The sequence below is a fragment of the Parus major genome, chromosome 5, assembly GCF_001522545.3.
Source record: "Parus major isolate Abel chromosome 5, Parus_major1.1, whole genome shotgun sequence".
Lineage (NCBI taxonomy): Eukaryota > Metazoa > Chordata > Aves > Passeriformes > Paridae > Parus > Parus major.
In genome coordinates this window covers 46,097,676-46,369,155 of record NC_031774.1, presented here as the reverse complement: position 1 = coordinate 46,369,155, position 271,480 = coordinate 46,097,676, and the positions used below count along the sequence as shown (strand labels likewise).

General features: G+C 40.2%; 5 protein-coding genes across 11 annotated transcripts; 2 read left to right on the top strand and 3 right to left on the bottom strand.

The window, feature by feature from the left end:
• The first annotated feature begins 3,068 nt into the window (after positions 1–3,068).
• LGMN (legumain) lies at positions 3,069–29,281 on the top strand. Of its 3 annotated transcripts, XM_015631235.2 has the most exons (16): positions 3,074–3,162; positions 5,487–5,563; positions 6,752–6,823; positions 9,004–9,181; positions 16,772–16,869; positions 17,705–17,786; positions 18,304–18,389; positions 20,999–21,074; positions 21,532–21,594; positions 22,483–22,549; positions 24,155–24,273; positions 24,965–25,054; positions 25,750–25,947; positions 26,570–26,740; positions 27,626–27,693; positions 28,495–29,281. In XM_015631235.2, exons 4-16 carry the CDS (start codon positions 9,044–9,046, stop codon positions 28,532–28,534), a joined length of 1,296 nt encoding a protein of 431 aa, XP_015486721.1. In that variant the 5' UTR covers positions 3,074–3,162; positions 5,487–5,563; positions 6,752–6,823; positions 9,004–9,043; the 3' UTR covers positions 28,535–29,281. The 3 variants fall into 3 exon arrangements, with proteins under 3 accessions (XP_015486724.1, XP_015486721.1, XP_015486722.1); XM_015631236.2 differs by lacking the exon at positions 5,487–5,563 and having other exon boundaries at positions 3,117–3,162; XM_015631238.2 differs by lacking the exons at positions 5,487–5,563; positions 6,752–6,823 and having other exon boundaries at positions 3,069–3,162.
• A 5,696-nt stretch (positions 29,282–34,977) lies between these two features.
• RIN3 (Ras and Rab interactor 3) lies at positions 34,978–99,997 on the bottom strand. 2 transcript variants are annotated; one of them, XM_015632188.2, is made up of 11 exons: positions 99,626–99,698; positions 95,948–96,141; positions 81,757–81,943; positions 78,756–78,870; positions 60,820–60,892; positions 57,799–57,890; positions 52,425–53,903; positions 49,676–49,984; positions 41,511–41,642; positions 38,101–38,264; positions 34,978–36,265 (listed from the first exon to the last, which is right to left on the bottom strand). In XM_015632188.2, exons 2-11 carry the CDS (start codon positions 96,103–96,105, stop codon positions 35,957–35,959), a joined length of 3,018 nt encoding a protein of 1,005 aa, XP_015487674.1. In that variant the 5' UTR covers positions 96,106–96,141; positions 99,626–99,698; the 3' UTR covers positions 34,978–35,956. The 2 variants fall into 2 exon arrangements, with proteins under 2 accessions (XP_015487674.1, XP_015487675.1); XM_015632189.3 differs by lacking the exon at positions 95,948–96,141 and having other exon boundaries at positions 99,626–99,997.
• A 3,510-nt stretch (positions 99,998–103,507) lies between these two features.
• Positions 103,508–191,239, bottom strand: SLC24A4 (solute carrier family 24 member 4). Of its 2 annotated transcripts, none has more exons than XM_015631812.3 (17): positions 190,813–191,239; positions 188,400–188,507; positions 139,980–140,056; positions 138,778–138,852; positions 136,861–136,945; positions 135,257–135,360; positions 134,427–134,501; positions 133,434–133,459; positions 132,710–132,763; positions 131,570–131,655; positions 126,722–126,891; positions 125,446–125,590; positions 115,924–116,090; positions 114,341–114,455; positions 112,106–112,218; positions 111,406–111,471; positions 103,508–109,853 (listed from the first exon to the last, which is right to left on the bottom strand). In XM_015631812.3, exons 1-17 carry the CDS (start codon positions 190,967–190,969, stop codon positions 109,701–109,703), a joined length of 1,776 nt encoding a protein of 591 aa, XP_015487298.1. In that variant the 5' UTR covers positions 190,970–191,239; the 3' UTR covers positions 103,508–109,700. The 2 variants fall into 2 exon arrangements, with proteins under 2 accessions (XP_015487298.1, XP_018862640.1); XM_019007095.1 differs by having other exon boundaries at positions 131,513–131,655; positions 190,813–190,969.
• Positions 191,240–254,455: 63,216 nt separating this feature from the next.
• On the bottom strand, positions 254,456–268,803 carry CPSF2 (cleavage and polyadenylation specific factor 2). Its single transcript, XM_015631441.2, has 15 exons — positions 268,730–268,803; positions 268,039–268,224; positions 266,428–266,587; positions 266,238–266,343; positions 264,605–264,734; positions 264,153–264,268; positions 263,409–263,596; positions 262,720–263,010; positions 261,531–261,631; positions 261,023–261,223; positions 260,262–260,414; positions 259,485–259,710; positions 257,540–257,839; positions 256,454–256,588; positions 254,456–256,305 (listed from the first exon to the last, which is right to left on the bottom strand). The coding sequence occupies exons 2-15, from the start codon at positions 268,185–268,187 to the stop codon at positions 256,213–256,215; spliced, it is 2,349 nt and encodes a 782-aa protein (XP_015486927.1). The 5' UTR covers positions 268,188–268,224; positions 268,730–268,803; the 3' UTR covers positions 254,456–256,212.
• Positions 268,804–268,842: 39 nt separating this feature from the next.
• Positions 268,843–271,132, top strand: NDUFB1 (NADH:ubiquinone oxidoreductase subunit B1). 3 transcript variants are annotated; one of them, XM_015631442.2, is made up of 3 exons: positions 268,843–268,956; positions 270,211–270,355; positions 270,816–271,132. In XM_015631442.2, exons 2-3 carry the CDS (start codon positions 270,216–270,218, stop codon positions 270,850–270,852), a joined length of 177 nt encoding a protein of 58 aa, XP_015486928.1. In that variant the 5' UTR covers positions 268,843–268,956; positions 270,211–270,215; the 3' UTR covers positions 270,853–271,132. The 3 variants fall into 3 exon arrangements, with proteins under 3 accessions (XP_015486928.1, XP_015486930.1, XP_015486931.1); XM_015631444.1 differs by having other exon boundaries at positions 268,879–268,956; positions 270,214–270,355; XM_015631445.1 differs by lacking the exon at positions 268,843–268,956 and adding an exon at positions 270,012–270,048 and having other exon boundaries at positions 270,214–270,355.
• The last annotated feature ends 348 nt before the right edge of the window (positions 271,133–271,480 follow it).

The window sequence follows — 271,480 nt, the reverse complement described above, 5'->3', positions numbered from 1 at the left end:
TTAAGAAAGTCTCTTCTGATTTCCCTCCCAAAATAAAGATGAACATTTCTTTTTCCTTTAATCCTTTGATAGCTAAAATCACCCCATTGCTAATCTATTAATTTTGCTAAAATAAGAATCTTCCCTTGTTTCAAACATACAGAATAACCATGTCTGATGTTTGCCTTTACAAGGCAGCTAGTCATGTGTCAGTGCTAGACTGACAAATCTAATCTCATTGCAAGTGAAGATGTGGAAAGACCAGGCTCAGCACGCTTTTTCATTTATCATAAATCTGTTCCACTCTTCACCTTAAATATTAGCTTTTTCTTCCTAGAATTTCTTATTTTATTACTTATCAAGTTAATGCAACTACAATGAATAAACATTTGTTAAAATGTTTTAAATGGGCTAAGGAAAATTAAAAGGTACACTCCCTCAATATGATCAATTTATGATGCCAGTCCATTTTTTCCCAGCTAAAAAATGCCCTTGACTTGTTAAAAAAATTCTTGATCTATTCAGCTGCTGCTAAATGAAAATGTAGGTACATTTTCTGAAGTATCTGTTCTGCTAGATTAAAACCAAAATCAACTATGCAGTCCAAATTTTGTCAGCTGTTAAGTTAGTGTCATGCAACTGTAAACACCTGTGTTAAGACATCTCCAGAATTGTGCCAAAAATCTGGAAAATCTCTTTTGGGGAAACCTGTGTGTTACCAGAACTATTGCTGCAATGCCAGCACTACCAGTCCAGCCTGGTGTTAGCAATGTTGGATGTAGGAGTTACAATCCTCTCAGAGTGCTCTTAGCAAAACAGAATCAGGGCTAAACTACCCACCCTCACCATATGGCAGCCTTCTAGTTTGTAGGAAAGATATTAAGTTTTGAAGTTTCACATTTGGGTCTTTTTTTTCTTTTTTTTTTTTGGTTCTCATTTAGTAAACACTTTCAGAATTTGGTAGCATCTTAGATACCATTTGTAGCGTGTGGCTTTGATGGGTTGCTGGAACTGCCTTCCACAGCGCTAAAGTTTTGTTATGACACATATGGGTGGTGGTTACTTTTGCTTTTTAGCACTGTCAGAGCCATAGCAAATTGTTTCATAGCATCACAGAACGGTTCAGGCTGTAAGATATCAAAGATCTCTTTGATCTTTGAGATCATCTTGTTCCAGTCCCCCTGCCATGCTAGACTAGGTTGCTCAAAGTCCCATCCAACCCAGCCTTGAACACTCCAAGGGATCCAAAGTTCATCTGGATAATCTGTTCTAGGCCTGCCCCACCCTTGCAGCAAAGCATTTCTTCCTAATACCTAATCTAAACCTGCCTTCTCAGTTTAAATCCATTCTCCCTTGTCCTATTACTACATATCCTTGTAAAGTCTGTCTCTCTGCTCTCTTGTAACCCAATTTAAGTACTGGAAGGCTGCTATAAAGTCTCCAAAGAGCCTTGTCTCCTGCAGGCTGAATAACATTTCATGTCAATTTATGGTTTTACCTAACTTACATGCTCTTCTCCTTTGAAAAAGATGGTATGTACATTTGTTTACATAGTCAGTCCATTCCCTCTCTTCCATGATAGCAGCAGTTGCAAGGATCATGCTGGATTCCTGCTGCAGGTGATGCAGCTGCTTCTGTTCGAGCCTCACAACTGTACCTAAGCAATCTTTCTGCTTACCTCAGCCCATATACCCAGCAACAGCATTCATATTTTTCCCTAAGACAAACGTCCCTCTCAATCTAGGACAGGTTCCTGAATTTCTAGCACAATCAAAGAAATAATTGAATTCAGTAGTAAAAATCTGTGTATTACTCAAGTGTCTTTAGTACCTGCACGATACATTTCAATAGAGATTTAGGATTCTTGTAGAAGTTTCCCCACCTATCTCACAAAAAGGAACATCCTGCTGATGTTTGTTAAGGCAGAAGTTACAGACAAGCTATTTGGCAATGACTGTGTTAGATTTCTCAGAAGTTACAACTGAGACAAGGTGTACCTACCTCATGTAGCCCAGCTATGAGAAACATCTTTGGACTTGGTGTCCAGATGATGGGTCAGCAATGCTTTTAAGTGATATTAGATATCTTTTAGGGCAGAAGGGTAATGAAACATAAGCATAACCTACTTGGAATTAAATGAGGTGAAACTAAGATTCCTGGCTTGTTTTTTTCTTGCTGGATAATCAGCATGGTGATCTTTGTCAGTTCAAAAAGGTGATTGCTGCAGTGACCCGAATTTTAACAGCTTGACTGTGTCAGGTGATAGGGTACGCCAGCTCCAGAAAAGTATCGATGATTAACCTGTAATGATCAAAGCTGAGTTGGTGCAGACAATGCAAATGGCAGAGTCAAAGCAAAACTATGACTTTCTACAGATACTCTTTAAAAAGTCAGTTGGCCACAAAATGCAAAGTTAGTTGTTGGGTTTTTTTTACAAATACGCAGGTGTTTTTTATAGTACACAATGAGGAAACGGTGTGCTTTTCTCTACGTGGTTTATTAGAAGAAGCAAGTGCCTCTACTTTTCACAAAGGATCTTTGCTTTTCCTTCTCTCACTGAAAACGGAGAAGCCTTGGCAGGGGTGTCAGTGCACAGCCCCTCTGCCGGTGCTGTGTGGTTGAGGCCCGCAGCCGGCGATGGGCAGCGCACAGCCCGCAGCGGGCAGCCAGCCAAGGCCGGCCATCCTTGCCGACACACGCAAGGACCGTGTGGGGCCGTCCGTTTTCTTCCGTCATTTCACGGATTCCCCTTGGCACACTCCTCTGCCTTCTCGTTCTGGGCCTCCTGCCTCAAGACGCAGCCGGACCGTCCGTGTCCCGCGGATAACATGCGCAAACCCCACGGCCCGGGAGGTTCCCGGCGCCTCCTGACATTCCCGCAGCGCGGTCGGGGGCCACGCGAGAGGAGCTTCCCGGGACTCCCGGGACCGCGCGACTCACTTCGCAGCCACGGAACTACAAGTCCCAAAAAGCTTTGCGCGCGGGGCCCGCAGCCGCCTGAGCCAGTGAAGGGCCGGGCTTGCTGGGACTACTAGTGTGGCAGGGCGGATGTCCGGCCCCGCCTCCGCCTGGTAGCGATTGGCCGGGCCTGGGTCCGCCCCCCCCCGCGCCGCTGTCGCCTGGCTCCGCACGGCGCCCGCCGCAATCAGAGCGGCCGCGACGGCGACTCTTCGGCACGGCGCGGTGAGGGCGGCGGGGCTGTGCTGTACGGGGGCTCCGGCCGGAGGGGGAGGACGCTAAGGGAGCTGTGAACAGGGGACGGCCCGTTCCGTTACCCGGGCGCATAGGCGAGAGAGCGGCCCCGCTGCCTCCCAGGGAAACGGCCGGGGGTGCCGGGTTCCTTCCCGGGCTCCGAGCGCTGCCGAGCCCCCGCCGCTTCGCCCGGCGCCCCGTCTGGCCCTGCGGCTGGCACGCCTGGCCCGGGAACTGTATTTGATCCCTCCGTGCTGGAAGAGAGACAGGAGTCAGAGCGGCTCCTTTCGGAGGGCATTGCCCAGGGCTGAGGGAGATCGGGGCGGGGGGGAGAAAGCAGTGGCAGCAACTTAGATTTAATCCCCAGTAATACATTTTTAAGGGGAGAAAAGGATGGAGTAACTATTTACGGGATTTCTGCAGAGAGCTGGTGATGCCTGAAAGGTGCTGCGCTGTGGCTGGTTATTTATAGCTGGTAGACAGCCTTGCCGTAACGTGAGGTTCTGCTTGGAGGTAGTAGCACCACTAGTTCCCAGTTGCGTTAAGTGTCTGTGTTTGGGGGTTAACATAAATATTGTAGCCAAGATCTGAAATGCTAAGATAAACACGTAGAGTTCCGGAATCTTGTGTAATCTCACACTGGAGTTTCTGCGTAATAACTTCTCCAGAATTTAATTCTCTCCGTGCCCCCAACATTTCCATCTGTGCTGAGCAGACATTCTTACATTATCTGACTTACTCTTTTACCCTTATACCCCCATACCAATTCAAGCAATGTAACAAAGTTACTCGTGCAGTATTGCAGGATCTGTTTTTTCTTACTATCAGAATGTGATGGCAGAGGCTGTGTATGTCTGCAGACAAATAAGAAAGTAAATAGCAGAAGCAGTTTTATTGAAGCCTTAAGGTTTGCCAGATTTGAACCTGGGTTTTTGAAATGCATAGAGAAAAAAATCCCCTAAACCAGATGTATTAGCTTATCACCATTCTAGGAATGATTTTGTTTTGTTTTGTTTTTACCCTCAGGTAAATTGTACCATCTCTGCTGCTGAGAAAACTAAACAGGAGAATGAACTTATTTATAATTACTTTTAAATACCTTTATTTAATATCAAGAATAATTTTGAGCTAACTACAGATTCATGGGTTTTTACGGTAGAAGTGGCTTATACATCTTCAGTAACTAAACAGAAATATTTTACTGCAAATTCTAATCATACTAAGCCAGTTCATAGAATGGTTACTAGCAGACTTTGTAAGGAAATGTTTTGCAACAGGGACCATAATCCCCTTCAAAATGTGCCTTGTCAGAATTTATAGTGATAAAGATTATTTTCTTTCTATGACACAGGCACAGAGAGAAAATCACGTTATTTGTGCAGGGGCCTGATCGTAGGTTTCTGTTTGTGTAGCAACCAGCACAGCATGTAGGTAGGTAGAACACTGCTGATGGTACAGTGGACATCAGTTTTCTGTGAGGAAGACTGTCACATATTTTGTGGAAATCAGCATCTAAGTATTACAACAGCTGGCAATATGCAAGCACTCTGTGGCTTGGTTCGGGAATCTGAAAGGCTAGGAGTTAAAGGAAGTGAGCTCTTAAAGACTTCATAGAAGAGCTTTAATGGTCATCTGATCAGCTTAAGGCTGTTATTTTTCAGCAAGGTTACTGTTAGTGTACTTCTCATGCAAGTAAAATAGAGATACTTCTGTTTATATAGCTCTTGGAGGCTGTGCTTAAGGTATTTGGAGTGCAAGCTACTGAAGTGTCAATATTGCTTTAAAAGCTAGTGGAAAATACTTTGATCAAGCCCTTTCTTTAGAGTGCTATCCTGTTCTAAGAGTATTTATCTTAAAGTACTGTTTCCCAAAGGAAAGTTGTGAACTCAGGGAACAAGCAGTTGGACAGAAAAATTGTTCTAGCAGCAGATGGCCATTTCTAGATGGGGTCTTTCTTAAGTATCCCTCTCATCAAGTCAGAGCTGTATGCTAGTTATCTACTGGGAAGTGGTCAAAGTACCTCTGTCAGGACAGACTGGTTTTAAGAGTGAATTCTTCTGGCAAAAGCCACCCAGTTCTGGATGTGCTTCTTTCACAGATGGTACAAATTGCACAGCAGCCTTACCTGCATGGGTACGTGGTGGTCTGAGGCTGAACCTGCTGTGTCTGAGATGGGCCTTTATCCTGGCATGGTTTCAAGGCAAAGTTAATTAACTATTCTATCAGAAACACTAGGCAGAGCTGATCAAATCTTATGATATTTTGTGGGTCAACCAAAGCTTCAAGATTATTTTGTGAATTTTTTGTTTGTCCAGATAGTCTTCATCTGCATGTGATTTAGGATTGATTGCATGTGATGGATCTTCAGAGAAAGGCTTTTTCTGTACCTGTGGTAAGCTGGTCAGCTGAGCTGCTCTCTCTTAATATGATTTGAAGACAAAGCATGTGATGGGGAGCTTTCTTTTCTCAACTGTAGGTCAAGAACTCATACAACACAACCCTGAACACAGCCTTTTAAATTGCCCACTTGCACTCAGAGGCCTTCTTTAAAACAAGTAGAAATATGTGTGTGCATGAGTGTATTTGTGTGTTTGATCATCATTTGTTTGTACTTTGTTTGGTTTGTTTTTTTTTTTATTTTTTAAACAGCAATGAAGACCCATTACCACTGCATATGTGTTTAAACCTATTTTAAGTGCTGCTTAGAGAACTTCAGGGAGATGAGCATTTATTAATTATGGTTTATTATGTGGTGGTATGCCTGGGTTTTTATAATTCCCTCCCTTATTTCTGGTGTTATTTTGATTTAATTATAGTATAGGAGAAGAGAAATAAGAGAGATTATATGTTATTAATTTGTGCCAAAGAGAAGGTTATTTTCTATTCTAAATAATCCATGACAAAGTATGCATGATTTACTAGCACAGTGCAATGTTTCTTGGTGTTTATTTTTTTTTTTTCCTGGGTGCATCAGTCACAACTTTTGTCTCAGCAGAGAAGTGTGAGGACCTAGATACCCTTGTACTACCTGGAAGACTCTTGAATCCCTCATGGAGAGACTGTCTGAGGGGCTGGTAGCTTAAGTCTCTGTTCCTGATCCGGCCCAGGGATTTTCTGTTGTGGGGCCTGTGTTTGCAGGCGCAGTGCAGTGCTGGTGTGTGGCACATCTGTGGTATGTGTGTGTGGCACAGACAGGCCCGCTCAGAGGTACTGGCTGGGGTCCTGAGAACTGTAGATCCTTGTTGGTATAGTCAGGAGCCTGAACTCACCAGGAAAGACAATCCCATCAAACTGTTTCCAGTTGCCTGGTATATCAGTAACTGATAGTGGCAGTGACTGCTTCTGTGTGACAGATGTCTGTGTGCCAGTACCTCCCTTCAAATTAGCCATCATGTTATATGGCCCAGTGAACAGCTGGCACCAATACAGCTTCTATTGATATGCCCTGGATTCTAATGAATGGTAACTCAAAGAGCTAAGCATCATGTGACAGAATCTCCAGCAATTATTTGAACCATTAATTTTCTCTTTTTTTTTTTTTTTTTTTCTTTTTTTCGTGTAAATATAATTCATGTTATAGTTGGAGAAATGTTAGGAGACAGACACTGAGCTCTGAGGGATCTGTTTGCAGGAAATTCAGCTCAATATTCCAGTAAGTCAAACTCTGTTAAGATTTATAAGCAGATTGTCTAAACAATATTGATTTTCCTTTCTTGCCTGATATTTCAAGAGTTAGATATACATGAAATTGAATATTGGCAATGAATAGGCTCATTGGCCTGTGGCATATTGTGGTGCTTTACAGAAGTTCTAAACAGATTGGTATGAATTTTAGCCAGGCTGTAGGCAACTTATGGATGTTGTACTCACAGAGCATCTTCAGCACATTATTCGGTATGTTATTTGTCTTACCATCTGAAGAAGTGGCAAGATAGATCAGGCAGAGTTGCCATACAAAGTCACATTCTTTGGCAACAGTGACAAAACTTTACAATTCCAGCTCAACATGGGAAAGTGTAATCATCCAATGAAAAAAATCTGCTTATTCCTTTTTATCTGCTTGAGTGCTGAAGAAGTTAGTAATTCAGCAAACCCTAAATTGCAAAGTTATTGTGTATTATTCTTGCTCCAAGTGTTACAGGCAGTGACAAGAGTGGGTTCTACCTAAAAGATAAATTTTTGGAAGAAGCAGTTTCATAATAGTTAATGTTTGATTCTGCCTTGACTGTTATGACTTCCTTTACTTTGTGCTAGCTCTACTAAAAAGGATAAAAAACCCCCAAGTTTTAAATATATATATAATATATTCATATATATATTTTTCATACTACTGCCTGCAAGACTAAATCTTAGTGACCAGTGAACCCATGCTATCTGTTAGGTTAGTAGTCTGCTCTGAGCACAGCTGCTTTGGAGAGGAGCTGGCTGCTTCTCTGTCCCAGCCTCATTTAGTGGCTGCAGGATTAGTGGCTGGTGGTTTTGACTGGGGTACTGAGGCTGACTTAGATACCATTTACTTGGTTTAGTGGTAGTTTTGACATTTTGCCTCGTGACTGTGTTGAATGGCTTGGGGGTTTCCAGCTTTTATTCCAGAGAAAGCCATGTTAAAGTAGACTACTCTGCTTCTTACCACAACACCTCTTCCATACCTAGCAGCAATGATTAACTTCCAGGATCTCATTTTTGTAAGTAGGTGGATGTAAAATCCCTTCTCTCAGTGCATGAGGAAATGTGTACTCTTTATGCATGTGCCAGGAGCACACAATTCTTCAGGGGAGTTTGCTTTAAGATGAAGCATTTAAGAATACTTCACATTGGATACAGCAGACCTGAGACTGTGACCAATAAATGGAACCTGCCTGTCCCCCAACCCCAATTCAAAACGCAGACCTTAAACCTGTGATCAGATGTGTCCAGATTGTTTGCTTGTAGAGTAAAAGCATTATCAGACAATCAAGGTGCTCAGGGCATTCACTAGCAAGGACCTTACTTCTAGTCCTCTCAAGAAAATAGAGCCATTTCTTCATGGACCCAAAACTCCCCTGTACTCTGCTTTTCTAAATTTGATTTATCAGGCTCAGATGAAGTTTTCTCACTGTGCACCCTATGCAAACACTTAGCCATTGAGCAAAAGAGGCAAAAATGCTACTCTTTCATGTGGTACTGGTTCACATGTGCTCTCCACTAGCGTAACAGGTTGCACAAATAGCATGAGGCTCTCAAAGCCTGCACTTCCCCTCAGCCCCAGTGGTTAGGGCTGTATCTTGTGCAGAACAGTGTCACGGCCTCTTTCCACCCTCTTTGGTATTGTGGGCACAGAGAGCTTTTGTGACACTGACCTTCCAGCTCCCCAGAACTTCTCCATGTCTTTAGTGTTCTATATCACCTGGGATTTGACTCAGTAATAATGGGCAAATTGCCAGTGAGTAGAAACCAAGGAATCACATAAGCAGAGACCAAGAGAATAGTTTTAATCTGAAATAGTTTTATCTGTGAAGTAATTGGTAGTGAGGCTTGCTTTGTTTTTGAGACTTATTCATTGCCAGCTATTATAGAACAAAACAACCAGAGGGAGCTGAACAACTTGGTTGTCCTATTCGGAACTGCTTTCAGTCAGATTTGAAAGCTGACAAAAAACTATTGTAACTAGTAGCAGCTTGGTGCTAAAGGAAGATATGACCAGAAATTGTACTGTGTGTTAAATGGTCTGTAAAACAAACACAAAAACCCCACAAGCAAGAAAAGCTTCTAATTGTGATACTGCTGATGTTTGTTTTGCATTTGTTTATTGATTTGTTTATCTCATTTACTTCTCTCAAAATTCTTCATTAGGAAAATTTCCTCCCATTTGTGGAGTAAATAAAGAAGAGAGATGATACTGAAAGCAGTTGTGCTGCTGGGCTGTGCTCTGGGCGTCAGCACATTCCCCATGGAGGAACCTGAAGATGGAGGCAAGCACTGGGTGGTGATTGTTGCAGGTTCTAATGGCTGGTACAACTATCGCCACCAGGTAAGGACCACTGGTTCCACATGTTGATGCTGTCCATGCTCCAGAAAATGCCAGCTCCCAGACTTGAGGGAAGGTGATAGCTGCTGTCATCTAGACTAGTTGATTATAGTTTAGATGTTCTGTCATTTGAGCAAGTCCTTCTACTTCTAGACTCCCAGGTGTGTGTGTGAAGTTTTTAAAGCAAAAAGCAGCAAGGTTCACTCAGAACCTGCTCTTAGTTCTTGTTACCACCCCAAGAATTCCCTTCCACTACTCCTTTTCACTATGTGATTTTTAATTTATTTTTTTTAATACAACTTTTTCCAGCCTCTTGAAAAAGCTGTCATTCCAGGAGAAGTATTCTTCCTCTAATCACACTTCTGCATTCTGGGAGACCTGTCCTTTTAGGGTAAATACTCTGTTACTGACTAGGCTAGAGGCTCTAACCCCAACTTGCAGTTGTACAAATGGTATCTAGAGGTAAACCTCATTTTGAGACACATGCATGTTTCTTTCCATTTTTTTCCTCTTTTTCATTATGCTATGAGAAGCTTCCCTTTTTTCTAGTTAAAAAGTGTCTGAAGTCTGCAAATGCTCTATTTATTTTGAGGAGTGGAGGACATAGGGAAGAGGGTCCTTTTTAACCTGAACCAGTTTGCTGTGTTCAACAGCATGGCCTCAGAATTATGTTGGCACAACAAAGATACAGTGCAGGGAACTCCAAAGCGCAACACTGCTGGGAAAAGCCAGTGTGTTGTGAAATTGTGAACTGAGTGTGGGTGTCACTATGGACAGGATTAAATCCAAGTGACTTAACTCTGATTAAGTTCAAGATTTATAATCAGCAGTCAGAAAACTTCTGCAGCATTTTCCCCTTGGGGAATGGTGGACAATCCTTTAAACAAATAAATCTATGCAAATGCCATCTTTGCTCTAAACATGCAACTTGGCTTTCTTGGAGAACAGGATCAATTTAATTCTGATTTGTATGTACATTTATATATTTCTAAATGTTAGAAGAATAGTTTATTATAGTATTGTTGGTTAAAAACTAGTGTACAAAATGAGCATTTTTACAACTGAGTTGTATGACATGTACTGGCTGATTTGTTGAATGCTGAAACCTTTGAAGTATTTATTATTTTTAATGAAACTTCCTGTAAAATATAGAGAGACTTCCTCCTCTTGATTGATTGATTGATTGAAGAACAATCTTCGGTGTGTTGGGCACCCTGGCTTTTGTGTATGTTTCTCCTCCTTCTCAGCTCACAATCAGTTTGTAACTTCCAGCACAGTGATGAGCTTAAAACTAAATGAATCAGATTGACAATCTTGTTGCATCTGAAGATCAACCTGTTACTGGCAAGTGCTAGCTCAACACTTTGACAAACAGGTTTTAGGGATTTTGCCAGCTCTTTACAGTGTAGATATGACCTAGTAATCATAGTTTGAATATTACAGCCTTAATATAAACTATTCCTATTTCAAATTAAATCTTAAAGAAGAGTTTTAAAGTTGAAATTGGGAAACGATGAAAATACTAATATGAAAAAGATGCTGCACTTGATTACTGCCTGTCTTGGGGTGTCCAATTTAATTACTGAGTTGTGCTCTTTTTGTTGCTATTGCTGTATAACCAGTCTAGCTGGCTCCCTTCCATTCTAGGAGGGTTTAATACCACAACATTCGTTCTTTAAATACGACTACAATTTTGAAGCTGTGGCTCATGAGAATTCCTTTTCTCAGTTGCCTGGGCACAGTTTTTAAATCTTTCTGTCAGTAAGTCTTCAATGGCAAGTGTATCTGACAGGTGAAATAGGGTTATGAAGGACACAAGATCCACACTTACATACTTGTGTCCAACAGTGAATGAGTCTTTGGATCATGCCAGTTTCACAGAAGCCTATTAACTTTTGAGTGTGCTCATGCTTTGCAGATAGTTATTAAGTAATTCCTTTTCAATGTTAGAAAAATGACAGCAGAATTTCTTTAAATACTTTAATTTTGAAGATAATGTCAACTAATGTGAAATATCTGCCATGTCAGATTTTTCTGAATTTAAATACTAGAAATCTCTGTATTTTAAACTACCACTTGCTTCAGGTATTAACATTTGGAAATAAGAAAATTAGAATGCAAATAATAATCCTATGAAAGTGACAAAAGCAGCATCATTAAAGAGTCTGTATGAAGGATCCTTCACAATGAGGCTGGGTTCTTACTTGCGTGTCCTGAGCAAGGTATTGTGCATCTTAACTTGTTATGAACTCAATTCCAACAAGATGCAGCACATCAGCAGCTTGTGCTGTTCTGCCTAGTCTCCTTTTCTGGCCAGCCTTAAGGGCCTGGTGGAAGTGAGCATGCATGGTAGGAGTGGCATGTGGTGAGACAGACCCAGCAGTTAGTCATGGGAAATCCTCTTGTGTGTGCCATGAAGTGTCATCCAGACAAGGGTGCCTTGGGTATCAAAAAATTGGAGAAATTTGTTACCAGCAAAACAATCAGAATGACAGACTTTTAGGAGAGTTATTCAGAGGAGGAAAGATGCTACAGAGATCTTAGGAGTTCTGACAGATTTTTGAAAACATGCACACTGATCACTATGTCTTTGTGTTAGTGTTCCTTCCTGCCTTCCAGAGGTGGAAGCAAAAACATTTTCAGTAATTAAATTATTTGCCCAAGTCACTTAGAGAGGAACCAGGAACAGGACTTGGTCTTTCCCTTCTGTACTTCAGAATACATAGTGAACACACATAGGAACGTGGTATTATTTGGTAGAATCATACCTGTACTATAAGAAATCAAAGCAGTGCTCCAGAGTTGCACATTTGTGCAATTTTTTGCTTTCCAAGGGAGAAACTGCAGAGGTAAATACATTATACTCTAATTCACTTCACTCCTGCCATCACCCTTCTTCCCCAGAACTTCTCTGACCTAGCCTGTGTACAAGTGCATTTGTAGATATGTTCCAGAATTATTTTTTTTTTATTAGTTGGACTTGTTGCTATTCCCTACATGCAACTAAGCACTCATAATGTCCCTTTGTAATCTGAGAACTCATCAGATACACCTATGGGTTTCAGTTGCTCAGTTCAGCTGTCCAGCATACAGTTAATACATGGTTTTACATGTTTGTATTTTTATTTTGTGAGCTCCAGTTGTTTTGCATGCTGCCTGCTTCAACATGGTCAACACGTACTGTATTCTCTGCCACAGTAATTATCTGGTGGTAATGTGTTCTTCTGACAGAGCAACCACAAAAGCAGAAGAAATAGATGACATACTCAAAAATATCTTATTTCATATGTGAAATGCTGTACAGACCCCAGGAATAGTAATTTGTAAAGACTTTGCAGACCCAGGAAACACTGAGTTTGCACCTGTAACCTCAAGGAATCTGAAACTGCCTCCTGACTGGTTATTTAGGTGTTAGTGGTAAGGGTCCATTATCAGTACAAACCAAGGATAGAAAAGATAAGGAAAAAACCCACCATTTCCACTTAATATGAGCAAGATTCACACCTTGCAGGCAGTTACTTCCACTGTCATGACTGAACCAGGACTTCTTCCTAATCAGGATGATTTAAACTTGTCTTACACATTTATCTCATCAAATTCCTAAATTAAATTTTAAGTGTTTTGTGTAGTATAGAGCCCAGCGTGGTAGGCTTACTGTCATTGCAGCGCTAGCTGTATATTGCTTTATGCTTGTGGCTTCTCAGTTCTTTGGTGTTTTTATCCTTATTTTAGTGGTTTGCTTAGAGTTGTTTGGGATGTGGAAGGGCTATCAGAGTGCTCCAGTCTGCTCCTCAGCAATTTTTCTGTCTTCTCTGTAGCAGCTTTTCTATTATTGGACTGGCTGCTGTTCAGGAGTACTCCCCGTGTTCCTAGGAAAGTGGCTCAGCTCTCTACTGCACAAAGAGCTGGATAAAATACTTTTGGAATGCTTGGTGGCATACATGAGCAAATACAGTACTAAATGCTTTTGACTGATTTAGAGAATGACTCAACAAACTGGTTCTCATTAGAATAAATAGTCTGGCTCTTCTGTGAGGTGGACATAGCAGCTAACTCAAATCTGAAGCTGGCTTCACATCAGGTCAGAGACAGGCCCATGCTTCCTGGATACTCAAAACTGCATAGTTTGGGGAAAAGCCTGATGCAAAACGAGAGTTACTAAAGATGGAGTGCAACCTCAAAAGGAATGCCAGACTGAAAAAGTCAGGCAAAATTAAAAAAAATATGTATCTGTATACATGGGTCTGTTTTCAGTTGGTTTTAGTCTTATATTTGCTGAGCTTTGTGGGTCAGAGACTATTCAGGATTCAAGACACTACCAGCCAGAGCAGTATCTTATTCCAGGACAGTCTTAAATTCTCCTGTCTTGTAGATAACAGACACTAAGGATGCCTTAGCTTCATGGCTTTAATTAGCAATTTCTCATTGTGCTTACAAAATTTAAACTGAACTCTCAGGAAAACTTCCCTCAATTCTTGATAGAGTTATAGCTTTGGGCAGATTCACTGATGTTTGTTTAAGCAAAGGAGTAAGACATGGCTGGCATTTCAGACATATTCTTCTACTTTGTTTATATATTAGAGTTTGTTCTTATTTAGGCTGTGTTAGTTCTTATTAGGCATTTCAGCACAGCTTTAGTGGGAATCATGCTGCTTTAAAGTTCCTTTCAGCCATGAACCTAGCAGTCATAAGATAAGAAGTAACCAATTTCACACATGTCCAAACCCTTCCCTTTAGGAATTATTTATGCAAGCTTGTGTCATAAACAACTTGATTTTTCCAAAAATCCCCTCAAGTAGTTTGCTTAAAAGCTGTGTCATTCAAATGTGTAAACAGCTGTATGGCAGAGGAAACCAGGGTAATTCACCCTCTGATCCCCATCCTTTCAAAATCTAGGAGTTAATTATTTAAGCAGATCTTCATCGAAGTTTGCTGATGTAGCAAAAGGTTTAGGCTAACCAGGATGTGAAAGGTCTGAACCATGCCCTTAACAGTGTCCATTTTGGAGCTGCCCATAAGGTCAGTTGTGCAGCAGGAACTGCACCTTTTCCTGTGCTGTGTGGGGCAGCTGCTGCCCTACCCCAAATCACAGTCACAAAAACACGGTTTAGTGACAGTTTATCCAGTAAATGTTCGTAGCATACATTTCACATATTAAACCAGCAAGAATAATTCCAATAAGAGATCCGGAACAAGTGAATAGCTATCTCTTTTAGAGTAGTTTACAGATACAGATACGCCAGAAATATTTCTGAGAGAAACAGGCTCAAATAGCAGTATTTGAGAGGCAGTTACACATCAACAGGAAATACTCTAGATTCACATACACCTACCTGCTCTAGCTGCTTTTTTTTTTAAAAAAAAAGAAAAACACAACTTTTTTGCTGTGGTTTTATAGAGTTTTATGGGTTACAGGGACCAATCATGAGCCATATCAAAGGTGACTAATTAGGTCAGCTAATTCTATGCAATAAACCCTAACTGTTTACTCATAACTGTCCTACTTTAGTCAATGGAGTTTTAGCAGGAAGACATGTTTTTGCTGCTTTAGCCTTTGCTGGTGATATCATTATGCTACTAGCAAGTACAGTTCCCTTAGCAAAAGCCTCAAAAGGCTGGGACAACCCCCAAACAGGCATAAGTCAAGATTAAAGGGAATTGACTACATTGATCTGCCTTTCCTTACAGTAAGGGTTTTACTAATGGCTACTATTTGCTAAGACAGGACATACTGAGCAAAAAGTGAACTAACCAGAAGGAAGGAGAGGAAACCAAAAAAGCTGATAATATACATTTAGAAAGTTTAACTAGTTTTGGGTACTTGGTTAAAAACACCTCTGAAGTCCCTACTGCCAGCCACATGTCTGGGGGAGCTCAGACACTTGCTGATTGAATTTGGTGATACTGTATCACTGCATGCCTAAGCATTTCCATGTGTTGCCAGCCTGTAAAGATGCCTATCAGCATCACAGAGGTGTGTGATATTTTGAGAGTGAGAAGGGATGTATGACCTACTTATCAATCAGTGTAGAGAACCCCTGATTAGTGATTAGTGTTTTCTTCTGCTTGGGTTGCTTGAAAATCAAATACGTTCTTGGCCAAACCTGTGCTCTTCTGTTTCATATTATATGCAATACCTTCTTAACTCTGTTTAACCTCAATGTTTAACTTGTTGAGGCAGCAGCTGGTATAATGACATATAAGGAAATGGAAAACTAACTGGGACATTGTCTGGGGTAGGTGGAAGAGAACATAGGCTGCTGACCTGCGAAGTAGGAAATGGAACTGCTTTAGTAAGAACAGTTTAACATTCAGGGTTAGTCATATTAAGAGATTTTATTGTTGGAGAGTTTATTATCATTGAACGTGCCTCACCCTTCACAGAATCTTGTACAACTGTCTTGTCTTTTCAGTTTCATCTGCACTTAAAAGACCAAGAATTATAAAGTTGTAATATTTTACAGTGTCCTTTTGGTTAAACTAATCAAAATCACTAGTACTCCTAGGTAATCTGAACAGACATTGGTCCACTTAAACCACATCAATTTGGTTTCCAAATTTGCAAATTAGTTCAGTTCAACACAGGTAAGCTTTAAAGCTTGCTTCTTGCCTGCATTTGGAGTGTGCTTTTGTTAGATGAGATCTCTTCCATTAACCTGCACAGCTTTTTCTATCAGGTGGTGGGTTGTAGTTGTCAAGTTTAGGAATGATTGTTAATGTTCCATTATGGCACTCGGGAACTGTAAGTTTTAAAGAAGAGAATAATTTGGGCTGGGGATATTAAGTTAGCATTTTGATAGCGTTCTGCATTTACTGTGATATCACTTTAATGAGTATTGTTATTTCTGCATCACGTGAAGATGGTTCTGTAAAGAAAATGTGCTTATTCATATCCTGTACAAATCAGGAAAAGAGCCTGAGTAGAAATTCTGCAATTCTGTTTTCCACTGAAATCTGTTATTTCCTGAACAATATGAAGTCTCTGCTCTGCAGAGTAAGAAATACATAATTAAAAAGAAAACATTCCTTAACCCAAACTCTCATCTCATAGTAAAGCAAGATTTAATAAAATCTTTGCACAGATGAGATTGGTAAACAATACTTGCTTAAGTCAAGGACAGTCTTCAATGCTTAGCTGTGCAGGCTTGGTGCAGAACTAAGTGAAATTGGTGGAAATCCAACTACTTTTGCCTGCTTGGCACACTTTGGATTTATCTGTCACTGCAGAAGGTTTTTATTTTGACTTTCTCACACAATGCGGCCTATCGCTGAGAACTTCATGTTAAATTTGTTATCTGTACCAAGTCTGAAGTAACTTCTGATTTCTGTTTAAACAAGAAATGAAAATAGGTAATGAGGGAGAGATATTGATCATAGTCTCTACTATTAATGCAACTTCTCCTAATTAGAGAAAGGCAGTGAGCTCTGGTTTAACCTGTTTATTTCATCTCTGTAGCGCCCCTCAGTCTCATATATTGGAATGCAGTTTGTTTTGGACAATAGCCTGCTCTTAGGTCTGAAAAGCTATTTTGCTTCTGGTATCAAAGGTAAAATTTCTGTTAAAACTAGTAATGAAAATTTGCTTAATTTCAGGCAGATGTGTGCCATGCATACCAGATTGTACACCGAAATGGAATTCCAGACGAGCAGATCATTGTCATGATGTATGATGACATTGCTGATAATGAGGAGTAAGTGATGAATGTACACTGGTTACAATCATATATGGTCACTATAGACATGCCATAGTCACCAGTGTGTTTTGAGTTTGTAGTGGTTATGAAAGAAGAACCCTTAGAACCACCTGTGATATGCATAGAGACATCAGCCATCAGCACAATAATTTTCCTTTGAAATGTGCTCATGAGCTTTCTGTGCCTTAGTCCACAGCTCAGCATCGCCTGTGGCACTGAGGACTGCAGAGCTTTGTTATGAGAATAAGGGATCTTAGCTCCCAGGCATTAACAGTGTGCAGCAGATAAATAACCTAAACTCATGAACACAGGGGAGGTCTGTGTATGACTTCCAGGGCTCTTTTGGGAAGATATTATCAGATTAATTCCCAGAATGTAAATTCAATGAAGATGGGTACAGGTCCCATTCTTGGTGACTGTCTAGAGCATATCATTGCTTTCTGTATGATAAAGTTGATTTATACATCCTCTAAATCTGAAACAACTTCCTCCAAAATCAGCAGACCTTACAGGCACAGCAGCATTGGGAGCAAAGTGTTAAGGGGAATAAAGACAAGACTGCAAGGAGAGAGATGATAGAGACCATCCACCTACATCTTCAGATTAATTGACATGATCTGAGGTAGAATACTTGAATGTACTCTGGGGGTAAGGACACCTGAGACAAACATATGTAACTGACTGAAGTGCAAAGCCCTTTATATTCTGAAATCACTTAATGACATATGGTGCAAGTTCCTGTACTCTCAGGCGTGTGCTGGCTCCTAGTTCTTCTATGGTCATTGCATGGCGTGTGGCTAATTATTCCTATTTATGTTCCATTTCCTTTCAGAAATCCAACCAAAGGCATTGTCATCAACAGACCTAATGGCTCAGATGTGTACGCTGGAGTGCCAAAGGACTATACAAAGGAGGTAGGAACAAAACTCCTTTCCCAGGGGAAGGGTCACCATTGTCCACTGTCTAAATAAATTCTTTCACCCTGTAGCTTACACTCCAAAATGCACATAGTATAAAGCACCAAGTTTATTCACCTGCTTGGTTTGGCATGAAGTTCGCTGTTCATAAGATGAATATAGACAATAGATTCTTTGAAGTGAAGCATTGGTCATAAAAGTGAAACTTCACACTGTTTCCATGCTGACAAATGAAATAAAAGGAAGAACGGTCTTTGATTGTAAATGTTGTAACTCAATCTGAAAAACAGCTATGTAAAACTAATTGTTTCATTAAATTGGTACAGTAATCCAGTCACTCAGTGATTTCATGATTCAACAGCCAAGTGAGTCATTAGATAAAGATGTATTGAAACAGATGGCCAGCTAAATTTGTTATCCATGCATGGATTCTAACTTTAAAAAGATATCTTTCTAAATGAAGATTTTGTTGTTTTTATGATCAGATCTAACTTTATTCTTCTCAAATCATTAGGATGTTACTCCTAAGAATTTTCTTGCGGTTCTCAGAGGAGATGAGGAAGCAGTGAAGGGGGTGGGATCAGGAAAAGTATTGAAAAGGTAAGAGAAATTTAATTTAGAAAATAATTGCATGTGTAGTTGTAAATTGACACTGATTTCAACAAAAGAATAGGGTAAATTAGAGCAACTTGAGAATCCAGCAAAATTATTGATGGCAGTTCCAGGTCTTTCACATTACAAATATAGTGATTCTAGTTTCTTAAACTGTGCATCATAGGAAAGCAACTGCTGATATTTGACTGATTAAGGTATAAAAGTTCTAGAGGATAGTAGTAACTGTATTAAGGTATTTGTTATTTAGACTATTGTCTTTTGCAAGAGTGGCAGTTCTAAGAAAGTGTGCCTAAACTTTGGAGATCTCTGTAAAGGGTTTTCTAAGGCTTGTTTTAATGTGCATGAACAGTTTTATTAATCATCTGAAGACTTGGGTCAAACTCAGGCCAGACTTAGCAGTGAGTGGCAGAGGGACAGTGAGAGCTTAACCAGCTCATCAGCTGGAAAAATTGCACGTCTAATCCCAGCCTTGGTCTTTGTAGCACATGTACAGTTATTGAGGCTGAATATAAACCATGATTCCATACCTAATGAAGTGGAATTATGGTTTACAATTAATGCAAAAAAAATCTTGGTGACTGAAAAAGTAATATGAGCAATTAAACTTGTAAGTGATGTATTATGCTTAAATAATCTGTAAACTAAGCTACACAAATGATTCTAAGTTTGGCAATATTCTAATATATGAAAAATAATAAATTATAGATTGGCTAAGTGGAATGTAAGATTTATAATTAATGGTAGGATATACAGGCTTATATATTTAGATGATTCAAGAATGTAGTTAATATAGTTAAGGGCCTAATAATAAGTCTTCTTGGAAGGATGCCTGGTGTCAGTTATTCATCTTGATTCTGCAGAATCTGAGATGTGAAAGTGTGATGCCTCCTTACTAAGTTGTTCTATATTCCTGACTATTGGGAAGGAGCTATATCATATTATATTTTTCTATGTACAGGAATTACTGTAAAACCTTTAAGAATTTAAATTCAACCATTTGGAAGGACTAGCCTTGTTAAAGAAAAATTGTGAAGTCTGTCTTCATCTGACAATTGATTTTAGAGGCTTAGGAATGAAACAGAACAGAAGAATCCCACCCAGGCACTGAGGAGAACAATAAGAAAGAAGGAGCAGGACAATAGTCAAATAAGTTATCGCTCTGAATTATTTAAACTTCATCCTTAAAAGCTGAGGTTGAAAATGATATACGCCACACATCTAGGCAAACATTAATAAATTACTGCACATTACCAGGTTGTGCTCTTCTAGTATCTGGAATGAGTCAAGAGGTGACTATGAAGCAATTTTTGTTTTAAAAAAATGTATGTCTGAACACATCTCACCTGTGAAAGCTTGATGTTGCCATTCAATAAAGGGAGTAGCTACACAGAGGGCCAAAGTCTCTTAATGTACTCAGGAAGGCAACTTGAACCCACAAATAAAAGTCTCACTTGTTTACATTCTGCCTTGGTCAAATTTTTTGCACTTAGGATCAAGAGCAGGAACTCAAAAAGTAGCACCCAACCCTTCTTTATTAGGCTTTGTTTGAATTTTCAAGTGGCCTGACTTTTGTTATTGAGTGGGGCAAGAATGCAATTATCCTTTCCCCAGAAGGCTTCCAGATGGACTTTCAAGTGGTCCTCCTAACTAGAAGGTTACTCTCCAAACAGAAGGCTGGACAATGTTCCCTTGAGCTGCTGCAGTTGTACCTGTTTGCTCTGAGGAAAGTGCAAAAGCAAGTAAAGTTTTATGGACTCTGGTACAGAGGAACAGAGCCTGGACATTCTTTCTGATCTTTTTACACATGTTATATTTAATTGTCCCTGAATACAATTTAAAAGGAAAATTCCTTTGCAGATCTGACTGTTAGGGCAAAATCTTTCTATCCCCCAAACATGATCTGTTTGATTTAGAGTGGAACCAGACTGTAGAGCAAACTGTACTACACAGATGTGAGAGTGTCAAAGCCTGTGAGCACTCAGTGCTCACCTGGCTGCAGAGCCAGTCTGGCCTCATGGGTGCATGTGTACATGCATCAGTTCCTTGTGGAGCTGTAGGCTGACACTGCTTGGTGATCTGTGAGGCTGATTATGGCCATAGTAGTCCTTACACGTACCCAAGGGTCTTAGCAAAGAGGTTTTTATGATTTATCCCAGTGTTATTGGTGCCTTGGTATAACTTAGTTATAAAAGCATTCCTTTTTTACCAGACTTCTAGAAATGCCCACATGATAATCAATTCTTCACGTAGCCGTTAAAAACCAATTGTGTTTCCACCATAGCCTACATGACAGCCCATGTCTCAGAATCAGTTTACAGTTTGGAAGATGAAGTGTGATCGCCATACCCAACATGTTTGAGGGACTAGCCTATATCTATGGTTTTTGTTCCTTTTGTGGACACTCATCTCCTCTAATAAGGATCCAAACTAATATGCTTGGGAGAAAAAAACTATTACCAAGAGGAGGAGGTGCTTCAGTTCTCTTGTTTTCAGATATTGACATGTCTTGGCACTGAAAAGAAGATGATTGTTGTTGTAATGAAGATTAGGCTGGAGTAGTTAAAAAGACTTTTTTTGCAATTTTTTCATTACAGTGGTCCCAAGGATCATGTGTTTGTTTATTTCACTGACCATGGAGCTCCAGGACTTCTGGCTTTTCCTGATGATGATGTAAGAATTTTGGGAATAACATAAAACCCATAATTTTAGTGACATACTAAAATAATAACTAATTAATGTAAAACATGAGAATATTTAGTGCACTATACTGAAGGGAGAGGCTGAAAAAGAACATTATTCTTCTCATGACTGTATTTTGGATTTTTTCCAGTTAGAATCTGTAACATTGAGTTGAAACTTAAGTTATGTTATTCCACAGTTTGTGGGACTTTGGTGGTCCAAGCAGACTGTTTCACACAGGTGTGACTTGGCATGTATATCCTCTGGGACCCTTTCTCATCTTTTCCAGAGTGGTAAATGCTAGAATGTTATACTTCAGAAAGGCAAAGAACTGGATAAATATATTGGGAAAATAGTGTATATATTCAAACAGTTAGTATTTATTCTTAAGTGAATTGTGTGTCTGTTGAACGTAAGTGGTTTTAATACAAGCCTTCTTATTTTACAGCTTCATGTGAAGGACTTGAATAAGACTATTTGGTACATGTATCATCACAAGAAATACCAGAAGGTAAATAAGCATAGCAATAATAACAAGAAGTTCTGAAATTGAAAGAGCAGTGGGCATAGAAGAGACATGTTTTTATTTTGAGAGTTGGCTCAAAGTAGGAAGAATCTGTTACATGCAGTTAAATTTGCATTAGGATTTTGCAGTTAAAAGGATTGATTTGCTCCAAATTTTCCATAAATAGTTTACTTGGTTTTTTTTGCAGTCAATGTTGATATATAGTATTACTCTTGTTTGCTAATGCTGCATATTCTGACTAGAAAAACAACATTTGTAAGTGCACCCCCTTAATTTGTACCTGACCCTTTCTTCCTGTGCTTTGTTCACTCCAGACTTCACTGTTATTACAGGAAGTTTGTATATACCTCATGTTTTTCTTACTGTTACTTACATAGTTTAAAAGACTGTACCTCTTGTCAGAAAATTCTGTGAATTTATTTCACATGTGTTGTTAAGCAGAAAAAAATTAATATTTTGAACATTTTTATTAATGCTTTTTTTAAGCAGTTCTTTGTGGCAATGTCTGCTATGGCTGGCTGTGTTAGGAACACACAACTGGCATCAGTTCCAGAGATACTACGTTCAATATTAATACATTGCTGTGCCTATAGAGTGACTGTATATTTGATCTGTGATTTGTACAATAGCCAGTACATTCCTATGGATTCTGTAGAGATTAATAACACCTTTTCATTATTATTCTTCCCCTTTCTACAGAGTTTGATTCCTGAAAATGAAAAATTGTCTTTTGTTTTGTAGCATTATGCATTGCTTTTGTTTCAGGAACAGCAGTACAGGCCAACTAGCTATAGCTAAAAAGCACCAAACAACTTTTCTCCATTTCCTCATGGAATTTCTTCAGGTCTCTGATTTATTTTTTTATTTTTATAGATGGTGTTCTACATTGAAGCATGTGAGTCTGGATCTATGATGAATCATTTGGCTGATAATATCAATGGTGAGCAATCAGTTAACTTACTGGACTTAAATATCACGACTTGTCACAGACCTAAACAAGTATTGACTGTGACAAGAATAGATTCAAGGTGTGTTTATGTAGAATTTTAGCAGCGGAGCACAAGAAGGTAGTGCTTTCCATTTACAGGAAGTTCCTTTTAATAGTGTCTTACAAAAGACTGAAAAGGCTTTCCATTTCTTGGAAATAAGAAGTTGAAAAAGTATTTCTTTTCAGGAACCAAGTAGTTTCCCTGGTTATACAGACATTTCTCAGCCTCAGCACTGCTAATAGGTGTGAAGTTCCTGCTCTCAGTTTCACAGAGCAGCAAAGCAGTTTTGAGACACCACTGCCAGGCAGTTCTGCTGCACATTTGCACAATAACTGAGGGTGTAGAACTTGGATTTTTCAGGGTTTCTAGGCTCTCTGCTGCAGAGCTAGAAGCTCAGCTTTGTTTAGGGTGAGGAATCACAACCTTTTGAAAGAGCTGTTCTGTGTCAGGGAGAGAAGTGCTTGTTCTTGTGGTTTTGAAGATGTGATTGCAGTGAACAGCCATGTGCCTGTCCTTAGCATCCTGGATGTTTGGCCCTGGGTATGCTGCCTGACACCCACCAAGATTTCTTACAGTTTTTCTTTTTAACAGAAATTTTCATGTTGATGATTGCCCAAGACAAATGCTCAATATTTTTCAAAGTTTGTTCTGTCAGAAATTTCCAGTCTGAGGACTGGCTTTACAATCAGCTCTGCCACAAAACATAGAAAGCCAGAAAATAGACAATTTATATATTAGAGTACAAAGTTGTCTCTGTCAGCTTTCACTGATGAGCTAAGAAGTTTAATAAGCTGCTTATTAAGCATTTTGAAGGGTGCTAAGAGGAGCATTTTACTGCACAGACAAGATTCAAGACTTTTTTTTTACTTTTGAGCTTTAGGTACATTCTGAGTTAAAACAACAGAATAGCTCTGTAAAATCATGTGGAACACTTGCACTTTAAAATATGGATTTTCCTTCAGTTGTACGACTATGCTATGTATTGACTTTGGCAAAAAGCCAAAATTGCTTTTGTCTTGGTACCTGTAAATATGTGTTTACAGTATTCCTGTTGTGTTAGAGATGACTTACTGGGAACACTGTGCTTGGGACAGATGTTGTAGCTTTATTTTACTTTTGTCTCAGTGTAGAGCATTATCCAATGAAGTATATTACTTAGAAGGTGGCATTACGTGGAAGAAAAGATGATTTTTGGGGGATTCACTTCAAGTTTGGAGAAAAGTTCTCATTATTGTTACAAAGAAAATGAATAGATAGTTGTTAGTGCACACTGCTTTCAGGCAGTTCTTGGATAGTAGATTTTTTTCCCTTAGGCATTTTTTTAAACATCACAGACCACATTTGTCAGCAAAGAAGAAGCTCTTAGAACAACACTGAGGGTGACTGAACAGAATGATTAACAGGCCTTTTTCCTTTCTGCTATTTAGAAGTAAATCATTGAAAGGCAAAATATTAGACAAATATATTATCTGCAGCTAAGTATTAAATCATGGAGGGGGTCAGGGAGATTAAAAAAAAAAAAGAAGATAAAAAACCCCTTACTATTTGTATTACAGTTTATGCAACAACAGCTGCTAATCCCAGAGAGTCATCTTATGCATGTTACTATGATGATGAAAGGCAGACTTATCTTGGGGACTGGTACAGTGTGAATTGGATGGAAGATTCAGATATGGTAAGTTAAACAAATTTTCTTCATTTCATGTTCAAAAAAGAGCATTAGGACTTTTAAACATAGCTCTTTTACAAGATTTGTGAAAATATTTGGCTTTATGTGAGACCAAATCAACCAATTTTTACCAAATTAAGTTGGTAAAAATATTTATTTACTACTCAGAACCATATATATAATTTTTATTTGTTTGGGCCACTGAATTTACTTCCAATACCAAATTTCAGAAATATTGTTGTCTTTTGTTATTTATAAGATAGAAAGTATCTAACTTCTAGTTCCAAATTCACATCATCTTTATTTGCTAATCTGAGACCACATCTCCAAATGGGTTAAACAAGCTGTGCAGTTCAGTAAGTTGTATGTCTCCTTCAGGGGTGCTTAAATACAGGCCTGTGCTATCCCACTTGTTACTATAACAGAGAATAGTGTTAATGAAACAAATCTGGGATTTGTATGCTGGTTCACTCCCCTCTTGCCCGTTTGCTGGGAGATGAGGTTACTAAAAGCAATATGAGAATATGCTGTTGAACCTTCTTTTCAGTTTTTATTTCTATGTCTTTCAAAGGTTGTATAGCTCTTGCCCTATACATGTTTCTACCCACTGGCAGCTAAGACCCTTTTCAGCTTCCCTTGCATTTTTAGAATAGCTGAGTTTAACTATCTTTGACCTCATGGAACTTTCTTCATGCAGGAGGATCTAAGAAAAGAAACACTCCACAAGCAGTTTCAGCTGGTGAAGAAACGCACCAACACCAGTCATGTGATGCAGTATGGAAACAGAGTATGTATTTGGGAGTGCTTCCTGCTCAAATATATATTCAAGCCTTTTGTAACCTATACTTTCATGCCTTAAACCAAGCAAACCCCAAAGAAAACCAGCTGTAGACTGGCAGGGTTGGTTCAGTCATTTTTAGTCATGAGCTATTTCTTTTAGAAGACCTCTTAGCATTTAAGAAGTGATGATTCTGATGCTAAAGGAAATCAGATTTGCTTATGCTTTAATCCAAGAAATCGGGGTACAAGTTGTCCTCCAAGTTCTGTCAGTGATTTGACACTTCAGTAAAGTATAAGAAAGATATTTACCATTTCCAGGCATATTATGAATATTAGTGAAATGTTAAAAAATACAATGATCTCTGAAATGGGAAGAGCTATGAGGTGATACAGCATTTACAATAGTCTCATTGTGCAACAGACTTGTTAAAAAAAAAAAAAAAAAGGTGCAGTTATGTAACCTGGTAGCCTTTTTCCCCCCAGTGAGTTTTGGAAATAAAAGTTTTCTGATTTTTGGCAGCTTTTACCTCATTGTATTAAAAAACCCAACATATGCATATGCATAAACACACCTGCAGCCCTGTGATCTTTCTTTTCTCTAATAAAACAAATTTAGAGAGTTAGGTTTACGTGGCAGACCAAGAAAGAACTATCTATTAAGGGTGATTGACAGTTTCCACCTGCTCACTTTTTATCTTTCAGAGCATCTCTTCCTTGAAGGTGATGCAGTTTCAGGGCATGGGGAAGAAAGCTATGCCCATTTCTCTGCCCCCTGTGGAACACTATGACCTGACACCTAGTCCTGATGTACCCTTTGCAATCATGAAACGAAAGCTGATGGCTACCAATGACATTTCTGAGGCTAAGAAGATTGCTGCAGAGATGAAAGCGTACCTGGAGGTAAGAAAAAAATAATTGCTCATCAGGCCAGATTAATTTCTATCCTAAACATGACAGGAGGAAAAGCCCTGAAAGTCAACAAAATTACTCTTCAAACTGGTAACCTCTAGCTGATGGTTTATTCTTTCTTTAAAATTCAGTGATCTGTTCCACAAGACACATTCAGTAGTGATTATCTACTTATTTAGGCAAGTAAATGCAAAAGTGAGTCTCACAGCTTGTATTGACAGGAAATTCCTCATCTGCATCCACAGGGATTCTTGTGGGGAAGACTTAATCTTTGGTGTTAGAGAAGCACATGACTCAGTAGAACTGAAACATCCCAAATCAAATAGCTCCTGCAGAATGGAAGTCAGTATTGGTATTAGTGGTGCTTTCTTTCTCTAGTAAATAGTAGGACAGTAAGTGATTTTGGGTTCTAGGAGTCTTGACTTTCTGTCATTTTTCATTTGAGTGTTAAGAGACAAGTCCAAGAGACTGTGCTAAACATAAATGGCAACATTTGGTTCTCTAAAGAGCCTAAAAGTTAAAGGAGCTTTAAAGAAAGATTCAAAGATTCAAAGCCTTTAAATTAGATTTAGAAAACATATATTTTAAATTCCTTTTTTTTTTTTATGTACAGGTGAAAGAATTCATCCAAGAGTCCATGCAGAAGATAGTCACTGTTGTAACAGGATCAACAGAACAGACCAAACAGATTCTGTCAGACAGACTGACCATCAGCAATTATGACTGTTACCAGTCAGCAGTGAACCACTTCAAAGCTCATTGTTTCAACTGGCACTTACCTGTGGTAAGTCACTCATTGGATATAACCTGATAAACAGACCAGAAAAATTAGCACAGTCATAGGCACATCTGCAAGAATTAGCTTTTATTTAAGAGCTACCTTGGGGCAGTCATACAGATTAGATTTGGAGGAAGGGTAAGTAGTGCTTTTGGAAGCAGGGAACCATTTCTACTACGTTTAGGTAAGCAAGAAGTTTACTAAAAACAACCCCAAAAAAATCTGTAATTTTTACCAGTTAGTGCTGTTGCTTCCATCAGTTCCCTCCCCAGAAATCCCAATGTTAAAAAAGTCATGTTGTATTTCTGCTTGAAACATCTCTGCTGACAAAAGAGAAACACAACCATCACCACTGTGAATTCATAATCTTGGCACATTGAGATCTCTATATTATGATATAGTATTATGCATCATTCCTTGCAGCAGCCTCGCTGCTATTTCCATTGTCTTGCTGATTTCTTGAGAATCACCTTTTAGTTTAGGAGCTTTATTACTCTTTGGTCTTCCTGGGATCCCAGCTGAGGATCAAGTCCTGTTGTTAGACTGTTTAGATAAGAATAAGTCCTGATGTTAGGCAAGATAGCCTCTTTAGGGGACTTTTTGGTTTTGTTCTGTGGGATTTTAAGAATTGAATGGATTAGATGGTCTTGTGTATGAGGCCAATGTGCAGCACAGCTGAATTTGCCTAAGTTCAAAGAAGCTGAATTGCTGAATTGTCTGAATTTCAAAGAGCAAAGTGTGCAGAAAAAAAGATCCATTTAGCCCAGTACTAGATCATCAGTTAAACACCTTGGATATTATAGCATCCCTAAATTATTTCCACCATTTAGTCTGGATAAACAATGCCTGCTTTTCATCACTGAAATGGTTAACAATGTTTGTTTATTTCAGTATGAGTATGCACTGAGACAGCTGTATGCCTTGGTCAACCTTTGTGAAGGAGGATACCCCATTGACAGGTAATGAGGTTCCCAGATATGCCCTGTAGTTTTAACTATGGCTAAAAGAACAAAAGCTAATAGGCAGATAAAGGTTAATCCTAAAAGCTTCTTGCTGTTCTGTTCTTGTTATCATTGTGTCAGTAAATCACTCTAATTTTAGAAATGTTTATTTTGACAAATGTCATTATTAGTTCCCTCCCATTCATAATGATCCCTGTCCCCATAACCCTTTAATTTCCATACTGAGCCTCAGGGGAGATGACAGCCAGTCAGAGGATCCCACTGCACCACATAACATCAAACAAAACAACGTGACTGGTGCAAGGGCGTTGCCCTGTAATTCCTGTATGAGTTTACACTGAAGCCAGGTTGGGAACTGCTGTGTTTTCTGTGCTACCCCCTCAGCTGCTGGCTCAAAACACCATAGCACTGCTGGGTTGTGGCAATGAAAGGGAATATGGTGCTATGTCCTTCATGTGTGGGGTAGGAAAGCAGGGAAGTAATGGTCCATGCTGACCCCTGTGGTGGTGCAGTAGAGCCAAGGGCAGTATGGTGTTGGAATTCTGTCTTAGGAGTTTGTGGTAGAGGTTGGGATCCCAGCTTGTGAGTCATGCAAGAGAACTAAAAAAGGGAGTGTAAAAAGCAGAAGGGTAGGGAATGTGAGGATGGACTGGTAGTTCAGAGAGTGTGTACATGCAACTGAGGAGGTGAAGAACTGCTACCCTCACTCCTGGTGGCAGCCCACTGCAGTCAGTTTGGGAAATAGTATGAGAGCAGAGTACCTGGAAAGTTATTCATTGTTATTGTTCTCTGTTTCAGAATATGCCTGGCCATGAATCAAGTGTGCCTTGGGTATTGATGGAAAGAACAGTCCTGAATGTAACCCTTACTACAAGTGATAACTTTTCATAGCTGTCATAATCCAGACTTTACGTGCATGCGACCTGGAGAGAGTCAGCCACTGTACTGGAACTGTGCTGGGAGCTGAAGCACCAGACCATGAGCAGTGCAGCACTTGCCAGTGCTCTCCCCTGCAATCCCACCTGCTGACAGCCTGCTGCTTTGAAAGAGGCATTTTGGCAGACCACCTGGAGCTTTCAAGATGGATAATTTTTTTCAAAGCACAATGCTCTTAAGGATCTCTGGATGAACACTACAAGCCATCTATGTGATTGTTAAATCCATCCTAAAATCTAAACATTGAGTCATTAATTCTGGATTTTCTTTTAATACTCTTGCTAACTCTTAACTTAAAAAAAAAAAAAAAGTTAATGAATTCCATTACAGTGACTAGTTTGCAGATTGGTTGAAGAATGAAGAAACTAAAGCTTGTTCTTTAACTTTTAACTCCTTAACAGTTTAAAGAAATGAGTTACATTTTGAAGCTATTTGATGTGGGCAGCACAGTTAAATGTTGAACAGTAAAGATCTTTGTGAGTAGAAAGCACTGTTTCCCAAAGAAAACCAGAAATATCTAATGCTGTAAATTTAGCACCAGTATGCTGTAATTAATTGTGTATACTCACAAACCTGTGGGAGGTCATAAAATACAGGAATTGCCTGTGAATAAAAATAAAGTTGACAGTTTCATCCACCCACAGTGCAATACAGTGTTGGACATGTTTTGTCTTGAAAATGAAGGAGAGCTAATTAATTCTATGATATGCATTACAAAGTTAATCTCTCTCTGTAAGACTTTGATAAGGAAGGTCATCTCAAAAAAAATCCACACGAGCAAACCAACAAAACCTGAAACAAGCCCCAAAACTCCAGCCTAAAACCAACAACAAAGTATTTAAAGCCCCAGATCACACTTGAAGATGCCACTCCTTAGAGGTGACTCAGTAAATGTAAAGCACAGCAAAATTAGAGGTTGTGAGGTGATCCATGAAAGTTGCAGGTTGTCCACACCTTTTTACATGTGGAGACATGATACAGAAATATTTCAGAGTTTTTTTCAAACAGTGTGTTAAAATACACACTTCTCTACGTGAAAGGAATGAAGTCTGACAAAAATAGAACCCAACGTCAACAGGATGATGAGAATTCTGGGTAGCTCCACACAGAGAAAAGGGGTTGTAGAGGTGTAACTGCTACTTTCATATAAAGAAGAGCTAGGTAAAGCCAGGAAGAACATGAACAACTTCATCATGCTGAGAGCAAGATCAATTCCAGAGCACAGCTAGTGTCAGGATGAATGGAAAAGGCAAAACCCGGTGGAATTAGGCTTTACTGAATTAATAGATGAAAGTTTGCACCTTGAGGGTTGTTGAAAGTTCAGGTATGTGCTGCTTTTGAGTTGTTTCTTGTTCCTTCTCAGCTGTAAAGCTGAGGTTTTTTTATCAGAAATCTAAAAATAAGAGTATGAAACTCATGACTGCCTGAATGTGTTGCAGTTGTTTCCCTGATGGCAGGAGGAAGGGCTGGCTCCACAGACAGCTCTTAGTCATTTTGGCTGCTGTCATGAAAGAGCATACCAAGAGCTCCCAAACAGTTGTAAAAAACAGGAGAAATTATTCTTTCAAAGTCCTCTTTGAATATATACATTCAGTCTGCTGTTTCATTCACCTCTGCTTTTAGAGTTGTTCTCTGCCCTAGAAATCCAGGCTCCTTTTCAAGCACTTAGCATCAAGTCATAGGTTTAACATTTTTTTTCACCTTTTATATATGTCCATTTATCTGCTGGTGTTCAGAAGAGGCTTTTGTTCTTTTGGATTTTCACATCTAGGATGCAGAGGTTGAAAAAGTGGCCTCCATGTTCTTCATAGATGGCATCACTTTATGACCAAGAGTCTCCAGCCATAATAAATAGACCTCAAAAAGTAATTATCATGAGAAATCAGCTACTAGCACATTTTTATTTTCACACATCATTGACACACAGGTGGCACTTGTTATCGTGTGCCCTTACCCTCCTGCAGACCCTTGTAGCTCTTCAGATGCAAAGCTGAAACGTGAGAGTGGGATTTTGTTCTGTTTTCCTCTTGCAAGAGATTTCCATAGCTTCACCGTCCTAAATAGTATTGTTACCCCTTCCCTTGGGTATGTGGCAAGCTGCAAGACACTGAAGATGTCACTACACCCACAATGCTGTCTGAGATGGAGCAGGTTCTCATCCATGCTCTGAATTTTCAGTTCATATTGAATGACCCATTTCCTTTTCAGCCACTCAAGGAACAGCCCCACAGAGGAAAAAACCAATAACCTTCACCTGCATTGGTCAATACATTTGTTTTAAGGCCTCCAAATAGCATCACACAGACTTAGTACCTCTGTGGCAGGCTGTTTATTTTGTGATAGTGATAGAATCTAATGAGAAAACAATTTTAGGATTGTGCAAGGTCAGTCTTACACCAGAATATCCTGTGGTGAATTGAGCAAGTACAGACACTCTCGCTCTTCTGTAGGCATGCAGTAGCTCAGCCTATCATTCCTAGAATGTTGGGATGCTGGAATGCAAAATATGGAAAACTGTCAGGTCTCTAGCAAATTCACCAGGCAAAATGGCAAAGTTGAGGCTGTGTTATTTACAAAAAGAAAAGTTGTGTAGCCCTGAGGAAAAGTGTCATTCACTGCAGCCAAGGTTTCTCGTCTTCCTCCTCCTTGTTGCTAGGAATGGAGTCCAATGCCCTTTCCTGACCCGTGTGCCAAATCCGCTGTGTGTTTCTACACAACATCCTGCTGCACAGGAGTTCACTGCCTTTCCTTGGAGAGGACCTGGAGAGCAGGTCCATGATCAGCCTCCATGGTACACTGTGTGCTGGCTATTTCTTATCATGATACTTCTTATCATGCAAACTTAGATGGACACAGCTTTGTTCAGAGCACCATAACCACCCTCCCTTCCTTACCAGCAATGAAGCAGAAAGCAGTTCACCTGAGTTGGAGATAATGCACTTTTTTAGATACACCAGTAAGCAGTATTGTTTTAGCTCTCTTCAAAACAAGTTGCATCTTGTCTCACCAGGACAGTTTAAGGTAAATGCTGAGCACCTGTGGCCATCTCAGGGCAGGAGGCTGAATGTCTCTTATTCTTGTGTTCAGCCTCTGCCTTTGAGAATGGGGTGGAGGGGCAGTAGAGGAAAAGGAAGCTTAAGCTAAAGTGCTGACTTAAAGCAGCATTTTGTGCCGAGAGCTTGAGCAATTCTGAATCAGAAGCTGTTTCCTTTCTAGGGCCATGATACCCCAAAAGATGTGGAAGACAACAGAAGTCCTGTAATTCTGTAAGCCTTGCACCACAGGCAGAACTGGCCAGTATCCCACACCAGCAGCACCCATGCAAGGAGGGATGCTGGTGGGACAAGCAGGGCCTGCACAGCAGCTGGGTAGGAGGAAAACATTTTTCACAGTGCAAGGTGTTAAAATGCTGGACTAGGACCCCAGGAAGGCTGCATGACCCTGGAGACTGCAGTACTGAAAGGGTGAGGCTCTGAACAACCTTGGGAGGAAGTCCTGTTTGAACAGGGATTGGACTGGTGACCCCCTGGGGTTCCTGCCAGCCTCAATCACTCTACAAGCCCATAGTAACAAGCCAGTCTTGTGCCAGGTTTCAAAGTACAGTTGGTGACTGGAGCATGAGGAGGCCCAAAAGCTCTTGAATTCGCATGGAAACTCCCTTTGATCTCAATGGCTTTTATTTTAGGATAAACTTAACCTGCCAGTGTAATTATTTCAGTGAATTATTGACAGATTGTGTCACTGGGTGCAAACTGGCGTTAAATCAGCTCTGTGCATTACAGTGGTCACACAGGCTGGTTGTTTCTCTACAGAAGTTTCTGGGTTCAGCAGGTCTCCCTGTTCCTCTCTTTCACAATGGGATCCTTTCCTTGTGAGTCAATGAGTAATCATTGCACAACATTTCTCTGCAAATGAGTGTTTGAAGGGGCCTTGGCTGGATTGCACAAACCTACTTGGTCAAAACCTCCTGAAACACTCCTGTCTGCTGAGGGCTCACATGAGGGCTGGCATGTGAGTCACAGTGTGACTGTTTTGACTAATGAGAGGAGGCCACAGATCACCAGGCTGGGCTGCTTCCTCTTTGCCTGGGCTGCAGCATGAGAAAACATCATAGAAAAGCCAATGAACAAAATCCCATGGAACATTTAAAAATGCCCATTTCATTCCCACTTCTGACTTTTTCTCACACCATCCGAAATGTCAAGATACCTGCCCAAAGCAGTGCAGGATCCAGAGGAAGGGATGTGCTGAACTGTTGCAGCAATCTCCATGCTGGAGAATCAGCGCTTTGCCAGGGTTACCAAATCCACGGCATGTTTGTTCCAGGCAGGCTGTTTCTGCAGACAGAGCCCGAGTGCCACCACTGAGCTGTGAGCTTGGAGAGGCAGCATCCTTCTCTGTCCTGGGTCATCCAAAGTATCATCATATGGGTCATCTCCCAGCTTGTGTTCCCTGACAAGGGACAGCTGTGGCCACATCACCCCCGTACCTCAGAGATGTACATTTAATGAAATGTTGCTGGTGGTGTATATGATGGGACCAAACAAGCCAGTTGTCTCACAGCCTCTGAGCACGATCCACTCTGCACTGAGCCCTAGCACAGGGATTTACTTCCAGGCAGCTTGCAGCCAGGCACAGTAATTTGCATTACTGTCAATAATTTCTGGGTTTAGGAGAGCCATGGTACCTCTTGCAAATCAAAACAGCTTTGCAGTTGTTATGCCAGAGGAAAACATTGCATGTCCAATTTGAGAAAAGCCCACACAAATTTAAAGGTTCAAGGCACTCCTTGCATTTCAAAAACTGGAAGCTGTGGGCCTGATTTTGGGTCTAGACATTAGGTCAATTTAGGTCTGAGCCCATTTGGATTGCAGTGATTTAGCACTGTTTCCACAGGCTCCACTGACCAGCTCTATATCCTGTACTTCTCCCTAGCCCCAGGGTCCAGCAGGTGACTCAGTGTTCCAGGACACTCTTAGGTGTTGGAGCGCTTCACTTCATCAATCAGTTGCTTGACCCTGGCTGGTGCAAAGTCTGGCTGCTCTGCAGAAATATCCAGCAGATCAGTCACAGCTTCTTTCCTTCCATGTTTCTACTTTAACCTCTTACCCATTCAATTACTTCTAGGCTCATCGACTGTGAACGTTGTACTATAATGATAACCTGATCAGGCCAAGGATCATGGGACCATCAGGAGAAGCCCCAGTCCTGGACATCCAGCACCTCCCTGAGAATGGGGACAGGCTGAGGGCTGGGGAACTGGAGACCACTCCTGCTGTAGCATCACTGGGGCAGGGGCTGAAAGCCCTGGGAGGCTGAAGTGGTGTTCTGGACCATGGGCAGGGTGGGGAGGTACTGGGGAGGCACTGTGGAGGCGCTGGAGACAGCCACACCTATGAGTGCCCTCAGGGCCCTGAGAACAGCATCACCTCCCAGTTTGGTACTGGAAATTTGTGTCTCAGGTTTAGCCTCGGCATCCCAAGGGCCACCCTGAAAGCAGCCCAGGCTCCCAGCAGGAGCACACAGCCCTGCAGGAAGGTTATGGCAGCATGAGGGAGGGCTTCAGCTCTGGCATCCTGCAGATGTGCTGCCTAGAGGAAGGGAGAGGTTCCAACACCTGCACATAGTGGAAATAATCATGAATTTGGAGTCAGCTGTGCTGTCATGCATAGCAAGCTCTGCACATGATATCCTCAAAACCAAGAGTGCTGTTACTCACTGTTCCTCATTCTTGGTTGTTGTCCCTTCCCAGCAAGATGTGCACACAGCCCATGCTGGCAGATGCACAGCTGGTTTGCAAGCTGTATGCAGATTTGGCTACAGCTGGGGCACATAGACATGGACATTTATTTCAAACCCCAGAGACTGAGAGAGGGACCAGAAACATGTAATACCCTTTCATCCTTGGAGCTTTAGGAATAAGGCAGAGACCTTGGGCAACTTGGCCCAAGGTGCTCTAAATCTCTTTTGAATGTTATTGGGAGGACACAATAGCAAGTTTGAGCAAAACCCAGAGAAAAACACCTTTTTGTAATCAGAGCTTTGGTAGGCCTGATTCCAAGTTGGTGGAGCTGCAGTGGAGGTTACTGGCCTCCTTCATGCAGACAACCCAGTATTTTGTGTTCACAGTGGGAATTTTGCCTGCATGAAGGCACTCAGAATTCAGGGACCAACTTTGCAATTAAGGCTCCTGCTTCCATTATCCAGTCCTGAAAAATTGTTTCCAAATTGAATGAAATGCATTTTTGCATTGATTCAATATATTCTCTAGGAATTTGTTCAGGGGAATTTAAGTCTGCAATGACTGAATGACTAAAAGAACACATAGAAAGGAGAATTAGAAAGTTCTGTCTGCAACAGCCTAAATTTATTAAAGTAATGATCTGGTGGGAATTACAGCTAGGATAACACTTGTGAAAATGACAGCCATGTAAAAAGGGATTGGTATTTAATTCTAACTCCTTTTGACTTTCAAATTTTAATCTGGTTTGATACTCAGGGCAAATTATTAAGTTCTTTACAAAGGCTTATTTTAAAATAATTGCACCATATCACACGTTGAAATAAATATACAATTAACCAGACACTATCAAACAACCAATGTGAATAAAACTGCTGTACATTAAAACTGACAGTGAAGATGTTCAATCTTTAGGAAAAATACATTGATGAAAATGCCTATGCTACCTGATTTGAGTAACAGATAGAAGGCAAAACCCATATTTTTAGTGAAAGTACAGGGTCATTTTGCACTGTTTGTAATTATGTGGATCTCAAAGGCAAAGACATGTTGACAGCAAGACAGAGATGGAGTTCTGCTAGAGGTGGCAACCCTATGCCACTGAATATATCAGACAAGACCCAGTTTACTCAGACTGGGTGAACAGATACTGTAAGGCACAAACACAGTCTTACCTCCAAACAGACTGAGGTGTGTGCAGGCCTTTCAAAGGCCTCCTGCACAGACGTAATTCACACCTGCCATCATTTATTATAAAGTAAATGTCCACCTTTTTGTAAGATTTCTGGATTTTTGCCACTGTTCATTTACGTTCTGCAGTGTTGGCTAGCTGCAGCTGAGAGGTTCTGAGGACTGATACTTCAAGTTTTCCAGAGGATGAATGCTCTCCTGAATGCGCCTTTTACTTCTGAAAATGACCACTACTGACGTTGTTCAGACACCATCTACAATTAGTCCATCTGCCCTATGTTGCAGGCCACACTAGAGAACTTCTGAGGTGAGCAGATACCAGAGGATCTCACAAGGTAAATTATCCAGCTCTTCCAGGATGACAGCAAAGTCAGAAAAAAAGCAGCATGGCCCTTAGGAAAAATCTGACTCTTTGACAATAGGAACTGGTGGGGTTTTATGGTCTATGGGTTTATAAATAAAATGGAAATCTTTCTTGGTTTCACTCTTCAGCAGGGAGGCTTTGATGTGGTGAGGAAGGGCATCTTTGTCCAGCTGCAGCCACTGGTCATCAACACAAACAAAGAGTCCATAGTCCTTGGGATGGGACACTTCAAACTTCTCGGCACATTGCTGGCTCAGCTGCTCAGCTGTGGTGTCGTGACGGGAAGCAAGTGTCCTTGATTGACCACTGATTTCCAGAAAGGAGATACAGATGAAATCCTGAAGAGAAACATGAGGAGAGACCTTGCAGTTAATACAGTAACATAGGACTGAAGAAGGAAGAATTCAGTCACAAACTCTAGCTGCCCAGAGCTCTCAAATATCCTCCAGTCATTCTCCAATGTCCTAGTTATTCTCTCTTTCCTTCTCTCTGACAGGCTCTGAGTCACCAAATACTTAAACAAGCACTTTATCAAACAATTAGCACGATAAAGACACTGAAATTACAGTGTTTTTTTATTATTTTAGTGAATATCCTTAGAGAACAATCTGCAATGGTTCATTCTCCCATCTTTTTACAGTTCCTGAAGAAAGTGTTTGCAAAGAAGTGACAGACAAGAATAACAGACCACAAATGTCAGAGATTTGGCCTGAAAACCCCCTGCTTCTCAGAAATGGGATAGGGTTAGCAGTGTGACCTAGCATCTTCACAATCACCCAAACAGCACTTTGAGAGTGTGTTCTCTGAACTTTCTTCCATCAGTAGGGAAATAGCAGAAGTTATGATGAGAAGGCTGATTTACTTGTATTCTGTTTCAGGCAGTTATAACTGTTGTGACAACTTTAATATTTCCAAACACAAAAGGAGCAGAATTTATAGAGCTTTTGGTCACAGTGGAACCTCTATGTTTAATTTGTGTCTGTGAACTTCAAAACAAATCCCATCCATTTTGTTCAGAAAATAATGAGGTTCCCTGTCAGAAGAGGAATTTCCAAATTCATGGACTATGGGCTTCCAAACTACACTTGAGTATCGCTGCAGTTGATTAAGGCAGGCAGAAGGATGGGCAGAGGCCTGCTGAACATATCAGCAAGCTGTTTAGCTCTGCCAGAATGCGCTTTCATGTCTCTGATGCTACCCCTCATTCACAGGGTGAAAAATGACCCTTCAGCTGCTGGTGGGAATCTTGCATGGAAATGTGTCATTTGCTTTCTCAGCTATTATGCTCCATGCTAAGTACTTTCTGTGACCTACTGCCAGAGCAGCACTCAGGGCTGGGTATTTGCTGTATCTCATCCACCATTCACAGTTTCTGAGATCATCAGGGACTGGTTTGACTGCAATATGGGAAACCTGTTCAAGTCCATGCTTTTGCATGGACTACTCTCACCCACCGGAAACTTTCTCCTGGCTTTCTCCTCGGCATGCACAATTTTCAGTTCTGCGCTGTGAAAGCTCTACAGAATCTGAGACGTGGCCTTTGCTGCCTCCCTGTGGGTGACAATTTGATCACAGCACACGGGGCTTGCAAGGTATCCTGCCTGCCTGGACCAGCCTCTCCACAGCTAGAGGCCCAGAACATCCATCGGTCTTGGGATCCTCTTTCACTGGTGCATGGGGATGTCTCAAAACTAACCAGACCTTGATTGGTCTTTTCTGCTGCCAGACAGGCTCTGGAGGATGCTTGACTGACTGGCTCTTGGGATGTCTCAGACCCTCCTACAGCTTTACGCCATCTAGAAGCAGCCCTGCATAGCCTGCTCACATCTCAGTTTAGCCCATGATTTCCCCAGGCATTAAGGGCAATGATTAAGAGGTTTCTGAGTCCACACCACAGGTCCTACAAGGAAAGGTTCCTAGCACACCTCCTTTGAGAATGGACAAAAAAAATCACTTTGCAGTCATATTTAAAACTCCAGTACTGTAAAATGTATTTCATAAGTTGTATGTATTTCAAATGTGGTATAGTTTTTTAAGATTTGGAAACATTACCCTAGATGTACTCTTCTAAGAGTGATTTCAATTAATTTCATTTTAAAATAATTGCCATACAAAAGTTTTTAGGTATGGAGAAAGCATGCAGGCTTTTCCCCTAGGATATAGTGCCAGCTACCTGCACTGATGAGCGGGAAGCCCGGGCCTTGTTCAGCGTTCTCCGTCGTTCCCAGCGGTGGATGGAGTCCTGAACCTCCACACTCAGCTGCCGTGTCACAGTGATTTTGTCATAGTTCTTGATATGCTCCAGGACCCCGTAGGTGGTTGTTAAATAATAGGAGCCTGCAAAAGGTGAAAGTCTTGTATGAACATCATACCTTCATGGGCCACTCAGTCCTGCTCCCACCCTGCCTGCCAACGCTGTCATGGGCAGCTGTCTGACCCTTGCACTGCCTGTGCCTTGCTGGAGAGAGTGCAGGGCTCACTGGTGTTAACCAGGCAAAGGACACCTAATGACCAATGTCCTCCAGCTCCTCCTCCTGCTCATCAGTGCTGCTGCCTGGGCTGCTGAGGCTGTAGATGTCCTGGGGGAGAACACAGGCTGAAAGGAAAGAGCTACAAAAACTTCTTTTACAAACAAGCCCAAGCCACAGATGTTTATTCTTTGGGCCATGGCCATCTTTTTGCTGTGTTTGACAGGGCCCATGCAACAAGTCTGTAACTTGGGCTCCTGAGCAGTCCCTGCAATGCAGGGAAATAGAAATAATCGTAGATTACCGCAGGAGAAGCACAAAGCCTGGATCTAGCCCCCCAGCTCCAGCTACACTACTGGAATGTTCGGATATCGGAACTCCTGTGGGATCAACACTGTTGAGGGATGTCTCAGACCTGCAGGAAGAAGTCATCCTCTGTTCCCTCCTACACAGGCAGCCCAGGCGTTCACTGTTCAGGGCTGCGGGATAAATCTTGGTAATGCAGAGGAACAGGGTAAAGCGGAAAAAGCCCTTTTCTTCAGAATCTCCCGGCTGCTGCGGCGCTGCTTGCAGCAGGAAATAAATAACCAACTGCAGCCACAGGGTGGCAGCTGGGCCATGACGAAAACCGGCTTCAGCCAGAGAGGCGCAGGAAAGCGCTGATAAGGCCAGAGATGCTGCTCGGGTTGCAGGGCAGCCCCGGGCCAGGGCCCATGAAGTGCTGGATTCCCAGCTTGCCCTCAGCTGGGAAGCGGGAGGCTCGGGCCCGGGCAGACCCAGCCTGCGGAGCTGCACAGCAGCGGCGGCGGGGACGTGCCCTGCTCCGGGCCCGGCGTCCCGGGGCCTGGCAAACGGGGACGTGCCCTGCTCCGGGCCCGGCGAACCTGAGCCTGGCAAACGGGGACGTGCCCTGCTCCGGGCCCGGCGTCCCGGGGCCTGGCAAACGGGGACGTGCCCTGCTCCGGGCCCGGCGTCCCGGGGCCTGGCAAACGGGGACAGCCAACACCTGTTGTTGCGGAGTTTCAAGGCGACTGCAGTGCCTCTAGATGGCAGCAGCACATCGCCCATCCCTCCGGCAGCCCGCGGCTCCCGCCGGCTCCTCAGGCACTGCTGAGCCCACGGTCGGAGTGGCTGGCTGCTTCAGGGAGGCAAAGAACTTGATTTAAGAGCAGTATTTTTAGAGCACCGTGAAAGTTTGGTGTAGGAGAGGAGAGACCGAGACACTACCATTTGACTTCCTGAACTCTGGTGGAGCGATGAGGAGTGTCCTACAGTTTCGAAGGTCTGTGCCCAAAACACTCATTTTTCTTTACTGTCTCCCACAAAGAGGTTTGGAGAATTGACTAAGAAGCCTAAAAGTGACGCTTTTCTCCTCTTAAATACAGTTACTACCCTTCTTTGTCATTCAATATTTCTCCTCTGCTGGCTGAGTCAGAAGTAGCTGTGATGGGACCTGGGACAGGGTGTATCCCCTCCCTCAGAGCCCAGGGAGACAGAGTTCTGAGTCCCCCACAACCGGAATTCATCACAGCTTTTTTAAGAATGAAGTTTTTTCCCACTTCCAATTTCTTTATTTCCATCCAGTTGCTCCCTATAATATGTCCTTGCCCTTGTCCCAGCAGTCAGCATCACCATTGGTATTAAATGAATTCAAAGTATATTTTTCATTTGGAGGCAAAATTGAAGTGATTTTGTATACTGACCTATGCAATTTCACAGTTTTTTCACTTCTGCTTTACTTCTTTCCCTTCAATTTCTGTACCTGAACACCTTTTGCTTAGAAATTCAACTTTGAAAGGCCTAGCACAAGTTAACTTTTGGCAGTTCTACACTTTGCAATCTCAGAGCTGTCTTCACCGACATGTTCTTCCCCCCCCCCCCCCATTTCTCATATCTGCAGTTACTCCCAGTGTCCTTTCTAATGTGGTTTTCCAGTCAGTTTGATCTGGAACTCCCTCACAAAATTTTTCCTTTTGACTGGAGTGCACATTTCACAGAGTCTTTGCATCTTTGAGCTAAGAACTTCCCCAGCCAGCTTTGCTTTCGATATCTTGAGCTCCTCAGCCCATATGACTTCAGCCTGATAGTGTGCCACTTTGGAATGAAGAACCTGTGTGCGGAGTAGTCACCAAAAGCAGCTTGGTTATGTCCATAAAACGCTGTGCTTCAACTTTTTTTTTTTTTTTCTGCTAAGAATTCTTTTCAGCAGAAAAACTAGCCTGTGCAGAAACACCTTGCCGATGTACTGTATTGCTACAAATCATCCTATTAGTACTTACTTTTGTCCCACTCTGCACTGTGCTGGGATGACATGCTTAGTTTCAGACTTATATCCTCATTTAATATAAATAAAATTAGTCTGCTGTTGTTCATCCAGCACTCCTTTCTAGAACCTCAGTACTTAGCAAAGTTTAAAATAAACCTCATTTGATTGGTTTAGTGACTACTTGGTGATAAATTTTCTGTGTTCCTAATTCAGAGTGTGCAATTGTCACTTGGGAAGCATGTGCTTTCCAAGCTATATTTAAGAAACTAGAGGCCCACAGTTCCCTGGGGTATTTATCTTTCTGATAAGAAAGGTCTTCAGTCACTTCCAAACTCAATATTCCTCTCTAACCTATTTTATCTTGCTATGATGCTCAGTCACAGAACATTGTCAGAGGGTTTGCTCAAATTGAGGAGTAGAGTGACCATAAGAATGTAGCCCTCAGGCATACAATGCAGTTTAGGAAATGTGTTCTTTTCTCGCTGGAATAAATAAAAGTATCTGCACAATAGTTTGCAGCAGCTGTTTAATTTTAGCAAAAATCTTCCAGCTTTTCATCTGTTGGGCTAAGGACCACAAGATGTCTCTGTTTAGGTTGCTAATCCAGCACTCAGTTATCATTTATCATGAATCCTTGCCTTTCTAGCTTGTGTCATAAGGCACTGCACTGCTAAAAGGAGTTTAAAATGTTTGGTAATAATTTTAGATCTTCATATTTGAAAAGATTGGCCAAATCATTTTGTCCTCAAAATCTAGCCAGAGCCCTGCTGCCCCACTTTCACAAGCACTGAAGTGAGACAAATGATGATTTCCAAAGTGAATATCCCATGAGAAACACTGTACTCTTACCTTCTCCTAGCTGCAGAGCTGGGTCCATGAGCTCCATCATATACTCCACATTCAGAAGGACTTCAGTCAAGTTGCTGCGGGCCAACACATACATGAGCACAGGGAGGAAGTCATCTGCACCATAGGGCTTTCCTGAGCAAAGAGAAACACAGCATGATCCCAATAGCACCACAAATTCATGTTCCCACACAATAGCGAGTCCTTTGCAGACTTTAAAGTTACCTGCAGAGTTAAAGCTCAAAAGCACCAGCAAAGAAAAAATACTGAAAACAGAAATTTGATTTGATACTGATATCAAGACTGCAGTTCAGATTGGCAGTATTAGTAGGGAAGTTGTCTGCATGCATAAGGGATATTTTTTCTCTTAGGCTTACAGTATGTGTGATACCAAAAACCAGAAAATAGAATGAGACAGTGGTTTTAGGACTAAGGACTTCTGTGTTTACGTCCCTTCAGAAGGCAAAAGCATGATGCTAACTAAAACAGTCTCCCAAGAGCTGGGATCCATGAGGAATCATATTTCTAACTATTCTGTCTAGCTAAGAAAATAGAAAGATTTTCACATTGGACTTAAACCTAGTTTTTGAAATCGGTGTGAAGCAGATGCTTAATATTTCCTGTGCTTAAAACATTCGTATCAACTAAGTTAACAAAGTGATCTAATATACAGTCTGTAAGAGTTCTTTGGGATCTCTAAGGACAAAAAAAGCATGCTAAGAGTCATCATTATAAATAATTACTACATAAAATAGAATCCAAACTGAAGCTTCCCTGCATAAACCACAAAGAACACAAGAATAACTTTTCTCATTTGAAAGATACTTTCACTTTCAACCAACATGTCATGAATTCGTCATGGAAAACCCACAATTGCAAGTTCCTTACCAGACCTATCTTCCCAACATTCAGAGTTGACCATTCCTCTTAACCTAATCTGCTTTCATTCTGAAAGTCTTTCCTCAGACTGTGGGGAGTTTTTTCTCACCTGTGCACTTGGATATGTTGGTTTCATGGACTATGTGTGTCTCACTTGAGAACTGCTTGTCTCCCCTCAAGGAATCAAAGCTTGATGTAGTTTTGGTGAAATTATTCTCTAGCCATTTTTGGCCCATAGCACACATGTCCTTCCATGGTAGGGCATACATTCCTATTTCTCAAATGTTCCCACTGACTTATTTCAAATATTTGCCATGAGTCAGATTTCTTTTTTTGTGTTTCATAGCTGACGCAGATTCTCCACTGGCAAAGAAAGATATTCTTCTGAAGCCTCAAATAAACATGAGCTTAGCCCCTGATTAAAAAAAAAAAGAATTGTGGCTTTGAAATAAACCCAGTAATACATCTAGTGAACAGAGAGTTGATCCATTTAAAACAAAGTGTTAGAGAACAAGAGATCGTCAGGGCTGTAATTCAGTCTGTTTCTAACAGAGCCCACACACACCACAATATAGACTATTAATTTAATGAAAGCTGGATTAACACTTTCAGTTCTGATTGCTTTGTTATGGCTGCCTTTAGTTAAAAGACATAGCCTTAGGTCTTCAACAAAACTATAAATGGACTTCATTGTTCCATTAACATCTGGATGGAAATTTTTTTGTCTGTTGTTCCCGTTCCCTTGGCTTATGTCTCTGTGAAAGCTTTAGCTCTGTGAAGGGACTAATTCATTACTGTCATATACATTACCTTAATACAAGCAGCTTAGTATTACAGCTGTTTAATAATTTCCATGAATTAAAAAAAAAAAAAAAAGACAAAACTGAGACATGAAAATGTAACAGGAAAACTTCACAGCAAAAAGCCCTATTCTCCTTTTGCTCCAAGTACACCAGAGGCCAACTGAGTTTCTTCTAATTCAAACTAGTATGAAGGAATATAAAACACCAAAGATTTGTTGGCCTCATTTTTCCCTTAATTGAAAACTTCTTCTTTGTGATCTAGTGGCACGGATAGAATGATTCTAGTTTCCTGAAGGCCAAGTGATTTCCAGTGCAACACCAATAGCAGAATTTCCCCTACTACTTATCATTCATGACTAATTCATGTTGTGCCTGATAGGGCATCCAAAAAAGTTGCTACTTCACAATATAAATTCCTATTCACTGGTAAAAAAACCTGGGTGGTTGGTTTGTTGGTTAGTAGTTTTTTACATGTCACCAAAATATATCATGGACAGAGAACAGACTGACCAGCTAATGCAGAATGGAAGCAGCAGCTTGGAACTAAGCAATTCCATGTTCCCATTCATCAGCTTCTGGTGTCAACAGAAATGAAAGTTAGAGGAAAATTCTCAGGAATGCCTACAGACTCTGTTTCTTTTTTGTTGTCTGAGAAGTGGTTGTGCATACAGTCAGGCATGGAGACACTTCTTTTTCATGCTGTTTATCTCATTTCTGTAAGCTGATTTAGCTGCTCTTCCCTCCCATCCTTGGTATAAACTCTTCTCAACCTTAAGACTTCATAGAAATATTATTGGACTCACAGCTGTTTATTGCCTTAAATATGAAAATCTGATCTACAGTTGCTTTTTGAGTAATAAATGCTGAGCAGGAATGGCTGACTGAAATAACAGAAAGAACACAAGTTCCATATGCTGTATGGTCACAACCTGTGTAAATTACTAGGCAGCACCTATATCCACCTGTGGTTATATGACACCCAACTTTAAATACCCACATCCTTAGCAAAAGTCAGCTGATTCTCCCCTGTTCTCCTGGCCCCTAAAGGAGCTTGATGCACATGGCTTTGACAACAGTCCATCATTCCAACCATGGCTCTGAGGTGGTCTCAGTCCATCCATGGGGATAGTAGGTGCTGTCAGCCACTCAAATATGAAGAGAAGCATGAGTCTACAAAGAGATGAAATGATGCCTATGAACCAAGATACCTGAGAGGTTGCTTCAGCACTGTGTTAACCACATTCTTCCTCTGCCATGAAAGGCTGCAGGGCACTAACCACTGTCCATCTGGGAGCTGCAGCAGGAGTATTCTATGCAGCCTGCTGTCTCCTCAGCTCTACTTTCAAGCTGGGCCTGAGCCAAATTCCTAGACCTCTGTGTGGCTTGCTCCATCTGTGGTCTCTCACAGAGGGGAATTTTTGCAGCTGACAGTTAAATCTAGCACTGACCCTGCCACTGCTCTCAGTGACAGAGACTGAATTTGCCTATTCAAGGTGGTGGTGTCCTGCTCCAGATATGACTTGCTTGATTTCCCCTTCTTGCCTGTGGGGTCAGAAAACATTTATTTCATAAATATCTCTAAGAAGCTTAAAATAAGCCTTCTCTTCTGCCTCAAACTCATCCTATTATGTTTATAGCACAGCAAATACAACGTCAGCTCCTGGCTGGGATGCAGCACTTGAATAGATGACTATTAATTAAATACATGATTTAAAGCAACTGGAATTCTGCCCAAGCCTCCATAAAGAAATTACAGCCTATTTTAACACATTCCTGCATTTCTTTTCTCTCTATGTATATTCTGAAAACCAGCAGACAGGGGTGATGCCCTGCACCTTGCTCTAATATTTTACAAACACTACCTTGATGTCTAAAAGCAAATCTCCACAAAGTATGAATTTTAGCCTCAGTTTGTAGCTGAAGCCTGAGGTGCAGAAAGGTTAACTGGGATTTGTTCAAGATCTAAAGAAAAGATTGTGACTTTCCTTCCACACACTACCATTTTGCTGTCTCTTGTCTATCCCATACATACAAACCTTTCAGCAAGGTTTAATTTGTGATATAGTGAATTAAGTGAGTTAATAGATGCAGACGGCATGAATTCACTTCAAAAATGTATGGTTTAGAGATCAGAGAAATTCGGTCCCCATGAAAAATTTGAACTGGCTCTTTGATTCAAATGTAGAAATTGTGCTAGATGGCAGAAAACCTCCCATCTCTAGTCCATCAGTCTTCATTAAAAGTAACTTAAATACAAATATCCTCCTCCAAAAGATATCAAAGTAAACCTGTTATGTATAGCTTTAGTCTCCTTCTCAGAAGTTAGATATGATAATAAGCAGTGTAATGGGATTGCTCTGACAGCTTTAGGAGCTTCTAGGATGAGCTCTTTACAGTCTGCTGAAGTATTGGAGCCCAGTTTCCTTTCCACAAGCTCAGCTATCCCACTGAAGCTTTGATTTCTGCCCACTGCAGAGCTTTATAGGAGTGCATCAGGGCAGCTAATATCTGGCTGCTCAGTTCTGTAGGGGTGACAAAACTCATAGGAAAAAGTAAGGAAGAGAAATGTTCCAATGGAAAATATGTCCTATCTATCCTCTTTTTCTAAAAGCAGACTATGCATATTATCCATGTAAAATTATGCAATAGAAATTATTCAATTGGATGTTTTGGTCTCCTAGCCAATTCCATAATTAGCACAAACTATAGTTTTGAACTATATAGTCCAGCTGCCTGTGCAGTTCAAAGATAGTGCAAAAATGAAGCTTCATAACCTTAGGTAGGTCACAAGTTAGAAATGTTGCAGTAAAAAAATTGTACTTCTGTTCTTGAATCTCCTTTGAAAGCAGTCTTCCCATCTTTCAAATTTCCAACCTAAACTTAGAGATTTCCCATCCCTGATCTTCCTCACTCGTGGAGAAATCCGGCCTGTTAGTCTCATAATTTGTCTCCATAAACCAATGCTGTTGCTGCTTTGTTTTTCCATCAGTTCTTTTCCACAGAGGCAGCTCCCAGGCAGCACAAGGTGGGTGACCCAGGCACACCACTGCCAGTACACACCACATGTATGGTAGATTTGCATTGTTTCTCACTCCTCAGGTGTCACTTGCATTTTTGATGAAAAGCAGAGATTCTGATTCTACTCATATCACACAATATACCTTTAATCTTTTGTCTGAGTAAAGGTATTTCCAAAAGATACATAATAAGGGGGTTTTTTTCTATATAACATTACTATGTTTCTACATAAATCAGCTATGTGCCCAGCTGTCCCTGTTCATGTTGCAGCATGCCTTCCAAATGTAAGAGCTGCATGATTCCTGCCTCTTACTTCTTCTAGTGCCAAAAAAATGTCAGCCATTTTGTGGGACATGGATTTTCAAACTCTATTTTTTAAAATTCATTTTATTCTTACTAACCATTCCTAGTATTTTTAGCAGGCAGGTTATATATTTTCAGATTGTCGGTTTTATTCTTGGAGACATATGTTTCAGTTATTTAAGTCTGCATAGAAGTTGGAAAAGCTCAGTGAGACACCTCAATACTATCATAAATGTGCCTTTATTATGTTACTAATATCACTGCCTACATAATACAAATGAGCATCTGAACCAGAGCCCCTTAATTTCTTTTATAGCCTGTAATGAATTAATCAATATTGTCACTGGAGTTTGCCTTGAGTCATCTCGCTCTAAAGCAGAAATCTATATGTAGCCAGATGAATCATCTGGACTCCATGGACTGACTGCACAATGTGTGTGATGGGAATCTGGGCACGATACTCCTCTGTGGCCACCTATGGAGAGATGTAGCCAGAGATTAGTCCCACTTCAACTCTCTCATGGAGCTGTACTCAGTGGTCTCTTGAGAGAAAGGTGTATGACAAAGACTGAACTTGCCTTCCTAATTCCTTGTGATAAATCGCTTCCACAAGCTGGAGGAAGAAATGCTAGTTTAAACTAGTTTAGGATCTGACCCATTCAGTTCTTAGTCTTAAGTATCAGGGATTTCAATTACAGAAAATTTATCAGGCAGATTTTGTCATGTAATAGGAATTGTAATCAAACCAAAGATCTCCTCCTTTCTTAAAATGTCTTGATACAGATGGAGTCAGTCAAGGAAGACTTCAAACTTTCATTACTCTTTTAGCAAGGCAAAGATGGGCACAACCACAAGTACAGATGTTCCTGAGTAAGCCTGTCCTTGGTTTTAAAGGAAACTTGATACCTCTTGGGACATCCTGGCCAAACCTGGACTGCTGTACATGGGGCTCAAAATGTTAGAAAACTTGTATTTTCATATGTATCTGAAAAGAAAAGATGCTTGGTTAGGTGGTGTTTGCATTTTGCTCTGATAAATAAAACCATATTCTCAGGTCGGCTCATCCTATGGCCAACCTATATTGAATTAAGACCTGGCCTGAGCTGACAAATTGTAAATTAAGCCAGATAATACAAGTAGTTTCCGTGTTATAGAACAGGTAATGTTTCTGGCAGAGGTAGACTGATTTTGATCCCGTAGCAGAGGGAATGATTAGTGTTTCACCTGCTCTGATTTTGGAAGAGGAGGGAACTTTCTAACTGAGCAGTGAGGAAAAGGAGTGAAAAGGAGAAGCTATTGCACAGGAAGCTGAGCATGGCCTCTACTCTTCCTGTGCGAAGAACACTGTGCTGCCTTATGGCTGGCTGAGAGCAAAAGGGGCGCTGTGCTATTGCTCTTGAGATGGGCAGAGAGCAGAATTCCCATCTGCTGAAAGCTGCTCTGGGCAGCCCACAGCATGCTCTTCTGAATGCCACCAGCTGAAATTCCGTCAGAAAAATATTTCAGGTTGATGAGAAGTTGTCTTTGCCAATGGAAAATGAAAATGATCTGGGTTCAGCTCATTCTGAGGAAGAGGTTTCACACATTTAGCTTCTAAGTGGGTCTACAGGGAATGTCACTCAATTTCTCTCCTAGTCTGCTGTTTTCCAAGAGTTAGTTTCCAGCATTCTTCTCTCCTTAGCCTATTTTTCAGGTCTGAATTCATTGGGGTACATTTCCATAATTCCAGGCCAGTTTTCTTCTGGCCAAGCCCTGATATGCATCACTGATCATGTATAAGGCAGAGGAAACTGAGAGAGAACTGGATGCCCAGGGGTGAAATCAGCTTCCAACCTACACCCTGCTGGCAGTAGTGCTCAGGATGAGAAAACAGCTGAGCTGGCTGAAATGCAGTGCTTTGGTTAGTGTAGCAAACCACAATGAAACCATCAGATTTCATGAATGTCAAGATTCTAAACATTTTGAATTATTTCCCTGACTCCTCATTTCTGTTACATAAAATAACATTACAACAGTAATTTCAGCCCTGAACTAACTAAGATGTGATGTGTACAAACATACCACCAGCTTCAGAAGGAGACCAAGTGGGTTTTCGTGAGGCATGTAAGTCCTTGATCTAAACCAAATTTATTCCCAAACTTCACACAACTGTTTTAACAAAGTTACAGCAAATTCCCTGCATATGTCCAATCTCATAATAGCTGAAGACAGTGAGAGGTCCTTTCCACCCTGCAGCTAAGGCTCAGCCCTGAGATCATTTCTTGCTCTGTTTTTAATGTTATCTAGACTGGTTGCTGAACCTTGCTGCTTACTATCCAAGAGATCACCTAGAGGTGAGGCTCAGCAGGGACATAACAATCCCCGTATGAGTGCTCCAAGGCTGTCGCCAGTACAAAATAAAGCGGAACAGCTAAAAGCACCTTTGGTGACTGTGAGTTCTTGTACAGTTGCAGGTTATTGCAAATTAATACCTGGCTTCTCTGCAAATTCAGGCATGGCTGATCATCAGCTCACAGTATACAAAAAAAGCTCTTAAACTGGCAAGGCAGATTGCTGGAGGAAGGGACTTGCTGGTCTATCTGCAAAGATGCATCCTGTCTGCAGGCCAAGGGTTTAATTTCTGCATTAGTGGTTGGCCTGGGGCCCATGTTGTGTTTATACTCAGAGCACATACTGCCTTGCACTGAAGAAGTGACTTTTAGAATTTACTGGAGCATCAGGAATTAGTAACAAACTAGTAGCATTCTGCATCTCCTCCTCAGTTTAGTCAAAACCCTGTAAAGACCAAATCAAGAGTCTTTTCCCAAAGACCCATCCCTAGAATTTACCGTTACTCGGCTACAAGCTGGGACAGAGCCCTGAGGATATTTTGAGAGCTGTGTGAAGACATGCAAAAAGGATGTTATCCATAAAACACACACTTACAGGTTTAGGAGTTAGGAGCTTAAAGTTAATGAGGTAACATCTTGTACCAGTTATTAGTGCAGAGAACTTCACCAACCATTCCATTCTGAACACAACCTGTGGACACCTGATACCAAACACATCAACCATTATTGCTACCTCCAATGTGTATATTGCCATGCCAACTGTATCATAAACTCCGTTCCTTTGATATATGGAGAAAGACCCATGGTGGATACCATTGCAGTAGGAGTCCTGTACCTGGATTTCCCTGAGCCATGGAGTCATAGATGAGTTTGCAGGTCTTCAGCAAGATGGCAATTTTCTTTTCTGGAGAGTAGGTCTTATGCATGGTCGTGAACTTGTGAAGGATCTTTTCCAGCACAGCAGTTTCAGGCACACTGGTTGTGACGCCCAGGTCAGTGGTAGTTGTGTTTTGTATCACAAGTTGGTTCTCTTTCAGCTGCTGTAAAGTTCCATCTTTGTTGTGTATTTCTTTTAAGGAAGAATTAATGGCTTCCTTTAAAGGTTTCAGGACACACTTGTACAAAGCTGTCTCCGCAATCACTTCTGCATAGAGAAGGGAGAACAGAAAAGCACATAATAAATAAGCAATACAGTAATTCAAGTGCAAGTAAAAGTCCTAAAGAAGCATGTGGTTGGTTATTCAAGCACTGCTATATAGCTTTGAGAAGGGAACAAAAACTACATCCCAGAAAGTAAACATTTCATAACCAACACTCTCCAGAAGTCCTAGATGGCCTTGAGATGAACATCAGTGTGTGGTCTCTGTCACTGGAGCTGTAGGGAGACCTCCTGCTACCTCCTGTTCTCTTTGCCTGACTCCTGGCTGACCAGCATGGTTTTGCCAGGCAGGAGGAAAGCCAGCTCTGGGGAGAGAAGAGGGACCTCACCTAACTGTGGTATCTTTCACAGCCTTGCCCTTGCAGATGCCCAGATGCAATTCATCTCACGTCCCTTCTGATCTCTCCTTCTGACTTGTTTGAGATACTCACTTTGGAATAAAATTAATTTTACCCTCAAAGCATCCCTTTCTTTCCTCAAAGCAGCTGCAGCCACCAGCTCAGAGACAAACACAAATATTTGGTCAGAAGTTTCTCATCATTACTGCTCAAGGGACCCTAAATTACTGATCCTATAAGACACCTCTTATGCCACCTATGGAGGAGGAACTAGTATGAGTGGGTTGAGCAGTTGCTTAATATTTGGCTGAAGATGAAGCATAAGAGAGTGTGAGGAAGTCTGTTGTCTGACTCCTAGAAACCAGAGGTAACTCTAGAGAACTAGAGGAACAGCAAGAGGTCCTCTTGTTGCACTGAGGCAGAAAGGTTATTGGCAAAAGAGTTCATCTGCTCTGGCAGTGAGGAGTGAACCAGAGGGCAATAATATTTATGTATTCAAAATGCAACTACTTTAAAGAATCCAGAGAACCAATCAGCCTGAAGCAGGGGAAATTCAAGTGGTAAATCAGGGAATCCCTGTCCTCTGCAGAAAACAGTCCTGTCAAGGTTGACTGTCCCACATCATCCTGTTAAGGAACCCTCAGTGAAGAGGGTTAGAGACAGGGTCAGAACCAGGCATGTCGATGGGAAGGTGGTGGGATACTTGCACACATGCAGCTCTATCAAGCACAACAAGGACACTTCTTTCTTCCTCCTTTTCACTTTCACTAATCAAGATTCACAACAGACTTCTCTGTGCTGCCCCCACACTCCGTACCTTGAAGAAAGAGGTTATTAGGACCAAGATTGAAGGGGTTACACAAGGTGCATGAGAAGTGATACTGCAGGTTCCCTTTCCTAGCTATGGCAGGGGCTGGCTGCAGGTCTGTTATGCTGGGGATCTGCAGGATCATGTGAACCCTTTACTGGAAGAGAAGGAAATCAGCAGACCAGGCTGAGACTGACAGTGGACTGGCTTTTTAGTTCTGATTCACCACTTAGCTGAGTCCCACCTAATACTGGAGCTGCAGGATCTCCTAGAATCCCTGGCCACTCCTGTGGTTCACTCCACATTCTGAGTCTTCCAGCTCCAGCTTGTTTTAAGCCGACTTAAGGACTCACAAATAGCTCTGCATTGGTTCTCAGGTCCTCAAGAAACAGTTTTAATCTTTCAAAGGAGCATGTGTGTGTGTGCATGCATGCTTTTTCTGGCTGTACAGCTTTCACTGGGATAAAAAATCCTACAGCTCTTTTTATATTCCCTCACGGATGTGCATTAAACAGACCAGTCCAGTCCTTAGCAAGGAGAGAAGTAGCACATTATTCCCTCATATGATATGAATGAGAAGCAATGAAACACCTGTAAACAGTTAAAAATAATATTTTTGCTCCCCAAAGGCAAATTATATCTATGGCAAAGAGGTGAACACCTAATTTTGGAGCTAACAGTAGTCTTGCAACAGACAGCTCTTCTGTACCTCTGAGCTCAGAGAAGCACAAAACAGAATCAAGTCATTCCTCCAACCTGCCACTCAAAATCATCATAGTCTTGTCCCTTCCTGTGAAACAGTGATTGACCTCTAAACTGTATGCCATGTGCAGGGAGTCCTCCATCCTTGTAGCAGAACAGCAGATGTGGAAGGTCATGGGAATGCAGCTGTGAAGGGGAAAATTTACCTTTTATGTTTCCAATGAATTCAGCTCTGTGTGTGCAAGCCTATGTGTATATATAAACACACACACACACACACACACACACACACACACACACACACATGTATGTCTCTCATACACACAAACACATGTCTCTTCTGCTTAAGCTAGTCCCTTTAAAACATTCATTAAGGGATTTTTCCCCTCATTGGCCTCCAAGTTTTAGAGTTGTTCCTCCAAGTGTTGGCAACCACAGAGCAGGCTTCGAATCATGCTGCTTAGGTTTTAGGAGATGTTTTATAATTCTGTAAAGCAGAGCCTGTGTCTGCATAATTCTGTCTCCCTCCTCACCTTCCCAAACCATGCCCAGGGATGAATAAACCACAGTTACCTACCTAACTGTTCCTCGGTGTAGGAAGCTGGATCTATCAGAGATTTCAACTCGGTGCTCTGCACTAAGTAACTCTTCAGCTGTGTCATCATCAGCCGGATCTCTTGTAGCATCTCTGTGCTGGAGCTCTGCTTTGCCATCATCTCCAAACTGTACACTCTGTAGTCCCGCACCAGGTTGCCAAAGTATGAGTCCTTGTCCTGTGCAAGCTCTACTATCTTCTTCTGCAGCTTTCTGTCACTAGACAAAAAGACTGTGAAGACATTGGACAGGTTCACCAAGGACAGCCTGTTTTTGGCCTTGGCCAAGATCACGGAGCGCGTCTTTTTGCCAGATGAACTACTCAGTATCTCCAGGTCATCCTCTGTGCTGCTGGTGGAGTAGGAGTCAGGCTCAGATGTTGATGCCTGAGCCATGGCGCTGCCTCCCAGGTCCTCCAGGGACAAGCGTGAACCTTCCAGCTCAGCTGAGCTGACAGATTTGTGGCCATGTCCTGGTTCAGTCTTGGTGTGTGTGCAAGTGGCACCACCCGTCACCGTAGCTGGGCTGCCCTTGCACACAGCCTGCCCAGTAGCCACAGCTATCTCTCCCACTGTTCTTTGCTTTGGCTGGCAGGAGCTGGGGATCTTTGGTACCTGGGCAACCCTCTTCCTTCTTGGTGGTGGGATAGGAGGCGACTTTCCTTTCTCAGTGGTATTGCTTTGTATCTTAGGCATGTCCTCCTTCTTCTCTGCAGGTTCAGGCTTTGTCTCCTGAAACTGCGATACAGCCCTTTTGGGAACCTCCCCAGGCATTTCTACAGCCTTTTTGCACAGCAATGTTTTATCTCTGCTCTCTGCACTTGTATCTTGGTTTTCTTCTGTCCCTTCCCCTTTCAGCAATTCACAACTTTCAGGATTACGCGCACAGCTCTCCTCTGAGGTCCTCTCACTCAGCCGCCTCCGCGGGGGAACAGAGGGCTGAGAGCCCTTCTTGGGGCACACTGCCAGGGGCTCATTGGCCAAGCAGCTCTGCTTCCTTTCTTCTTTATCGTCACCGCCCTCAATTTTCATTTCCTTGATGCTCTTTCCCAGTGCCTTAATAAGTAGCTTGTTTTCTTCACAGGCAGTCATGGGGTCCTGTGGGAACTTCAGAAAAGATTTCTGAATGAGAGCTTGAGAAGGGGGAGGGGGAGGAGGCCGTCGAGGAGACCTCCTTTCAGTAAGCATGGTGGCAGGGGGGACATCAATGCTCCCAGAGTGGCCTTTAGGAGAAGGTACATCTGGAGGACAGGGATTATTGCACTCTTCTATAAAAATAGGATTCACAAACCACAGCCTGTCATTTCCTATTGACAGCTCAATTTCACATGAGCAGTGGTTTGTGCTACTTGCAAAACACTGGGTAGATCTTAAATGGTCTGCCTGGGCAGTGCTGAAAGGAGGGTCTTTTGCAGGGTGGGATAAGTCCTGTCTTCTGTGGTTTAAGTAGGAATCCCAAAAATCTGTCAAAAAAAACCAAAACAAAACAAAAAAAAACACAAAAGAAAAGACAAAAAGAAAATTGAAAAAAAAATCTGAGAGAATTTTAGCTGCAAATGATATGTAGAAAACCTACTTAGTATTAAAAGAAATGGTACACAAGTTTCAATGTTAAACTTTCAAACCTCTGCACAAAACAGTGTGAAGAAAGAGTTGCCTGTTTCTGCATGTGAAATTCTTCAAGCCAGGGGATAAGCTCAGAAGCTTCAGCAGAATTCTCTCCCCTATCAATTTTAGGACACTTACCTAATGAAAGATGTTAATGCTCTTCAGCATTTTCAGTATTAGCAGGAAGGTACAAGTAACAAATATGAATGATTGTGAAAAGGGATCTGTGCTTGTTCAGTGGTCACTGCCCTCCAAATGCAAATAGCTGTGGATACCTGAGGAGAGGATGTGAAGACCCCAGGCAAGTTGCATCTGCCTCTTGCTCACAACAGTAAGGTGCAGGTCTGAGATAGATAGCCAGGATCCAACATGCACCAGGAGACAACAGCTGAAGATGACTCTACTATGCAGCAAACTCATGTGGCAGTCTGTTCTACATAGAGGTCTGATGCTGCCTTGCAGTATAATCAGTCTGGAAACATATGATTTTAAACACCTTCTCCAGATTAGTATTACCATTAAAGTCTATAGTTCTGGGTGACTGTTATCTATAGCCACGGCCACTCTGCCTTGCACCTTGCCTTGAGACTCTCTGCCTGCAGGTCTCAAAGAGAAAAGATGATGCAAAAGACTGTACACAGGAAGGATGTATATTGAAGGACTAAGGAATAGTTAACTACTTCAGTGACTTCAATCATGACTGAAAAAGAAAGATGGTGTTTCACATGCAACTAGAAATTTCTGTCAGAAATCTCTTATTATGATTTCTTTTATTAATAACTCTTTTAAAAAAATGCGAAGTATTGGTACCTTTTTTAATAGATTCACTATCACATGCAGCTTTTGTTCTTTTCCCTGAAGGTGAGGTTTCAAACCTGCCTTACAAGTCTGTCTGCTTTTAATCAATATTAAAGCTGCTGATCCAGGGTCCACTACTGGAAGCATCAGGAAATGGGATCCAGCAAACCTCATATGATCTGTCCAAGGAAAAGGTTATAAACCTCTGAAGGTATTCACTGGATGAGAACTGTATAGATGCCCACAGATTTAGGGATAAGGGGAAGATGGGAAATCCTGGAAACACAAGGATGCAGATAACTAAATAACTATGTCAGCATGCTTGGTCCCTAAACACAGAGCTGACACTGACAGCACACGTTTCTATGTGGATTTCAGAGGACACAATGGGGCTGCACACAATGCCAGAACCCTGCCCTGTGCTTGGTGTCAGGAGTGTCACCCTGGCAAAACATGACATGCTGGGCCTGAGAGAGGATAGATGGGGCTGCACACATATGGGATGGCCCTCAGTGCTGAGCATGCATCAGTGCTGAGCAGCTCTCAGGTGAAGAGGTGAGCTAAAAGACAGTCTATTCCCATCCTGATAAAATTGCCTATTTAGCTTCTCACACCCTAGGCTAATGTCCATGGCAAATTCAGCTTTATAAGAATGTCAGCATATTATCTTAGGGTGACTGACATTAGAACAGCTTTATTCTCTGATTTCTTACTGTGAGAGAGGAGAACAAAGAAGCTTAAAATAATAGTGTTGCTAGGAACAACAGCACTCTTAACAACAGAATATGGGAGTAGGCATGCAGATGCAACTACACATACTAACACCATGCTGCCAAGCCACTCACATCTGAGACTGGCTGGGGTACCATTTTCCTTAAGCTCTCCAGCTCTACTTGGTACCAGCAAATGCAGGACAGAGGAGGTTGTTTTAAGTCAGAATGTAATGCTGTGAAGCCTCATAGTCCTTATGGGAAATGGTGAGTAAACCAATCTACAGGCAGGAAGTTGGTAATTTTTCTCAGTAGTGGTCAGGATAAGGCACTGTGATGAAAATCACCAAAGCACCACTCAGACTGGGAAGGAACAGATGATGTGGCTCTACCAAGTAACACAGCTGCTTCAGAGCAGGCATTTCCCAGCACAGCTACACTGTATCACACTGCAGAGAAGGCCATTTGATCATCTCCCATCGCTGTCCTGCATCTTCCCTTATCTTGCACTATGGGAGGGATAATTAAGCAGTTCTTGGAGTCTTTGGCATGTCTGTAATGGTATGAACTCTTTGTGCAGTGCAATCATGCTAATTCTCCTGCTAAAATAACTTCTGTACCAGTGAGGTCAGGACTAGAGGGCCTGCAGTATGTCCTCTGTGACAACATACAGAGCAGCCAGATCCTTTGTGGAGCAATTCAGCTTGCTGATAGACATCTTACTTCTATCCCCTTGAAACATGATTTACTTTGAAATAAATTCAAAGGAACATACGAGAATTTCAGACAATGCTTTGTTTCCTTTGGAAGTGCCACTTTGGGCAGCACTTAATTGTTTGTGTACCCATTTATATTCACACAATTTTGTTCCAGGAAGCAATAAACAGCATATGTCAGTAGCTGAGCCTGTTCAACTCTACTAAGACAGCATGGCACATCAGGAAGCTAGCATCATTTCCCAGGAAGACTGCACACAGCAGCAGGCTTTTTTTCTCTTGTCAGAAACTTGCCTGGTATGAAATAGAAATAAATTTCCAAGCCTCACTACTTTTATGACCACCAGTACAGGAGAGAAGGAAAAAGACTACAACCAATATTGCTTTGGTGCTGGTACTTTAACTAACCTTTTCCTTCAGAAGTTGCTGTAAACTGTTGTCTCTGCTGGCTCAAATTAGACTAAAGTTGCAGATTCATGATACACTTCCTACATTTTAATCCAAATTTTTAGACTTGTTATAAAAAATTAAGTTTGCAACTTGTTATCTCAAGTTGTAAAGTACCTTTTTATCAGCAATAAGTGCTGGCTGGACATTCATATAAAAGGATACTTTGACAAATTGCAACATACTCAAAATAGAGGATGCTGACAGTGTTAGAAGCAAATCTGTCGGCAAAATTCAGCAAAGCTTCCTGAACTGAAACCAGTGGGGTTTGCCCATGCTTCCTGGGAGGTTTGATGTAGAAGATCCAAAAATAGTGAGAGTGCTCTAATAACTATCTCTAAACAGGCTAACTTTTCAATTTTCTCTATTGGCTGTTTTCAACACCTGAAGAAAAACTGAAAAACCAAGGAGCATGAAAGTGGCTAACCGAAGTAGCTGTCTCAAGTGCAGTGTGTTAAATTAAAATGAATAGAAAGAAGACCTCCTTTAGTTAACAGAACTGCTTCTCCTATCTGTAACTTTATACATCTCATCTAAAATTTGCTTGTTTGGTAGTGTCACTAAAAATAATGTTCTTTTTCGCATGTGATTAGTGTGAGGTGAGAGAACATGTTGGGACGATACATATTTCTCTACCAACTAGAAATCCTGCAGGAGGAAGCAGAAATATCAAAATTCAAAAATATCACACTTTCATCAGCATTGCCCCCACACATCAGAAGGAGAAGTTGCAAAGGTGTTTTCCATATAGCTCAGATACCAGCTACTTTCAATGTGTATAAATTATCCTGAGAGGCCGTGCTGCACTTTAGCTGGTGAAAGCTGCAGCTCACCCAGACTGTAGGTACCACACCCTGGACAGAGATCCAGGTGGAGGTTTATGGCCAAAGGGGCAAGTGCCCTTTTTGTCAGAATCCTGCTATGAACATAAAGATCATAAACATCTTCCTCTTGCATTCAGACCTCTTTAGCTATTCCAAAGACAATAGTGTATCTAGCTCCCAGTTGCATTATGTCTGTGAAAGGCACCATTGTTCTCACAAGTCCAAGTGAAAATCTGACTGCTTTGAGGCACTTACCTATCCCCAGACTAGAGATAATTTCAAGGTCTTGAAAGCTCCTGGCTTCTAATATTGCTTGTGGCAGCTTCAGAGTAAAGGGCAATAAATCCCTGTAGAAACAAACACAATGAAAAAGCAACAAAATGATAAACCCACGATTGTTAGGCACTCCATACTTCACTTGGTTCTAGTGATTGGATTGGCTCACAATTTCAACTGTGTTATGCAAAGTCATGGCTGGTAAGGAATTATGGACATTGTGCCAGCCTGGGTTGTTCTGATTTCATGAAAGATCATCAGCTTCTGCAGTGATGCTTCATGCCATAGCACTGACTTAATTACTGTGTCTTGGCTCTGTCCTCTGAAAACAGCAGGAATGCCTCTCACCTCAGGGGAAGCCACAAATACCTTCCCATTAAAAGTGAGGTGCTGCAAATTGTCATTATTTTAATTAGAAAAGCCAATCTTTTTCTTGTGGAAAGAATTTGAAGTTCTTTTTCTTTCTGTTTACCACTCTCTCACTACTTTGCTTCCTCTTTTAAAAATCTCTATAAGTGTAAGGCATGGGTAGACAGCAAGGCACAGAGGGATGGGGGGGAGGAAGACCCTGAGGAAGGGTAACCCCTGGGTGAAGGCACAGACAGTGAGGAAGTGCTGCATGACACTGAGAAAACACATAAACCTCTAATTCTCCACTCTCAGACTTCTGAGTACATGTTTTTTGGAAAGTTGCTGTATTTCTACAGAAGAAAAAAGATAATTTCTCAGAGGATGTTGGCTGGGTTTCACTGAAACACACCCTAAGTCTCAAGCCATTTAACAGAGCACTTGGTCTGCCAGTGAACTGTTTAGATTTGCCACCTGCCTGGTGACAATTTGCTAATCCTGTTCCTGCCTCAATTTCCATTCTAATAAGGACTAGAAAAGCCAGTCCCTCAATGATAACAAGGAATGATGCAGGATCATTTTACACATAAAAAGTTTTACAAAATGTTCTACATGATACAAGGAATTGTTCTAGAAAAAACTGGCCTTGTGTGTAGGAGGTCTCTGCTACACAAATGCACATCCCAAAAAAGCACGACTGCAGACCTATCTGTTGACAGATGAATGCAGGAGATGCATGTCATTATTTCTGACCTTTTTAACAGATACAAACTTTTCTGATGTTTTGTGTTCTCCATGGGTTTTCTGTGCACTGAGCACTGTTGTCACACTGACATAAACTGATGTGATACGTGGCTTATTATTTTTTCATTGCAGAGACGAGGTTTAAAAGAGGAAGAGGGTCCATATACCTTCTGCTTTCTTTGTTATTTTATATGCATGAATAGTTTTCTTCTTTTTCCTTTTTATCTTTTTTAAAAAATGAAACATATTAAGATCCAGAAATATTAGGACATTGCCCTAATAGAAAAAAACTCTGGCTTTATTAATGGGGCACTCTTCATTGCTGATAGGTTAGCAGCTTGCAGACCAGCCACCAAGTCACCTGTTACCTGCAGGTAGGTAATATATCCAGACCAAAGTGTTTTTTTAGAAGAGCCTATCAGCCCTGAAAAGCTGTTTCCAGCTATTCAAAGACAATTTACTACATCCCTGTTATCAGGCCTCTACATTTACCATCATGGAGAGCTCCTATGGGATGCCAGCAAATGGTAGGTCAGCGTCTTTTTATTACCTGCTTCTCTCAGAAAATTATTCCCTTTTTGTCTTGTCTTTTGACAGTAGCCTGGAAAATCACATGAACCATCTGAATGTATATTTGACACCCAAAAATAACATCTATAACAGGAGCTAATAGGAGAACTTTTCTTTCTTTATTTCTTTCTGAGACTCTTTCTCAAGCCATGATCCTTTTTGCAGGAAAGCAGAAGTAAGCATATTTTCTCTGTCACCAGCCACTTACTAGAAATGCCCAATTCTATTTTGCATTTGGGCTGTTCTTTGCTTTGGTGAGAAAGACATCTTTATAATGATCCAGGGGTTAACTTATGTCCATTCTATATGGTCTACACACATCTAGATAGCTAAATGTCTATTAACTGATGGGGGTGAGGGTGGGCATGGTTTCTTGTGTGCAGGTAAGAGTTGTGGCTCAGTACTGTTGAACTTGGTTGGCTGCAGAATCAGCCCTCAGAATAGTGGGGCACTGGCTGGATAAGCTGTAGCACACTGTATCCTACCCAAGACAGACTGTTCCTACTGTTTGACCTAACCAAGTGACTAATGTGACTGCCTTGTAAACATATTCTGAATCTGCTTTCTCCTCTTAAAAGGAAATAACTACTTTAAGAGTCATGTAAGTTTATATAGAGGAAGTCAGAAGTCTACAACCAACTCACAACCAGGCCTGCTGCAGCAGGGATGGGGTAAGTAGGTGGAGGTATTACTGCAGTATGCTAAGCACAGGGACACAGATTAGAGCAGGCTGAAGACATATGGGTTTAATTACACAGAGGGGCTCATAGCTGTTGATCAAACCTTGCACTGCTGAAAATGACATTACAGGTTTTTCCCATCTCTGTCCCCATTATGCTTGGTATTTCTGTGCTGAGCGAACAAACACTTTGTTTTAATTTTAAATTTTAGCTAAGGAACATACATTGTTTCAGGACTACTTTCCTTGACAGATTCCCTATAGGTGACTAAGTGCTTTGAGCTGCCAACAGGCAACAGTCCATTAGTAGGTTTGCTAAGTTGCCACCAGGTGTGTGTGTGTGTGTATGTATGTTTAAAGCTTTAAATAAATAGTTAACTCGGGGCCCCTCTTCCTCCCTGCCCTCCTAGCCTCAGTTCCATGCCTCTACTCTTTGTGGAAGCAGCCCTAGGGACAAAGGTTCCAGCTGCAAGGGCAGCTGTGCTTGTGGGTGATCTGGCCCCATTGTAAATAGAAGCATCTGAAATACCTTCTGGTCTGGCAGGCTGGAGTGCAGCAGAGGAAACAGAAGGGTCTGTGCTGGGACTGGGGACTGCGGAAGGGCAGACCAGAGGGGAGGGTAAAATGACTGTTCTGTGGAAGAGATGAATCCAACTCACCTGCTGACACAGTAGAAGGCAACCAGCTTGAAAACATCCTCAAATACAAGGACAGATCCTTCCAGGTACAGGACTGGTGAAAAACAGAAAAGACAGTCAGCAGCTGTTTTCTTTGATATGATCAAAAACATAGGAAGGTTTGGCTGACACATGTTGTGTTCTGTGACTGTCCAGTAATTGCATGGACTAATATGATGAAGTGTAAAGAACTGGCTTCAGGTGGCCAAATGCAACAAGATTCTTCAGGGAGAACACTAGAGAAGAAATATCTCAGCCTGGCTTTCTGAAAAGTTAGCTCAAGGCATCCAAGTGTTGTGACACTAACAGAAACAATGGGAAGAAAAAAGCCTCCCAGGTCACTTTCAAAGCAATCATTACAAACTCATCTGTCTCTAAGGATGTGCATATCTGCAATACATAAAGGGCTGAGCTTGTGGCTCTCCATACTGGAATCTGGTTTGGTCTGGATGGACAAAGTGCTTTGAAGGAAAAAAAAAATAGAAATTACTGTTTCTGTTGTGGGCTCTGACCTGGGTCACATAGGCAGTGTGAGCACAGCCTATTTGTACCTCTTCTGTCTTCTCCCTCCCATGGTATTATTCAGTGACTGCACTTTCCTTTAAGTGGCAAAATACAATCCACCATATTGTAGAGCTCTTCAAGATTACCTTCTTTATAATGATATCCATTTGGGTACTGTATAGCCCAAGTCTCACATAGACTACACTATACACTATAAAACTTTTGGCTTTAAAACTAGAAAAAAATCAATGGCTGGTGGAGAAAGTTTCACCGACTGATAACCCAAGGCAGACAGAAAGACCTGGACCTGTACAAGAGATGTGTCCATCTTTACTTCCACTTTATAGTCTCACAAACTCTACGCCTGTTTGTGCACCACACACCCCCACAACAGACATTGACAAAGGTAAGGAAATCTGCAGTGAATTGTCAGAAATGCCCACTTACAGAGGATGAAGAACCATCCCAAAGCTGCACCCCAGAGCTGCCACAGAAGCATGCCAGGAGTCCCTGGGGCGCAGCACCAGCTCCCACCCCCATTGCACTGCCCACAGATGCACAGCATCTTCCTTCACACTGTTCTAGGCCACAGGTCAGAGCTGTGGACACAAAGCTCAGCTATTGTGATTCAGCTTCCTCAGTCAGCCATGACTAACAGCCCTGTGAGCCGTCTCCAGCCCCTTGACATGCCTGCCTGGTGGTTGGTCTCCTGCAAAGAAGGGCCTCCAGTGCCTGCAGGAAGGAGACATCTGCCTGGCTCTCCTCTCCCTCACCTCTGTGCCCTGGCTCTTGTTTTCCAGCCAGCAGATAATCCCCCTGCAAGGAAATGCTCAAGATTGTCTCAGGTTCATATCTCATTCCTCAAACCAGGCATTTCCTCCTTTTACTTCTCCCTTTGTTCTAGACCAGGCACAGTAGGTTGCTATTTTGGGCTGAATACTCCAATGTAGGCATTTTTTATGGAGACGAAGGCCATGTAATTCTCAACAGTCATTCCTAGCATCAGCTTATGTTGGATCAGCATGAACAGTTTAACCTCAGTGTATGCACCCGTACTAGACTGCAATGTGGAATTTAAAACATACTTCAAGCAAAACAATCCCTTTCCCTTACATTTCTCTCACAACTGGAAAAATCAAGTTTGGCAAGTTTTTTCTTTTTCCATAATAAGAATCATATTTCAGTCAGGGATTTTCATTAAAAATATACCATGAACAATCTGTAGTTTGAAACTCATCTGCTTTGCAGTTCTGACACAGAAAACAAAAATAAAGACAAAACCCGGTCCTGTTCTGGAGAATGAACCAAAACACAAGAGTCTGAATTCACTAGAATCTCCAGCTATTAAATGTAGTCCTTTGTACAGATGATGGTTTTAAGGGTTTGGTTTTTTTTCTGTCAAGAACCACATGTTCACTTTGGCATTCTGAGTAGCAGGTATACATAAGAGACCAGGCTGTACCTGTACATGATCACATATATGAGCAAATTGCTTGGACTGGGATTATTGATTGTTTCTGTGCCAGGAAGCTCTGCCACTTGGGAGCTTGAATGTTAGACAAAAAAATATTAGTCTGAGTGGCTCTGTGTCAGGAGTTTCCATATATAAGTGCCTTGCCACCGCATAGCTATTTCTCCTCACATATATAGTTAAATTGCATGAAACACCACAAATCACCAGGAATTCTACAGCTAAGGAAGACTAGGTACAAAAAGCAGCTGAAGCTCAAGGATAGAAGTTTGCAGCAGGTGGTATGTATAAATAGGACTGTCCCTGCTCTGGAAGGTCATAGAAGGTAACAAAACCAAGCATATTTCTCAGCAGGCTAGAATTCATCATACAGAGACCCACAGCTCTCCTGGGACATTTTTGGGCAGCCTGCAAACAAGTAAGAACAGATGGAAGAATAGTAAGGATAGTGCTTTAGATGTGTCATTAGTCGAGGTACTAACACCATCAGGACCAATACTCAGCCCAAAATTTATTCTGAACATTGGCCATGTCAAACAGTCTGCATAGGGTTGCCATGGCTACTTGGATCTACTCCCAGCACAGCACCCGTGGGGGAAGCCTTGCAAGCTCCTGTGGGGAACATCTTCCTTGGGAGAAAATTTAATACTTGTCTCTTAACCTGTTTTTTTCTGGACACCTGCTGACACCAGCAGACATCACTGATAAGTAATGCTTTTCTTTTGGATAGCAGATGATAGTTCAATACAGGAACTTCTCTTGTAGGAATGGTTGTCATTCACCTGTGGAGACCATTATATGCACCCTGCTGCATGTTTCTAGTTCTTGGAAAGATACAGCAATTTTGTACAGCTCAAACGGCTCTGCTGACTGTTGGGGACAATATTTCTCTCCCCCAGAGCCATTGCTGCCTTCAAGGTACCCTTCTCTGAGAAGACAATCAGGAAGAGGAAGAGGTGATTTTCTCTGGCTGTGGGTGTGTTGTGGGTAGCTGGGGACATTTCATTGACATGAGAACTGCTGCTTAGGGAGGAATCGTGATGCTGCCATTTATAGGAACTCATGACTTTTGCAGAATCTTCAAGCAGACATCTGCCAGACTGCTGTAATCCTGATGAAAAGTACAGAGAAAAAAAAATCACTTTTCTTGGGCTTGTAAAACCAGATACAGGGCACCTGAAGAGCAAGGAAATATCTACATCTCACCACAACAGTGCCAGTATGTCAAGAATATGATCAAAAGCAAGAGAAAAAATAGGCTGGGTTATGTGAGCCAAAGATATTGCCACAGCATATTGAGTTTTACCTGATATTTAGAAGCCCATTGAAAAATGTCACCTTCAGGAAATAAATGGGGAAATGTGTAGATCAGTGAGAAATTTTGAGTAGTCTGAAACAAAGAGATAACAATTAACTGGATTTTTCTTATGAGTGACAGAAGCATTAGCAACATGAATTAATAGTTCATTGTTGACTGTACTCTGGTTTTATATCCTCTGGCAACTCAGAGCAGAACACGGCCATGTTATGAACTTATATATATTTATGATTGTCTCATATTCCCCTTTCAAACATGCTCTGAAGAGTGTCATCTTTAGGCACTGACTAGAATCTGTGTTCATGTTCCCATTACTCTTTGGATATCCCCATCATTTCACCATACAGATCCAGATGTCTTTGAGTTACACTGTCCCTGAGCATTCTGCCTTCCTTTCCTCTCCAATTTTCCCCAGAGAATTGTGTTTGCTAGTTCCATTGTTCTGGTCACTTGGAGAAACCAAGCCAATTTCTATTTTACTGCTTACACAAGCTCATGGGACTCAATTACTTCAGCTTCTTCTTCTCTAGTGGCACTGTTAGTGCTATCCACCTTGTTTTTCATTTGTTTTTGGTATCCATGTAGTCCTTCAGAGACATCTGAATTCAAAGACAGAAATTCCTTATTCTGCGGCAGTTATGTTGACAGAGGACTACTGAGTCCACCCTCAGAAGTCCTGCCTGGATGTGCTTAGATATTCTCATTCTTCCAGGTTCTGGGAAACTGTGAGATTTATCATTATGGGTGTGATTCCAGTCTTCTATTTCTATTTTCAGATTATAAATACATAGACTCCTAACAAGAGGTGTTTTTCTCCTTTGATATAAGTCTCTGGTTTGATACCATAGTTGCCATAACCTTTGGAGTAAGCAGCACAGGCCAGCTTTACTGCTGTTCTGCTGTAGTGTTTACTCACTACTAGGTGAGTAAACCATGCTGTGAGGATGGGATCACTCCTGTGGGACTCAGCCCTGCTGGGATGCAGGGCCAGAAAGACTTCACCCCTGAAGCACCAGGCTTTAAGTTCAAGCCTTGGGACGCACTTGTTTAAGGGTTTATGGCAGTTAATATGTTAATCAAGTCACCCTGTGTAAGGTTGTGCTTCTAGAATATTCCCAGCTCTCTCCCCTGACTGTTTGTATTCATTGCAGTGTTTTGCATATTTCTAACCCCAGTTTGTGATTGGACCCATGCCCTCAGACTCCACCCTCAGACCTACGCTATATATTGCTGTGTCCACCCTCTATGCCTTGCCTTTGGAGTTTGTCCCTAGACTGAGTGCAGTTTATGGGCCTTGTCCCTACTATATTTTCCTATTAAAGTTATTTTGTTTTCAGGATACTCCATCAAAGCTGCTCCTGTTGCCCTGGCATCAGGGGACCCTAAAGTTGTAAGGAGTGTCATGGCCACCTTCACCGTGACATACTCCAAGGCAGAGGCTACCAAAATTCCTACTCCCAGACACCGACAGTTCAAGCTGTTGCAGGTTAGCAGTTTCCTGCCACTGGGGAACGAGCCCCGGGTATTCTAATGCAGTGTTACAGTGACTGCTACGGCCCTAATGCTGAGGGATTGTCTGTCACAATACACTGTATTGTCCTACCTGCTGTGCTTTGCAGAAATGTGTGAGAGTGAGATTCCTTCAGGTTATTGTTTCAGTTCCCCAGTTCTGACCTGTATTCATGCAATTGGTTTGTGGTGGTTTAAGAGAAAGAGCTGCAGCTGGATGTTGCTAAAGAAGGGAAATTTAGACTTCATTGGTAGAAGGCCTTACTGTGTTTATGGTACCTTTCTGCAACATCTCTGTTTGGAAGTTCCTAGTATCTGTCTCTAGCATTGTTACTTGTGATATTTCTTGATGACTTTGTGAACAGTACTGTATGGCCTTCTAGTGCTGTGTTTTTTTTATAACACTGCCGCTGTTTATTTTCTCAAGGTCTTTTTTTATTTATTCTGTAATCTGATGCCTCTACTTCTTCCACATGATGTCGAAGCTGTAGTTTCGGTATAGGTTGCACAGTGCTTGACTGTCCCAGTCAACCTATGTCTGTTTTGTCTTTCTTGTCTTTCTTAGTGTTCTTCACTTAACTGATAGTTGTTTCTGGTTTTTTTTCCTCATCAAGGAAGAGCTGAAACTTCCCCAGTTGGCACTTCTGCCTGAGTCTCCTGTTATGCATCCAACTCATTCATTTTCAAAAGATTTCAATTGTATGGCTTCCTACAGAGTTTAATCTTTCTGGCTGTGATGAAAAAAATCACTGCTCATGGCAGTTCCTGGGAGACTGGATCTAATGAATTATGAAATTGATAAAGTGTTAATGAACTTGGTTTTAGAGTATAAGAGAAATCTATTTTTAGACTATGTTCTTCACTAAATATAATTATGTTGTGCTGAAAAAAGTGTCATTAAAGAAGATGCAAATCACAGGCTGGAGCTGAGTAGAAGGGACACTTGATAGAGATGACAGCTCTCCTCTCTCCTGTGTGCATGTTCTACTGCTAAGATAAGGAGCTGTCCCCACATCTAACAGCCACAGGGCTCTTGACCACTCCACTGTACTTTGACTCACCCACATTTACCCAAGAAGATGGGCTGCACCTTGGTGCCCACTGAGATTTAATGCCTTTAATTCAGCTTAAAATTGCAGTGCTGCCTGCTCTTGTTGTCTCTGCTGCAGGATGCTTGAGCAGGAATGTGTTACAGGCATTTTGCTGCTCTGTTTCCTTCTCATTGCGATCAGTTTTTCAGCAGGGGATAAGAAGGTGCCTCTCATACGTACTTCAAGCACAGCCAACTCAGCTAAAAGCTGAGTGTCACAGCTCCTCAGTGCTTTCCTTAAAGTTACCCATGTGGATATCACTTCCAGCTATTTTAGGTATTAAGAGCAGAGTACATGCTGGAGAGTGGCTGTTCAGTTTCAAAGCCCTTGCCTTACTTGTTAGGTCCTCAACCCCATATCCTCTTTCCAGGTATGGAATAAACATGTTAAAGTCTGTGGAAATTAGAGAGTTTCTTCAGCTAGAGGAGATCCAGGGCTTCTTCCCAGGACCAGATGTCAATATGAGATACAGCTGAAATTTTAGATGTAGCCACAAAGGGTCTGTTTTTGCAAGAATAAGGGAGGAAACATGGCCTTTCTGAAATATGGAGGACTGAGGGGGACACTCAGGGGAGTAGGATAACCTGTTCAATCAGTGTGGACCCTGCACTAAGCAGCTGAGCAAGAGTTGGGATCATTGCTGGGGAAGTCACATTTTTGCAGGTCATTCAGCATCCTCATCCATTAAATGGCAGTACAAGATTTATGCTGCCCAGCTGCCCATTAAATCTGTCAGGGCTGAGGCCCATGGCTGACAAGACAAACTGGATATAGATGCTTGTAAATTACTCTCAAAAGGCAAATTTCTTTGGTAAAATTTTGTGAAGCAAACAAAGCATTCAGATATATAAAGAGTCTCCCCTGTGCCTCATGTAACAGGAAACAGTGCTATGATTTGGAATTCTGGGGATTTAGTTCTTAGCAACAGTTTCCAGGTCATATGGATAAATCTTGAGAATCAACTCTTACATGAAAAATGTATGCTATCATAGAGATGTATTTTATTAAAAAAAACAACTTTTTCTCCATTTACTTTGGAGAAAAGCTTATTTCTCTGTCTCAGAGATACATTGTGAAGTACCATAGTGCTGAGGTTAATCATACAGAAAAAGGAAGTTTGTAGAGCATTTTAAGGGAAGCCATCCAGTATTCAGAATCACATTTTGCAGGAGAGACTTCCAGGAAGAGAAGCCTTTACAAACAAGACAGTTTCCAAGGGTAAGTGATGAAAGGGAATAACCCACTTTGAAATGGCAAAGGTCAATATGGTGGACCAAAAAAAGAAAAAAAAACCAGCTGCTTCCTAGAGCTGCAATCCCACCTAGTTGCCAACCTGGTGAAAGAAGCTCTTTTGTTTCCTGCTTCTGAGCGTGATATATTGTATTGTCACTGACTTTGAGGGTCCTACTCAAGGGTCAAAGAGTGAGGTCCTTAATGCCCTCATTTCACTTCCAACAGTATCTTATTTACCTCATTTACAAATCTAAACTATGGTTTATTAAGCTCTATAAGATACTTAGATAGCACTGTCCAAGGATAAAAAATTATCATTTGTTTCAGTTTAGGCACTGAGACAAGGGCACTTGTATTATGGGTACTGATTTAGAGTAGCTGTTTTAATGCCAGTAAGCTTTTTGGGTTCTGTTCAAGGTACTAAGCAGAGCAGGGTAAGACAATATTATCCTAGAACAGCACGCATAGTCTCTAGCTCTGATTACACACAGATTTTGCATTATGCCTCTTGGGAGTGAAAAATAAGGAAAAAAAAAAGCCAAAGTAAGGATTAACAAAGCTAACAAGACCCCGAGGGCTTCTTTCCAAAAGCCTTTCTCTACAATCCCATCTGTTTAAAGCTTAGAGTAAAAATGAAAGTATTTGCGGGGGGAGAGGGGAGGTAACTCTTCAGGATGAGAGTTAAAAAAAAAAAAAGAATAAAGCTACCCGCTATGAGCAACCAGAATGTTTCCAAAACATCTTGTAAAACCACAGAGAGGCCTGGCACTCTTCAATTTTGAAAAAGCAGTGGCACAAGTATTTTAGGTATTAAAATAAGCAGTGTGTCAGTGATGTGGGACTCAGCTCAAATGAAAATGTTGAGACTTTCTGCTTTCCTTGTGTATGTCTGCATTTAGGAGAGAAATGATGGAGTTGCACAACAGGTTATAAAATGTGTCCTCATACCATGTTTTACAATATCCCCCAGGCCTGTGGTCACTGTTCTTGCCAAACCAAAATTCTGGGCTCCTAGTTCAGAGTAGTCTCCTGAAGGAGAACTCCTTGACACTAATGCACTTTTCAGGGTTAATAGTGATGTGGATAATGGAGAACTCATCCTTGGCAGACAGGCTGATCTTGGGAAGATGTCTAGGTTAAACATCCTCAGGGGACTAGAAATCATTCAGTGTATTATCTCAAATCAAACAACAGACAGCAGACTAGACAAAGATAACGTCTCCTATGTCCTTATTACAGCCCACACAGCAGTGGCCTTTGGTCTGGTACTGCCTGTGGAGGCAGACAAGATCCAGCAGAAAGCAGCAGCAAAACAGCACTCCCAGAGCTGAAGGTCAGGGCTGGGGCAGAGCTCCCAGTTATCCCATGACACGGAGCTGACTTGCTCAGTGAGAGGTTTTTCACGTCAAGAAGATGTGTAGGTGATGGCAGACTTTTCTTGCTAATGAGAAACATGCATAAGCGGGGTGGTGCAGGAAGGTGTTACCTGTGTCTGAGAGAGGCTAATCGGAAGATAATTAGGGTAGCTCTACATCTTATAGGCAGCAACAGGAACCACGTTAAGCCACAACATTCATCAGTCTACTCTCCTTAATGGCAAGGTGTCTGCCCAGAGACCTCCTTAAATGCAATTAAACTCCTTACAATGTGAACCTGGAGGTTAACTGAATATTCAGCTTTTCCAGTCTCCCCTGATAAAAATACACAAACTTTTACTCATCAATTTGCTAATCCTTGGAAAAAAGTAGTCTTGGACAGGTTTTGCTGCTGCAATGTATGATTTGCTTAATTGAGATGGAATCAGCCAGTTTTGGGGAAAGAAGGGAAGAAGGATCTTCTGTCCCAAGGGTGTTGATAACTTGTTATTTTTTCCAGCACATTTCTGCTTTTTTCAGGCTTGTCAAGCCCAGAGCTGACAGTTTCTTGCTTTGCCTCAATCACACGCTTCATCATGCAACAATAAAGGAAAACATTCCTCTTAAGTAAATTGGAAAAATTGACTCTCCACCAGTACAGCAGCTGAGCTACCTGTCAGGCTACACAAAAAGCATACAAAAGAAGTCTGAATAGTTGTGTTGATACCTCAATGCTGGACACTGTCAAGAGCTTGACAATCAAAAGGTCTCTCTGCAGACCAGTAAATACAATGCTGGCCAGGATGGGCTTGCTCAGGGCTAGTGATGCACAGATGGCTGAGCCCCTTCAGTAACCTGTGCTTCAGCCCTCAGCCTGTAAAATTGGTGCCTTCCTTTAGAAAAGTCAGCTGAATTAATCTTGGCAGAGAAGGGAAAGGTCAGCTTCTCATCCTGCTGCCCTCAACACTATGCCTTGGGAAGGCTGGCTGCTATGGGGCAATTTGGCCACAGTTTTTCACTGACTTCCGACCCATTCCAACAGTGCTTTTGCCCTGCCTTCAGCCTCTTCTCTTGGCACCATAAAGCAGCTCTGATGGGCTCCTGCCCCTGTGGCCAGCCTAGAGCACATTGGAGGCTCATACAAGTATTCAGCACTAGAGAATGTGACCCCATCCTTGGTCACCTGCTGCCCCTTTCCAGCTTGTTCTCAGATCTTCCTCTCCAGTCTGCCACCAACCCTTCCCAAAGTCACCCATAGCCCCTCAGCCCTTTAACATGTTTTTTTTTTCCATTCCAGACTTTATTCCACATAAACCAGCATATGGTAACACCTCTAAGGAAGCATTGCCCCACCACACTGTCCTGCTTTCACAGCCCCACATCCACGTTGCTCACTCCTTCCCAACCATAATCTGCATGAGGCAGAGGAAGGCAGCAACCAGAGGGGCTGGAGGGCAGGGACACGTGCTATTGATAGATGACGAATGGTAAAAGCCGTTCTCATGGCAGCAGTGTCAGCATGAATTTACAGCCTGAACTCACATAAAACCTGACTCTCCTCTCTCCCCATGCCCTTTTCCACCAACTTTACTTGTACTTGTACTTGCCTGTGGGGCTGCAGTACCTTCACTACTAGTTGCTGGGACAACTATTTTTTCCTTATATACATAAATATATATATATACAGTAAAGTCATATTCTGTAGTGAACTTGAAGATGCTTAATGACCTTCCTGACTAGTAGACAAGTCTCCAGGGCAGTTCACAAGATGCCAAGTCAGTCCTCTCTTTGCTTTATTGCTGAATGCCAGAATAGGTTATCAAAAAAAACCACACACAACCGAAGAACCAAAAAAAAACACCACCTTGATCTTTTCACTCTGTAATGTCAGGTTCAGCCTCTCATCTATTCAGAGGAAATCAAAGCTATAAATAGTTTTACCCTGCTTTCTTGCCTTAGTTTACAGAATTAAGAATTCTTCTTTCCGGTATTGAATACTGCAGGGCTTCCACTGAAGGAGGCCAACTGTTTTATGTGACCCTTTAAAAAAGAACTGTGGTATCATTGCAGTGATAACAAAAGTAACCAAATATGCTTTCTGATGGGCCCTTCTGCCTGCAGAGCCAGAGATTGTTTTGAGAGGTTTGACTTGGAAAGGGTGGAATGTACATTTACTCCTTGGATTGTCTCATGCCAACTGAAAATTCCCTTTAATATCTGTGCAACAACAGTCCAGGAGATTTGCAGTGTTATTAATGGCACATGATGAAGTCTATTTCAGCCTGCAGCAAGCTCAGCTCTCCAATATGCCTAGGGGCATATGATTGCCTCTGTGAGGCATTACTGGGCCTTTTCAAGTATGTTTGAGTACCTGATAAGAGTTAGCTGCAAGTCTGCACTGATTAAATAAAATGAGCACATTCTATCTTTCCCTATACACAAAGGGAGGAGAAGCTGAAGGAAGGAAAGCTATGGGTTTTGGGGAGATCACAGTGACACACTAGTACAGAAAATATTTGTTTTACTTCTTTTTTCACCACTATCCCTCTGTGAATCTCAGTGGTATTTCAAGAACCTGGACCTTAGAGAATGGGAAGTGCTTTTGCTGCTCTACTGAGACATCCCTTCTGAGAACTGCTGTCTGCCCTGAGCTTGCCCACAGTCTGACTCAGTATCACTTATGGGATCCCACAGGCTGGCAGGGACAGCAGATCTCAAGCCCAAAATCCTTCTAAAACCAAGGCCATCCATGAGGTCAAATTAAGTCACTCAAGGCTTCATCCAGCCCAATCTTTAAAACCTCCCATGAAAATCTGAAAATGCTACCCAAATAAATGTCTTCATCTTAGAGTCAGGTTTACCAGCACAACACAACAAGTGAAAGTTTATTCACTTCAGCTATGAAGGATCCCATCTTTCTGACCTCAGTCTGTGCCACAGATTTCTATCTTTTCTATCTTCATTTCAGTTCAGAAGGGATCCAAAATAAATGTAATGAAAAACAATTTTTTAAATGGCAGATTGTCTTCTTATAGGTTGTTTTCCTTTATCTTCTGTTATCTTCTGTTTTTTGAGTATTACCAAAATTGTAAGGCTTTTTACTGCATTTGTGGTGGTTATTTTTCTTTATGGAAAAAAAATAAAAATCTGCCTATCTTCACTCTACTTCCTGATTCCAGGAGACAGAATGTTAGCAGAAGACTTGCAAAACTGAGGAAGCTATTGCAAGAACTGTCAACACTTCCACAAAAATACTCACATCACAAAGTTCATCTGCACAACTGGCCACTCGCATGAAAGGAGTTAAATTGTTTGTAGATTGCAGTAACTGAGCTATCCTCCTATTTTTTCCCATGACCTCATTTGTGCAGAACTACAATGTAGTTCACATGGGAAAATACCACCTGACCGTACTGTGACATGTCAGCAGCAAGTACTTTAGTCTCCGAGTTCATTAATCCAGCCTCAGCATTATGTATTAAAATAAACATTAACAAAATTAAACAGGGAAATCTCCCATAAATTACCATAGTGGGCCATGTTAGCCAGAGGAGTGCAATAGACAAGTCTATTGTCAGCATCTGGAGGTGCTTGAGCCAACAGAGAGCATCTACTGAGTTGTTCCTACTCAATCTGCCTCCTCTTCCCTGCCCTGTGAGTTAGTGTTATCACAGCGCTGAGACGCACTGACCAATGCAGGCACACCCATGGGGGTTTGTCTCCTTCATATCTGAGCTCTGCCATCATGCCAGGCATGCCCACAGCCCTCACCTCAGGCTGCAGAGATGTAAAGACCATGGCTACCAGCAGCTGTGTTTAGAGCTAAGCCTGCAGAGATGAAGAAAGTCCATCTCCCTGTTGCTCTAATGCCTCTCTGTAAACAAGCTGCTGCCCAATTGCTGTCATTTAATTTCCATCTGTTACTGTTACAGGACAGTCAGAATGACTGCACATGTCCTTTTTATCTGTGCAAATGGCATTAGACTATAATAAAAAACTGGGGTTTTTTCCCATATGTGCTTGGGAAAGAGAAATGGCAGTGTTGAGGTGACTGAAGTGACTGTAATAATTGGCAAAGTTGACTTTGAGAATTAAGCTTGCCTTCATATCTTTAGACTGCACCTATTTGGGATCATTAAGGCAAGGAAGTATATTGTAAAATCCTAGCCCTTCAGTAATCTTTTCCTGTTGATTTCACATTTCCTAACATCCAAAATGGAAAGGAACACCTTTGCTTATCTAAGTTTCTGTTTGGCCTCTCCAGCAAGGCGTGCCTTCCCGCTGCTTCTGTATCCGGTGTAACTCTTCGTTCTGTCCTGATCGAGTTTGCTGGCTGATGTTCATTGTACAGATGTACAAAGTGGTCAGATCCTCATAAACTTTCATGGCAAGCAGATAAAAGTAGTTAGAGAATTAACCAGGCAGGTTAAACTGCTGCTGTGTGCTTTACTTGAATTGTAATCCTTTCCTAAATCCTTCCTGTCTCAAGTATTTCATATCAAACTCCAGTCTGCACTTCCTGAGCTCAATCTGGCTTTAAGAAAGGTCAAGTAAGGTGACCAGGATCCAGACACTGGATTTATCAACATCCTTTTTGCTACCAGACTTGCAATTTTGCAGCCACACTTAGTGATTCCTCTAAAACTGCTTTGGAGTGCAGTAATTGCCTGCACCTTTTCTGTCAAGGTATATTGTAAGTCCTTACCACAAGCTCATACCACATAGCCTGGAGTACAGCTGCTGTCCATAAACCAGAAATTGAGTATAAGCTACCGTGTCCAATGGCACCATGTCTCATCCTTCAAAGGAGGTATTAATCATGTTCTGGACTTTTTTGTATTATTTGGAGATAATTTATTTTGGTTTTCCCATTTGATTTTGCTGAGGTTATTTCAAGATATTTGTTATAGTCCAGCTTATTCAGAGTTGGTCTGCAGAGAAGCTTGGAGGGCCAGAGCTCAGGGAACTTTAAATATCATAATTTTCCTCTAATAAATGAAATAGCCAGACTAAAGCCAAGACTTCACTATAAACCCCTCCTTCAGCTGTGCACTCACTGATTTTGGGGGAACCAAGCCCTTGAGCCTTGGCACCATGTGTTGTAACACACTCTGCTTCTGAACAGTTGTGTCTGGTGGCACATTGTCCCCACCAGGTACAGTGTAAATAAGGAACAAGGACAGCAACTCCACAACATGGGCTCATGCAGACAGCCTCTGAAAATACACCTCCAAGTGAGCTAAGGCAGTTGCAGCAGTGGGTGACATGATTACAGGAGATGGGCAGCTATGACAGGATCAGGTCAGCCTCAAAGCCCTTACAATATGAACTTGAAGAGTTCAAGATGGACTTAGCAAATACATTTCATTTATATTTCTATTTTGAAAAATCTAATAATATGAACAATAAGTTTTTTATTCTGTGTAATTGCAGATACTTGTGTTTAGTGCCATTCTGCTTACTTGGAAAGCAATCACATCCTTTTTTCTTGGTACAGAAGAGCTTGGAAAACAATTACTACACATCCTAGACCAAAGCATATGTAAAAGATTCCTGAGAAGTATGTGATCAACTCATGTGTTTTGTGAAATCAAATTCTTTTCAGCTATTATTTACAAAATTTCCAAGAAAAAAAAAAGAAACTATTAACCACAGTTTATGGTGATAGAGAATTCCTCTATTAAAGGACTTTGCCCCTGTAGCAGGTGCCTTCATGATTCTTGGTGAAAGTAAAAGCTAGTGTCACTACCTGCACTGTGGTACTCAGATGCTTCTTCCAAGCTCTTAGTATACTCTACTTCAGAAATGTGTATGTACTTCAGACATCTGATTCTTCCATTTTAATACTGCTGCAATGGAGCTGAGGTCAGCAGGATGACTTCTGAAGATATATACCCGAAAAGGAGGGGAATTTAGGGCCTGAAGATGCCACCAGTTTGTTGATAAGAGCCAAGGGCAGGAGTCAGCTGAGGAAGGAGTGCTCAGTTTGTGAGGCTGGGGCTCCATCTCAGAATGAAGCATAAGGGGCAACTCTCAGAAGAGAAAGTGCACAAAGTAGTCAAGATTTTGGCAAAGACTGAGAGGTAGCTGCCAACACTGCATCTTTAAATGGTAAAAATTTTGTAACCAGCTTTAGGTCTTGGAGATTTCCACTGCTTTCAGTAAGAAGTAAGGGATCCTTCAGGCCAAGTGCAAAACCACAGAGATCCAAGGCTTTGAAACTTGCCAGGTGTCTCAGCTTTCTGATGAACCGTATGGTATCTGACATCAGCTGGTTGGTCTCTTCTATAGCTACTGATACTGCTGGTATTTAGCCTTCCTGTCTCTGGAAGAATTACAACCAAAAAGAACCAGAAGAAAAAATTTTAAGTCCATTCTCCTGTTCTCTCTAAGGGCTACTTCACAGAAGAGGTGAAAATTTCCCAGAAAAAAAAAAAAAAGGAAAGAGGTTTAATTTCTTTATTCCCTTACCTCTTGGGTTCTTTGTGGATTTCCATTTAAAAAGAGAAATCACAACTAAATACAGTCTTCCCATCAGAAAACTATACTTCCCTAAATATTTAATGAAGTATCAACAAAGTTGATATGGGGAAAAGAAATCATAAAACAATGAGCCACTCTTATTTGGCAGTGCAATGCCAAGAAGATTCTGAAAGATTTTTTTGTACTTCATTGAATGGCCATCTTCATATGGAGCACAGGGGCTGGGCAATAATTTGTACCATCATCGTGGTACCAGGGAAAGCCTCCTCAGATCCTGACTGAAAAGTAGGATGGAATGAGAGTGGCGCTACAAACAGCCAAGGACAAGAAGCAGCTGGCAATGTTATTCAAAATAGTAAGCTGGTTGCAACTTGAATTTTGCTAGGTTGCGACTTGAATTTTAACTGAAGGAAGGCTCTCCATAAAATCAGAACTCTGTATGTCAAGACAAATCCAGATTTCAGTTTACATCTGAATGCATCAACTGTGTGGAGTCTAACGAGTTGAACTGAGGTAAGGAGAAGAATTTGTTCCTGCTTCTTCAAACGCTTTAGGAGAAGCCAGATCTCAGAAAGGGACAAACTGCTCTCCTGGAGCAAGTCACACAGATCATTGCTTATGTGTCAGAAAGGAAAGATAGATTTTTCTGAAGGTAAAGAATAGATATTTGGAAAAACCCTGCCAGTCCACAGTGGCCCTCAGGCTATGCAGCTGGGGTCTTTCACATATTTTCAGGAGTGTAACACCAAATTCCCAACTTACTTATATTCCACAGCCAAGAGAGTGTCTCCAGGAGTGCTCAGAGGTCTCCTACCCTGACACTTACAGAATACCAAGGATGAAGTGAAGGGCACATCATCAATCTGAGGCAATCCAGACATACCAGGTTACTTCTCAAGGAAGCTCAGGTTCTAAATTCTTTTAAAGCATTTGGACATCTTTTATTTCTGAAAAAAGTTTAGAAGGCAGTGTAGTAATGCAGTTAACAAAGCTAAAGAATTAATTAATTACCTAAGGTATTAGATAAGTCTGTGACACAGAAGATATACCATCTCTCCTTCTACTAAGTACAGTCCTTTGGCTTTATTAACAAGAATTCATCCAATTTCTTTTATACTTAAAATCCAAGGTACTTACCCTAATGACAAAGGAAGCAAAAGAGCGACCATTTCTGTACCCAGTGTGTTCTTGTCAACAGAGTGCAGGATGGAGAACTGAGAGGCTTTCTACCAACTGATACACAACACCGACAGAACTCAAGCTAAAAATAATGTGAATATCTACCATAGCAATGCATGAGCCTCATGGCCGCTGGAATTGTTGCATGTGATGGCAGTTCTCCTACTTTATGAATGAGAGCTGAATTTTAATTACCTTCCTTCACTTACTTTGCAACTTGTATGAAAGTGGTGGAAACGGATTTAATTCTTGTTTCTACCAGAAAGCTTGTCTCCCCATATATACTTTGCATTAAGGTAGTGATAAATTAGAAAAAGCACGGCAGCAAAGTCTCTTTAGATAGGCTAGCTCAGTGCCGTTTTTGTACTACATTTTACTTTGCCTTTTCTAAAAGAAATCAGATTTTACAGCACAGGACGCAAGTCAAGAAGTAACATTTCTATAAATGACATTTTTTAGGATGACGTGATTTGATTTTTTTAACTTTTATCCAAAGGAAAGCTTGAATCATCAAAAACTGATTTCCCACCATGAAAAATCTAAGTCCTGGGTCAAGTTCAAAGAGCTAAATAGAGAAAAGTTTCCCTACCCTGCAGCTAACCCTTGCCCTTGTATTCTTAATTGAACACCTGAAGTTTTGGCAAAAGGTTTGTTGTTCCTGTCCTCACACGGGAGCACTGGACACTGAGCATCTCTGCCTCTGGGTGCTCACAGGAGCAGGCAGATGAGAGAGAAAGCTTCCCGGGGGCTGCAGCAGCCAGACAGGGAGCATGTGCAGGAGCAATGCTGTGACAGATTGTGGTCTGGCCTTGAGGTTAGAACACTTTAAGAGATTCAGTTGTACCTCGGGCTTTAAAGTCTGTTTACAATGCAGAGGTATGCGAAGAAATATAGGAGAAGGAAAAACTATTTAAGCAACTGTAAAAGTTCATTTGAACAAGGGGAAAGTAATGTTGCAACACTGATCAGCAGAAACACAAGTGTTTTAGCAGAGAATAAAACAGTTTCTCTGGGGAGCTGGCTTTGTGACAGAACTCAGTGGCAGAGGACGTAGATGTGTTCAGATAAATAAATAGTGTGAAGTTATTTTATGAACTCTTTTGACTGTGTGTTTCTATGACTATCCTAAAACTCAGGTGTTTCCAAATATTCCTGTGAAAGTGGAAATCATATGCCTTGCACATCTATTGACACAGAGGGCTGCATTAGATGTGGCTGACTGTGAGCAGGGTTGATTTTCACTTGCTCATGGCAGACTTGGCTATCCAACTGGGAATAGCACCGATACCACCGAAGCTGCCTTGGCTGGCTTTGAAAACAGGCAGTTTAGGAATAACTTGTTGTTCAGTGTGACTGTACAAGGTTCGTGAAAAGGCAACGTAGCAGATGTCAGGTGACCCTCAAATTCAGTGGCTTAAATAGAGACAGTCAGTGACTTAACAAAGCTTAGTCTGCCAGTGCTTTCTGCTTTCCTCAGGACTTCCAGCTGGTGAAAGGCAGCTCCCCTCACGTGATCAAAGCACTGGCCTCCTCATGTGGAGGTGCTTTATTTCTCTATTGTGAGTCTGTAAATGATAACAGAAGGTGCAGAACCACAAGGGAGCTGAGGTAAAGCAGCTGCAGGAAATATTAACTGAAGTACATCATAAAAGCAAGATCTGCTGCCAGTCACAAGAGGAACCTGTTCAGTGCAAGTGAGATTACATAAATATTGGTGATCACAAGAGGATCCAGCAAAATAACCAGAGCAAGACCAGAAAATATAAAGACCTTACTTGATTTTTCTTCTTTAATGTTGTACTCCAGCACACCAGGAGCCTCGTTCTGCACTGGTAGGCGGACTGCAAGGACCATGTTGTTCACATTACCCTCTTTCCTAACTAAGAATATCTGAAAAAGGAGAGAAGAATCAAGAGCTCAGCTACATTATGTGAGCTTCTAAACTTTATTTTAGGTCATAGGCAACGTAGATTTTTATCAGTAAAATCCACCTTTAAATAGCCTTATTTTAGCTTTGTTCCACTTAGTTAAGCTTTATGCAACAAAAATAATGGAGAAAGGGACATTTCATCTAAGTGAAATTCAGACCTGTGTAGGGACTCACAAAGTTTCTATGCATCACTGATGTCCCACTTATGTCTAAAGCAAACTATTTCACTAACTTAAGAGTTTAAAACTGCACTCACAAATTGCTAAGCAATGGTCCCCACATCAGTGCCCTAAATCACAGATGTGTCACCCTAGAATGTCCCAGTCCAGGTCTAAAGCAAGGGAGTCACTTGTACATTTAATGGGTAAAGATTTGAGTGTACATGAGTGGAACATAAAGCCAAAGGCTCTGGTGGCCACAATGTCCATGGCAGAGCTTTTGTATGGGACCAGAAGAACATTCAGGCTGGCAGGTGTCCTGGGAGGGCCCTTCTCCAATCCCCTGGGTGAAGCCATGAGGCCAGACCAAGTTCCTCAGTGATTTCTCTGCACAAGTCTGGAGAAGGTCCAAAGCTGGAGACTGAACAGCCTCTCTTGGCAATCTATCCCACCCCTTTCTGTCCTCACAGGGAGAAAATGCTCCCCTGCACCCAGTCTGAGCCCTCTGGTTTCAATGTACACTGTTGCCTCCTGTCCTCCCACCCTGCAGTGCTGAGCACAGCCTGGCTTTATCTTCTCCATGACCTCCCTGCAGGTACCAGGGGTTGCTGTGTGGTCTCCTGAAGTTGTCCTCTGGTTGAACAAGCCCTGTTCCCAGAGCCCTGTCCTCAGTGGGTCTGTACCCAGCTCACTGGCCACCATCCCTACAGGTCCTTTCCCACAAAGCTGCTCCACCAAGAAAAAGGAAAAATGCCTCATTCTTTGTATTGTGTGAGATCCTAAGTGAGTTTCTAATTAAAGCTCATTGTCAGGGATATTTTTAGCATGTATCTTGAAGGTGCAGATACAAAGACAAAATAATCTTCACCTTCAGCTGTTCTTTGATAGTAAGCTTAGGCAGAAGGGAGTCAAGGTATTTTTAAAAAAAACTGAACTAAAAAGTTAAGCTAATTTTGTAGCCTGAATATTAATATTAGAAAGAGAAGTGAGTTAATAAAATCACTAATCAACTGTAATGTATGGAAATCTAGCAAAAAACCATTAATTTCTTGGGCAGAGGAATTTTTAAAAATCTTGTCTAGAAGCCAGGAGTTTTACCTGCCATGAGTCCCAGTCACATGGGCATCTCAAATCACTTTGAAGCACCCACGCTGAACACACAGCTTTAGGGCTGCTTCACAACCTCACACAGTGCTGTCATCTTGGCCTCTGAGTTCAGAAGAAATGGAGCCCCAGAGGCTCAGGTCTACCATCAGGGCAGAGAAAATGCAAATAAATGCAAACCTACACAGGCTGATTTCTAGTGCAGGGCAGCCCCCACCTTCTGTGGCAGTAAGTGTCTCAAGGGAGGAGGCAGATAGGATCTGCAGGGAGAGGTTCCCTTGCCCAGATCCTACCACCCACAAGGCTGTCCCTCTAACCATGACTGCCAGACAGCACCATCTTATATTGCTACATCTGAAATTTAATCTAAGCAACCAGGGAAATGAAACCTGGAAATGAATCACTTCTTTTTTCCTGATCGGCACGCCTGGTTGCCATGGATCCAAAGGCTAAAATTGGACTATGGCTGTTCAGAGAAATAGGAGATGGGTTTTCTGAGCTGTACTTAACCCTACAGCCTGGGTCAGGACTGGTATTGAAATCAGTCTCTTCTATTTTCACCACAGGTGGGAATGGTGATACCCAGTTTCAGGTGGGCTCACAGAGGGCAGGAGATGCTGCCTTTGTCGTGGGACACCTCTGATGCACCTCCTCTTCTGCCTGCTGAAGGCTGTGCCCAAGGGCAGCGTGAGCAGGAGGAACAGGCAAGATGCTTCCCCAAAGCCTCTCGGAGCCTTTCCCTCCTGCCTGCAGGGAAATGGATAATGGCTGAGGAGGCCTGGGGCCATACATGGCTACATCACAGTCAGTCACACACATCTCCACTTACAGACAGAGCAGAAAAACAAAGAGAATTACTTGCTCAAACTAATTGAAAAATCTAATTCAGAGTGAGGTGCACTGCACAGCCCAGGCTGCTCAGGTCAATTCTGCTGGAGGGTGTCACTCAGCTGTGCCAGCATTTAATGCTGGGATAGACTGACTCAGCGAAGGGACAGGTCCAAACATCCTCAGAGCAGGTGTGCCCTGACATCAGCTCAGGTCATTTGCACCTGTCCTTCCAGAAGGATCCAGCCAGGACATCTATAGCCTGCTATGCCTCACCTCTCAGACCTCTTGGGAAAGGGGAGCAGCTCCTCTGGGCACAGAGCTGTTTTCCTTAAGCAAGTTCTGAGCTTTGCACAAGTCTATAATTCTCTAATACTCAGGTTATGCAAAACAGACACCAGTTGTTGCAATAAAAATGACTTGCAGCAGCTCCCTGAATCTAAGGTCCTTTTCTTCACAGATTTTTTTTCATTGCTCCAGATTAGGATAATGACCATACTTGTGGGTATGGTGGTGAATGGGAAGCCATCTCCATAATTCTACATGGTAAGTAAATAAAACCAGAGATAATATTCCTTGTTTTCCCAAAGCAAATATATCTGTTTTGTGCTGTTGAGAGAGGTAAAGCATCAAATGGTAATGGAAACAGAGAGTAATCTGCTAAATATTTTTGCTTCCACATGAAAAAAAAAGCACTGCTCTCCTAACCAAGGACAGGAAATGTGGCTGTCTGAACTGGAATTGCTTTGGACTTACCCCTGCTGTTTCTTTGCCAAGGATCACCCCAGCTCTTTCCTGGCTCATGTTCAGCTGAAGCCAGACAGGACATGTCTTGATGAGTTTGTCAAGGATGCTGATCCCTGGAAGCTGGAGGCAATTTCGCACAGCAAGGGCCTGACAGAGATGTGTCTCTTTCCCCTCTTCACTGGTATCTCTGACAGGGCTGAAACATAGCAAGGGAGTCCCTGGTAAGCAGAATGGCAAATGGAAAACTGGGGGGAGTAAAGACTGTAAGTGCAAACACAGAGGCAGACACAGGGGCACTTAGACATCAGTAATGCTTCTTGAGGGGCATCAGACCACAGGCACATTGCTATGCCAGCAGGCTGGCAGGGTGCTTTGTGCTCAGCTCTGTTGCTTTTGGCTCACCCATCAATGCTGCCTAAGTACAGGTGCCCACAGACACAGGAAAGGTATGCACAGGGCAGCCAGAGCCACAGAGCATTGAGCATGCCTGTCCCCGAGACACCACCCTCCAGATGAAGGGTCTGAGAGATGTTTCATGTCTTCAAAAGTAGCGATGCAGCAGGGGAGCCCCTGCAGTCTAATGGCAGAGTGATGTTAAATACTGGCTTTGAGCTATGGTGCTGATTTGACAAAGTATTTATACATGTGTTTAGCTCTGCAGGCAGTGGAAATACTTCTGTTGAAATGTCTGGTCACTGACCATGGATAAGACCATAGACTCATGGGGATATGGGCTTGTCATTAGTTTGATTAACTAATTTTAGATTTAAAGAAAAGGTAAGAGAACATACACAAAAAGTGTTTTGCTGCTCTGATTTTCTGCTTTGATGTCAGAACTGAAAATAGGACTCTCACTTTTTATTTGTTCTTACTTCAAATATTTTTTCCTTTCCCTTTTATTTTTAAAGATACAAATCTTAAGGTACTACATTTTAAATAAGGTCAGTCCTAAACTACTGAAGAGAGTAATGTCAAAGGCCTAACCTAACACAGTAAGTCTGTCCCAAAAGTCAGTTTATATAAAAATAGCCTTTCAATTCCCAAAAGCAACACAGAGATTTAATTTTTAGCAGTTTTTTTTCTTTTTCAACCCTTCACAGACAGCTTTCTCATAAAACACAGGCACCTCTGTAATACTGGTTTTAGATTAAGGTTATTAGTTCACAGAACCTTTTAATAAATTATTTTAATAAATCTTTTTTTAAGATCATAGTCAAGAGTAGTGCTGAGAGAACTGTGCTTTAAAAAAAAAGCAAATTGAAATAAGTGAAACTCTCTCTTTACTTGTGATAAAAGCCCAGGTTGTCACATAGTTGAGGGAATTTCTTTCAGAGGTAACAGCATGTGATTTTAATGAATATAATCTGAACATATAAAGTAAAACAATGGAAGACAGCTTTTGGAAGTTACCCTGAGTCATCAGTTGGGGTTTTTTTACAGAAGAAATGACCAAAAAAAAAGCCTTGTAACCATGTGAAAGGAAAATATATGTTGGATGGCAATATTCATACTCTGTAGTGGGAAAGAAGTAATGAATTGAAGGGAAAGTTGACATATAATGAAATGTTCCATAACAGCAAAAATTACTCCCCTAATTAGTCACATAGGTATGAACCTGGTCACATCTGAATGATGTGTGAGCCCTGACTCAAAAGGAGGTCATTGCTGTAATGTCCTCCGGTGGCACCAGGGGATATGTACAGCCACAGCTCCTGTGGTGCAGAACAGTGTTAACCATTAATTATGTAAGGTGGGGCCAGCAAAGCGCTGATGCTCAGGAATCCCATTGCCTGGAGGGAAATGAGGGTTATCGACAGAGTCAGGAAAGTAACACAAACCAGCTTGGACCTGGTGAGCATCAGGCACACAGTGACCCTGGCACAGGGTTCCCCGCCGGGGGTGCAGACATCCATCCCTCTGTTCCCTCCCACGGGCACATCATCTGAGAGCCCTGCTCACAGCACCAGCTGGGGGTTGGCAACAAGAACAGACTGGTGAAGAAAAATAACAGAACTACATGAGACTGCATGTAGGGTCTAACTTCTGGGGAATGGATAGAAAATTGAAAATAATTCCAAACTCAGATATACAAGATGAAAAAGTAAGAGCCTGAAAGTGTTTGCCTTAATGGAAAATCTCATTATTTGAGTGTGTGGAGTGTTTCAGTGCAGCAAATTTAGGGCAGTGGATAAGGTTTTTGTTGTTTTTTGGCTCAACAGGAGTCCAATATTTTGTGGGCCCTTGGGGATGAGGTATTCGCCTCTCAAAAGCTAGACCAGCCTGGAAAGAGCTAAGCAGGCTCTTGTACCTGTAGAGAGGGAAGAAAGAACAGATGAGTGAAAGGGGAGACTGTAGCAAAAGGAGAGACAGGAAGAGTCATTAGTGGGATCTTATGGAATCAGGGGAACGTTTGGTGAGACATTTCCTGTCAGTGACTTATAAGAGATGATGGATAAATTCCCAAAAGAAGAGGATTGCATTGTCCAAATCTCTTAAAATGCTGGGTTTGGAACAGTAGCACACATTTTATTGAATCAAATCTGTGCTGGCTAAGAAATGGAAGTGAATGACCTCCCAGACCTTTTTCAGCTGTAATGCTGTGACCCATGACACACCAGTTGACGCAGTTATGGCACCAATGTTTGACTTCTGTCCTGGGCACAGCTGTCACAAAGATTTGGATAGGGCTGTGGGAATGCTTAATCCAGCAATTTAATCTGGCTCTGCAGTAGCTCTGTGACTTCACAGAGAGGAGGGAGCCCAGGCAGCTCCTGAGTTCTTGCTGTGCTGCCAGTTGAAGGGATTTCCAGGTCCACCATGGTGAGCAGCTGGCCTTTCCTATTTGCTCAGAATTCATGCATCAGATGATTTCTAAAGCCTCAGTTTTCAAAAATAACATAAAACTCTGTTCTTGTCCCACAGTCCTGCAAAACCCTTTGGCTGATAGAGGCAGGTGTTCATTTTGCTAGGTAAGACGTGGAGCTGAAAAGCTGTCCCTAGAGCTGCCTGCTTTTCTTTTCTTTTATTGAGTTCCTACAACAAAAAGTATGTTTAAATCTTGCAGTGGTTCTGCTAAATTGGGTTCAGTTGGGAAGCAGGGAGCTGTGTGCTGCATACTAACTGGCTGCACAGGCTAATTAATTGCTCAGTGATTACATTCACACACCTGCCCTGGGCTTCCAGAAAGTATCAGGCTGCTTGTTGGAGGCAATAATAATGACAGTGGTGGTTTGAATTATTGCCCAGTGACTGTACACTGCAGTAATGACCACCATGACTCATTGCTTTAGAAACCAGAAGCCACACTTGCCAATTGAATGTTCCCAGAAGTCAGCAGACCAGCAAGGAGATATAATCCACTTAATTTTGTGCAGGTGAAAGCCTGAGCATACCTTTACAAAGGGTTTCAAAAATATTGTCAAAAATCTGCTGACACTAAGGGCTTCCTGGCTGGACTGTATGTGTCTGGTCACTCTGAATTTCCCTGAGGCAGCTGAGACACACAGCAATTGTGTGAAACAGCAGCAGGGACTGCTGGATTAATTCTTTACTCCTGTACATTTGCTCTGAGAAGAGGCATAATGTGTTTTTAAAACTAAATCTTAAATTGGAAATCAAATGCTCCATAGTGCACTGATAAGTAATGACTGAGTGCCTTAGTATTGTTTAAATAGACCAGATTGTAAAATTTGATTATTAGATGACATCATTATTATGTTTTATTGCTTTTACTTCTCCCTCTGAAAATGAGAAGCTATCAAGAAAGAGCAAGAGCATGGGTTTGCTGTGCTGTCCTCAAGGAAAGAAATTACAATAGTATATTTACATTTATAGCAGAGCACGAACCACAAGTCTTAAAATGTGTGCCAGCTGGCTTGATACTGAGGGAGAAACCCAGACACTCAGTCACAAACTCCATGTGCCAGGTGATAGAGCAACTTTGCACCAAAGCTAGCTGGTACCTGAAGAGATAGCATGTGAGACAAGCCAGCTTGTGACTGAAGCTGACATGTGGAAACCCTTCAAGCACAGTGGTTATAAGGAGCACCTGAAGTAGGAGGAAAAGATAGAAGCTGCTGAAGCCATCAGAGCAGTCCTGATGGAAGCTGATAGACAGCGTTAATTCCTGTGGTTAAAAGAGACAGCTGGAAGCATGGAGCTTCATGGAATGGGTGACATGACAGTGCTGAGATTGAAAGATTGAAAGAAGACTCACAGGACTGGTTTATGTCCTGTGTCACAACCAACCCAGCTGGACTTGGCTGCAGGGCTCTGTGCCACTGGCTGTAGGGGCAGATCTTTGTATCCCTTTTTTTCATAGTCACCTTCTTTCCTTACAGCAAAAATTGGAATTCCATGAACAGCAACTAAAGTACAAGGTTTCACCCATTGCAAGAAACAGAGCTGCCTATGCTTTCTTTGGTTTGGTATCACTTCTGATTAGACAGGTGTTGAGGACAACATTGAATGGAGGTAGCTTGGTGTCCAAACTACACAGACTTTTTAAAAATCTTTGCTCAAACACAAAAGCACATGTGAATTCATGTGCTGTTACTTTCAGTTCACTGTCAGGGAAGTTACGCAGTGCCACAACTAGAGGACATCATGCTTCATTTTGCTTTCATCTTAGAAATGTCCATTTTTTGATGCCGTCTACTTATTCACATAAGCCAGCTCTTTTTTTGATCACTTGATCAGTTCAGATCAAATTAATCCTACAAGGAGGAGAATGATTAATTTGGTCACCTTGCTGGGTTGTTCTTTCTTCCAACAGGTGGTGGAAGTGAGACCCTGAACCCAACCTAGCTGCCAAAAGAGCTTCAACATCTTTAAAAATCTGGAGTTTTTTCATCCTAAACCAGAGTATTAGGAAGATGGGAAGGCAGAAAAGTAATACATTGAAAAACCCCGTGGTGCAAAAGCTAATTTTGCGCACCAAACGTGGACCCTGACTTGCAGAAAATTCAGGTTTTAATAAGTGCTTTTTCACAACAGAGCCAAGGCATCTGACAGAAGTCAAACGACTGAACTGAAATAAAATAACCAAAAATGAAAAATCCAGAAGTAGAAAGGAAGTTCTTGAGATCTTCAGGGATCACACCCAGCTAATTGCCACCCTCTAGTCAGAAATAAACAAGTTTCTTGTTGTCTGACAGGCAGAAAGAGGGGGGAAAGAAGTAGGATGTGAAGCAAGTCATTGGAGCTTGCTGCATTGTAAGGTTCTTGGATGTACAGAAAAATTGGATAATAGAAATTATGTGAGAAGCTTGGTGCATCCCATGAAGTAGACTTGCCTGTCCAGTATCCTCCCTACTTTGCAGAATGCTTGTGTTACTAGTCCACCCTGGTGACAAGTTTATAGCTCAGGAAGTTGTGCTTCTCAGCCTGTGGTCTGTGGAGAGCCTGTGGTTGGCAGAGCACTTCCTCCTGCTCACTGGTCCCCTTGTTCCTACTCTACTTAAATGTCCACCCTTCGACTCTTTGGTCTTTGCTCTACAGTTGATGCTCTGCATGTCCAGGAGTTTTGGCTCAGCCTGGGAAGGCCCAAGCTTAATAGCCAAGGCAGCAGCTGTTCCAGCAGCCAAGAGGTAAGACAAACCAAGGATCTCCTAAATATCCTGGCACCTCATAGCTCAGCAAAACTCTCTGTCTCCCACCTACTCCACTTTCTGTTACAAGCACTGTCAATTTCAGCAGTAAATTTTGTGCTCTGCAATTGAAGTCTCAGTTCAAGTGAGTTCTTCTGTACCTGCCAGGGATTCCCAAATGCCCTCTTCTGAAGGCTAGCAGGTTTGCACGCAGCTGGACCCTGTTTGCACATGTTCATCACGGTTTGCCCAAGTGGAGCAAGTCATCATCCTGCTAGGGAGCTCCGTTAAAGGCCCTAGGAATCAGGTGATCAGGTGAGGAACAACTCACCTACCCTTAAACCACCCACCCGTACACCAAGCCCTGGTGAAAACCAACAGAGGAAGTTAAAGAAATTAACAAGTTCTACTATACTTCAAGGGCAAAAAAGTGTCATGGTCACTTGTGAAGCTTGAAGAACTATAAATCATCTGTCAATTTATTAAGTAACAAGTAGCCACAGAGTTTTTTGTTCACACATGACACCAGATTGGTGTCTTATAAAGTACCTGGCTCAGCTTGAAGGTCTGATGGATCAGCAGCACACTGGAGGAGCTGTGTGGACATGCACTGTTGCCTGCAGAGCACAGCAAGGATGGCTGGGCTAGGTTGAAGGAGCTGAGCCTTAGGAGCAGGCTCTGCACAAACACATGGAGCCCACTGGCAGAACAACTGAGCTTGTGCTAAGCCCTGGTGGCCTGGCTACTGCCATCACCAGGTTTAAAGCTAACATGTGTCTTTTCCTCATTATTTCCATAATGTAGGCAGAGGACGTGACTGCAGCTTATCTGCATTTGAACTTAGTAGAGCCTTGCCCCCACTGCAAGGTGAGGAGTCAGGTCAGCTCTGCAGAAGCCTTCCTGGATGTTATGGGGAACATGTAACCACTGTCCCTCACCAGGGCACAAACCTGGTGTTCAGGACCAGTGGTGGTTCTCTAAGGGCAGGGGCGGCAGGGTCAAGTAAGTCAGGAACAGAGAAGCAGGGAGTGCCTGCAGTGCTTTCCATGAACTCTCCAATGCTTATTCCTCCTAAATTAAACAAGCTTAATTGTAAGTGTTTATAGAGAAGCAGCAGCAATGCCCCTGTCAGACCCTCTTATTTGATCTTGTCAACAACTTTTCAGCAGAGAGTTCTCTCAAGGGATGGGGAGCTCCAACTAGATGTTTATTAAGTTCCCAGCTACTATGTGTTTCCTAGATTCATTAGGTCTGTCCCTCTATTTAAATACATAGTCATGTATACTACATACTATAAAGAACTGCATATGCATAAACCCCCCAAGAAAGTACAAGCTAATTCTCATTACTGAGTTCCCAGGTCAGCTTTACTGACAAACAAGCCTTCTCACACACACTCACAGCCATGGCATGAATAGAAACAACATAAAAAACAAACATCCAAAAACTTCCTGAAGGAAGAGCCCTTCTTTCAAAGACCTCCCTGCCTTTTTTCCCCCTTCAGTCTAGCCATTTTCTGCATTAACACCAATGGAATATGCTGCCTGTGGCCTCACACTGGACTGGGGTTATTATATCCTATTGGTGTAACATGTCTTGGCTAGTACTCACAAACTGTACTGCTGTCTATATGTAACTTTGCATATTTATTTTTGTGAATTTATTTTGTATTTATTTTACATATATATTTTGCAGTCAACTATTTGTCTCATGAACATCAACTGTCTTTCTCTTTTTACTCAGTCAAAACATAATCTGTCAAGTCAAAACCACTTTGCAGATCTTATTAGCTGTACTCCCTTCCTGACAACAGTCAGTTAATGATAAGCTGCTCTCCCCCACATTTACAATCACAGATTTTCAGGGCATTTGTCCTTTGCCTATTTCAACCCCACATTGTTCTCTTAGGAATTTCAGCGTATCAGCAAAACTAAAATTTTTTCTTTGTGTGCCGGCAATGAAGGATAATTTATTCTTCTGCAAGGCCCTTTCAGTGCAAAGAGAAGAGAGCTGCTGAAACTCCAGCCAAGGCAGGGTCAGAGTGGCTAGAGAACAGACATTTTCCTCAACAAAAAACTCCAAACATGTTTGCTGGATTATTCAAGTTCTCTGGAAAGGCTTGTCCAATGCAGAAACCAGAAGCAAATGTTGTGAAGAAGAGAAACAACTTCCTAGGCTTTAAGACCGGAATGAAACTCCAGAGTTCCCTCACCCTCCCATGTCAGTGCTCAAGAGGGGCCCAGCCAAGCCATGACCTGGCAAGAAGGGCTTATTCTCTGCATTCCGAAAACATCTGAAGTATTAGAAGCCCAGAGCACCCCTGCTTTTACTGCAGGGTCAAGGTGATGGGCAGAGGTTTTGCCCCTTTCCAGCTCATCTGGACAGGAAGGAAGATGGGAATGGAAACTCAGGGAATGCTTTTCTATATTGTAATCACCTAACAAAGAGGGGAAAAGGAAACGGAAAATAGAAGGGAGGGACAAATTTCCAATTTAAACTTCATTAAGAACAGACTGCAGTTTAGCTTTCATAAAGCCATTCTGTTTCAAATCCTATATATTAAAAATTATTTGAAATCAGAATGATGTGTTAGAGCCAAAAACCTGGGCAAAATATTTAGAGAACTGTCGAACTAGTGATAAAAAGCTATGACCTTGCTCACCCTGTGAGTGGATTGAGTGTAGACATGAGGCACACAAGACATGAGAGGCTAACCACACAAACTTGCATAACGCTGAACAGTTTTCCTCTGTACTAAGAAGTATCTGCAAACACTTAGTCATGATTTGCAACTAGAAATGGGGGTTTTTTGCCAAAGGAGGTAAATCCACTGGACCTTCGTTCTGCAATACCTGAATGAGCAGAGCACAAGACTTTTGAAGTCTCTCATAAGGCACCACAAAAAGCAGCTTGCTTACACACAAATATTCCTGTTTTGGGTAAGATTGCTTACTAGTGTCAGTGTGAATGGATTTCAGTATGTGGTGGTCTTAATGAAAAAAACAACTATCTAAATCTGTGAACCTACCCTTTGTCTGTCCTCCTTAAGCCTTACTCCAGCAAGTTCATATGCCTCTAACTTTGATTAGGCATTAGAGAAATGTGTTTATTTCTTGCTTTATTACCTGATGGGATCCCTGCCTGCATTTATACTGGGCCAGGGTTAGAGATCTGCTTTCCTGAGGGAAGGAGAGGAAGAGGTGAAAGGACATGGTCCCTCACCACCTTCTAGTGGTGAACACCTCCAGAACACCTAGAAACTGCTCGGACTGGGAAAGGTGTTCTAGTTTACTTAGTTGAGCAACCTGTCTTGTGGGTGGGCATGGCACTCATCCTCCTGTGCTGGTGGGACAGCCTGGAATCAAAAGGCTGGTTAGTGGAGCAGTATCAGGAACTGCTAAAATGTCCCTGCAGTGACTGGAAGCTCAGCATGTCAATACAGATCCTGCCAAGCAGCAAGACAAACCTATCAGCTCTCCCAGAACCCACCAGACCACTGCAAGGACCTCAAGCCTGTTCATTGAATTGTGTTTATGGCCACTGCATCACCAGACCTAGAATGTAGGTAAGTCATGCACCACAGGCTTTGTGTTCACAGTAGTTTAAGACAATCCACAATAAGGCTGTCTTGGTCATATCATGCCCAAAACATCTGTGCTGCAGGCACCACTACCTCCAGGCTCCAGTTTCTTGTCTGACACTGGGGCACTCTGACTCAGGGGGTCAGAGGGGGAAAGAAGGTTAGTGCTGGACACAGCACTCTGGCCTGGCTCCCTGCCCAGCTTGGTGAGGCACAAACAAATTTAAGACTTGGATTCTGCCCACTGGCATCAGTCCGCCTGAATTACTCCCTGGAACTGCTGCTTCTGCAGTAAGACCAGAGATCACCATGGGTTCCTAAATGGACACAACAATTAAACACCTAAAGTTAGGCAGGGTAAATCCAGCCTAAAGCTAGACAGCTAGCTCTAATAGCAAAGGGAGACAGCAGAATGCCAGGCCAAAGGGCTAAGCCCATCATCTGTCTCAGGCTGCTATTCACAGTGCCATTCCTGCAATTTCAACTGGTTTTTCAGCATCTCTGCTGGGAGTGTAGCAGTAATTTTCCTTTTTGACTGGAAAGGTTATCAGTGAGATCCAGCCTAAAATTAACTACTTTCTTTTAATCCTAAGAAAGGATTAGAATGGGAGTTCAGGACACAATTACACAAAAACATTCTGAATTACATATTTGTCCTACAGAGAGTAAGGAAAGTTGGTCAAAGCCAAGCTCTTTCCTGTGTGTTGGTTCAGCAGGAGAAGCTTTGAGCTTTGCCTGGTTTCTTGTTTTGTGGAGGGTATCAGGAGTGACAAATTCCTTGAAGAGAACTCAAGGGGGTGCAAAAAAGGAAAGAGAGAAGAGAAAGATTCTTGGCAGGAAAGATGAAAGGTTGGGCTGGGTCCCAGGCTGTTCTTTAGCCAAGTATGTGTGACAACCTTTTTTTGCCTAGAAGTCTGCTAGCAATTTGCAGAACAGCGATGCAGGTAGCCAGCAGTGCTGTCTGTCTCCGGACTCTGCTATTTGTTGGTCTCCCTCTGTTTCCTTGGTGAACTTTTCCAAGCAGCAGAAAATTTAATCCAGTTCACAAGGGACTGCAGCTGTTTTCTGTTCTGCCCAACAGCTGCTTTTGCAAGAGACTTCAAAAGACTGGCTTTCTCTGGAGGGCCATGGGAGGGATGTACGTGAGCTGTGTGGATTCCCTATATTTGGCAAAGTTTTCCCAGCATCCAGAAGGTTGTCTGTATTCAGTTCCTTTCAACAAAGCACTTGAAATTCCCCAACAATTCATAAGCCTTGCAAAAGCAAAGAGAAAGTACTAATTAACATGGTCAGGAGATAATTTTTAACAGTAAAACAGATACTCCAACCCTACCAGGAACAGTGCTGGTACAGACTCTTGAGTTGCCTAGAGCAAATCCCAGCAGCCCCACCCCTTGCAGGATCATTCTCAGAGCCAGGATTCCCTGCCTGCCTCAGAGAACAGCTCTCAGGTTGGGGTTTTGTGCTTCTCCTCATCCAGGGCAATGGAGGGTACTGCAGGAAGAGTACCACTTCCACATCCTCCCAACACACCACTTTTGCTTCAGCTGTAGAGGCTGTGTAAACACTGAGGAAGATGGTTTAGGTCCATAATCCAGCAGGGAACTCATCCACCAAGGAGAAAGGGCTTTCTGAGTAATAGATTCTGCTCTTAGCTTCACCCCAAACTTAAAGGATGGTCTGAGGTAGACCAGAGTTTCACTGCTCAACAAAGACCCAGGGGATTGGGCTATGAAGTGACTATAATCAAATCAGCTCCATGAATTTGTGCCTTAGTTTCTCTTCCTATAGTAACAGTACCTGTCTTCAGCTGGATGTTGGGAGGCTTAATACCCATGAAACACATTTCAGACAGACAAGGACTTTATATTAATCATACAATGCGATTACAGTTACTGAAACACTTTGTCCCTTTTAAAGGTACCAGTAATGCAGAAAGCAGAAATCCTTTACTCAGACATTCTCTGTTTAGCAAAGTCTGGGAAAGGCACACACATAGGCATGTATGTATTCATCTATTTGAAAAGAGCTGCATTCCATAGCACTCCCTGGCTCGCGTGTATCTAACAGAATATCTATTTAGGAAAATGTGACTAGCACAACCAGCTATGCAATGCTCACATCTGCTAATCCTTTCCTGCTCAAGTAATCATCTTCACTTGCAAAAAGATTTATACCGTTTTGGGTGCAGGCAAAGAGGAGCTAAACACTTCAAAACTCTTGCAACAGATTATCTTGTGGGAAGTGCTGCCCTCATGGTCCCCTCCAGCAGGGTGTAGAGGGATCTCATTTCTGGAGGTGGATAGAATTACTTTAGATAGCTCCGACAGGTACAGAATGGACAGAGGAAAGGCTTGTAGCTACAATATTTACCATACTGGGTGATGCTTGCAGCTTCATTTCATTTGACCAGGTTAAACAGCGCTGCTCCCTCAACCACAGCTGCTTCACAGTGCTGTGTTACCAGGTACTTTCACAGACACTTACCCTCCCCCCCTGCCAAGCTTCACAATTAAAGGACACCAGCTGAAAGCTTGCCTTGCCTCTCTGAGATAAAACCACCTGATAGCCTGGGAAGGAATCTGAACTCAGCCAGCTCCAGCTCTGGACAGTTTCTCCAGACTGACACCAGAGCATGGCTCCAACTAAGCCATGTGCATCTGTGTGGTTTAGGAATTGCCTTTGCCAAGGTGAAGGAAGGGAATGGCACTTGTGTTCCCGCATTGTATGAGTGATCAGGGTTGCCAAAGAGAGTGATGGAGGGAGAGTGGAGTGCCAAGGAAATACAACATACACACAAGCAATCCTGTGTAACAGCCCTGCCCTCCACAGCAGATGGGGAGTAATCACTGCACAAGGACAACTCTCCTCTCTCTTGTGTACCACAGCCTTCTCTGGCTGGATAGCATAGAAGTGGTTTGACAGATTTTGACCCTGTGCATCTTTTTTGGTGGACAGTTCTCCATGGATACCTGCCTGTTTGTTCAGCTGTCTTCTCACCTTTGTGCAGCTAGTTTCAGAGCCAGGGTGTGCCCAGCACCCTTGCATCTCCCACTTTGCAGTATAAACATGTCCCACCTTGCAACAAGGAATTTCAGAGTACTGCACTGCTGGCTGGCTCTCCTGGAAAAGCTGTGCACCCTCCTTCAAGTGGTGGGTAAGCGGGACCGGACTCAGTCATATATATCCCCCTCAGGCACTTTGCTCTTCAAATTCATGGGTGGCACCCAGAGACTTCACCCCACAAGTGCCACACAATGTCCTCTGTGGCCCATGGCCAGTACTTCTGGTAACCTGACCTAGCTTTGAACAAGTTTACAGCTCAGAGAAGACAGTCAGGAGCCCACGCCATGCCCACCAGGCCTGTGCAAGCATTGCCTCCTCTCATTCAGCAAATTCTGGAGAAGGAAGCACCTTCACTAAACCTCTCATGTACCTGTGCCTAGATTTTAAAAAAGACGTTTTCTCATACAGGCAGACAGGTATGCATGATTTTATCTGGCTCCAGATGAGGATTTACTCTAGAGATTCTGTTTTGTTGCTCATCATGAAACACCTACCCAACACCATAGAAAAAAACTAATCTCAAAATTTGAATTAGGATGAAATACAGGACACACACTGAATTGCAGATCGCTGCAGACCAATGCCTGCTTTGAGATCCAAGAATTGCAACTTCATTGCTCTCGTAGCATGATTTTGCATTAACTGCTTCCACTGGTTCTTAAAATCCTTCTTAAGCTCTCTTCTGTAGTGAAACATAGTCTCCTTTTATTCTTGTTTTCTCATTTTTGATCTAGAGAATCTGAGAGTCTTCTTTCAGTAGTATGAATACTTTAAAGCTAAACTTTTTTATAATGATCAAACATCTCAGCTTTTTAATCATCACTGCTTTAATTCCTCAGACAGAATTAACGGCTCCAGGTCAGCAAAATTATCTGTGATTCAGCTGCTGCTCTGAACACTGGGACTGCCAAGACCAGGTCCCCCAGCACATCCCATCCCTTGTGACTTTAGGACCACCCAGAACTGATGACATTATAGCAAGAGGCATCATAGCCTCTCTGGTCTTCCACAGAACATGTGTTAAACATGCTTTCCCCTAATTCTTCCTAATCCTAAACCTAATTAGAAAGATTATAATGACATATTAAATACCTAAATTCATTGTCATTAATTTCTAACTCCTCACAAAGGGCAACTGAAACAAACATGCAGACACCCCTACACGGGGGAATGTCTTTTAATACAGTTGGAAAAGTGTAATCTGGAGCACCATAGGCTTTTGATGGCCACATCTTCACTCTTCCCACAGATCCATCTGCACTAGAATTTGACCAGTCATTCCAAACAGCTGCCTGTTCATTTTAATTGCCTTCCAAAAAGCTATTTATTTCTATTCCCAAATGGAAAAAACCTTCTCCCTTCAAAATTATAAAGGTTGAAGTTCTGTGATGGACAATATTTTGTCCACGTTTCACTAAGGCACTTTGGTTTCCATGCTCTTTATCAATTGACCCAGACAAGCATTCAAAATTCTCCAGCTTTTTTCTTCCTAATGGATTTGGTTAAGGTATTTTCTTTAATGTCTATTATTAAGGTAATTTTGGAGATTTTTCTAAATCTCACAGTCCTATACATATATACATATATACATATAGAGAGAAACCATCTATATATACTGATGAATGAGTGGAAATACAGTCCTACTATCATTTGGAAATATGCTATAAAATAGATCATCTCTAAAGTACATGGACTATGTACACATGGTTTGATAAGGGATGGAGCGAGCCCAAATTTGTAGCAAGCAACACTCCCAGCTGGTCTCCAGGACCCACTGCTTTATGTCAATACCTGTGCACACAGAGCAAGGGAGGTGTGCAACTTACATGCACATTTTTCAGCCTGTGTTGCCTCTAGGTTGTAAAGCCAACAATACAAACCAGCACATAGCCATTTAGGACAGGAAGTGAAAAACTATATTTAGCTGAACCCATAGTAGAAAGAAGATGATCAGAATATTGCTTACATTTGTGCCCCCATTCCTGTGAGCACTGGTACAAGACTGTCTGCAGTCCGTGATGAGAAGTTCCTGCTCAGGGAAAATATTCCCAGTGTGCTCTGTCTCCTAGGGACCAAAGGGACAGTTGCCTTCTCTGCTACCACCACTGCACGTGTTCCAAGCATCCACTACGTTTGGAAAGGATTCATGTACTGGAAGTGCTGGAAAAATCATGCAACAAGTCAGTGTGGTTGTAAACATGCTTTTCAGTTAAATGAATCTCAGGAGATTTTTGTCTCCTCCCTACCAAATTCAGGTAGCTTTGAAGAGCACCTCCTTCTTTGTATCTTTACAGTGATATCCCAGTCTTGGTGCAACGCATCTTGAGCACGGAGATTTCCCTCCTGAGAAGCACCATCCCCCTCAATTGGAAAGTGTATCCCTTGTCAGAGCTTGGCAAAGAGCAGGGATTTAACAGCACTGATTTGTTTGCAGCTGCCTTACCTGTCCCTTTGCCATTTAAACACCACATCTCACAGGTTCTGGTGGGAGTACTCCTTTTCTTTGAGAAGTACTTTGCATTGAGCCCAAGAATTCCTGAGGCCAACAGGACTTTTTCTACCGTTTCAAATAATCTGAGATTTAGCCCTTTACACAGGATAGCTCTTGAGAAGATTTAAAGAATTTTTTTTTCTCAATTCAAACCTAAACCTGGTAAAAGTTGATAAAAGATTTATTTACTGCACTGCAGAGACATATGTGTAGCCTGGGTAGAAGAATTCCTTGATAACAAAACTCTTGTGGCCAAGTAGTAACAGAAAGGTTTGGGTTTGATCCCTGCCTGGGTTATTCACTCAAGAGTTGGACTCAATGATCCTTGTGGGATCACAGAATATTCTGTGATTCTGTGAAAACTCCCATTCCAGCAGAAGTCATGGTTTTCATAGCATGCTTCATTGGTTCTCTGGTCTGCTCTACACAGAAGACCAGACTAGACAATCAAAACATTCCCTTCTGAAGTTAAATTCTGTGAACCTATGAGAGTGGTTCAGTTTACAGATTCCTCCAGTGCTCAACCTCTTTATGTCACCATTCATCACATGAAATCTGTCAACTGTGATGTGGGTTTTGTGCCAAAAAAGACACATCACCAAAAGATGCTCAATCATTACTTCATTTGATAATCTGGTGTCCTAGAAATGAGAACCACTGTAACCCATCCCAGCTACCTGAAACAGCCATTTTCTCAAAGATGGGTTCAATATTTGCACATCTCTGTCTCAGCTCCTGACTGCTCTACTCATCATATCCTTCATACATTTGCCAGATGTTGGAATGAAGGCATATGTCCTAACGTGAAACCATGGTCACCGCAGTCAAGTAGCTCACATTTCTCCTGATGTTTTATGATCTCACCACTTATTAATGTTCCTAGGAGTTAGCCCGGCTCTAGGTGAGAATTAATGGTTAAATTTCCCTGCTTCTTTCCCATAGTATTTTGGAAGAATTTGATGACATTGATTTCTATCCAGCCCCTAGCTGCACTTCTCCCTCATTCCTCTCTGAGTAGCTACTAATTGTGGAGGCAGATTTCTCCCCAGTGTCTTTCTGACATTTGACAGATATAAACCAGCAAAACTTGCTTATGGATTTACTACTTGCAAAATAGACCCTAGTCCTTACTAGGAATGAATGCATGGATATTTCCAAGTTGCTGGCGTACTTCACGATAATTTGCACTGCCATAGTTTCTGTGCATGTGAGTAAGCTTTCCCTCTTAACTAATGTTTAAACTATGTTAAAACTTTTAACTAATGTTAAAACTGTAAACAGAGGGGCAATCTCAGCAATTTCTCATGCATTTTTTGTGCACAGAGTTTTAAAATCAGGTCTAGATTCTCCCTCAACCTCTCCTTAGGTTACCATTCCTTTTGAAAGCTATGAATGCCAAATACTTTGCGTAATTTGCACCTAATTCAGTGTAACCATAACAGGAAATCAGCTAAACACCATTTAGAAATGTTTCTAATTCTGTAATGTGTTGGAAGCCACAATGTATGCATGCTAAAGTGTAATTTTGAGGATCTTCAGCAATATTACAGCATGTAAACAGAAGGAGTTAAAACAGATTTAAAATACCCAAGTTCCTTTTTATGAGTGGGAGATAGACTGGAAATAAAGACAATCAGTGAATGAAATAAGGTCATTCTGTTAAATTGTTCAGGTGTTTAAAAACCTATGAGGAATGCATGCAGCATGCCCATTGATGCTTCAATATTCCTCCAACCACTTGACTTCTAGGGTGTATGACTTGCTTACTTTCTCCTGCAACTCTAGACAGAAAACAAACCTTTGCAAGCATGTGGCTCCTTTCAGACATCTCAGAAGGATATTAGCAAATATATCTTCCAGTTTCTCGTATTTAATATCTTAACTGTCACAAATGCAGGGAATATCTGAAAAGTGCAAATTCTTTGGTTTATCATATAGTAAGTTCCTCTTGCCAGTCCACAGGGATTGGATGCTTTCATTTTTTTCCTGACAGCTGTGTGATCTTTGTCCCTCAGTGTTTATCATTACATGGAAGTCAGGAATCATACCTCGAAACAGGAGTGGCATTGTTCCACTTAATGCAAACAACTGAACAAGGCAAATGCAGCGACAACTGCGACACAGGGTTCTGCCTCCATCCCCCACTCCGTGTGTGCATTTTGGAACAGTGCTGTGGTAAAACCATCACACAGTGGCCTGTCAGCAGCGATTTCCCCCCCTTTTTGACTGAGTGTGCCCTAAGTAGGGCAGTACCCTCAGCAACTGGAAATGCAAATATCCCATATCTATCCACCCATCCACACAGCTGCTTCTACTGCATCTATCACAGAAGTATCTGGGAGCTTTCATTCATGGAAAACAGGCTACATGTGTTAGAAAGATAAGAAAAAGTCTCAGTGCCTGGTATTATTATGGATTTCCAAGAGGGAATGGAGTGGGGTATGTGACTGACAGTTTCAGCAGCAATGTAATTTTCCCCTGCTTGTTTACTACAGGAAACAGAAATGCCCAGCTTCAGCATGGGCTTTGTGATACAACCAAGCCTTGGGAGGATTCCTGACTTATCCTAGAATCCCAGTAGCTTGCTGACTGTCCTCCACATCAAAACCTACTTTCTCTCCCACTGTTTTCCTGGGATTTGGTCCTGCAAGGTGCAGTGTTTCAGCCAGGAGCAAGGGAAGCCTGCAGTATTTTCCTGACACAAAGTACAGTTGAAGTCTCCTGGGAGTCTGGGGACAGGGTTTGTGTAGTGTGCAGGCACTGAAGTGACCATCAGCTCATAGGGACAAGCCCTTATCCACTTCTGCATTTGAGCAGAAACAAAGCAAGCCTCCCAGAAAAGCTTTGTCACATTTCCAAAAACCAAAGAAGTCCCTTTTTCTGTCTTTGCCCCAAACTGCAGCTGAGGATTCATCCTTCTTCCTTAAATAGCTAAGGTTCAAGCTAAATAAAGGCACTGCAGTTTGTTTTTAGCTGGAACATGTCAGTTAAAGGAAATACTGTAAATTACAACACAGTCATGCCTCACCATTGTGAGTGTGTAACTAGTAACTCAGCAGTCAGCTCACAAATGCAGCCGAGAACTCTTTGTTAAGTAGGAAAAGGAAAGCAACAGTTATTAAAATGAAGAGTCACTAAAGATTCAGGACTTACCCTGAGTCATCCCTGGCTCCCTTCTCTCCTGCTGATGTTTTCATCATTACAGCAAACTTTAAGTCACTTTCTGTATCACAGTGGCTTGAGAGTTCCTCGGTCAGAAAAGCAATTCCTTCCCATCGCTGAGCAGAACTTCCACATCCTCAGGTTTTGTACTGAAGATGGTATTTCAAGGGCGTGAGGGGGAAGATGTTTAAAACCAGCTTCAGGCTCAGTAGTATCAGAGGGTAGAGGACTAAACAAGCACTGAAATGAAAGCAAACTACCAAGAAGATCCGATTTTAGCCTCTCTTATTTCTACTTCCTGTATTTATATGAACGGGGGATTTCAGGAAGAGGCAGTCTTTGGTGGTCAAGGGTGTGCGTGTGTGTGTGTTATAAAGCCATATTTAGTAGTGCAGGCAGGTTAACCTCATTAGAAAGAAGGGTCTGAGACTTTCAACTATTTCTCTAACCTAAGTAAGTTTCAGAGGAAATCACTTTACAGACTACAGGTATATCAGAAGGCAACGGAGCACAGTGAACTTTGTGAAGGATTTTGTAAGGCAGCAAAGCAGTAAGTCTCGGTCTGCAAATTCCTGAAGCATGTGTATTTCTACTGCTTGAGTAACTGGAACCAGATGGGGCTTGGAAACCTTTATATTTACACAGGACCTGAGAAAACGAAATGTCTAACACTGGCAGAGGACAGCTGTGCAAAAGCATTCCCAGTTCAAGCAAAAGCTGACGATCAGGTTGTGTGACTGCTGGCAAATGAATAGCTCTCCACACAGGGAAGCTCCTGTCGGGCTCAGCGCACACCGGACCTGCACTTACTGAAGTGATCGAGGGTTTGCCGTGCAGGAAACCCCAGCAAACACACACCAGCTGTGGGGGCTGACAGATGTGCTGCCACACAGGGCTGCTGGCACTCCTGTCTGGCAGCCCTGTTGATCCAGAAATATTTGATGTTAGGAGAATACATAATGCAAAAAGTACGGTAGAAGTGAAAAGAAGAGGTGGAGAAAGCAATTGCATGGAATGGAGTGGGAGACAAAAGTAACTTTTTGCCCCTTTTATATTTAGAAGGAATTTTTCAGCTTTCCATAAAATAGACAGTGCCACACAGTCCACAGCAGAAATGCAAATGCCAGGGAGCTGTCAGTGTATTGGCAAGAGGAAAACTAGACCTCAGTATAGAACACAGAGCCAATTCTCCCGGCACTGAGCTAGAGAGAGTCAGGGGGACTTTTACCATCACCAAGTCACACCTTCAATATAACACAAGACAAAATTTTTTCTTTTTCTTTTTTAATAAAGACTAACTTCAGTTTGCATTAGGAAATCCATAACAAGGATTTATGTTAGAAACACTGTTATCTTAGAAAGAGCCTTGCTGAAAGACTGCATGATTGAAAATTCACCACCCTTCTAAGTAAGGTATGTTAGTGCTTAATTGCTGATATTATTTAAATTCACACCTGATTTTCTGTCTTATCTAAGTTTAAATTTTCAGCTACTGTATCTTGTAATGCTCTTTTCTACTATATTAAGGATCTCCTTGCTCCAGCTCCTGGAGTAATTTTCAGGCAGTGACAAACTCACTCAATGAAAAATTTAGTCCTCTTAGACAAACTGGTTGGCTGCGACTCACTCATCCCTTACTGCAGACTTGTCAGATCTCAGCTCTGAATCCTTCTGTGGGTTCTGGGCTCAGAGGTCCAAAAAAAAAAAATCTTCTAGATTTATTCACTAGCTGGGCACCTTTGAAATGCACCTCAGGTATTGGCATAACAACAATTTATGTGCATCACACAAATCCAACTACCCCAGTTTCCACTTCCCTCCCCTGCAGTTCAGCAGGGACAGGCCCACTCAGCATTCACCCTTGCTCTGCTGGTAAATAAGATTTGCTGAGACGAAAAACTGCAAAGTTGTGCTGCCTTGCATGGACCTGCTCACACAGACGAAAGTGTTTACACAAACAGGCAGCCATCCTAGGCAAAGACCTAAGATTTTGGAAATGCAGAACACAACAGTTAGACAATTCCAATTATATCTTTATGGAGGAAGAAAAAAAATTACTGGAACTATTAAAAAGGTCCAGGAAAACTTGGCAAAAATACAAAATTACAGTATTTTGGTGCTATCTCAGTTTCATGTGATTTGAGTGAAATCTTTCATATTTCTAATGTAAAAATGCAGTTTCAGAAATTTGAAGTTTTGAAATTTTTTTGTTAAAGATACTGATCAAATTTAAATTTAAAAGTCACATATTTTCTGCAAAATACTCAGTATATCTGTAAAATATTTAAAATGTGAAAAAGACAAATTTTGTCAAAGCTTTACTAGGTGTCTTTTTGAGCTGGGGATTTGACAGGTTGAGTATGTGACTACATGTTCTAGAATCAGGCTTTGGAAGAAAACAATTACAGAAAAGCTAAATGACAAAATAATATCCAGTTACTTCAAATTGACATTCCTCTGTTACAAATCCAAGCCAAATGGGAGGAATTCATGTCTCTTCTAGGACTGATTCACCCTTTCCATCTTAAGCCACAGCATCCTGCAGCCCTTTTTTGCAGTTTTATGCAGCTGGGTTGGAAAGGTTTAAAAATGGCTTACGGGGGAAGCCATTAAGTACAATGAGCACTTGAGCTACAATAAAGGGCTTTCAGAATATGCCCAGATTACATGACAATTCTGCTTTCCATACAGTAGGGAGCTGCTGCATCAATAATATGGCCTATGATAGGAGCCCTTAGGAACTGTCATGCCTATTGTGTCACTAATCCATAGATTATGTGCCTTTTATAGAGCCTATTACATAACATGATGGGTCACCGTGTCAAGGATGGAAAGATTAAATGAAGAGGCACTTTTCACATTCAGATTCTGATTTTTAAAAGTTAATTCTGTGTATAAGAAGGAATCTTCTTTCCCCAGCTTAGAACAATTTAGCCTAGCATACACTAAAGAATGAAATTTTTGCAAAATTCAGAGAATGCAGAATATCCTTTTTCTCCACTTCCATAAGACTTTACTGTAGATGCACAAAAGCCTACAGTGGCTAATGCCAGGTTTATACGCCAGTAAGGATTTCAGTCTCATGCACAGTGCTTAAGAAAAAGATCAAGCTTTGTTTTAACTTGCACCTCCTGGCAGTAAACTGGCTAGGAGTATTCATGAGAAAACTCCTGTCTAATAAAACTGTTAATACACCAGGCCATGAGATGAAGTAAATGAACTCTCAGCTCTGCTTTTCCCAAGAACTGCATTTAAAGCTTTTCCTAATCCCAGCACAGACTGTGCCACTGACAATATCCAATGTACCAGGAGCCTCCATACACCCCGAGGCTGACTACAGGGATGCTGGAAATGGGCAATCAAGGCTAAGAAGGGATATCTCCAGCGCCTAGGGAACTGGGAAACGAAAGTAGTACTGTGTGGCCTTTGGACCTTATTTCCAGCCTCTCATCAGCATGCAGCACTCAGTGTGAACCTGCTGGACACCCACACACCACAGGATGAGGCAACCAAAATGTTCCTGATCGGGGGTTTTTCTGAGGCTGCCAGAATTGCTTCTGGATCAGTGCCTCAGTACAGCAAACTGTGTTCTCAGCAAAGTCAGTTTTCTAGCCCCAAAAAAGCAAATTGTGTGTTTCGGAATTGCTGCAGATCAAACCGATACACTTAACTCCAAATAATGGCTTGATCCAGGCAATACTCCCTAGAATACCCAGAATGTGGGGCCTTCTGTCACAGTTCAGCAGGGTCCAGATTTCACCAAAAAGGTCTAGGCACACATCCTATTTGGGTCCTGAAAGTTTATATTATCAACAGTGTTTATGAGAATGTTTCACATCTACTAACCATCTGAGAAAAAAAACCAGCAAGCACTCTTGTTTATATAATTTATTGATAGTGTACATATTTTTATATAGTGCATTATAATACTGACTGCTATAATCTTTATAAATGCTGAGTTAACTATTTTTTAAAATTCTCACAACAAAAATAATCAAATATCATGCCACCATTTTGTAACAAATTATCACATTAAATCCATTTGGATTTCATGACATATTTATCTGTACAATGGACCCCATATCACAGAGCATTCACAGTGCATAAGGTCACAGTCATTGAAAAAATAAGTAACATGAGAGATTTCTGTTATTTACAGTTTATAAACCCATCCCTTTCTGTTTTCAAAGTAAGCAGTTCTAGAAAGTTTTCATAATATTTAAAGAGGTATTGCACCTCTGAAGGGTGCACTGCAAATGCCTGCAAGTATGAAACATGGGTTTTTAAAAGGTTCAGAAGTTATTTTAGTGACCATAAATGATTTCAAAGAATTTCTTGCAATGGAGGAGATACCATGAGCCAAGTTCTATGCTCAGTTCCACTGATACTAATTTGTGCCAACTATCAGGACATTAATGAACACTGGCACCACTCCCAAAAATGTGAAGGGAAGAATTTGGTCATAACTTTGCTGCAGTAACAGCAATTTGAAACACATTTGTTGCTGGGGAAGCAGATTTACAAGTTTTCTTTGCATACATAACTGGTATATGAATAAAGACCATAATCTTTCTGCAGAAACCCTCTGAAAGGAAGCATCTCAGTTGTTATTAATATTTCTAGAGATTATATCTGTCTGATTTTCAGATATTCTGATACCTTTAGAATTTATTACTATGCCTAGTGCTATAAACCAATCTTTATTTGTCGATCAAGTTTATCAAGACCATCTCAGTGATAGGACAGCAATGATCACCTACATTCTTTGTGCAAGTGAAAAAGAAAAATAAGACTAAATTCCAACTCACAATTCTTCTAAGAAAATACCCAAATGGCGGTAATTTCCCATAATTATTAATTTCTTTCAGACAGTGCACTGTATGGTAGCAAGCAGTGATGAGTGAATTGCTATGGTCACTACCCATCTTGGCCTTTGAAGATACAGCTACACAAATCTCATCTGCCAGGAGAGGCATGTACAGGATTTCACAGACTTCCCTGGGGAAAAACCATCAGGACCTCACACATGGGGAAATGTGAGAAAAGTGTGTGCTCAAGTTATTCAAAAGGAGGTTTTTAAACATGTATATGGTAGGTCAGAAACTGGAATGCATACATCAGTTGAATATTCTCTTCTTCAGCAGGACATTGATCACTTGCATACAGACTTTTCCAAATGGTTCAAGGGAATAATAACGGGTTTGGTACAGAATTGCTGGAACTAAACTCTGTCATTTACCTGTGTAATGATCACATAAATCTCACCACCAACAAAATGAAAAATGTGGCAAACTCATGGAAATAGAAAGAAAATTGTGCAGCAAATGCATGAGCTGCAGAAATTTTCTTCTGAATGTTTAAACACAAATAACAGAGAGATCTGAGGCTTGCAATGACAGAACATTATGCTCCAAGGTGATATACTTCAATTAGGAAGATTCTTTGGTTTCACCTGGCGATCAGAGTTATTTTAGTGTCTGTTTCATATTACATAATGTCTGATCTTTCCTTGGCATGAATAATCAGACAGTATTTCTACAGCTTAAAGAACTCTACCAAAACCAACTAACAGTGGGACACAAGAAAATAGCATAACAATTGCAAGAAATCCAAGAAAGGAAGACAACAAAACTCATGAGGCATTTGTGCAACTAGAGCAAACGCATAATAGAAACAAGTGTAATTAAAGCAGAGTCACACGGGAAATAAAAGACAGAAGAGAATCTTCTCTATAATTGCTAAGTATTAAATTAGTAGACTTTGACAATTTGTTTACATGTTGACAGAAAGTTTACAAATATAATCTAAAACCAGAAGCTAACTTTGTCTGTTACAGCTGCAGCAAGCACATAAAAACAAAATAAAATTGGCACACCGAAGACTGAGCCAGGAGAAAGATGGTTGACTATGCTGTACCTGTACCTGGGAAGACTTAAGGTGTTCTTCTAGGCTAGACTTCAGCCCAGAGAGAAGCCCTTAGACCATCAAAGAGACATTAAGATAACTACATCTGCAGCTTCTTAGATTTAGATGTGCAGATCCTGAGCTTGAAATCTTTACTCAAGCAATACTTTATAATGCAGTACAATTGTTATGGTAAAGAAATGGAATCAAACACGCTGAACTCAATGGAAACACTCCCAGTTCCTTGCTACAGACATGATTACACTCCATGGGTCCATGGGTGACTGTGCTACCCCAGGGCAACTGCAGCACAAAAGAGCTGCTAAAAGCCCTCCTTGGCCAGCTGTACCTCAGTTTTGATCCTGCTGATACATAAGGGCAGATACACAACTGAGAAGTCTGAGACAAGGAACAAGTTCTCTTGTTTACAAGAGTGGAAATTCAAAATGGTATCAGCAGAGCACAAGTCCACAGATTCTGGTCAAACCTTTTAATTTAAGAAGTAAAATCTTTAGACTACAAAACCAATAGAACATGGAAAGAACTGAGTATGATAAAAAGCCTAGAAACCATGCTCCACTGTCATCTTAGGACACAATCCAGCAAGGCACTTGGATAGATGCTTAGCTTTAAAATGGAATCAAACCTACTGAAGTTAAGCTTTGCTGGATATGGGATATCTTTTTCTGAGTTGTGTTACTTTTCAGTGTTAGTATGCCGGCAAATTTCAGATCACACTAACAGTTTTCTCTCTCACATCCACCAGCTTTCTTTTCACTCTTGAGCTGAACATTAACTTACGGAACATTGTGACATACATTCCAAACTCAGCCAGCTAACTTTTGCAACAGTTAATGAAACAAAATGGCTACAAAATTTTATAAATACAATCTGAACAGCTGCAGTATAGAACTGTGCTAACAGGGGAGAGTCAAGCACAAATCACTCCTTTTCTTGACTAGAAAATGGCAAATTTTCAATGGTTTCCTGACCACAAAAGCTAATGTTTTTTTGTTGTTTGCTTGGGGTTTTTTAATACATTTGAAAGGCACTAGTCTGTTATTACTCGGCAACAGCCTCCTGAATTACTGATACATTCTGATGTGGGTTTACCTGCAATCCAACAATTTGTCAATCAGATCTTTCTTGGACCATTCAGTTTACCTGCACAGCTTAGTGTATAACTATTTATTTTAGCATATGGGCAAGGACTACTCAGCTTCTTCAAGTACTTCATATGATTATTTGTCATCAAATCTCTGACACAGCATCTCATAATTCTTTGGCAAACAATACATCCTTGGTCATGTGGTGGTGTCAAAGGAGAATCCCACTAATGTTATTCATAATGATAAGCATGGCATGATACTTGTCTCATAGCAACAGATGCAGATGAGAACACCCAATGGAATGCAGCATTAGAATTCAATATAAATTGTCCTGAAGTGAGTTTATATTTCAGGGAGAGCTGTAGATGATAGGAACCAGCCACACATTGGCTGTGGTCGTTCTGGATGCTGAGACTCTTTCTTGCCAAAACACAGCACTGGTTTTCTGGAGCAGGTGTTGTTCAGATTAGGCAGAGTAATTGTAAATGTGTGAAGGACTTACGGAATTAGCAAACAAAGTTCATGTATATTTGCGCTGAGAGTCGGCTGCTACAGAAAAAAATGGTGTCCATACTCTTCTAAAGTTGGCTGGCTCAGAAATATGAAGGTACAGTGTAATTTTCTAGATCTGTCCCTATAAACTTTGATGCCCTCATCCCTGTCAACTCAGCTGATCACTACACATTCAAAACCGGACTTTGGAAGTACCCTTCTATTATGTAAAGACAACTGAGCTGCCTGAACTGTGCACAGGAGAGCAAATCTTTGCTTGGATACAGTTCTCCAAGACCACAAAAACAGAATATAGGGAAAAAACCCATACACTCAGTCTGTTTCTCTGCTCATTTCAGTCCCATATCTAAGCCATCACCAGATTTTCAGCAGTAAACCGTCCTCCTGAAAGACAGCAGGGGGAGGAGTAAGACTAGAGAGGGCTATTCCTACAGTGATGCAGCAGTATCCTGCATTTTCACAGCCTTTCAGCAACAGAAGACTCAAAGATGAACACGAATTCCATCTCCTCAGCTTTATACTGCAACAAAAATGTTGTGAATGCCTGGAAATGGGGTCATTGGCATACTTGAGATAAAAAGTGTTTAATGCCATTCTTGCCTATTCAATTAAGCATTTTATTAATGCTGTATTTGTGTCCATCTTTAGTTCTTAGTTTAACGACACAACTATTTAATTAAGGTAAGAAACCCTAAATGGATACTAATACTGACATTTGTAACAAAATGTAAAGCAAGTAAATGTGTTGCTCTTTTTCTCTTTAGGATCACATTGAATGGACCCAATTCTTAAAAAATACACCACCAACACATACACTCTTTAATTTATCCTAAAATAATTTTTAAAATAGTTTTAATTGTAAACTCATTGCCTGGTGTAAACAGTATTCTGCATGTCAGATGGCTAAACATAATGATTTTCATATAGGTCAAAAGAAGGAACTTTCTGAGTAAGTGCTTATTTGCTTAGTTTTTATAGTATATTCTCATTGACACAATTTTTTATATATAGTCTTAATGGAAAATATTAATATATTTAAAAACACATCAACCGTTAGTTGATACGTTTGGTTTGGCTTATAAACATTAAAAAATTTTAAAAATCTACATATAAAGGTGACTGTGCTTCTTTAGAAACTTTATGTGATCATTCACATACAGCTTCAAAATATTTTTAAAGTTTAGTAGCAATTCAAAATATGCTGTCTCAGTGATTTACAATTATATCACTGCTAAAATGCGGAATGTTACTTGCTGTTTTAATACTCTGGGCTGGATCTAGCTGTCAATTATTCCCAGAGTAATTCCTTCCATCAGATTTATGCTGGTAGAAAGGATACCAAAACTTGGCTTCTACTTGGGGTTAAAAAGAAGTATATCATGCTTCAAAACCTGCATGCAATCAAATCAAGGACCATATTCTCTTGACAGACTTGCTTTTGTCAGGGTGGCTCTTATCTGCACTGCTCCGTGTCAGACATTCATCTTCATTAAGCTTCTGGGAATAAGAAAAAATGGTGAAGAATACACCAGCTTCTTGACTGATGAAATAAGCTTCTTCCTCCCACCAATCAAACTGAATCAAACCAAATCATAATCAGAGTGGGTTTTGTTGTCAAAAAGTCTGGATTATGTTCAGCTACTACTCCCAGCTGATAACAATAACTAATAGTTACTGAGCACCCAGTTATATTTTATTTCTTTAGTTTCTTCTAAATTTACACAATGGGCTTACAATGGCCAATGCAAAGTTTTTCTTGTGGTGTAATATTCCACAAATGTCAGTTTATATCTATGTATACAGCATTCCTCATAAACAATAAAACATTTTTCAAGTATGAATTTCTGCATGTAAATTCTCTTCGGTATGCAGTTACTCTGACTTCTAGTGTGCATCATCACAAGTGATACAACATACAACCATTTCCTCTTCTTTCTCTGCCACATTGCTCATTGAACAGAGTGATAAATATCCAACACTGCCATCAAAAACTGTCAGTGCAGCTTCTCTATAAGCAGAGCACTTGAAGGGGGAAATGATCCTCAACAGTGCATGCCATGGATATGTGTCTTGGACTTTCTGGTCCCGTAGTTCAAATATTCTGACTGAGCCAAGAAAGGTTCTGAACTTGCCGCTAATCCTTCCATGGAAAGTAAATGTCAAAACCAAAAGATCTATAAAGATTTTTTTCTCCCATCCTCTTGCTAACCTTGATGGTGGTGGTTGATTGTCTGCAAAAGGAGAATGAAAACCACAACAGAATGCCCAGAAATGGGTCCTTCTAGAGTTCTGTGTAAGATCCATGTAGCTTTATGACAGGGCAGCAATATCCAAAGATGAGGAAAATGCTTTGGTAGCCTTCAGCTAGCATGTTGAAAGAAAGGTATGCTTTCCTTCCATATAGGTAAAAGTGCTCATTAGCTGATTAAGCAGGAATGACACTCAAATTACTGATGGAAAGAAGGTAGAAATGTGAAATGCCTCCTGTCATTTACATCATGTGCAATCAGAAGAATTTCAGTCTCTCTCCTTGCTGTGGCTTAAAGTTCTTCTCGGCACATAGGGAAGTTGACAAAGGTGAAGACATTGAACTCTATCATTATAGATAAACACAGGAAAATAGCATATAGAAGCAACACGTAGATGCCTAACTTCCTGTCAAGTTTCCACTTATTTATATGGATTCCAAACACCTGCAAGCAAACAGAGTGTCAGTTAATTAAGTTCTGAAGGAGACTTTTGGAAACAACCATTATAAAGCTAAAAATGAGTCTTTTGAATTAGAGGTCTTTCAGGAAGACAAAAAATATATTCTTGGTATTTTATAGACTGAAAGGCAAAATACATTATTGACTGTCCTAAGTCTCAGTTGTCCTGTGACTGTTTTACAAAATATTCAATGTACTAAACTAAATTAATGTCCCTCCCCTCAAGTGTTGCTCTGCAAATCCTTTATGTCCCAGTAGTACACCAGCACCTAATGACCATTCTTTTCAACAGCTTCAGAAGAGGTGCTCTGCTTGCTTATCTGCTGAGCTCCAGAATTAAGGGGTTACAAGTTACAGGTAGCAAAGCAGTGAAGTCCTCATGAAGGCATCTATTTTCCATGGTGTTCAGTGCATCTGAATTATTATTTATTTTGCTCAAAGCCTTCCACCAAGTTTGCTGTGGGAGGGTCTGGGCAAATCAGGGTACTCAGCAGAGCACATGAGACAGTAATGGATGCCTAAGACTCAGGTGATCTGGCTTCTGATACAAAAAGACTCTTCAGAAATACATAAAAGGCTAGCACAGTAACACCTCTGATAATCCTCCCATTTTTTCCCAAAGTGCTGATTTAACAATATGCATGCAGCAACACCAGATACAAATGTCTACAGAACACCAGTGTTGTTTCACAGGCACTGTGCAGTATGGCAGGCTGGGGATTAGAAATGAGAAGAACACATTCTCACACCTTACAGATTAGGAAGTTAGTAGGAGAGTGAACAGCCCTGGTCATTCTATCACTTAAGTCATGCACAGGTGATGTGAAGCTTTGTAAGACTTAATCATGCAACAGTGTGAAATGTCCAGTGGTGACCACCTCCTCTACAAAGCCTCCACAGGCAGTCAGTGAAAGATGTTAGTATAAGTGGATATTTTAATACCTTTTTGATTCCTTACACCTGATTTGATTCTTCCTACAGAGCATTCCCTGGGAGTCAAGCAGGATCAGACCTTAAGTACCAGCAAAATTGACTTTTCAAACAGAATTATTGTTTCACCTTAAGAAGTTATGTGTTACAACGTTGTCTTATGCCGAGTGACATTTAGCATGTCTCTTCCAAGTCCTGGGGTTCACAGTCCTCACAGACTAGTCTTCATTAAGGGTTTAGGCTACAGCACTCTATTTTGGCTGGTTTTGGAAATCAGAGACAGGGACGAAGAATGATGAAGCACACTAGGTGTTGTCTCAGCATAGACAGTCTGGGGGTACGGACACAGGACCACAGAAGTACAATTGGATTCAAGTTTCAACACTGCCACTGAAACCCATGGGACCTACACATACCCAGCATCTCTTGCGCCAAGTGCCAGATTTCAGTCCTCATTGAGTACAATGGTAGCTCTTCAACTCTATTGCTAGAAGAATGATACTTTACAAGCATCAATGCTAAGTATTTCTATTTTATCCTTCTGGAACATGTAAATACCTAAGAAGTATTTTCAAACTGAAATATTTGTAGATGCTCTAATACTTACAGTAAGTGCCACTGATCCTAGCAAAAGTGCAACTGAATAAACCAATCCTTTGCTGTTTATTTTAACCTGTGGAAATCAGAAAAGACTTTTAAAACGCTGACCATATAACTGTGCTTTGGAGATCAAAAATCAATTTACTGATTTAAAGTCCACCTTCTGTTTTGAATAGCATCTTACATATTTTAAATTACACAAATCCGTAACAGATGTATCCTAATGAAGAACGGGAAGATTAAGGAATCAAACTGAATGTAAAATAATCCCATCTCCATTAAAAAAGAAGTGAGCATTTATAACAGATTTTATGTTCAAAATGCTCAGAATTTGGGAGATATGTCGTTATTCTGATTTAGTGACAAAAGTGCTATGACGCATGGAGACAAGTATACTGTAAGTTGTGTAGCAAGAGAATGATAGAGCCATGAACCATCCATAGCAATAGTATTCTGCCACACAGTGTCATGTACTCCAGTTGACAAACTGGAAATTAACTGCAGCTTGTGGAAGAAGAATTGCTTCCTTAACTGGATTCCTTGTCAAAGAAATAACACCTTAGTGTTATTAGTATTAGTAACTAATAACATGATCAACAGGTTGGTTTTAAATGAATTCTATTTGCACTCTATTTTCATGGTTTCTTTTTAGGATTTTTAAAAAATAGAATAAAGGTGCAAATTAAAGATTTGCCAAGTATACATACAGTTGATCCATAATCGATTGCCATGGTCTGCAAACCCCATGGAACACCAAGTCCCACCAGAATATCAAAGACATTGCTCCCTACTGTATTGGATACTGCCATGTCACCAAGGCCTGTAGAGGAAAAAAAAAAAACAACAAAAACCAACTCTTTGATAAAATCAAAGTATATGGCCATTACTCTGTGAACTGGAGGAAACTAAAGGGAAATGATCTGCATTGGTCCAATCCCCCTTGAAGTGGTCACAGTGTCTGAGGTAGGCGGGCAATTTCCGTAACATCAGCCTGACTTTGAAAAAAATGTGCAAAAATTGCTCACTTCAGCTACATTTTCCTTGTTTCTTGCAAAGCCTTTGTAGGGTCTGTGGTATCCATGCAGCACCTGAGGACTATGTGAAAAGTCTTGTTCTAGGTAGCCTGCAGCCACAGGGAACCTGAAGATTATGTACCGGACTTAGTATGTGGATATGTGACCTTTATCTCATGTGAATGAAAGGAGAACCTGAAAATAACCAGTTATTATGCATATCATAACCAATGATATTATGCACTTCCATGGGGCTTAATCAGTAATAATTTCATTTCAACAAACATAAAATTCTACAGCAAAGGAAAAGAAAGGTAAATTGTGCTAAGGTACATAGATATTTTGCAAAATCTACTTCTAATGCTCACCACTGGCTGGCATCTAATTCTGCACCAGTGCCAGTGGGTATGAGGAAGGCAAAATTCTTTGTCCCTGCTAACTTCTCTTAGACCTAACTGGCCTAACTATTGAATCACTTCCACTAAGTGAATAATAGAAAGGAAGGAACTGAAAAGAACAGGAACTCTGACATAAATGGGAAATGTCCCAGAAATAGTTTCAGAGTAAACAGAGTGGAGACAGACACTACCATACCATAAGTATATGATCTTCTAGCAGGAAGCTGCTGAAAGGCAATTCTTTGGATCTAAATTATGGTCCATCTACACCTGTCTGCTTTCTGTCAGTGAACAACTCTCTTGAATTCAAGCACTGCAAATTCCCTGTACTGTCTTTAAAGGCATTGAGCCCCTTTTTGTTAATCTAGTGCTTACCTTAACTTTCAGAGCAAACAACCTTTGCAGTATTTTTGTCTAGTACAACAGAAGAACTAATCTAATGAAGCAGATTGTTAATTTAAAAATGTAACATTTTCCTAGCTCTTGAAAAAACCTGCTCACTTTAATTAATACACGTGCAAAATTAATTTAGTAGGAAGGTAGTTCCATAATAACTCTGAATAATTTGTTATACTGTTCTTGTGAGAATATTTTGCACATAACAAATAAAGCAACATGGAAGATTATATACTTTAAATGTATAACACTTCTCAAGCAAGCAACATTTAACAGCACTACTCCCATCTCAAATTACAGAGGTGGAGCTTTTGAGTACTTTATTTATCACTGCAAAGCCCTTGTTGTTTGCTCAATGTCGTGTGCTGGATATCATTATCTTACAAAAAAAGAAAGGCTATGGGAATTGTAATAGTGAAAAAGAATAAAATTACATATTTTTCTTATTCTACTACTGTACAGAGGATCACATTGTCAGCTTTAATGTTTTCCTAACAACAGAAAGAGATGCTGCTACCAACGTTTTACAAATTAAAAAAAAAGAGACATAAAGAAACTTAAAAAGAATTTAAATATAAATGAGAAAGCCTTTGAAAATTTCAAATGGACAGCTGAGGAGGATGTAGATGTCAGTAATCCAAAACTCTTTCCAGTGCAGCTATTCATATGTTCCAGAGGGAAAGAGGTCTGCATTTGGATGAGAACTCTGCCTAGAGCAACACCACTTCTGCCAGATCCTCTCAAACAACTTCACTTCCTTGGATTTGAGATGTCTTCTAGAAATCAGTACAAGTTTTACATGGAGAAGTTCTGGTCAGTATACATTCTTCAATGTAGTTTTAAATACCTGATATTCTAGTTTTGCCTATGACTTTTGTCCTTTTACCCTTACTGATACATACCATGCATGAGGCATCTGAAGTTGAGTTACCCTATGGAATGCCCTGTCCAAATAAGCAAAATATAATTTTTTGGTTCACAATAATTAGCAAACTTTTTTGGCTTTTAATGAGGTACTGAAACAGTAAAAATGAACATAAAATTATAAAATTGCACTGACAATTTGTGTGTATGGAGGGAGCAGATCACAGAGCACATATGTTAGATTGCAGCTACCCCTCAGCAGACACAGTACCTTGTCTTGCCACTATTAAGCTGGCCATGCAGTCTGGGACGCTTGTTCCTGCAGCCAGGAAAGTAATGCCCATGATCACATCTGGTATCCCAAGGGTGTATCCAATCACAGTCACCTGAACAAGGAGGAAGGTACATTAACTTACCATGTTTGGAAAGTCTTCTCATTCCAATACAGTTGTGGCATACTCTTAACTTTGATTTCTGGTGTGGACTCTAACAGGAATAAACTCAGAATACTCATCCATTTCTGCAAATTAAATACTTACGGAATAACCAGCCTAAAATCAACTGTCTGTAAAGGAAAAGGACTTTGGGTCTTATTATTCAACATTCTATGGACAAACAAAATCTCTACCTCTTGCTGTTCTAACATGACATACTGCTGTTTTAAGGAGATACAATACAATCTGTGAGTTTGGCATTTTTTGTTTTGTTTCCACAAAATGGCAAGACTCTCACTGGTTCTATTCTCAAAAGGACTGTAACCAATATTATATTGTAATATAGTGGCAGGGATAAAAATAACTTATTATAACCTAACACATAAAGAAGGAACTAGTTTCTTGCATGACTTCTCATATAATCCTGAAGTGAGCAGGTCTGGTTATATTGTCCCATGATATTCCAGATGCAGCTTGAAAAGAGCTTAGGCAATCACTGAAGGTTGAAGCAGAGTTCTTAGAAAGGACTGTATTTAGCTGTATTAAACTGTATTTAGCTGGAACATCCAAAGAGGGCTGAAAAAACATCAAGAAAAGAGAGCTGAAAAGGAAACAGGCTTGGAGAGAGAGAAGACTAAACCAGGACAGACAGCTGTTTCCCTGCTGAGACTGCTAAGGATGGAAGTCTTCTAGGTTATGTGTTGTTTCCTTGAAATAGTTTTCCAGTCTATCACATGAGGAAAATTGGACCCTTCACTAAAGAAAAGGTGTATTTTAGGAACTCACTGACAAACCTTATCTTCAGGGGCAAGCAGAGACCCAGGAATAGAAGTCAGCATGATTCTCTTGCTGAGACAGATAACAATGTACAATGGTCCAGCTACCTCTTAAAGTAGTACAGGCTGCAGCCTTAATGAGCACCTCTCTCACTTGTGAAGAGAATGTCTATATATGGAACCAAGGTACAGAGTATGACCTTCCAAAGGACATAAGATACAAATGTGTGGCTTTGGCTGGGAAATTAATTTCTTAGACAACAGACTGTTAGACAATCCTCTAACAGTCTATTTTAGAGGATTGTTTTACAAAGTAAAAATTACATAGAAAGTTGCAAACAGTATATAGAAAACACAATCTTTCATGAGAGGAAAGGAAACAAAGGGGTTTTCAAATACCTGACAGGCATTTGAGGAAAGTAGAGATGTTCTCCACTACCCTCCTGTACTGTATTGTGCCCTATACAGTAAAGGCCCAATTATTTCTGCAGAAAAAAAGGCAGTAAAAAGCTAAAATTATAATTATTATTGTATGAGTTGAAGAGACTGCACTACGATTACATGCTTTTCTTTAACAAATGCACAGAAGATTTTTACATACTTTGAGATTTCACTCACTATGAAGTCATGCTACATACACTTACCATCCACACCATGAAGTAGGAGAACAAGGCAATCCAGAGAGTGGACAAGATGAAGGTCAGCATAAAGCACTTCTCCCAGCGTGGCTTGCTGCAGTTTGGAATTGTGGTAAAGAGCACGAATATCAATGGCCATGTCAAAAGCCATTTAACTTTGTTCATTTTTCCATCTGCAGGACAAAGGAAAAAGAGTTTAGCCTTCCCATCACTATCCCAGGCCCAGTTGCACCTCTCTGAGCAGAGCAGATGATCCCAGAAGGATGTTTACATCGTGCATATCAGCTCAGTTTCCAGGGTACCTTTCAACTATACTTGGCCTTGTCACTTTCAGCCAAGTTCTGCATGCTCATCCAGAATCTTCTTACAATTAAGCCTGCCAAGATCTATGAAAGTCCACAGAAGAATTAAAATTATTTAAAATCACAGCTAATATAAATACCAAAATTAAGTCAGGTTTGTTGCTCTTTCAAATGTATTACTACTAATCCAGAATTAAAAAAAAATCCAAACAAAACCAGCAACAAAACCAACCAAGCAAAAAACCCCACCTTCTCACCTTAAGAGAAATACCAAAATCCAAGTGATGAAAATAACTTGTACATTCTGTACAGCAACAGAAAACAGAAGCACAAGACCCAACCTATGAGTCTTGGTAGCCCATGGAAATTTTTTTTCATATGCATCATTGTTCTAACTTGGACAGAAGTTTAAATAAACTGATACTTAGAAGATCTAGATTTGTTAAGACTCTATATCTGCTTACAACACCACCTTGACATGGTAAAAGAAAACTTCTGGAAAAGGAAAGAAGGTAGTGACTTCCCTTGTACAGCTCTCCGAAATCAACTGGTGAGAAATACCCAAGAACTTTCATCACTGAAGACTGGTAGACACCTTGTAATGTGTTTAAAATTTACATTATTGCAAATGTAATCTCAACACATACAACAGAATTATTTTTCAACTGGGCCATAAGTAAATGGGGTATTATTTATACAGTTTGTGAGGCATCCTTCAAGTAGGATGACAAATTAGTCCATCAGGCTAAGTCAGAGTATCACAACCAACATCATATGGCCATTTTGGCTTGGGCTCTCTTTACATCATGTTAGAACGTTGCCAGAATTAAGTAGGGGTTTCCATCACTAACTCATAATGCTGTGCTTGAGATCTACTAAAATATCCTGTTTTGAATAAAATCACTGCTCATATTGAAGGAAATTATCAGGTACATCTTCCAGTGAAGTTATTTATCTACATTATAAGGAACAGTTACTAACCAGCTCCTACCAATTTCACCAGTAACTTTCTTTCAGCAATGACTTTGGGAATTAAGATGTGTTTAACAGGAATTTTTGTTAGCGATTTTAATTGGATTGAACTCAGTCCTCTGGACCAATGTGCACCAGAATGCAATGAAATGTAATATTTAACATTTTAAAATTAATAATACATTTATAATTTATGAGGCTAATTTAACTTGTTGAGTGCAAATGTAAGCTTTTATGCACTTGCTTTTGTATATATTCTAGAACTAAATCTTCTTGCTTGAGTTATGAAACAGCTTTCTAACTTGAGATCTCCTTGTGAATTTTGAAATGCCATCAACTCATCATAAATTCTTAAACTAAGCTTTACTCTTTATTCCCATTTATAGCTTGTGGCTGTGGAACTTCTAAGACATAAAACTACTGAAGTGTCACAGGGTCATTTCTAATTCTAGACTTTCACATGTCACTGAGGATCTATTATAGATTTTACAGGAAAAATCTTTTTCTCTCAGATTACATATACTTCTGCACAGATGTTTTTTAAAACAGTTATCTTTTACCTGTTCTATCCAGGAAATGACACTTCTTGGCTCACTTTCTTCTTTAATTGTTAACAAGGCTGTAAATATTCTACAAAATATCCTATTGTAATTTCCACCCTGTCCTGCTTACTTTGTCTCAGTGTGGATTACTCAAAGACTCCCAGATAGTTAATTTGTACTCTGTGTACTCACATTGCTAAGCTTGGTTCATAGTCCAACAAGTAAGCATGGCCTAGGCCAGTAATATCCTCAGCACCTAATTCAAGGGCAGGGTCAGTGGATGATTGAGAAAATGATTGATCCAGATCTGATCTGTGTGGGTGTAATCTGACTGACTTTGGTGCTGCTACACACAGGCAGTCCCATCTCTCTTTTCAGTAACATAAATAAACAGAATTGCCTTAAGAACAAATAGAGCCTCTGCTGGGGAATATGCATCTTGTCTGGGATCCTGTTTAGTATACTGAATTACTCAAACAAATGCTTAACTGAGAACACATAGTGCCTTGCCACTGGCACAGCTATGTTTGCTCATTTCCAGGAAAACCTAAGTACTAGAGGGGGAGGACTTGCCTTTCCATTATCTTTGCTGAGTTTGAATGGATGTGTGTCAGATTAAAATTCCTGGCTCTATTAGTGGTGATGTTTTACCCACACAATGTCTTGAGTTGAAACTGCTTAGCTGGATGGTTTGTGGGAGTGACATTTGCATTCATTACATGGCAACTGGGCTCGAGACTTTGGGGACCAGCAGTGTGTAATTCTGGGGTTTGCTGGGTCAACAAGAGAAGCTGAGTGGCTATTTCCGAGTTAGCCTGCAATAGTTCAGAACCACCATGGCCAAAGCAGCTTACTTGACACATTCTGCACTGGCTTCTCTTTTGTATTTTGGTTTTCTAGCTTTTGTAAACTTTTATATAGAGCCTTAAGTCTATCTGGCCTTGGTTTTACCTCAGACCTTTATTCAGCTCCTACTATTCATGGAACTTGTGTGGTGCACAGGGCTGAAGAAGTCTGCTCTTATGCTGTAACTTGGCAGTTTTTTTAAGACTAAGTACATTTAGCAGCAACCTCAAAGAAGTGAGACTTTATTTCCTCAGGAAACTGATGACCTTATTCATTTCACCTGGCTTAGATGAATGCACAATCAATACGCAGCTTGAAGATGCAAAGTATTTTTTTTCAGCTCTTTTTAAGGCATTTATTTTGACGTTCTGTTGTTTTGGTTTTGACCACCCACTCTAAAATAATAATAATTAAAAAGATTTAATGATTAAGATGTTGAAGTGAAGTATGCTTATAGCTCATAACAAATTGTTCTACAACTGCTGAGTAGCTCCCTAGTACATCTGTAAGGAAGAAAATTATCATTTTCATTTAGGCCATTATTCAATACACAGCTGTTCTGTCCCATTACAAGACCCCAGCACAGTTGTTTTAACAGTGGTATCACCCACTACTGTGAGCCCTGGGTTTAAAGGCTCCTGCATCAACCTACACAATCAAGGAAAGGTGCATTTTGCGCCCCCCCCCAATAATGAAAGAATATTGCTTTATTACAGAAAGCAACACTGGTCTACATGCTGTAAAATGCTATAATGTAAAATGCTGTAAAACAAGAAGATGAGGGTTTTTTTGCAAGGAGTTGTTTTCACTACTTCATACATCCATTTTTTCTGTTTCCACAGATATTTGGAAACCAAGCATGCCAAGTATTTCAGAGAGGTATCATTACAAAAGAGCTTGATTACAATGTTTTTGAAAACGAAGTGGCAGCCCTACAACAAAGAGCTCTGCTAATTTTCAATACATTCCTGGACTAGTCATCTTTCCAGATATTATGCTCACAATAATTACTTACACATACAGATAGTGTCCTGGTGAACAAAGACAACAACACACATCACAGCACTGAGAAGAAACAAGTATTTCCTCAAGGTGCTAAAGAAAGCATATCTTACAGAAAAACCAGAGGCCTATTTGCAACACTCAGAGAGCTGAGAGGAGCTCAGCACAAAAGTGTGAAATGACACTTCTGTTCACCTTTAGATCAGAAGTATACTCTTGAAGTAAATGTACTGATTGACCCCACTTTGTGCTTTCAATTTACTTTATTTTAGCCTGCAACACAGAGCAGCCTTGTATCACACCCATAACATTCCCTTGGTATAAAGCTGTACCAGAGGCACAGAATTAAAAGTGCTCCAAGTAATAATGGGCATTTTGTCCACAGGACCAAGCTAGAGCTAGTCTGAAACAGAATTTGCAAAGGCACACAGTGCAGACAGCCCACGTGTCCTAGTAAATAAGCTGCAGAGAAAAAAACTTCTTCAATTTTGAATAGAGTGGAGTCTGTAACTACACCATCAGGAATCACATCTAAGTTACTGCAGTTAGTTAAATTTGATAGCTTTTCCACTTAGTTTTCCCCTTAAAGGCGTGTCAGCCAAGCACAGGTCTCAGTTCCATACATTAGTTACTTCAGAACATGCCAAACCTTCCCAAGTGAAAGAAGCAATCACTAGAGCTGACTGATCTGAAAAAATGATAATATCCCTGAAAGACATGAATCTAATTGGCACATAGGAGCTGTTTGTGATTCCATATAAATCTCTTACTTAAGTAAGATAACTTGAAAACTAGGAAAAGTATTCTCTAATTGAAATGAGAAAGGCTTTCTGAAGTTTACTATCCATTGCTGTTTTTCCAGGGTTTTTTTTGTTGATGGTAAACTTAGAGTGAAAATGCAGCATATCCAGGCTTGCCTAAAAAGATTATGGTTGCAAACTTTTTTCATGCTTCGCTTAATTTTTAATTTTTTTTAATTCCTTTTTTATCTTTTTAAATCTCTCTATCATTTTTCATTTGGGAAGGACAAACCTCAACCAACCAAACAAAAAAAACCCACTTGTTTTTTCTCCAATTAAAAATGATTTTCCAAACACCTGTCCCCTTGGTTCTAATTAACCTTTGTATTTATAAAGATGAATTTACACCCACATATTATTACCAATATCAATTCAGTTCTCAACCCAAAAATGTGTTAAAGTAACACGTGTGCCTCTAAACTAGGAGCTTTGTAATAACCTACACAGCAAGTAAATTTCTATTAGAAAATGACGTTCATCAGAGCTCAGACTGATTGGAAAACTTCAATATAAGTAAATTAGACAATCTGAAAACTTAATTAATTTCTAGTCATGTGCAGTATCCAAAACACAACAGAGAAATACAATTTTTTCTCCCAAGGATCGTACTCAATATAGAAACAACTGAAACAGATACAACAAACTAGATCTATTGTGAATTTTCCATCAGAATTTTTTTCCACAGAAAAATGTCTGGTGCAAAACAATATAAAAAATTGTTAGAAAATGGCTTTCAATTTTTCATTAGGAAAATTAACACAGCAGCTAACCTGCCATTTTCTTGGAAAATCCTTATTGATTTCAGCTCATATATATTACCCTATAAATTGTGGAGGCAAGAGATTCTCTGTATGAGCACACTAGAAAAAGGCTATGCAGTGTGTAAAACAGTATCCAAAAGGGCTCAAGCCTTTATCATCCTTCCAAGTGGGCACCAGACATATTAAAATATTTTTATTGCAGTTCTCCTGCAACAGACCTTTGGAAACTTTTTTTTTCCCCTTTGGAAAATACCAAGGTTTTACTTCTCATCCTCATTCAAAACAGATTATTTTTCAACCTACTGATACTCTTCTCGGAAGTTTCATTTTCCAGAATACAAGTTCCAAATTCCAGACCGTGAATCTGTCCAAAACAACTCTGATTTCTATTTTCAGCCTGTGCCTCTACCACACTTTGAATATTTGGATTCATGCCAATAATTTTCTCTGAAATACACAGTTTTGCTACAGCAAAAACTGGTCTACAAAAAAGAATTTGCTCCAGTACACAGAAACAAGCTTTACTCTCCGAGTTACAATAGGCTTACACAAGACAACACTCAGCAAAAATAAGATATAACTGAAGAGAGGTATTCCCCATATCTTGTTAGACTTGGCTGGATTTTGGTCTGGTTTATTTCCTATGTTTTAACTTTGTTTTCTAAGAGCTACAGCATCCTGAGTGTTCAAGTGAGGTACTCTGGGTTTGTCCAGCATGTTCCCAGTAATGGAAGACATGAAGTGAAGCGATAGGAGCCAGGTTCAAAGTGAGTAAAAGGTTCTTCACAGAATCATGAAGCTTCTTCCCAAAGGATGTTGTGAGTGTTAAATGTTCGCAAAGATTCAATAACAATTAGACATTAACATTAGGTTAATGAAGAAGAAACACACTAAGGAATTTTAGATCAAAATTTTACATCCAGTCCAGGAAGTTCCTTGAGGTGAAACAGCTGAACAATAACTCATCCTGTTACATTCTTCCACAGGCTTCTTCATAAAATCATGGCTGGAGTCAGAATATTGAGATAAACATTTGCTTTGACCAAGCACAAACATTTTAAATGTTGTTCATGTTAATTTTTTTTTTGCTTCTATCCTAAATGTTATCTTTGTATTTTGGATCCAAACAAAAATGGACAGGATTGTAATCTCCTTTATTGCCATCTCATTTTAGCTCTAGGAATTATTATTCCTGTTTTAGCTAACACCATCATGACTTTATATAAAGCATCCGTGCTCCAATTCTGTAAGAGAAGTAGTTCTTCATTCCTGTGAAATGATCAGGAGCTGAGATCACAGTATTTTAAAGGGTGCTGCACATGTGACAATGGAAGGGATTTAAGCATCCATTAAGAGCTGCACTGAAGTGCTTTTCTGAGTCTGGGCTCTAAAAGACCACTGAGCTATGCAAGGGCTTTAACACACCATTTTGTTGTCAACATATGCCTGCCCAGTTTTGTCCTATTTTATTCTGATCTGTGGGATGGTTTTTTAAAGTTTAAGACCTGTTTTCAAACAACTGTGGAGTAATCAAACTGTAAAGTTTCAAATGTGCCTTTCTCTTGGGAGATAATCACATAGTGTAAAGGTTAGGTCAAGAACGGAATCCCTATTTTAAAGAAAATGTGTTTTTCCCACACAGAAGCCAAAGGCAAAGGCTGTTTGAATGATACCATATGCAGTTTCCATAAAAACTGTATGTTTTCTCCTTTTTCAGGATAAGCCTGAACCACACCCACACTGGGGAGTGAGTATCTCTGGATGTTTGACAAAGGGGATATATGCTGAAACAGTTTGAGACTGTTTTCATGTAACAACTATATTCACTATTTCTGCTTGCTAAAGCCCTACACTTTGCTGAGCACTCCTGTTGACAGAGGATAAAAAAAGAACAAAATGCAAAAGACGCATTTTGAGATGACAAATAATAACTGTGAATCACTCAGAGATGAAACTTTATACTTCACTTACATTTACTTCTGTTTCAGAAAAAACCAACTTGTTATTGCAAAAATATCTAGAATATGCAATTTGAAGAAAGAAAATCAAATCCCAAATTAGGCTAAAAAATGTGACTACAAAGCAGCACAAAAAAAGGGGCTGGGCCAACTCACAGCCATTGCAGTTGCAGCTCCTAAAATACAAGAGTGGATTTTTTACCTAGGACACCACAACCAGTTGAACTGGAAATTGGCATTGAAAACTGAAAGCCTATTCTTCACAGAACGATTTACAGCACTGAAAAAATAAAAAGATCAGAACTTCTGATCTTTAGAAAATGTATGTGCCTTATTCCTGGACTGAAAACGTATCAAAGAAAACCAGAGGGGATTCTTGGAAACTCTCTACAAACTACCTTTTCCCTGAAGCCAGTTTTAAATGTCAGGATTTTTTTAGGCTACTGATTGTGCCACAGTACTGAAACAACAACAAAACATGATGCTGGGTTCTCACATTTTCACCTAACTTATTAAAATGGTGCTTTTGGAAGCATAATGAAAGAATTCTCAGTCAGAATATATGAGTTGAGCAATGAGAATCCAACCAATGGATAATCAACTCCAGACAACAGGAATGACAATACATGAAGATAATGATGAGGATTTTATGCTATCACTTACTCCCTTCTACACAACTCTCTTGAGCTCATGTTGAACTTTTGCTCCATTCAGTATGAACTGAATCACCAGTGGTTCCACTCTGGCCTGTTAAACCTCACTTTACCTTTAAAGACTTTCTCAAAAGTGCAGAAAAAATGCATTTAAAGAAGACCAGTGACATAACTAATAACTCCCTCTTTAGTTCAAAGCCTTTTGTCTATTGTGAATGTCACACACTTAAGGAAGATCTAATCTGAAATTGATCTATGTTTTATCCATAAAAAAGCTGCCTGGAATGTAAGAAGAAATGCATGATTGCACTACCCCAATCAAAAACCATCTCAGTTTAAAAGTCTTCCTTGCCAACACATGTAAGGGTGGCACTGGTGCTGGACAGAGTGCTGGAGGCAGCAGTGGGATCTCTGTCTCTGGCAGCGCAGGGTTGGCGCTCGGTAACGCGCTTTAGCGGGCACGTGGCAGCGTCGGGGTCACGGCTGCACTCACACAAATACCAGAGGTTTTTCTCAACTTTAATGATTCTAGGATTTGATGATGCTTAGATGGTTTGAGGAGATATTTTTCCTTTTTAGAAGTTGTTTATTAATTTCTGTTGTTTTTATTACTATTACTCCTCTTATCATTAATGCACTCATGTGCACAAGCATATTGCTGACTTGGATCCTGTTAGTTCACCATACAGCAAAAATATTTTTTTCACTATCTCATGAATGAACAGAAGCCCATCTAATGGGCCTATCTTCAGTGAATTAGTTTGCTTCCATTCCTCACTCCAATCAGTAAATGCTGACTGCAAAAAGCTCCTGTGGGAGCACAGTAACATAGGAAAATATACAGTACCATCTAGTCTTCACATAGTATACTTCAGTGTTTGTTCAATCACAAACTTCTCTTCTACAATGACTGCATCTGAAGCAATGGGATCACTAAGAAATTAGATATAACATGGAAAACCCTTCTTTTTCACTGCATGTGGTATTTATCCATGCCAAGCAATACTTAGGTCAAACACTAATTATGTGACAGACTACATGTCTGTGAGGGCTGATCTAATCTTTGCTATCTAATCTCCAAAGCATTTGGGCAAGAGTCAACCTGCAATGTGCTAAGGGCACCAGCACAAGAGGTTGGTTATACATAGCCCTTTACACTAAAGAATTTCAAAATCATTTCGAAAGGTGAATGCTATTGCGTACAGCTATTCTAACCATTTTAAACACTCTTTCTCTCCCTAAATATTTTTTTACTTTTTATCCAAGAAGCCTCCCCTGCTACAGTCACTAAAACAATTGATTATATATTTATACACCAAGGTGTATCTGGCCTAGCAATTTCGTCAAGTCATTATTAACTGTTGACTTCAAAATCACTCACAGCGCAGTGCTCACCAGGTCATTCTGACATGTGTCAATATAAACTCCCCTTTCCTGCTTTCCTTTCACCTCTGGCAAATCAGCACTTCTACCATGGCTGTCCATGATGACTGGAAAACACTTTCCTAAGATCTGGTTTTAGCCACCCAACCTCCAGCCCAGTTTTACTGTCAGCAAATCCATCCTTCAGACAGTCAAACCAATCCCTTTTCTCCTCTCTCCCCACTTATGTTGTCTTTCTTACAACCCAGTGTTTGGCGTTTAAATTATCTTCTTTTCCAGTACTATAAACACCTAGAAAGTAAGCCTTACCTGGCACTGAAAATGGAGTTAGACTGTCCTGTTCGTTTTCCTCCACTTGGTTTCCCACAGGGATGTTTCCATTTTCGATATTTTCCTGTCTCCTGTTCTGAAGTGCTTTGCTTGAGCCATTGGCAGACTGGATTAGCCGCTGACGCTGCGGGGTCAAAACACAAAAGTGCCACAGTTCAGAAAGTATTTACTTTGCAAAATCCGAGTTTTGTTCTCTGTCCAGCCCCAGTCACACAAGCCATTGAATTTCTCCTCAAAGCTTTCCTTCCAGTCAACAACAAACATATTGACTGGCAGTGGCCTACCAGTCCTCATCAGGATTCACAAGGTTAACCATCCACTTCAAAATTACTGGCAGGAATCTTCAAGCCATGATGGAGAACGTTGTACTATCTGTTGTTCCACACCATGTTTTAACCAATGTAGTTATTTTAAAGCACTTCTCACTCAAGAGTTCCCACTCAAACCAGCAATAGCACCTTAATCAAATGGTAACACTGAAGACAACTCTGCACAGTTAGAGTTGGCTTATGAATGACTCATTATCCAGAAGCTCTCCTTCTCAGATCCAACCCTTCTCCCTCCTTAACTCCATTCATTGAGGTAAATTTGAACTTCTATTTTTAATTTCAAAAGCAAGACTAATCCCTGCTGCCCTTGTCCAAGTACATGAAGCTCATAATTGGCCCTGCAGACATGTATAAGAACTGCTGCAGTTCCAACACAATACAGTATCAAGACTGCTGCTTTCCAACACAACAGTATCAAGAGATAACTCAAGATAAGTCCAGGGCAAATTCCCCTCATGAAAATGTTTTGGGCCATTTTTGAGGACTACAGTGAATACTAAAGAGTAAGCAAATCTCTGAAGGGATCCTGAAGTGTTAATAATACAAGAAACAGTTTTTAAGCATTTTGGTTGCCTTGTAAATTATTCCTTTTTTTAACCTGACCACTTTCATAATAATCAAAACCAATTCTTCTGCTATAAATAAAATCTAAATGTACACATATGCACACACACACACTGAAATAAACATCTTCTGTTAGGGAGATAAGGTAGTCCCTCCTTTTTGACAGCCCTCCCATTAAAACAGGCAGCATCATCAGTTGGGAATCAATCTTCAAATCTGTTCTCATATACCTGCTTGAGAAAGACACAGCTCTATCCCAATGCAGGAACATGGGAGAATCTAAATTCCAGAATCACTATGAGCACAGCTCTTTGGTAACCCCTCTGCCTCATGGTCATTCTCTGTTTTCCTAATGAACATACCTCGTTAATGATGAGTCGGCTTGCCATCCGCATTCTGGTGCGTGGTCCGAATTTATTCGTAATCATAATCCGTAATCCGGCTTCAGGGAACCGGTACTTGGGAGGACTGGAGCAGATGATCTCATCCACCATCACAACACTGTTTTTGCCATACTGCTGTATCCCCTTCACTAATGATCACAATGGACAGAGTTAGCAGTGTAATTGACCTTACCATGCGTCCCATCCTCCAGAGTCAGGTCTCTTCAGGCTCAGGTGGGGGAAATATTAATCTGAATTTATGAGTTACTTTCCTTTAACATTTCTGCAGCCTGGTGAATCTCCTCATCAGTTGTGTGCTTTGTTTAGATCACATGCTGGAAAGGGATTTCACCCTACTAAGGTAGCCACCAAGCCACTGTCAGGTTAGTGGGAGCAGTTTTTCCCCAGCTGCTCATGATGTAGCACCAGTGTTCTTTGCTTATGTCCCACTAGAGCTTTGTACCCCTTCTCTAGAAGTGCTTGCACTGCGGCAGTGTAGACAGCACTCCTGAAACCTCTAAAGCTATTCCACTGGATTAAGGTGCTGCACATCCAGAAGGTCCTAATGTTGTGCTCACTCCTTCTGGAAATCTTCACTTTACCTTCACAGAGTATTTCCAGTATCTCTCACGTGAAAAGATTTGAAATGATGAGAAACAATTGTCAAGAACAAATCTATGCTATAAATAAGCCTTTGTTAATATAAAGGAACCCATACCAAGTGTAAGATTACAAAGTTAACAAAGTTCTACCATGTTAAGAGCCTGTAGAGATGAAATTTTATTTGGAATCAACACAAGTACAGGCAAGGACTTCAGAAGCTCACCAACAAACCAATATTCTCACAAATGCTACAGACTACACACAGCAAGCAGAGCAAGGCTCAGCAGACAGGAGACATACCCATGTGGTGTTAGAAAGCAGGGCAGAAAATACATACATGACTATAATAAATATTAATTGCTACATATAATAATAATAGATACAGAAAAACAAATTATTTGCTGCTCATTTTCTGCTTTGCTTAGCTTGGCCTCCCCCTCTCCCTCCCCTTTTGCATTGTTACTTACATTAGGAAGAGGAGGAGAATTTAGGAGGTAGAAGTGAAAGATAATTAGTGCGTGGTTCCAGTCAGGAAGCAAGGGAAATCTAAGAAAATATTCAACTCAAACAATGGAATTAAAAAGGGCCAGTTCTAAACATGCAGAAGGCTATATTGTTACTCTTTCACATTGATACAGTGTTGAAATATTTTTGTTTTTCAGGAAGACTGTATCCATGCATGCATCCAAGTCACATCATGCAATAAAGGCTTTGCTGTCTCAAGCATCTTCTAGCATATTTGCAGTTGAAGAAATACATCCTCCATAATGATTCAACAGGAAAAACCAGCAATCCTGTAAATCACCAGTAGACATCTGTAACTTTTACCCTTCAGCATCTGAGTGTCTTGCCCTGTTCCACTAAAATGGGTTCAGTGAGTATATGGGGTCACCTGAAGTGTCATAAATATAAGATCTCTGGTTTCACAAAGAATGTGCCCTACTCAAATAAACCACTCTGCACTCTTACTTGGAGCTTAACATCTCTAGTACAGAATAGAAGTACTAGTAATTTTACATTTGCTAAATGTAAAGGAGCAATTATCCTCCTCCATCGCAGCACCTAAACCAAATTAACCTCTCTGAATACTGTGGCTGATGATGCAAATAAGGAGCACATCCACTCCAGTGACCCGTGGAGTGTGGCAGCTTTTCTGTGAAGTAATACTCAGCCAGACAGGTTTCCTAGGAATCAGTCCTCACAGAATAGGAGTCAACCACATAAACATAACATTTGCTTCAGTTGAAGTGAAAGAAATGTTTGACAGCAATGCTGGTAAGGCAAAAAGACCAGATATTAACAGTCTTATCAGATTAACTGCTCCCAAGTGAGCTCCCCCAAAGAATTAACCAAAACACTTCATCTTACAGTGACATGAAAAATATGGAAGCACTGAAGTTACTTTGAAACTGTTTCTTAGAGCTCTAGGAAGACAGTGAGCAAACACTCAGCTTTGATTAAAGTACCATAATCAAAAACTCAGTGCTGATGTAGAATACCTCATTCTAAATAAAGATATAAGTAACTGCAGCTATTCTGACTTACTGCAGCACATTGCTCTTTACTATTTTCATGATTTTCAGTTTGACTCCCTGTGCCTGCAAAAATACGTATCTTACCCCATATAGTATGGACTCCACCTAAAAGTTGTTTTAAGAAATGTGAAAAGGAGAAAATAATTTTGCACTTCTAATTTGTGATAGTTCTTAAAAAAAAAATCTGAGAAAAGCTTTTCTTTTCAACAAACTTTCTGCTCCTCACCAAAGGTTCATCACCAACAGCCCTGTCAAAATCAACAGAAAGCTTCTTGATGCCTTTAGCTCTGAAACCTAGTCCCTCAGAAATTTACTTTTGTCCAAAATTTCTGGTTTCAGGCAGGGGTCAAACCATGCCACCTGGTGGAAATTCGGGTCAACATAATAAAAGTCAAGGGTAACACAAATCTGTACTTTGAAAATTGGAGTAGTATTCACAAAGTACATCTATTTTGCCTTTACCTGTGTTTGCAGAACTCACCCTTGAAATGAAATTTTTCTTATGGTGAAATCTGTCCTTTTTCTTTCTCAAACTTGAGTGATGAAAAGATTTTATATTGTACCACAGGAAGCACTTGAAAGTAATGAACCTTACAAGCATAAAAGAGCTTTACAGTGTGTCCTAAACCACTACACACTGTTACACCTTTTACCCGCACCCTGAGCAACACTATCCTTGCTAGAAACAAAGTTCCTCACCCAAAGCAACTGTTCCTTTATGGGAAGTAATTGGGCTCTCCTCCTGTGGAAAATCAGATTAAGGTCAAACCTACACCTTGGTGAAGCCAAGAGAGGTTTTCTGGTGGATCCTAGAAGCTGCTAACCAGTGGTTGAAAGCCAGTTCTCTCCTTGCTATTAGCAGTGCTCCTTTCTGAAAGCTGCTGCTGGGGAAAATGCAGTTCAGCTTGTGAAGCCAGCATGTGTCAACTAAGAGAGAGCCACTGATGGGTCATGGCATATTTTGAGAGAACAGGAGAGAAGCTAGAGGCAGCCATGTGACAGTTTTCTAGGACAGCATCTTGACACATAAAGCAGTTAGGCTAACACTGCCATCCTCCCCTCCCACTGCTCACTCCAAATCCTTAATCTCTTCTTTCTGTACCTTCTCACCCCAGCCACGTTTGCCTACAACAGTATCCACACTCCTGCTCTTTGAGCAATTGCCTCTCCAATGCAGTGTGTATTTGTGTAATGGGTGATGGGGAAGGCAAAGGGCATCTGACTGAAACTGCAGTATCAGGGCATCTTTGAGGGAAAATCAGAAAAGAAATCTGATGTGGACAGTTGCTGATGGAGCTTCCTTGCTTCTTTCTCCATGTTCTTCACCAAGCATTGAATAATTTCCTTGAAAAGGAAACAGGTGGACAGGCAAGCACTCACTGCTATTGCCTCTTTACCACAAGGGCTAGAGAGGAGAGCCTGCTGGGAGATGACCTCAGAACCCAAACTCCTAAAAAGTAAAAACCACTAATATCTGTGGTGTTCCATTGGATTACCCTTTTCCCATGTTTCCACCTGAGTACAGGAGGCATCTGTGGAACCTTGCATGGACACAAATCCACATCCAAGTCACAGACCTCACTGTATGAGAGACAATGCCGCCAAAAGTTCATTATAAAATGAGAGGTATTTCAAAGTCACCATCATTTAGTTATGCTACAAGCTCATATGAACAATAATTTTAAATGAGTATTGTCTAATCACCTTATCTAGGACCAGAGCAGCAGTGTGTTGTCACTGAATAAACCTGTAGCTACCTATATTTGCCCTTAAGAAATCCCAGCCTAAACACTAAAAGCAGAAAGAAGTGGGATTCTCTGAGTCTGCTCTAAGTTCCTGTTTGGCATTATTTGTTATTAAATGAGGATCTTTCCAATGCTACCAACATCATTGATGAGCTCAGCCTCCTAGACTGGGAGGTGTTTCTGAAGAACAGAGACCTCACTGGTTAAGAGCAGCCCAAGTACTCATTAAATCACATGACTTGTGCTTTGAAAGTGGAGTGATTTGGCTCTACAGAGAAAAGAGAGAATGGGAGAGAAGAGAAATAAGACAACGATGAAAACTGGCTTAGAAAACAAGCCAAAAATACTCAGGTATTTTTGCTTAATTTCAGTACCAGAAGCTGGATATCATCTTCTTTACTTTATGACAAAGACAGAAATAGCAAAGAACCTGCATTTTTTGATATTACATGTGTCTGCTGATGTATACAGACTACTTAGGCATCTGAAAACCAGTCTTCTGAGGATCTGAAGCCAACATGTAACCCCTCTTGCCCACTGATCTGCCCCATCCTTTCCTTCAACATCCACATCTCAGCTTCTCATTCCAAATTAATTTTTGAAGTGAAAATTGCCTTCTTCTTGGTAAAAAAAAGTATTTCTTTCACAATCTTGTAGCTCATCACTGAACAGGAGATAAAAAGGGAGTAAAATTGCCAATGTGCAAAGCAGCTTGTTTTCAGAATATTAAAAAAATATTTTTTTTTTAATGTGGCAATCTGACAGCTGAATAATCAAGTTAACCCTGCTTACAATTGAATAGTGACACTGTTTTGATCCCCATTAAAGAAACAGAAAGGATATCCTGTGAGCTACTCTTTTTCCAAGTCCTGTCTGCTCAGCCTTACCTTTCCATAGTAATGGAATGGATGGGTCATCACAACTAGAGGCGTAACATTTATTACCATCTTCCAGCTCATTGTTGACTGTGTCACCATTTCCAACATTCTTGCTTTTAAGGGTGAAGAAATTTTGCATCCTCATGTTGTACCTGAAAGGGCAAAGGAAAGGTCTAAAAAGGTTGGATTTTTTTGCATTTTCTTGGCAAACTTTTAAGCCATCTGAGAACAACTTATTCAGGCAAGCAGTAAAGCCTAGTTGCAAATTCTCTGACAACTAACAGGAAGTGAAGAGAAAGGACACTGCAACTCAATGACAAGCTGATGGGAAAGCAAGGACTGCACCTATCTCTCATACCTCAAACTGCAAAGAGGCACTAGAGAAGATTTACTGAAGGAAAGATGCTGGAACTGTGGATTTTGGAGCCAGGACATTCACTATACAGCAGTTTCTTTCCTTCTGCATCAGCTCACAATTCACCTCACTGTTTCTTCAGTACTGTGTTCCCTGTGGGAGGCTTTTGGGGCATTTCTGGAACTGCTGACCAAACCCTTCTAAAGACAGGATGTATCTATTTTAGCACTAGGGTGGTATCTAAGAGGACTGGCAATGAACTCTGCTAAGACTCGATGTAGGAGAAAAGGGAGTTCCAACAGGGTGATTTGTGAGGGGAAGGCACCAAGGGATGTAAGTCTAAGCAACTTGCAATAGAAGGGTGGACTCAGACACTTGCAGTAACAGTCAGCCCTCTGACTCTCCTGTCAGAGGCAGTGACACAACAGAAGATGATGTGAGTAAACAACCTGGTATGAGAGAGTCTGAAGATAAATACATGCTTAGCACTCTGTCTAATGTTCCTTGACCTTGTTCTCCAGGGAATACAAAGTATGTGTAAAAGCTGACATGATGTGTGTTTACAATCCAGGGTACCCTGCAACTTTTCATATGCCTTTGTATAAATGACATTTTTCTCAACTTTTTCTGAAAGCTACTTTACCTCTGTGCACTAGGAAAAGGATACATTGAAGTATTTGTTGCTGATTGATCACAAACCCAGAATTAAAGTGGTTAAGCACAGAACCCAACAGAAATTACATAGAATCATGACTGGCTGTACTGCCCTCAGGCAGGAAAGCCGAGGACAAAACAAGACCGAAAGAATGATGGTCAGTTAGCATCCAAAGGTTACAGTAAGAAGTACTTACTTCATGATAAGTATGTAGAATGAATACATAATGATGAGTACAAGGCTTTCCCACCTCAAAAAGACAGAAAGAAGTGTTAGAAGACCATTCAAGCAGCTGTACTCTTTACAACTTTTATGTAGGGGTGTGCCTTAAGCATCTGGTACAAGTCACATTTGCGCACACAGGACTCACATCATTAAGAATAGATGGTGTCTCAGCAGAATGAGAGGGGAAGCAGACTCTCAAGTTTCAATAAACATGCAAATAAAATGCAGTGCATGTATTTCAGCAGTGTGCCATGCAGATTGAAACCACAGCTACTCTCTGAGGATTGCAACACCAAAGCCTTTCATCATTTCACTGCTGAAGCACAGGCAAGGCACTCTGAGAGCACTGTTAGAAGGTGCCTATGATCTACTAGGATTTACACTGGAGTGGCCTTTGGAACACCTGGCATCCCCATAAATGTTAACAAAGCAGAAGAAGTTTGGTTTCTCTCTCTGCACATGGGAATCTTCAGGCCTTACACAGAGTCTGTTTCCTGATTCTCACATTTTCTTTTAGTTTTCTGTGACCATCACAAAAACTAAACCTAAACAAAAAACAAAAAACACATTTCCTATGTGTTCAATCCAGCTCATACTCCCAGTGTGTAGAATGAAAGGAAATTACACTACAGCTGTATTTACTGATGAGCCTCATGGCAAATACAGGACTGCATGGAATTATTTACAGAACTTACCATTCTATTTTCTCATCATATATGAACTAGAAGGAAAAAAAGGAAATATAAATTGACCATTTCTCTAATCTATCTCAAAAAACAACCAAATTTCTTCAGCAAGTATCAGCCATATCTAGACAGACCTACTCAAGTTTTGACCCTTTCTAACAAGAACTTCCACTGTGTGGATTGTGCCCCTCACAAAACACAAACCTTGTGAACAAGGCCTGTTTCAAGTACTGTAAAGGGAAACAGTGCAAGCATGTGAGAGACAGATACACACTCATGTACCCACATGCTATGCTGTGCAAATGAGAGCAAAGTCATTTATTCCAAAAAAAACTTGATTCTTTAGTGCTTCTAACAGCTGGACTAGTTTTAGCAGAACAGGCAGCCACTTCTCCTCTTGGGTCAAGTGGTTACACACATTTTGCTGCACCCTGTGTAACTGCTGTTACTGAATACACAGCTAGTGATCCTCTTGTATTACAAGATACAGACTGAGTGGATTCTTCCCAGCCTTGCCACCAGAAACATTTAATGTGTACATTCAGGAGCTACTACACTGCTCTAGATGAACAAAGTGGTATCTGATCTGTGCTCTACATGGAAAAACTTACCCAAATCTGAAATAAAATTACTTTGTAGAAGCAAGAAACAGCCACCTTTCTCTATTTAAAAATAAATGTGTAGCTCAAAATTTTTCACCTCCACAACAAAAAGTCTCTTAAGTCTGAGGAGACTGCTCTGCATAACAGTATCCCACTGCAGAACTTACAAACCCTAGGTACAAAATGAATGGACACTGATGGACACGGTGGGCACATATTCCATGGGGCTGTATGAAATTTTCATATTTATACAACATTGTGGAGCTCAGCCCTCACTTCCAGATGCCACTAGAACTAGCTAGGAAAATAATCATTTGCCAGCATGTATCAATACACTAATTTTTCGGTCCTCCAAAAATTCAAGCAATGAAACATAGTAACTGGTAAGAGAACTACTTACAACAATAAGTATGATCACAGATATTGTGTAGTATACAGAATCCCGGAACACGGCCCACTGGGTGAGACAAACCACCTGAAAAATACCACACCTTCAGCTAACAAAAATATGGGATTTCAAAAATACACAAAAAGGCCACTACCTTAAAATAACTTAAAATAAATATTTAATAAAATAAAAATAGGTGTGTGAGCAGAGTAATTATTATTATAATTAGAAACAATTCTGAAACCAAATGCAGTTTTATGCCACCATGAAGAAGTATCAGTCTCAGACAATGGATCTATAATAAGCATCAGTAATAAAAATCATATTGAAACTTCTATTATTGAAATACATTTCTTACTAACGATACTTGATTTGGTCATAATTTCAATTGTAAAGTACAATTCATTGTACTGCAGCAAATCAACTGTTCCTCATCCCTTTTATTTTGTGGATACATTTGACTTAATACCTAAAAGAATATGATAAACTGTTTAACCATCTATTGAGTAAATGGAGAATCTCATGCTTGTGTCCCAGATTCTTTGACTGTACCAGGAAGGATCAGCAGATGCCACTGATCAGTTGACTGTAAACACAGTACTGTATGAAGAGGAACCAGTCTCCTCTGTATGCTACATGTTTAGAGTACTGACACTACAGGTGAACATTTTGGAAACATTTGCTATTTGTAAAGCATTTGTAAAGTCTTCCAATCCTTGAGGTTTTTTACAATGCCATTTTTGTCTGTGATTTTGCCTTTTTTCTTCTTTTTTTAATATATGCTCATGGAAACATCTAAATTGTAAGCAATTGAACAATGTAAAGACAAGTATCTTACTAACCTGTCCTGCAAACAGTCCACAGACACCAACAATGCAGAGGATGTTGAAAACTGCTGAACCAACAATGGTCCCAACTCCTACATCTCCATGAGTGATAAATACACCTGCAGAGGGAGCAAAACATACATAACTACTTCTGCCATTTAATTTCAGGTCACTCAGAACATGTACTACTTGAAAAGTAGAGACTGTTTCAAAGATTAACCAAAACATGTTTCATAATTAAGGGCCCCTCCTCCGTGTGATAATTTGTGCTTTTAGTCTAACTAGCAGCTCCCCAGCTGTGACTTAAAACCTTTACAGATGTACTTTTAGTAAATGATTTCTCAGCTAGTTAGTTCAACAGTAAGTTCTCTGGTTCACAGCTTAGTTTTTAGCTGTGCAATAGTCCATTCATACGAGCATAAAACATCTCCAGTCACATCAGAAGCACAGAATTTGAAGCACAGAAATCCTTCTCCAAGGTGAGCAACCAGATAACTTGATAAAGATACTTGATTGCTAAAGAGAGCCTAAAGGCTTACACTCACTGCTTTTCAAGAAGTTGAATGTGAAGTTATTGTGCATTCCTTTGGACAGTATTTCCCTAAAGTTTGTAAAAATGTCAGTTGGGATAGAGCCTACAAGGGCTTCTCTAAAGATTTATCAAATTTAGGCCATCGAGCTGCTAGAAAGCTACAACTTAGTTGCCATTACTGAAATTTGGTTGGACAAATGCCACAGCTGGAGTGCTGCTGCCAAGGGCTGCTGTAGAGGGACAGCTGAGGGCAGAGCAGCGGGGTGGCTGCCTCTGAGGAAAGGCTGAGCGAGCTGTGCTCATTCAGCCTGGAGAGGAGAAGGCTCTGAGGAGATGTTACAGCCTTTCAACACTTAAAGAGATCTTACAGGAAAGAGGAGGACAAACTTTTTAGGGCCCCTAGGACAAGGAGTTATGTTTTTAAACCAAAAGAGAATAGATTCATACTAGATAAAAGGAATAAATCTTTTAAAATGGGTGGTGAGACGCTGGCACAAAGATGGCCCCACCATTGGAAACATTCAGGGTTAGATTGGATGGAACTCTTAGCAACCTGATCCAGTTGGAAATGTCACTGCTCTAGATGAACTAAATGTCCTTTAGAGATCTCTTCCTCTAGGTGGGGTTTCAGGAGAGCATGGTAGAGGGGCAGAATCACCACCCTCAAGCTGCTGGTCACACTGCTTTTGGTACAGCCCAGGACACAGTCGGTTTTCCGGGCTGCAAGTGCACACTGGCTGCACAGTGACAGATCATGAGGAACTTCTCATCATCCAACGCCCCCAAGTCTTTCTCCTCAGGGCTGCTCTTAATCTATTTCCAAATATATCAAATTACTTCTCAAGGGACTTCAATAAATCTCTTCTTTTGCATCCTGTGTTCAGAATCAGACATTCCTCTCCATGTTTTGAGAGAAGACTCACAGTTTCATGAGATATTTTGAGTAGTTAATTATACCATGAACCACAGACTACCTGACAGCTGCAATTGCTGATTATTAATTGTCAGAAAAATGGGTTCCTGTGCTTGATCTACTGCTGATTCTTTAACAGCAGATCTCAAAAAAGCTTGTGTGTGGGCTCCATACCTATAACAGATGCAAACAGTTCTGGGGTGGAGCTCCCTGCTGCCATGAATGTGGCTCCAGCAACATCTTCACTCAAATGTAGTTTCTAGAAGAAAACAATCAGTAATTTCAGTACTGCTACTGTAATTACATTGTGGAGTTCTACAGTTATATATGTAAATGGAGCTGATTAAAGAAAAGTATCTCTGCAGATTTAAAAGGATGGTAAACATCTCAAATTGTTTTCATTAATTTACTTTTGTAACTCTAAACACAGTCATTCAATTCCCCAACTCTTAAGGCTTCTAAAATTTAAAAATGAAAATCAGTAACAGAAAAATGTAACCTTTGTGAATAAATCCTACAAACAGCAGGCTTGATTCTGGCTTCACTTTTCAACTGTGTTAATCAAAAAGTGAGTCCACTGACACAGATAGAATTAGTCCACTTAGACACAGGGAGGGCTGTGTATGGTAGAGAGATCTATTTTTATGATGGTGTCTCTTAAGCTCTAATAGGATATAGATAACTTAGAGTTCTCAGACCAGCATGAACACGTGCAGGTCCACAAGTGGGCTGCATCAATTTAGCAGTATGAAGATCTTTCCCCTGAAATACAAACATGTTTTTATGGAGGCGTTTTTTCCTTTTTGAGAGTCTCTAGGCTCACCTTTAGTACATTATTTTTCTTTCAAGAATAGAAAAGTAAATAGTGACAAAAGGAGAAGTAAAAAAATCCTCTATTTTTCAAGCAATTTGCCTGACAACATCTTAAGCTGATAAGAATGGCATCCTACACATCTTGACAAAACATAAACACTAATATGATCTATTACCATTCATACTGCTACAGGAGCTCAAACCTAAGTGTGCTATCTGAACTCTTGGTAGCTGTTTAAATGTTCAGAACATAAGATGTACAGGTTTTATCAAGGATCAATAACCAGTAATTGGTACAACCAACCCGTGTAACTTAAATAAGTTTCTAAGGTACATGCTGAATACAGGACATCTGGAAAGGGAAAGAAAAGATCCCAACTGAGTATTTGACTACTACTGATCACCCCCCCTATTATTCTATTTGTTCTTCAACTGATAAGTGTAAGCTTACAGCTCTGAGTAACACCAACAGGTATTTAGTACATTTAGCACCAGGAAAACAGACTTTTAACCTAGCTACAAAAAAAAAACCCCAGGAGTTTTTCAGAAAATGGTCGCTCTTGTTTAAAAGAAAAGGAGATGAGATTTTCATTTTGCCTTTAAAAAGGAGTTAAAATCTACATTTGTATAATGTATTCATATTGTTTACCAAAATCATATTCAATACAACATTTACATGCCATGTATAAATTCAACTCTGTCACAATCAACTCAATTAGAATCCCAACACATAATTTTGCAAAGTCTTCTCAAAAATTATGTAAAGGCATTATGTTACTTTTTTCTTTTGCATATAAAATATGTATTCTGATTCCATATCCAAGGTACATACTTTTCTCACACATTTTCTCTTTTTCGCACTTTATGCTAGGGCCACATTTACTTCCCTTCTCCTTGCTGACATGGTGGTAGATGTGCAATAAGATTTTTATAGCCACCATATTAATTTCTGTAACTATGATATCTTTCCACAAGATACAAGGAGTAAAATAATAAACACAACTCATCCATAACCCATACCTCACCTACGTACATGCTTCAGGTATTTAAGAGTGGGCTTTACCATATGATCTCATTAAATCTTTGGGGTTTTTTCTGCTTGAGTGTGACCAGAGAAACAAGTGTGCCCAGACCACTGATTCATTTTTTGAGGGAAGGTCAAATCATTTGAAAAGGGTCAAAGCCAAAAAGACAGGAAAGAACTCTGAACAATGATGATACAAAATTTTTGATTCTCTAAATAAATTTCTAAAAGAGTAATAAAGTTTGTTAACATACCTCACAAATTTTCTCTAAGGATGGAACGAAGAAGTCATCACATACTATGGCCAAAGCATAAAACATATAAAGAGCCTGGAAAGAAAATAAATCAGGGAATACTTCAAATTTGTCTGTACATGAAAAGAGGAAAGAAGGCAATTTTTTTACCTTTATTCAAACTAGCAGAAATATGTAGCTTCAATTTTTATTCCATTCCAAATAAAAATCTCCCTGTTGATAAAGTTATGACATAAAACCAGATTTTTGAATGCAAGATCTCATTTAGAACATTTGTCAGACCCTAAAATATGAAAGGTACCACACTTTGACAGGATGCCACAACAGATTTCATATAATGAAAAGCAACAGGTAAAGCTACAAAGTTATGTAGGCATCTTCTATATTTTTAAGTAATTATCAGACCAATTAATTAAATAGAAAGTAAAAGTGGACCCTGGCCATGGATCACTGAACCAAAACACTTAGGAATGATCCTGGTTCCCTGCATCCATGATTCTCCCACTGTCTTAGGCAGCTTTTTGTGCTGTGCCCAGGCAGTGGACTTAATCCTGCTGTTGTCCATCAAACACGACTTCATTATACTTCACTGTCTCTGAGCTGGGAATCAAAAACTGGAGCCTGCAGGCCTCACTTGCTTTGCTTTTAATACAATAGGAAATAAAACTCCACATGATATTTTCTGTATTTCTTCAGGGCTGGTTTGGGGTTTTTTTAAATTATAATTGCATCTATTACACAGAAGCACAAAAGAAGAGACTCAGGAAACTTCCACATCATGCTTGGTGTCATCAATTAAGGAATCCTAAACTCTGTCTGTAAAACATGAAATATACGTCATGTGATCCATTCTGCCAGGATTTTATTTCCAAGAGGGTGAATGAATAGGTGCTGCAAATTCAGACTTGCATCATTTTCCTAAATCATGGAGCCATAGAATCACTTAGGTTGGAAAAGACCCTTAAGATCATCAAGTTCAAGTGTTAATCCAACAGTACCAAGTCCACAACTATACCATGTCCCCAAGGTGTGACCTTTTAAGAAATTGTACTCATATGGACGCATTAGAAATACTCAAAGTATTAAAAACTTGATATATACAGAACTCTACTTAGTAAGGTCACTATGATGATTAATCTTATTAAAAAATAAAAATTGAGTAAAAGGAAAACAAAAATGAAACACAGTAGAGAAAAACTTACAGCAATGATATGAAGCAGAATTCCTCCTTGCTGACGTTCTTTATTTGTAAATATATCTTCAGGAAACTCATTAATGGCTGAAAGAAAAACATACATTTTCAAAAAAAATGTACAGCATGTAGAAACGGAAGAATGAAAAATAAGGAAGCATCTGTAGAAACATATGACCAAACATAAGTGCCTCTTCTGATATATTACATTACAGCTTGCCACTTCAGAATTTCTTTAGTGCCATGTAGTTTTGAGACACTGTATAATCAGAGTTGACACTCTTACAGGAACACAGTACAGGATAATTCACAAACTATCGGTCAAGATGCAGCAATCAGCAATGCTTTAATCTATTTTATATGTTTTATAAACATTTTAAGATGTCAACAGAAACCTATATGCATGTAACAGCCAAACAGGTTCCTTGTAGTAATACACTGCTAAATATAATAATATAGGAGTATCTAGTATAATAAAATATGAAGTATTATTCCCCTTCCATGAGAGTGGAATACTTTTCTGGAATAATACTGAAAAACTATCAGCTTTAAGAACTTCTTGTCAGTTACATTAGCTGACAAAAGCAAATTTTTTCCAGAGCAGCTATTCCCTACCACATTAAATAATGTATAGTAAAAAATTAGTAAGCACACAAAGCATGTGTTTTTTAATAAATTCTGCCTATTAAAAACTAATATTATCTGAAGTGATTAGTAACTAGAAAAGCATAAAGGAAACTTCTCCTGTCAGAGAAAAGACCCAGATCTACAGCTGCTGGCATCTTACACAGTATGGTTGTTCTTACATCACTGGTTACAATGCCATGCCCACATGGATATATTCAGGACACACATGCTGCTTTTCTCATTGCAAGCCCCATTTTTCCCTCTGTCTCCTCCATTCAAGCTGTGGCTGTGAGAATACACATAGGACAGCAAAGAACAGAGCCTTGGCCCGAGTCTCCAGCAATGATAACAGGACCCTGCACACGAGGCAGATCTTTTCACACAACTGGATGCAAAGAGGTGCAGCTCCCATCACAGGTGTTTGTGCCAGAAGTGCCATCCCCTTACTGCCACTATATGGCACAAAGAATCTATCCTTGTCTCCTAACCTGGCAAACTGGATGTGTTATCTGGGAAGCTACCTGGTACTCTCATTCAGATGTCTGTATAATATTCACAGTACAATGTTAAAAATGGTTAAGTTAGTACAAACTGAAGTTTTAAGAAGCATGAATAAAAATCACCATTTTTTTAATCTTTCTAAGGGGATTTTACTTATCTGAAGTTATTACCAAATAGGAAATCAGAAGTCCTGAGGACATCAAAGGTAAGAGCCAGAAAATAATAACAAGTGTAGGCATGTAGTCACAAAACAAAAGCAAAGCAGCTTCACTACAAACTGTCCTGTTTCACTGACAGTGATAACAGTATATTCTGGTGATAAAAGCATTAGTAATAAATAACTACTTGTAATAAATACCTGCCTGTCTCACAGAGATAATATTACATGAATTAACACAAAGACAGCTTTTCTCAAAGATAATGCTCCTCTCCACAAAGAACTCATAGGGTGCAGTTTTTCTCACAATGAGTCAATTCAAAATCTTCTTTAAAAGTCAGGGAAATTAAACGAAACTCTGGAGCTTGGTAGGCAAGATTTCTTCCTTAATGAAACAGCCACCTACCTGTGGGTTCCAAGGTATGGTATGGAGTTTTACTGTATAAACATTTGCTGTCTTTACAGCTTTATTATCCAAATAATCATAAGCTTGGTCTAATGATCATCTTAAATTCTATATACCTTATCTACATGTTCTGTTCTTTATTTACAAGCTGTATTGTGGCTTTATTTTTCTTACCTACTACTGTGATAATCTGGTTACTCAGGAAAAAGCTGTTTGGATTCCCTTGGGTCCTATTTTAGGCCTGGGAATTCAACAACACTTAACTGAAGGGGGCAGTGGCATTCCCTCATCTGTATAAACTGACGGAGGGAATACGACATTGTCAGAGTTTGGGAGAGCAGTCTGCCCTCGTGGTACAATCTGATGTGTGTGCACAGCAAGGCACTGCTCTGCTTCACACAGAGATATTTTCTCATATATGAGAGATGCAGTTATCTGGCTGCCTGAGTGGGAGCTAAATCTCCTTGGTTTCTACCAAGAAGAGACAGAACAGATGGGAGAAGGAGATGAAATGAAGAGCAGTACATCTAATGGGGCTAACCTTTGCCAAAAAAAGGGAGGGGAACATACACCCATCATCATAATACCAGATAGAAATACAGAAATATTTATCCTGCTGGTACTGTTGCAAACTCATGGGTCCTGCAGCTCATCTTATCCAGAACAGATCTCAGGAGGAAGGGAGGGCACCAGGAAAGCCAAGTCTATATTGAAATTGCCATCATTCTGTAGCTTGTTCCCTCTCTCCAATCATAAAATGAGTGGGGAAACAAAAGCACCTTATCCAGTTATGACTTAGAGGGGACACCACCACCTTTTTCTCTGAGTCACGGACATAAAAAAAAATTCTTGATTAATGCATGACAGAAAGGATGATTCACCTTTGATAAAAAGCTCTGGCTGAGCCGTCTGTGGCTAAAGAGCTATACAAGGCGTGCAAAGAGCATGCCTCAGACGAGAATACAAGAGCAGCTGCACAGCATAAGCTGCCTGCACGGCTCTGGAGCTAAGAGCTGGCATGAAGCAGCTGGGGCAACCCCGGCATGCTGGTGACACCTGCCCTGACGTAGGCTGATAGCGGATTAATGCTGGGTACCGTGAGAGCATTGTTCCCACATGCCCTACCCATACTCTGATGGGCAGCCTGCCAATGAAGTTAAGTTTCAGAATCCCCTTAGCCTGACAACCATTTCAACAACCACGTGGATCTGTGGTTTTATAACCTGCCTTGACATGTGATTTCTTCACCTTATTAGCAGTTGATTTACTCACAACAAATATGCCAAGTCTTAACACCTGCTAAGCATTCAAGCCTGCTACAACTAACATTTTTCCTCATGGGGAAAATGGATCTGGAGATTTTTGAAGGCTGTGTGCAATCAGCTCTGCCTGTGCAGGAAGGGGGTTAGGCACATGGCGTACACAAAAGCTCACTGCCCCTTTTACTGCCTACTTCTTGCTCCTCTGTCCCTTCAGGACCTATTACAGCTACAGATTGCAATGCCTACCCCTTCACCCTGGCACTCAGGGACTGCTGATCATCAGACTCACCCAGAACAGATGTGTAAGGGGATGAAGGATGGACAAAAGACAAAGTGACTTTGTCTAGTCATAGACATGACTTTGTCATAGAGGACTACTTCCTCTTTTACCCCTTCAATAATCATACCCACAAGCCAGCTTGAATATTTAAAGTTTGTGGAATTTGTATAAGCACTGCAAACAGCTTTAGGCACCTCTGCATTTAAGTGTATTTCTACTTGTGTGCAATTCCCTTCTCACATTCCAGATCCTCATCCTCCCCAGGCTTGATGTTACGTGCATACACATGTAGTTATGCCTCACTGACAGTGAACAAACTCATCACTGTGTGCAGAAATGAGCTTCTTTGTACCTGTCAAGCCATGCATCATTACCTGGTGCCAGCAGCAAAATGTCAACAGTTTGTGCAACAGGAGCTGAACTTCCATCAGATTTCATGGTACTGCAAATTGTGCTAATTTATAGTTCTGTACTGATCTGCTGCAAGATTTGATTGAAAGCCAGAAAACCCTCACTCCTTCCAACAACTTCTCCCTGAATGCAAGAGTCCTGTATCAGCTGAGTTGCAATGAATAGGATAAGTAAGTCTTCAAACTACTCTTCCTTTTAAAACATTTTAGCCCATACTGCTCTTCAAAATCAGTGCACTGGGAAGATTTTTACTTGAAGATGGTTAGCAACTTTGAAAGCATCCTCCCATATTCTCTTTACCATGAATGTCAAAAGGGTCAGTCCCCTGTCATGTTTCACCTCTTACTTCAGGTGCTGAAGTGGTCCAGTCTCAGAAGGACAGTGGTGACCTCATGCAGGCACTCTCAGGGAATGACATAACACATCACACAGCTGATCCTCTTGCACAACCTGTGCACTGTAAATATTGTGATGGTAATTGTGTTCTTGAAAATAGAATAGCTTTTGCTCATAGGAAAGTATTGATTTTAGTTATGTAATGCAGTAGTAATACCAGAAACAAAGTCAAGCCCCAAGATCTTACCATCACAGTGAAACTAGCTTACTCAAATACAAAATGTCATATGAAAGCCCTCCTTTTTAATAATACCTCCTAAATTAGATGTAATGAATTTGAATAGTCATTAGAAAAATCATAAATGTGACATAGTATATTAAAGATATTGTTTTTTCACAAGCTAACAGACCCTTAACTCTAAATTGTCAATGAAGAAAAAACAGTACACTCAGCAAGCAAATTTAAACATGAAAGCTGGTAACATATAAATCTTAAAAGGACCAAAGAAGAAATGAAGAACAGTCCTCTGATCATGTTGGATGCCCTCTGTAAAAAGTAGGAATTATCAAGCTCCCATTCCCTACTACTGAAAACTACTGCTTCCAGTTTTCTGTAGTTGGATGACTTGTGGATTTTCCCTCATGCTCAGTTCAGCTTCTGCTGGTTACTAACCTAGGCAGCAGTCTAACAGTAAATCAGAAATGGGTTATTCAAAGAAATACACATATTTATTTGAAAAATTCTGCAAGGACGCTTCTGTAGGGATAACTCTTTAGTAAACTTGTCTCATAGATTATACTATCTGAGCAACAATAAGGCAACAATAACAACAATCCAAACGGAAAGCAATGAAATTATTTGAAACACCACCCAACTACTTCAAGAGGCATTTGTGCATCCATGTAAAACTGTGTGATGCCAAAGATCAAACTTTCTATTTGCAGACAAAGTACCATCTGGCAGGAGGCACACTAAGCATCCTCCTCCATACCCCTCACCTCATGAACAGTAGAATTATGAGCAAATTTTATCTCTCTGGTATATTAATTCAATTTACATTGCTCAGCCAGAAGAGGATTCCCAACTGCATTACATGTGCAATGGAAAAGTGGCAGCTTATGAAGGAAATAAACTCAACTCTAAATCATTAAATCCATTTCACATATGGCTGTAAAGAGTGGCATTATTTATGAAATAGCTTGAAAATTTTCTTTCCATCATTATGAAAATATCTATACAAAACTTGATTGGCTACAATGAAAAGTAGAATTAAGATCTTATTAAATCCTAGACTTAAACATTGAGTTTCTTTTCTCTTTCATAAAAAACTATTTTCACTCTTTTAAGTCAACGTCAAACAATGAAAAAACAGATTAAGAATTATCTATCAAACAAAAATTTAAAAGGCATGATGAAATCCCAGTTCCTGATCTAAGGACTCAGTGATGACACAAGAATACACAGGTACTGCAACATGAGGATGCATCTTCAAACCAGAGAGCAGCATTTCATGTAGTAACCTTTGTGTTACTGGTTTTAATGTCCTCAAAATAACTCTAAAATGTTCACAAAGTTTGGAATCATGTTTTGTTCGGTTTTTTCTCCCTGGCCTCCAGACCATTCACACAATTTCTGAACTCTTCTAGCATCTTCTCTTATTAGGACACTAGTTTTCCACAAAGCCTGTGTGTAGTCTTCAAAATGCCTCCTAGGGACACCAACCCTTTTATTCTACACATCAGATTCCTAAACCAGGGTATTAAAATAATTTTCACCTTCTCCTCTTTTTTACTTACTGACTCATACTGCCTCGGCTCTGTTTACACTACTCTGAGCCAAGGCTGGCAAAGCAGTTCAAACACTGCTAGGGTCCAGCCCTGGTGCAGCTTTTCCAGATATGGCATGGCATTTCCAGGCTCTGGGGAAATAATTCTGGTTCTCAGGACTGAATAAACACAATGGAATAATGTGAACTGTTTAAATTGTACCACCTCTTGACTGTTTTATGAATTAACTACAGACATCAGTTACCAGCAAATAATTGTGTCTTCTACATGGAATTTGCCTCTAGTTTCCCATTCTGAGCTTCATACATTTGACATTCTCTATCCACCTTTATCTAATTTTTTGCTTCCTCAAAGTCTGTAGTTTCTATGATCTACAGCATCTTGTTTCAGTTGAAGGAGAGAGCTCTCTGGCTGTGCTGGGTTTTGGACTCAGTTTGACTGTGTCCTTTTTAGATACAGATAAAAAGTGCTGTCCCTGGCAAGATCACTACCTTTTGGGAAAAGGATAATGACTGGATTAACAGTCACTACTGTGACTCACATAAAAAGGACAGTTATTAAAATTTCAGGCAACTTTTCATCCCTACAGAAAAGAATCATTTCTTAGCTTTTTCACAGGCAAGTCTTCCAGCTGTAAACAAGCTGGAGAATCAAATATCACACTATGAGCTTTTGGTACCCTCAGCTCAAGCTCAATGAGGTCCTGTTTTGATTTTTTTTGGTTTTTTTACTCCCACTCAGACTGAAAAATCTCTTCCAGTACTAAAGGATGGAAATTATTTATGCTAATTTTTCAGTCTAATCACTTATAAACTCCATTTATTCACCTCACAATAACACCAAGAAGAGGCTGCTTTGTCTGACATGTCAATAGCATCTTCAAGGTGATTTCACTGCAGGCCTATTCATGAACAGTATTGCCAGGGGAAAAATGACAATCTGATTTCTGTAACAATGGGCTTTGAAATCAACCAGATAAGTTGCAGCACTTCACTAAAAAGATTAGGAAAAGTGTAACATAATTTTAAGACACTGTGGACCAGTGACCTCCTTTGAGATGACCCACTCTATTTGGCACAAAAGGACACTTTTGCACATATTGAGCATTAACTCCCCAGGTTTTTTACTGAGTATGCACTGGAGCTGCTGTATTATGTGCAATGAATAGCTTGACAATCCAAGCAGACCACTATCTCCTTGGTTCCCAAAATTACTCTGCAGGCAGTCTACAAGGAAAAACCACCACAGAAGCTGCCCTTGGCAGATTTTCCCCCACTATAGAATTTCATAGCAGGAAGAAAATCTTCCTTGTGCTGCTTGAATATGCAAGCAAGAAGGATCAGTTAAGTGAGTTTGGTCCAAGGTAGAAATATTTTTCTGAACATCTGAAGACCTCATTTGGCACAGGGGTGCATTATTAGTCCATTCCCACATTATTCCATTGATGCCACATGAACAATAGAATCAAAACTGCCCTTCAGAAAGTAAAAGCTGGCTACCATGGCAGAGCTAGTAAGAAAGACAATTACATTTAAGAACAGATATAAATGAAGTGACTGGAAAAAATGTCTTTCCTTATAAAATATCACTGATCCTGTTTCATGAACATTTCTGCTTGCAAAACAACCACAAAAGTACGGTTATGTACAACCAAGTTCCTTCTCCCCACCCTCCTTCAGAATTCACCCAATTCAATAAAATTGGGTGATTACTACCTCCTTATATATGTTGAAGACAGACCTCAAATAACACAGAATATGAGGCTATTACCTGCCTCAGTAGAAGTGTCAACCACATTCAAATGGCAAAATGACTGGAAAAATTGACCTGATCCAAGCCAGACCACAGATGAAGTTTGAACTGCTGGTGGCCAGAAAAGCCACCAGGTGACTTGAAAACTGAACAGATCACATGTAGAAAACACTGAGAAGAAAGAATTAACCAACCACAAGAGCTGCCACAGCAGTTACCACTCAGAACAGAAGTGCACTTTAAATAAAACTATGCCATTGTGCCTTCAGTACAGTTAATGCATAATAATAAGCTTTTGAATCCCTTCTACTTCAGTAAAAACTTCAGCATGGCTCATTTAAAAGCAGCTGTATTGGCACACACCATTCTTTCCCCCCAAATGCATAGAAAAAGAAAGGAAATTTAATACTTAAAATATACCACATCTAAGCAGGGATTTTAACCATCTAGGAAAATTGTGGTATTCTTCAAGTTGAAATAGCACAAAAACTTTACATGGCTAAGATTCTATCACGCTAAGATTAAGTTACACAAATTGCTTTCCTAGAATCTAGCATGAGATAGCAGAGCAACAGCAGACTTTAAGTCAGGCTTACTAAGGCATGGGTATTGCTTAAACTTTTCTTACCTAGAAGCTTCTTTTTCTAGATATAGAAGGAAAATTATAGAAGGCAGCTGTAAAAAGATCTACTCAAACATTTAATCCACCCCTGCCAATTTAGGTTTGTTTCTAACAGTGAGTTCTCCTGTACGTTGTCCAAAAAAACTCCTTCAACCAAGAGGGAACAGGTAAAATTCAAAGGTGCTGCAATAAGGCAGAGGCCTTAAGGCCTCTTTGGTGACCTTACTGGGGCCAGAATATCCAAAAGAGTTCAGTACAAGCAAACCAACGCTTTCATGGAACTCAGACACCCTACCCAGCCCTTAAAAATATCAGGCTCTTGATGCTACAAGCTGTGATCTGTTGGTTAATCCTTCAAATTTTGCTTTAATCTTGGAAGGAAGTTGAATTTTGAAAAGTTATTTCAAGCTGCAACACCTGAGCTCTAAAAAAAACCTCTTAACAGTGTTAGAGACCTCTGGATGAAGTCAGGCTTTGAAGTCAAGCATTCAGTGTAATTTTTGGTTCCTTGTACCCCTTAGTGCTTTGAAAGACTCATTTTCATACGGAAATCAGAAGCACAACAATTTTCCGTGTGAGCCACACTTAAGTGGTATAGCCAAGTCTCATTACTTCTTTGTAAAACACAATTTGGTTTTTTACTTTTTCTGAAACCACGGTCCTGAAACCATGCAATTATGTAAGAACATCAGCTTTCACTTAAAAACATCTGCTTCTAGCCTTTGTGTTTATTGGAGGGGATAAGCACAAAAACCTAAAATATTTACAAAACCCAGAAGACAAACAAAAAAATAGACTGCAGACTTGTTGTTTATCTTTTAAACAAACATCACAACTTTGTGGGGCCAGGTTTACACTTCTTGGGCACACTGGATTACTAGCATCACTTGTCATTTCATATGCTTTAGCTCAAAGTCACAAATACATGAATGTTCCAGCATGTAGTTTCTGCTCAGTAATAAAAAATGACATCAACATGTTTCTTATGCCGGAGATGAACAATCTACTTCACCTTTTCCACATAAGTAATCTCATCCAAGGCAACTAAGATTCAACCCTCCAGCTCCTATGTCATGATTCGTTTGCTGCATAAATAACTTTTCAAATGGCAGATTCCTCCCCACACAACATCCCTTGGAGCATTTTCTCATCAGTCTAGAAACTCAGTTAAGAAGCTGTGAACAGTACTGCAGTACTTCCAGAACAATCTCTTTTAAGTTCTAGCCTCTACTATGTACTTCAATGTCCTCACATTTGATATGAAATCTAGTAAGTAAAAACCAGCTTCTTTGAACATCTGGAGACTTTTACACACTAGTAGCCTATTAAGCAACACCAGAGATTTGGGGGAGAGGAACTGATTTATCTCCCAAATGCATAGTAATTATTCCAGAATAAAAGTGATGTTGATGTAGAATAGAGGCAAACAGCAGGAGAGTCCACTGCTGGAAAGCAGTAAGATAAACATGACAATAATTCCACAACCTGAAATTACAGTCTTTCTCATGCTGTCTTCAATTACACTCAATGCTATTCCATGGCTATTTAGTATCTGTAAATAAGTGTTGCAATGAAGCTCATACCAGTTCACAGAAAGGAGGAGAGACAACTCAACTTAGAGGAATGCTACACGAAGCGGAATACAAGGCCAAAAGCCACTGAAGTGAAATGAGAAAAAGGAAGGAAATGGGGGGGAAAAAAAGGTACATCAATTTAGTAATGTCACAGTCCAATCATGAAAGATCTGTACAGGGTTTTTTATAGACCTTAGAAGTTAAGCATGGAAGGAAGTACAGTTAAACACAACACGTCTCTCTTTAATCCAGCCAGCTCAGATACCATTAAAAGGGGAACTACTGTCACACGAGTGCAGCTCATATGGCACAAGCCCAGCTGGAAGCTTGGATATATAGGTCATAGCTGGAGCTCCTGCTTCACTGCTGCTGGTACTACAAATAGCTCACTTGAACTTAGGTATTCCTCCATTTCTGTAAAAATTTTCAAGCTGCAAGTCTGAAGTGCTTCTTTGTAAAACCAGGCATCCCACTGTCACTATCCTGCGCGCATGTGTCGTGTGCATGCACTTCTCACGCCAAAGCAGCCGTCAATAGTGCAAACAATTTAGAGTGATAGCAGATTTTAATTTCTTTTCAAACGTGACTGCCTGACAAGCAAATTGATGAGTTCTTTCCAGTTTATTCTGCACCAGTTTACTACTCAGTCTGCAGACAGACAATGAGGCATCATTCTACAGAAAATCCCAAACCAGCACATCAAAAGTATATTTGTACCTGATGGACGCTCACAAAAACCTTAGCAGGCAGCTATATTGTCCAGCCTTGAGAAGCAAGAAAGGTACATTTACCTGGACCATCAGAAAGGCACCATGGGAAACAGTCACAGTCTATAAATATCACTGAGCTAACTACAAAACTAAAGACAGGGAATTCTGGAGCCTCAGAACATGGTAGGAAAAGAATCAGCATCTGAAAGCTAAGGAAGGCAGAAAAAGATCAGTTAAGTATATGCACTAAATTCTCAACAAGAGAAGCAATAGGAAAATGACATACTCATCTAATCATACCCAACAGTAGCACATATTTAGGCCATATATTATAAAGCACTTTCTGAAACCATACACAAAGAAACCTCTCAGAACACCATCCAAAATTTTCTTAAGAAACCTCACATCAAGATGGTGCCATTCAAAGCACCTAAACATACAGCTGCAAAACACAGACTGCTTTTACCCCTGCCCATGTAGGAACAACACTGCACAACTCTTCTGTCTTAAAGTAAGTTTGTATCATCTTCATCACATTATATCACCTGGTTCAGAAAGTGGTTTTGCTCTCTTAGTACTAGTTTAGATAAGTTGAAGAGGAAACCCCATCTTCCTAACATATATCACCTGATGTAAGGCAAGCAGAGCTTTAAACTGCTGATCTGATCAATTATAACTCATCTGCCCAGAGAGCCAGACCTAACATTTCAAAAATTCTTTGCCCATTCTCTGCCCATTTTGGATTACTAAATCTATTAACTTAATAGTGTCATTGTATCTCCTTTAACAGCCTGGCACAACGTAGCTGATGAAGGCAGCAAGATGACTGACCTGTTTGTGTATTCAATTCACCCGGAATCAAGGGTTTGCAAACACCAAAGGACACTACCAGATGAGCACCATGTTTCTAGTCTTTGGTTCTGTGAAAATGCCTCTTCTGGTACTTGAAGAACAACAAATAAGGGGCATAACACATTTTGCACCTGGTCTGTGAAACAGTAAGGCCTGATAAACCTGTCTTGTTTAATAATGGATTATGCCTTTTAAAATCCTTAACTTGAGCAGTGCCTTGACTCCAGTTGGCTAGTCTGTCAGAAAGCACTAGTTACTGCTTACTTCAGCACCTCTCATCAGCCACGAACACAATCACTGCAGTCATTCAATCACTGTCTGAAGCTCTTGCGTTATTTTCCAGTGCAGTTCTTCTCATCGATGTTAAACTAATTCAAGACAGATCATTCAAATTAATTTTGCGGTGAAGACACAAGCTGAATGATAAAACATGATTTCCCCAACTGCATGATGTGATTAATGCCACTGCTGGGAATGATGTGTACCAGTTTGATTTCCAGCAGTTGTTCCATCCACTAGAAAAACCTCTTCCCATTCTTACAGTGAAAGCATATATTGTGGTTTAATACAAGACTGGGCAGCTAACCAAGTAACAGCTTGTTTTTATCAGTTTGGTTTTTTTCTTCCTAAATTTAACAGTTGGGAGACTTTGAAATGTGTCTGCAGATGAATCAACAGCTTAAATGGTTCAGTGAGCAAAATAATTCTATGGATTTTTTTTGGTCAACATGGGGATTTTAACATATTTGCACTTTGCAGACACAAATTAGAGTAAAATTCATTTCAATTTTGTTTCCCTTTAACTCTCATTTCCTAACCACATTCTTGCAAAAAAGCTAATATTGAAATTAAGAAGCATAGCTCTACAGAAGTTAATGGAGCTCTGCTGATTTACATCAGTTTGAGACTCCAGCCCACATATTTTGCTTTAATTAGAAAGGTTCAGAGGCATAAACAGTGCAGTGTAAGTGCATGATGTTGCTCTCAAGTTTGAGTTTAGAACTAGACAAAAGAATTCTGAAGCAGAAAAACTGTTTGGATTATTTCAAAACAGAAAAAGTTTTTATGGTGCTTCATAACAGCTACATGGCACAAATCAAGGACCTAGACTCCATAACAGGCTGAGTGCTCCGTTCAAGTAAAGACACCAGCACAAATCCAGTTACCAGTTACTTTTTTTTAAGAGTCAGGCATCTATTTAACTACTCTGATAAAGTTCTTGTGATGATCTTATCTAAAATAAAACCTCCAAGCAGACATATTTGCCTTTGCAGTTTATTTCACTTAGGACAGTTCCAGCTGTAACTAAAGAGTAAAACTACATTCTGCTAGACTACAGCATTATTTACACTGAGAAATAATTATACTTGTATATTATACCAATGATATATTACATATATACCACTGGTAGGCAAAACAAAATTATTCTAAATATTGAGAAACACACATTGACAATTTGGCCATTATACTCAATGGCACTGTTGCCCTTTTCCCAATGGATTCACACCAGTAACAGTTCATGCAGCTACACCACCAGCACAGACTGTAGCACAAAGCTGAGCCATAATGTTCAAAGCCACAATGTAAGGCTTTCTACACAACTGAGGGGAGAAAAGCACTGAGATTTCCATGTCAGACTGTGTTCTTACTCCAACCTTTAGCCAGGAGTTGTGGGCACTACGCTCTGCTACCTGCGTGGTGAAGCAGCGGCAGCCCCAGAATGCCCCAAATTACTCAGTCACCCTCATAAAATGAGATGCCCCACCCAAGGCAAATGTCTCATAGAAAGCAACTGGAACATGACCCTTTCAAGGGAAAAAGGATAATTCCTGAGTGTAAGAGAATTTCAGCCATACCCAGTAACAGACAGTGACAGCAGCTCAAGCTAAGCCTAACCCCTTCTACTCAAGGGATGCTGTAGCACTTAGGAGAATGATTGCCAGACTGAAATAAACTCCATTATTTGTGGAAGCATTTGGAACACAGGAGATCATCAGAGGACTCAGATGCAAGTGATGTTTCACACTGGAAGAGGCCCGCCCTGGGTTTTGGGCAGGACACACCACACTTAAGACTGGACTGTGAATGGTAAAAATGTAAGAAAATGACACATTGCGACACATACAGCAGTAACTGTAGACCTTAACAAATACCACCAATGTTAGTAATGTCAGAAAAGGCTGCAGCAAAGGAAGAGTGATAGGGTACTGTCCACAGCCCTCCTCTGCCACCTCATCAAACAGGAAGAAATTTGGTTGAAGAACTAAAGAAGGCACAGCTTCCAAGGAAAGAAGGAAGGTACACCTTCACCAGCAGGCTGAGGAGGTGTCAGTGGTAGCTGGAAGAAGCTGAGGAGCAGGTGGTAATTGTCTGAAGTTAACATGTAAAGAGGGAACACTGTACCATGAGTAACTGATGTGAATAATCAACAGACCAGTAGAATCTTTCCGTAATAATAAATGCAGCCACATAAAGGCATGAGAACATTGAATAACATTCCAAATAAAGCACTGGTATAGGTACTGACAGCAAAAGTGCTGTAGGATAACTAGATATAGGATACAAAACAATGTTAATGCTTACAGGAAAAAAACAAAACCAGTCTTTACAAAGTCACAACTCTCCACACGTTTGATATGCAATCATATGTTTATTCTCCTGCAAAAAAAAACCCCAAACCAAAACAACAACGAAGACCCAAACCAAAACAACGAACCACACCAAAAAACCAAAAAAACAACCCAACTCCTCCCTCCCCCACCCCCCAAAATAGGAAACAAACCCACAAAAACACCCCATTGGCATAGCTCTCATTTAAGGGATACAAGAGGGAAGTGTTTAGAGAAGATTGTAAAAGCCAGTTTATATGCATTTGGTTTAAATGTCAGATGCACTTTAAATAAGCCTTTAAATACTACCACACTGACATGCTAGAGAAATGAAAAGTGAGATCACAGGCCTGTATATATTAATCAACAAATAATCAAAGCAATAGCCTAATTCTGCAAAGAACTCCTCCCTATTGAAGTCTAACAAAGTAGAGCTGCTAAACTGTATATACAAGTCATCCCATCATTATGGAATGTTCTCTTTGTTAAGAAAAGCTGAAGTAGTGGATTATCTTCATAGCATTCTTAACATTCATTATTCTAAATACACTATTTGTAAAACTCATGTTTTACACAGTAACACAACAAAGCACAATAGCTAATGTCATAAAACCAAAAAGAAATCATAGACAACACTATACAGGATTAAGATATTATTGATAAAGTAATTGCTACAAGAATAAAAGGTTTAAAAAAAAAAAAGCATGTTACAACCACAGAATCACAGAACATTCTGAATTGGAAGAGACCCACAAGGATCACCAAGTCCAACTCTTGGCCCTGCACAGGACCATACCCAAGAGTCACACCATGTGTCCAAAAGCATTGTCCAAGTGCTTCTTGAACTCTCAGGCTGGTGCTGTGATCACTTGGGGAGCCTGTGCAGTGCCCAGACACCCTCTGGGTGAAAACCTTTCCCTGACATCCAACCTAAACCTCCCCTGACACAACTTCAGGCCATTCCCTCAGTCCTGTCTGTCACTGGGCACTGAGATCAGTGGCTGCCCCTTCTCTTCCCCTCGAGGTGAGGCTGCCCCAGCTCAGAGTAGAGCAGGACAATCGCCTCCCCTGCCGGGCTGGCCATGCTGTACCTGATGCCCCCAGGACAGGGTTGGCCCTCCTGACTCGTGTCCAACTTGCATCCACCCCCAGGTTCCTTTCCCCAGCGCTCGCTCGCCAGCATCTCCTTCCTCTGTCTGTACGCACAGCCAGGGTTTTCGAAGAAGAAGAAATCAAAGACTTTTTATGAAGACACAAAGAGCTGAGAAAGAGAAGACTTAAACAAGTGCAGAACATACAGAGAGAAGTATAGAAAACTAAATGAGGAGTGGGAAATTATACAAAACTTGCACAGTAAGGAATAATTCTAAGAAGCAAAATGCCGTTTTTGACTAAATATTCAGGGATGTGCTAATGAGACACAAGGACATCCAGGAAGAAAAGCCTAAAGATCTGAGAACATAAAAATGTGTGAGAATCAGGCACAGATACATACACTTGGAAATTAACCATCAAAGAAGTGATGATTGAAACCAGCAGAGATTAAGATGTTATAAAGAAGGCAACAGAAGGAAGAAACATGAATTATACCAAAAGAAAAATAAAAAGGAGGGCAAGTAAATTATAAGTAAAGTGTAAGATACCCAACAGAGCATTACACCAAAGAAGATAAGCAAAAGGAATAAATAGAGTGAAAATAATATCAGCAGAAATATACAGACAGATCAAGAACTGTCCCAGTGATCTCGCTAAAGACACACAAAGGAATCACAATTACCCCACGTATTTCATTAGGAGTGAACCTAAGGGAAACGCAGATGTTAAAAACATTTTAATCAAAACACCAACCCTGTAACTCCCATCAAAGAAGCCATAAAAATAACTAACATGTAAAGAGACTGAACAGTATCAGTCAGGTAAAACTTGCAGCTCAGATCAGGTGATTAAAAAGACTTCAATGATTTCTAAAACACAGTAAATTTAACCCAGCAGTACTTACTCAAACCAAATTATTTTCACAGTGGATTTTCCCTGAAACACGCACATTTTGGCCCCACTCATTTTTCTTTAGACTTTATAATCTTTTCTCTGCCAAAATCTGTATTACTTGTTGGTTGACTTTTGGACAGTATTAATTAAACTGTAACAGTTGGGCTACTATTCTGTCCTCAACTCAGGCAATATCCTGACATATTACCTTGAATAAAACATCGGATTCAGATCACTCAGGTCACCCATTTCACATCTCACCATTTTGTCACTTTTGATGACAGAGAGGCAAAGAGGTTTCACAAATAAAGACCTGGTAAATAATAGTGTCTACATTAAAGGACAAGCTACGAAAATAACCTTCCTTGCTATTAAACATGCCAGTAAGAATAAGGAATACACTTTCAAGATATTTGCTAAGATGTAAGAGATTAGATAATTTAGAAATTTGTTAGTTGGACTTACTATTACTTCCATTTTTGTAAAAGCATCAGTTAACACGATCAAACAGATGTGTGTTAGCTGTGTTTTTCTAGTTCTGAAAAATGTGTCTATAACACTTATGTGTGTGCATTATTTAGGTGATTTTGATGAAAATATTTCTTTACTTTAGTGGTACCACACAACACTCATGATGATTCTGTCTCTTAAACAAAAATTCAGGAAAAGGAAAAAAAAAAATCACTTCAATGTGAGTACATGCTGCTCAGAGTCACAAAAATCTCAAAGATCTGTGATCTCAAAGAAAACATTTTTAGACAATGTTACATTTCATGCTTCGAAGGTCAAAACCCTATCAAAGTCTGAGACTATCTGATCTTGTTAGCATCTGCCTTTCCACCAGCAAAAAGAATCACTGAATTGTAGAGGCAGAAACAATACTGCTTTTAATCAGGTGGATTGAAGCAGACTGACTACAGCAAGTGAAAAATGGAGTTGGATGAAGGGGAAGCATGCTCTTCTACCTGGATTTCTCCGAATTTCATAGCCAGGTAAAACAGCATGTTAGCTCAGGTTTGAATCACTTCTGCTACCACATACAAGTAATCCCATACTTAACTTGATATAGTTCCCTCTCCCATTCAACCATATAAATTATATAACCCTACTGAAAAGTGTAAAATAACTCGCATTCTAGCTTTTATTAAATCAGAAACAAGCAATATAATGGGGTGCCAGAGAATATTAGAAGACTGTGCTGTGCTGAATGACAAATACTCCAGATCAACTCCAGGTCACAATGAGAAAGAAAGAACACATCATTAGGGGTAGGATGAATGTTTTTAATGACTGTCAAATACCACTTTCAAAGCGCTAATTATTAGTAATCTTGCAATTATATTTACAATGAAACAGCCACTAAGCTCCATTTTAACTCCACTATAAAACCTCAGGGTGGAGGGGGTGTGTGTTTGTTTTGCAGAAGATACTGAGAGTGTTTTAAAACCTGATTCTCCTTTATGAGTGCTTGTTCCAGTTCTGTCCCAAAAACAGAGTCTAGATGACCCAAAACTTGACTTCCAGCCCTGTATTTCTGTGACTGGGGGTGTGGACGGTTTATCTGTCTAATTTATTCATATGCAGGTGCCCCAAATGAAGTCTGAGCATCATGACTACAGATGGCTTTCTCTGGGTAATTATCCAACCTGACCATTTGCTGTTAGAGCTCTCAGCTTCACATTTCTTTCTTGCCACCGATGCTTACCTTGGTCATCTGTCACTAAAGGATACAAAATGATTCGCACAAACCCTTCTCAGTGTTAGAACAGGAAAGAATTAACCTGCATTATCTGACTCCAGTATTTATACATTCTTGACAATGACCAGGGATTGGATAATTAAGTTACCACCTTCCCAAGCACACTGGTCATGGGAAATGTCCATCAAAAGACATTTCTTAGAAGGAATGTGATAAACAACTTATGTTTATAGAACTTTCATGGGAAAGTACCTAGAACTATTAAAACATTATCAGAAGGCTTTAGTTTTCAGGGTGACAGTCACCCACTCTCTTTGCACCAAACTTGCTCTCAGCCCTTTGTTAACTGCACCTCTAATCCACTGCCTCTCTCTCTCCAGCCCTCACAGGACCTTCCTTCATCTCAGTCACTTTCCTACTTTTTATTTTAGGCCCCCATCTTGGGAGCCACCTTAAGGCATGTTTAAACTTGCTTTCTGTAGTAAGGATAGACATTCACATGTGATATTACGCCAAAGCCTAGGGCTGTGCTTCATGTTGAAAGCTGGGGCTGGGCACAATAAAAAGCATCTCTCTAGGTATCCTGTTTAACATCTTGTAAACTTACAGACCCTTAGAAGAAAAAAATCATCAGAGAACAATATTCAGGTTGCTTTTAATTTACTGAGCTAGAACACATTTGAAAGTGGTTATGAAACACAGCCGTAAGAGCAGGTTAGTTTAAGGCTTTTTATTTTAACAGATTGTTGGCCAGAGCAAGGGTATCTAACATTTTCCTACATATTCTTCCTAGTCTTTTCAGTATACAGCTCTCTTTTATACTACAATAATATCTAATAAGTCCCATTTATCCTCCTACTTCCACCTTTTAAAAGTTCTCAAAACCAGTAATCCTAAGTCTGGTCACAACAGGATACAAAAGAACAGAGATAAACAGCTCTTGTCCCCTACAATGAAAAAAAAAAGCAATTAAGAAGCCAGAAGCATGATTATTGCCATTAAAAAACTGCAGGACAAAACAGGAAAACTTAGTAGCAAAAGTATAATGACAGAAGTTTTCAAAGATGACAGGAGGATTTTGACTATTTTGACTTTATTCCAATTGTGTATCCAAATCCCTTACACAACTGTTTAAATTTCATCTTGGAAGCTCAGATTCCATGATACTAGAGGTAAAATGTCTAAAATTCTAATTTCCATGTGCACTGTAATACAAGATCCAACACAGTGGATCCAACACGAAATTCCATTAAGACCATACTTTGAAAGTGTTCAAGTAACAATTCTAACCTGCCAATTATCTCAGACTACAATTGAAAATGTCACATAAAACAGAATAAATATCTCCAGCTAAGAAGCTGCCATACTGAGAGTCTAAGAAGAACCAGAATCTCTGATACAAAAACCAAGGTTCAAGATTATTCTCTTACTGCTTCTACTATTCTCTTTTGAGAGAATCTGGAATCAAAAATAAAGTGCCAATATACAGTTTATCTTCCAAAGAAAGCATTAACTCACTAGGAATAAGAACTGCAAAGCTTATGTATTACAGCACCACCTGGTGTGGATTGCCATGGATACAGATTTTAAGCAGACAAAACCTACGAGATCATTTAATTTACATGTCAACCAGTGCAGAATACATCACTGTAACATACATCTTGTGCTTTTAATTCTGTTTATCACTTGTTCTGGAAGACATAATTCATATCTAATCAGATTTCTGAGCTGTATTTCATGCAGAAGTAGAAAATAAAATTCCAGTCACAAAACTGATAGTTCAATTTTAATTAACAAATAAGCTTGTTATGAACTCCATGACTTCCCACTTCATGGTGACTGTCAAGCATGCATGACTACATGCCACTATCTTCTTAGAAATATAAGTTAATTAAGGCTTGCAAGCAGAAAAATGTGAAATCTCAATGCGAAAATGTAAGGTGGATTAGCAAAGATCAAGATACAAAGCAGCATGACCCCTCAAATCCTATGAGAGAAGATCTTTCTATCAGGTGATGAAGGGGCATTCTGCTGAGATTACACAGAGGATTACACAGCACACTTAATTGCATTGTGCTTACCTGTTTACATGCTTAGCTGCTTGGCAAGTCATAAGAGATAAATTATTACTTCAGTTATTCTATCAGTATTAGGATGGACAGCCTTAGCAAAGAAGGTCAGGAAACACAGTAAAATGTTCTATGTCTTAAATATCTGGTACACAGGCACCCAACGCATTGCTTTATAAAGTGTTCCATTTCCCCTTAGCTTTCCCTGCTAAAAAAGTAAAGTTACTGTATGACACACATAATTCCAAAAAGCAAAAGGCCTTATTAATGTCCTCTGTTCTCATAAATGACAGAGCATGGAATTCAGTAGAATGTGAACTGCTATAGTTTAGCAGAAAATCTGTTCCAAAAGCTTCTATTCCATCAACAGACCAGTCTCTTGTCAAAGACAAGAAGTGAGCTGGTGTGCTCAGCTTCATCAATTCTCTTAGTCCTGTACGTGTTTGAGTGCTTATGTTTATTTTTTGTCGAAGGCTACTGGTAGGAAGGTGAATCTCTGGCTAGGTACAGAGCAAGCTGGCATCTGTCTAGTTAAACAAAAGTGCCAAAATTTAGTACAGAACACAAATCTTATTTATTCTTGCCAAATCCTGGTGTCTAAATATTCCATAAAATGGATTTTCCTGTACACAGAAATCCACTGTCCTCTGTTCTGCTAAGGGAAGAGCATTCTTGACAACAAATAGTAACACAACTCCCATGAATAAGCTGGTATATCTCACTAGAGATACAAACAAAAGAAAAGGTGACACTAACACTGAAGGATGGACACAGCTGCTTTCTAAAACACTCAACAGTAACACTATCAACAGTCTTGCTGTCATTGTCAAAAGCTTGAACAAAGGCCAAGCAACTTGCAGACAGCCCTTTCTTTACAACCAGAAGCTTGCTAAGTTTCTAATTACCTCTCAAATTCTGCCAGACACTTTTGGCAATTTTTAAATGGATTCTTTTGTAATTGCAATGCTTTTACAAAAAGTAACCTAAGTTAAATCACTTCCATAAATTCCGAGTCTGCATGCAAAAAACTTGTGCACATACATCACCCACTGTCCTATAAGATGACCCCCTAAAAATAGACTGAGCATTAAAACTGTCACTCAAGCTGAAACAGTCTAAAGGTACCAGTAAATTCCCTTTAGAACAGTTTTCATTTTGGAGATCTGTTACACAGAAAACACTACCTGCCAAGTTTTTCTGAAATACAGAGGAGCATGTTTCAAAGAAACAAAAATCATGAATGCTAGTCACAAATACACACTATGCTCAAGTGGCAATTAAAAATTCATTTTGCTGTTTACTTATCCCCTTCATGTCTAATTTTATGTATATATAACTCATTAAAGTTTCCCTTGGGACCAGTCTATTCTTACTTTCTCAGCTTCCTTTCTTTGAGGTAGAAAGTACATGCCGCCAGAACATCATCAACAGCCAGCAATTAAATTAGGTAAAATATCAGGCAATTTTGAAAATCATTTTCAAAGAAACTACTTCCTCTGCAGGAAAATGAAGTAAGCAAAGTATCTGTGAGTCCTTGTCAGTATACTGAAAAAACAATTAGGTCCATGCTTTTGATAAAGTAAGCTGACAAGAACCTTTCACCTCCTCTAAGATGCAATTTGCCTTGGAAATTTCTAATTTCTCTTTTGACACACAAAGCAAACAAAAGAGAAAAGAGAAAATGAAAGATGAAGTGCTTTTGGACTTCTACTAATGTATATCATAATCTCAACCATAGTATAAATTTTCTAAATCTAAACTTACAGTTTATCAATCAAAATTACCATAAAAACAACTCAAGAATGCTTTTTTACCAAGAATAGTACAAACTGCCTGAAAAGCAGTTAAAACTACAAACTCTATTCTACTTCTCTATTAATAGAATATAAACATTTACCTAAAAACATCAAGTATGTGCAAAAATATGCTTAGAGAAGTCTCACGGTTCTTGGGAACTGCGTACAAGGTGTCCAGCTTGCTGTAGTACAACGCTTTGCCTACTGATTGAAAGTTTGATCTATATGAAACACCTTGGTCACTCTTAGAACACAGGGGTCTTGGGAAAAATGTCATCCAGCTTACCAGTCACTACTTTTGGTGTTAGAAAGGAGAAAGTAATCCATTTAGTTTCATATAAGAAATACATGCTTCATTTGTGGGCAGTCCTGCTTCAGAAAGACTGAAATCTTTAAAAAAAACCCAAAAAACCAAAAAACTCAAGTGCAGTCATACATCCAAGAATCTGAAGACCCACAGTCTTCAAAAAGGAAGAGGGAGAGTGCCCATTTCCTCAGGTACTCTTAAATTTAATTTTAGTGTATCTTCACATTTCCTGAGAACAAAGTCATAAAACTAAAAAGAAGACAAAATATAAAGCAGTGATCAATTTTCACACATTGGACAAGATTTTTTTATTTTTTTTTACAATCAAGCTTCTAAATGCTAACTATTTTTCTTTTAAAGAACAACTGGTGTGGTTACTTTTAAATGGTTCCTTTGATAGGGGTTTAATTTTTCAGTACTCTCCTAGCGTTCAAATCAGAAATGCAGTATTGTTTGTTCTTTGAATATTTCATATCAACTTATCAAACACATGCAAAAATTAGTGAGGTGATATGCTATTGTAAGCTTCTATCACAGCAAATGCTATTTTTTGTCCCTTCTCCAATTAGTTTTCATAGACCTGCACATTTTGAAGCCAGAAAGGACCTTTCTAATCAGGTAGCTTAATCTTCAGTTTAGCCTACAGCAGGATAGGCTATGCCAAGAAACCCCACACAATCATTTTTTTCATTAATCCACTGGGGATTTAAAGACAATACATTACATTGCTAAGTAATCTATTCTGAAACTGGATTATATTCATTGTTAAATCATTCATTTGCTTTTTACTGTGAAATTATCATAGACGTGATGGTAATTTCCATTTCCTGCTAGATGAAAGTGCCAGCTTTTCAAAGACTTCAGGACAGTTATTATACTCATTTCTATCAAGTAAGGATCTCACATCCCAAGGTACAGTTCTGCATCATTACTGCTTAAGACATGATGAGATATAAAACTGCAGGATTTTCAACAACTTCTTAAATAAATTATTTCAAATTTCTTATAAGCATACGGTCATTGAGGCATTCAGCTCTGGAAAATTAAAAAAGAGATGTTGAGCTATTTTGGTGAGGTAGGGGTATTCCTGTGTTCCTGAGTCACAGAAGCAGACACAAGCTGTCTTCTGCTCCATAAAGAATTGTAAAAAGCAGGTTCTATTCCTGCTCTTGGTGGCCAATGTAGGATATCTGCATACTATAGACACAAACAGTATTATATTTTAGTGCTATAAAATCTTATTAGACCAGAATAACTTAGTTCTAGACCCATACTTAAACATCAATGCACAAACATAAAGCAATTACCAAATACAGCATATTAATTCACTTGTGTTTTAGGCAAGACAGCAGTTACCTAGGTCTCATATACATGAAGCAGATAATTTTATCTGCATTCTTCTTTGTTGTTTCAGAAGGGAAATTGCCAGGTTCATATGCCCATACATTCTACACAGAGGTAAACACCTGCTCTGTGAAAGCAGCATCCCACACATCTTTTCAGAACACCCTCAAAACCTCAGCTGGACAACTGCTGCTGCTTTGCAGCTCACATATGGAGAGTAACCACAGTGAAATGGGTGCAGTGACTAAGACTGAAAGAGTCCATGGCTTGCAGCTTCCCTTGACAGGGAGCGCTGCCGCTGCCATGGGATCCCTGTCGGGCTCCTGGTGAGATGTTGAGCGCCAGAGGCACCACTCAAGTGTCACAAGAGTTTATACTGCACTGAATAGTTGAAAAATTAAGAAAATAGATGGATCCGAAAGATTTCTACAATCAGAGTCATGTCAGGCTGGTGTGATAATGGCACATTTTAAAATATATTATTTTTAATAAAATGTCAAATTCTGCCATCAAGCACATAAATGATTTTAATAAGGAAAATGTAGACTATCTCGGACATCATTAACAAACTTTATATATTGAGAACAAGAACATTTCAGGAGTGAGGATTTCAATGTCAAGAGAAAAAATACATCTGAATTAGCTAACAGTAGCTAATTACTATCCAATTACTAATATGCATATGAATCAAATACATGCCCATGAAACAGGTGACTGCTGTGTTTACATGTTTTAGCTGAAAATATGTGCTGAAAACAGTGCTGAAGTTGCAAGCATGATTGGTAACAAGCCCAGAAGGAGTAGAGGAGGAATGAATATTGGGAATGGAAGGAAGAATAAAATTTAGCAATAACAGGGAAATGGTCAGATTCAGCAACTCATCACTTGTATGTACATTTGTAGGGATACGAAAAGAGTTAAGAAAAAGACTTGGGGGGTGGGGAGGGGGAAGAAGAACCACAGATTTACTGAAAAATGGGCCTTCCAAACATATTTACTGGCACTCTTACCTTCCTCATGCCCCACTTCTTATTGTTACATCATCATCATCATCATCATGTGTTTGGATACAAGCCATAAGAGATGAAGCAATAAGCTGTCTGACTCCTGAGGTCTCACCAAAGGGGACAGCCTCAGTGAACAAATGCAAAGTTTCCAATGTTCTCACTGAAAAGATAACTTAGGAGCAGCTTCATTTTGATGACAGCCAAGCAACTCAAAAAGAAAGATATGAAAGTCACTGCCATAAATGGCAGGGAAGTAGTGAAGAGAAAAAAGAATATCAATGACAGACACCTGAGGGATCCCTAAGGATGACGGCAGTCATGACTTTAGAAGAAATTAGTAGTACTTCAAAACAAACAAAAATGTCATTTACATTTAGTGAGAAGGCCCTTTAAGTATGTGCATTTGAAAGAGCAATAGATGCAGAGGTTCTGCCCATCACTCCTCATGCACAGACACTCTTCCCAGTCTCTTCAGCTAGATAGCTGGGTATACAGGAATTCTCTTCAAGTAATCCCAGAGTGTTCAGTGAGAACAGCCACTACTATGAAGACACTGCACTGAAAAGAAGTACTTATGGGCCAGAAAGAAAAATATATAGGCGTGAACACCTACTAAAACATCTGAACTAGATACCCTTAGATTTAAAAAAGAGAGTTGAGCATACATGCAGCACTGGAGTCCAGGTTATTCTAGATTCTATTATTCTATCAAGTAGACCAGTGGTTATTTCTTATCACTGCAGTATCAGCATTCTACTCACAGAAAAGACCAAGCTGTTTCCTTAAACAAAATGCTTATGCACATACCTCCATTACTACATACAACCAAATAGTGAGAGCCACAGCATGGCCAACAGTGGTAAAGCCAGTAACGAGACACAAAACTAATCTGTAATGCTCCTTAGTTACAAAGTGAGTTTCATCTTAAAACCCCAACAGCACCACCACCATTGTCCTAAGGTTTGAGGCACGAAAAAAAAATCCAAATGAAACCCTGAATGTAGCCAAAATGGAACTTGAATACAGTATGAACAGTCTCAATTTCATAGACAATGGAGTACAACTTCTTTCTAAAAGGCAGGAGAGAAATAATCGCAGACAGACCCCATCTAATGCTAAAGGTACCGTGGATAATTGTAACCTGTACACACGTGGAGAGCAGAAAGAAGAGCTGTGTCTCAGCCTTAATTCCCTGGTTCCAGGGGCTTTTAGTGTACTGGGTGCCAAGAAATGTTTGACTCATGAAGCAGAGTAGATTTCAAAACTTTTACTTAGATGGCAACACCCTAGTCCACTGCAATATAAGAACCTACATTTTACATGTAATCTGGTCAATAAAAGAAAGGAAACTAGAGTGGTCCTTGGATAGAGTATCAATTTCAGTATTTTTAACAGTCTCTGAAATGAACTGTCATTCTCCAAAAGACAAGTGTTAAAATCAGAGTACCAACACAGAGCAAAATTAAGAGTTGCATTTGACTTTGTTGTATTATGAACTGTATAGAATGCTGAGCTAAATCAACAGAAGAAACTAACAATGCTAAAAACTTGAGTACAGACACCTCTATATAACTTTTATGCTTTCATTTTTTTTACTACACCATTTAAACAAAGCATTAAAATGGGCAAATAACATTAGCTTAAAAAATATCTAGAAACTTCTTTTGGGCCTAAAGACAGCTCCTTTGAGTGAGAACACCTGTACCTTCCTAGGTGGTCCTGCACTACTGATGTAAATCCACATGCAATTAAAAAACCCCACAAAGTTCCACGTGGTGGCAAAGCTGGAGGAAGAAGTTCCTGTCTTGTATGTGCCCTGTCATTATTTCCTGCTTTTTTCTCCCTACCATCCAAGCTGTGCATGTACCTCTATTTTGAGATACCTTCAAATAAGGATAGCTCCTTACCTAGAACTTTACCTCAGCTGCCTTACAGCAGAACAAAGGTAAAAGTAAATGGGAGTAACAAGTCATAAACAAGAGGTGAAAGGTTAGGACTTCTTAAGTCAGTTTTATCACTAGAGTCAGCATCTTGCAGAAGAAGCTTTAAGATTTCATTTGCTTCCAGACAATTCCTACCCTGCTGCACTGCTCCAGAAGCGGCAGCCTAAGTGTCCCAGTCTTGTTTAAGGCCAGGTTGAAGCTGTGTAAATCCCCTTACTCAGCCATACAGACATGAATCCTATAAAAATAAAAGCAGGCTCTGCTATAGACCTCCGTATCTTCTTTTATGAGGCTAGATGGATTTTCTTCTCTCATTCAGTTCTGTTGTATCTCATGTGTGTGGGGCATAATTGTATGATGGATGTGTGACATCCATGCACCTGCATGCAATTAATGTGCATTTCAGTAATTGGGAACTCAATTTTATTTCACTATCAGCACTTCTGCTGCACATACGACCAGAAAGCACAGTATGAACAGAATCATAATACCCCCTTCATAGGCTGGAAAATATTACATTGAGAACAAAATTTCATGTAGGCGCTTTAACACTCCAAGTCAGCATATCTAATAATCTGTAGTAGTAACAAACAGCAGGCATTATCTTGCTTGCAGTACAGCAGGTACACTGTTTCAGGAGACATTTGGAAAATGGTTCACAATTACAATGGGGTTTAGATCAAAATGTACCCCGTAATTTCTTCTCTTTTAGCATGTGTTCACAGATGACTCAATTTTCTGACAAATACTTATTTAATACTTTTGCTTAACAGAAAGATCACTGACAAAAAAAAAAAATACTGATGGGTTGATCCCTAAAAAAAGGTAAGGTACATGCTCCAACTTTTTTCTTTTCTTTCTGCAAGCTCCAGATGTTTCATTTATTGTCTGCTGACCAGCTCTGCAGATGCTGCATGATCTGTAGAAGGACTTGGCCAGGGGACCTGGGGGGAATAGCTGGAATGAGATCAACTGCTCATGCAAAAAGAAAACACCAGCTCTGGCTGTAAAGTCAGAACAGAAAAAATTAAGTGGTAACATGATGTTCACTCCTTAAGATTAAAAGCACTGCTCTATGCTAATCGTGAGCATAATCCAATATACACATGGAATGTCTAATATTGACAGGCTAGACTGCTTGTATAAGAAGAAACAAAATCTTTATTTTCAAGGGTACTGCTTCACCTTTCTTTGGTTGGGAAAGAGCATCCCTCTCCACAGTTATATCAGTTCAAATATAAACTAAATATTCTCCAAGGCCTCTGTTTAAGAGCACTCAAATTTTCTACCTTCAGCAGACTCTGTTAACAACATGCTTAAATGCTCTCCTGAATTAGCGCCATAATGTAATTATCTATTGCATGAAATCAAGCTGCCAGACAATTTTGAAATATTTCCTTAAAACATCTACAGATGTAGATTTATATAATTAAGCTCTTTTAGATTATCTAATGAGGCTGGAAAAATGCACTAACAGTAATTCATCACTTGGAAGCTTGTGCTGTTTGGCTTATGGTTGGCTACTAAAGGCTGCCTGCTTAGTAGAACCTGGAGACAGGAAAATACGTATTTGTAGAAAAAATACCACCTTCTAAACATTTTGCTTTTCAATTGCTTAAGGACAATTTTGCTTTGATATCTAGAGTAAACAAAAACAGAGTAGGATGCAGTACACTATACAAGCTTTATTTCTATCCGCTTGGGATGACATCTATTACCCACTAGCAGATCCAAACACAGCAAACACGAACAAAATGTTCACATGACAAAACACTACTCCACATTCTGCTCCTGCTTACAACACTCATCACACATGCACACTTCTGTGATAGCAGGCATGTGACATACACTGCAGGAACTCCCAAGTGGGAAAACTAGCCCTATGGGATCTTAGACAATTATGTCAGAGGAACACAGAATCATAGAAGCCAGGCTGGAAGTGAACCCAAAAGATCACCTGGTCCAACCTTTTTTGGCAAAAGCACCATCCAAAGAAGATGTTCCAGCATCCTGTCCAGACATATCTTAAGTGTCCAACATTTGGGAATGCACCACTTCCCTGGAGAGATTCCACTGGCTGATTGCTCTAAATGTGAAATATATTCCTCTTGCACCAATCAGCATCTCCTCAGGAGTAACCTTTACTCATTACTCTTATCTTTTCCACGTGACTTCTTGTAACAAGTGAGTCTCCATCATCTTCCCAGCCACCCTTTAAATACTGGTAATAAGGTCTTCCCTCAGTCTTCTTTTCTGAAGGCTGAACAAACACAGTTCTATCTGCACTTTTCCTCATATGACCAGCTTCCCAGTTCCTGGATCCCTTCATGGCCCTTTTGTGGACCTTCTGCAGCCTGTGCACAGCATTTTGTTTATAGCTGAGACCAAAATTGAACAAACTATTCCAGGTGTTACCTGATAATCACTGAGTAGAGTGGATAGTGACATCTTTACCTCTGCCGCTGATGCCCATGTTGAAACCATGGGCAAAAAAGAAACAAAAACCAGCATCCTGTTGTCTTTACCACAACAGTGCACTGTTCATTCACACAGAGCTGGTTCACCAGGATCCCCAGGTAACATTCCACAGAGCTTCCCACCAATTGGTTAGATCCCTACCTGTGCTGCACTCCTGAATAATGTTTTCCCAGGTACAAAAACCTAACACTTGTTCTTGTACAGCTTCCTAAGACTCTTGTTAGCCTGCACTTCCAGTCTATCCAAGTCATCCTGCAGGGTGGCAACTCCTTCCTCATGTATCCACTTCCCCAGTGTTGGTATCATCAGCCATCTTCACCAGGGTGCACTTCATCCCATCTTCCAGATCATTTACAAAGACTTGCGAAGTGTAGTCTCCAATATCCCAGGGGAACCTCACTTGTGACAGGCTGCTGGTTTTATCCCAGCCCTGCTGCTGCCACACAGTTCCCCACCCACTGCACGGAGCACTTCTCTGGACCCCAAGCACTAGTTGTGGAAAACCACAGTGAGAGCCTTGGAGAAATCCAGGTAGACAATACCTGCTGCAAGCCCCACATCAGCCAAGCAGGTTACTACTTTGTCATGGAAGATGACAGAGTTTGTTAAGCACAGTTTGCCCTTGATGAATCCATACTGTCTTTTCCCAGCTGTGTTCTTCATCTGACTTGACAGCCTCCAGGAGGATTCATTCCACAATTTTCCCAAGGACTGAAGTAAGACTGATGTGTCTGCAGTTTCCTGGATCCTCTTTTAATACCCTCTTGTAAATTAAAGTGACCTTCATCTCCTTCCAGTTTTCTGGGACGTCCCCTGATCTCCACAACTTCTCAAGATTATGGAGAGTGGCCTTACAATGACATCAGCTAGTTCCCTTAACATCCTCAGGCAGATATTGTCAGGCCCATTGATTAGTAGGGGTAAAACAACATGGCTTGCTCTTGCAATCTTGTCTCTCAGAGTTCAAAATACTGAGTTTTTTCCCTATGAAATCCATATTTAACATGCGCTTCAAGGCATACAATTTACATACAAGTGTCCAAAATCATAAAAGTAATGCTGACCAGTGAGTGTCTGAAAAGGACAGGCTTGGTTGCTGTTCCAAAGGTAGGAGGACATAGTGGAAATGCTCTCCTATAGCAGAGGAGCACGGCTATAAGACTGTTCTTGAGCGTGTCTACTTGGTACTGTATGTTTCCTTTTTATTAGTTTGGCTGGTCAGGGCCAGATGAATTTCTGCTTCCTGTGCTAGAGTGCACCCATCTGACTGAGAGGAGGTGGACTTGTTTTTCACAGATGGGAGAACAGAGAACGTGGTAGGAATATAAAGATGATAAAGAGAGGAAACAAAGTATTTCAGCTTTCATGTTCAACAAACACACTCAGTTACATTAAAAAAAACAACCCACATTAATATTTGTTTTCTAGTCAAATATACTCAATCAGAACATCCATGGACATCCAGAACCATGCCAGCATTGATACACATACCTGGGAGTAGGACATTCCCCCAGAAGGGATAAGATAAATAATTGAACATGATGGGGGAGCTGTAAGTGCAGAGGAAGAGGCACAAATAGCACCACATCAATTTCTTGTGATGGACCAATTTATTTCCCATAAATACACTCTCTCAACTCTACTAGTTAAAAAGAGATCCACACTAAAACAAGTGCCACAAGTTTATTACAGTTTACATTCTTTGGATGGAAGAAGCATTACTATGTGTGCCTAAAAATTCTAATTACTACCTACTCAGCTGAAAGGTAGTTTGCAAGTGAAACCAGTAATGAAGCGTGGAGAAAGCCTGCAGTCCACACATATCAGTGACATTCCACACAGGAGCTAGTGATAATGTACAATGAGAATATGACTGGGAATTAATTAAATACATAATTAAAAAAATATATAGTATGAAGAAGACATATAATACTGCTACTGACAGATCATGTGTGCATGCTCAGAAGAACAAGAAATCACTTAAAAAACCCCTCAAAGATACCCAGGTTAGAACATAACCATTAAGATGATGGATAGTGCAGAATGTAAGGCAGTCTCAGCTTCTATAGACTTGGCCTTCTGAAGAACTGAATCCTTCATTACAGGTTTCAATCACAAATGAAGAAAACTGAGCTGCAGCCTGGGGCAGTGAGCAGCAGCAGCACTGGTGGCTGGGCTGCCTGACTAAAGGAGCCTGCATGACCAATTTGGGGGTGAGCAGCATTTGAGGAGGGCATCAGCAATGCCTGTTTGGTGAGAAAAGTAGATTTGCAGCACTCCATGCTAATAATGCTTAGAAGATAAACTACCACTCCAGAGGAGCAAGGAGAGAACAAGAGTCCTAAAATATTTCTAGTGTTCAATATGAGATCCAAATCCTGGTGGAAAGCATCAGCTGCCATTTTTAAATTACATTCTCTGTATGCAGATGGTGGCAGTACACACAATATCGTAATTCTTACTTCTTAAACTTCTCCCCTCCACTCTATGTAATCAATGAGAAATTAATAAAGGAAATGTCCAGGTATATGACACATCTCTTGTCACTTCCTCTATGAGACAGACTAGTGACTGCTGTAGCAACAAATGAGACAACAAAACATCCAAGTCACATATACACAAATTCCTCTAAAAACATAGAAGAGTCTCTTGAAGACAGCAACTCAAGTCAAAGCAAAATGAAAAGTCATGGGCAAAATAATAAAATAAAATAAAGAAATACAATGCAACAGCAAATTAAGAAATAAGTTGGTCACATTTCTTTCTACCATCTTTGCTGGGCCATTACCAAAATGTACTTAGAACTGTGTCTCTGGAGACTGAATTTCACTCACATAACACATAAAGGATGCTTGTTTTAGAACAGAAAATTAAGACCCCAAATTCATCTATCAATGTACAAGTCATTTGGGATGTTTGCCTCCACTGAGGATAAACATGGTCTACACAACTAACAGTCTCAATTTTAAACAGTTAATGTCACTTGCAAGCTACTGCCACCACAAACAACCAACATAACATGCACTACAGGGAACCAAACTTTTAATGGTAAGGGCTTACTACTGTCTAGAGAGCAAAATATTCAACAGGTAAAAAAAATAAAAATCCAACAACACTGCAAAACCAGTACACACAGTCATCACTGTTTCTGAACATGTGAATATAGTTTAAAACTTGCAGCTAAAATAACTACAGCATAAGATGTGGTATGTAATTTGAAAGGTCTGTAAATTTGTCACTAAGTATTTTCAGGGAGGAGTTATTTCAAATGCTATGTTCAATTTCAGAAACAATTTAAGTGCATCTTGGGTATAACATAACTGCCTAGAATCAAGCCTTCTGTGGTTATGAATGTCTTTCTGTTTGTAGTATTCTGCAGCTTCCATTACTGTAACATAGCATTTCTGTCTGAGGCATGAAACTTCATTGTACATTTGTGAGACATAAAAGTATTTTATGAGGCCTGAAACATTGAGGATTAGATAAGCACTACCAAATTTTGGGCTAAACCAGGATTAATACAGAATTTGAGTAAATACAAAAACGATCCAGAAATTTTGCATTAGCAGTTACCTATCCCTGGAGGAAGCACGAATACAGCACTTCCCTATTTATCTTGCAGGTTCCCCAGGGCACTTTCACCTGCACAAAGCTCCTACCTTTGTGTGGGGAAAGAGACAGCTACGTTCCACCTGAGCAACACTGCACTCCAGTAACAAGGTGAAACAGCACTGAACTCTGCCAGAGCCTCAGAGAGACTAGATGAATTAGGTGTATTCAAAGACTTCTTACACACCTCAGTAAGACTGAATTCAGCACAAGCCACTGTTACAATGGTTATTTTAATAAAAATGTTAAATCCTTCTGCTTCCAGACTAGTTGTCTCACCCATCCCTGACCACTAATTCAAGGAAGTATCACCTCTGCTTAAAAAAACCCCAAAAGATACAGACTAACTATGTCAGCTACAGTCCTAAAGTTGATCCATAGAGCAGAACATGCAGTTTTGCATCTTTGCACATAAGTCTGTCCAAAGTGAGTGAGAAAGTGTTGCTAGCAAGGCAAAACAGCTCCACAGTTCCCAGCCTGCTCCACAAGAACTGCTAAATTTCAAACATGAGTTTTTTCCTACAGTCAGAGACTTTTGCTCTCTGCTGCTTTACTGTCCCTCACCTGTTCCTTGTGTTTACTGTGAAAGATTCTGTAGGGAGGGCAACTCATCCACTTGCCAAAAGCTCCTTTTGTGTACAAAAGTCCTCACCAACTTTAGTGGACATACTGCAGGTATGATTTGGGTTTGGAGGCCTACATCACTTCAGAAAGAAAATACTGCTCTTCTAAAACATGTCAGAAAGTTTTATTTAACTATTGCCCTACTGCTGAAATGCTACAGTATCCAGGTACCTAAGGATGCACTTAGTGAGGTTACTAAAGACATCTGACTCTAGCTGAAACCCAGAGAACCAAGCACATTTACTCCAAAGACTTCACAGAGGATCTGTCTGTACCTAAGTGTTGAGGTCCTCAAAATCCCTCTCTACATCCCATTTCCCTTTCCTGTTCAAGGGAATTTTCCTCACTGACTTTTGTGAGAATCTATCAGTTTTCAGTAATATACCCAGTTATTTCACGATTTCTATGGACGGGGGTAAAACTCACACTACCGGAACATTTTGCTTTATTACACTGCCAGTATCTGTTTCATAGCTTTGGATGCACAGAAATAGGTAAAGAAATTAAACTTTAAGGATGACACAGTGCTTTCAGACCACACAGAACACCTTCTAACGTCATCTGGCACTTTTCCACAGGCCAAGGACAACAAACAGCCTCAAACACAGAGATTTACAGTTTCTGTTTCACCATCTAGCAAGATTCAAGGTACTTCTGCGTGCTAGACGGCACAGTAAGATCAGTTTTCATCATTTGAGAGGGAAACACTTCAAGCAATGATTACTTTGCTTTCCACCAGACAAATTAGTTTCACTGTGATCTTTTCCAGATGTATAACCCATGAATTTTAAGTTGGTTGTAAAAGTCCACAGAAATGTAATTCAGCATCTTCCATCTGAACAGATTTAAACACTCTTCTAGAAAAGCAACTGTTATAGTCCTTTCCCTTGGTTCCCCTCCTTCCTCCTCCTTATCTAAACACTAATAGTTTTAGGGATCTTTCAGTATCTTAACAATAAAATTGAGCATGTCAGTGTTTTCACTATATAATTGAGAAAATATAAACATCTGACAGTAATTATGATTTTGTCTGACTTCATTATCAGAGCAGTTCCACTGTTTAAAATTAAGAATAACCTTCACAGACTGCTATGTAGTCCAATTGTGAAAGAAAAATTATTTCCCAAAAAATTATGAGAAAACTTTAAATTTTTTCTCTTTATAAGGTACATTAATAACATGAATCGAGAATAATGTCTGAGAATGCCAAAATAAAGGATAGTTCTCCCAGTGGAATTAAGATTTTAATACTTTGCCTTTGATCTGAATTACACAGTATTCTTTAAATCCAAGAGCACAAAATTCCAGACTTCCGTAAATAACCTGAAGCTTGCTAGCACAAATCTGCCAACTAACAAATCCCTCTTCATCTCTCCAAAGGCTGCATTTTTAAAGGTCATTAGATGGTCAGCTCACACACTAGATTTACAGACCATGTAAATATAACAGACAAAAGACATATAAAATCTCCATTCCCCATTTTGAGCAGCAGTGCTTCCTAAGAGTGCAACATCCCTCATGTAAATCAGAGAACCTGCCTGCAGGTAATATCCACAGACAGTAACAGCAAGATCCTAACTTCCACTAGATAAGGCAGTCCAGGGCTGAATTTGCTGTGTTTGCAGGGGTCCTACTGATGGGAACAGCTGCTTAGGTAGAATACAATACCAAAATACTCATTTGAAGAAGAAAAAGCCTAAAAAAACTCAAAACCTTTGATTCCTGCCTAGGACCCTGTTTTGTCTGAAATATGAATGATCCTTCCCCAGTGCACCCTCAAGGCATTGCAAAGGTCTCAGTTCACAACAAGATCAACAGCTTCAGGTCATTTACGTGTTCAGTGTTAAAGTTCTGCATAAATGCTGTACTAAATGTGAATATTGCCTGAAGTGAGCCAAGTGAAATCATTAATTAGATCTACCTTAGTTAAAAAACTGCCCTTCATACCAAATGAATGCACTGTATTATGGAGTGTTGTAACAAACTTCCACTTCCAGACAGCTTTGTCCTGAAGCAGAAATGGTCCCTCCAGGTACTGCCATGTGTTCCCAGTACCTCAGCCCCAACACTCCACAGCTTTTGCCATCAAAAAGTAGATCAAGAAAATGTCAACTGAGCCAGAAAAACCCCAAAAACCAAATACCTAAAGTAAATAAACACAAACATCTAAACCTTCAGTACATTCAGATTAACTTTGCGAGATTGGACTATTCCCATAATACTGAAGTGTGACCATGTCTGCGTGGATCATTTCACTTCAGCTGTGCCTCCAGCCTGTCCTCAACGCTATGTGGGAGGTTTACACTAATCAGCTTTTTCTGAAGTTTAAATTGCAGCATCACATCAACAGCTGTTACGCAACATCAAGAAATAGGAGCTTGTGGTGATTTATGAAAGCCAACCTGGTGCTATTTTCAAGCCTCTGAATTAGCCGATATTTTTCCCCATAAAAATATTCAACATCATAAAGTTAAATATTTTAGTTAAGAATTAACAAAGGGAGTGATGCATGATGTTCTAAAAAGCCAGAGATATTTTACAGTTAGCATAAACTCACCAACAATTAATATCTTACAAGAGTATGATTTTTTTCACAGCTTTAATTATGTGTTTGTGACTTCATATACTGGAGAGTGAATGTCTTCCCAGAAGGGAAAAAATGTACACTACTTTCCCAAGTTTGTTTGAAAAAAGATGAAATTATGCAAATTATCTTCTCGTAAAACATAGACCACACAGCTCAACAACCAGTAAAGCCTAATTCCAAACTTCTATTCTTGGATTCTGTTCCTTTGCAGCTGTAAAGGTGTCTGGCACTCACAGGAGTATCTGAAGGAACACCTATGGCATTTAAGCCTTTTACATTCTTTGAAAATCTTTCAGCTAACAGAATTTTTCTCTAAAGGAAAAATAGGGGAGGGAAAAAAAACCAAAAGAGAGAGAAAATAAAGTCAAACGTGAATGTAGTCAAAGCACACATGTATTCACATATCAGTCTTCAGGAGGAATCAAAACATAGTGTAACTCTTGTTAATCTTGTAATTGCAAGAGGCTTTTACCCATGCCTGTTAAATAATACGATCCAAATGCCTCTTCAAGATTAAGTATATAAAGTCACTGTGCAACTAAAATAGCAAGACACCAAAGGGTATGCTACACCATTTGCATAAAGAGAAAGATTACTATTGTTTCCTTAATATTTAAGTATGTTTACTAGCAGAACATAAATGCATTCTTTGGGAACATAATGACTGTAACTTTGAATTTTTATTCCTGTAAATGCCTAATCTGATTACATTACTTTAAAACAAGCAATCCATTTGCTTTTCCCACATAAAAGATCCATTTTACAGACAGAAAAGACATTTTTGCAGAGGAAAGAAAGAAATAATCAGAGCAATGAACTGAATAATCTGAGGGCAAGAAACAAGTGCCTCGATGACAAGCTACATCATATTTATACTCATTTTATATCAGAATTTATAATGTGGCACTTAAGTAGCTGCAAATCTATCACTGGGAAATCCCAAAATCATCTTCACTCTCTATGGAGAACAAGGCTTACTACTATAAACATGCTTTCCATGTTCAGAGCTCAATCTAAATAGGTAATATTTGTAGAGGGAATAGAGATCAAGGTTCCTCGCTAGTGTTGAATTATATTTTTGCTCTGTGCTAGTGTTGAATTATGGTTTTTTCTCCCTGGGAAATAAAAAAAAGGTATTTTTTCTGGAGTGAAGGAATATATGGTAAATTTCCAAAGGATTTCACAGCTGCATGTACAGCTAGAATTGAGAATTATCTTGTGCCCATATCCTGGATCTAAATCTCTTTCAGTGAAGACTGGTGTATAAGGTTATTATGCACTCTGTACATTTCATGTCAATGCACAGAACTACTAATTCTACAGCTACTATAATAAAATTGCCATTAAAACAAAAGATCTACAAAACAGCTATTACTTACAAAAAGAAATGCAAGATTTTGTTGTAAAAAAACCTCTAAGGCAAACACAAAAACCACTCTTCACTTAGTGACTGAACTTACTCTTCTATACAGAAGAGATGATGATCTGGTCTCTTACAGCAGTGTTTAAGATCTCAGTTTGGGGTCTGTAGGCACTCCAGAATCAGGACACACCACCCCATTACCACCTGAGCCCAGTGAGATGTCACCAGTCTTAGCACAGACAGGCACACAGCCAGTGCTGTCCAACATGGCCATTTCCCCTCTACACTTTGGATACAGAAGGTTCTCATCTCTTCCATGAGCTGTCAGATGTGCAGCCTCTCACAGCTGAAAACCCTTTGGAGGATGGAATTAACCCACAGAGTTGAGCCCCCGGCAGGGAGTATCCTCAGAGGTTCCTCAGATTGTACTGCAGTGCTCAATTCACAGTCTAGCCCAGAGTCAGCAATGCAGCACCACCAAAATATTTGGAATTGGTCACTGAATGGAAGGAAAGAATTTTAGTTGTGAAGATTACAATTTTATTTGTAAGAAGCATAGAGTACATGCATCATTATTCCCATCCCATCTGCAATTTCATCCCAGAATAATAGTAATGCTAGAGGCATTTGTGTAGTATTCAATCCAGCAACAGGTAGAATGAGGAAGAAAATATGGAATTTTGAGTCTTCAACAAAACCAAAAAGTTCTGCAAATAATTTCATGTACTCCACCAAATCTGAACAATTTCAAAAGCCGCTGAGCTTATATAGAGACTTATATAGTACTTTTTAAGACCCAGAAAAGCTTGTAAGATAGGGCAACCATCCTATTTCAGTATCACATCTTTCTTACATGTGCAGATAGGTTTTGTACCTATATCTAAGGAGCAACTTGTGAAACACTGAGTAAAAATAATTTCACAAGTAGTTATTTAGCAGAGACTTAATCATTCTTTACCCAGTCTGCATTTTTTTTCTTTAAAGCGAATTGGAGTCCAGAGTACAAATGGGTAACTTGACTGTTTCCAGCTGTAAGTACTCCTTTCAACCTAAGCAATTTGAGATAGTTTTGCTACCTCCTAGACTACATGAAATATATTATTATTTTGACATTCCAACCCCCCACTAAGGCAACAGAAAAATAAAGCTGAGTTGGGTGACCAGGCTTGGTGCTGTCCAGAAGATAACACTGAACCAAGTTGACTAATTTCCCATTACCAGTCTGCTGTCTTGCAGAGAAAGCAGCCCAAGTCCAACCTTTAATTACCTAAGTAGTACTTACTAAACTTAGTTGCCCTAAATATCCACAGATTAAAGCAGTTCTGGAGATGATCCCAGATAGTCTTTCCAAGTAAGAACACTCTCATCACGTGCTATTACTAAACAATCCTGTACAACCAAGTAACTATAGTAAACACATATGGTATTGAAAACACAATTGATTAACTGATTACCTTCAAATCTGAAGTACATATTCTGTACTCAAAAATCATTTGGCCTAAATAAACCTGGCCTAAATAAACCTTCCCCTCACCCTCCATGAAATAAAAAAAAAAAAAAAAATATCAATTCCAAAGAGCTTTGAGTCAGGCACAAGCACCAGTTTGTTCACATGTGAGAAAATACTGCTGACCATTTCCTTTCCTTTTTCTGCCTGCAAGCAGCAAGAGGTCCCCGTTTTACTCCTGGTAAGTCAACAGAGTACTGGCATTTTACACAATCCCTCACACAGCAGTCCCAAAAAGCATTCCCCAGTGGCAGAAACAACACCACAGCAGAGACCTGCAACCTCCCTAGTGACAATTTTTCATCTCCATTCTCTGTGGAGAGCAGTGGCCCAAAGCTGGGTCAGCCAGGAATGCACTCACCCCCTTCTAGGGAACAACTAAAAAGATTGATACATTCCAAGGCTTTTTCTCCCTCTAGGTGGAAGATGTGAAGAAATCACAAGTGGTCTGTAGTGTATCATTGAGCTACCAGTTTTAACCATCTGGGAAGTGCTAATGTTTTACTTACTGTAAAAATTTGTATTTTTCATGTTAATAAGTAGATAATAAAGAGTCAAATCATGAGCTGATCAGGAAGTAGCGCTGAGGGTGGCAGCAGCAACAACTCCAGGCTCAATGAACTTAATATGGCTACAATTCATGATTATGTGAGGGGGAAATGGAGCTTAGCTACTGACCTGCAGACTTTGGGTAAGTCATGTTGCCTTTTTTCAGTCTTTTTTTCCTTTCCCTTGTTAATTTTCATTAGGCACTCTTAGGGACTATCACTGCATCTCATAACAAAGACAGACAACACTATAGCTCTATAGGGACCTCACACCCTCAACCAGCAAAACATCACTGAAACAGGACTGATTAACATGCTAGCTTTGACTTCTCTGTCTAGCAAATCCTGGCTGGCCAATTTCTCAGAGCACCATGGTACTTGTGGCTCACAAAGTGAGATTCAAGAAGTGAGTGTGATAATATACCAGATAGTTTCTTTCACCTTTCTGCCCTGGAAGCATCTGCATAAAAATAACAAGAAAAGGTAAATGGACATTGGAAACATCTCAAAGTGCCAGTGCAGGTAAAGGAAGCAAAGGATAATAGCAACAGGGAAGAGCTTGCAAGAGACTTCAGAAGGTAAGAAAAAGCCTTACAATTCGAGGCAACAGCAGCCAAAGATCCTATGAAGGGATTTAAAAATGCATAATAAAACCAAGTAAAGAATGCAACCTTTACAAAGGCATGAACAGTAAAGGAAGACAATTCTTATCAAAGAACTAAACCAGAAGCATCATCCCACATCCAGCACTAAATCTGTAGGGCAGAGACTTAGCTGCTGTAAACTCTCATGGCTGTATTGATGGTAGAGTTAAGGGAGCACAGATATGCTCCCCAAGGCTCTGAACAACTGCCTCTCTCAAAAAGTCACTTTTGGTCTAGAAGCTCACAAAACTCAAAGCACAAGCTGATTCACAATAAATGGGGGGGAGTGGGTAATAAATATGTTTTCCACATTTCAGTCAATTTAAACTTCTAAACATAAATTTCATTCAGAAATTCCATTCCAGAAATTTAAATGTTTCCCACCATCTGTGAATATCTTACATCTTGCTATTAAAGGTTTAAATACCTTTGAATAGCAATAGATTCAATCATATTGCCCTCAACCCACTAAGCAACTGAATTCATCATATGTAAGGGAAAAGCAATTCATCAGGTTTATGCAGTCTGAGAATTTTCCAACAAGTATATATGGAAACTGAACAAGTAGACTCTAAATTATCTTTTTGCTTGCAGGAAGGCACATTTACCACTGTTCCTCACGATGCATAGATAATGTCACTCTCAGCATCGTTAATGCAACCCCTGTCATTGACATTAAACCATTAATCTCATGCTGAAAAAAAAAAGAAACAATTGGCTGACAACATACACATGGTAACCTGCATTCCACATGAAGTGTTTGCTCTGCTGTACTTCAGCTTACCAGTAGACTTCCAGCAGGAATTAATCTGACTCAGTTTCTAAGGCTAATACAATTTCTACTAGAATGTCTTCAATGTCTGTCAGCTTCAAAACAATAAAGAAAACCACTATTCTTTATTGCCTGAAAGTCTTGCCTCCCTGTAGAACAGGACTGATGCCAATTGGGATGTCAGCAGGTTCATGCAGTATTTTCAGCCTGCTAGGTGGGTAACCACATCTATTCTGTAAAGTGTCATTGGCATAACAAACACAAAACTAAATACCTATAATAAAATTTTGTAGGTTCAGAAAAAAAACAATTATAAGGGTTCTTATCAGAAATATTAGCAGCACAAAGTTTGAAACTAATTTACTGTAATGAAATTCTAGATTTCTTGCCCAACCAAAACCAAATCTCTCTCTACATTTTGATTTTTCACTTTTTCCTATCACTTTCTCTGTTTACTATTTCCCAGGGCCTACCTCTTTGCCTTGCAATTCTCAAGATTCTCCCATGGTTCACCATCCAAATTCAGTCTCCTTTCACTCATGTCTCCTTTCACTCCTTTCATTCATCTTTCCTCCAACTCCAGGATGCCTGATAGGATCATTTTAGTCCTTCTACCACACAGTTCAAACCCCCAAATTTCTCTATCCCTCTTGCAGCTTTGGGTGGCAAAGTTCAGTTTCCAGATGCTTTTCACAATCTACTTCCCTGCCCAGTTTCTAATGCTTGTAGAGTTTTGTCTGATCCTCCACACTGGTGGTCCAAGTCAGACTGGTGAAACAATGAATCCAGCATTTTACCATCTGTCAAGCAACACAGAATCTCATAAAGACTTCACTAGGCCAGCCCCTGAAGTACGGATTAATGCTCACAGGCTGATTTATAAAGGCCTTTTCAACCCACCTCCTAGAACAGCAAAGTCAGGTCTGGTAACAACTGCACATGCTACAAGGCAAGAGAGCAGTGCTTTCAGTCTCAGCTGCAGTACAAGGTGACACAGAAATCAAAATTGTCATGGACAAGGATAGGTACATTTAAACACAGCTTTTAGACCAACAGCATCATTTTCTAAGTGGAAAATTGAGCACATATCTACAAAATGGCCTATCTCCCCAGTCATACTAGAGAAGAACATATCCAAATATACACACATTATCTCCCACTAAAGGTAAGTCAGTCAGCAGTAGCATGGAGAGCTGCATGTCCAAGTCTCATTAACTTTGATTTTGAAATCCCTAATTCAGGATTTCAAATATGTCCTGAGTAATGTAATGTAATGCAATTCATTTGATTTCCATACTACATCACAGGACATCTCAGGTTGGATGGAACTTCAGGAGGTCACACTAGCCCAAATATCATTTTTCCAGGAGCCTAAATCAAAACTGAGGTATCTGGATTTGATTCTGTCACATATCTCGTCTTTGACATCGGGCCAATAATTTACACACCTGCTCTCTGCCTGAGATGTCTGCAGCTACAGAAAAAGAAATGTTGCACTATTACTACATTAACATCTGAGGAGTGCTTAGGTAATGTGGTTTGAAATACAGGCAAATCAGATATCTAAATACTAGAGTTGGGCTAATACAGGAAGCTTGAGATCTTAGTTCAGCACTCCAGAACATTCAGCCTGGATGTTTCAAGTGTGAACCTGTGTCCACAGACATTAAATATAGTTCTGAAGTGGCTACATTTTAAAAAAGTGGATTTTTGTTTCAGGCCTGCTTCTTGGTTTCAAAGCAAAGACTTAGCTTGTAAAAGTCCTTATCCACAGTGTGGTTCAACTGGACCCAAGCCAACTGTAAATAAATCTGAGTCATATGAAATAAAGATTACATTAAGTAATATTTTTACTAGGTTTAAGAATATACAGTAACATTATAAAATATTATTTAATGTTTGATTTGCCTTTGTTTACTACGTCTCTACATGGCATTTTAGTCAGATCTTAATTTACTGTGTTAAACTGCTTCAAGCAAACTTGACCCCTATACCTGGCAAAATGGATAAATTACCCTGGAGTTTGTTTTCTGTTCTCAGCTCTCCAGGGGATGCTGCTGGCAGGTTGAGTCAAAGCACAGAGAGACGTTTGTCTCATTTCTTTCTAGTATTTTGGATGCCAGTTTTAATACACTGCTAGAAAATGAACAGCTCAGAAAGAAGGATGATTATTTTTCTATGTTCAGTCAAAGCACATTTCCGACACTGGTTCACAGAAAAAAACAGAACAGAAACAAAACAATAAATAAACAAACAAAAAAAACCAGCAAAAAACCCCAACACAAAGAAAAACCCCACCACTTTTTCTAACTTCAACTACACCTACTTGCATAACTATTTAGTACTCACACTCAAAGGCCATGCAAAGATGTCAGAAGTTCAGCCTCAACCTAGGTGTGAATTCTGATTTAGGAGACCTTGGCAGTCAGGTAAGAAAAACTTCATGATAAAATGTTTGTCATTTACCATCTACTACCCCACTAAAAGTGGTTTTAAATTGTCACACATCTATCTTCCCCAGAATCAGAAGCCATACAAATGAGATCACAACCAATAGAGTTTACATTCAGCATCTACAGGGACAAGAGGGAGTCTGGAGCCACTGGGTGAGGGGGAATAACCCAAGGCAAACCCAAAACAAATAAAACTCCACCAGCACATGGCAAGTGGCTACAGAAATAAGATGCATGCTAGCTAATTAGTAAGTATTTCACCACATAAATAAATACACATTCACAGGACTCTGCACCTATATGTTATGTGAATACCATACACATAAAGCTAAGAAATTTTTTGTTAAACATTTCTTCAATTTCATTTTCTTTTAGACCAACATGAAAATAGAATGTTTACGCCTGATAACTTTCCTGGTCTTTGAGGGCATAGCACACTGCAATAACGAAATATTCTAAATCCACATGCATGCACTATCAATAAATCTATCATACTAAAATAGTTGCACATATTCTATGCATCGAGGCAGAGAGAAAGTCTGGCTAATGTGCACATGGGGAATATTTGAAAATAACATAACAGAGCACAATAATTGTCTGTAGCATCTCAATGAGACCATGAGTCCTTCTGTGCTAGGTATTGTATGAATGCATAGTAAGAGCACATGCAGGTCATGCTGAGCTTACTAATTTAGGCTGTTCATGAAACAAAGGTTTACAGTGAAATTATTAATACCACATCCTTAAAAGTGGAGGTCTAAGGCATTTATCCCTGCCACAAAATGGAAGTATGATCTAGGGAAGATCACGAGTGCATTGTTTAAAAGAAATACATATTTTCAGTACAAATTTTTCACAACATTTAAAAAAAAATTTACATCAGCACAAAATTACATATTCCACCAGCCTTTATTACTCTCAGTTTATGATCTTATATATATTAAGGTGTCTATATGGATTAAGGGAAAAAAGGATACATCAATCCAGTATGTTAAGAATGATGCATTTAAATAAGCACTGTGTTTGTTAAATACAACTAATGGAACTCAATAGCTCCTACAGTGTCTTTACTACAGGTGTACAAGAAATAACATTTTCTTCCCCCTTGGAAAATTGCTTGGAAGAGTCAGTCCTGTCTTCTCTAGTCATCATTGATTTTTGTTGAAAAAAATAACAGGCTCTTGTTCTCTCTATGGTAAACTAACAAAACTGTCTAAGACTTCTATAGTTTCTCTTCAATGCATCACATCTTACCTAAGTCCCCAAGGTTATAACTAACAGTCTAAAACATACAGAGACTTAATGACACTGATCCTGACTCAAAACTCACTTATATACATGCTACTGGGAAACACACTTTACTGTAGAGGACCCTTTAGATTTAGAGCAATCTGCAGATTCTTTCTCTCTCACTCCAGGAACATAAAGCATTGCTACAACATGCCTTTCAATACTAAACTAAAAATGCAGCATGGGTCAGGAAGAAATGCTAACCCTGTCTTTCCCCTAGTCCACAATTCATCTTTACCCACTAATATCAATGGGAAGAACATGCTTGAACCTAATTGTCACCTATTTAAAATCAGGGTACCTCTTGAACTGTCCATGGCTGACAAACCACAGGCAAGAAAATCCCACTGCCTCTTTCAAGGCAGCTCCCTGACTAGTGTCAGAAGACAATGGAAATATATTCCCATATATCTCTAATTAACAGAAGAAAAAAAAAAATAAAATCAGGGATTACTTGAAAATATTCACAACAGTGAAAGGTCTGGATCAGTTGCTTAACAGCCTGACATGCCCCAGAGGCATGTGATAAGAAACATCATGACACCCAGGCACCCCACCTTGGATGTGCCCTGGAAACAGTACTTGGAGCTCTGGAGGACACGGAGTCATAGGAACATTTTGAAACAAGAGGCAAGCCATTGGAGCAGAGAAGCTACAAATCAGACTTTCTGGGCAGATGGCACTGCAAGCTTGCAAGCTGAAGCAGATGGAAGCGAGAGCTTGGATATGGCAAAAAATTCAGTTGCAAACTAATGAGGTATGTTAAGATGCTAGAGACAACTACTCCTCTTTCCTCATCCCTCTGCCTTAAGTGAGGGTCAGGTCAACTCCTCCCACAGAAATCTACCCAGAGCCATAAAGAAAAGGTAGTTTGGTTTCCTTCCAAGAGGAAGCCATCCAGAGAGTTACTCAATACCAAATAAATATAAGATTCATAATTCAAAAATCCCAAGCTCACATAAAATTTCTGAAGTCCAGAGCCTTCTACATACATTCTTCAAGCCCTCTAGCCTCCAAGACAATATAAAAACCAATATCTTATCACAGCAGAGAAGCTTTCAGCAATGGGGAAGTTTAAAGCCAGGAATGATCTTTAATAGAAAAAGGCTACAGAGCACATTAACTGTAGTGAGGATTTGGTCCCTGTCCAGACTAGAACTGAGGTTGGCTTGGTGCTCCCAAGGCTCCACTTCCTTCCTGCAGCTGACCTACAGTTCCCAGCTGCTATGGGACAGAGAAAATCTATAACTCTTCATGATTGCAGAATATTAGTATCAGAAAATATGTGGAGCACCTCTTAAGATACTCAAGATTATCCTCTTGATAAGTCCTCTGACACAAAACCCACAACTTTTCTTCTCTAGTTACACACACACAAGTGTATGTTCTTGTCCTCTTTCAAAATCCCCTGGTTCTTATTTAAAGCAGCACTGCTGAGACTTTAGCATTTTTTCTCTTCTGTGAAAATACACATTTTCTCACAATACATTGCCCCAGATACATTATCAATGTTTCCAGAAGAACACAATACAAAATTATCTACTTCAGCAAATGAGATTCATCTCAAATAGTGTAGACTACATGAGTTTATAGAAGATAGCAGCTCTCACAAGCTTCCAACATTACTTCTAGAAGCTTATTTGGGAGTATTTATCCCAAGATATATTACAAAGGGTGAGCCTTGCTTGCCAGTGTCATGAAGTGCAAGGAACTCCTGGTCTTAGTAACTTCTATAGCTGCCATTTCTAACAGTTGGGACTTTTATTTTTTTTACTTACACGTAAGTAAGAAAATCCAGTGAAATGGTAAATATATTAACTTCACTGAAAGCCTTTGGAAAAAGGGAGGTAAAGCTGCAGACTTGTGTGGGAAGCTAATGAAAAGGGAGCACAGCAATGACACAAGGGATTAACAGGCTCTCAGCAAGAACCTGCATTTCTCAAGGTAGTATGAAATTCTTGTATCCTAAACACACATATAAAAACATCCACATAGCAAAATAAAACTGCTATATACCGTACACACAGCCATGCAGTGGTACAGCCCCTCATGCTTAGAGCAGACACAGAAATGACACAGGTAATAATAAATACATCTCACAGAGGAGCCTACAGGGAGCCATGTATTCATATGCCAACTGAAAATCCACACTCTCACCAATCTTCTATGCAATCTCCATCAAGTCTCTTGACCTTTCCTGGGACTTCTCTCTCTGTAGTCATGTGATTACACAAGCTACATTCCCACAGAGACGAGCTATATTACTTGCTCCTTTCTGATAGGCGCTCGATCATTGCTACCTTCCCATTACATGACAAATCTCAATCCCTGGCTACCAGACAAGAATGAAAAAAAATAAATAGAAAAAAAAAAAAACACTAAAAAACCCACAAAAAACCACAAAACCAAAAAAAAAAAAACCCACAACAAACCACCAACAAAGAACACTACCCAAATCTACAGAAGTTCTTACTGAGCAATAACAATAATGGGTTTTTATGGACCCACTCCTGCCCCACAAACACCAACTCCAGCTGTTTTCAGATGTTCCTTTTATTTGCAGCTTACATCTAGTCACTCCTACAAGAATCTCAATTTCTCCTTCAGCTGCAGAAGATACACAGTGATAAGCAGTACATAACTGCAGAATAACAGGAAGTGATTAAAAATGCTACAACTGCAATCCTGTGACAGATTTGATCTGTAAATCTGTGTTCTCACTGAAGAAACACTTTTTAAATGAAAGACTACTACCAATACTGTGATTAGACATTATTAATTTAATGCAAGTATTGTGATATTTTTCTTAAAACTTCAACATCCTGAGGCATATTTGGGCCTCCTTTGTGTCCATCTCTCATGGTTACAGAGAAAAATGCACCTCAGAGACCTGAATTTCAAAAAGCATGTCAAAATTACCCAGGTGTATTTATCTATTCCAACTGTTCTTCAAGTAATGACTTACATCATTATTAAACTTATGACTTTAGAAGAATGGAGGAAGCGGAACTATTTGTTTTAAACACGTGAAGAAGTCAGTATTGCTTCTGCAATTACAATTCACATACAAGCATGTTTTTGCCTTTGTTGTTTTATAATATTGTGAAAAAGTTCTCATTCATGCTAAATGGAAGTGTCCATCAGAAATTTGACAGGTATCTTTCTGATCTATCTTCTATAATTTTTGCTGCCTTGACTCCAAGTGTGCTGCCAAGTACATGCTCAGACATGATGACACTATGCATTCACATATATGGAGGAAAATAAAAGAGGAGTGACAAAGACTAGTATTTTCTGACTATAAATCAAGAACTATTATGTGTTTCCAAAAGCTCCTTTTTGTATTCTTTCTTGTTTGCGAACAACTTTGACAGATAAATCAAGAGCATCATAAGGTTACAGGTGCAGAACAAAGCAAACCAACCCACAAAGTTCTTAACAAAAGCACAGGGAAGTTCCTGGACATCAAAAGGATATAGTTAAAACTTTCGGACCCATATACTTTGAGCTGTGTTCTTCCAGTTCTCTCTCAGGAGTGTATAAGCACACTAGTGATCCTCAATCCATACAACTGGCACCTCAGTATTACAACAAACGTGTAAGTGAGGGCAGGAGCACTGCTCCAAACTCTCCTACTGCCTGGGGCTGACAGTATCCTAGAGCTCATGCTGACACTACCAAGAAAATCCCACTGTTGTTGGTGAGAAGGCACACGCTCCAGTGCTATCACAGAGTTGATCAAAGAGTTACATTAAAAAAAAATAAATCTGAACTTTAAATTAACTTGGCTAGTGCCATTGGCAAAATGTCTCATCTCCCACACACCATAAACCACACAGAGGCAAGGAGAGAGAGAAAGGAAATACACACTGGAAAGACAGATGGGAAGATGAAAGCATTGTGGACTAACTCTGATACTAAAATGCATCATCTATTCCTGCCCTCAATCAATTCATTTTGCCTGGCCAAGATAGACATCCTGAAGTAAAATGGATTCCAGGGTTTCCATATCACTTACCTCATCAACCCCCTCCACACAACATAAATTCCTACTCTGAATACACAGTTTATCACTAAACTAGCAAACCATGATTAACTGTGATGGTAATGAACATAAATCACTGAGCACAGATGTCATCTGAAACACTGCATGTTTAGCTACCCATAGTTTTAAGAGGAGCACACCTCTCATGACTTGTGCAATATACACACATCAGCTGGACAGAAATGAATAATCACCAAAGGATCAAAACTACAGAAACTGAATTGTTGGCACTAGCCTCACAATGACCCCAAAACATTCCTTTATCTGAACATTACCTTTTGCCTTTAATACATAAAATTGTGTCATTATGTAACACAATAAACCTTATTTCTACACAGAACAGTCCTGGTTTGTGGGAGTTTTTTTAATTTTAACACTGATGTTTATACGTCACTGCAGCTTGGTCATGACAAAACTACCCAACACATCTTAAGAGCTTATAGGACATTACAAAGTTGTCCCATCTTACCTGGCTCTGTACAGTTCTCTTCATGTGTCCCATTAGGTGATGCCATCAACCTTCTATTTCTCCACATTCCTGATACAATGCCTCTGTCTGGAACAGCTGATTCTTGGCCTACATTAAATAAAAAGACATTATGCCCACTAGCACTAATTTTTTCCTCCATCGTCCCAGCTGGACTATGTGTGCCCACTAACAAGGAGCACAGACAGACCATCAGAATGCAAATAGGGAAAAATCCAAGGTGTGACTGGAGCACATGCCAACAGATATGTGCTGGGTGCTCCTAGCTCCAAAGGGTGCAACTAGGCAGCATATCCAAGCTGTTGGCATGTTCTGGCTATCAGAACTATCAGAACACTTGGCTGTGACCCACAGCAGGAAAATATTCAGCAGCAAGCAAATGCTGAAGCCTGTACCTGTGAAAGTCAACACTTGCAGCTCCTATAGATGAAACCAGCCCAGCTATGCTGACATGAGCAAAAATCACACTTCCATTTAGTCATCTGTACTTGCACATACTACATTACTGCTTTCATGAAAAAATAAAGTGTATATGGATATGTTCCAGTTACATTTTAGTTTATCCTGAACTTTTCAGTCTTGGGTATGCTTAATAATATCAAACCATTCGTAATTTGTCAAAGAAAATGGAAATCACACTGAATTCTCACAAGCCTTAAAAAAATAAAAACTTTTTTAGAAGTCAATGGAGCTTTTGGCAAAACACATATTCCAGAAGCGTTCTCAATGAAACCTGTTAAATAAAGTACAGGAGCACTTGTGAGATCATGTACCGTATGCAATTATAACAACCAAAGAAAGAATAGAACCTCTTAATTAAACCACTTCCACCTCAACCTTATCCATTTCACATGAACATATTGCAATAACAACAAAAACTCTTCCTTGGCCAATTTTAGAGTTTATACTGTCATCACATAATGCCTGTGTTTTCTTAGTGACTCCTGGGAAAAGAAATCGTGTTTGGAAGTTAGTTTTTCCAGAGTAAAATATTCTGAACCACAATTGCAAAGAAACATAGACAACAGATGGTCAGTGTTTATGGATAATATGTACCACAAATTAGCCAGCTGAAAAAAAACCCCCACCTGATGCAGCATACTATCAAAAATTAGGTTATGAGGGATTTAGTTGATAGCCCAGGAGATTAAAAACTTTCATTAGTCATGACATTTTTCATGAAAACCTAAAAAAGTTGTGGAAAACAACAACTGCAACAAAAAAACCCTTCAAGCTATGCAAACATATTCATAACCTCATTACTTGTTTCAAAGTTGGAAAAAACAAATTGAAAGTTTTAAGATGAGCAATATGCTAATATGGTCTAAGGCACCAAATTCTTATATGGATGGCTTGTTGCCATCCTAGATACAGCTCAAACAAGCCAGGCAATAATTTAAGCACAAGAGCATTACAAACTATGACAAGTTTCAGCAGATTTTTCTTCCCTAAAGCACACACTCGAACTTCAGCTTTAATTTAAGCAGATGACCCATTCTAATTGTGCTGAAATCTGAGTTTCTTATATTAAGTGTAGATGCTTAGCCGATTTTGTTCTTAAATATTCAAGGACTGTTGGCAGCCGTACCTAGAGACCCAAGTGCTGTCCCAGAAGCCTTAGACTTTGCATTTGAGGGATGTGAAACATATTGCAGGATGAGGGCTTGAAGCTGCACATTTACAGCCCAAACTGTGCCAGCAGGCAGAGGAACAAATGGGAATGATTTAGTTAATTATAAATGCATCAGTTTACCAATAGAGCTCATGCACAAATGATGCAAAAGACTCTGCTATAATACTCTACAATACGCAAGATTAGCACCATTCCTAGCCTAAAATGCAGAATTTTCTGTCACATCTATACTGTAACGGGGGGAGAGGTGTTGGGGGTGCGTGTGAAATTGAGAAAAGCAGCAGGTATAGCTGATGGAGCTTTACAACCTAAGGACAAAACGAAAGGCAGCCCGAAGTTGCAGAAGGTGCACTACAGGCGGCTGGAGAGAACTCCACTCCAACGCAACGGCAGGGGGGAAACTCCTCCAGGGCCGTTCCCAGGCACAAAGCTGCCCCGTGATGCCCGGTCTCTTCCCGAGCCGAGCGGGGCGGCGGGCTCGGGGAGCCCCGGACGAGCAGGCGCCAGCGGCGCATCTTCCCCCTCTCCCCGGGCTGGGGCCGCGCATCCGCCCGGCGCGGGGCTTTCTCCCGAGGAACCCGCGCTGCTCCCCCGCCCCGTCCGCACGCCGGGCCATTCCCACTGGGACACCCCACACGGGAACAGCCGCCGCTTGAAGCCGCCAAACCCCGGCAGCCCCGGGGCGGCTGCAGCCCCCGGGCCGCCCCAGCCGTCCGCCCGGCCCTGCCGGGCTCCGCCGGTCCCGCCGCCGCTGCCACTCACCCGCTCTGGAGAGCAGGCTGGACATGCACCAGGCGAAGAAGAGGATGGCGCAGATGAAGCCCAGCTGCTGCAGCAGCATCTCCCGCCTCTTGCGAACTTTCCTCAGCATAAGCAGCATGGTCTTCGGAGGGGCGAGCGGCGTCTCCTCCAGCTCCATCGGAGCGAGCGCGGACACCGAGGGGGCGGCCAGTGGGTCGGTGGGAGAGCGGGGATCACTGCCGGCGGCTTCCCGCGGACGGCTCCATTTCGGTCGGGCTGCAGCGCGAAGAGAAGCCGATGCCCAGGGCCTCAGGTCGGCAGCGGCGCAGGGAGGGAGAGGCAGGTGGCGGCGGGCGGGAGGCGGCAGCAGCCCGGAGCGGGGGGAGAGGCGTCGCGCTCAGGGGCCGGGCTGAGCCCCGCGCCCCATGGCCGGCGGCGGAGGAAGCGGCGCGGCGGCGCCCCGCGCTCCTCGGGCAGCGGCCGCCCCACAGCGCGCCGCGGGCTGCGAGTCAGCGCCGAGGGACGGACACATCCATGCGGCTCCCCGCCCGCCTGGCCAAGTTTGAAGTTTATCCCTTCCCTTGTTCCCTCCCTCCCCCGCCGCCAGCCGGAGGCGGCAGGTGGGCGACTCAGCCGCGGCGCTGAGAGCGGCTGCCAAAGCGCGCTGAGCGCGGCGCCGGGCGGGCACTCAGCCCCGGCGGGCGGCTCGGCCCCTTCTCCCCGCCCCTCTCCCGCAACTTTCTGGGTGCTCCTCCAGCGCCCATGGCAACGCGCATGTGCCCTCCCCCACGGGCGGGCTGGGGGGAAGGAATTAACTGGTGAAATTAATCCGCTCCCCTAAGGGGCGCAGCAATGCCCCGCTCTCGGTGTCGCGCTCGGCGGCCCCGCGCGGAGGGCAGCGGGCAGCGGTAGGTGCCGAGGTGCGGGGCCGGGGCCTGAGGGGCTGCAGAGTGCCCGAACGCGAGCGGCGCCCCGGGGCTGGCGGGGAGCTCCGGCGGCTCGGGGCTCGTCCACCTGTTCCGGAAGATGCCTTTCAGGATGGGCTTCCATGGGGAGAATGGCGCTTCTGCGAGCAGTCTGCACTGCAACGAACGCGTGGTGTTTAGGATGACAAATTAATGACCCATTTTGTGAAATGGTGGTTAGTTCCAGGCTGTGCCGCGGCGATTTAATTTCTTTTTTTAGCTAAAATTTTGTGTTTACATTAATTAAGTGGTTACTGTTAGCCAACGAGTGGTGGGAACTTCCTCCTACAGCACGCACATCGGTTCTATATTCCTCCCAGAAACGCATGAGGAAGCACATGTAGACAAAACAGGATTAATTCATCTGATCTTCTTTTCAATACAGCTTTTGGTTTTCGACAGAAGGTCTTTCAGGTGATTCCCTCAGGATCACTGTCTATGTTCTTCAGAATATACAACACGTATCTGGCATTGTTTGTCATGGTTTCATAATTATAATACAAACAGCCTACATAAACAAATAATCACAAATAAAATATCACCTTTCATCTGTTTTTCCATAGTTCAAATGTGTTTTCTAGTTTTCCTTGTGAATTCTATCCACCACAGTAAGATGCAGAGTACTCAGGATGCTCTGGTACATGGTGCATGTGAAATTTCTCTGGATCTATGCTGAAGACTGCCAATTGTCTCAGGTGCAGAAGGCATTACTCAAGCTGGAGAACCGAAGAGTAACAGTGGTGTTAACACTGTTGCTTCTGTACATGCAGGTAGCTACAGAAACTTTTAGTATCTTAACTGTCTAAACTCCACGGGCACCTAGGCTCTGGTAAGCTTTTGACGTTCTGATTTACATTAAAGCAGGAAAACAACTGCATGTCAGAAGAATGGCACTGAGATGTTCCAGTCTCCTCTCTTTCATTCCCTTTATAGCTGCTGAGAGAGGAGAAGTAACTGTGAGAACACTTACCTACTACAAAAAATAGTAATTGAGAAGATTACAAATCAGGTTATGTCTCTTGATTTCTCTCCATGGCCATATAGGAAACCTCGAAGTTGAACAGTGAAAGGTATCTCTGACTGAAAGAATTTACGGGTTAATTAGACACAGAGGCAATGGAAGCTGAATAAAGGCAACAGAAGGTCTTAGATCAGCACCTTTATTTATAGTGGACTTGAATTTTTCATTGAAGACCTTTAAGTTCCAGTGAAGGTGTTGGTTGGCTGTGTCAGTAGAGATGCCACTTTATAGCCTGTGGTAACAGCTGTGAGCTAATTCTTCATGTGGCTTTCCAACACCTCTTTTCTGGGACTAAAGCCTCCCCACCCACTCAAAGTGGCAATGCAAATATTAGTCTGCCATCCCCTTTTTGCGTGTTTAATGAGAGTTGTAGTGATGACAAGACTGTAGTTTTCTGTATGAAGATTTTATCTAGCAATAGAAGGATGGTGACATTGGAGGGGATTGGAGAGATTTGTTGGGTTTTCAATAAAATAAGTTCATAATCTGCTTAGAATAATGGAATCATTAAGGTTGTAAAAGATCATCAGTTTCAACCATTAACCCAGCAATGACATATTCACTACTAAACCATGTACCCGAGTGCCACATCTACACATTTTTTGAACACTTCAGGGTTTGTGATTCCACCACTTCCCAGGGAAGCATGTTCCAATGCCTGACCATTCTTCAGTTGTAAGGTCTTCAAAGAGGCTGTTCTAATGGTTGAGTCTCTTCTCACAGCTGATGAAAGTTGCTTGTGATTTTTATGTTTACTGTGTTCATTCATTTATTTACTCTTTACACTGAAGACATTTTCAAAGCCATGGCACTCCTGATCTGTAGAGGTACTGATGTTAAGACGTGCAATGATAAGTTTGCCACATTTGAGGTAAATTTGTGTCTGGGACTGTTGTCTGGAGTTGAGGCTGTCATTCACAGATATTCCATATTTGTGTCAATGTGTTGTTTACACAAAGACCGTGGAAGTGAACCATTGTTAGCGGTCCTGAGTTTCGCATGTGAGGGATTTTCATTAATTCTGTCAGATCCTATGAACATCACATGGATCAAACCAAAGCACATGGTTAGTAACAGGAATGCAATTATAATATTGCCTTAGACATAGACTTTTTTTCCTTTTTTTCTGCTGTTACAAAGCTGTCTGGTTTAGAGTAAACCGTTAACAGTTAAGAGTTAACTGTAGAAACTATAGTTAACTATAGAAACCCTGAAGCCTTCCCTGTCAACCACTGAAAACAGGAAACAAAAACCAAAACAGTGAAGAGTGCTTTTGTGAATCCCTTACAAAGAAGAAATCTGCTACCCATGAAAGCAGTTCTCAGCCTGATGGTGTGTCTCTCCCTTTTCCTGTGTACACAAATGAGGCAGATCAAAGTTCAGACAGTACTAATCTCCTAATCATACAAGCTTCTGATTAGCATTTTTAATCAGTCTGGTGATCACAGGGCAGCCTCAAAGTTGTTCTTGAATACTAAACTTTCAGAACAGAATTCTGAATCACTTTTATTTTGCTGAGGGTTTTTTGAGAAATGTGTCAGGTAACTCTCTGTGTAGGTTATCTCAAAGGGAAAAGGTGTGCTGCAGAATTCAGCTCCAGTTACCCATCACCAGGAGGTACTCACATGGAGGTTGTTACTGGAATGATGTCCCAACACTTTCATCTAATTTAAGACATCCATGCTGTGTATGAGAGTACAGTGATATAGTAGCAAATGTTTTCTGCATAAGGTGACATTAGAGAAATTTGCATTTATTTTTTAAATCTTAAATTATTGGTATCTCTTGCTGCAAGCAGAACAATTGTATATGAATTCAGTGAAGCCTTCCATTAATAGTTTAAAAGCAAAAGAAAAGTAAGACATACATGGTTTTCTGAGTGATGCTTTCTCAGTGAGTGGTTTGGTGATACCTCAGATGTTCTGTTTCCAGTATAATCAGAACAAAATGTTTTCCAGACTAGGTCTAGTCTGCTTAAGGAATTACATTTTGAAAATTAAAGGTATATGAGAAATATCATCAAACCAAAAAGTGCAGAGGAAGAAAATATTAAATAGCAACTTGTCTTTAAGCCAAACAAAGAAGCAAATCTTCTTTCTTACTGCTGTGTTTGTCATTGTGATAATTTAACTTTTGTGTATGTCCCACGCCAAAATGTCTCACTAGATGCACATACTAATGTTAGTTTCATCTAGCACTGCCAAATGTGCTTGTTTTTCATCTCAAGCACAATTAGTATCTTGAAGTGAGAAACAGCCAAAAGGCTTTGAATTAGGGAAGTGTCTCACAGGAGATCCATGAAAGCATCTCATCTGAGGAGAAAATATTGCTGCTGAGAGTTGAAGGAGAAGTATGTTTGGATTAATTTTCTGTGGCACCCCTAAAAGGAGCAGAAAAAGCAGCAGCATGGCATGGTTACTGGAAGCTGAGGCCCTGTTAGCTGGCCATGAAGACTGTTCCAGCACAGAAGAGTTGGGAAGCTCTGGATGATTAGAAGGTGATGGTTTGTGACAGGTACCCAAACAGCCCTAGGAGCCTTTTCAAGTCTGACTTTTCTGACTGATACAACTTGCATCCCAGTATCAGCCCCTGTGTCCTGTCTGCAAGGTCAAGAGCTAATATCAAAGAAAAGCCAACAATGTTCCCTTGAGAAAGAACCCAAAAATCTCCCATAAGCCATAAAAAATTAACTTGGATTAAAGCCATTGATGAGTAAAGAGACTGGGATCCTGTCTTTGCTAGTTGTCCCAGGTGGTTTGTGTAAGGAAACCATGCATAGAACCTTAGCTTGGCACTGTCCATAATTACTTTACTGTCAAGGAAGAAGCAATCCTATGTTTATTTAGGACCTAGTCCCTGGCAAAGGAGGGCGCACAAATATGACTTGACAATTTGCAGAAAGCAAATCAATATTTAAGTGCTGAACTGTAACTCCAGGCACCCTACCTCCTTTGGTGTGTATATATATACCCAGATGGTTCTTTAAGCGCTGCTGAAAGGTGCTTTGCTGAACTATACTTGAAATTTAGAAAACAGATCCATTGTTGGCATCAGCACTGTGTATTCAGCCAGAGCTTCTGTGATGGGTAAACCCAGAACTGGGAGCACTATATTACAGAGAAGCTCCAGCTGTAGTACTCAGGATTTATCCAGGTGCTAAGATCCTCCATGACTTTATATGTATTCTCAGATTTTTATCTGAGTTCTAGTGCAGAGTTGCTACTTGTATTATCACAAAGTGCTTTTGCATGCTTCAAACGCAAAAGTATTCCTTAATAAAGTTATTTCTATAGTTTAACTCAAACATTTGTATTGCTTTCTAGGCTGTAAATAACTGAACTGTTAGCCAAAATTTAAATGACAAAGAAGTCAGTCTCATATTGTAGCATGGAACCACATTTTCCTTTCACTTACCCAACTCCTCCCTTGTGTTTCATGTCATGCAATTTTCCTACTGTTGTTTTCTCTTTAATAATCTTGGGTAATGCTACTTTGTATTTCTGATGAGCATCTGTGGTTATATTCAAGCTTAGCTAGAACCCACACACTCATCAAGACCCTTCTTGGGAGTTTAACAACAGTCTGGAGAGATGCTACAAGCAGGAGTTTCTCATATCCTTCATGCCATGATCAACCTCATATAAGCACAGGAAGGAGGTCAAACTGATGCATATAATCTTCCTGCACACAGTAATTACAAATGGTACCAACCACTTCTATACACTTGCTGAGCATCTTTGAAGTACAAGAAAATGAGTTGACTCTTTATCTCCCACATGTGCTGTTAACACATTTTAGTTTAGGTACATCAGCTCTATTCATTTCTCCAAGCCCATCAAAATGTCCTCTTGCAGGACAGAAGGGGAGACATTATGCATATCAGTGGTATTTAATTTGTACTTCTGCTCATAAGGTTTCAATCAATGTCTATCAAAAAAAAGGTATTTTGTTACAAAAACCTGAATATTTGCACCCTTAAATCAATATCTTAGCATCTCTGTTTAAAGCCCTCTAGATTTCTCAGTGATACAGGGATCTGATGAAATTTTTGCCAGATTAGAAGAACTCGTGCACATGCATAAAGCCATACTGAAACGGGTTAAATTGCAGGGACTGTTACATTGTATATGCTCTCCACACAGATACTGTCTTTCTCAGTTTCTCAAGTTGGCTGTCTCCAGTGAATTCCAGTGGCAATTAACTTTACTATGTTTTCATTTTGCCACTGGTTTTCTATTTCTCTCTGCTCTCACAGTCACTTTCTCTACTGCCTATTTTTCTGTTTCCCTTATGCTTTCCCTCTGTTTGCTATACAGCTTTGTTCCCCACTTTTGGTTTTCTAGACCCAGTGCAAATTTTTCATTTCTTCCTCTTACAGAAATGAAAAAAAGAAACTTTACTTACAGAAGTAAACAAAATTCTTTTCTCCTCTTCAAATCTATACATGGGTTCATCTCAGTATCAATTCTAAGCCCTACTCCCAGAGGACAGGAGAAGTTTGACTGTGCTTACCCTTTACTGTGAGGAATGAGGTTAGCTGACATCATGCTGAACACAAGGGACTGGGGCTAATCACAACACTTTTTTCCATCAGTATAAAACACATTTGTTTGCTCTTCATAATCTCATTCCACTCCCAGATAAAGAAACTAAATTCAGCTCCAGAAAATGCTCTCCCTTTTTCTTCTTTGTGGAAAGTTTCATGTGTCTGAAATAAGTGAAATTCAAAACAGCTACTGAGGAGACATCTTCACACACCTCAGTCAACCACACTTTTGTTCAGCTTTCATACCTACTGGGAATTCTTTTCAAAACCCTTTGCTAGTCCCTCAGAATGAGAAGGATCATTAACTAAGCAAAAATTGATTCATTACAGTGAGAAAAATTTTCAACAGCTATGTTTTGTTAGTCCAAACCACAGGCTGCTGTGATCTTATGAATACACAGGAGGAAGCTTCCTGTGTATTTGGAGAATTCTTTCACCAAAAAAAAGCCACAGCTGGTGTCAGTGCTTGAAAGCCTGAAGGCCAAAGAGGTGTAGTGAAATTCCTTTTGGGATAGCTGGGAAAGATTCAACAGGGCAGCTCCTTTCCTTCATTACATTAGAAAGAGAAGAAGAGCAACTATTCATCCTTAATGACTGGAAAAAACAACTGCAGACTCCAAATGCTGTATATACAAGTGCAGGAACACGTGTCCTGATGACCAATGTCCTTGAAACAATATTGGAAAGGTGAGCACTGTCTTTATTCGGTGACTTGTAGAACACATGCTTGAAGGAACCTGGAAAGGTCATCTTGTTAATTCCCTTTTCCTAAGGCAACACCAGCTCTCCCTAATGTTGAGTGGGCTTGTTCTGAAATTTAATACCCATTTTTATACTGAAATTGCTGTTTGACTGCCTATCAAAGCTTTTAAAATAAAATTATGGTGAAAAATGTTAAGAAAATTTACACCTCCTACTTTGGCTGGCATCTTTTTTTAACACTGCTAGTGAGCAGAGAGCTTGGGTAGTTCTGGGAATTTTCCTCCTCATATGACCATAGATTTTTAAAAACAAAAGTTTTTTCTATTGAAAACCTCCGATGTTAAAGCTAAAAGGAATTGTAACTGTCAATCAGAGAAGGGGAAGAATTTCTTACCATTCATTTCTGTAAAGTTAGTAGAAATCATGTTTTATAGGCAGTAGGAAAAAACCAACCTCATCCTAGAAAGATAAATTCAGTGTATAAAATCATGTAAAATGATAGTCTAGAGGGAATGGCAGAAATCAAGTGAGTGGGAATAGTGCTCAATGGAATGTTTTGTACGCGGAATTCAGGGCATTTATTTCATTGCTGTTTCATGTTGTCTCGTGGGGAATAGATAAGAAAGGGGGGTTAATTTGCACCCCATTATGTTCAGACAAGAGAGGAGAGAACTGAGAAAGCTGGTTTGAAGTTCAGGTTCAGAACAGGAGGGAGAAAGGTTTTTGTCTAAGGAGGCATTTAAGGAAGGGAGAGCTTTGGCACCCAAGAACAGGAGATGGTTCTAAGCCAGTGGGCTGGGCACAGTCATTGGTGGGAGCAGGGAGAGGGAACCTGAATCAAAGTGGATCAGAAGGGTGAGTGAAACAAACTAGACTGGGGAAATGTGCACCACTATGTCTGCTTTGAAGATCAAGTCTTGCGCTGTAAATTTGAAAAGGGTTGGTGTAGCAGGAGACATCACTGTAGCTGCAGCACATTAAGAATCATCCACAGAAGTTCCCTTTAAGTTTACAAAAATGGACACATCTGCAGCACAACCCCCTCTAAACCCAGATAACTGATGTTTGTTACCATTAGTGAAAAGACATGGTCAAAGCAAATGTTGGTGTATTTTCAAACATTGGCAGGAATGCTTTTTACAGTATTTCCATGTTAGCTTCCTAACAGATTTTACAGCAAAATACCAACAAAATTTGTGGTTATTGCCAATTTTAACAAGAAATGTTTATCACTGGAAAATAATAAATACAGCACTTCTGTAAATTATTTTTTCGGTTCCTTACTCCTTGCAGAGTTTAGCCAGTTTTTTAGCCAGGCTTGGTCATAAATGTGCTCACCTGCCTCTGAGCATCAGGATAGCCCAGGTTCAGGACAACTCCTAAGAGCTGTCTGCTGTTTTCAGCTTATAGGAGGAGAGCAGTAAAGGTAGCTCTACCCTATAGCCAAATTTACTAGCAGGTATTGTGGGTGTCACCTGCCTGTAATGTCTGACTCACTCCACCATTTTTCTGTTGTTTTCATTTAATATTTAAGATCTCAGATATTCCAGCCACTTTACGTTTCATCTCCTCAGAAAGAAGCAATGTTTCAGAGGTGTTACCATGGCAACAATGGAGTGAGGAAGCAGCTAAACATAAAAGTAAGTCATCTATCAGTAAAACCATGCTTTGGGGTAACTGGAAATTATAAAATGGATAATTTATTGGGCTGTTGCTGAGCATCTGTTTGTCATTATTGCTTTCTTCTAAGTGAGAACAGTTCACTTTTTTGCGTGTGACAAGAAAACAAAACTTCCCTGTACAAACTTTTCAGTAGCTGAAGTCCTTTCTGGCACAAGAGATAATACCACCCTTTGGAGATGACCACTGGAGTTACTTAATCAGCAAGATCAGGCAACTCAACTGATATTGTTAAGGGTCAGCAGCACCAGCCTCCTCGAACAAATCAGAACTCCCTCCTGATAGTCCTGTGAGCATCGGAGGGCTGTGATACAAGACACCTGCAAAGTTTAATCAGACCATGGGAAAAAGAAGATTAGCCTTACTGGAAGTGAAAATGCAGCTAGATATGTCAAGCCCCTTCCAATTATGCAAATGAATACGCAGAGCAATTCTGCTCAGAAGTGGGTATTAAATTATACTTGTGGATAAATATAAAAGCCTACCTTTGTCCAGCTGTCACTATATATCCTGAAATACCATAATTACCTCTCTCAAGCATGGGAAGGAACAGCTCGTGGCTTTTGCCTGTGCTCAGATCATAAAACCTTTCCCTGTGACTTTACTCAGCCTTAGCTTTATGGAACTACGTATTTCCTGTAGTGAGGGTTACAAAGGAAAATCCAATTTTTCAACTGTGCTCTGGGCAACAACACTAATATAAACCTTTGTAATGAATATCATATTCACTTCAGGCATCAGCAAATTGTCCACAGGAAAACTTAATACATTTCAATATTCCATACAAAATGTTCTGTTCAGGTTCAGAAACAAAGCATTGGAAACTTAGGTTTTATTTGCTTTTTTTAGCCTTTTAAACCACATTTAAGATCATCATATTTTCACTTGTGGGCAAAGGAAGTGTCCTGGGAGACGTCTAAAACCTCTTCCTAGTGCTGGAAATTGTCTTGATGATTAAAAGAAGAATCATTCCTACCATCAGTGGCCATTAGAAAAATTTTATAATCGTAGACTCTAGATCTGGAGTCTCAAGTCATCTGGAGTCATTCTAGGGATGCACCTCTAGCAAAGCACCAGCTCTGGTTTTACTTGCACACTGAACACCAGCGTGTTGGTGCCCAGGGCGGCCTGAAGGACCCACTCCAGAGCTGCTTTCCCCAGGAAAGGTGCCAGAATGCACTCAAAATGTCGCCTTTGGTGTTGCCTGGGACCAACTGAGGTTTTTACTGACTTTCAGTTCCCCCAAACTTGTCCTTGAAACAGTGGTTTTCTTCTTCATAGCGATCCATAAGGAGATGGAAGCGTTACTGGTGGAGATTTTTGCTCAGAGACTTGTCAGTATTTTCAGTTCAGCTGAACAGCTGCCACTGCACATTAGGAAAACTCTGAGGTGCAGGAGGGCTGACCAGATCCTACAGGCCTAAAACACTGATTTGACCATGCAGTATTGAGAGCATCTTCCTCCTGGAAAGATGGTAAATGACCCTCACAGAGGGTCAGATGGTAAATGAGATCTCCACATAGCCCACAGCCTCAGTCAGCTGTGGGTGGATCATGAGGGATCTGGTCTACTGAGGCTTGGAACACTGGCAAGACCTTGCTACCAGCAAATCCCTAGGAAGAGACCCTACCCATACACAGCTGGCTTGGAGGCACATGGAAGTGAACAGCCAGGCAAATTCACAACTGGCTGGCAGAGCACCACAGCATCAGACAGGTTGTAATGATCATCATAAAATACATTCACACCACAGCTTTTGAAAAAAATAATTTATACAATTATTTCTATGTACACACATCTTTGATAATAACATAAAAATACATCTAAAGAAATGTTTATCTGGAGAAAAGTGATGTGCTGTCCCTTTCACAATCATTTTAAAAAGCTGAATTTCCTTGGGACTGATGGAGTCTCACAGAATTGGTTATGTTGTTGGCATTGACTGTGAAAAAGAAAAGAGAGGTGGGGTTGTGTTTTGTGCAATATTTTGTTCTTGCTGTTGGAAATCTATTGTAATTTTCCTGCCCAAGCTATCAAGATGGTTGATAAGCTGGAAATAAATCAGATCATTGAGGTGAGTGTTACATAGCAAGCTATTGTGTAATTGAATGGTTTCCTGTCAGACTTCCAAACTCTAATAAATTATTTTTTTTAAAAGGCAAGAATTCTGGAAGATTTAACTAGCCTGAAAATTTGTTTTCAGTTTTTAAATTAACCCCAATCAATGAATTTTTAATTATATGCAGAGCAGACCCACAAAATCTCCTGAGGCTTAGCCAAGAATACCAAGTGCAAGGGCACACTTTGTTTTAGCTGTTTTTGTCCCCCCAGAACAGATCAGAAGCTCCAAGAGGCAGGCTGCCTCCTGCTTTCCTTTTGCTCTGTGCCTGGCACAGCCTGCTCTACCATGTGCCATGGCTGTGTGAGCTGCCATGGCAGACATCCTGTAATGCTGCTTGTTTGAGGTGGGAAGGCAGCAAGGCCCAGCTTTTGGGATTTGTGCTGCTGCACGGTTTGGGGTGGTTAGGAAGCCAACAAGCACAAACACCACTCTTTCCCTAGTGATGCACCCTGGGTTAAGTCCTAAGGGAAAGAACTCTTCCAGATCATTGTCAAAACTCAGAGCAGCCAGTCATGCAGCAAAAAATACTTGATTAAATTATTAAATACTTAGTTGTTTAAAAAAGTACTTAAGAGTGACACACACAAAATAAAAATCATGCTCAGGGCCTGATACTTTTTCCACATTTGAACAGGCAGGTGAACCAATTCATGTGAGTAGAATGACATGAATTCCAGACCATTTTGCTGTGCCCCTGACTCAGAGCTTTGTGGAGGGGATCACACTGAGTTACCTGTGACCAACAGACACCGTGATTTTCAAATGCTAACTTACAACAGGTAAGTATCCTAACTGCTAATTTTCTTACTTACAGGCTGTTGAAAAAGCCTCTACCAGAAATCAATGCAACAGAATCCAAAACACTGAAAATCTTCTCCTTGCCTTGATAAAATATCTGTCTAGAATGAATACTCATGATTTCTCTGTTGAACTCAAAGGTACTAAGGCATCATCACACTTTTAGAAATGTATTGCTATTTAGCAAGTGAAATATTTTACAGTCTCAGACTTCACTAAGAAGCATACCTTGAGGGAGAGAGAGAAAATATTTTAGAACTAGCTCAGCAGTACTTTTAAACTTCTTAGTCATACCTCTTTTGCTACCTGAGGAATGCTAAAGAAGTGAATTCAAATGTCTGCCTGATTTTAGGTGATGTGCAATATTTATTTTGAAAGCTCCGGCAGCTTCTTTCACTCTTGAATTATTTACAACATGCACACAGTATCATGTCTCAATAGATCACTGTATAAGTCCATTAAGTAAAATGAGTAAAACATTTTATATATGTATATGTGTGTGTGTGTATATAGAAACTTAGTAAGAATCAGTGTTAAGGATCATCCATACACACAAAGGACTAAATAATTTATTGACGATAGAGAGAGGCTTTGCTGATGAAAACAAATAGAAAAGCCAGTTAGTCCACCATGTATCTTGAGCACCAATTAGTACTGGAGGCTGCAAAACAAGGTTGAAGAACTTGAGTCTCAACAAGAAGACTTGTTTTTAATGCCAGATAGCTGACTCGTTTAATTAACTAGTTTAAATGTTGATACTTGGAGGAGTTTGATCCTTTAGTACATTTTGTTTGTTTATGAAAAAGAAAGTATGAAGAAACCATTTTACCTTTTCTATCAACTTGTTTTGTTTTGCTGGACTAGGCTAGTTGTGCTAAAAAAAAAACAACAAAGAATAGCCTCAAGGCAGATGTATTAGTCTCTGCATCAGTATCAGTTTCTCTGTTTCTCCAAATGTGATTTCACAGTAGGAATTCCAGTAGGAATTAAAACACTTTCCTACAAAAGACAAATAGAGAATGAGAGCTATGTGCTGCAGAATACAGATGGGACTCAGTCCCAAACAAGGCTGATAATTTTCTTTGGCCCATACTGTTATGTATACACAACCATAAAACCATAAAAAGCTCTCATTAACAGCAAAACACTGAAACTTTGAATGGCTCCCAGCCCTATAGTACAAAATTTTTGAAGAACATGAAAACTGAGGATTCACTTGTCAGTTAGCCAACTATTACAGCTCTCAGCATTCAAACTGGTTTTGTATTGTACTGTTTTTGTAATGCACTAATTGTTGTGATCAGGACCCTAACAAGGTTATGACTAAAATGGGCCACAGAACCTGAATAAGAATCTAAGGAAATCAATGCAATTTTTTTTTTCTTTTTTTTAACAGGAATCAGATCTTTTCCTTACACTGTAGTGAGCCATAGAAAAGAGATGACCATGCAGAAAATAATAAGAATAATAAATTCATTCTGCCCAATCATCATTATTTAACTATTCTTTATAGTCGTTCCAGCAATAGCTGCTTTGGATCAATTTGAAAACTGCTGTCTTAGGACATGCTAAGAGAGATAAAAGGAAGGACTCTGCAAACCTCAGTTGAAGTTAACAACTGTGATGGATCCAGGCTTCTGCAATTGCCATCTGATTAGATAAACTTGTGTGCAGGGCAACAGAAAAAATCAAATATAATATGCCTCATATTAGCCTAAGCTTTCCCAGACCATTTTTTAGGTTTGTATAATGAGATTATTTCAGAGAAGTAGAAATTAAGGAAAACCTTTATGTAGAGTCCTGGGAACATATTTCTGGATAGTCACCCAGTATTGAAATTTGATTTTTTTATTTGGAGAAACCCCAGAAAAACCAGTAGACTGTGCCTGGAGAGAAACTGCAGAGTTCTGTTCTCTTTGTGTATCTGAGGAGTTCTCAAATAAAGAGTTTTTTTTCCTATCTTCATAAGAAGATAGTCCTTGTTTGTACAACAGGTTTCCCTGTGCACCTCTGCAATGCTTGTTTCATACTTTATCTAAGAAAGCAAAAGTTTCATAAAGGTAATATTTCAGAAACAAAGAAACAGAAATCACAGCTGAGATAAGCTTGGCTACAAAGGGAACAGAACAACTGCTACAGAGCTTAGTAGGGTTAGAAAATCATATAATCCTGGCAAAGTTAAATGGAAAAGGGTGCTTAAACCAGTGATATCATTGCAGCCACTATTGTGAATGATTTCCAAAATGAATTGAATTTTTTATTAAAAAAAAAAATAGTGATAAAGAACAAGCTAGGACACTTATAACATGAGTCTGTTGGAAGGAGCCTCAAAGGAAATTTAGCAATTCCCCTGAAAACTGGACCCCATTTATAGGATATGTCACTAAGTCAGCAGCTATGATGATGCATGAGGGGAAGATGACTTTCCCAGTTGTGTTTATATGAACAGCAAGAGAGAAAGAATTCTCTTTGGAAGGTACATCAGTTTCTGTTATGTTTCTCCATTCCAGCAAAAGTTATTAAAAGAGTAAGATATATTTTAAAACCCTAGAAAACAGACAGCATGCACCAGTGTGTTCAGCAGTGCAGAAAACACTTGACAATTCTCCAATTACCAGGGCACACCTAACAGGTTAACCTTTTGTATTCACATGCTGACTTATCAGGCAGTAGGTAGGTCCATGGAAATAAGGGCTGTATGATTACGAAGTGAGAACAGTGTACCATCTGTCTGTCTAATACTATCCATGCACATCACTATTTTAAGCCTCAAACTTCTCAGTACTGAGATGGCAAAATACAAGTGTTGCCATTACATTGTAGTTATATTTATGATGTATCTGCATTTTTCTTGTTCTGAAAATCCAAGGTTAACAACCAGAAATATTTGGAGGGTTATCACTGTACTGGTGCGTTTGACTTTTCGCTACACAAGATGACACTTCATTGTCCCAGAAAAAGCTAAATTGTTACCTAAAGCAGGCATATTTACAAAATGTAAAATACAGAAAATTTATTTTTTGTATATATGAAGACTGAGTTAAAGAAGAAACACCAATAAGAATAGCCCAGAGGCTAAATGTCACCTGCAAAAGAAGTCAGAAAGCAACTCCTATCAGCTGTCACCAAACCGTATGCTGGGTTGCTAAGAGTATCCAGTGCTAAAAAGGTAGAGAAGGAACATCTCCCCACACTGAAATCAAGAATGGCATTTACTAGAATGTAAACAGCAAAACTAAATCTGAGAATCGTGTCTATGAAAGGAGTTAATCAATTCATATAGCAATCAGTCCATGAATGTGCATCATGAGACATATTCTGTACTCATATATGTATCCGCTATGAAAAAAGTGATGAGTTAACTAAGCCCTGATTTCCCTTAGCAACAGAGAATGTTTTCCTCTTAGTTTAGAACAGTAGCTCTTTCATGCTTTATTACCAGGTAGTTTTCCGAGAAGTTACTTGTGGCAAGAGTGCATGTCTCCAGGAAATGCAGGAGATCCCTGGCAGTTGTTCCTACCACTGCAATTCAGGTTTGAGTGCTCCCTCCAATAGCTCTTGTTAGATCTATGTCTCTTCTAAGGACTGATGCTCAAATCTCAAGATTTCAATATTTCACCATCTTTCATCATTATGATTTTGCCTCGTGTTTGTACCGACTGTACATATTCATGTCCCCATGAAATGAAACTCTGCCCTTTTTTCCCCAAAACAATTAGATCCTTATATGACCTCACAGTACTCAGAGTTCTTGAGTTTGCTTATTGGCAAATGTCTCTCTTCCATTTTTGTGAGCTGGAGACTCACTCCTGGTCCAACTATGGTATCAGACATTGTGACAGGTTACTTTTATCAAGAACTATTCAAAATATTCTATCTGGGAACAATTTACCGCCCATTGTCTTTACTTTTTGCAGACCTCTTTTAATCTCTTAGCAATTTTATCTGCCTGTTGAGCTTTGCCCATTCTTGTAAGAGTTTCTGGGTTTTTTCTGATTCATCTTTTGCAATTAAAGATGCCTTAATATTATGTCAGATATCCATTGTTAGATCTCTGCATGGGTCTGTGCTCATCTTTTTTCAGTTAAGAACTGCCGTCTTTTTCCAGATACTATTGTACCAATGTATCTGGAAAATTAATAATCTCATTTTCTAAGTTTGGATGATTAGCAGGTATATTTGAAAGAATGACCTGGGAGTGAAGAGTCAGCTGTATTTGTACAGATGTTTTGCTTGTCTCACTGGTTCATTGATGTTTCACAAGAAAAGGGTGTCTGCATTGTTTGCACAGTTTATTTTCTGTTGCTGCCTTTTTATACTAGAAGGCTGTTTCTAGATAAGGCAACAGTTGTCTGTCTGCCCACCTGTCATTCTCTTTCTTGTAATGCAGAGCAGATTTGCAGCTTACCAAAAATATTTGGGGTTCCCCATGTCAGCACTGAAGGGCTTTGAATTTCTCCCCATCCTTAGATTTTTGAATCTAAGTCCTTCCATATCCTTACAGCCCTTCCATTATTGCAGAACACCCTCCATTGTGTCAAGGGTGTTCTTTATTCTGTTTGCAATACAGAACCTGATGTCTACATCCTTCTGCTGAGATGATGAGATTCTGCTCATTCCTAAGAGATTGCTTTTACTTGATTTTGATGTGAAAACTGCCCATCTTTATTGTGGGTCAAAATCTATTCACACTTGGTTCTCTCTATAACATGACTCATTTTTGCTGGGTGATCCAGTTTCTCCTTTTGATCTTAAAGGAACTGTGCACTCTCTTTTGATGTTACACTACTTTTACTTGTGTATCCTTGTCTGACCTCTGCACTTAAGGCCAGTCAAATGTTTGAAAACTATTTAGCTTCTATCATGTCATAGACATAACCAATCTCACACTTCAAGTTGCTGCTTTTTTTTGGTATAATGCTATTTATTTTTTCATTCTATTTATTTGAAAACTCTGCAACAATTTTTGCATGTGACCAAAAACATGAAACCTTTTCCACTTTCAATCACTCACCATCATATCTTCATGTTTTTCTTTATATTCAGTTTGTTGCCTCTGCCATTTGCATTTGCACACGTAATGGTGTATTTTCTATGCTTTTCACGAGCAAACTAATTACATGAGTCTCTTCACCACTTATGTCCTGTATTTACAGATTGATGTGTTCATATATGCATATCTATAGCTGTCAGCTGTATAGATGTGAGCTCCCTGAACAGCCTTGATAAAGCACATTTATCTTTTCCTATAATTTCTGACACTTTCACCTCCTTAGAAATAACAGCACAGGAGCAGACTGTTTTGTGATATGCTGGTTTATTGTTTTTCCAGATCTTTTCTCACAAAGAAACTTTTCATTTATGACATCTTTTTAAAGATTAAATGATTTTTAAAGCATCACTGGCATTTTATGGTTCGTCTTGTTCTGATGCTCCTGCTAACACATGTAGCTGTTTTTACCAGTTGCAGCTGATGGTGCGACTGAGTTTACTCTGATTTGCATTATGTCTATAGATAAGCGCTGCTAAAATGATGCTCCCCTAAGTCCAGCATTGCAAGGATAGGAGATGAAGAGTGCTGCTGTAATTATGTTTCTTTGATTTTATTTTTTTCTTGTTTTCCTGTATGCTATTTAGTATTATGAAAGACAGACATCCCACAACATGCAACAGACAAGTCATTTCTCCAGTTACTCTGTCCACTCATCTAGCATTTCCAGAAATTAGAACTCCTTGAACTTTGAGGTATAATCATTCAACAGCTTCACCTATATGGAGTAATGTCTATTGAAAACCACTGGTCAGCACTTGTGTGGATTCGCAGCAACCTCAGAAAAATCACAACCTGATGGGATGAGGATCAACTCATACTCAGTCAGCCAGATAATCATGACCCACATGGAAAGTAATTTCATTAGCCAGCCAAGTAGAATTCAGAAGAAAAATATTTTTTTCTCAGAAGGAAAAGCAATTCTGTTTTATATAACATTTTCTTAAATATGCAAGAGAAGTTGAAAGGTACAGAAAATGTAGTCTTTGGTGACATCTAGCTTGTAGGTCACATTTCATTTTAAAGTGAGTAGCAAACATGATTCTGTCTGCAGATGATGTTAACAGTGTTAACCAGACCTACACTTCTCTATCCTGTTACCTTTAGATTGCCTAAATTTAATCAGGATTTGTGCTCTTGGCACACTCTTAGCCAGTTGATTTACTAGATGTGAGTTAAATTACCTCCAAGTTCGTATTCAAAGATTTGCTGGCCCTCAGCCATTAGAGAAAGATACCACCCAAATGAAGGTTCAGGTTAGCAGCACTGGACAGAAGCATGTTGCACAGGTGAAGGATGCATGACATTTGTTTGTTCAGCAACACAACAATGACATCAATATTGCTTAAAATGCCAGCCTCTGCATCTGGGTATTTGGCTCAGGGACTACATAAGACAGTCAAATTGGACTGAGAAGAGATGAGGAGTTTTTAGAGAGAAGAAGAAGACTCAGGTGGCAGGAAAATGGGATTCTGTCAGAACTGCAGAATGATAAGACCTTCAACAAACGCCCACCAAGAAGTCAAATGAGTGCATCAGAGAGATAATGCACATGGACAGTAGGGTCACTGTTAGAATAAGAGCTACAAAATAAAGAGCATGTCACCTTTTCTGAAAGATTTATATTCATGGGGCTCTCTGTAATGGTAATTTGTTACTGACAATAGCTCTTTTATATGTTCCAGACTGTTGTTTCACTGAGACCATCAGCAGTAAAGAATCTTTGTCCTTCATTAACTTCTCATGCAAGCATTAATTATCCCACAGATTCTAGTAATAATAGGTTTATGAAACTGATGTTTGAATGTACCAATAACCTCTTCAGTGAGCTGTCCTATCAATCAGCAAGTCCAGAAGAGTAACTGGGAAGGGAATATGTTCTTAGAAACTTTCTACAAAGATCCTTTTTTCTCCTTTCAGGACAATTGGAAAATGAAATGAGGAAGCCTGTTTTTATTTTTCAGGCTCATCTTTTCATTCAGTAGCTTCTAATCACTATGAAACTTAGTTTTTGATGTCTCTGAAGTCAGACTCCAGGTATTTGGTGTACATTGCTATGCAGTTCTTTTGAAATAGCAGCAGACACAGAAGGTGCTGTTCCCTCCTGCCTGTTTCTGTTACTTCTGTTAATCTGTGGTAAGACTGTGATGAAGCCTGTGGTGTTGGGCACTATTAAACACTGACTATCAAAGCTGCATGCCCCTAGGAACCAGAACAAGACCCAGGGAGCAGAGCACAGGGACCACTGAAGCAGCAGGAGTTAGTATGACAAGCACTGATTGTGGCAGATGAGCAGTCCCAGCTCCTAGCCTGATTACTGATGGCCCTGGTCCTTGAAAAATGCTCTGTATGTGTGGGATGCTGCATGTACAAGATGACCACTGAGCCTGCTGGAACTCTATACAGACACTGTGGTTTTCCCAGAGGGAGCACCTTCCAAGGTCAGGTCCTGTGAATGCATAAAAATGCAGAAAATTTCCCCAGTCTCCCCATGGCCTTTAAGTAGCACATTGTCATGTAGCTAAAGGAGATACTTCCTTGGAATAGGGTTGGGAGAGTGCTGAGTGCTTATTTTCTGTGGTTGCACCCTTGGGTAGGCCTTCAGGCCTCAAGCCATTCCCCCAGTAGATGGAAAACCTACCAGCATGCATGTTCTAGAAAGCCAAGTCCAGCAGAATGTTCAGCAGATCATTCCTCCCCACATGTGGGTATTTATTACAGTGGCTGTTAGATGCCATAAGCTTGAAAGAACAGCACCTTACACTGTGAACTGTGGATTTACATGCAGTCCTTTATGCCAGCTCTCCTATTCCTAAAACTTTCATCATAACATGAGTTAAAAATACCTGGAGTACCAGGGCCTGTCTAATTTTCTGTGTGAGAAGCGAGTTCTCTGTCAGCACCGTGCCACAATGAAACTGCATTGTACTTACTTCAGTGTGCTTCTTTGCCTCCTGTGATACAGACACTAATGAACTGTAACCTGGGAAACCACTGCGACTCTCTTGGCCTAATGCATGTGAGAAGTTTGGATAGATTAAGGTGTCTTTCAGAATGGAAACTGAAGAGATCTTCAGCCCCCACAACTTCATGGTCTTCAAGGCTGTTCCTTTAGAGTAGTGAAGTTGTTTGAAAATCGTGGACCTAGTTTTGGTGGGGCTTTTCTTGTACCTGCAATGAAGCAATAGCAGGTGTCTGGAAGTCACCAAAGCAACTTGTGAAAGAAAGAATGTATTTTCTAGATTTGGGTAAACAATATTCTGCACTTTGATAATAGAACCATGCAGAGATTTCTAAGCACTGTACATGTATCAGTTAAATCTCTTACCATCCAATTAACACTACCCTTGCCTTTTACCGGTAGCTGAATGACAGGGTGTGTAGAGAAGGGTAAGACATTCTCTCAAACTCACTATGAACTGGATTTGGACTTAAACTAAGAGTCTCTAACCTCTTCTGGCCCTTTGTCCATAAAAATGCTGACCTCCCTCACCTGGGCCTGCCTTTCACTTACAAGCAGATCTGTCTGATAGCTGCTTATACACATGTGATATCTAACACAGAGTCAATAGGGCTACCATCTGTCCCACCATCTCTCCTTTTATTTTTTCCAGCTCACTTGGGAAACACTGGTAGCCTTTCACCCCTGCCATTCTGTGTTTTATCTTCTGACTCCACGGCCAGGAGACATCTGTTTGACAGGTTGTTTTCACCAGTATCCCTGCTATCTCTTTGTCTTATTCAAAATCCTTCTAGAAAATTATTTTCCTGTGATGCTATTTGGATCTTTCAGTTTTCCCTCTCCTAGCATGTCATTAATGTCTTTTCTTTATCATCTTTTCACTCCCAGGTCTTCAAACCTCTACCCCTGTCTAGCTATTGTCTTCTAGTTATTCTCACAGGGATTAAAATATGCTTTTAAACAGATTCTGGCATGACCCACTTATCTGGAGCCCTAAAACATGTCACCATTCTTTACCTTGCCCTCACACAATGAGTGGTCAATGAAGTTCCATAGATGTGCCTATGTGTACGCCCAAACATTTCTTAAAATCTCCTTAGCCACAATGTCACCAAAATGTTACCAGCTAGCCAGGCTGCTGGTAGCTGGAGCAGCCTGCCTCTGACAGAGCGCATAATGTCTCCACTGGATCCCATATATTCCTACTAAGCTGTCTGCATCCTGCTGGGTAGTATCTCATTCTTAGATTGCAGGCAGAAATCACCTTTTTGTTCTGTGTTTGCAAAGTACCTACGACACTGGGAACTGAATCCATCTTTCCTGATTCTTTGACATTAAGGTGATAAATAAGAAATCACAGTCACAGAATTGTCACAAGGAGCAAGTGGCAGCACTGACAACAGAGCAGCAGCATCCTGTTCTTCTTTCTGTTCATGTCTCACTATTCATTGGAGCACCTCTGAGATTCTGCACCTGCACACGTGCAGCCACTGGAGCAGTAGGATTTGTCACTATCTCAAAGTCTCCTACAAATTAGATGAGTAAGATCACATGGCTTTCTGCCAGCCAAATAGTTGTAAGCTCCTCATTTACAAGAAGCTTTCACTTGAACTTAGCCGCCACAATCCAATTTGCTCAATTTCAGTAAGGTTTAAATTGTTCTCCCTGCTCTTTCTACACTAGCAGGCCCAGAACAGTATGTTGAGAAGATATAGATAATGTGTCTGGGAGAGATTTTCAATTGGATGTGTTAAAATCTTCCTTTTTTGCCCCTAAAAATGTCCTAGCAAGAGAAAATTACTCATTGCAGACACGTGTTTCTGTCATATTTATCAGCAACCAGGCTAAGCTGATTTGCAGCCTTGGACACTAACCATCACTCTACTTTCAGGTTGCTGAGGACTTGATTTATAAACATGCCAAAAGCTAGGATGCTCCCAAAATAGAATATGCTTTAGGGTTCAGCATAGTTAAAGCAGAAAATTAGGGTGAAAAAGCTAAGAGCTGATCACATTTGGAGTAGAGTGCAACAGCACACTCGAAAGAAAGTAAGTCACCTAAATGTTGTATAAGAGGAGATCACTTGGATTTAGTGAAGATGAGGGGACAGAAGGAGTGGCAGAACTGAGAGTTAACTGGTTGTGTACAGGATAAGAAAAAGAAGTGCATTTTCCCAGCTTGAAGGATGTGTCATAGTTGTTAAACGGCTTCTAGAGCCTAAGCAGACTTAACAGTTGATGAATATTTTCTTTTGATGTTTCTTCATGTAGGGCGCTGGCCATCATAAACCTCTTAAATTTCAAGTGCTATTTTTATGGCCTCTGTATGATTGGAGTAACCTCACTTAAAGGATTACAGGGGTTACTTCATGTCTTTGTAGCCAAATGCATTCTGGTAAAGATCAGATTGATCTGAAGTCAGCTGTTATCCTTAGCTTTGATTGTTAATCATTCTCAAGACCTTTGTTCTTCGATTGTCACTAGGGAACCCTAAGTGTGGTACTAATGTTAATTAGTACCTGGCGTATCAGCAAATGTGCATCATCAAATAAAAGAAATATATCCCTGACATTGCTAGGCAAAGTACTTGAAAGTAAATTTAAAATATTAGTATTCACCTGACAATTCTTACAATATTTTGCTGGTTTGACTTTAGTGTTTTCAACTGTTCTATAGCTGAGGTATTTAAAAAGGAAGGCAAACAGTGTGCTCTATTTTAAAAGGGATGAATACTCTCTAAGTAAAAGAATTCACAGCCAAGACTGAAGCATTAGACAAACTAAAGTCAAATTAACAGTTTAATATATTTTATTCAGTGCCAATCTATAGTAGAAATGATGCCTACACCTCTTTCATATTAAATAGCACATTCCAGCTGATTATCACAAACATCAGAAAACACTGTTGTGATTGATTAAAACACTGTTGTGATTGATTACAGTCTTGTTCTAAAGCTTAATAGAGCTTCTCGATGAAAAATATAACTACACAGAGTGTACTTTGAAAAGCACAGTCCAAGTACTGTGTGATGAGACCTTTCATAGTGTAAAGAATGACTTGGTGTCTGTGTACAGCTCTGCTCTCTCTGAGACTGCCTCACAGCACCTTCATGTATCTGGGCCTGCCCGCTCACTGCTGCCTGAGAGTCACCTTTTACTTTGGAAGAAGGATGCAAGATTCTCAGTGCTGTTCTCATGCTGCCCTAGCTGAAGGGTCTGTTCAGAGGAAGTTGTAGGTGGCGAAAGAGGAACATGAATGATGTGAAAGCTGGCACCCAGATATATTTAGGTTTACCTGCCACATTTATTTTTAGAAATTCTTCCTGTGGGTCCTTCCTTTAATCCCAAAAGGTCTCAGATAAAGGATTCCTTTTAATACACTCTATCTCAAGCTATTTGATTTCAGAAAAGAATTGCACCAAGAAATTGCTCTCATATATTACATTAGCTAGAACAAAGACATTCAGTATTAAATTTGAGTGACAAGGTCATCCTCTGACTTACAGTCTGTAACAGGGAAAGATCACAGAATCACAGAATGATTGAGGTTGGAAGGCACCTCTGAAGGTCCTCTAGTCCAACCCTTTGCTCAAGAAAGATCACCTAGAGCAAGTTGCCAAGGACTGAATCTAGAGAACTCTTGAGTATCTCCAAGGTTGGAGACTCCATAGTGTCTCTGGGCAACCTGTGCCAGTATTCAGCCATCCTCACACAGAAAAGTATCTTCTGATGTTCAGAAGGAACCTTCTTTCAGTTTGTGTCCATCTGCCTCTGGTGGACTGGACACAGTGCTCCATGCATGGCCTCACCAGTGCTCAGCAGTGGGCCAGGGTCAGCTTCCTCAACCTGCTGGCAAGGCTTTGGATCCCAGGGTACCATTAGCCCTTCTTTCCAAGGACACACTCCTGGCTCCTGTTCAACTTAGATCACCAGATTGCCCAGGTTCTTTTCTTCCAAATTGCTTTCCAGCTGGGGGATCCCCAGGCTGTAGGATTTTACTCTTCTTGTTGAACTTGAAGATGTTCCTTGTCAGCCTATTTTTCCAGCCTGTCAGGGTCTCTTCAGATGACAGCATAACCCTCTGTTGTATCAGCCCCTCTTCCAAATTTGCTGAGGGTATACTCTGCTCTATCATCTATTATTTAAAAGTTAAATGGGGTGGGAGGAATACTGTTTCCCATCTTGAGGATAACGTTAATGCCAGTACCAGTCACTGCCTTCTTCCCTGGCATTCCAGATCAGAGTGGCACAATTTGAAAAGTAAATTGTTAACACCCGGAGGTTGGAGATAACTGGAGCTTTATGTTTTAAAGAATAGGAGGAATTCCAGAAATGTAGCCCTGGTATGTGAAAGCTGTAAGAAGTAAATGGCCTGAGCATATGCACCAATTTAGTGCTTCCTTTTGGACTGGACAGCAGTAAGTGGAAAGTAAGAAACTGTTCCACAGAACAGAACAGAACAGAAACTGTTGTAAGGTATGTTCCACACTGGATACCAAGAGCTGGGTAAACTCTGCTTTGAAGTGAATAAAATTTTGTTTCCCTGCTGTTTACCCTCAGCTCCAGAAAAGTCTCCAAGGTGTAATTATTCAGGCCTTTCTTATGGGAGCTGAACAGACTAAAGCTGCTCAAGCTCCCAGAGCAGGAAAAGTAGGCACATACCCACAGCTCGATGAGACAGGGCAGGGACTGAAAGGGGCAGGGACCAAGGGAGGCTGAGTCATGAAGCACAGAGCAGTACCAGCAGGCACAGCCTCACAGTCACAGAGATCTGGCTACACCCCCTTCATTTAGTCAAAGCAATTCCTCATCTGCTTATTAAACTGATTAGAATTGATTGCTTTTTAACAAAGTTATTGCTTTGATCTTAGGCTCAATACAAAGGAATAAAATAGCAAAACTGTTTTTATGAGATAAAATAAAAGATTGAAGATTAATGAAAATGTAAAGGTTTCTTCCTCCTGGTGTTTAATTAGGGGTTGTGTTTCAAACAGAGATTCCAAGACAAACATTACATTGAGAGTCAATAGTACAATAGTCATTGTATCTATTTAAATAATGAATTTAAATCATCCTAACTGCACTCTCCAAGTCCTCAAGCTGTGTTTACAAGGTGTCACTGAAGAGCAGAGAGTGAGGGCTCCTGGTTTCCTGTTGTAAGCAGTATGAGAACCAATGATTCCCAACCTCAATTCAAAACTCATTAGCTCTGCTTAGTTCGACAGGACTTGGGCACAGCTCTCCACCCCATGGCCCTTCTCTACCTCTTATTCACCACATGTTCTCTATGGCAGCCACACTGGAGTTCTCCACTGCAAATTTCCATCAGTTATTTGGGGTAAAAGAATTTTCTAGTGTGGTGAGAACTAAATCTCTGAGATTCAAGAAAAACATTTAAGAATTAATGTTTAAATCAGAACAAGATTTAATAGAGTATTTTTAAGATTTGAGTAAAATTAGAAATTTATGTACACATATGTAAGGAACATATGGTTAGACAAGGTGAACAGCACTGTCACAGGCTTAATGTTTCAGAGGAAATTCCAACCTCTGGAGGCTCCACTCTGCTATTTGATATAAAATTACTGTTACAGCCTTAGGAGCAGTAAATAACATCCACAAGCTTCATGTGGATGTGCCAAAGAAATTTTTAATCTACTGAAACTTTCAGACCAATAACAAAAGATTTCAACCAAGCCAGAGATGGAAAGGATGGAAGAGAAATATTACTATAATTTGAATCAAATCTGTGCTTCTACAAGATAGCTATAACTCTTACATTCTCAGTACCAACTAAAAATGCAGTGGCTCTAAGTTACCTTCAAGGAAGGTACAGCGAAACAAAATAAATATAAGTGTAGTTTCAATTCTAGCTTATTTCTGTCTTTAAAGATAATTCAACTGAAACACAAGTTTAATTCACCAAGTTAATGTCACAGTGGTTTTGATTTTCTCTGAAATTAGAAGAGAACAGAACTTTGAGCCAACAGTCCAGAAGAGGGGCATTTGCTTATGAAGGAGCATGTGTGCCTGATCAGAGTCAAGCAAATCTCAGAACAGGTATATAGACCACCAGGACAGTTTAGGATATAGAAAATATCACTAGATTCACCGGGGAAAATTTGCTGAATTGTTCAATGTTGCACATTCCCGGTGAGACAGACTGAAACCATACTCAAAACCCAAAACCAAAGTTTTCCATAAGATCTAGTACTGCAGAGAAATAATGACAGCAGAGATGGACAGACTGCTTTGGGCCTATCTGATCTGTCACCAGTGACTGAAAAGTAATGTTGTATTTTGCACTGGTTTTCACCCAATCTCTCTAAGTTTATAGGTACAGAGAGCCATTGCTGCTGAAAGTACAGAGAACTCAAAACTTTAAAATATATGACATTGTTTAGTACCTGAATAATTCATAATTTCTAAAAAGACAATTTGAAAAATTAATCTGAAGAGGTCATAATTAGCACCTGGGACTCTGATTATTTTTTCCAGCAGCATTTCCAGCAGTGCTAACTGCTTTTCTGTCCAGTACTTCATGACTCAGAGGAAAGTCATAGAAAATAGACACCTATTACTCTACCTAATGGTCTACAATTAACAACTAAACCATACTAAGGAACTTGGAACTAAGGCATGAAGAAGTTAAAAAAATCATCCAAAAACCCCAAACAAGCCTTTCAGGTAGAACATATCCATATCCTCACCAAACTTGGCTTCACATCTGATTGAAGATGAAACTGGGCTCCTAACAGCCCACACTGTAGAGCTTCACAGAAACTTATGATTTATATCCTCAGAGGGATATTGCTGGACTTGTCTGTCTGGAGAGGAAAACAGACACATATGGCTACTCTGCAGGAAGAACTTGTCCGATTTAACCCTTCCACATACAATACAGCCTTTTTTCAGACCAAGTGCTTCTCCAGATGCCATTGTGAGTAAATGCTATAAAACATTGAGTTAATTAAGTAGAGGTATTTTCCATTATAGCCATGGCAAAAGTAGTTTATTAGCATATTTTGTCTCCAGGGGAAGCTTAGACTGAATGTTCAGAAGCATTTTTTTTACAAGAGGGTGGTTGAACACTGAAACAGACTTCCTAGAGAGGGGTTGATGCCTTCAGTCAGTGTGTTTAAGTTAACATTTGGACAGTTCCATTATTAACATGCCATCAAGTGGTCAAACAGTTGGACTAGATAACCATTGTAGTTCCCTTCCAAATGAAATCATTCTATTCTATGTTCTATTTTCCAGGAGTGATGGTAATACAAGAAAAATCTGCCTTTTCTCCATGAACAAACAATTGACCAGATAGTGCACAGAGTACTGAAACTCAGCAAGGTTAGCAGTGTCTTGTTGGGATTATGAAGAGCACAAGCTTCTTCACTTTTTAATAGAGGGTGTTTGGATTAGCAGAGGAAGAGAGGACTCGAGGGAATGCTAAGAATGCTGTCAGATCTCTGAAGAAGTTTGTCTCAGATTTGTTTAGCTCAGACATGCAGTCTCCAACCTGCATGTGTGACATGCAGATAGAGGATACAGCACACTAATGTTCCACCTTTCTAGAGACCTTTTTTAAAAATTAGGATCAAAAAAAAGTAGACAAATTTGATACTTTGATTTGAGAGCTAATTCAAAGGGGACCTGAATTTGTCAGAGCCTGAGAGAGCCCACAGATCTGGGTAGGGTGTTTGGGGCTCCACAGGGAATGCCACGGGGCAGTAAGAAAGGGGAGCTGGCTTCACTGAAAATGGGCACACCAAGCTGCCTGAGCCAAGCCAGCAGGGAAGACCCCCAAGGAGAACATGCAGTTGTGTCTGCTTAGGAATGTCAGCTGTGAGCCCATTTCTGAAACTGGCTGTTCAAAGCCAGAGAGAAACAGGTCCAGCTAATGGTTAGATAATTCCAAATCATCACTTTTGGCTGATTTGGGACAAGGAACTGAACTCTGTGAGGCAAGCCTTCATGATCCATTTGAGCTCTGGAGACCTGCTGCCTGCCAAAGATACTTTAGGAAATTCTAGTCTCTAGAAGACAGAGTCCTTTTTCACCAAATAATTTCCATACACTACTGGCTCTCAAACTAAAGGCTGACATCCCTGAATACTCTAGAGACAAAAAGGGAGTTGAACTCTTTGGTCCCCCAGATCTTGATTTCTGCTCCATGGGTTGTTTATACATTCCCTCCAATGACATATGCATATTAAACAGTTGGTCAGGACAGTAGCCAGCATGAGCCTTTCAAGTCAATGTACCAGTTACTCTTCCCTACTGCCTCTGTTCCAGCGAACACTTAATCTCTTTTTTTTTTTTCCAAATCACAGCTATAATAGGGAAGGAAGAAAACCAGAGTATTATACAGCCAAGAGTGCAGGGCAGCAAAAATTTGACTCCTTTTAATCAGAGAAAGGGGCTGGAAGTGTGTAATAGGCAAACATTCCACACAAGAGCAATCACTTTGGAAGAAACATGTTCTATATTTGTATTTTAAATGTGCTTCAGGGATGCTACCTCTGGTGGGTTAGCATTGGCTGACAGTCAAACTCCCACTCAGCTGCTCATTCTCTACCCTCACACACCCAATAGGATGGGGTAGAAAACAGGAAAAAAAAACAGGAACAAGAAAGCTCATGTGTTGAGATAAAGACAGGGAGATCATTTAGCAATTCCTGTATTTGGCAAAACAGATTCCACTCTGGGTAAGAAATGGAAACTGGGAACACAAATTGTCAGGGGGCTGAAAGGGTTGAGGCTGCTCAACCTGGAGAGACATTATTGCAGCTTTTAATAAAGGAGGCTTATACAAGAGATGGATAAATGCTTTTTACCAGAGCCTGTAGTGACACAATGAGGGACAACAGTTTTAAACTATAAGAGGTTAGATTTAGATTAGCAATTAAAAAAAATTTTATGATGAAGGTAGCAAGACACTGGAACACATTGTCTGGATAAATTGTAGATGCCCCATTCCGGGAGGTGTTCAAGGCCAGTTTGGAAATGGCTTTAAGCAAACAGACCTAGTGGGAAGATGTCCCTGCCCTACATGAGTTTGTAGACAGAGTGCTTAGTCATCAGTGAGTGTTTGTCTAAATGCAATAAAACTTCAGGCAGCGGCATTTGCTATCCCAGCAAAGGTTGGGGCAGAAGTTCTTGCAGGTGAGGCTCAAAAATGGTGGCAGAACTGAGGGGGAAGAGTAGCTGAGTTTTTGCTTGGCCTCATGTAGTGCATTCCCATGTAGTGGTGGAAGCACCCATCAAACTCCCTGCTCCTGCCCAGGGCACTGCACTGGAAAGCTGCAGTGCTGGCCCAGGAGGCCAAACAGTACAATGTTTGAGCTACAGAAAGACCATGTCTGCATTCCATGTATAACCCAAATGTCCTATGGAAGCCTCTGCCTCTTACAGTCCTTTCTAGCTTTTTTCTGAGAGCTTGGAAAGCCTTGTGGCTGTTAGTAAAACCTAGAGAGGAAGATTGTGAATGTGTGAAAGTCTAACTGAAAATGAAACTTCATCCTTCTTTGTGAGTAAAATGGAAAGCTATTACTTTCTATCCTCCTGGAGGATGCATTTCAAAAAATATCTGCATTGTCCTAAAGGCTTGCAAATAAATTGCTCTGTTTCAGGTTTTATTATAGTCCTGAGGGTCGGTAGGAAGCTAGTAAAATATTTGAGTAATGCTGATTAAATCTGGTGAGTGAACCTAGAGGAATTCAGAGTCCAAATGAGTATCACATAAATATTACTTTCAATTTCATAAAACAAGCAAAAGAAGGGTGCTGGCTTCTGCTTGGATGTTATGGTTCAGAGGTAATGAGCTGCTGTTGTATCTAGACAATGAAGAATGCTGAGAAGTCTGCCTCTGGGCTGACTAAACTCTTACAGATTCAGCCAACAGAGGATACTTAGCACAGGAATACAGGTGTCATTGAGGCTATCTCCTACAGCCCTTCCCACTGGGACCCCTTTAAAGGAACGTCACACACAGGGAGAAGAAGATGATAAGCAGGCCATTGCAAAACAAGAACAAAGAAAATGCTTTCTCAGCCTGGGGGCAAACAACCATATACCAAGTTATAATCTGGTTCTCCTCATCAGTGGATCTTTTCTGCAAACATGATCACCCACTGTCCTACACTGGAGACAAGGATAAGGAGTTTCAAAAGTTAAACTTTACAGTGGTTACAGAATGACCTTTAGGGCTGCCCAGCACTGCAGTATTAGCATTCAGTGAGCTGCTAACTCATCATTCATTAGTTGATAACATTCTTCATAATTTCCAGCTGTTAGAGGCTACATCTAGTGGCTTGCTGAAAATTCCAGACTCGTGCCTCCTAGAGAGCCTTAGGAAGTGCAGCCACTGGGTTTTGGTACAGGTTGTGACCTACAAATGTCTCATCTGGCTTACTTGTAAAACCTGTCACCTCAGATTTGCTGTTAACACACTGCAGACACATACACCCAACTCTTGACAGTATTACCAGGTACACCACAGCCTGACTTGAGTAGCTGTTTTTGAAACATTGAAAGTTTGAAGCACTACACTATTTTGTCCCTTCTGCTTTTATTGCACCATTTATATCTATGTTCTAAAAATAACAATAGAAAACAGTAATCACTTGTTTCTAGTCAGCAACTGCAGTTAAAAGGAGCACAAACCACAGAATTTAGAGGACATGTCTGACCAAAAAGTACTTCCTATTTTCTATTTCTGAGGGGAAAAAGCCTTGCAGACTTCATGAAGAAAAATTATCAGAAATAAATGTTTTTTTTGTTTTTGTTGTTATTCTGACAGATTCTGATATCTGACAGATAAATTCACATCTGTTATCAAGTTCACTCACTCTTGTTTTGTTCTAGCAGTCAGTGTCAGACCTCAGAGAGGTGTCAAATGTGCAGAAGTTGGGCACAGTAGATACAACTTCTGCATTCAACTCTGGTACCAAATAGAATTGCAGAGAAAAAAGGGGGAAAAAAGCCAAAACAGGCTTACTATGTCAACTTTCCCCAGAAGCCCAAAGAGGAGAGTCATTCATCCATGTGTAGTTATTTACCTGATTTCAGGGTGTGCTTTATTTACTAGGATTTAAAGATCTTTTAGAAACCTAAAATAGGACACATAAATAATGTGACTTTTGCCCTAGACTATAAGCTGGAGACCTGGACAAACTGCACATATAAATCCCAACAGACAGAGGCTGTTTCAACCTTCTTTTCAGGGCAAGACTTTTTGGCTGCACTATCAGCTTTCATAAATCCCAAAATAACATTACTTTTGGCACAAAAAAGAGCCTTTTGCCAGTGCCACTATGTTACAGATGTCTCTTCCCCATTTTCACTGAACACCAGGAGCTCTCTCAGATCCATGTCTCACAGTCAGCACCCCTCTCATTTGCCCTTTCCCCACAGAAGTACCTGGCTCCAGACCTCCAGCCTCTCTGCCTAAGTAACAAACAGCAGGACCAGGACTGGGGCCAGATGAACCACAGTTGGTCACAGAATCATAGAACAGTTTAGGTTGGAAGGGACCTTAAAGATGATCTCATTGATCTCTCCTGCCATGGCCCACACCTTTCCCTAGACCAGGTTTCTCAAAGCCCCATCCAACCTGGCCTTGAACACTTTCAGGGATGAGGCATCCACAGCTTCTCTGGACAACCTGCTCCAGTGCCTCACCACCCTCACAATAAAGAATCTTTTCCTAATATCTAATCCAAACCCACGCCCCCCCAGTTTGAAGCCATTCCCCCCTGTCCTGATGCTACATGCCCTTATAAAAGTCTCTCTCCACATTTCTTGAGTCCCATTAGGTACTGGAAGGTGCCTTCTCTTCTCCAGGCTGAACAACACTGATTCTCTCAGCCTCTCAACATAGGAGAGATATTTCAGCCTCCTGCTCATCTTTGCATAGACCACATCATAAATGTCCTCTGCAGCTTGGTGTCCTTAAGAATTGGGACAGAGGATGGTGTTGAATTCAAAAGGCCTGAAATAACATGACTTAAACACATTATGTGATTTCAGCAGAGTGATAATTTTGTAGCAAGTGCAGATGAAATATCTGTGCCATGCAGCAGGGCATAAGGGCGTTACAGGAGTGCTGGAGAGAGCAGGGCTTGCTGGAGCATGTCAGGGGACAGAGGAGGGGTCAGACACTGCACAGTATTTTCCATCTAGATGTGTATAAGAGAGCAGGGCTTGCTGGAGCATGTCAGGGGACAGAGGAGGGGTCAGACACTGCACAGTATTTTCCACCCTGCCTGTGAGGGATGGTCTCTGGAGCATCATCTTCCCTTAACCATGCCAACTGCCAACTGGCATGGCCCAGCCACAGACAGCAGTAACCTGCCAACTAAGTGACACGGATAATTACTGTCCAGGGCTTAAGCTCACTACCAGATGTTGGTTTATTTAGCTATGTGGACACAGAGTCTTATACCCAAACACCCTCCCAGAAAAGGACTGTATGTCAGCAAAAGAGGGACTCACTCTAAAAGTGCAGATAACCTTTTAACCCCAAAAGCCCCATCTTACAGATATTTTTGCCCTTTTCCCCTCCCTCCCTCAACTTCCTATCAGCAAAAAGTGAATAATAGCAAATCGGGGATGAAGCAATCAATTCACTGCAGGCCACAGAGCATGGAGAGGACAATAAGCACTAGGAAAAAGCCTGTCCAGAAAGCACCAGTTCTGCTTTCAGAGGAGACTCAAAGAGCACACAGGAAATCCTGCTGCAAACCCTACTGTGAATAACAAGAGCAGCCTCCAACACATAAGACTGGGCCCTGTGCTCTGTGATGCTGTTTTTAACTTCACTCCAGATGGACAAAGGGCAAGGGGCAGTAACCTGGATTCATCCCATCACATTTCTGTATTCAGACATATAACTTAAGCCAAACAAGTTAGGAGGTCTCCCAACCCTGGATTCTACTGCTAATATAGGGAAATGAGATACAATTTTGTAAGATCCCCCTAAAACCTCAGTTAGGTTAGTTACCTACAACGATGAGGCAGGATGAATTCGCAAGTGAGTGGCTGATTTTGCAGTGGCAATTATCCCATTAAGATGTTTTTCTGAGAAGGACCATAGCTGAATTAGGCAGAGCCAACAGTGTGCTGTACATAAATGCACCAGTGTATATGGCTCCGTAAAGAAATGAGGCCACAGAGAGGTTGTTTCAAAAAATTTCAAAAAGTGATCAGATTTTTTCTTTCCAGGCAAAATTTAAAATATAATCAGAGAAAAATAAGTGAAAGTTTCTTACACAATCCCATTTTTTGTAATTTGAAAAACTATTAGATATTGTAGGAACGTAAGGCATTTACAAAACCCAACACTGTTGCTTTGATTAAAAACAAAAGTTACTGAATAGCTTTTGCAAAAAGTTTTGAGCAGTCCTTTACTTAGGACCACAAAGCAAAGCTAAGTAGGTTGCTCTGTTGCAGGTCCGCACAGATTCCTTCACCTGGTGTCGCTTATAAAAAGACCAAAAGAGGGTATTGGTGTTAACAGTGAATAATACATGTGAATGTTCCCTGTCATCTTTTTGATACTGTTCATACAAAAAGGTTTCTAGAAAACAACAGAAATCTTTTCAGATGCCATCTCCGCTGAACTGGGGCACTGAGGAGCTAATGGCTATGAGAAAAATCAGGGAGCGCCACTTCGGGTGTGAAGGCTTTTTTGCATTTTTCTTTTTCTCCAAATGTACTCAACAGATTTGTGATGGATTAAAGAAATTATTTACCACAAGATGATGCGTGAAGAAAAAAAAAACAATTACTTCAATTATAATAAACAAGCCACCATTTGTTAGGAAAAATATCTAGCTACTAAATTTGTTTCAAAATACATGTAAATGTCTTCAGGGTGTTTGTTAGAGTATCTGTTCACCTATTCAAAGATCAGCTTCAGAAAACGCCCTTGTTTCAGATCAGCGATGTGACCTTTATCTCCGGTGACATCACAACTCATCAAAGATGGGATTGTTTGTTGAGATACCATAAGCTAAATATGTCCTTTCACTCTAAGTCACATAATACAAACATCACTTAGCTCACTAAAGAGAGAAGCTGACCTCATGGCTCTCTTACTGACTTCCTCTGGACTAGAATAAGGCTGTCAAAACAGTACTCATGTACAGCTCCAGGAACACAAAGATGCCACAAACATGTTCCAAGAAGCAGGCGCACATTGAAAAACAATGAGAAACAAATCTTCAGGCAATGTTGAAAAGACAAGACAAACTCTGTGTGCTGTTAATGCCCAGGGTACAAGCCCTCCAGAAAAAGTGCCTGCAGAAGGGCCCTGGGGAGCTCTAACCAGGGTAAATGTGCTGCCAAGCCAAGTTGGGGGCTGCTTTAACACTTGCCGGGAGAACATCAACACCTTGGGAATCACAGAGTTGTGGTGGGCTCTCTTTATGCAGGTTAGATTCCTGTACCCAGTACAACACAGCCTGACGCCTGGGCTCTAGGTTTTCATCCTCCCAGGCAGCCTGCTTGCCTTTGGAGAGGCAGCACTTGCTGCACCAGCTAAATACAGCACAGGAGAAGTGCTCTGGTTACATGCAAAGCTGCCACACGCCAGGAACAACCAAGTCAAAAATATTCAGTGAAAAAGAAGCAACTTTCAGAAACACTGGAGGAAGAAGGTCATTTGCAGCATGACTACAATCTACATTTCACTTGATTTGAGGCTGCAGACCAGCTGCAGTGCTGATTACAAAGACCAAGGCTGGCCAGATATTTTATTCCAAAACTTATCCAACAGAGAGTATACACTTTATATGAAAGATTTATATGATCTGAAGAGAAACTAGAGCATGTTTCTAAAATACTAGAACATGTTTTCCAAATACTTTTCTGAGTACTCTTTTTTAGAAAAATTTTTCTTTTGGAAATGAAAAATATAGATAAATTGGGCTATAGATAATTTTGGTGAGTTTCCTGGAGTTCATTTGCTGAGAATAGGAAAAAAAAAGTCTCACTGATGTTTATGAATATGATGTTTATGAATTTTATTTTTAATTAGTGTTTTCCATATAGAGGAAAGAAGATTTCACCATGTCTAAGTTGGCATTTGCTTACCCAGCAGCCTTTTGGTTCTGTTATCCCCAGTATAGCCCTTCTTTCTCTTCGCCGTCCACAGCTCAAGTTGCCACATAAAACTGTAGAGATTACAGACCAGTAAGAGACTTAAGGGGGGGTTCTCCTCTGGGAAGCCATGTGTGACTGAAAGTAATACTGCAAATAACAAGAATAATGGGAAAAGGAGGAAAAGTACTTGCTTTGGTCCACATTTCTTACATGCCTCTCTGTTATCAAGAATCGCCACGCTAAAATTTCCTAGGCCATGGATCTATTTGCAGCTAGAAACATTGCAGCTCCCCAGGTTCCTGGTGCATACATCTAACTTCCATTTCTATAATTACCATTTTCAGGATCTGTGAAGGCATTCTGGCACAGCTTCAGCTCTCAAAAGTGTAAGTACAGGGAACACTTCAAGTTTTTTTTCAAGGATTCAAACAGTGAAAACTATATTAAATACATAGGATTTAAAATTCTGCAGCAGTTGAAAATAAGCAGAAAGTTAAAAAGTGCCAGTGGGGCTATATATTACTCAGATGATAAAACACATGTACAACAGTTTACCTAGTTTGAAAAAAATACTCTGGTTTTGTAAAAACAATATAATAACATGCAGCATGACCTCTTTTCATATGTTTCATTTGGCTGAGCAAGCAGACAGCTTTTGAAACACTACATAGATCTCATGATCTTTCAAGTGGTCATTCTTTCAGCAGCATCTGCAGTACCACATCCTGACTGAGGTCAGGTGCCCAGGGACATGCTCTTCCTTGCCCTTTCTTCAGAAAAGCATCTTCCATCTGATGCTAAACTGTAAAAGGAAAAGTGAGCACTTTCTCAATGAACTGGTAAAGACGAAAAACACTGGTTCATGACCCGGGTCTTGAAAAATTAAACCAGATAAATCCTACAGGACAAGTCCTCTCCCTTGGGAGCAGGGTAAAAAGGCTGTTCCTGCTGCAATCAGCTTGGGTTAGACACATGGTATTGTAGTTTACCCTTGGACAGCAATGTTGAGGAGGGATAAAGCTCTAAAGCACAGCATCAGAGCAGTAACATTTGGTATTACCTTCCACACAGAATTCATTACACAAGGTCCAAGGCAAATCTCAGCCCTGAACAAATTAATGACCATTTTTTCAATAAGATTTTGTTATCCAGATTTTCCAAAGTCTGCATTTTTTTCAGTTGTGGCTTTCTGTATCATGAGGCAGAGTGAAAAGCAAGGCTATCTTTTTCTATCACTTAGAAGATACCTGTATCTTTGAATGTGCTTTCATTTAATTCTCATAAATAGCACTACTAGAAGAATTACCTAGCTTAGTATTGGGAAGGTGCTGTATCAGACTGCAAAGTGTTATTAAATCCACCCAATAGCAACAGTGGGATGAAACTCATCAGTTCCCAATTCACAGCAGCAGAACATCAAATGGAAACCGGCCAGCAAAGATGAAAGCCCATTTAGGGTGATGAGGTTCCAGTTAAAGGATATTGAGGCTCAGCAATGATACAACTGGAAAAGATTTATGCAGCCTCTCAGCACATAACTGAAAAAGGTACACAGCATGCAGGGACTAGCAGGAGCTTTGGGGCACTAAAATAAATTTCCTTTACTTGATCATGTGAGAATCTGGAGATCATCCTGTGACTTACAAGCTATGACACAGCATTCATCACTGAAAAACAGCAAGAAATAACTCAAAGCAACAAAAATATGACCAAATGCATACATTTGAAAGTAATTAATCACATGTCAGAGGGCACACGCACACACACAGGACAGACTTGGAATAGCAAAGGTGAGAAAAGCAAAATTGCATATTGCTATTTATCCCCTAGATTATAATTTCTCATTTGCAAATATTATTGGTATGTATTTTGACATATCATATTATACATTAGTATAATAGATTCCAGAGGGGAGACAGCAAGGGACTGTCATAAAAATCAGATTAGCCAGAGCTCACAAACAAGGCAGCAGAGTCAGCAAGTGACACCATAGGAAGCTCATGGGACAACTTCTGCACTTTATGACAGCAATGGCAGTGCTGAGAGTCCAATAATTGATTTTTGCAGCCACAAGATGAAAAGTCCCTTGGAAGATCTCTACTGGGAACACTGCTCTAGCCTTCCTTCTCCTTCTTTTTCTAATGGAGAAAAAAAATAATGAAAAGAGTTTAAAAAATTCAAACAGATCTAACTAGATCCTGAGTGGAGGCAGGTGATGAGAACCTGCCAACAGTGAAGAGATTAAAGGCATGTATTAAACAGAAGAGGAGGATAACAGAGAAGTTAAAAGAAGTTTAAAGTGTGAAAATCTGCATGTCTCTATATTTATACAGATGATATTAGTAAGATCTAAAAGGAAAGAGCGGAAGCTGGAAAATCCACACACATTTCAGAATATAGCACGTTCCCAAACATTGTACTATGTGTGAGGTTTTGGCACCTTCAGCATCTTAGCAGGAAAGAAATTTGCCCTAAGTATTGGAATCTGCTGAAGGTCCAGTCAACCGACTAAGAGCAAATGACAGCTGTTTTCTTATCAAACATTATGTAAAACATTAACACATAGGTCTGCCATGTTAAATCCTCCCTTGGGGTACTCGGCCTCATGTGTAAGCCTAAACAGCTTTTGCTGGAAGCAAATGAAGCTAGCAAATCTATCCCACAACTACATCTGAAAGCTAAAACACTAATGAGGCTCCAGCATATTCTGCAATCAGCTACAGCAATCATGCTTGGCCTGAGTGTTCTTCCACTCAGGATATGTTTTGGATGTAATGAACTTATGTGACTGGGAAAAGGTGGAAGGAAAAGCTCAGGTCACTTGTCTGCAGCAGTTCCAGTTTTCTGAAAGATGAGTCCTGCTGCACTGGGGCTTCAGCAAGTGGTATAGTATTGGGATACCTCCCATCAGGCACAGGTCTGGAGCTGGCAGAGGGGGAAGATGGAAAAGGGGTAGCAATCTCTGGTGCTCAGGAGGTGGGAACAGTGCTAGGAGACTCACTGCAGCAAAAGGGAAGAAGGGGAGAGGAATATTCCAGCTAATTTCTTGGAGTAGAAGGAAAATTGAGAGGTTAAAGCCAGGTATTGAGATAGGGAGAAACAATGTGGTTTCCACACATCCATAGGAAAACCGTGATCCCAGTCATCTGGAGATACTGGGGAGGAGGGCACAGGTCCCTTCTGGGAAACACCTTTGTAGGGTCAGGATAACCTGTCCCAGGCAGCCCATTAGAAGACTGTGGGGTCTCCAGTCACTCCTTTGAGAAGTAAGGGTGTTTTATTCATATTCCTCCTTTGCTACAACAGTGTTTATGCAGGGCCTTAAACACAACAGCAGAGGTAGAACAGAGCCCCACTCTCCCATTTGAAATCCCCATCTTTAAACCACAACAGTCAGATTGTATGTTTTTCATCAACAGATCTCAGACCATCTATTCTCAGTACACAGATACAACCATGAATAGGCAAGAGACTTTCCTAAATCCAGAGAGGAAGTGAGGAGACTGGATGAGCCCTGCCAGGCTCCTTCTTCAGCTGGGGAGGAGACCACAACTCAAGAAAAGAACCCCCTCTCTTCCACTTCTGTTTTCAGGCCATTTTGTATATCAGAAGTGACCAAATGTGGCAAGAGAAAGCCAAATTAAGTCTAAATTTGTTTTGATATCAATGATACTCCTTTTGCAGTGAACTCATGCTACTGCTCTGCTGATTTAATATTTGAATGGAGAGGAACCAATTGGCAAGTGTCATGTGTTATTTGCAAGTTATTTGCACCAGATCTTTTACTGCACTGAGAAAACAAATAATCAGACCCCCAAATTCATGTACCTTCCCTTTAGCAAGAGCCACATCGTGTTGTTACTTCAGCAATTGAAATATGAGAGGGTGCTTGTGTTTATACTCAGAGAAGTCATATACAGATTCCATCTGTTCAACATTTGGAGCAAATTTGCAGTGATTACTCAGGCTGAAAATTGCTTTGGAGTTTTGTCTGTTGTTGCTTGATTTGAAATAGATCAGTGATGCAGTGCCTCGCTTCTGAACACAGACACACATGTCAAAGTGACAGGACAGCAGATGAACTTTGGCTGTTCTGATTTGCAAGACATTCAGGTGCTGTTGACTCTCACATGGCGGTTTTCTCAAACATAGGCTTTGGAGAAATCCAGGAAGACCTAAAGCTGCTGCTGAAGTGAGGAATTAATATCCTGGAGCTTTGCCTCTGCAAACTAAGAGTCATTCCCCCTTGGACAAAGTCCATCCTGTGTCATTGGTTCTGGGACAAAGCCATCGATAATTCATGTCACATCCCAGAGTTGCAGCTGCACTGCTAAAAGCAGCTGCCCAGGAGTCTGATAAAGGTATCAGTTAAAGTGAGGCACAGATGTTTCCCAGCTATTTGAACTTGTCAGGTCCAGACTTAGATCCAGGCTTTGAAACAGCAGTCTCTTGCTGAACAAGAGACTGACAGCTAAGACTCTGGATCTCAACAATACCAAGAAGAATTAAGAAATTTGGAGTTTCCTCCAGCTTTGCTGATTGGGCTTTAAATCAGAGCATTAGAGAGATGAATTTCAAACTCAATCCTTGATAAGACCAAAGAGGAAACCACAAAAGAGAAAAATTAATTTCAGTCATTCAAATGTAGTTGAATATGCTCAGCTGCAACTTGAGGGAGAAATCAGAGAGGAAGAATTTAGCTGATTGGATTTTGAACCAGAAACAACTCCCATTAAAGTGCCAGATGTTCAACAGTAGTCACAAATACTAAGGGTTAAGCCCTACATCACCATTATCCAATCCTTCAAAGTCCTTAACCGATGGGAGGCTTTTTACATGAAGGTAGGCTATTCTTCCAGCCCTGCCTAGCTTGTAAGATCAAGTGGAGTAAAGCAAAAGAACTGGCTACCCCAGCTAACAAATTAGTAGGATGAGAGAGCGAAAGCATGTGCTTCTCTGAGAATCAGGCTAACAATGTGGGTGGCAAAGAGATGGGAAATGGGTTGGAGGGAGTCAGTATGCACTACCAGCCCCTGATCCTCTGAAAAACTTGTTGACAATGGTGCTGCAGCCAGGGAGCTTTGGAAGATGAACAGCTTGGCTGGTGGAAAACCTGTTCTCTGGCCACCCACACCATGGAAACCAGCAAGCAGTTGGCTTCAGAAGGATAAAGGTTATTTCTATGGATGAAACACACTCAACAATTAAGGGTAAAGTGGCGAAGTTAGGCATTGAGTGAGTCCTAGCTAGTACCCGGTGACTGCAGCATGACTTGTGAGACACTGACACCATGACACCATCTGCTTATGATTTATGCTGAACAGACTGCATATAGAAACAGATGGGAGGTGTCAGGTCTGATCAGAATTGTTATGCTGGTGATTCCACAGCACATTATATAGCCGACAGCCTTACTTTCCCACATACTTCTATAAAGAGCAAAGTGTTTATATTCATGTTACTCAGGGAATCATTCTTGCTGAATCCCCCACTGGACAGAATCCTAAAGCTATACAGCTGGGAGAGATCTTTATTATCCTATTGGGTGTCACTTTGTCTTTTTCAATATTCCCAAAATAAGATCCCAAAGTATCTTTTCCAGGTTAGTTCTCAAGGTAAAGTCAGAAGCTTGCCGAGACTGCCTTCAAGTTTGCTATGAAGTGACTCTCAGGCCCTGCTGTTCTTTAGCACTGCCATCCCTGCTTTCAAGTCCCAGTCTTAGAAGGTTTCCTTTATGCTTTCATGACTTCATGTGGTTGTAAAAGTTGAGTTTTCATGACTGTGGAAAAAGATGCTAAATGTAATTCAGATTAAAAATAACATAAATCTCTATTAGAAGGAGACTCCTGGACTGTCTAATCTCTCACTTGGAGGATCATTTCCAACACTGGAACAGGTCAAGCATGGCTTTGTTGAACTGGAGCTTGAAAACCTCCAGCTTAAAAGACTGCAAAACTTCACTGTGCAGCATGTTCAGAAGTCAAAATCCAGATATAAAAACTTAAACCATGTATTGTCCAAGACTGATTTATGATTTTTAACACAAACACCTGGCAGAGTGATGATTCAAGAGGATTTTTCTAATATAGATATTACATCATAAAGCACATTTTCCACATTATCATTGTCTGTGGACTTCCCTCAGTTATTAGGAGATTTGAATCAATAAATATTAGATCAAAATAGCAAAAGAGATTACTACAGGTGAAGGCAACTGTTAAAAATTAAACTGATTCAAAACTTAAATTTTGTAGAAGTGCAGAGGTTTTCTAATATTTCCAGTTAGCTAAACTAACTAGTTTAAACTAGTTATGGTTATGAGAGACTTTCCATCAGTGTTCAGAAGATTTTTTTTTTACCTGATTATCCAGAGGTGATCTCTAAGCAACACTGCAATCACAACCAATTTCAAATAATGACAATAGCAGTAATAAAAATAATAAATAATTAACTATCCCCTGAAATGACCAGGCTGCAAAACTACTGTGAGAAACCACACCAATGGGCAGTGTAGTGCCATTGCTTTCCCAGCTTTTGATCTGGGTACAAATGTCACTGAGTGATGTGGGGCAGAACATAAGTCCCCGTATTCACACTCACACACAAATCTGGGCTAGTCCTACCACAATCAAAGGCACCATATTTACATTAAATGGGCACAAGGGTGAGACAAGGCCTCTAATCTCACTTCCACTGATCACTGAGGATGTAAAACGTCTCTGGCTGTGGCTAACAACATCTTAAAGTCTAATGCACCTTTTTTCTGGTCAGAATAAAACAGCTTTCACTGATTCCAAGGGACTTGAGCCAATTGACATCAGCAGGATAATGTTCACTATAATTTTAAGCATGAATGTATGTGCCAGACCCTCAAAGTACAGATGAGTAAAATGACACAGATATGGACTGTGTAGCACAGAGAAAGCTGGCCATCTTTCCCTAGAAGAAAGGGGGTCCTGCCAGTGCTGCTCCAGGGTACAGGACCACTGGTGTTTAGCTGCTACTGCAAAAGCAGGCACCTGAGCTGCTGCCTTGCTGAGTGGCACCCAAGAATAAAAAGAATAAAAAGCAGCAGATGGCACAGCAAGTTGTTATAGAAACAAACAAAAAAAACCTTTTTTACTTCTTCCTTAAACTAATCAGGTTTTCTGAAACTATAGCAAAATGGAGTATTGTACTCTGAGCTGGCACGTCCTTCCTGGATATTGTGCCTTGGGGCAGTGCTGCAGCAGGAGTCACCAGTGCTGCAGGTACCAGCCACTGCACTTCCAGGACAACAGACACAGGGATTGTTATAGCAATTGTTCATAATTAGTACCTAGATAAGAAAGAGTGAATTAAGAAGCAGCCATGTTTAGGCTGAAGGGGTTTTTCACAATTTTTCTCAGGCCCTGGAGAAAAAACTCACTGTAATTCCCACATATGTGGGACTGTGTGGCTTCTCACAGTCTGTCCTGCCTTACCTACCTGGCATTATCAGAACTGATCCTGAAAATCACCTGCCAGATCAATCACATTAAATTCCCAGGGCAAGATCCGATTTTGCACAGCAAAGATGCAGAACCCAGCTGGCCTGAGGGCAGACAGATATGATAGAAGTACTGGGTCTGGCAAGGGGGACACTCAATAAACTCTCTAGGAGCTGCTTCCTCATTAGTCAGCACAGTGACTGCAACTGGGAACAGAGCCATGGTAAGAAGCCAGTGGCAGAGACAGTTTCCCCATGTGTTTAGGGCAGAGGAGGGAGGCTCTGACCTTTGGAAAGATGCCCTCCCTCTGTCCTGCTTCTGTGCTTGGTGCTGCTGCTAGATTGATTCCCTTCTGCTCAGCCACTAGACTCCTTGTGCTGGTGGGCTTAAAAAAGAGTGATGTTCAGTATTCTCACTGGACAGAGCTGGGAGGTGTGGCTATGGTAGCACACCCAGTTTGTGGTTCAGGGAGCAAAGCAAGCTGCTCTTCCTCCAGCATCATCCAGCTCCCTCAGTTCAGCTTTACAGCCTATACACAGGCATATAGGTACAGCACAGTCCCTGGACACCTAACACAAGGATTAGCCAGCATTTCACTGCAAGAACTTTCCCCAGCCTCATCTACACTTGTCAGGCATCTTGCAGGCAGGTCAGCAGAGCAGGAACCTGACTAGGAAGGATTTCAGACTTGGCCAAGTGTTTGAGTAGAGGGGAAATGCTTTCATTTCTTAACTTTCCCTTAAAATAATGCGCACGATCTGTTCTGGGAACACCCACCCAGTGAAAATCCCTCTGGAGACTGCCTGCCAAAGCCTGTGAAAATCCCTTCTGGGAGCCGTGTCCGCTATTTCAGACACAGCCTGTTCATAGGAACATAAATCTGCTGTCCTCACTGATGAAGATTATTCGAGCTGGATTTAATGTGCCTAGGCACATCTTTCTTAACTTAGCTCAGATAACCACCTGCTACTTCACGTGCATTTGTTGCTCAGTACAGATCTCTAACAGAGTCCCCCCTGCTGCTGACAGCTGCACTGGGCTGCACACTCACCTTTTCTCCACTACCTGGCGCGGTCTCAACATAGCTGGTGCTAGAGAGGAAGCCACTGATCTCTGCTCTGCCTAAATATTTTATCTTGAGATTCTCTTCCATTGCAGCATTTTGCCACCTTGTCAAATCTGGAGCAGATGATACCTGGTGTTTAGGAAAGAAAATAATAGAATACAGCACAACTCCCCAGAAACAGAATAGAAATTAATCTTAACAACATCTCAAAAAATTCCCTATCTATATGATTTACAAGAGAATGGGTTTCTTTGCTGAACCTCTGACTGGAAGACCATATGGGAGCTGTTTTGCCACTGAAGTATTATTTGGGGGTCAAAACCACTGAAGGAAGATTATGAATTCTATAGGTAATCTCTCTACATTACAGTAATTCCTATAGTAAATAAGGGGGGTGGGGAGAGCAGGAATAAACCACATATGTTAGCACTTCTGCTGGCAACTTGTTGGATTGTTTAAAATCAAAGGAATCCCCACATTTTTTGGGACGTCAGAACATTGGCACACAGAGACCTTTGTAAGATTTGGCATAAGACAACAGTGTTTTTACCCACGAGCAGCTCGTGCTGCCAGCCACTCCAAACACACTCCCATCTCAACATGCTGCTGGCACCAACTCCACCTGCTGGAAACAACCTCACGTCCCAGCTGGATTCAAGTTCTCTGAATGCAATTGTTATGTTTGAGAACTTGACTCTGCTAACATCCTTGGTGATTTCTCAGTATTAAAAGCTCCAGATTCAACAAGTGCCTGGTGCTTTCGTATTTTTCTGAATTAACTAATTAAAAGTCCATCCTTATTCTAATGCAAGGGTTTAACTCTGTCTATATTCTTTAGAATTGACCCCTTTATCCATGTATATCAGAAAATTTAATGCAAGAAGAAAAGTTTGTCTTGTGCTCTCATTTTTTAGATAATTTACATGTAATCAATTCAAGCTGATTTAGTTTATCTACTATGGAATAAAGTAGATGAAATAATCACAGTAAAAGATTATTTGTGTCTCTTAGCCAAAGCTCCTGAAACATATTACAAGCATTAGGCATCAGACCTAATGTTAACAGATCCCCCTAAGGGATGATCAGACACCCACCAACATCTTATGTACACATAGAAGAGAGGATTTCACATGGTTGGTCCAGCTCTGAATCCACTAGTTAAAAGGGTCACAATTTTGAGTTGAAGCAAGACTTCATTAGACTTGCACCTTCAAACTGAAATTCTACCCAGTAGGGAATCTACCATGTCAGCTGCTGTTGCACTCAGTTGTTAATTACCTTCACTGTTAATGCTTTGCTTCGTACTTCCTGTGTCATTTCATTTCCAAGAGATGATAGGCTTTTATCATCCCTTCAGCTGCCAAGCAAAGCACACTCTATTACTATAAGTGTCACAGTGTGGATGTTTATCAGCTGAATAAATTATTGCTTAACCTTTCCTTTAAGCCAGCCATATTTCTATTACTCTTGCCTTCCTCTTCCAGTTGATAAAGAGGAAAGAGGAATATAGCTGATATATACACAAGGCAATAAAGTCAAGCATACCTTGTAGAATCTTGATACTCAAACCTCTGTCCCTGATGCTTTCCTCTAACTGACATTTCTGCTTCACTCCTAATACTGTTTAACAGCAACATAAACTGGCAAGTGCTGGGAAATCCAAGCACACAGATTGCAAGGTGGTAGAATGCATGCATTATTAAAACAGTATTTTAAAGAGCTAAAGATCTGTTCACTCAGATGAAGTAATACAAATCCTGTGATTGAAGGGATAGGAAATTGTCATTATGAGTTTTACTGAATATTATGGTCAAATCAAAATTAATTGTTTGGAAAAAAAAAAAAAAAGATTCATTTAATCTGGGAATCAGCAGTAACATCAGGGTTTTTTAAAATCACCCTGTATGCTAAATCCACAATTTTCTACGTTTCTTACATGTTTGCTGAAGTCAAACACATTCAATTCTAAGAAATATCTAGAAAATACCTAACTTTATTTTTTTGTTCAGAACTTTTCAAAATAATCTAAATTAATATCCAATGCTCAGATATGTGCAGATGTCAACAGTCACAGGAATGTTCATGTAATGTGTTAGTGAGTTTATGAGATTGCTGCCATTTCCCCCAGTAATTTAGTGATTTTATTATCCTAGTATGTTTGTTTTTTGCAATAGGCAGCTTAAACTCATACTTTGTGAAGAAACATCAAAACACCTTCATTAGAATTCTGTATGACTCAAAGTTTTTCTCATGAGTGTAAATCACTGCAGTTGCTATGATGGTCTAATAATACCAGAAATAAAAATTTGTTGACAAACCCAGAATCTGTTATTAGGGGAAAAAAGAAGTATTTATCAAAATACTTGTATTTTCAAAATATATCACCTAATTAATAAAGGAGTTATTTTCTTTTGACCAAATTTTGAAAATGTCTTGAGTCACTTTTGGATCATTCAAATATCACAGACTTTTTTTTGCAGTAGTGAAACAAAAAGGTAGTTGTAAACATAGTCCTCAGAATATTTTTACTTATATTTACATCAAACACTGCCTTCAAAGTTACATGGAAGTTCCTCTAATTTTATATTATTCTCAAATAATAATATAATAATAATAACTCAGTGTAAGTTTTCCTAGAAGAGAGAGGCTATAAATTTGACTCAATGCTAGGAGTGATTCTTTACAATTGTAGTGCCCTTTCATCAACAGTAAATATGTTATCCATTTACTGTGTGATTGGAACAAGTAGCTTTTTTTAGTAAACCCCCCAACAACAACAACAAAAACCCACACAAACAAATAAAAACCAAAAACCAAAAGAGAAATCTTCTCAAGAAGAGCTTTAAAAATATGTATTTCCTTTTGATTAATCTCTCACTTCTGGAAAGGCATTTAATAATTATTAAAGTGTGTCAAGTGATAATCTCAGATGTGGCAATCAAGTGCAGGCACAACTTTGATGCCACACCTCACATGCACAGCAAAAGTTCTTTTTGGAGTTTATTCCAACAATTAAAATCTACAGCCTTTTTCAGGAGCTGAACTGCTGTGTAAGCTCAGAAGAACACAATGACTCAGCTGAAAATGCACTCAAGACCTTCAATGAGTTTCCTCAGGTTTCCCATCAAGGCAGGACTGTCCAGCCTATGGTTTTGGTGAGAGCACTGTTCCAACACTTGCCCTAGAAGAGCCTCTGTTACTGTTTCTGTTAGACTGGCCATGAAATAGTGCTTCAGACCGACTGCTGGGACTTCTCCCATCTCTGGAGTCTTATCAATACTGAGAAAATGTTGACAATTTGATAATGAACCATTATCATTTGGGAAAAATGAGAGTGAAATTGAAAGCAAACATCTGGTAAATAGAATTAAACATATTCTCTCATCACACATTAATGTGCTCAAATCACAGAGTATCTGCTTCAGGTCTGCTGCTCAGCATACACATTTACATCATGGATTACAAAACTTTTCTTTTAAATTAATATTTAGTCTGATGCAACTCCAATAACTGATCCAAAATTACTTGTTTACCAGCCACTGCAATACTGCATCATGAGCATGTAAAAATCCTAACATCCTAATGTACTAGATGCCTTCATATGTTTTAACCTCAAAATCCTTCCCCCTCCATGCAGTGCTCACCTAGTGACTTTTGTTTACAATTTCAGCACCAACTCCTCCCCCTAAGTAGGCCAAGATCTTGAGCATTATGAGCTTTGTGACTGTGGAAATTCTGTCATATCTTATTCATACCACACCTACTAAAACTAGTCTGCAACAACATATGAGGACACAAGAATAGGCATTTGTTGAAAAGTCTTTAAAGTATCTATTTTTGCACCTGAACATCACATCAGATTCTTTCATACCAAAAAGATTCGTTTTTGTAGTCCTCTTCTAAATTATGTCATCAACATTACCTGCTAGTTAAGTAGAAAAGGGTTGTGTAATTTTTTTAACAGCTGGTTTTTGCCAAGCAATATACTTGCCAAGCAATAACTTGGTAATTAATTTCAAGTTAGTTTATTTATGGAATTACCATGAAGTATCCAATCACTTCTTAAAGAAAACTTTAAAAATCACCCAAACAAAAAAACAGAAAGCAAAAAATTTTTGTCTTCCTTTTATTCCAGAGGTAGCCTACCTGATAATAAGCTTTCATTAAATGTTAATAAAACAAAGGTTACATAATTCACTATCCAGCAAGGACTAAGCAGGATAAATCTAGATACTAATGATGGTTTGTTTGGGATTAATGGTAAGCATTGGATTAGTTGAGGGCTTCTTGGTATCTGCATTTCCCAGCTCACAACAAGAACTCCAACAGCAAAAGGCTAGTGCCACCTTTGGATGAAAATTCATATTAGATCCCTCAGTCAATCTGATTTTCTGTTCTGTTATTTGATTAGATACTTTGTCGTGCTTTCAGAAAGTTAAGTAAGATTTAATCAGAAAGCTGTTTCTTCCTTTTCTCTCCTTTTTTCTCCTACTCAACTCTAATTATTAAGCAACAGAGAAAGAGTTCTTCCCTCTTCTCAGTGCTCATATGATAGCTCTTTGGCATTTATTCTTGGAAATATATCAGGTCTATTCATTGTCATGATACTTGATTAAAGCCTATTTGTAAGATATTTCCACAAAATTGTTAAGCATTTGAGGGAGATAAAAAAAAGAAAAAAAAAAAATCAGTGAAACTTTTAACCTAAGTTTAGGTAAAGGTTTACATAACTTTGATTCTTATTTTGGTACTTCACACATTTCCAGACTTGTCCTTATTTTACCTTGCTTTAGATAGCCAGAAATATCCTCATCAGTCATCAGACCTGCAGCACCTCATTCATCTCACTAAGAAAGGACTTTTTCATTTTGAAAGGCTGTATCCAAACATGGTATACAGCCTCTGGCTGAAATGGAGTTCATTTTCTTCACAGGGGACCATGCCCTGCGGTGTTCTGAGTTCATGACTAGAACAGCGTTACTTAACACCCCGGTGGTTTTGGCTACCGCTGAACAGTGCTTGCACAACATCAAAGCTTTCTTGTTTGTCACTCTGGGGGTGGGCAAGGATTTGGGAGGGAACTGAGGTGGGACAGCTGACACAAGCTGGCCAAAGGGATGTTTCATATTGTGCACCTTCATGCTCAGAGATAAAAATCTTGGGGTAGGGGGTGGAACACCTTCCAGCATAGCCATTGCTCAGAGTCTGGCTGGACATTGGTCTGAGTATGAAAGATGGCGAGAGCAGCACTTTCCCTCTACCCTCCTTCCTTCACCTTTGAACTTTTGGTCTTTATCTTGACCCAGGCATTTTCTTGCTTTTATTCTTCCTGTTGTGCCCCCCACCCCACTGCAGGAGGCATGAATAAGCAGCTGTGTGGGTGCCTAACTGCTGGGTCAACCCACACCAGGATTTGTAAAACTTGTGTCTCTGCAATAGGCACATGGAAACATCCAGCATCTTATTCCTTAAGGCAAAATAGTAAAGTATTACTGACAATCAAATCTACAGTCATCGTTGGTATTAATAAAAAGTGGAGACGGTAAGCAAAAATCCCAGAGAGGCGAATGATACCATTTGCTAATTGGCTTTGGCTTTTCATCTCTGTGTGGGTTTTATAATTACATGTGAGCTTTATTTGATTTCAAGCACTCTGCATTTATTTCTAATAGTAGTACTTTACAGTCTTTATTGGATGATACCCTGGAGACCTTGTACTAAGAAAAGAATGTGATCAACCAAAACCTTTACTTCCTATGTTCAGACGTACTTCTACAGCAACATGAAACAGATGCCATTTAATCCACCACACACACAGGCAAGTGACAACTTGAGAAAGACAGTCTGGAGTGAGTCAAATCAAAAGACGGGACTTTTCTTGATGATTTCCCAGTGCAGACAATTAAGTCCACTCCCTGCACACTATGTAGCCTTGTTTTTCAGTTTTTCATGATTTCTTTTTCCTTAACAACTCCCCTTATCCCCTTAGGGGTGAAAGGACAAGTGTTTGCTTTCAACTGAGGAAATGATCTGACACCAACGCCCCTCTATCCCCATCCTATTTCTAAAGCTCCTGATTGCAAAGTTTGGCCAGCTGACTTCTTTTCCTCTCTGCAAGTACCTCCTACACTTGAGGAGAAAATTCAAGATCATCTGAAAAAAAGATTCACATACCACACATCAAAACATAACTGAAGTGATATCACTATCACTACTATCATGTGAGTCCTAACACAACCATTTATTGGAGAAAAGGCTCATGTTTCCAGTTTTTTCATCTGCCCCTATCTCACTTACCACTAGAGTCAAGGTCAGGGGAATATAAGAATGGTCTAGGTCAGAAGATTCCTGAACTCCTGACATGCTGAGAAGGTCTAAAGAGTACCTAAAAATAATATCTTGTGTAACAGCATTTCTTATTCATGTTTTATTTAAGTGAAAGTCAGTCAATGAAGTAGAGTGCACATGCAAATCTACTACTAACTCTTACTTCCTCCCATTTTTGTCCAAATGAATTTAGTATATATCCTAAAGAGAACTCTGAAGCTGTACATGTATGTGTACATTTAATAAAATGAAAATAAACCAAAGATAGATAAAACCTACCAAAGAATAAATGCTGTTCTTTTCTCAGTTCAAGCTATGCTTCTTGGCCCATCTGGCACTCAAAACCTTTATGCTTCCATGAACCAGAAAAGATTACATCCCAAGATAAAAATGCACATCTCCAGGCTGTGAGAGCTAGATTAAACAATTTGACATGTATTTCATCCCTGTCCTGCCAACATAAAATGCAGCAGCAAGCAGGTCCTTTCTGCCAACACAAGACATGTATTCTATCACTAACCCATCACATGCTTGCAGTCCCTGTCCATGTTGCTTACATTGAGGCTGACATTCACTCAGACCTTGACTATACTCAGCTTCAACATCATGGTGGGACACACTCAGTGACTGAGAGCTGACCACTTTAGTATTCACAGTGTGGACCATCACTAGGTTTTACCATCATGACTGCAGCCAACTAGTTATAAAAGTAGCTACCTGGTACCCAAGTTAGAATTTGAAAACAGAACATAAATCCTAGCAGATGCTGGAAAAATGCATCCAAAAAGCTGGGTAAATATTTGGCCAGAGGATCCAGCCTCCCAGGCTGGCTAGTTTAGAACACCAGCTGCAGCAAGAGAAAAATAATTTGAAGATTCTCATGAATGAAATTCTCATTTACCAGAGCATGTAGTTCACCGCTAATAAGCAACACTCTGCTAGATTTACAGTACCTCAAGCCTAAGCACATGATTCCAAAACAATGAGCTTGTGACCATATCACACAATCTAAATTTCTGTACTACCTTGCCCACAAATGCTGTCTCTATCCCCCCTAGCCAAGATACTAACATAGGCAGAAGCCAATAGGCTGACATGTGAGTTTTGCCCCCCTTTTCTTTCCCTGACCAGATGGGAGTCTTCCCTCTCTTCAGCAAGCAGACAGAACTGATGTGACTGCTCTGATCTGAGAAAAGCTAAAGAATAAGTTCTGTTCTGGGGACACCATCAGAGCCAGCACCATCTCACCTTGCAGTCTCTCTGGGGCAGCCTCTGGCTTTCCAGCAGCCAGATTAATATCTCCCAACCCACATTAAACTTCATATTCCCTCCTCCATCACCCCAGGAAACTGTCAGGCCCTCGTCCAACACATTTAAAAGTGGCATAGCTGCAAAGGGTAAAATACCAAAGAGAAACGTCAGTATTGTGAAAGATACAAGTGATTGTAGATAAATGTATTCCAAAATTTAACAACGTGGTAGGCAGTACAACTCTAAATAGTCAGTTAAGACTCACCGTAATAAAAACTTAGGGACACAGAAATGCAAGTTGACTCCTTATGTGTGAGGCTATAAGTGCCAGCTGAAACAAAAAAAAGACCTTTCTCTTGCAATGCTAGCAGAAATCCCTTGTTGCCCAGAACTTCAGCACTAACCCCTGACTTGCAGTGCTTACATAGGCAGGCCCTCCCCATGTGCCACTTCCAGAGCAGACAGTGCCTCACAATGCTCAGCTCAACAAGAGCAACCAGAAAGTCACGACTGACACCATAAAGATGTTTGTTCCACATATGGTGGCAGCTCACACTTCATTAGTGCCTGTTCCTAAACGACAAGTTTATCTGCTGCTTTGACGTTAGCTGGCTCATGCCTGCTTAACCATATTGCAGGCAACATGACTAACCCAACAGCACTTTGGTTCCAAGAAATTCCACATTCCATGCAATTTACTTATCTGGTGAAAAATCATATGCTGGCAAAACCCTTTCAAAGGCAGTCAGAGCAACTGGGATGTCTCATGAAGTCTGTAACATTGCTGATCAAGCACTAGTGTCTGACACCATTGGATGTTTCCACAGCCTGGATCCACTCAGAGGATCAGTGGGCCCAAAGGGACACTCAGGGTGGGCTGTCACAGGCCTCTCACAGGCAGAACACCCAGAAACTTGGGTATTGTTTTCCTACTGTAATTTATTGTCAGTTAAATTAACTTTGTTTTATTAACACAAACTTCCGATTGCTCATCCGAGCGCTGGGGAAAGCATAAACACCTCCATGAGCAGCTCTCCTCCCTCCTTCTAATGTCAGTTTCAGATGGGTCACAGACCAGTTCCAGTCAGCCCGTCCCACCTGCCTGCTGAGGCACTGGGTGAGGAAGGTGGCTGGGCTTGCATGGTAACAGTCCCACCTGCTGCTCTTCCCTTCTTACTGTTTTTCCATTGCCACCCCATGTCTTCATGTTTCCAGCTCAGTTTGCCCATTTAGATGGGTCCTCACCCTGGTGTGAGGCACCCACAGCCCCCGTCCCCCAAAGGACCCCTCCTCTGGAGTGGGTCACCTTCCAAGAGCAGCCGCCCTCACAGCGTGGTGCCCCTGGCAGCTGCCATTCCTGCTCAAAGGCATCTGAGCTAATGGCCCCGGGCTGCCCAGGCCCCGGGCTGCCCAGGCCCCGGGCTGCCCCGGCCCCGGGCAGGCAGCAGCACGGGGCAGGCGATGGCCAGGCGCCAGGCAGGGCAGCCCACAGCTCCCACTGCCGCACGGCTGTGCAGCACCCAGCTGCTCTGCAGAACGCGGCTCACAAGTGTTAGAGACAAACTATTAGGAAAAAGAAAAAAAGCCAAAGGAAAAAAGCAATCAGTCTACCCTTGCTCTTACAGCACTAGATAAGTCAAAATATTGAAATAATTTTAAAGTAGAACAGCATTAATACTTCGGCAGTCTTTGACATGAAATTGTGGAAAATCCTCTCATGATTTGCTTTGGATTTGTTTATCTGTTCTAGATTTGGGGTATTTTTCCCCCTGCAGATTTCCATTTGTTTTAGCATATATACCAACGCTGGGCTGCTATTCCTATGCAAATTGTTTCATTCAGATTTCTTTTTATAGTAGCTTTTGTTTCAAAGGCTTGCATAACTTGCTAAGGAATTCGCATTTTAAAAATATACATACTGAAAACAAATTAACATTTTCTGCAGGAGGTTTCAAATAACTGTACAAAGGGGAGCTAAAAAGGAAAAAATCAATTATCCTTTTAAGTGGGGTATCAGAAGTGAGACTTTTTAAATTACTTGAAGGTTATAATGGATGAGTTTGTTCAGACACAGAATGCAATTTCAAATATAATGCCATTTCAGAAAGAAAAAGTTTCCTTGGTTCCAATTATGCACTTTCCTGAAAATACACTTTATTTGGACCAGAGACACACAAACATCCTGCTTTTCCAAAGAAGCTTCATTAATATCCACAGTGAAGAGCATCATCAATATCCTTTGGCCTTCACAGCTCCAGCCTCAGACCACCCTGAGACACACCATGTGCCCTGCAGCCACAAATGCAGACTTCGATGGTGCTGCCTGTTCTAGAGCACAGAACCTGGAACTGGGCAGGTGAATGTGGCAGGTAAAACATCACACAAACACACAGCCTGGACACGTGAGTTGGGTTTGTAGGACAAAGGATTGGTCTTCACTAATGTCAGCCATACCAGTTTTTATTTCTGGCCAGCTTGTATCACAAACTCTGCCTTTTCTACTTTTTTTGGTTTGGTTGTTCAACCATCAAAATGGCTTGCAGTTGCATCTATATTGGGAATTCTTTTCAAACACGACCTGCACAGAGAAAGAGTTTGCACTGAAATTCTTCACTTACTTTCATCTGACCATTGCAGGAGAATGTACTTTGCATCTCTGAACTGCAACATCTTCTACAATGTTCTTTTAATGACAGTCAGTAGTAACTAACCAAGAGGACTCTGAAATTAAGTTATTTTTACAGCTTCTGGATATGATGAAAAGCACTCAAAAATACCTAGAACCTCCTTCATATTTTACTATTCAAGACAGCATTATAATCTTCAGGAATGCAATATTCTGAAAAGACAGTTCTGTCCATCAAATTTCACTAAAAGTCATGGAAAATTAGACATGTTTATTATTCCCAGAAGAATAGAATTGAGGAAAAAACTTCATGCTTCAAACAGTGACTGACAGCCTTTGTAACTTCCACATATTTTGTGACTGTATTATTGAGATGTTTATTATATGAATTGCATTAATTTAACGAGACAGTAAAGAACAAGTAGCAATGCAGGGGCAGACAATTTCTATTCTATAATTTCTATTCTTTCTAATATCCCATTTACTGACTGAAGCATTCAAACCAAGGATAGCTTTGTCTCATACAGGCATCCCCAAAGAACATCAATTCCTCTCTCAAGGAACAGTCAATACCCCACAAGCGTCACAAGATAATCCTCAAGCTTTCTGAGCTACTGAGACTCTACACACTAATTTTGTCTTGATTTCAGAACTGCCACTGGCACAAACTGAAAAAACTAGAAAAGCAGAAACAACAAAGCATTGAGTTGACTAAGACTTCACAGAAAAATAACAAAAAGCAGAGCTGCCGAGTGTCCCAAGTGAACCAATGATGTGTCTGTAAGAGCCAGAATGTATGAAACTGTAAACTCCAGTAAGAAATCCAGACAACCATCCATCCACTGAATCCATGGATAAACAGAGACTCCTAAGGGGAAGAAATGCACAGAAACCCCTGGAGACATGGTGCAGAAACTCAGATTATACCAAGGGAAGATCTCAGCTTCTCATGTTCTGGAACACATCCTCCACTTTCCATAGGTAGCAAGGGAGCACCAAACTTCACCTACATGATATACCTGGTTTTAGTAAAAGAGTAAGTGCTCTTCTATCCTCACATCACAGCAGATCATACAGTTGAACACTTCTACCCATCCAACAAAGAGAAAAAAGCCCAGAGGAGGTAGGTATACTAAAGCAGAGTATTAAAAATATATATCACAAAGAGGCTGAAGCTGATGATCCAGAAAGTAATTCTTAAGTACTTGGAATATAATTAGACACAAAGTAGGAATCTACCTGTCTTCACTACTTCCATCTTTCTCCTATGTCTTCCCTAAAGCATACCATTTTATCAGCTTAGCACCTCAATCAGACTAGATATTAGAGGTGCCTTGCTACTAAATTTGAGCTGCTTGCATAGAGATACAAGCTACTTACCAATTCCAGGGCTAAAAATTTGCTAGACAATCAAAAAAAGAAACCTTGGCGTCAAAATAAAGCAGTTGACTTGACAATTTTCAAAATAATGTAAATAATGCTGTATTTCAGCAGATCTCATCAGTCACATGAAAGAAGCCAAAGCTCTGTGCAATAAGCAGTGTGTGACACTGCTAGGAGAGAGATTTTACACTTGTACATACGTAAATAGGCAGCAGACTTGCAAAGTGTAATACCCTATTCAGAGATTTCCCTGCATCTTCCCTGCATATAAAGCTACAATACACAGAAGATGTGGCAGAGCACTTGCAATCAGAAATCAAGGCTTACAGAAGTATACACTTAGGAAAATAGTGCTGTTTTAAACACTATTTCAGAAAGCTCATGGAATTAAAAAATGGCAATATAATAATGAAAAGTCATTTAACAAGAGGAAGATTTTTCTGTATTGAGCAGCCCAACTATAAAAATTTCCTCTAGTTCTGGATTTCATACAGTAACATTGCATATGACTGAACTATCTAATGAATAATTAAGTGGCAGAATGGAATAATCAATATGATGAAATAAAAAGCAGAAGCAAATATCTGTTAGTCCAGCAAGTTACACAAAGCTGTGTATTCAAAACCATACAGAGCAATGCTTTGACCTGTGACAGCAGAGAGCGACATTTATTAAAACTTTATGAATAGACAAGTAATAAAGAGTCTTGCAACTTCTTGTTGTTGATGTCAATCCAGTATCAGTTGATAAGGTGGAAGTTTCCAATACCCATGATTTGCCTTTAGTGCTCTTCTGCATGTGTCATCAATGCTAAGCCTCATTTTTGCTTCCCTCCCCATGAGACTGCACAAAAATGCCATTTGTAACCTCGTGCTCCTAACCCTGCCCATAGCCATAACCTGAAGTATGAATCAAATAAATCACCCAGCACAGAACACTTCAAAAGCAACTTGCAGCCATCAAACCTAGACTTACAGACTCTGCTGTGTGATCAATGAATTAAATTCTTTATCATGCTGTTCATAATCCTAACCTAAGCTCATCCTGGAAAAAAACATACACCATTATCTTTTTCTGATATGACAGGCTTGCAGAAGCTGAAAAATTAGCCACTAAAACTTTCCAGATCCTAAACTCATGCTTAATTTTATGGGAAATAATTGACAAGACATCCATTACTCTCTCAAGCAAAGCAGAACACCATCTCCCTAGAAAGTCATCATGGTGTTGGTTATTTCTCCTTCCATGCATGTTGCCTAAAGCTCTTTCTTCACTCCAACCATACTGTATTTCCCAACCAAGAGTACCAAGGCAGATATCCTTTTCCCAGTCTCAAAGAAATGCTCAACTTCCAAGAAAACATATTGCCCCCTGACTAGATGAGCTATTTTAGAAGCACTTCAGCATTGTTAGAGCCTGTGCTCTGACAAGGAAAGGAAAATTCCATTCACAGATAAAAAAATAACTGTATAATTTGGAATCTATCTGTTTCTTAGAAAACAATCAGCAGAACAGTCCTGCCAATGTAGGAATAAAATTACCAGAAGCACTCAAGTGCTGTACTTTTAGGTACGTAACTATTGATTTGTACATATGGCTCACACAATGTAGTCTCTGTTTTTGAGATCATGCTCACATGCATTAGAAATACAATCTTCAATTTTGTGTTAAAAAAAAAAAAAAAGGAAATCACCCATTTCCATACATGAGCTTAAAGGCACTCATTTTTATATGGAAGTAGCAGCAAGGCTACTACTCAAATGCTCAAAATGTCCAGTCATTCCAATGGGCTCCTTAAACACAGAGCTATGATTTCCTTCAATGGATATTCTAATACCTCCACACCAGCAGCCCTCTTTCTCTTTTTTAAGGTGGCTTTTTGCATCAAGTTGTCAGCTATGACATAAAACTTGTCTACATGTGAAATTAAGATCACACATTGTAACTGGCCAAAGGCAGTGCACAATATCACAGGAAATAAAATCAGTAATATGTGGTGGCATGACTTCATTCCTTTTTCATAATAATTAGGTTATTCAAACAGTTAGACCTGACTACATGGAATGGACATTAGGTGAAGCTTTACAGGATAAGACTGTCATGCAGATATTCAGTTTGGAAGTTATGGACTACATACATGGTATCCAACTTCTTCCAGTTCTACATTTATTTTTCTTTTTGCCTCTCCATACCAGAACCAGAAGAATTTTACATAAGGAAAAATACTAACTTCTTAATTAAGTCCTGTCCTTCCAACCAATGAAGCAGCAAACTATGAGCTACTCAAATCACTTTCTAAAAATTAAATAAAACAATGCCCAGAAGTGAATAAAATCATATTCCACACAACAAAAGTAGTATTTTGACACTCCTGGAAAAGAAATCAAAAAAAAGAAAAGTCACACTGAATTTCTACAATAAACACAGTGTTAAGCATTCAAGTCATTAATACATTGAAACACAAAAGCTGTGCTGAAAAACTGTTACCATCAACTCCAAAAGGAAGAAGATTAGGATCATGGTTTGCAATATCAGAGTGTTTTTTGACTGCAACAGAAACTAAATTTAGACACAGTTACATAAAAAATACTAATAGCCTTAACACTTTTAATCAGCATAAGAGGTTTACAGATACACAAATGATTTAAAGTCTGTTGACTAGTTTTATACTGCTTTTGCAATATTGTGCATTAGTAAAACCAGGGAGATTATGAAAGAAATACTAAAGCATAATAAAATTACATAAAACATGAAAAGCAGGCTATGCAGAGTGACTCCAAACATTGATATTAAGAGAAATTGTACCAGAGTATGTAAAAAATATAACTTCTCTATAGATTCTTGCAGCATGGAGGTTAACCTAAATAGGTAATGAAACCCAAGTACGTGGTAGGCTCAGAAAATAGGTTAGACTCTTTATAAATGCAGTATTAACTTGTGTGATCCTACAAAGGGCAAAGAATAAAACGCTTACTATCTTCATACTGTTGCAAACTGCTGATCCATGACTAGCACAACAGCACAAAGCAATCTGGCAGCCTTTCAAATGCCAAGTCTGGCACGGTGACGGGCAATATGCTCCGCCAGCTGTGCAACTCCTTCAGGAGCTGCAAAACGGCAGAAAAAGTAATTCCCTGGTGATTTTTCAGGGAAGTTCATTACTATGTCTTGCTGAGCACCTGCCAATAATTTATGCTCAGGGTTTTTTCCTCCATGAAAATCTGAAAACAACCCAAGATACAATATTGCCCTAATAGAAATAATTACTTAGATATGCTATACATGTTGCCCCAGACATGTAAGTAAAATTACAAAATGAGTGGCAATGTTGTAACATCCAGTATCACAATTTTTGATATTTAATCCACATCATGAAAACATTTTCAGGTTCATATACTGAAGCATATGTAACAGGCTAATTAGGTAAATGTGGGTAACCTTTTTTTTTGTTTACTGACCACTTGTTTTTTATTTGACAATAAAAACCAATTTGACAAGTTCACTGCAGTGGCATCAGAAGGCATTCCTGAGATGCCTGCTCCCATCATTGTGCTCTAGGTAGATAATGAAATTAAGTGGCTGACAGTCCTACTAAGTTTTAGTGATGATTTAGTTCTATGTTCCATTTTTTCCTTTCAAGGATCTTTCAAAATCCTCTTGTACAATTTTACTACACAATTTGAGTGTTACCGCTGATAAAGACATATTACCTTCCTGCCTCAGGATTATTTATGGGAAACTTTGGTAACAGTTGAGATAAGCACACTATAAAACTTAAACAGATGGATTTAAAAGACTAAAAATCCCACACTTTGAAGCAACTACTGTAAAATAAAGTATACTGGAAAATAAGGTATGATACCTGGTCGGTCACATTTTTGGTCTTTCTACAAAAATATAAAGAGCTGGAGAGGAAGCAGTTCTCTGGATTTGATTAACTGCAATGGTTTACATAAAACTGCAACCTTAAACACCAATAAAAGGTTATCTTTCAACCTCTAGGCTATTAATAATTTGTTTTCTTTGCTAGAACTCAGAGATCTAAACTTCCTCACTCCAAATTAGAGTTCTTGTCCTTATTTACAGAGCCATAAAGCACCTGAGTAAATGACTGTGCTGTGTATCACAACATGGTTCAGAACTGCTGAGACAACCAAACAAGACCTCTTGCACACAAGACAACTGAGTTAAGTGACAACTTTAAGAAGTTATCAATGAAACCACCACCTGAGAAATCAATCACTCCAAGAGCAGTTGCTCAACAATTGTGTTGATAGGAGTTCATTCTTCACACCTATATATTCCCATAAACTAACTGGCCACAAACAAAGGAAAAAATAATTTTGATTGCATAAAAAAATAAAAATCTTCAACATTTTGAAGATGGAATTTTTATTTACTTGCAAAAGTTCTTACATTGTTATTGACATTAAATTCTGTGCTTTATTTTCTACATCTTAAATACCAGCAAGGGCATGGTAGCCACTACTACACAACATGATGAATGCTCTCCATTGGTTTCCCATGTAATTTTCCATAGTCAGTTTTACAAAAGCTGGTATCAACCTTGGGCCAAGTTCAACAGAAAGCTTGTGGTTTGGGTTGTATTATTTTTTAACTGACCACCATTGCAAATTTCTTCAGAATAATTTTTCAAAAGTAGCTTTTAGATAAAAAGTAGCTTTTATCACTTCCAAAAGCTGCACTGAAAATGAAAAATACTTAAGAAAAGCCCGCACAACTAAAGCAATGTATTTGTTCATTACCAAAATTGATGACTGCCAGATTGCATTTACAAACTATACTTTTTGGCAGATGCTTAGCTCATTACCATTCAGCTGTTGAATCACAGATCTAGCTTCCATCACCTAAGAGGATTATACAACAATAGGCAGGTTTTTACTGCTTAAAGCTCATAGAGCAAACTTGTTTCTTCTGACCTCAAGAGTTTGTATGGATCCTTCTCTTCCAGAAGAACAGTTACAGGGCTTACTGGAAGTTCTACTAAAGAGTGCTGGAGTGTGTTTTTGTTGTTTTGTGGTTTTTTTGTGTTTGTTTTTTTTTTTAACTTTTTTTTTTTTTTAACTTCTTATCACAGTGGTAATATATAACCTATCAAAGACAGTAAAACTTGAAGTTCACTGTAGCAAACAATCTTGTTTTCCCAAATACTCTTAACTATATTCATCTTCTACCAACATGAGGAAGTGTTAGAGCTGAAAGGAAGGATCACCTCACTTACCACTGAACTGCAACCACTCCTCAGAGTTCCTCTGCCAGAAAACACTAAGACGCCCTTCACAATACAGAACTAAGAATTTTATAAATGTAATTAGTGTAGTTGATCTGTAACAACAAGCTCTTTCATCCCTTGGTTAATACTGGTCAAGCAGAGTGATGTAATTAACAGCTCACAACATATGCTGCTTGTCATACCATTTTAGATCATCTAAACCATTCAGTGAAATATTTGCCCTTCCAGTGCCCTTCAAGGAAATGAGTTTCTACAAAAGCTTGTGGTGTTATAATGGAAGATTTCAACTTCACTGGAAATAAATAAATGCTCTTAAAGAGATGATTACTGTTCACTTCAACTCTGGCTAACCAAGAGTTACAAGACTCAACAAGACTCCCAAAATAAATGCTGGTGCTGCAGGATGGACATGATCTGGCAATGTGCACTTGGCAGCCCAGAGAGCCAATTCTATCCTGGACTGCATACAAAGCAGTGTGGACAGCAGAGTGAGGGAGGGGATCTGCCCTCTACTCCACTCTGGTGAGACCCCACCTGAAACACTGGATCCAGCTCTGGGGTCCTCAGCACAGGAAGAGCATGGACCTGTTGGAGCAACTTCAGAGGCCACAAAGATGATTGGAGGCTGGAGCACCTCTCCCATGACAGCAGGCTGAGAGAGTTGGGGTGGTCTAGCCTGGGAAAGAGAAAGCTCTACAGAAACCTTAGAGCACCTTCCAATAGTTAAAGGGGTCCTACAAGGGAGCTGGAGAGAGACTTTTTACAAAGGTATGTAGTGATAGGACAAGAGGAAATGACTTTAAACTGAAAGAGAATAGGTTTAGGTTAGGTACTAGGAAGAAATTCTTCACTGTGAGTGGCGGTGACATACAGGTTGCCCAGAGAAGTTGTGGATGGCTCATGTCTGGAAATACTGAAGGCCAGGATGGATGAGGCTTTGAGCAACGTGGTCTAGGAAAGGTGTCCCTGCCCATGGCAGAGCACTGAACCAGATGATCTTTAAGGCCCCTTCTAAACCAAACCATTCTATGATTCTATGGAATTTTGATCTTTGTATTATATCTTACCCAATCAAAAACAGTCTCAAGAGAAGGTAAGACTTAATACTGTTTAAATTCTTTTTAAAAATAAATGTCAACAGGTAATTTTATTGATTCTTTTGATCTGGTTTCATTATCCCATTTTGAACTACAACTGGCTACTTTTACAGTTTTCAGACCAAGAACTACAATTCTGTTTACTACATACATTTCTTTATCAGATTTGACTGTGAGATCATCTTCCCCAGCACTTCCTTTTCAAAACTATCAAAACATCTCTAAAAGCCATGAAACAGAATATCATGCAACATGCAGATCCTTACAGTAAGACTACTTTTGATATATTCTCAAAAAAATTTTAGTAGTTTTCATGGTTTAGGAATGGTATTCTCCTGCCTAGTGTTCTGACCAAAACACTCCAAAGCATGTGCCACTTGTTCACTCCTCCCTTCCTCTCTCCCTCCTCTCCTGGGGCTGAAGAGAATTGGAGAATTGAGAGTCACAAAAAGTGAAGATTTGTGGTTGAGAAAAGAAAAATTTACCAGAAATAGCAATGAAATAAGAAAATGATCAGTAACAGCAACAACATAATAATAATGAAAGTGTACAAGGGAAGTGAGTGATTCCCAAGTGAATGCTCAGCCCTGCACCAAAGAGAGCCCAACAATACCCAGTCACAGCCAGGAAGGGACCCCTTCCCCATTCTTGGAAAATGACCTGAGGTGGCATGGAATAACCCCTGGGTCCTGGCCATGCTCCTCCTGGATGCTGCAAAAATCAACCCTATCCTGGCCAGAACCAAGTTTAAGTGTTGTCCCCAGGCAATACACTCCCCTTTCCTACCTGAAGTATTAACACATGTCATGCCTTATCAAAGAAATCTTGATTCTGTACAAAACAAGTGTTTTAGGGTACAACCATCTATAACAATTATTTAGATGGGACGGTGGGGAGGGAGCATGTCTCTGCTTGGTAATTCGTAATGAATAGCATTTGACTCCAAATAAAAGCTAGTAGAAATACGGGGAAATCCCTATATTTCCAAGCAAGTTATAGCAGCAATTAGATCTCAAATGCTCCCACAAGACTCTTAGTCTGACAGAATGCTGGGCATTTCCATTAAGAGCATATTTTGAGAAGTGGATCTGGTTAAATCTAAATATTGTTAAAGGATGGAGAAGATTTTCAGCTTCACTTCACCTCCAGCCCATATTGTCCAAGTAAAATTATTAAAAACGAAACTGCCACAAACACTATTATTTAACTCAGGGCAAAGCTATGTTTTGATAATAGGAACAGAATAGTAATTGTTAGAATTATTTTTTTATCATTAGAGTTCTGCTTCTTCATTCCCTTAATATTTTAAAATGCGTGTTCACATTCTACTGCAGAGGTACAGGAAGAGACTACAAAAGTTAGGAAATTCCCACAAGTACTACAGACTTGGGGGATGGAAGAAGGCAAGTTTCCACCTTTCCTGTGTCTCCACATACCCTTGGCTCTTCGTATCTGAGGAACTGGAACTATCCAGAAGCTCTGGAAGGAAATATTTTTAACTGGTGAACACCAAACCTAGATTTGAAGTAAATGCTCTTACCCTCTAGAGCAACAGAGCACAGAATAAGAAGTGGTACTCTGTCACAGTTTTACTGCTTATGAAGAAAATACAGAAGCCTGAAAATACCACTTATGGATCATGGCAGTACTGACATTTTGTGACGGTAAGGGGAAATGAATCTTTTAACTCAGATAAAAACAAGAAGCAGACTAGTAACTCTGAAAATTATACAGAGAAATTCAATTACTGTCTGAACAAAATCATAGTTAAGAACGTATCAGGGAACTGACAGCAGAATAGGCAAAATTAATGGGCAATGGCTTGAGGCACACACTGCTTTACAAACACTGAATCCCTGGATGAGGACCACACCTGCCCCACAGCACCAGTGCAGTCTCAGATACATTTTCCACAGAAGTCCAGAACTCCAATCCTAGCTGACAACTTTCACCTTGCATGTCAGCTTTCTAGGTCTGATTTCACACTTCAGCCACACTCATGCTGAACAGACTAAAATACGAAGTCAGCTGTTTTGCTAATACTTCAGCCTTTTCCTCAGTGATGACACAAATTTGGGATTATCTGTCAGCACACACTAGAATTTAGTGACTGATAACACTAACATTTTGTCATCTTAGCTGAATTTGTATGAGTAGGTTAGAAAAACAAAACTGATAGAAAGGTTTATGATCATCACACTGTGTTGTCTTTATCCTTTTTTTAAAAAATGGCACTATTTTGACTTCCTAAGGTCCTTCTTTCTTTATTAGTATATTCCATGCAGGCATCCGTGATCCCTTGCTGTCCTAAGCCCTGGAGGTAAAAGTCCTAAGTGTGATTATGTACAAAGTAACTCACTTTATAAAAGTTCACTAGTATCAGCAACAGTAGTAATACAATAGCATTCAGCAACAAGTATTCAGCATCATATGGATTTACATAGCATTGCTACAAAACCGGAGCATTTATATAAAGTTCTGGTGGTCAATATAAGGGAAATACACATTTTTCTAGACTGTTAAGAAAAAAATCCACAGCACTGAGCTATCTAGTTATCTCTAGATTTTGTTTAAGAAAATACATTCTCGCTCAGTATTGTATTTTCAAGTTTTTTACATTTCTAGTATATAATTCTATCAAATGTTTAATACAATCTTCACATTTAAGCTACTTATTTAAACAGAATAATCTGTAGATCAGATAGAAAATTTTTGTTGGGAATGAACTGCAAAGTAAATAATCTTTCCATTGATAGCCCACAGGGCTATTTTTCGCAACTTTTTCAAAAGGTTTTATTTAAGCATACACACAAGGAGCATATATTACATTGCTGTTTTATGTAAAAAGCAAACAACCCTCCACTGCCAAAGCTGGTGTTTCACATGTGGACAGGAGAGAAAAGGATTAAATAAACTCAAGAGGCCATTTCTTTTCATAAGTTAATTTCTGAGAAATTAATGAACTCAAAACAGTGTTATCCTTACCTAAAAAGTAAGGTAAATTCCTAGCATCAGCAGCTACAATAAGTCTCACTGTCAGCTAGAACAGAACATGGCATAAAATCATTGAATACATCACATGAACTCAGATTTCAAGAGAAAAGTTCTTCCTGAACATGGCTCATGACACTCTGAACAAACAGCAGTGCATGGATAAAGGCTTTAAACTTTGAAAAGTATTAAAATCAGAACCCAGAAAAGGTTTCACAATTGGCATCATTTTGCAAGAGCTAAGAGTTACGAATTCTGTAAGTTTGTACAGAAGTTACTCTGAAGCATAATTACTGCATTTTAAACTACCCTAAAATATCATCCAATCTTCTCAGAGTAATTGCCCAAGTAATTTTTTATCCTGAAGATGAGAATATGAAATGCTCTTTCAGAACATATCAATAAGATGGAACAGATACAGGATTAAGATGCAGCCAGATTAACACTGGGGAAACTTTAGGCAGTTGAGCTTTAAGTGGGTTGTTAATAATGTACTTCAACAAACCTCAATTTAAAAACAAAAGAGGAAAATATTTGAGACTGTTCCCCAAATCAAAATTACTAAAAAAACCCTCAAGCAACCAAAACCAACCACACAGAAACCAAAACAAACAAAACCAAAGTTCTTTTTCCAATCTTATTTTAGAACGAAACAACGACTTTTACATGTTTCATAGTCTATGACAGGAAATCTGTGGGAAAAAAACATACCCTGACAAATTGAACCTTTCCTGAGAGGCATTCATAGTCATAAACTCATTTATAATGTGTTATGTGGAAGATGCCAAGTTGTAACAGTTTAAGAGTCAACTACATGGAATGTACCAACAGACTGGTTGAAGAATAGAACAGAAGAACAGAACAACAGTTATTTACATGTTCATGGCAGCTAACTGTTCCTTATGAATTAGGTTTCCCTGTATAAATTAGAAAACTACAAAAAGTGAGAACGGGGAGGAACCTCCATTGTCTGTAAAAGTTCAAGTGAAAACACCTTTGCAGCACTTTTCTTAGACAATAGCATATTGCTCATATAAAAGGTCTCTTATCCTATAGAAGTCCTGGCAGAGGCAGCCTTCCAATCCAATACGTCCTGTTTCAGTCTGAAACAAAAGACATATTTTGATTTATTATCTTTACACTAATGAGAAGCTTCTTTTATTACTAAAATAATATTTTACTTATTACTAAAATAATATGTATTATTTTATAATATTATTTGCCAAAGAGATTAAACTACAGAACACCTACCCTGCGGACAGCCACCAAGTTGTTGCAGACAAGCACTCCTCCAACAAATTCAGCTTGTATACCTTCCCGCAAGAGAACCTGCTTGAAGTCAGACAGTCTTGGCTCATTCATAAACACAGACTGATGTCCAAGAACCTTCAAAACAACACACACAATTTTACTACTTATATTTTACACCTTCCATTTTTCCAAAGATCTCATTACTGTGTAGGCAGCAATGCAGCCAAGACTATGGACTCTAAATTGGATCTATTTCTGTTCACCTGCAGCAATACATCTTCAGGACAGAAAAGCCTTAGAAGTTACCCATCACAAAAAGCAAAAGGTTTTTCTTTGCTCACATATTGAAGACAAATAGAAAGCTACAATGAAGATCCCTCTTCCGAGCCATGCTATGCCAGGGACTGAGATTCCTGCTGATCAGTACAGTGTGCTATGATGGTTGTCAGAAATCTGAACAAACTTTAGAGTTGTCTCCACAGTTCTCTAGCTCCCAGAACAGATTGCGTCTAGGACTGTGAAACAGAATCTTAAAAAGCAACTCTAGGATTAAAAGGTACTGGAATCATTCAACAGAAGGATAAAATATTATCTTCTAAAACACTAAGTATTTTAAGAGTTAGGGTAAATTTACAGAGAAGCTAAATTTCATGAACTCTCAAATCCAATCTACTATAGAAGCAGATGTATGAATGTCAAAGATCTGTATCTCAAGGATCTGAAGTATTTTCCATAGCATCAACAAAACATAATAAAATCCAGAAGTAACTAACACCAACTGATTTCTCTATCTGCAAGTATAATTAGAGATATGACACACACTAATTCAAATTTTATTTTCATAAATATATGGTACTGTGTGCTAGGTACTTTTAATGGATGCAAAAGTTCATCCTCACTGAAAAGCATAAAATCTGAACAAAGAACAGCATGAGGTTTAAGAAAGAGAAACCCAAACATGAAAACCCAGTTTCAGTTAGGCTTTCATTTGAGTAAGACCACAGGATCAACCTCTAAGCACTACGAAAAGACAAATGAGTACAGAGGTCTTCATAAAAGAAATCCAGACCAGCATAATTTCTGTACCTCATGAGGTGGCAGAGGTTCCAAAGTAGGAATGATCTCACTCTCCTCACACATCTCCTTGTCATCATCACCAAAGAGGCTTTTCATGGCCTTCTGTTGTGCAATCACACTCGAGTCTGAAGAAGGCACATCCACTTGCATCTCTAAGTCTTCATCTTCCCTCAACTCTCCCTCTTCCAAAATAACTCCAGTATCCACTTTTGAAACCCTCATGTCCAGAACACCATCTATCCAAGCCAACTCAGCATCCTTGGCTTTACAGAACTGAAGAGAGCTGACAAGAGAATCTTTCAATCGGACCTGGGTTGCACAAAAATAAAAGTACTATTAGTTTCATGGAAAATACAGAAGTCTTACTTCAAGGTTTACAGATCAGCAAGTTTCTCTTCACCATCTTTCCAAAGGTTTTGATTCATGCACACATGTGGAGAGAAAGGATGGAACTGGTATCACCAAGTCAAGATAATTTAAAATTTAATATGTGTAACACTCATATCAGAATTTATAAAGCAGCTGAGATCAACACCTTTCTCATCTTGGCTAAAATAAAAAAAGAATATATAGAATTGCAAACCTGACTTAAATTTACAGCAAGAGTAATCATTTCCTTTAAAAAACCAGAAATTTTTTTTGCAGCTGAGTTGTTCCTCAGCTGGTCTTAGCAAATTCAGAAGAAGTTTCTATAGATACATTTAGGTTACTGATGAATGCTAAATTTCAAAGCTCAAAAAAAATTATAATTACTATTTTTTTTTTGTAAGAAAGGATGTTATAAATATGAGACTTTTAAGTGCCCTTACCCTGATTCCTCTGGTGGACTCTGGAACTTTAATCCTTTAAAAAAGCTCTACTCTTAGAGATTGTTATCCACATTAGAAGGTCCATGATTCCCATAGTGCAATCAAGTCTGCAACCATGTGTGAGATACAACCACCAGCTACCCACCCGTGTGCAGCACAGCCCATTCAAATGACACTGTGACACTGACACTTCACTCACATCACCACTGCACTTCTCCTGGGCCATTTCTTACACACTAGCTTAAAAAACAACAAAAAACCTCCCAACAACCAACAAACTACATGCAGAAAACATGCTGTTCTAAAATCATAACCAGATGACTTTTAATAACTGGAATTTTCTACTTTCTAGAGAGTAACAGGTTTTTCTTCGGAAAGAGACAGAAGTATCTTTCAACAATTCTACCAATGTTTTTGTATTAACTTTAAAAGAACAAAGGAATAAAGGACTACTGCAAAAAGTGTTTGTGAGAGCCTTGCCTCTAAACAACTTCAAAAATTTACTTGGGACCATGTACAGTTTTCACATAATTCACACAAGCTATTCCAGCTTTGTTATTTAGACTTAATATATTCCATTTAATTTTCATGGATAACACACAGCAGCACATTATCATAACCTTACTTTCCAAGAATCATCACATTCAGTTTTTGCGGGGTATGGGTATATTATTTGTTTTTATCATTAACTTGTTCCTAATTTTACATGTTCACTCTTAGGTACTATTTAAGTATGAAACATTTTTTTTATTCTAGCTCTTTAAGGCTCTTTGAGATTCCAAAGAGAACCCTGAATTGCAGCCAGTATACAATGGTATTCTAAATATAGGCATTATAAATTTGTGAACACTTCAGTAAAGCAAACCAACGGCCCCGTGGACATGAATGCTGCCTTTTGCACTTCAGGTAAAAACACACTGGTCTCATATTCAAGCTTACAAACACTTATGAATAATAAGCCTCAGGAGAATGCTTATCTAGAAGACAGAAAAACACTACTAAAGCCTTGATGACACAAAACTAATTGTACTCACAGGTAGTATCACCTCTCCTCTCCCGAAGAAAAGAGAGCAGATTACATTCTGCTCATACAGCTCTATTACAGTCCACAGTAGTTACACAACTAAAAAATTCCAGTATCTTACCTGGTAAATGTGAGTTTCACTTGTAGCATCTACAGTTTCATGAAGTTTGGGCATGTAAACTTTAATATCTTTCCCACCAAAAGCTCTGCAACATTCTGCAAGGTCCTGACTGGCCTCAGGTGGTCCATGGACAATGACCAGTTGTCTTGGTTTCATTTGGTTAATAATCTTTTTAATTGAGTCCCCATCTGAACGTCCTTCATAGTCAATGTACGTAACTCTGGCTCTAGTTTGAATTAAAAACCCAAGAATAATATGTTTTAATTTAAAAGATTAAACCTTCGAGTGCTCCAAAATACTTCATTAAGATGTTTTTTAATTATTGTACATCAACAGAAGCTGTCAGCACAAGGTATATTATGGATCTGTAAAATACAGTTGTCAAATATTAGTGTGTGCGTATTTAACACTATACATTCACAAAATTCACTTACAAAGTTATAAAAAAAAATAACTTATCCATGAAATAAACATATTTGAATATGTTATCCTTTTAACAAAACATATTAAGTATCTAAGCTAACATTGTATATTTTCATCTATCTCTTCCAGTTGTCTCCATAAGACAGGAAACAAACCAAATCTCTTAAGAATGGGCAACCATAAGACTGTTCTGTGCTCCCAGAAAAACTAGTAAAATACAAATTAGCTTGGGGAAAAAAAGAAACAAAAATCAAGTCCTTTCCCACCTTCTTAAATCCAAGTTAACCTTTTACCTAATTTGCACTGTACCCATGCCACTGTTCTAGCAGAACTGAGAAGAACAAAGTCACTCACTTAATTTCCATGGATTCTGTTGCAGAAATACACTTGGTAGGAACATCAGATAAATCCTGGTCCATAGGCTCTTCTCCATTTGTCAAACCAGACTCCAATTTGCTTTTTTCTTCTTCTGTTGCTTGAAGTTCTGGAACCAGAAAATCCTCAGGTCTAAAGAATGGAAGGCATTTTGCTTTTAGAGTAAACCCAAAACACTACGTAATATAAAAACAAACAGTGCTGATTATTACTACTAAAATTTTTTTTAACTGTTATTGCCAGCAATTTTGCAACACCTGCCAAGTATTTCCATACTTGAACAGAGATGATTTGGAAAATACAACCTTCCTATCTTAAAAAATAACTTTGCTACGAAATACTAGCAAATTGAAGACTTCCAGCAAGTATTCCTTATGCAAAGCTGACAAATATCATTAGATTTTGTTAGGATGATCAGTGTTGTCTCACAGAAAACCTCGCAGATTTAACATTAAGTGAAATTTAACACAGAAAAAAGTCAGGTTAGAAGAATTTAAAATCTTCTATCTCAAATGAATTAAAAAAAAAAAGCCAGGAGTGAAAATACATCCTAAGAGGTGTGAACACAGGTCAAGGATCAGCACTCTGCAGCTTCAATCTTTATCATAAGCTTTCTGTAAGACTTAGCAGTTTGAAGAGCATATAGCAATGCTGCGAAAGAAACAAAATGGTGAATTTAATTCCTTCTACTTTTTGATAATTTCATAGCTACTATGTTAGTATACATTACCACCACGTACTTGATAATTTCACCATATTCATCCCATTTAATTCTTTCTTCAGGAGCTGGAAACATTGGATACGATTTTTTTGCTTGTTTGAAGAAGCTTCCTTTCCGGCTACCTTCACCTTTCATCATCAAATCATGTTTGGTCTTATGTAAAGTTGGCTGATCAATATCCTCCTCAGCATCACTCTCATCACTGGAATCAATATCTGCCCTGAAATGACATTCCAAAAAAACCTAGCACTTCTTTTTTTATTTCAGGTTTCATATTATATAAACACACTGACTAGAAAATAACAGTTGACATAACACTAACCAAGGCCAAGGGCAGTTTATGTATCTAAGAAAGTCAAATGGCAGATGAAACTGGGTCTATTGGAACAACAGATTAAAGACAACCACTCCTGACTCCTGACTCCTCAAGACAAGGCTACTGAATTTTCAATTAGGCCTGAGAAGTGTTGGAGGAGCAGAATAATCACATAGAAATCTCAACTCTGATCATGAGCAAACATACTTACTCTTTAGACTGCTCTAATTTCTTAGCTGCCTCTTTCTTTAGTTTCTCCTTTTCTAGGTATTCTTCAAGTTCTTTTCCTTCCAACTTGACACGTTTTCTCAACTGCAAATAGAATTAAAATTCATGTCATTGTGAGTAGCTGACACAACTTTAATACTTCTCCTCTATGCTGCTGACATGAATATTTGTCCTTAGGTATCAAAGGTAAGTATAAACTGTATGTCACATAAAAGACAAGACTATGGCAAAAATGTGGTACCTTGGCATGGCAGCATCATGATAGTGCCAATTTGCACAGTCTACTTAACATAAAAGCATTTTTAAAAATACTAAAACCAATTAAGCTTTCCAAAAGTTTCTGAAAATGTGTTGAGGAAATATCTCTCCAAGAAATGAAGGCAAAAACTCTCAGATGAGAAGTGTTTTTTTAGTTTTTCTATTATTAACATCAAACCAGAAGAACCTACCAAAGTCATACTAGCTGGCAAAATTTTGTTTCTTGTTTTCTGAGTACAGGTCACTTTGAATAAACTGAATTCTAGTAAAAATCTAATACTGTATTTCAATTATTTCAGTCCAATGTAAATGTCCATATAAAGCTGCATCATCAGTACTGAAATTATCACTGCAGTAACAGGGGGCATTTATAAATTAACAATGTGCACTAGAAAGAAGTAGACACAGGTGTACAGATTATTGAAAACAATTTGAAAGCATGAATAGCAATTAATTATCTCCTAATTCCCAGCATTTGCTTATCTTTCTAATCCTGTTGAGATATATTATACTAATTTGACTTGATGCTCCCCTCATCCAAACCTGGAGAATTTTCCAGCAAGACTAACCCATCATATGTGGTAATCTGTACGTCAACTGCAAGCAGACTTTTTTCTATTATAATAGAAACACAAAGGAAAGAGTTGTTTAAAAATAAATATTTAAAAGGAAAAACATGCTCCACTCTATTAAATTTGCCACACCATGAAGAATTATTTTGCAGTTCTCAGTAGGAGACCTATTTTTATGTAAATTTATCCACAATTTGATAAACATGCAACATACTGATTTCAGGTTTCTCTTCATCACTAGAAGCATTTCCAGAAGATTAAAAAGGAAACTACGCTCAGTTTTGCCCACATAACTCCAGATGACACACAATAAAAACCTGGAGCTATAGAGAAAACTCTTACCTCAATATCTATAACTTTTTCAGCAGGATTATCAATCAGGAATCGCGCTAATGTTCCAGGTGTAGTGCGGTAAGTTAAAATTATGGAGTTTTTGGAATCCTGGCACCATTGAATGAAAAGATCTCTAGAAAACCCACACTCCAAGTCAGGCTGACTGGCAAGAACAACTTTTGGACTAGGCACTCGAGCCAGATCAGACAGACTGTGACATAAGGAGAGATGGCGGAACTGAAAAGGGTTGTTTCTCTTGTCTTCAAAGCACCTCATCAACTTGTCACTCATCCATTCAACCTAAAATATGTATTAAAGAAAGTTATCTATACAAATAGAAGTTCTTGAACAGTACAGGCTTGATATGAAGTACAGGATGCAATATGATTACTTCAGTATTTCTCAGGAGGTGTAGAAATAATGTTGAGCATAACCAACACTGAAGCAAGTACTTTAAGTTTCCTTTTTGAATGATTATAAACCATGCTAAAGCTCTTATAATAAAAACAGAAATCAGTATCAACAAACATGCCACTGTCACAACTGGATGCTGTGTTACTTGATCAAAATTGCTGAGACACAAACACGCACTACAGAATAAGGACCCAGTATTTTGCCATTTTTTACCATTAAAAACAAAAGCTTTTCCGTAAATGTTCCTTTTCTCTTCATAATTGGATTTTAAAATCAAAACAAACCTGTGATTTAGAGAACTCCACTACATTGTAGCTGACATTATTCAAAAGTGCAAGAGAGTAGACTCCTAATCCTGCATCTTTTGTTCTCCAGATCTGATCAAGAAGCTGAGCAAGTTCCAGAACTCTGCCTGCTGTATCCACGGCTATTAATACATTTCCATCACCTCGTAACGTCTCCAAAACATTAGCTAAGAAGAATTAAAAACAAAACAAAAACCTACTTACACTTTGAACCAAAGTTAGAAGGTTTGTGGTGAGGTTTGGATTTTATATTTTTTTTGTTGTATTACACTAGCAATCATATTCAGAAGTATACTGAACACAGAAACAAATGAAACTTTTAAAAGAGATCAAAATCCACATTTCCACCAAAATTAAAGGGAGCTGGAGTGTTCTTAGTAGCTCTGAAGATCTCTCTGCCTTGGTATTTCTTTCTTTTCTTTTCATTAAAAAGAAACAGAAGATGGAGTTTAAAAGAAGAAAGTGCTGAGGAAGGTAATTTAAAAATCCCTGAAGAGATTTAAGGATACTGGGTAAAATACACTGTTTTCAAATATGGTTCATTGTTGTTAGGAAAACATTTAACTCACAGGATGAGTATCATCAGAAAAGAGTAATTCAAAACTTGCTACATTTTAATAAGGATTCTTAAGTTTAAATGCTGATGAATTTCTCATAGAGAAAGAATTTATAGTGGCTAATAAATCACATTACTGATATTTTTGAAGCCCAAACAATACATACTCAGCAGCTGTTCATCCCTTTGCTTCCTCCTGGGCTGAACATAAGTCGCATTAAATGAATCTGTAATAAGTAATGAAGGCCTGCTCAACATTTCCAAGGAACATCCATTCAGATGGCTGTGGGAAAAAAGGCAAAATATCACTTTTTTTGCATTTCTATTTTATGAGAAAAAACAAGACAGTTAGATTCCAGATATTTGCATGTACAGAAACCAAACTAATCAACAGCCGAATGCTTCCTGCTTCAAATTTACAAATAAATAAAAATGAATGGAATGAAGAAACCCAGAGCTAATGCTTGCTTCAAACTGATTAATCTAGATGCAAATGAAATTAGTGGTCTTATTAGAACTGGAAATGCACTTTTGGAAATGCTTCCACACCTCTTTATCACCCACTAAATGATACACACCTAACCCAGCTAAGGACAATACGTTATTATATTGAACTTACATCTCCCTCTTGTGGTTGAAATCAACGGCATAAACAATTTCTTCCTCCCCGTCCTTGACAATCTTCCAAATTGTGCCTCCTATCATGTGACCAGCTGGCAATGGTGTGATTGACAAACCATGTCCTTTGCCTACAAAGGTTTTCAGTATTTTAGGTAGATTACACATATTAAAATCCACATATTAAAATTACTCTGACCGAGAGATAGTAACATTAAACAACTGAATGCCTAAATTACTACTGAGAAAATAATCAAATGAAGTATGAAAAAGCAGTAATGTGTCCTTCCTGTCTAACCAGTAACATCAAAATATTTTGCAATTCACTTTGATATTTCCTCCATAAAAAAGAAACTAAAACAAAGATCACTTCTTCCTTCCACCTCCCACTGATACTCAGAGGCACTGCAGAGCTGCTGTAACTATAGACATAAATAACAGTAAATTATATAAAAAACATATCACAAGAAAGCAAGCACAACGATGAAAGTCAGGATCCTCTCTGGGGCAACACTAAATGTTTACTAGGTAATGCACTTTTGAGGTACTTAGGAAAACTTATATAACTTACACTATCTGCAAGCTTTCTAGAATGACAAACCCACAAGTCAAACCATAGCAGAAAAGGTGTTCATGTGCTGCAGTCAAGGATGACGGAATTTTTCAGCACCTGATGCACTTTTCACGTGCACTGTTGCATTCTGTCACTGATACCAGCCTGTATCTTGGTCAGATTAAAATGAGACCACCCACAACCATTACTCATTGGCTCTGCTGCATGAAGTGCATGGTAATAATTAATAATTAAACACATAGTATCTTCTTAAATGCCTCCATTTAGTCTTTTCAAATCACCTCCATTAAATATAAAAGCAGTTGGTTGTTTTAAAAAAGTTGTACACTAAAATTACTCTTTAGATGTAAAAATTGCCAGGACAGACATATCCTTGCTACAACTATCTCAAAAAGGGGCCAACAGTCTTTCAAGGACAACAGCCTCTTTCTGTTTTTCAAATAGGAAGGCAAGCATTTTGGCAGCACTATTCATGAACCTGTAAAATACTGCACTTCAGAGACAAACTGCTGGTGGTCAGCTTGTACGTGTCTCTGTTCAAGAGGAGAGTTTTTATTTTATTCTGATCTTTACATTCAACATGAGTGGAAAGCTGCTGATTGTCACAGGTCCCAGCAATACACTACACTGAGGATGACCTGAGGCACTGAAGATCTCCCCAGTAAATCACGCACATGCTGTAACTTCGTCTCTGCAATCTGCTCTAGAAAGCATTCCCTTGTGTTTCATGTTATGAAAAGTTCTGAGGTATCTGCCACTAGAAGTAAATACTTTTTATAGACATCAGTAAATTCCAAGAAAAGTTATAAAAACACAAAAGAAAAACAAACATCTAAATATTCTCTGGCATGATGTCCTCTGCATTACCTGAAATTTCTATCCATTTCTAGATACAACTGCTGAGGCAATTGACACAGACTGACACGAGGCTAATGACTTCAGCACTACAAAACACACAGCATTTCAGAATTCAGTCCCTTTAAAAAAGTTACCTTAACTCTTAATTACTCTGTTGCCTGTCACTAAAATTAAGACACTGAAGCTGTGGTAACAACTTTACCTTTTAAGTTCACAATCTGAGAAAACTTCAGCTGTTGTATCTTATCAAAGGCCGCATCTACATCATCCAATGTAAAGAGTGTGAAATCTTCAGTATTATGGCGGGACTAAAACAAACAAAGAGGTACAGAGCATTCAAACACTCCACCACATCAAAGATGCTGTGTATGAAAGTATCAACTTAAACATACCTGGTAGAGATCATACATAAACATCTGTCCCATTTTATATACAGGAATAGTTGCATAAATGGCACAATTCAATCCCATTTTTCCAACTGCATATGGAAGTGCACCAAGGTGTAGAGGGTCAGGGTGGGAAAGAAGAACAGCATCAACCTGGTGTACATGCCTATAAGAAGAGGGCCAACAAGAGCCGTTGAAAGGAGTTCTGTATGGTTTTGTATATCTCCTGCTAGAGCTATTTTGAGATACATACACAGTCTGAATGCCAAACAATGAAATTTAAACCCTTCAAGGTGTGGGACAGTTTTAAATCATAATTAAAACTTACAGGTGTTTCCTAATGTTTAAGTACTTAAATACACAAGTGATTTCAGAAAGCATAACTCTAAAGATCAGAAGACCTATGTTCCACATCAAACTCCTGATGAAAAAGACTTTAGTATATATGTGGACACCAGAAAGCAAATTAACTGAGGGACCAAAAATATTATTGGTACAGGGGTGCTATATATTGCTTATAAACCCAAAAACAGACTACAACTTTTCTTCTGATGAAAGTGGCCAAGTAACAGAACCAAAGACACAACAATTCTTAACTGATAAAGATCAAATCAAAATATATTTCTTTAAATACAGAAAAGATCAACCATATCATTTAAGAAAAGCAGCACATCAGTTTAGGGAATTTCATTACTCTTAAAATATTTTTTTTTCCTGGGAAAGTGTTGCATAAAATTACACTAAAACCTTTCTACATATCATAATTGAAAAACTCGAGGGCATAAAACACATGTAACAAATGAAAATACAGGTTGGACTGACAGCTTTTTGTTCCCTTGCATAGTAAGTGGGGCACACACATTCTTCTCGATGGCTGTTACAAAAAAGGTAATTTTATCTAATCGCTTCTAAGACACTTGAAAAAAATTATAAATTATCCTTAGTATCTAACAATCCTCACTTGAAAGATTTGGAATACTGCAAGTGTGTCAATGCTATACAACTAGTCACAAAAAGCTAAGTTTCTTTCCCAAATTTCCATGTTTCAGTCCTAATTTGGCAATTAGCACAGCTCCTTGCAGTATACCTGCAGAAGTTCAGTGTTAAAGTCTGGATAGATTTTGGAGGGTTTTTTTCCCTTAGTAGGGCTGGTGTCCTGACAGAATGTGTTTTCCTGACAGACTGTTCAACTTGAAACAAGAACCAAGAGTTGAACTGCTTTGCATTCAGCCTACATACACAAAGGCTTCCTCTCCCATTTAAAACTTAGTTAACTGTTCTAAATTACTTGAGAGCCAAGGTCAGTCTCCCCTAAACTATCACATTTATGACAATAAAAATCAAGCAAATCATCCAAGCCAAAACAAACATGGAGCAGTTTGAGAATTACAGTTAAGAGACACAACTCACTGGACTGACAAGAAAAAATCCCAAGTGTTTTTGCAGAAAATGTTTCAGCCATGTGATTCCCTTCAGGTAAAAGATACACAAAACAAAACCAAAAAGAGAACAATTTTGCATTTAGCAACACTGTACATTATACTACTGCATGGAATTTTGAAAACTTTCAAAACCAAGACCTATTTTAAAAAAAGGTGTATGAACTGAACTACTTACTTCCTCAGAGAATCAATAATATCCATAGAAAAGTTTTCATCCCAGCCACAGTCCAAAAGGAAACGAAACTCATCTACTTGCAATAGATAGCAAAGGGCAGATTCCTCCTGCACCCCCGAGAGCGTAGTCAACTTGATAATCGATGTCATTTTCCTCTCCAAGTGTTTACTCTCCAAAAGAACTAATCTAAATGGGGGACAAAATGTTTCATTGACTGACACAAAGAAAAATTCTAGTTACTCAGACCTAGCTTCACACATTCCTGAAAATATGCAGGCTGAGGGTGTTAATACTGTTCAGCACAGCTGCTCGATATCAATTAAGTTTCAGGTATTAACATTCTACTGTTGCAGCTCTTATTAGAAAGAGGTGAGGTTGATTTTCTACAATATACATTAAGAATAATTAAAAGAAGGATCCCTAGGAGCAGTGCAGTTAACAGGAGCTCCACGGAGCCGGATAGGGGCACCCAGAGATGGCAAACCCAGGGCCCGCCCGACCAGGGGCACAGCGCGGGGTGGGCCGGGGGCTCCGGGGCTCCAGCGCCCCATCGGGCCCCGGCGCCCGGGCCTGCCCGACGGGACGAGTCTCGCCGGGCAGAGACGGCGCCACGTGGGAGAGCCCTGCGCCCACTTCAGTCCGAGACGAGGAGAGCACGGGGAAAAGGAGGATGATGTGAAAGAGCCGATACCTGCCGCCCTCAACCACCCCCAACCCGCGCCGCGCTTGCCGCCATCTTGCGGGAGGCGGGGAGGAGGGGCAGCAGGCGGAAGGGTAGCGGGCGGCACCACCGCGAGCCCGCCGGGGGGGGGGCCGCCCCCCCCCCCGCCCCTGCGCGGCCCGTGGTGTCTCCCGGCCCGCCCGTTCCCGGTGCCCTTGGCGCGGCCGCTGCGGCTCCCGACGGCGGCGCGAGCAGCGGTAATGGTGGTGTCGCGCGTGGGGTGGCAGCGGCAGCGGCAGCGGTAGCGGTAGCGGTGTTGGGGGCGGAACTGCTGTCGGACCTCCCTGGGAGCGCCTCGCCCTGTCCCCTGCCCCTTCGGGCGGAACACGGCCGCTGGCGGAAGCGCCCTTCAGCCGTGGGGTTTATGGCGCTATTGTCCGTGGAGAGGCGGTCGGGGTCCCGGGCAGGCCGGAGGCAGCTGAGCCGGGAGGTGGCGGGGCCGTGTCGTGGGTCAGCTCCCGGGCCCGGGGCGGGCGGTGTGTGGCAGCTCCCGCAGGGCCTGGGTGCGTGGCCGCCCCACAGCGGCCGAGGCGGGAACGGTGGCGGTGTTCGCCTTCGGTACCGGCCGGGCCCCCGAGCCCGCGGCTGTGTGTGACAGACTCCGTTGGAATCGCGTGTAATTCTCTAATCTGGAAGGTTTTGGTTGGGTTGCAAAAGTTTGCTGGGCCTCTTTAGTCTGGAGAAGACTGCGAGGGAATCTCATTAATGCATGTAAATACCTCAAAGGCGGGTGCCAGGCTCTTTTCAGTGGTGCCCAGTGACAGGACAAGGAACAGCGGCCATAAACTAAAACACAAGAAGTTCCGTCTCAAGACGAGGGAGAACTTCTGTAAATTGAGGGTGGCAGAGCACTCGAACAACCGCCCAGAGAGGTCGTGGAGTCTCCCTCTCTGGAGACATTCAAACACCTGGACGTGGCCCTGTGTCATCTGCTTCAGGTGATCCTGCCTTGGCAGAGAGGTTGGACTGGATATCTCCAGAGGTCCATTCCAACCGTAACGATTGTGTCATTCTGTGATTTTAGAAATGATCTTCCTTGTTTTAGAAATGTCCTTTCCTATCTGTCAGCTCACCCTAAGTACAAAACTTGTCTCTGAGACTTGACACAAGTAAAGTGTTCATCTACAGGAGTTGTGGTTATTTAAGTGTTTCTAATGTTTTGCAGAGCAGCTAACTTCTGTAGAGTTGCTTTAATGAGAAAATTAAAGAGATGTTCTACTTCTCTCCTGTTTTAAGATGAAATCCTTTTTCCCATTGTCAACAGTTAGGATTATTTCTAAGAAACCCAGGTATGGATTTGAGAACAGTATGTGTCTGCTAGAAAGTGTTTAACAGCTGTCATGTGTATTATGTCATTGTAGAATCCTAGTGAGAGTAAAGGTGCCAAGCATGCAATAGTTTCCAAGTACAGGTTTATTAGTACCTCTTACCTGTTACACTTTTCTTTCTAGCAGTCATGGTGAATTTCGCCCAAGCTGTGCGTGAACACTGGGTTCACATCCTTGTTCCCTTAGGATTTGTGATTGGATGCTATTTGGACAGATGGAATGATGAAAGATTGTCTGCCTTCAGAAACAAGAGCTTATTATATAAAAGGTATGCTTTATGATGCCTGTTATATACATTTATAGTAATTTTTCAAAGGGCTTCTCAGTTCTTTTTTACAGTTATAAGCATAACTAAAACATAACCATTTCACACCTCTCTTTCCACTAAAGTAATGGATTATTATATTTAAAAGAAGTAGAATTTTTAATTTTTAATCCAATTAAAAGTCTTTTAACTCCTTAGAAGTCAGTTGTTCTGTGCTTCCATTTAAATGAATGGAAATTCAGAGGAGTCAATCCATTGAATCTTTTGAAAGAAGTAGGAAGTTTATCAGTATGGAAAGATTTTTAACTGACAATTGCAAAGAAAGTTAAATTTTTACATAACTCTCAATTAAGCTATTGTTGAATATTAACTAACAAAAATAAACACTTATATTTATTAATATTTTTTCTAAAAAAAAAGATACTAATTTTAGTCTCTCCCCTCTTATATTTTTTCTACACAGGGAGTTGAAGCCTGGTGAAGAAGTAACATGGAGATAGAAGCTGATAATGAAAAGGAAGACATTTTTGTTTGAGTCATCATCTTATCTCACATATTGAAAGAACAGGAATATGGTTTTTACCCTGAGAGGATACTACAGTAAAGGATATCTGCAATTCATCAGTGCTAGTTTAATTTGTGATGTTACTTTTTGAAGTTGATTTAATTACATGACTAATATGCGTTCAGGAATTTCATTAGTCCATAAGCATTGAGAAAATGTTGTTCCCTACTCTGGAAAAGAGAGGAAGAATTATAGAATAAACTATGCAAAAATCATTTGTGTTGTTATTGTTGTGTATGGTGGGGAATCCGTGTATTTATTGCTAATTAATGAACTAGCCTTTAAAGGAATATTCCATAAACTCAGAATGTGGTTGACCGGTTTTTTAACTGAACCTGATTAAGTTTCTTTTTGAATTTCCTCTGTAGGCTTGTTTAGAATAGTGGTTAAACAGATCCTGCAGCTTTGTGAGCGGTCTATGAGGGTGTAAAGGGTGGGCAGCTGGTGAGCACAAGGCCGGAGCGGGCGGTGCCGGGCGCTGCTCCTCTCGGTGCGGGAGCGGCTCGGGGCCGGCGGGAGCGGCTCGGGGCCGGCGGGAGCGGCTCGGGGCCGGCGGGAGCGGC

Coding starts and splice junctions, on each gene's coding strand:
- CPSF2 (XM_015631441.2), bottom strand. CDS start 268,187: ATGACATCGATTATCAAGTTGACTACGCTCTCGGGGGTGCAGGAGGAA. Junction 264,735..266,237: donor TCAGATTGTGAACTTAAAAG/GTAAAGTTGTTA, acceptor AAACCTTTGTAG/GCAAAGGACATGGTTTGTCA. Junction 261,224..261,530: donor AAATTAGAGCAGTCTAAAGA/GTAAGTATGTTT, acceptor ATGTCATTTCAG/GGCAGATATTGATTCCAGTG.
- NDUFB1 (XM_015631442.2), top strand. CDS start 270,216: ATGGTGAATTTCGCCCAAGCTGTGCGTGAACACTGGGTTCACATCCTT. Junction 270,356..270,815: donor AAGAGCTTATTATATAAAAG/GTATGCTTTATG, acceptor TTTTCTACACAG/GGAGTTGAAGCCTGGTGAAG.
- RIN3 (XM_015632188.2), bottom strand. CDS start 96,105: ATGCTTGGAACACGTGCAGTGGTGGTAGCAGAGAAGGCAACTGTCCCT. Junction 81,944..95,947: donor ACAGGAATGGGGGCACAAAT/GTAAGCAATATT, acceptor GCTATGTTTCAG/CCCTGTCAGAGATACCAGTG. Junction 78,871..81,756: donor TTGGCAAAGAAACAGCAGGG/GTAAGTCCAAAG, acceptor CTCCTTTTTCAG/ATATTCTTAGTTAGGAAAGA.
- LGMN (XM_015631238.2), top strand. CDS start 9,044: ATGATACTGAAAGCAGTTGTGCTGCTGGGCTGTGCTCTGGGCGTCAGC. Junction 16,870..17,704: donor GACATTGCTGATAATGAGGA/GTAAGTGATGAA, acceptor ATTTCCTTTCAG/AAATCCAACCAAAGGCATTG. Junction 25,948..26,569: donor AGATGAAAGCGTACCTGGAG/GTAAGAAAAAAA, acceptor TTTTATGTACAG/GTGAAAGAATTCATCCAAGA.
- SLC24A4 (XM_019007095.1), bottom strand. CDS start 190,969: ATGGAGCTGGAGGAGACGCCGCTCGCCCCTCCGAAGACCATGCTGCTT. Junction 116,091..125,445: donor AACTCCATTTTCAGTGCCAG/GTAAGGCTTACT, acceptor TTTGTCCTGCAG/ATGGAAAAATGAACAAAGTT. Junction 109,854..111,405: donor TAGGATCAGTGGCACTTACT/GTAAGTATTAGA, acceptor GTTTGCTTGCAG/GTGTTTGGAATCCATATAAA.